Here is a 227,401-nt window from a genome sequence, read left to right as displayed (position 1 = left end):
GAAAGAGAGAAAAAGCAAGAATCAAGATGAAGCAAGAATCAAGATGAAGTTCAAGGGCACAAAGAGGAAATGGCTGAAGAAAGGAGTAATAGAAAGCAAAGCTTATAGAGGTAGAAGTGGGGCTAATGCACACAGCAAAAAGAGAAAGAGGACCTGGATAGCAAGAGGCCGAAACAGCTAGAAAAGGAAGACTTTAAAGGTTACTAAACAAATACGGGGGAAAAAAATGAGGGAGAGGTAAATATGAAGCCATCCTGTTGGGGAGAGAGAGGAATCACATACTGGGGTTGGTTTGATTTTTCTTCTCTTCTAACTCAGTACATAAAGGAAACATGTACAACACCTTTATATAAAAAAGGATTATTCCAACAGTAGCAAACTCCCCTTTTTGGAACATCTCCCACAACACAGGCAGGTTTTTTTGGTAAAAATAGAAATTTATACAGCTACAGGTCTCATTAGTTTATTTTAAAAAATATAAAGTCTAAGGGACACTTGAAGTTCACTGTGGCTTGGGTAAAAGTAAAGAGATTTCAATAGAGATCTTACAGTTTTTGATCAACAGTATTAGAGATTATGACTCTTTAAATGTCATATTATATTAGTTCTGAGTAGATCAACATTTCACAGAACAGTAAGGTTCACCTTCACAGAAAGAAAGCAATGTATAAAAAGCTGTAAAATATGTAGAGAAACCCAGGAAAATATTTCAATGCATTTTGCAAATACAGTCTTTGGAGTTTACTGAGTAAGTATGGTCAGAAAAAGTCTTGAGTTTGAAAGCTCAGTTAGACTTCTTTGCTACTTTAGTTGAGCGATCTGAAAATAGTTGCTAGATTAGATAAATCCTCAAGCTCCTGTAGCGCAGTGGCATATCTTTAGAGAAGGTTTTCTTGTTATGTACACATGCTGCTGGTCATACCTGCAGTTTAATCCATGCTTAGTCTATGTCACCTTGACCTGAATCCAGACTGGCAGGATAGAGGCCAAGTGGGGAATTAGAGTTGGGAGTACAAGCTCTGTTCATCTGAGTCAGCAGATCCTGCAAGCATCCAGATAGTTTCACCATCCCTGCAATCGTGGCAGAGATGTTTGTGACTAAGTAGTGCGTTATTTGTGATAGAGACTTAAAGCCATACATTGTGGTGGGGAGATTGCCTGAGAAAATGAATATTTTTGGCATTACAAAGTCAAAACACAGAATTGCTTTTAAGTGCCATAGTACTATGATAAATCTTGTGCAGTTAAATTCAGAGGGCTTTTTTACCATTAAGCTCAGTGGAACCAGAGTACAATTTTTAGCATATAAGATATCAGTGCATATAAAGCCTAAGGCAGTTTATTAAGGTGCTACTCAGACAGATGAGTTGTATGGAGCTGCTGACCATACAGGCCTTGTGTTCTCCGCTTTCCTCTTCAGCCTGGATGTACAGTATTTCATGCTGATCTTCTGTCTTTTCACTAAGTGTGTATGACTACAGAGGGAAAGGATGTTCCCCTGACCAGTACCAACTCATTAAAATGGTATTAAACAGAAAAATAAAGGGAATTTTTTAGGCTACAAGGGGCTTTTTCCATGTATATTGTTTTTATATATTACAGGCTTCAGTCCTGACTGCTTTCATTCCCACTAGATTGATTCCATTCTAGCCAACAGTAACTAAACAATAACTAGAGTTTTTCCAAATTTACACACACAAGTGGCTAGAACCACACACTCAGCAGCTGAAGGGATCATGACTACATCAAATGCAAGCTCAATTCCTAAAGTTTCTGTTAAAAGCATGTCTGTGCTTCTTTCAGAAGCTCAGCACTGGCCAGCTTCAAGCTTGTCCTGGGGTGTGGAGTATCATAGAATCATAGAATAGGCTGGCTTGGAAGACACTCATCAGGTCATTGAGTCCTACTCCTGGCCCTGCACAGGACACCCTAAGAGTCACACCATGTGTCAGAGAGGGTTGTCAAAACCCTTCTTGAGCTCTGCCAGGCTTGGTGCTGTGACCACTCCCCTGAAGAGTCCCTTCCAGTCTACAACCACCCTCTGTGTAAAAAAATGTTTTCCTAATATCCAACCTAAACCTGCCCTGACTCAGTTTCATGCCATTTCTTCAAGTCACATTGCTGGTCATGAGGGTAAAGAGATCAGTGTCTGCCCCTCCACTTCCCCTCACAAGGAAACTGCAGCCAGTGATGAGGTCTCTCCTCAGTCTCTTCTTCTCCAGGCTGAACAGATCAAGTGTCCTCAGCCAATCCTCATAAGGTTGCCCTTCCAGCCCCTTCACCATCCTAGTGGCCCCTCTTCAGATGCTCTTTCATAGTTGAATGTCTGTTTTATATTGTGGCACCCAAAACTGCCCCCAGCACTCAAGGTGAGGCTGCCCCAGAGCAGAGCAGAGGGGACAATCCCCTCCCTTGCCTGGGTGGCCATGCTGTGCCTGATGGCCCCAGGACACTCCAGGTTGTCTGGTGCCTCCTGGCTGCCAGGGCACTGCTGGCTCATGTTCAGCCTGCCATAGACCAGGACCCCCAAACCCCTTTCCACAGTGCTGCCTCTTGTTCCCCATTCCAGACACACTACCAGGATTGCCCTGTCCCAGGTGCACAATCTGGCACTTTCCCTTGTTAAGCTTCATTTGTTTGGTGATCACCCATGTCTAATTTGTTGTGATCTCTCTGCAGGGCCTCTCTGCGCTCGAAGGAGTCAACATCTCCTCCCACCTTAGTGTCGTTAGCCAACTTACTTAGTATTCCTTTGAGTCCTGCATCCAAGTTGTTAATTAGGTTGAAGAGAACTGGGCAGGGGATGTAGTCCTGCAGAACCCCACCAAGTGGCTAGCACCAGCCTGTCCAGTAGTTCAGCCTCTCCACTTCACTTCTGTCTGAATCTGGTAGGCTACACATAAAAGGTGACATAGCATCGATCCACTAGCAACTTCACAAAACTAATGAGTTGTCACCTAAGTCACGGTCCAAACAGGAATTGAGGAGGATACAGTGTGGAAACTTCTTTCAATTACATCAATGCAGTGCCAGTTTCCAGGAGAGGCAGAACCTGACATTTGACTGCTGCACCCTCTGCAGCAGCACAAGCAGAGAAAAAAGCACCCACATTCAGGGAGAATTTATCACTAAGTTTATAAATTGCTCTGCTAGCTCTGCCTAACAAACTAGTTCAGGGCAGTTCTGGATGTTGCAAAATGAGTTGCAGCGTAACAGCAGATGAAGTCTTGGGTGCCTTCAGCTGGTTTCTGGCACAGTCACACAACTTTGGTTCTTGGAATTATTTGGGACACCAACACAAAGTATTTCAGAGTACACTGCTGGTTAGGGTTATTTATTTCATACAGTGATTACTAACATTGCACAGTGGCCGCTTCTTGGCAAAAAGTGACACTTCTCTTTCTGTGCTGTTAAACAGGACTGTTGTATTTTACTCTCTGCCTTTTTAATTTTGGGTGTTAAAGCAGTTACCAGGGTGTGTTATGCACTCTCCAAAGCCAGAGTTTTGAGCAACTGATGACGAGTGAGGTGCATTTATTTATGTCTGGTTTGCCTGGTTAGTAGGGATTATTTAGCCCATGCAAGAAATGGGCAAAATCATTAGTGGTTGTGGGAGAAGCTGCTGTTTGTGAATGGAGTTAGCCTTAATATAGAAAAAGATCCAGGAATACATGTGAAACTCAGCTTGACAAGACCTTGGAAAGTCTGCAGGTGACATAGCAGCCCCTGCACCATTTTGTCAACAGGAGAAAAAAGGAAGTACAGTGTGATTGCAAAACAATCTGTTATAGCAGTATCTGCTCTGTTCTTGGAATAAAAATAACATAATTCCCAATGGCTGCCAGTGATAGCTGAAAAGACTTCTGCTTTATGAATAAAAAATGCAAACATTTTGCTTTATCTCAGCTACATTATTTTTCTGGCACACGTGACCAAGGTTTCTGACAATAACATAAAAACACTTCTTAAGTTTTTAATTGCAAGTTTAAAAAAAAAATAATCCAAAGTGAGTCCAGCTGCTTGGCACAATAGCACAACATTTGTATAGCAAATTTCACACAGGCTTAGGATAAAAACAATGATGATACCTAGTTTGATGTCTGCAGTTTTGCCATGTCACAACTGTAACTGAAACTCAACAGGTTTTGGTCAAAACTGTAGCAGAGCAGAATGCTCAGATTTAACTGGGCCTTGTGCTCAACGGGTTAAATTTATCACTGTCAAATGAATCATTTCTCACTGAGAAAGGAAAACTGATAGGGGTTTGAATGATCAGACAGAAAGTTCAAGAGACAATATTCATCACCAAATAAATGTAAATATTTTTATTTTTATTTTAAAAAATGTTAATGGCACCTTAGAGGCAGTCATGACTACACAACCAAATATACAAAAATTACATTTTCATAATTGAATCTTTCCACAGTGCTGCACAAAATGGAAACAGTATGAGAAACATTGCATGTCACACTCCAAGACAATTAACTTTAGTTCATAAAAGCAGACAATTTTTGGTACACCTTGATACTACCAGACCCAGGTTCCCTGGGTAAAAAAGAAAGGTGGCTTTGTGCAAAACTTTCCAACAACACTACAACTTAATATGCTAAACCTACAGCAAATCAACTGTACAAGACAAGTTGACTTGGTCTCATGCAGTCCTTATATACATCATCATCTCAGTTGGGTTTTTCAGGGAGAATAAGCACTTTCATTGACTAAAATAAATATTTGCTAAACTCTTTCACTGTTGCAATGCAAAAATGTCTGATGCTTTGTGCAGGGTTAGCATCAGAGAGATAATTCCAACTTTATCTGAAAACAAGCCCTTTATAATCTCTGGTACTTAAAGGCCATGTTCTGGCATGATAGTGAATGAAGAAAGCAGACATATATTTGGTTGATTAAAAATAGTGGAGAATAAATTTGCCTGAATGCTAGTCCTAGATGGACTTTCAGAAGGGATTAAATTCTGCTATCAAAATTAAAGTGTTTAATTACATTAATCTCTGTTTATCTTCTGTTGTATCATTGAATGCAGCAGTAAAACGTCTCTATCACAGTGGAAAGGGACTTGGTTTCCCAAAACAAAAACAACTAAACAAGAAAATTCACTCTCGTACCTTCTAAATTAACTACAAGCTTCTGTGTTTTCTTGTTCCTTTCCTGAATTTCTTCAATGATTTTGATTTCAGAAAGCACTAGTAATAACTAATAACTGTTGTTATTATACAGCTAACTTTGTATCAAACATAAGCCTGAACTAATTCAACTTCAAATGTTGGAATCCTTGTTTATTATGTCACTCAGTAGCTAATAATTAGCTGGCAGCCCTTATGATTGCAAAACTGAACCTTATGCTTACACTGGATTTGTCTAGCTTCAGCTTCTGGTGAGTGGATCATGTATCCTTCCTACAGCAAATTGTCTTCACCTTTCACATTGCTATTCCCCAGATAAGCAGTCATGATTTGTTAAAAGAAAAAGCTATTGGCTTTTAAATATCCTTCCCAGAGTGCAGACATCAGATCTATATTGATAGGTGTCCTGCAGCAGAGGTACTGCACAATACAAACATTTTGATATTTAACTAAAATGCAGTGAAATTTTTTAGTGCCTCTCTAAGAATTCAGAGAAAATAGACATCACAGGAGTGCAATAAAATGAGAAGTTGCATGAATGCATATAACGTAAACCAGAAAGAAGAAGGAATTTAAACTGGGTCTCAATCAGTCCTGCCGATCACTAATTGGACTTCCAAAAATAATGGAGTTATAGCTGAAGCTAGCAAAGGGATCCATTAGACAATTTTTAGAGGAAACCTCATTTAGTCTTGAATGCTGAAATAGGAGAAATCAGGAAAACTGTGCTAACCTTCATAAGAAACTAAATCTCCAGAAACCTCAGAACAAAAAGCCGCCAAAAGCATATAGAACAGGTTTTAACAACTGAAGGGCTTTTCCATCAGAGAATTACTACCAAAGTGAAGTGAAATACTTGCCTACCAGGCAGCACCAAGCAGAAAAGACACTGTCTGGCAACTTTTTTGTTAAGTGGGAGTGTTTTAGAGGCTCATGATGAGTAGGTGTAAGGAGTATCCTAAGATTGTGTGGTGTGTTGTATGAGAATATAAAAGGAAATGCTATCCTGACAGAAGATGGTTAATTGACTGAGAAGCTGAACAGTTCTCATTAGGAGAACTGAAATTCTTTGGGATGGCCTAGGCATACTTTCACAGGAAGCAGAGCTCAGACTGCAGGCCAGATACACACACTAATATGTAAAATACATTATCACAGCCTAAAGGGGAGAAGTGATGCCCATACTGAAGCTAATGGCAGAGGCATCAGCCCTGCTTAGCTCAGGCACCAGCCTTCTCTTGATCCCGAGTATAGACACAACTGGCTAGCCTGTCCCCCCACATGCTGGGGCTGCTTGTATATGTTCCCTGTAGGAAAAAGATAGAAAGAACTTTTCTACACTGAAGCTGCCCCAATAATCTGCAGAGAGTCTGCCTGGAGCCCAGTTTTAGGGATAGCTAATGATTCACTGCAACAAGAAGAAAAAAGCTCATCTCCCTTAAAATCCCAGTTTCACACTCATGAGACCTTTTTACCAGCCCTTTAAGTCTAGATGTGGAGAACCATCTACCTCTTTCACCAGGTTTTTCTTCCAGTCTAGTGAGTTAACATGGCACATGGAAGACTTCACCACAAACCAGTGTTAGCACAAGGTAGGAAATGGGAGGGTGAAGACCTCCCTCCTTGGGTGGTCTTCTACATGGCTCAGCTCCTAGCACTGCAGTCTCATTCTGCGCAAAATTACAACAGTTTCACTCAAAAGCAGAATTTTGCCCTTCACTTTACATTTTTTATTATTTTCTTGACGTGTGTCACATCCTCCAGTGATTTAAGCCCAGCAGAGAAAATAAACTAAAAACCAATTAGGTTGTTTTAATTTACGTAACTAACATTATGCAGCCTTTATAGCTGTGTCCTCTGCCAGAGGTAAAGCAAATATGGAAATGCAAGACCTTCCTGTTTCCAATTTAGAATTTAGGCCCTGTCAGATTCTATCAAGACAGTGAGCAATCTTTAGTAGAGCCATTGATTTTAAATCCTACCCTCATTTTGCACTGAGGTCATCTTCCAGAATTGTAATAGGATGCCCTTGGAACAGAAGCCTTCACATTCCCAGGTTGTACCACACTAACATCCTTTGTTGTAAGAAAAATACTAACCTTTTTCGTGCCTGTCCTTGAGGCTACCTGATGTAACATTTCAAGTACATAAAATAGCACTGGGACGATTATATAAATGTAAAATCATGCAATAGGCAAAGGAGTTTTTCTTAGGTAAACATTATTAACACATTATTCCTGTCTTGCATGTCTACCCTTCTGAACCCATTTAACAAAATGCTAAACGAACTGTTTTCTCAAGAGGCCAATGCAGAAGTCGGCTGTGCAAGCTGAAGAGAAGGAAATTGTAACAGAGATGGCAAGAAAACACCACGAAGAGTCACAGCATTCTTAGGATCAGAACCAGTTGTTGGTCTTGTTTGGGTTCTTGTTTGTTTGGTTTTGGATTCCACTTGACTTCCCTCTTGAGATGAGGTAGGGCTGGGCTAGGATAACATGGGTGTGCCTGGTTTGATCCATTTACAGTGACTACAAACCAGCAGAGTCCTTCCTGATTCTCTGTTCAAAGACTTAGCACATACAAAGAATTCTTTAAATATTTGTAAGCATTTTAATTGAACTTTCTAAATGCTGAGTTATGTCATTATTTATTAAGTGAATTACGTCCTTTCTTCACTTCCTGAAGCTACAAATAGTAACTGTTTATCTGACTGTGGTAGAATGTCAAAGTTCTTCCCTGCCTTCCCCTCACCCACTCTCCTCAGATCAAGGTCTTCACAACTTCTATACCAACTATTGCACTTGATTAAAAAGAAATATACACATCAGACGATACCCTCCCTCCCACCCTCCCACAATACCAGCATAAAAAATACTGCAACTGAAAAGAAAATATGTCATGACAATTATTTTCACAGTTACTAACACTGAACATCAAATAATTGGAGACACTTTTTTCACTTAATGGAGAGTGGAGAAGAATTCTGTTTGTGGTGGTTTGTTTTGTGGTGTTTTTTGTGTGTTTATTTTTAATAAAGATCTTGTTTTATATCATGGCTGAAAGCCAAGCTGATTTCAGGGAAGTTATTTGCAGTTCTTAAATCACACAAAATAAATTCCAGTGGGAAAACAAACCCAACCCTGTCTCCTAGTAGTGGTACTGCATGTTAATCCATTATTTTCCGGAATGTTTGTTGAGAGTGTCTACAGTTCCTATATATACAGAAGTTTAACTCCCTGCTCCCTCAAAGAAGCTGTTCCCTCATGTTTCTGCCACATTCTTTAATCTGAAAGAAGAAAGAAATCCACTGTACCCAGGGTCCCACCACCTGTATGCCTTGCATTCAGTTAGAACACCCCAACAATTCAGTGCTAACAAAGGCTAACCTCCATGTTGCCTTTCTGTGTACTTCTTTCCCCTTGCAGGTAGCAGGACTTGAACAAGTGAGTGCTTTGGTGTGGATGACAACTTTCTTACCAGTTACTTGCTTCTTAAGTCCTTTACAAAGTTGTCTGGGGATCTTATCATTCAATTCAATCCCTCTTTGGAAGTCTTACACCACATGTATGTGTTTCCTGAATGTGATAAGGAACAGTGCCAGGACGGAACAACTGACTGGTCAATAGTCATGACTGGTCTTATTTACAAACAATAAATTCTGTGCAAAAAATTACTAGCAGAAGCATCAAGTTTTGTTAGTCTTGAAAACTCAAAATCTCATGTAATGATACGCATTGATTTAGAATTTAGAGCTACCAATACACACGACTGCATAGTTTGGCTTATCACTCTAGTTGGATTCAGAGAGAAAATTAACTATCAGTCCAACTAGCTGATACACATTATGGCACTCCCTCCTGATCACACTCTTTGCACTCCAGCCTAGTTAAAAGCACACCTGACCAGCAACTTGGAGTTGCTGGGATCCCTCCCAGACCATCATACCATCTTTTGTGGGTATGGGTTTGGAAAGTGGAAAACCTTTTGGATTAAGGCAGAAGACTGACTTAAGTGAGCAGTTCATCACAGATACAGCCAGTTAGACAAAATCAGATTGAACAGGCAACTGACTGCCAACAAGTATACTTTTATATATTTTCACCAGAATTTGTATACACATAGTGCATAAAAAACAGGGAGGGGAAGAAAAGAGGGGGGGAAAAAAACCAAAAAAAAAAAACCAAAAAAAAACCCAGACAGTCCAACAGCTTCATCTTGGTATAATCATTCTTTCTATAGCACAAATGATATGATCCCAGTTTTTACAAAATATTGCCAGCAGTGTCACTGCAAAAAAAGTGCAGATGATATGAAAACGGCTCTTCATCATAGGAGCAATGAACTTCGCAATAGTAGAAACGCACACCAAGATGACAGTCATGAAGGCCAGGATAACATTTATACATTTCCCCAGGAGCACTTTGGCATTGACTGTTTCAGACTGCTGTGCTTGCTGTTCTTGCTGATGGAGTTCCAGTTTGGAAACACGCGTCTGGCATGATTCCAAGGCTTCCTGTAGACAGAAAACAAGAATTAGAGCAGCCATATTTCCATTCAACGTTTCTTCACATTTTAGCTGCTGAGCCATCCATCAGCTAAATTAGAAGTGTAATTTATTATAGACTGCTAAAATTTCAATGAACCACCAACTTTTAAAAAAATAAATGCACATGTATGTCTGCATGAGTGTGTCACTATTTGCTCAGACATAATCAAGTCTAACAACACTGTCCAAAATGTAGGTTTGTTCTTTTTTCATACTTGAGAAAAATTATCATAACTTTAATGTTCATGACAGTTGTTTCCTATAGATACTGTTGATACAAAGTACTAGTGAAGCTGTTGCCATAGCAACTATCACTGCATCAAAACAGCAAGAAAATTCGTTTCTTTGCATATTCTATAGAAAACATTAGTGTGGGCTTGTTATGATACTAATTAAATCTACTTTGCAACATGTAGCACTTGGTTTACACTGCCTCTGTGGTCTACGTTAATTTTGCTCTCAAAGCTCCCCATCCTACAATGTTGGGCTTGAGTCCCCTTGTGAGATCTGGCCTTCTCCCTCTGTCAGTGTGAAGACAGTGGAACAACCTGTGGAGATACTTTTATGGAATTCTCTCTCACATGATCTATTCCGGTTCACAATTTGTTTTAAAGAAATCAGACCTTTCTTTTCTATTTGAGAATGGAATAAAAGTGGTCTTTGAGTAAAATGCTTCCTAAAGACACTATCACCATGCTTAAGCCTTCACAAAGCAAAACACAGAAAAACTTCCAACTGCTTCCCTTATTTTCCAAAATGCCAGCTTTTTGCTGGAGTTGGGATTTGGGCACCACTGTGTAACATGGTGCAAAGCTATCATTTAATGAGATTGAGCAACTTGACATAATCTTTTACCACTGTATGGCAAAGAAAACCAACACTCCAGCATCCCTACTTTCTTCTCCACTCTCAAACTCCAGGTATTTTCCTTGCAATAGCAAGGTTGCTCACCTGATCACACAGTAAGCTGTTTCAAACCAAACCTCTGTGTATAAACACCCAGAGAGCTATCAGCTTTCCCTTGCTGGGTCAGTTCTTCATTGTTTCAGCATGTTGAACTGGCTTACCAAGTGACTGGCCAGGCACCAAGGTCACCACAGAGAGTGTGGCACAGTGCCTTACACAAGACTGCTTCCTTTCACTGCTCTAGGAATTAATAATATAGAAGACGGTTCTTAATGGGTGGCACAAAGTTATGGTTCAGGCATGTTCTCCACTACACACTAATGAACTTCCCTTGTCCTTCTTCTACTCTGACTGTAAGTTATCCTCAAATTGTCCTGTGCTGCTTTAGAGAAAGTCCAGCTGCAAAAGTCTGATACCTGAAGCTCTGCATTGAGAGGCTGAACATGTCTTTAAAACTATCTGCACACCCTTCAGCAACAGAGTTAGGCTGTTACTCAAAATATCCAGAGCTTAAATTCTTTTACTCTATTTTAGCTAATTTTCCAAAGCCCCAAAGAGATAGGTTTAAATGGGCCCAACTGTACAGAGATAAAAGAAGCAAGGTTGTATCAACATAACACTTCAATTAGGAGTCTCTGACACCCCTCCAGGAATCTTTTAAAAGTCTCTGACACCCTTCCAGGATTCTGCTAATGAGTTAGGAAATACTTCACAGTCCTTCTGTTGGACAACTCAGGTTTCATTTTGGTTTTACATCCTCAAGATGCCTTCACAGAAAGGAGTCCTCTTTTCTTTAAATCTGTGATAGACTCCTCTTGCTTAAACCTTCAACAAAACCTATGATATGCTTAGATTCAGTACTGTCCCTTTCCAGCTCTGTTCCCAGGAGCTTCCTAACTCACATTTAGGAAACTGTGATCATCTTGCTGCCTGCACTCTCTCTGTTTAGAAATGTGAGCACAAATGTATACAGGTCAGGTTTTAGGTTCTTTTACCGCCTGAGCCAATATGAAGACAGTCTTTGAGCATTCTTCACTTGTTCGTGAATAGGTAAGGCACAACTGTGTTTTCACCATTTTTCACCACTTCCTCAGGCTTTGAGTGGAAATATTATGCATTATGTAAGTGCTTGTAATGAATCTAAATATTAAGTACATACAGTAACTATATTCAGGACATACTTGTAGACATTATTACTGGCATATGACTGAAATCAGACATGACTACAACTGATTACTAAGGTGAACACACCCCACACCTTTGATTATAGAGGTTGTTGTGACCATGGCTTAAAACTCTTTAATTATAACTGGCAAATCTACAAGTCGATTTATAAATCAGTTCTCTTACTTTTCACCCTAAGCTCAATTTATAATAAACCTTGCCAGTGATGAAACTACATATTGGAGAAAGTCTGAGAAAGAAGTTTGTGTCAGGACATTGTCAGAAGCAATGCAATTCCTTCCTCCTCTGTGAAAGAAATTAAAACAGGCTATTCTTCAACCCCAAGTCTGCCTAAGCCATATCATCAGTTCCAGCAGAAAAAATCCTGAATCCAGAGAAACAAATGGAGACAGTCACTGATTCAATGTGCTGGGTTTTCACCTTAAAACAGAGAAAACATGGGCTTAAATATTTTCACATAATCCTGATTTAAAAATATGTAGAAAAATGCAAATGTTTCATGGTACAAGATTTCTATAAAACATCTGAAAATTATGATAAGGAAAATAAGTACCTGAACATCTCGTGATCGCTCATAGGCCTGATACGCCACCTTCTCCTCTATGCTGGCAAGCTCTTGTTTCAAGTTTGCTGTCTCATTTTGATGAAGATCAGTGAGGTCATTTAACTGGTCTTCCAATCTTTCATATCTTATTAGGAAAAGAGGTCTAGATTTAGTGCCTTCTATTCAAGTAATGGCAAATCACGAAAACAGTTGCACATTTTAAAAGGTTAAACATAAAAATTTCTCAGCATACAATGAATTCATCTGACTGGCACATGTAGAAACCAGTAAAAACTTTGCAAACATTCCACTAAAAGTTATTCAGCAATCTGAGAGCCTTTTTTTAGTGTTTCTTGCTGGCAGTAGGTGGTAAAAAGCAAATATTTGTACATCATTGGCAAATTATATGAAATATAAACAGTGCCTAAGGATATCCAACTCACATCTTTCACTCTTCATTTAGCCAAGAAGATACGGCTTTGTAAGTAAGTTTGAGCCAGTTAATAGCTCACTAGTAATGACAGGAAAAATATGTTCTCTCTCATACACAACTGCAGGGTTCTGCCATTTATGTACAGTCTGTTCTAGCATGCTTTTACATGGTAAAGCAGTTCAAGTAAATCACCAGCAAACTAGAATTTTTTTTTTGTGAGTTTGTCAGTTAATTTAACACACAAACAGGCAAATACTGCAGTCAGCACAAAAATTATGGGGGCAAAATTGTCTAGAAATGGGTAGCAGGAGGCTTGAGATTTTATTGGCAGAGAGCTGTGAGAAAAGGCCACTCTGCCTTCTCCTGAAACCAAGTCATGAGTTCAGCAGTCCACTTTCATTGCTCTTTCCTCCCTATATTACCACATGATATCAAGCCTTTCATTATATTTCAAAAACTATAAGCAAGGGAAATAGCAACATGAAATATTGCCCTTCATATCGAGATTTTGCCCACTGGCGTAGCAAAGACTTCAAGAATTGACTGCCACTTTAACAAGCCATAGGAAAAATGGGATATAGGTACAGCAGGTGAAAGTCCTCTTAGATAGAATATATCATCCACTTCTTACAGAGGATGATAAAGAAATTAATTGTCAAGTAACAAATGCAAGACGAAGTTGTGCCACAGCACTTAAAACTACATCTCCCAGCTGTGCGCTGTACCAGGGTACAAGGTGACATTGCATCCACTGCATAGCAATGTGTGGGAAGTATTTGGACAAGGTACTCAGGAGTCAAGGGTATACTTATCAGCTGCCAGTCAGTTCTGCTACGCCACAGACTGATTAGCTTTTATGAACCACATTAGATGAGAATCCTTCCATCAGCTACAAAACTATTGGCATCACCTACATGCAGTACTCACATAATTCATATAAAAAATATGACAGAGGAGAGGGTTTTCTGATCAGTTTTTGACAAAGGCAAAGGGCACTACCCCATTTGATAGGAAATATAAATATTCTATAATAAATATTCTATGTGTATTTTCAGTTGCTGGAACCAGATATTTTCATGTTGGTATCAGATATTGATTGGAATTATTTTTTCCTCTTGTTTCTGAAATCTCTCTCTCTCACACATACACACTTTCCAAATAGTTTCTATACCCATTCAAAAGTCTTTTCAAGAGAACAGTTAAAAAAAATACCTATATCTTTCCTCTTGTAGCATCTGAGAAATAAAGCCATAGTCTCTCTTAAATTGGGTTTTTAAATTCTCAATATCATCAGCTAATTGGGACTGTGTCTCCTTGATTTCCCTTAGTTCCTCCAAAATCATGGAAAGCTTTCCTTGGCTGTCCAGGGTACTTGCCACAGCAGGACTAAAGGAGGTATTCCCGTTGCTATCTGCTGATCCAGAGGTCCCACTTGAGCATTCATCATCACTAACGTATTTTGGTTTGGCAACAATGGTGGCACTTCCCCCATAGGTTCTAGAACTCGTTTCTGGCCGAAATTCATCCAGAGTATTTTTGAGATGAGCAATGTTGTCTGCACTACCAAATTTGTTTCGGATCAGGTTGGCAAACTCTCTTGACTTGCTGAAAACAAAGACAGGTGGTGTCAAAGATACACCCGGCACACCCGACTTGCTGCTCTCCGTTCCGTGCCCAGTGCTACGAGACTTTCCATGTTGAACATCTTTCAAGTTATCTTTGGAAGTATCCTTGGTAGCTTTGGAAGATCCATTTTGTTCAATATCCTTGAGCTTTTTGTGATACTGTTCCAATTTCTTCTGCAGCTGGGCAATGGAGTGGGCAGATTTCTGGTTCTTTTTCTCAAAGACTTGCTTAATGCGCCCAGCCTGTTGCTTGTCTGCACTGTTGACCAGTTTCAAATACTCAGCCACATTTCCATCTCGAGCTGTTTGTTCAACCTTGATTTGCTCTGTAACCTTGAGAATTTTCTGTTTCAAGCTATCTGCATTGAGTTTGACTTTGTGAAATTCTAGGACCCCATCTGGTACATCAAAGTTCAGGTTGGTATCAGAACCTCCACGGCGGATGTTAAGTGGTAAACTCAGGGTATTCATGTCATGTCTTTCCACCTGAGAGAAAAGAAAAAGAGGTAAATAGAATTTGAATTATATTTTTTTAAAATCAAACATCCAGTTTACTTTTCCACATATAATTATATCAAGTACACAGTATAAAGTAGCTCATATTAGTAAAGCATAATAAGCTTTTCTTTGAAATTAAGCAGCATTTTTCTTGACTTCTACAGGTTAATAAACAGTCCAAGGAACTGCTTGTCTCTCTTAAAATAAAGATGAATTACAGAGAAGATTATTCAGAATAGCTTACAGAATCACTTCCAGTTTTCCACAAAATGAGAATAACACCTAGTTAGAAAAGGTTCCTAAATATATTGTTTATTATTAAGAGTTTCCAAGAGATCATGGCTGATAATCACTCAGATTTTTCTCTTAGAAGTTGTCAAACATCAATGGAGATGTAACCAGATTTTTCCCTCTACAGCAGTGCTATACTGTTCACTATATTTTCCCAGGTTTAATGCCTTTTTTGATACATCCCATTCAAATTCCTCCCACAATTCAAAGTTCTTGCAAAATTATCTCAAAGAAAGCTCTTCAAAATTTTGTGTATGCTGCAAGCTGGAAGCATTTTGGGGTTTTTTTTAAAGCAGAGAGCATAGAGAAAGAATTGGCCTGTATTTGACTTTCCAGCTTAATGAAGGTGTTCAACAACTTCATCTGCTGTGCTAATTCTGTTTTAATAGGAGGTTCACTAAATGAGATTTACAGAAAGAAACTCGAGAAAGAAAACTGCATTCAGTTAAGCATAGGATCTGGACACCTTAAATGGTCTCTGGAAGCACAACAAAAATAATTAGGCAACTCTGTCACAACACTGACCACAACAGGTCATTTTATTTTTCTCAACAGAAAGGCAAGATAGTCTGATACAAAACATTAATTGTTTCCCTATATAAAGTCAAAGTTATGGGGGAGGCATAAGAAGAATGATCTAAACAAAATAGCTTCATCCCTATTATCATCTTGGTTTAGCCCGTGTGACAAATAAAGTGCATTTTGTTGCAGCTGCCATGGTGTCATGTCTGTAGAGACTGCTTAACAAATGTTCTAGCCATAGTGGGTTTTCAGAGCTTTAATACCAGAGGGAACCAATATAATTCCTCAGGCAAGACTATTGCAGAGACAAGGCAGAAACTTTATTAAAGTATTTCTTAAAGATGCATTTGTGAAATGCTTTAACTACTTTTTGCTTCAAAATGTCTGAGATACTATATTAAAAGTTTGATTTCCAAATACAGTGTTTATTATTATGTATAATACTGAAGATCATGCAGCCAGACCTATATGTACATGTCCAGTGATCACCATTCAATCTTTTTCTTGAGTAAAAAATCATAAGCCCATCATTAAGTATTGTTGTAAGGTTTGTTTTCCCATCCTTGTACAGTTTTGGCAGGTTTCTTGGAAATTCACTCAAGGATTCTTGTATTGTCCTTAAAATACAAGCTCAGTAACCAGATAAAGTGTCCTACTGTTAATGCCATGCATTGTGCACAGCTTGAACAGGAGAACTACTCTGTCTCTACCATGCTGGGGTAGAAACACAGAGTGGGTGATGCACTTATAAATCTGGATCTGACCATCTCAGAGACAAGATCATCTCTACTGCTTTATATGGTTTTCCTTATAGATTACCAAGGATTACAGTGGAATTTTTTCTTGATTTTTCTTTTGCTACTGCACCACTCAGGGCACAAACCAGGCAACATAAAAATTCACATTCACCAATACCTAAAAAAAAGGCACTTAAAAAATGCATACCAAAAGAGTTCTGGAGTCGACAATTTCTTTTGGAGAATACTGGTTAATGATGACCTTTAAGATTCAGACTCTATCCTGGGCTGTGGACTAATAGATCTACACTTTACCAGTTTGTTAAAAACTATTGATATTGATCCAAATGCTCAGTACAAAACAAGAATTTATTGAAACAACCTATGACATTTTTTAATAAGCTTTGGCACAAAAATGATACTGTAATTAGTCACAGAATTGTATACACACACAAAACAGATCCATCATTGATGTCACTCAGGACAAGCTGTACATAACTTTCAGGAATGGGTGGGTCTATATCTAACCTTTACACAGCAGTAAGTGTTTACTTCCTCAGTAAAAAATAGTCTAGAAATGTATTGTAATAATTGGATACAAGCCCAAACCAGATCCCCTCTCCCTTATGTTCTCTCCCTCACTGGGCTCTTTATTGGTCAGACTTCTCTGCTTTCCTGAAACCTCAAGGTCACAAAAGCAATACAGATAAAAAGAACAATAGCATTGAAGAAATACATCTGCTGAATGCTGCTGTGCTTTTGGCCATGAGGAAATCTGGCATGGGGCAAATCTGCTCCTGAGTAAAACCAAGCATAGATTCAGTTCAAATTCAGTAAAATTTATAAAAACATTGTGTTTAAGTTCCCAAAGCACTGCTAACAGTAGGATTTTTTACTTGCTGGATTGAGACCTCACTAACGTACAAAAAAAAAATCACATCCAACATATTTTTCTGTCTGATTGTATTTGGACAAAAATGGCAGGTGTCCTCTGCCATCATGTTGCAAGGCTGGGTCAAGCAACATGATGGCTCTTGAAATCATCTGCTGATGTATTACACCTTTTAGTTGGGAGGGGATGTGTAGTGTGGGGTGGAGTTACTCCTTTTTTAGGTGGGGGGCTGGTTGGTTGGGTTTTGTGGGGTTTAGGGTTATTGAGGATTTTTGGTTTGGTTATTTTAAATCAGAAACAAGCAGACAGTGTGGGAGTCAGGCATGTCTAGACAAGCAGCCTGTCACCTTTCTTCTGCCTTGATGATCCATTTGTGACCGGTTTATAGCTCAGCACTAATGCTACCCCAAGACATCAGATTTCCATCTTCAAATCCTACCCCAATTGCTGTAAGTCACATCCCATGATGAGAAGAATTAGCTTCAGTTCCTGCTGTATCGAATGCCTCATTCTTTATACTGAGTACAAGGCTGCCAGTAGGAGTCAGAGATGCTTCCTCATCCCTGCAGGGACTAGTGCCCTCTCCTGGGATGCAGGCTGAAATCCTCCCAGTGCAGGAGACTGAATATACATCTCCTCCTAACTCTGTGAGTGCTCTTCCATCTATGCTATAGGAAGAAATGAGGAATGCCATTCATGCCTTCCTTTTGGAAGCACTTTAAGAAAAAACAGTCATCATACATATCTTATATTATGGTAATTAATAGGGAGCTGGGCAATAGCAGTAGATAGCAATCAGCAGTCCTGAGACATGTGGTACCACCACGTAAACAGGAAGTCAAAGCACTAGCTCACAGCCTGAGGAAATACCAGAGACATGCCCTCAATCTGTCTTCTAGGAAAAAACAGGGAAAATTTGCATATGGTCCTGGGATAGCCATAGCTGATGTTAGCCTGAAAAAAGAAACCTGGGCCTTGGAGAGAGACCATTGCACTTTATGGAGCAATTCACATACACACTTTGCTACAACCCAGTTGAGAACTAATAGTAATGTTTATGCTGCTGAAATACAAGCTTCTAAGAACTGTGATGTAGGCAAGTAGAGCAACCCAGGCTCCCTGCCAGCATCAGAGCCTAGTACCACAGATGACTAGGTACCTCGCAGAGATAAAGCCCCAGTCCCCGTTTTTCCAAGGAGCCAAGCAGATGTCCAGCTGCCTGACCATGCTATCCATGCAAACCATTCCAAGCCAAAGTCCAAAGCTTTAGAATGGACAGGAAAATCACTGCTTGGTGCAATGAGCACAGGTGCACTGCTAGGAGCCCTTCACTGCACATGAATTGTCAGGTTTACTTTCTGTGTTAAATGTAAAGTGGAAGGCTGGGTAACAGGCAGCCTGCCATTCCAAAAGAAGCATTCAGAGCGCAACAGTGATTTGAAAACCCGATCATGGGAGCAAGGATAGTGATTTCATTGGCATCATAATAATGCAAATGTTTCTTCACTTACTGTCTGCAAAAGCAGCACAAAGGTCAGACTTGCAGGCCATGCTATCAATGAGCCCAGAGCACAGTAGGACCCATGTTCCCCAGTGACACAGGCAAGACTGTTGGAAAGGGATTCCACATGGACAGGACCTGCTGAACAGGTGAAAATATGTTTAATGGCCTATAGAGATTGGTCATTGTATCCTCTTATTGGAAAATATAAAGCAGATCTAGAAGACCTCATTTCTTCCCCAGAGTCTGGGTGGGATCCATCTGGGAGAAAAAATCCACAGTGAATAGAGCACAAAGGGCAAGCAGCCCACCCTAGTGCAACCCACATCCTACAGGAATTACATCCTGTGTTCCACTGATTGTGCCAATGGCTCTCCACTGACAAGTGAGAATAAGCCCCCTGTGTTTAAGGTATCAAACTGAGCTCTACTTTTTAGGTCACAGATTTCTTTTAAGCTCTTTTAGAAAGTATCTTTAAAAAGCATAGAGAAAAAAACATTTACAAGACAGATGCATATATGCAACAGGCTCCAGAAAGCCCACACCTTTGGGTTGCCTCACTAACAGAAAGAAATCATGAAGACATGAAATGATCTACTTATTTAAATAGGCTCAGTTTACAGGTGTTTCCTTCTTTTTCTTTCTCTAAACAACCTCATTACCATCACCAGTCATAGCTGTGCAAGCTAAACAAAAGCTTATGATGACAATTTAAGTCTATCTTGAAAGAGTTTCTGATGAATGCTTAGAAACAGAATCCTATAAGGAACATACAAAATAGGATTAAGGCAGCTTTAAAGCTCTTAGAATTTGGTAATAACAACAAAAATCAATAGGAACAATTATCTTTTTATCAGAAGTATGCATATGCCAGAAGCACAGGTGTTCCAATGGGTAAAAGAACATGCAGAGGGGGTTTTAATAAGTTTTCAGTATATCCAAAGCAGAAATGTACTTCGGGAGAGACTTTTACCGTGTCTTTCAAGTTCACTGCTCCTTCTAAAATCCACATGAGAATCCTTCATGGAAGTTTTAAAATAGAGCTAAAATAATCATAAAACTTTTTAAGTTATGTAAAATTACAACATTTTTGTGCAGTATATTACAGCAAAACACCTTCAGCTTGCATTTTTTTACGGAGCCACTTAATATCTAGAAGTACCTATACTCAGAATACCGTGCCAATAATCATGCAGAGGGTTGAGAGTATACAGGAATGGAGGAAGTCAGCAAAACTTGTTTCTACTTTTTACTGGGGTAATGGAAGATCCTGGGTGATTTGTCTGAGATCACCTGGAAAATACTGATGGAGTCAAATAACTGAAGGTGTTTCTTTCATCAACAATTCCTCTATTACCTATAAACTTTCCACCTCCTCTCAAAAAACCATTGAAGCTGTAAGGCATCTCCTAGCACACATTTGGTGTTTATTCCAGGTAGGTGTCAAAGGTAATCCCAGATGCCCTTTGGCAAGTATCTGCTCTTCAATATTCAAAGGCTGAGAAACTTCAAGGCCATTCCATGAGTAAGGCATCATACAGGGGCAAAGTAGGCTGCAGAGATTTTTTTGCAAATTTTCTGCACTATGCCAACATGGTCTGGTAGTTATAAAAATTCAGTTGTTCTACTAAGCAACTTTAGCAAGATATCAGATATAGACTAAACTACTAAGCATACTAGGCAAGACATCAGACGTTGAATCCAGTCCCTCTCAGGGTCAGTTTGATCACCTATCTTTCCCTCCATTTTAATTCATTAGCACCACAGAGCTGAGACTGTAAGCACAGCCACCTTAAGGATGCACTTGCAATTTTAGTTTAATTAAAAAAACTCCCAAAATGAAAAGAAAAACACCTAAAGTTGAAAATGCTATAAAACAAACTGTGTAGAAAGCAATTGCAAGAAAGCACATGCACTGAAGCTCTGGTGTGACTTGAAATACAGCTTTGACTCTCTTGATCTTATCTGGTCAAGGCTGAATACTTATGCATAACCTGTGACCCAAACAGTCAACTTCACACCAAAGTTGTTTTGTCTCAAATCCTACAGACATGCTCAGTTCAAACCAGAAATACCCCAGAAAGAACCTTTTCCCTAGTTCCTATTTAAAGGACTGAACTAAAGCCAAATTTTCTAGGTCACAGCTTGTATGTAAATAAGTATTTAGATATGGTACTATTTCAAATTAGATCAATGGGAGAAAAGAACAATGTGGGAAAGAGGCAGTTTTCTCCTTCACTGGTAACACAAGCTCCTTCAGAACCCAAGAACATCCCCTGAAAAGTCTCCAATGTCATAACTCACACTCAGCCCAGTTCTAAGTTTTGACATAAGCAAACAATACAAACACAAACACAAAATGCCTGGACACTGAAATCTGAAAACAACTCTATAAAAGTAAGCAAGTTACTTTCCATTTACTATTCAGAAGTCAAGTGAAGAAAAAAAGAATAAAAATTGCTGTCCTGGCTAGAGAAAAAATACAGTGATGAACTAATACTCACATTTACTAAGCTTCAGTTTCTTAAGCAGGCAAAAGGTAGATTCCACACCCCTTGGTTAAACATTTTGCTTCAGATCAGTCCTCCTCTTTAGATAAGCACCAATAATTAGAAACAAGTCAATAAAATACCTTCTCCTAACTCAGATCAAAATAAATGTAACTCACGTGCATGTTCCTTCTGTCTCAGGTGTACACAGCAACATAAGGAACCTAAGGAGCTCCAGGTGCTAAATGGGTGGTTCCATCAAGCAGTGCTTGTAAGAAGCCTGCATTCTTATTCCCCATGAAGGAGAGTGCCTTTCCCGTGACACAAATCCCTCAAAGTACTAACACTATGAAACAGTGTGAGGGTAAAATAGTTTTGAAGAGTGATGCCAGATGTTTTGTGCCCCTTCTAGATTAATTGTTCAAATTACTTTCAGTGCTTCTAATAAGTGCTCTCCCTTCTTCCTTCCCAGCTTTTACAGATTTTTCTTCTTCCATTCAGTAATAAGCTTTCTTTTACTAAAGATGTCCAAATAGATGGCAGTAATGAAATTTTCCAGACTACAAGGAAACATTCTGTGAAAAGGCAGCCTGCTACACATTTTCAATTACTAAATCTTTTTCCATGAATGAGAATTTGATAAAAAGCCAACAGCATACCTTCTATGACTAATCACTTCTCATAGTTACAGCATATGCTTCTGATCTCTCACCACTTGTGATTTAGAGTATGCTTTCCTTTGTTTCACTGATTTGTATAACTTCTCATCACAAACTATTCCACACTGATAAATTTGCAGCACATCACCTTCTCCTTGTACCTGGCTCTTTCTGTTTCACAGTCAACTCTTAATTTCATTGTGATTCAGATAGTCTAAACATTTTCTGAAATCCCAGCTCCTGGAACTGTAGAATCATACAAGAGAATTCCATGAATTACTACAAAGTTTTTTGCCTTCAGTTACAGAGAAATAACTGTCACATCTGACTTCACAGTCAACAATTAACCAAGTTCTCCTTGCCCTGAAACAAAGATAACTTTAAGGAAATTTTAAGTATGTCATTTACAGACCTACAAAAATCAACCCCACAGCTCAATGATGATTTTAGTCTAATTAATGACTTTTATTGCTTTGAGCTGGCAACATTACATAAAATCTATTTTGTAACGGGAATATTAAGGTTTTACAGTAGCAGGGAATTTTGAAAGTATTACCACCACTGACAGACAAAACACTCTAAATCCATATAGACTGGCCATCACTTGCAAAAGACTCAAGACTTGGGGATTTTGTTTGTTTAAACCATCGCAAAACTTCTGTCTATAAACAAGAGAACAATAGCTCCATCAGGCATAGGATCTTTTCATTTGCGTTAATGCTGCAGCCGCACATCCTGAGCATATAAACAATCACATCTTGTCCTGTACGTGAACTGAGTTGCTTACTTAAAAGAGCCTTCCTGCTTCTTCCATTCCTCCTTGCCCTGCATCTCTCCATGCTGGGCTGAAAAAGTCAAATCTCAAAAATACATCTGTTACACCAGTAGTTCTGCCTATACTGAGGAGTTTAAATTTATTTTTTTAAATAAAAAAAAACTTTTGATTTTTTAATCATAAGATGGGGTCTGCTTTACTACATGACATGACTAAGCAGCTTATTTACCTCTCCACAATAACTAGGACATCTCTTGACAAAGCAACTTTATTTTATCAAGCCTTCATTACTTATATACACAAGTACACTTTCACTATTTGCCACATTACACATATGAGTGCATGTTTTGGCTCCACACCTGATATCCAAGGCTTGTATTTGTACCCAAATCACAAATAACCCCAAAGGCAGATAAATGCATGAAGATTGAGCCACCAACAATCAAAAACTTTGGCCATACTTCATGATCTACAAAAACTAAAAGAAACAAAACAAAACAAAAAACAGTAACAAAAAAAGAAGCCCAGACGAGAAAGAAGAGAGGAAACATTTTATTTGAAAGACTTCTTAAAAAAAACCCCTCATTTCACTGGGCAAAATAAAGACAATTAAAATTTTAATCACATAGATGCATATTATGCAGGTCATTTGTTATTCAATACCACTGCTGCAATAATGGTATTTTAAGCCACTATACACAACTGAGTAACACTGCTCTGACTTAACTCTGGAGAAAACATCCTAATTGCAGTGCATTAAGAACCAAAATTCTCTGCAGAGTCAATAGTTTAAATTTCCTGTGGATCACAGCAACACAACTTTAAAGCATTTTATTATTTAAATTTATGTTTTAAATAGCAAAAATATTTTCCTTTCTTTTCTCTGAAGGGGCAACACAAAGCATTAGGTAGCAGAACCACAGTTTCCTACTCTTTGCATATCTTCCTCCTAGAAGAAAATGAAATGTTGTCCCCCAAGTTAATATAAATAATGTTGTTTTGAAAAGCAGAAACTATGCTGTGACTATGACATTAAAGTGGGTCACAAGTGATGCTTCCCATTTATGAATAGATCTACGGTTGTCCTCATTGTGGAGAAAGTCTTCAAATATTATTTGTATATTTACTATCTTGTTATTTATATAAGTATACAAGTTTAAAGATACACTTTCAAAGGCATTTTGTAAAATTTACATAAAGTTATTGTTATTATAACTGAGTATTAGCCCACAGAAAATCTCATATCCATGCAGTGTTTCAGCTGCTGTGCACCTTCCGGTGAACCTGCTCTTGCCATGGTATTTTAAGGTTACACCTCAATAATCAACTTAAATAGTTACAATCAAATCTGATTTCACAAAAAAAAAGATAAATTCTCCAGTAAAAGGACCCAAACAGAACACTTTATGAAGATGAGTGGGCCTCTACAAGCAGATGTCCCTGAATCCTCTTTAAAGAGGCTCCATGTGCACGTTATAACAATACATCAAAGTAGCACTTCAGCCAGTGCTTTGTGCACCCTCTAGAAACATATTCTCCTGTGCACACAATGCTGAAGTTTCTCCTATAACCTTTCTAAATGTTTATGCGGTGGTACTAGCATGAATCACTCCCATAAGGGGTTGGAAGTATGTCTTTTAAAAAATATAAGAAACTTTTCTTTCAGTCTGTTCTCTCTGAACAAAATTCAGCTAAGACTGTTGCATTGATTTTATAGAATTAATCCACTATTTGTACGTAGTCATGAGTCATCTTTATACTCCATTTTTCCTTTCAATTTTTTGTATACACTGTACACTTCAAACACTAATACACATCACACAAATACCTCAACCCATAAAAGAAACTCTATCATAGAGAAGTTCTGTAAGTAACATAACATCTATTAACCAAAAACCCAAACTTTGAAAGGCTAGTCTAACTGAAAAGAACATCAATGAGATTCACCCAATCAGTGAGAAATAAAGCCCTACAGTAATATTTTTATCTAGTCTTCAAAATATTCCTATTCCGAGTACACACTTCCCCAGTTAGTGAGTTTTATTAAACTGAATTACTTTGAGAAACCAGTTCAGATGATTTTGGAAGACAAATTAGGTTAAATTACTATTCTTATGTCAACATATTACTTGTAATGAGAGTGTTAAATCACATTTTTTAAAATTTTATGGATAAAGAAAAAAACTATTTTTAGACAACTGCCTTTAATGAGGAGTCACTAAATTTTTACTGTATGGTACAAATCCTCTGATGTAATTTTGAAGATGCCTGTGTAGCAACCATTATGTTTCGCCATGGTAGTACTAGCATATGAAAGCAGACTTTTCCCCTAAGAGATGTTTGCAAACTGAAAATACATTTATTTGTTTTGCCAGAACTAAAACGTCAAGGGTAGAATTAACTCCTGCAGAAGAAAGTCCTGCTGATTGTAAAAGCTCATTACAAAGCTCACTGCCCTCTACTCTTAACTACAGGGCACATTTAGTGCACATCTCCTCATGTAGTGTAAATATACAGGAGAATGTGTATTATGCATAAAATTTTAGTCATAAATTCAGTGCTTATAAACTAAATAAATAAACCAATCCAAAACAAAATAAAACCCCCACTCCTTTCTCTCTGCCATCCAACACAAAAACCATTCTCAAAGCCAGGACTGCAAGATGAGAAGCACAGGCAAGACACAGTAGTGACTTTGTTTAGCAGGCTAATGGAAAGTGCTCAGAAACTGTACAGTTGCACAGCACATTAAATTGCTTAAAATATAATAGATTCAGGAGGAAAAAATGTTTTCAATTTGATATTTCTTAATCTGTTAAAACAATGTTGCTAATATAAAAGTAATTTAATGCAGGAAAATTAAACCTGCTTCTCTTGCCTGCTATCTGTTGTAATTGAGAGGATATATAAAATATTATAGACCAACTTCATGTAACTTCTTTGCTTCATTAATATGTTTATGCAAAATTTAATTCAATTTAGCACAGATGTAGTAAAGACCTATCTCAGGAGATAGCAGGGCTGAAAAGGCAACACCAACAATGCACCAGCAACAGTAAGACTCACATAAGAAAATGGTAATAAAAGATTGCTTTGCAGCCTGTGTTGCTCCAACTGCATTTTCTTGCCTTTGGATAAGTATCCTTCATATCCAAGGCTCTTACGGTTTTTGATTTAGTTCAAATTCTGCCTAGGAGAACAGAGGGGATTAAAACCTTTATAATGCTTTTAGAGTCACAATTTAATTTGTATCTCAGTATCATCGTCTTAGGTGTTTCATTCTAGCACTACAAAGGATGTGATGGTGTCACAGGGATTATTTATTTAATTGCATAGGGCAATATAAAAGATGTTTGATGGGGACATAGCCTCACAGGAAATTATAAAATTACTCTGCAAATAACATTTGTAGAAACATGATTAAAGTTCAGAGTGGTTTATTTGACCAAGATGTTTGTATGGCCAGATGCCACAATTTAGACTAAAGACAAAATATTTCAATTCTTCTCATCAAGAACCACTAAGATTTTTTGGAAGAGGAAACCTTAATATTTTCATCAGAATATTGTAGTACAGTTAACTTTACATAAATAAAAACATGCATAGCTTGCTACAGAAATAGTATCTACATTAATAATTATGTGCTTATCCATACTCTTTGTACTTCTTTCTTTTTTGTATCTTTCCTCTTTTTGCAATTGCTCAACTAACAGTAGCAACTGCATCTTTTAATCTTAAATTGGTTTGATCATGTTTTTTTATCTGGGGTATATTTTACCCAGTAGAATACTTGCCAAGATTTGCAGAAATTGCCAATCTGTGTACTAATACAGCTTAATTTCATGTGTCTCCTTCTATAAGGCTCTTAAGGCTATCCCAGAACAATTTTTCTTTTTAAATAATAGTGATAATTTATTTTACATGACACAAACAATGACTGTTTAGTCTGGATACTGTGAACTCTAAAGCACATGATTTTATGGAATCCAGACATTTCAGTTTACATGGATACTTGACACAACAACTGATAATGCTTAATTATTAAAATACAATTTTAAAATAGAACTGCTACATCTTCAGTAACATCCGTTATTAAATCCATAATGAGGATAAACCAACTGCTATAAACACATAAGATAAACCCCACCATCCTCAAGGTAGGTAGTAATACACACCTCTGTTTTACTCAAGAATGGCAAGATTCATGTGCTATAAAGAAACATAAAGCTACTTATATGGTCTGAACAGAGATGGTAATGGAAGTAATTCATGTCATATCTAACAAAAACTTCATTAAGCACATAGGTATTTCAGATTCTTATACAGCTGTAATCCATAATAGCTACACCAGGGCAGCATTTCTGAAACAGGAGCTCACGCTACTGCTTTTCTGCTTGGTCAAGCTGTCACACACTCACCATCCGTGGCTGAAGTGTCCTGCAAACTGAGTCACAGAGCTCACCCGCCAACTTCCGTGCCAAGTGTATGAAAACAATAGAAGATGTTTCAGAGCATTTTTAAGTTATTTTCAGCTTGTTGAAAGCCATTGCCGCTCTTACCTAACCACAGGGAACTGGGAGAGCCTCTATCAAGCGATGGTCAAACTGTTGCTCTTATCACTGTGTAAATTTTCCGTATGAAGCAACAGCCTGCCCAACATAAGTAAGTTTGTTCCCCATGTTCTTTGGCCATTACAGCACAACAGAACTATTTAAAGCAGAATACAGAAGGTCCCCATATAATTTTATTACACCATAGTACAACAATATTACAATAATTACAACAATAAACCTGATGGTCTTTTTAAAGCACCTTGTAATCTTAATTCAGAGTGTTTTAAAAAAAATTATCAACAGAAAACGGCATTTGTTGATCTTACATTCAAGCTAAACAAACGGTTTCTTCAGAAGTACAGGCATAAATGCTAGTTGCCAATTTTCTCTTAATGCCAGTTTCTACATATTAAACTCATATTAGATTTTTCTATTTTTAGAGTTGTGGTGATGTTAGAGGCCTATTCACCAATATGATTTGATTAGAATGAAACTGAAATCAATATTCTGCTCCTAGTCTGCCTGCCTGCCTCCCTCTCTCTCCTTTGAACTTTATAAATTGATTCTTTTTTTTTTCCTCTCTTAAGTTTCTATTCAAATAGTCAAGAGGATATGCTATATCACATGGTTGGGTGTAAAAGACTTATAAACATATTACCATATTCAGTCATAGCAACAACACAGATAAAAAGGAACAAAGCAGAATTCAGTAGGAAAGGAAGCAAATAAGAGTCATGCTGTCCTTGGAGTCCAACCATGGTTACTGGCTCTGCCCTGAGCAGGGAGCTGTGTTTGGCTACAGGCTCCAGAATCCTGTTGTAAACAACCTAACATTCGACACAAGAGATCTCATTCCACGACAGTGGAAAGGCAAAGCAAAACCCAAACCACAGTACTCATTTTGATCAAAGCATTAGAAAATTGTCTAAGTAATTTTTCCCTTTATCTCCCTCAGTCATATACTTAGAATAATTTTTAACCTAAATAAAGTACCATTAATAAATCTGATTTTTGGAGGTCACAACAGACAGACGAAGATCTATATCCATTATTAAACCCTCAAAAACATACCGTTTGTGAGATTACGCCAAATGATCTTAGCCTAATTACACACAGCAAATTAATATTCTAAACAGTGTTACATGCTGAAAAATAATTTTCCAGACTCTTTTCCTAAAGAAACAGACTGACAAATACTCTCACTTTCTGCAGTCAGTCACTTGACAGGTTTGAGAAACAAACAAATCACTTCAAGAAATCATAATGCAAACTGCAAAGAAAATTACTTCAGCTGAAGTCCACTAGGTCTTGGTTTTTATGTTACAAAGCAGTCTGCCTGCAGGTAAGCAAGTGGAAGAAACACAAATTTGGGCAGAAATTGACCTTAAAAATTAGCTCCAGTAGACTTAACATTACTAATACTAAAACAAAAGTTTGAGGGGGGGGGGGGGGAAGCAGGTAGTAAACTAAAGCCAAAATTACCTAATTTTTCTGCAACTCAAAATGGCCTGAATAAAAGACATTCTATTTCAGCTAGAGAAGAAGTCATTAGATATGCACACATTCATTAAAGACTCTGTGAAACTTTAATGCATTGCAGTGATTTGCACTGGACAAAAACTTTACATGCAAGTATGACTATATGGAACTCTGACCTCTCACACCTGGAAGAGCAAATCACAGCTTTTATCGCTCTGCTCTCCAGATTTAAAGTCTGTCCCTATATATGCTTCTGGTACTAACCAGGAAACACTGCAAGATTTTAACTTTGTGGAATAAAATTACATACTTCCTTATTCATCCCATTTGGTATGTAGGCTTTTGACGTGCTTTTTATTATCTTTCTTGTTCATTTACTGCTTTAACAAGACTGTTATAAAAATAAAGGTCAGTACAGAAATAAATGCACCAGGTGTTATGTTCCTCTGCATAATTTAAAAATATTTAGACAATAGTCATATAGTCAGAAAGCTATATGATATAAGATATTGAAAAAGCCTGTTAGGGCTGTTTGCTAGCTAAAAGCCAGAGATTCACCAAAATAAATCCATATTTATTCAAACATTTTCAGAAGCTTAGCCACAGATACTGGGACCACTGTAGGGTAGTATATCCATGTAACAACTTATAAGCAAATTGAAAAGTTAAAAACACTACTAAAAGTAATTAAAAATAGACTAGTAAAATAGACTAAAAATTGACTAGTAAAACCAATGATTTGTTATTTATTTGTCTTTTCATTGAAGAGCTGGTTTAGGTCCCTTTAATGTGATAAAAGTGATGTTTATTTTCTGGTACTAACTTCCCAATACAGGTCTGAAAAGATTCATGCACAATGCTCTGAATCCCTCCTTGTTTAGAGTGCAGAGCTGGTGTGGGGGTTAGTAGCATGTAAATAACTGAAAATACTTATGATGTGGTATAATAAAAATTTCATACCATTTTAACACTGCTTTTTCAAATTCTTTAAATGGCTTCTGGGTCACATAAAGTAGTAGATGATAGAAGTTCTTACTATGTTTAAACTATCACAATATTGTGACATTTGACTATCTAATGTATGAAACTTGTGTCAGAACTGATCACAAGTTTCATAAAGTATTACTGTTATTTGTAGGGAAAAGAAAGGAATTATCTTGAAAGTACTTATTGGAAAGAGCATTGTTTCAGAAGGTTTATAGTTTCCTTGTACATAGCAACAACCAGGGAAATTATGTTACTGCCTTGAATGCTGAGACTCAGCTACAAGCAGTTGTCTTGCCGTCAGACAAAATCTCACAGTGTAACTCAAAGACAATGCAAGGGATTCAGTAGATTCACCAACAGACTGGTCTTCTAACAGACTACTACATATGAATGCACATAAAATCACTCCCACAGACTTGGCAGCCTGCCAGTATTACAGTGAGCAAGTCTAGCAAGGTCAAAATATTTTTAGAGTAGTATTTTCAGAGTTGGGGTATTTTGAGTCCATTATCTCCTTTTGAAGAGTTAACATAGTTCCCAGTGGAATTTAAAAGTTATAACTGGTAGTTCTAGATACCTGTCTCTGGCACAATGATTTGAGTTGTACTTCTGTGCTGCAAAAAGGTAAATCCTAGTAAAACTCTACTATTTGCAAGAGAAGCTCCAGTGACAAACCGTCTCAAAGCCTGCATTGAGATAATCATGCCAGGTGTATTCAATGATCTGTTCCACAGAAAACTGACTTTCTCCCCACCCCCAAAGCATGTAGACACATGGACAGGCAATATGAGCTAGAGATGAAATAACAAAATCTAATAATCACATTGTTACTTCAAACCAATTATGAGTTCTGAGTATTAGAACATGATTTACTTATTTCCCTTTTGGTCAGTGTTTCCTTCTGAATGTGCTTTGAGGGTGGGGAGAGAGTCCAAATCAGCATAAATTCTTAAAATGAAGACTTTGCGATCACCTGTCCACAGAATAGCAAGTTCCACAACTTCTTCCATGTTGAAGCATCCAAGGACTCATGATGGGTCAAAGTAAGCAGTGTGTCTTTGACAACCACAGATACTTGATCTGTGTTTACATTTAGATACCACATAGCTACTGCAGCCACTTCAGGTGAAATTTCATCCCCAGTCTGATACCACAGGAATCTAACACCTTGCACATAATGATTCTGCTACCTAAAAATCATAACCTAGGCTCTTATGTCTTCACTGTATCTTATGCATGACACGGCTGGCATCCATGAGTGATGATGGTAGCCACTTTGATAGGTGAAAGCTCAACTAGTCACTATTTTGGGTGAAGCAGGAAGGCTTCACCCAAATTTTTCTAAGGGTTAAGATCAGGGAGGACACTGTAGGACCTGTTATGATCCTTCTTGAAGGATCGGAGGATGCCACATACAGGGACTTTGCTTCAAATCACAGCTTATTGGCTAAACAAAAGGTTTTGAATTTTATTCATGTGAGCAGAAGCTCATGTGAGTTGTTGCCTCACATGAGTTCAGGTTTCCCCTTACCCTTTCCCTCCCTTCCTCTAACTCTCTACTTTTTTGTGAACTCTTCAGTTCTCAGCTCCTTCTCTTCAACTGCTTCCCTCTCACTTTTCTATTAACATACCTTGTAATAGGTGAGTACCTTCCCCTCACTCACAACTTCTGTACAATCTACTTACTCCCAAAAATTTCTTGCCTCAATTTAGATTTTTCTCAAAGATAAGGGGTTTTGAAGCTAGGATCTAATGTTCTAGCAGAACCATGTAATTTCTCACTAGTGGTACAACTTCCTGTAAATCATATCAGTATCCATTGACATCGGGAAATTTGAAGAAAATAATCTCCCTATCTGTGCACAATCTTTCTAGTAGGTCATTATTAGTCTCTCAAAAGATGTCTTATCAAATGCAAAGACACTCTTTAGGTTACACAACTTTACAAGGAAAGGAAGAGCAGCTCCAGGAGTCTAACAGCAAGTTAACTGCAGCAATGCAATGCAGCTGCAGGAATATGAGCCAATGCAAAAACAGAACAAGCACCTCCAAAAGCTGTGTAACAAGCTCTGCCACTCAGCAATCCTCACAAGCCTGGAAGAAACTTTCCTCTCTAAGCTCTTGTGTCTGTGCCTTTGCTTCTCAGAAACACATAAAAGTATGAAAGGGATCATATATAAAACCAAAACAAAACCCAAACACAGGCCAGTACCGAAAGCTTAAGTGCTAAATTATTATCAGACACAATCTACTTTTGAGGCTATCCAGGCTGCCACTTGCCTGTCAAGCAAAAACAGCATCTGCTTTAAGTTACCACTGCACCATGCTATAGACACTGAGGGACAGGGACATTATTGCAATTGTACTATAAAATATACTTCCCTCCTTTTTTGGCCAAACGTTTAACTTGTTTTTAGGTTTACAGAAGTTGATAGAATAAATTAAAGGCCTGTGATACTTACATAATGAAAAAAATTACCAACATCTTTTTTTTGTCTCTCTTTTGTGACACTCAAATAACAAAGATTGGAAAGATGGTAAGTCATACTTCAAAAGCATTTTTAGCTGATTGAAACAGAGCCATGATTCTAAACAACCTACAAGAGAACTACCACAGGTAGTCTGAAGACTTTGTACTAAAATAAATGTCACTTGGCCAAGTGAGATGCATTTAGTCATTTCCTGATTTATTTTTCCTCTATTTCACATACTTTAAAATGTGTGTTCCTGAATAATTTGTTCCTTTCCTCCAGAGATTCCTTTGCAATGACTCCATAATAGTCCACTAATGAGGGCACTGGTACCACAATCTCTCACCAGGTCAATCAATTCAGATGCAAAATGTATCCTAACTTCACTGCAGAAATCAGTGGAGAAGAAATACTTAATCACAGATGAATTACATGTGCAAAAGGCACGGGAGAAGTAGGTTTACTTATCAGCCAAGATTGTCCATCAAGAAATGAACAGTTGGATTCTAGGTTCTCTTCAGCTGAAGATACATCCAAACTCACAGCTTCAAGGCAGACATGCCAACCACAAAACTGACAGCTAAGACAATGACATTCCTCTGCTTCTCCAGAAGAATTAGGGCCCCTGGACCCTGAGATTTGTGGAGAGATTACAAAAGATAGTAAGACAGCAAGGACATGCCCCAGGAAGGGGAAAGCCGTCCTCACACTCCAGATGTGTTTTGAAGAAACGCAGGAGGGCACACTAGCATGTTGCCTTGTATCCTTGGGCCTGCTTTTTTTTATTCTTCAGCAGTGAACTTGCTGCCCTGATCCCATACGGTGCTGGGGTCAACCAGCCTCAGGAGGGACAGAGGCCTCAGTCAGTTTCCACACTTCAGAAATGCAGGTTCCCATGGAGCTCAGCAAAGAAGATGGTACAGAATACTCAAGTCCAACAGTCTCCTTTCCTTTAATTCAGCAGCAGCTTACTTATGCTACAGCACTTCCATGACATGTTAAGTCTAGTTTTTGTCCTATTCCTGCAAAAAATTAATTTTTTCCATACATTATTTATCAGCAGTGTCAAAGCCACACATCTCTCCCATTAAAAGAGCAACTTTCTGTAATTTTCCACCAGGCATGATCTGAATGGAGCTTATCCAAAAAACATCTATAACTACTTAATATTGACAATAACCTGGAAAACAGTCCTGCATGCAAACTAGAGCATTTAAATGGACTGCAGCCACAACCTGCTTTCCATACGTTGTTCTTACATCTTCAGCAAACACATAACAGAACCAATACCATCTAGTTACCTCTAAAACCATGGTAGACTGAACTGCTTTATATGCCTGAATAATTTAGCACTGAAGAGAGGTGATGGCCAGTTTGACTAGTTTGAAATCAAGCCATGAGAGCCTGCAACTGCTGAGATTCTCTGGGTATATCCAGACATTTAAGAACTTGAGCTGTTGGTTACAACAATTTTAACTGTTCTGGTTGAACACTTCACTTTCTTTTATGACTCTACTGATTTTCTTTTTCTATTAAATATACTCATGAAAGAGATTTTCATCAACTAGACAGAGCACAGTAAGTAACTGCACAATATAGGTTACATCCTTTGGTACATCTTATTGGACAAGCCTGCTATGTATTGGAAAAGTTAATAGGAAAATTCTCAAAAAAAATGTTCCTTATTCATCTGCAGCTTCGGTTCTTCTGGTTATGAATCTTAATATGAAAGTCTAAACTCTGGCAAGCAAAAAATGAACCACAGCTAAAAAATTACCTGCAGTATCCAGCCTTGTATGCAACAAAGTCCAATATGTATTAAGTTGTATTTTATTTTTTTAATTGAAAATGCACGAAGTATAGGCAAGCCATTAAAACACCTAATATTTGGTAAGATACCACACAACAATCCATTAAAAAAAAAAAAAAGCAAATTTTTTTATTTTTTATGAAGGTCATGATTTTCTTGTTTCAGTGGTCATGAAAATGAAGTATTAATGTCATGCACAGGAATGAAAACTCCAGATCTCTGCCAAGACCTCTAGATCAAGAGTTTCAGAAGCAGCAACCAGAGTTACTTCAGTAAAGGCCATTCTTCCACACCGTGTGGCAGCAGCTAAGCAGTGCAAAAAGTGATTTCAAATATTTGACCAACATCAATTGCTATTTGTGTTCACCAGCATGGACGAATCCAGATTCTCAAAAAAATTATCAAGAACATCACTATACTGTGCAACTAAAGACACTGAAACACTGTCAAACAGAATTAAGTGCATCTACTGCCAGAAAAAAAAAAGCCCAAATCAAACAAATCACTAGGCAGCAATGAATACAATGTATTCTTGGATAGAGAATTTAAAATATAGATTGACAAGAATTTTCCATTTATCCCCCTACAAGATGAAACATTTGCCCAAATTTAGTTAACTCTAGTCTTCTGTGATTCTTAAATTAGCTCATGAAACATGGATGGAGAAAATGAAGACCAGCAATTGTTTAAAACTAAAGACTAAGGTTTTAGTTTCAAATAAGAAATGCAACCATGAAAATGGTCAAAAATACAAAAAAAAGGGACAAAAATAAAAAGGAAAAAAAAAGGAACTAATCCTCGTGTTCTCAATGAAGAGAGCAATGACTTGGTAAGAAAAGAGGCACATCAAAATGGAGTGGATACAGGATTAATTCTGCACATCAATTGTGGCAGGAAGCACTTTGAGTAACACCAAGCATCACACCAGAACAAAGTGCTCTGCTGTCAATATCCGCTTCTTCACTTGACACGTTATGCCTTCCCAAAGGCACACTGTCTCATTCTGAAGGCACCTAGAGTGCTTTCACAGTGCTTTCTCTGGCCACCTGTTTGCTGCTAAGAGCACAAGAGTTGGTTGGGATATTATATTCATATCAAAACTGCCTTCCCAATATTCCTAAGGAATGCTCTTTCTTTCTACACTGCAGTAGGAGACATTAAGGGTGCTAGAACACCTTCACCCATGCACTTTGGGAAGATCATTAATAAAGTTTTCACCATTAATATATTTTTGTCAATTCATCACTACCTTGATGATATGGAAGTTTCATTCAAATTAGAGTGTAAAGCTGTCTTTTGTGCCAGAGCTCCATGGCACAGACAGAGACCCTATCAGGCACTTCAAGGCCAGGCTGCACAGGGCATTGAGCAACCTGGGCTAGTGAAAGATTCCCTGCCCATGGCAGGAGGGTTGGAAGTAGGTGATCTTCAAGGTCCCTTCCAAACCAAGCCAATCTATGATTCTGTGATCAGAGGGCACACATTACACCTGGTCAGTGGCTGATTAGGCACCACTTAGAGACCTGAGCCTTAGCCCAGCCTGAACAGCAGAATAGAGCAATTGCTGTAGTCCCTTGGACACATGTGAATTGCTAAAGAAGAGGCAGGGACAGTCTCCTGTAATCCCTCACAATCCCGCAGAAACATTAGTTCAGCAAAAACAATGGAATGTGGTAACATATGGCCCTTGGATTTATTTCTTAAAGCAACAACACCAGCAGCACCTTCTCAGATCTCCTCACTTCACCCTCAGATTCTTTTATGCCCCTAAAACACTATAGAGTATTTTCTGCTTGCTCCAGTGCTCTTAATTGTCCTTTATAATGGCTTCAACTTCAATAGTGTCCCTCACAAAACCTTTCTGGCCCAACAAATGGGTAAGAAAGCATATTCTCTGGATAATCATAAACTGTCTGCCTGCTGATGGACGGGCATGCCAGACAGTGGATAACAGGAAAATTGTCTCTGACTTCCACTCCCTATGGGAATGGAGAGGTGCCTGGTGAGAACACATGAATATAATTTTCACAACATGTCTGGGCTCATAACCATTGAAGCCCCTACTCTCCTGTCATATTTACTAGGCAGAATATAATTCACTTAAAAAAATCTGAATGATAAAAAAGCCTCAGGAAACACGTAAAAAAAATTTCCAGGAGAGAAACAAAGGACTTAAAGGAAATTCCTTCCTCCTAACATTGAATTACATTCATAAACTTAATAGGCTTCCTTTACAAAGGAGTAGTGTGTTTTTGCTGTTCCTCAGGTTTGGAAAGTAATTTGAAAATAACCATGAATAAAAATTTTATCTCCATTTATTCTCTTTACCTGCAGTTAGATCTATCTCTTCTATACCCAACTGCTCCTCCTTGTTATTGGCACATACGTGATATACATTACGATATAAAATAATTATATCCTTTCCATATTTTATTTCTATGCAACTTTTATTTTTGTTTTACAAAAATGAGCACAAACAGAAAGGAAGGATGAATACTGTATTTATCTCAGAAAATCTGACTAATCTTTTCCTCCAATATTTTGTTTGTGGGAAAAAAATATTGCTAAATTATACCACGTGAAATATGTAGAATGCTGTTCTTTTCCTTTTTCTTTGGGACCTACATTTCATACCAGTCCCCGCAATTTTCCATCTCTGGGCAAATTTTTACAGCTATTGTAATTTATCAACATCATTATGAAAGGACAAAATTGGTAGAACAGAGATAAGGGCTGTGAAGATTAGGAAGTCACTGTTAGTAATTGTTCACCTATGAGCTACCACATTGGTACTGGCTCAGGACATATCCTCTTTTGGGATTTAATGACCAGTGTGTATTACAATAGTAACATGTATTCATTATTTTTATTCAAAATGTTAGTATTTCAGTGGCTAAATGGACTCTACTCTTGCATGATTTTAGCCAGAAGTCTCATAAATTGAATTGCCTATGGTGCTTGCAGTGCTGGCAGTAGAAAGCTGAGCATAGTGTTAGCCTAAGGAATACTTCTGAGCATTCACCATACATAAAAAACAAGCACATCTGTTGTGAAAATGCCAAGGGGTTTTTACGTTTGGAAATGAGCTGTTGAGTGGACGACGCTTTGTACCTTTGTTAACATGACAGTCTCCTAAATCTTATTGCTGTTGCAAAGATAATGACAACAGGGAGACCCATCTTCTTCAGGAATAAAAAACATTTAGAGAGCAATGCAAGTTTATCACAGAAGCCTCAGAACTGGATCTTGATAATATGTTAATAACAACAGTGAATGTTATGAGGCATTACACTCTAAAATCAAAGCTTCCCCAAATTTAGCAAAGAGTAATTATTACAGTTATTAAAGTTATGGCTTCATGTGTTGGCTAGTAAAATGGGAAGTTCACTGCTCCTTACATTGGAATTTCAGAAGCTCAGTTCAAATAAAATATTTCCAAGGTGCTCTGCAACCCTAAACCACTGATACAATGGTTCAGTATATTATGAGACTGATCAAAATCATACTGGAAGGAGAATTTCTTTCCATTTTCAATTCACTAACCCTATCTTCACTAAAGGATGTATTTATCAGTCCATCAGACTGCTAGTCACCAAAACAGCCACATCATAAGCAACGTATTTGGCCCTAGATAGAAATACACAGTGATAAATTTTAAATAAGAATTCAGACACAGCTATTAAAATTTTGTCTTACTAAACCATGAGGAGTTCACAGCTCTAAAATTAGCAAATTATACTAGATGAAATCAGAGAGAAAAATTTCCTCTTAGAAATAGAAATTAAGGCAATTGCAATGTGCAAAGGATATAAATAAAGTGAATTTAACTCTATGTAACTGCGCTGGTTTTGGCTGGGGTAATTTTCTTCCCAGTTGGCTGGTATGGGGCTGTGTTTTGGATTTGTGCTGAACACAGGGTCGATAATGTGGAGATGTTTTTGTTATTGCTGAGCAGGGCTTACACAGAGCCAAGGCCTTTTCTGCTTTTTGCACTGGCAATGAGGCTGGGGTTGCACAAGAAATTGGAAGGAGACACAGCAAGGACAGCTGTCCCCAGCTGACCACAGGGATATTCCATTCCACATGGCATCATACTCACTATCTAAAGACGGGGAAGAAGGCTGAAGAGGGGAGACATTCAGAGGGATGGCATTTGTCTTCCCAAGTAACTGGTAGGGCTCTGCTCTCCTGAAGATGGTTGCACACCTGTCTGTCAACTGGAAGCAGTGAATTAATTCCTTGCTCTATTTTGCCTGTGGGCAGCTTTTGCTTTCCCTATTGGACTGTCTTTACCTCAACCCATGAGTTTTCCAGCTTTCTTTACCTTTCCAGTTCTCTCCCCAGTCCAACTGGAGGAGGAGTGAACAAGTGGCTGCCTGGGGTTAAGCCACAACAGCGATATTTTAAAGTCATTTAATATATATAATATCTTATATATATATAGTATCTTATCAGGGAGTCTACAAAACAATCATAGGCTTTTCTTTTCCTAAAATCAGACATCCTTGCATCCTTGCAATAAGGTAAATTTAAGAGCCATCTCATTTTTTCCAAATCACATATCAGTATTTTTTTCACCTTTCTTCCTTTATACATAAAAAAGCAATGGGAAAGGGAAAGGTAACATCCTGTACTGCCAAATTTCTGAGCAGAGACCAATGATTTTTTTGCATAATGGCAAAGCTGGCAAAAAGACAGTGTTGGCTTTTTTTTTAAGTTTTCCTAAACAATTATGCATAAGTGAAATGAAAAATCAGTAATATTAAGAATGCACTATGTAAGAGGGAGAGCCAGAAAGTTCTTTTGCTTTTCTGCCTAATAAAAAGAGCCTAAAGTCCCACTCAAGAGTAATTTGGCACAGATGTCTAGATATTCAGTACACACATCTAGTTCTATAATGCATGAAAAATAGTTCCTTGGAGGAAAAAAAAACCCTATGGGTGCACAATTTTTTAAATTAAATTTATGCTGCAAGACACAGTGATGTCCCTCAGACAGAAAAGCATTGAAACCAGTTTTTTAAATATCAGCAACAGAAGTTTTTCTCAATAGGATCTCTTTTTGCACTAGAGAGAGGATAACATAGGAGTTAACACTGGAAAGACACAAAGGAATAACCTGATAATGACACATTTCCTTTTACGAGTAGCAATAAGCATCTACCTCTTACAGGCAGTAATGCTCCTTCGTACTTCCCAAGACAAATTACTAATAACCACATGCATACAGTTTATGGGAACAAAATAGGCAAGAGCCAACAAATGCAGTCTCAGGATTTCTTCATACAACTATTGGCAACCAGAGCAGAAGATCTCACTGATCATCAAACTTTTCACTGTCTTCACTATTACCCTTTTCTCAAATCTTTCTCTGGTCTTGTTTATAAATGCTTTTGCTCTCTCTCTCTCTCTCATCCCCAGCCTTCCCATGCCTCTGGTACAAAAGCCCACTAAATCCAAACCATCTGCAAGTGACAGGAGCATAACCCTTGTACAGATCACAGGCCCTCACCAGAACCAGCAACACCTGCTTGTGATGATGCCATGTATCACATGGGCCTCAGTCACCCATCGCATCAATTCACATGTGAAGAAAGAGTTCCATTGTAGAGATCTGCACAGAAAGCTGATCAGAACTACAACATAAGAGTATGGCAAACTTGCTGTAAACCTTCTGTGGACTCATTTTAGCAGACCAGAATCCTGGCAGCTTGAATCAGCCTGCTGACATTTACTATCTGGCTTTAAAAGAGACAACCAAGATATCCTTTTAACTCTTATTTTAGGAGAAGGCTGTAATTCTTCTTTTTTTCATCAAGGTGAAACTCTAATTTGCTCCAAAAAAGGATTGGATATGGGTGACAAGATGTAGCCAGATTTCTTCCCTAAGGTATGGCAAGAGAGGAGAATGAAAAAAGATAGCCTCTTTCCCTGGATATGGCAGGGATGGGAGAAGAAAGAAATTAGAAACCTGATAAAGTGAAGAAATACTTTACTGTTCTGACAAAACATACCAGGGACAACCACGACATAGGATTATGTTACTCCCACCAAAAGCTCTAGTAAAACTAGGATTCCTAACATAGGAAGAGCCACACAATCCCATATTATGCACGTGTATCAGTAGCTGCAGTAATACCAAATACTGAAACATTTTGAAGTCATCTGTGTGACCTAAGAAGAGGAAAAAGAAAATGACACCTGGCCTTTGGAGAGGGCTCTGTTCTGGGCAGTGACTCCATTTTAGGCTGAGCACATGAAATCCCACCTCTGTTCCTCCCTTCATCATGTTTCCCTGCTATCTCTCCATTCCTTGCTATTGCCCTGAACATGTCCAAAGCTGCTGAGAGCTGCCCAGTCACACCCACACTTCCCCTGCCCCTCAGCCCCAGTACAGCGAGTGAGGGAGCACGGCCCTGGGCCAGGTGCAGGATCTGTAAGCACAGATCGACCTCAGGGAGGGTGAAGGAGCCCCAGGCTGGGTGTCCCTAATGGACTTGGCACAAGACAGCTCTGAGCAGCTTGAGGAAAGCTGTCAGGGTGAAGGCAGCACCCTGCAGTGCTGCAGACTAGAGAAGCAGCCATGAATGAGTGAACAGTCAAGTCTTTGGTCTTGGGTAAGAAAGGTCCTCACACCTGACCTATTAATTTAATTCTTCTAACACTATAATGTCTCTTTCAGACTAGTACTGGGTTTGATCCTACTAGGTTCCAAAGCTTCCACCTGTCTTTGCAAGCTTCAACCAAAGCTTCTTGTCTACAATAATCCAAAACTCAGTCAATAGCCATTGGAGTCCCGCAGCCAGCTCCCACTTCATATGAATTAATTTCCTAGGAAGTGAGGGTGAAGCAGTGAATCTTAGCAAGTCCTCAGCACACCCAAAGTACAGTATGCCACTAAGCTGTACTGCCCTGAATTTGATAAATGTTAAGAGTCAGTTGTAATTGCCCTGTCAGTTTGATCTTTGTACATCACTCACCTGTACAGACATGCTGGTATAAAGCAGCACATTTTCTGCATATTTATATCATTTTGTATTTGAACAATGAGCACTAGCTGAATTCTAATTTCTGTATTACATGTACTGGAATAACTTGGAATAAAGGGAGCGAATGCTGCAAAACCAGAGAAACCTGCCACATCAACTTACGCTAACAAGGCTTCTCTTCTTGCAAGAGTAATTATTGTAGTCTATCACTTAAAGCCCACTTAGAAATTCCCTTATATTTAATAATCCCAAGACCCCAAAACCCTGACTCTTCATATTTCCTGTAAGCTGTGTTACTTGCTTTTTAGGTGGCAGCAGGCAATATCAGGTTTGGTTTGTTTATTTAAGAATGGAAGTCTTGTACTTCCACTAGCTCTATTTAGTGCTTTTCCTAAAATCAACACCTCTTCTTATACATAAACTAACTCCAGAGCATTGCCATCCTCCCTATCTTTAAAACATCAACTTTCATCATAATGCTTCATCTTCAACTGTAAAGGCTTGCTTTAAACAGGAGGAGCAAGTCAATTAAAAAAAAAAAATCTTGCTTAGTGCTTGAGAAGCCAGTCACGTCACAGCCTCTTTGAAAGCCATATTTCTATTAACTTTAGCAAAAAAAAACAAAACAAAAACAAACAAAAAACAACAACAAAAAATCACATTACATTGATAATTAGAGTGAATTAGAGTGTTTAATTGCTGCTGTCCTTAGATGAACACACTGTGGCTGTTCTTTTTATCACAATCTTTGCCAGGAAACTAAATAGGCTTCCATACATTTTTAGCTAAACCCACTACAAGACCATTTATTTACTAAGCAAAAACAAACTTAAAAACCTACCTACGCTATCCTGGTTTAATATCAACTGGAAGCAGCATCTTCCATCCTGTAAAGAACACTTATATAGAAAAGTTTCCATAAGTCTGTTCTAATTCATCTCAGATTTGTTCCATATGCCCCTGATGTTAATCAAAAGTTTCCAATTAATTCAGCACTACCTGAATCACATTTTCATTTTAATTCAATAGCAGAATGTCAATTCTTCACATCCCTAGCATAACTACTTCATCCAGAGATACTGAAACAAATATTTACAAAGGAAGGCAACTGTTACCTAAGCTGCACACAAAGGAAAAGCAGAAGAAAAGATGCCTACTATAGCAAAGGTTAACTGAGAATTATCACGAATTGATGCTAAATACTTTATATCAAAGGTCCATTGAAATACACTGTCCAATACAGAGGTAAGCAAAAAAATATTAATACCAGTGGTTTCTGAAACTTCTGCCCTCTGAAATTTTATCCAGTTGCAACCCCTAAACAGAACAATAATGAAGTGAGCAAGCTCTCAATATTAAGCTTTTCTGTAATTTTTTTTTGAAAACAAAAGGCCTCATTTCAGCTTTCCACAGTAACATCATCACAGGTCACAATTTTTAGGTCTTCTTTATACATTATCCGGTAGAGACACCCCTCCAGTCTCCTTGTCCCTAAATTAAAGCTTAGATTATGTATGATGTTATTAAAAAAATATTTTAGTGGAGTTTTCATTTGCTGAGCGTCTGGTAAGGTTCAAGGCATTCCAGTACATACTTGGTCTTGTATGTGAAGGCTTTAGATCAGCAGGTTAATTTTTGGCTTTGCATATTAATCCTCCCTCTTTCAGACTAAGGGAAGATCAGAAAACTTTCAGTAGTAAATTCTGCAATGCTCTTTTGTGAAGTTTCTCCACCTGGACACATAAGAGAAAAGGGAGAATTTATGTTCCACCATTCCCTAGTGCTACACAAAAATTCATCTCCCACACAAGTCTTTACCAAAGTCATACTTACTGTGGGGGTGAAGATGAAAGCTGCACACTTGTTAATGTTCCCAAAAGAACCAAAATGGGACAATGTGCAGTGGGAATCTTTTTAGCTTGGACAAGATTAGATGTCAAATCCACCAAAACCTTGAAGGCTCAGCCTCTGTGCAGACCTTGTGCACGGTGGTGCCTAGAGAAAGCCTTACCTATGGAGATGATGACAATAAGCAAGGCAGGGATCTAGAGCTCTTGCCATCCCCCAGCATCACTGCTGGCAATTTGACAGAAGAACAATTGCACGTCCTTCCAAAGGAAAGCAAATCAGAAGGCTGGCAATTTTGTCCCAGTGACTTTTTTTTATACCTATACCTAACATTTAAAAGGTGATAAGAATTCCCCAGTCCTGTAATCAATACAGGATGGATCAACAGCACAGCAAAGGAAAGAAGACTCTACAGTCTTCAGAGATGTGAATTTTCCTGGTGAAAACCAAAAATTATGAAAGGACTAAGTAAAAAGATTCCAAACATAAAATCAGTTTAAACATTAAAAAGAGGATGTATCCCCCCATTCTACTTATTGCTTAAAACTGTCTTCTTGGGTTAGGGAAAAGATGAATTGTGTGAGAACGTAACCTTTATAACCTACAAGTCTACCAAAGATGTTCACCTACCAGGATCAGGGGAGTACCACAATGCTAACTTAAGCTGTACAGAAACAACTTCCCCTTTTGTTTCATTTTACCTAACCTTGCTTTTTAGCTTTTAGTTGTATTTAATCCCAAAACTAAAAAAAAAAAAGATACCAACTTTGGACCCTTCCTAATATTCCTTTCTGGCACTAGGGAATAAAAAAGTAAATAGTTTTTTAAACAGCTCTAAACAGACAAAATAATCAATAGTTCACTTTTTAAATGAACAAGCCAGGCTTTTATTCAGTTCTAACAAACTAGTCAGTCTTTTTGGGTTAATATTAGAATTATGGCTTCTTTCTCTTATTTTCAATACCCTTGGTCATGCAGGCAACTCTTCAACAGGTTTCACACATCTCTAATTACACTGTGGATTTAAAACCAAAGCTTGGAGGTCCTAGCAAAATAGTCTCATCAGATTATTTTTGTCTTATGTCCAAACATGAGGGAACTGTCGGGAAAAGTGTGTGTAAGCTCTTAGAGCACAAAATATTGGGAGGTTTGGTTACAGGAGCCCAGAACAGGCATGTGTTCCACAGTGTATTTAAAAGAACACCAGGAGATTAAATCTCCTGTCTCCTAAAACTGTGGGTGGAGTGGTTTTTTGTTTTTGTTAGACTTGGTGTGTTTTGTTGTTCGATTTGTTTGCTTTGGTGGGGTATTCTGTTTGGGGGTTTTATTTGTTTGTTTTTAATCCTTTTAGGTTCCTTTATGTCATTTCCTCTAAACCTACTAAAGATTGTTAGAAATAAAGGGAATTCAAGGACAGATGATGAAAGCGATTAGAGGCTTAGAAAGACACAGTATGAGCAGTGATTATTAAAGTCTGCCTTGATTGTAGACAAGATGAATGGGAGGGATCATAAGATAGATATGGAAAATGAGAAGAGGCATTCCACAGAATGTTTTTTCATCAATAGAAAGCAAGTGAATTTCTGTTTGTTTTGTTTGGCATTTTTTACAGCGTAAATCTTTTATATGTGAAAACATGAGAATTAAATAATCCAAAAAACTAATGATTCTGCTGCTAGTCTCACTAAGGCTGAAAGAACAAGAAGATTGAAATTAAGCTTCTCTATTAATTTTTAAATAAACTCCACCTATTCTAGGTAATGTTTTTGTGTTTGTTTTAAAAATAAGAAGGATTCTTACTATTCTAAGTATGTTTTCCACTAATACAGAGAAAGTTCTGAATAGGCTCCAATGTCCAAGAAATCAACTGGGACTTCCTGTGTCTCTCTCTAATGCATCTGGTACTTGTTAAAAGCAAGCAGACTTCTACATGGACTTCAGATGAGATGCAGTAAAGGAATTTGTGCTTTAGCTGTACTGGAAAAAGATTTTTCTCTTCCAAAGCCATACATATAAATTTATAGTCCTGATAAAATATGAAGGATTCTTGTTCAGTAATGGGTAAGACATCAAGAGTAAAGAGCAATGTCCTGATCAGCAGATTAAAAAAGAGAGCTTTAATAGACCCTTATAGAGCCTTGAAAGGCAGTCCTGACACAGTGCTCTTGAAGCAAAAGTCAAAACAGCAAGGCATAGGTTAGCATAGCCAGGCTAGTTTGAGTATGAGGAATGTTAACTATTGCAATTACATAGACCTCTGCAGGGATTTACTGAGCAAGAAATACAGTGTAGCCAGGATCTGAACACGCTAATCTTCCACAATGCTTACTGCAAAACCAAATCCCTGAAGAAAGCACTATGACCCTTTTTGAACTATCATGCAAGCTACATTCCAGCAAGAGCAGTACTTTGTTCATGACAACTAAAAATACAACTCCTGTTCCCAAATCTTGTCCTACTTCATATCTTACATCCTGATTTTGAATGTTTTTCAAAGATTTGTATTTGAAGTGTTGCAGGAATCAGCTAGTAGCTGAAGTTAAGCACAGTGAAGCTGCAGCAACTGCCATTAGCAGAAAGGACCAGAAACATTTTACATGGCTGCATTGTCCATGGATTCTACCAGCACCACTGGAGCAATTTGCAGTAATCCAGATTACAATGAGCAGGTACTATTGGCAAATCTCCCAGATTAGCACCCCTCTTAAATCTGGAGATGGATGATTTTCCACAACTAAGGCAACCACATAGCTATAAATCTATACCCACCACGTAAAAGCACAGCTGTAAGGCACTAATTCCACTACACTCCAAGTAATAGTGGTTTCATGCCCCACTTAGTACTGCCATACACAGCATAGCTGGACTCTCTTGAGATTCATCTGAGGAAAAGAATATCCAAGAAGAGAGAACAGCCTCTCCCTCAAAATATTTGGCCTTCAGCAGCAGCAGTGACTTTCCTAAGTTAAGAATACCTCAGCTGTACTTCAATAAAGTATTTTCTCTCTTCCAGCCACTGGGCTGGACTTTCACACAAAAGGTGACTTGTGGAGAGTTATTAGCAAAACCCACAATATCTTATACTTCCAATGGCCTCAAAGGAGAAGGCATTAAACAGACCTGTTGCTGTACACTGAAGAAGCTTTTTGGCTGCAGGAAAAATGTCTAAATCCCCTCAGACTCTAGCATTTACAAACTCCAAAGGGTATATTCACAGCAAATTGTTCTAGCACTTCTGCAAACTGAATTTAATGATGCCTTCCTACAGTATATACAGCAGCACATTTAGAACTGTCATTTTACCTGTCCAGAAAAATGGTGTCGCTGTCTCATAAAGAAAATCCTTAGATGGGCTTGAAAGACACATACAGTAACCTATAGGCTGGAGAATTCCTTTAAAATCCACCCACCTGAAAACTGGACTCTACCCTATGTTATACAGACTAGAAGATCCAGCCTCTACTTTGACACCTCTCTTTTCCCCAGACTTTATTAAATGGATCTCACCTTACTTATATCCTACGCTGGTACCAAATCCAGCTCCAAAGCATTCTTCACACAGCAGGTCTCCCTAGTCTACTCAGGCTCTTGAGAACTCCCCTACCACCTCTGTATTGTTGTGTTCGTGCAGTGCATTGTTCTTTTCCATCCATATTTGGGAATGGCAGCTTTAACTTCAGCTGCTTTGATGATTTTTATTCAGTCTAAATAAAAAACAGCATTATAATTTCTTGCCTTTTTTTTACATAATACTGCCAGTTCTTGCTGCTCCAGTGCGTGACCATTTCTACCCCTATGGCTAGCCAGTAAGAGAAATAAATGTTGAAGTTATCCAGGCAATTTACTCAGGAAAAATTTCAATTTGTCTAGACTAAGTACAAATAGATTTAATACAAGGTCTTACCATCACCTGGAACATACATCATGCTGTTACCATACCTAGCAATTATACTACAAGTTCTGTGATATCTGACACAACTTGTAAAGCACAAACCCTGGAGCATCACAATTACATACAACTCTAAACTTGTACAGAGTTGTATTTTTAGTCCTCATGGTCACAGGAAGGGAAGATGACACTAATTCTGATTAAAAAACATTCCAAAATCAGACAGCAGACCAATGCTTTTATAAAATTAAAACATGAGATTATTTTTTTTAAATTGTCAATACGCAAGTACAATAAGCAACACAGCATTAGCCATAATGCTTTACACTCTCAAGCAAATCAACTAATGACAGAGTAGAGTTTAACCCTTAAATATGCCCAAAATTATGAAGATACGCAACTTTTCTCCATGGCCACACTTAGGTAGGTAGTACACTAGTACACTACAGCAAGATCAGTGAAGGAGAAACTAATCAGTTAACTTTCAACAGAAAAGAATAAAGGAAATGCATAAGATTGTTAACTCCAATATGACTAGCATGTGTGTCCATTTTATAGTGTGAAGAGCTTTAGTAGTAATGCTACAAATGGGTAAGTTATGCAGTTTTAAAACATTTCATTATTCTGAAGCAATCTGAATCACACCAACTCCTTTTCATCATCACTGTCAATTAATGGGCTGGAGAGATGGAGAATACTGTTAATGCACAGTACAGGAAAAGAAAATCTCCAAACTCCAAAACCTTTACCTGAGTCAACCCCTAAAAAAGATCTTCCCTCACAAATAGTTGATCCTTACACTTCTCAAACCATAAAGTTAATTTGTTGTCAGACCCAAGATCTCAGCAAAGAAAATAGTATTTCTGCCAATATCCCAAGTCAGCTAGAGCAACCTCATTTTTCCTTTCCTGTAGTGCCTGGGAAGAAAGGGCCACTTTTTTTACACGTCTTTGAGCTGAGCATTTAGGTAAGAATTTTAAAGTAAAAAGCAAAGTGCCTTCATCAACAGAACACTTATCATAAAAGCCACTAAACACATGAAAGGATCACAAGCTTTGCCTATACATGTTTACGTTTATATATATATCATATGAACTAAACATAAAGAAAGATGAACTTGCCAGGAAAATAAAAACGATTTCATAAAGCCATACATCATAGATATATAATATATTCTTACTTTATCTCTAGAAACACACTGCTGTACTTTTTCCGTCAAGTTCCATTCCTGACACAGCCCTCTTTTAACTTCATAAAAGGAACCATAACAATTCTCTGCTGCCAGATACAATCACCTGTTCCGAAGTTTATTACACAAACCTTGAGAAACAGAACCAAACCCTAGTATTCACCACTGTGATCGAGACAGAGTCATGGCATTAAATCATCGGCGCTGTTGACTCTGGTGAGTAAGTGTTCTATTATACTTGTATCCCTCTAGTTTCGATTGAGGGGATTCCTCGAACATTGGTTTCTATGAAGTCAATATCAAGCCTCACTTCATTTTCCTGTACCACAAAGCGTTCAGAGTACGAACGTGAAAGAATCACGTAGGAGAAAACCTTCCCTTTAGATCGACAGCCTAGCAAACGCGGAGACCTCACGGGGAACGTGCTGCAGGTTGGCGGCTGCCTGTCAGAGCTCAGCACCCAAATGGCCCGGGCAGCCCCCGCGGGCCGCCTGCTCTCACACGCCTTACCCTGGTCTTGCGGCGCCGGTGCCGCTCCGGGTCCGAGTACGTCCTGTCCACGGCGAGCGCCGTGTCGCTGCCCGGCATGCTTATGCTTATGCTTGTGCTTGTGCTGCTGCTGCTGCCCCGCGCCGGGCGCGGTGCCGCCCAGGGCCGCCCAAGCACCAGCCCCGCGGCCGCGGGACTGAGCAGGATCGGGAGCGGGATCGGGATCGCGGCCGCCGCTCGGGAGCGCCGGGCACGCCCCGCCCGCACGGCCCCGCCCGCGGCGCGGCCGCTCCCCAGCCCGCACACACCCGGATCGGCCCCTCGGCGCTCCGGGTCCCGCCGCACGGACCCTGAGGGCGCCGCGGCTGGGGTGCCCCTGCTTCCAAAAAGGAAGGACGCCCGAGACGGGACGAAGCGGGGAGAGAGCTTAGCCAGAGGGAATGGGCCAGACGTCCCTTCGTGTGTTTTATTTTCAAGGCCGTCGTGTCTGAGAGGACAGCAGGAGCCGGGACACGATGATCTCCCAGAGGAATGGCTGGACAGAGGGATGACAGTTCCTCCTGCTGACCGCCGCTGGTTTGGGTCCGATCCAGGTATTGGAGGGAGTTACAATCAATCAATCAAGCAAGCAAGCAATCTCCACTCGCCTTAAAACAAACCTAGACCGTGTGGCTACAGTGAAACCTCACAAAGCACAGCATATTCTAAAGGTTCAGAAGTCCAAAGGGGAAAGAAAGGAAGAAACCAGAAGTATTGTGTTGTCAGTTTTGGGCAGACACACTTGTAAGGTTTTGACCTCGGTAGCGTAAGGTACCCTGGACAGAACTGAGTACTGCTGCTTGAAAGCCCTTGATACCTAGAGGTTTTCACAATAAAATGTTATAAACATTCTGTCAAACCAACTAAGTAATTAGGGCTTGCATTTTCCAAAGTGGTCAGTGGAGCACAGCAACCAATTCAGCCCCGTTTTCGTCATTCTACAGATGTGAGATAGATCCTTCAAGATCTTGCCCAGGGGAGCTTCAAGTGATACTTCAGAACACTCAAGGAAAACTTGTTTTCCAGGGCAGGCCAGGCAGGTACATGCCAATGTATTTAAATTCCTAGGAGTTGAGTGGAGTTTCTGACTGATTTTCACATTCATTCGCAGACTTTCTATAGTGAGGAATGCATTTAAGTGACACTTAACACATTTTAACCCACTGAAAAGTGGAGATATTGTTTTATAATCACTAAGTTGTAGAGGAAATGTACTTCTTTTCCTTTTGGAAAAAAACAGGCTAGTTGAGTTACCACCTCTAATTATTACACAAGGAAATCTTGAGTTCCTTCAGGCCAACTCCCTTGTAAGAGTAACAGGACTTCACCTTTTAAGTACAGTTGTTATCATGCTCATGCACAAATCACACTGCTTTTCTTCTCTAGTTGGAGACAACAGTCCCAAGGCATGTGGGTATATAAACATACTTAAATATCAACATAGCTAACTATCCTAGGAGGACCTTGCAGCTTTAAAAAATATTACCCTGTCACCATTTGTTTGGTTTTTTTTATTGGAATCATATGTTCCAAGATATCTACTGTCAGAGGTTAATTATCTGACATAAGATCCTCCTTGGTGTTTTCAACTAAAATGAAGGTCTTCATATGAAATGAGGTCTTCATAAATGAAAGACCTGGAATTCTAAAATAAAAAGAAATACTATACCTCACCTTCTTGGCAGGTGTTTCTTCTTCAACTGTAACACCAGTTTTAACAAAGTTACCCCAAAGTAAACAATGAGTGGGTTTAAAGGAACGACTATTTTCCTAAAGCAGTATTCAAAGTACCAAGCTAACACTAGATACTGCACACAGATGGTGACTTGCCACCCTTCCTATACCTCTTATGAAGCTGAATGAGTTAGCTGAAGTTAAAAGGCTGCTGGGGGGAAAAAAAACCCAAAACCAGAACAGAAATGGAAACTGTTTTTTCAGTCCTTCAGCTCAGACATGAACATTAATTCATGTGCCAGAGGGTAAGGAACTCTGGAGGTAAAGGTGAGTAAAAAATTAAATAGCCAAATTCTGTGGGGCTTGGGGTTTTCACTGAAGAAATAATTGCACATTTCCAAACAGGAATGTGTGGTTTTCAGCACCTAGGATGAAACACCCTTATTTCCTCAGAAACTTTTTTTTAAGACTTGCCAGATGCAGTTGATCAAAGCATAGAAAGGGTAAGCAGTTGGAATAGGGACACATAAAACACGGCGACTGCTTGATGTTTTAGTCATAGAAGACTTATTATAAATCATACTTTATTCAAAAGTTTAAGAGTTTTATTTACATATCAGTCTTATTTAAATAGCACCAGCAGACTAGCCACAAAATGGTGAAACTTCTCTTCCAGATAAAAAGAGGCAGGAATATGCAATATATATTTAGAGGTAGTATCAACATACATACTACTATATTTACAAAGAAAGCTCTGTCCTAATGTAGCCTCTAAGAAGAGAACATAATATAGCTGATCTTGTAAGACCCCAGTGCTGCATGAGTCACACCTTCCAACCAAGCCTGTAGATCTGTTGCTTGGGCACTGCTCTCAGTGGTGCATACCACAAACAACAGCTCCCAGCTCCTGTGCCAGCAGTGCAAGCCCTGGCACTGGGCTGCTCCTGAAGGAGCTGTGACCACGGGACAGCAGGCCAGTCAATTAGGAACAACTGCTGCAAGTTAGAGCAGAGGAGAAATAGGTGCTTGGGCAGAGGCATCTGTCCCACAGGTCAGGAGAGTCCTTCCACACGAGCTGAATTAGAAGCCATTGTAATTTTGATGACAACTGCCACATATAAAGAAATGGTTCTTTTCATATTTGGACTTAAATCATCTGCATCTTCAGCATTTATGACAAACTGTGGTGCAATGCAATTCTCTGACCAAAGGCTGCTCTTTTCCCCCTCTATCTTTCCTTCTCACATATGTGCCACTAGGTCCTTCCTGAGCTGGAGCTTGTTCTTATCCTATGGCACATTTACAGAATGCATTTCATTTGGCTTGAACAAAGACCATCTGCCCTCCTCTTGCATACACAGCTGGTTTGTACAGCTCTCCTTCCTCACTCCAAAACAGAGACATGACACCCTGAACGTGGCAGAATACTGCACAGCACAGTACTACTGAGAGCTTCACTGGGTACTTCTCTCACTGTTATTTTCAAAAGCCCACAAGAGTTTAAATAAATGTACTTCCCACACACTGCACCTGCTCTCAACTGAACCTTAACTCCACTGAAGTAAATTCTTCCAGATAGAGGCAGGAGCATGAGGCTGGACTCACAGTGACATAGACAGAAATAGTAGTCCATAGATTCATTCTCTTATCCTTTGTTCTTCCCAGAAATTATTTTTTAAATTAATTTCTATGTCTTAAATGAATGATAAAATGTTAAATCGTTTTGGCCACCCATTCTGCCAGTTTTAAAGGTCAAATACCTCAAAATCCCTCACTTAGTGCCCAGCTGACAGTACCCATTCTTTTCCAGTCCTTTCCCTCATGTCAGCATGCTGGCATGATCCACAATGCTTAACTCTTGGTATTTACATTATTTTGCCTATCTTTTTAAAGTGATCTTTTAAAGAATGATACCTGTTAGGTCTAATTAGACTTAAGATCATTGCACAAGAGTAGTATTCACCACTGTATTTGATTTTCAGAGGGACAGACATCAATATTGCGTTTGCCTGTATCGCCATGTTTTAAGAAAATCAAATCTCTGGAGGTGCAGCAGAGGCACTGTCCAAAGGAAGCCTGTCAGCTGGAGCCTGAGCTTTCTAGAGATGATTCCTGTCTCACTCTTCCCTTCAGGAACTGCATCTTTGCCATCCATTTTTTGTCCCATGACCATGTGTAATACTTGCACAGCAGACACAGCACTTCCACCTGCAAGCCATAAATTTTCCATACTGACTTACGCAGAGGCCACAGAGGGAGCAGACGTGCCAGTGCACTTGTGGGATTGCCTAACAAAACCCAGCTCCCACACAATGCACTCTCCTAGATGGTGTCATGCACCCACACTGGGAAGTAACAAAAAAAACTCCAAACAAATCTTTATAGAGGTGTAAAACATGGAAACTTTCATTTGGAGGCTGGCTCAAGGTTTGGCCCCATTCTCTTTCCAGTTTTATTATGAATTGATCTTGGCAATTTACTTTACTTCTTTGGACTTCTACCCTATCTGTAAAAGGAGAAGCACAGCATGTCTTTCTCATTGTGTAGAACCTTGAGCTCCTCCAGAATTAAATGTGCTATTATTAAATATTGTGTTCTGATGTTCAGGGGGACAAATTAAATATCTGATGTCAAAGGTATGTTGGCAAAGATACAATCAGGAAGAAGACGAAAGTCCCTTTTCTCATAATGGTAACATCTGTACTCTAAACAGGATGCTGGGGCTCCTTTTGAGAGACTTTTTAACTTGTCCTCCAAATCTTTTTCCAAAAGGTTTCATCAACCAGCCTCTAGGGAAAGGGTCTACGTGAAAAGAGACTGTTAGTCATTTCCAAGTCTGAAGGCACGTGGCATAGTGCCGAGTGGCACTGGTCTTGCAGTTAGCCCTGAGTGCATTGTCACAGTTCTCAATTCCTCTGCCAAAGCATGAGCCTTTCACATCCACAGCAAAGGAGATATTCTGCTTATTTGTACCCAGCACAAACTACCATGGGATCACGCTAAGACTTGCAGATTGTATTGCCAAGCTGTGACAAGGATTCAGAAGATGTTTATAATCATTCAGATATCAAACTAAAATTTTAAATCAACCCCTCTCCTCCCCTGTCCTTTCCTGATTAAGAAATGTTTTATGTGCTTTCACAATAGAATAGCTCTGGACACTCTGTGAGTATGCTTTTTCCACACAGTAAAAAACTGCAAAACAAAACTTTCATGTATTAGTGAAATGCACTTATAGGGAGTGAAGTATAGAAAAGCAGGTGAAAAATGCCAGTTCAGGGTAACAGAAATTCTCCTTCCTTTTCCTTTCCCCTGCATACTATTGTGCGTCCCTTGCTGTGTGATGAGAGGCAATTTCAAGGCCTTTCATCATTCTCATACAACCTAGGAAAGTTGAGGTACATAATTCCTCACTGCTGCTGCTGAGTGACAGCAATAGTGCAAACAGTACCTACAGGATGGTGGCAGTGTTTTGCATTTCAAATGTGTGAATAAGAGCCACGTTTCTAGCAGACTGAAATGCCAACTGTTTTGTATACATAAGAACTCACCTGGAGCACAGCTATTTACATTAAAGACAGTCCATGTTGCAGAGGCAAGTGGAGAATTCTCCCTCTAGCAACATGAATGGTTGCTGCTCATCAACTTAAAAATTTTCTTCTGCCTCATAGTATGTGATTTGTGGCTGCCTGAGAATGAATGTATACAGCCTCTTTATTCCAAATCAGCACTTTGACATTGTCACAAGGCATGCAGGACCAACAGCTGCAGCCTGCTGGCACATAAAGGTGTACCCCCTTCCAAAACACAAATATGAACTTGCATCCAAACCATTCAGGCTGTTGCCAGAAGACAAACAGCCTGAATCTCCTATTACTTCATATTCTGGTAGTTATATCAGGGCAACATTTTTTATTCTCAAATTAAAACAAGCACACTAGACATAGCCCATGAGCATTAGAATTGCTCTTGGAATGTGCCACCCTAACCCACTCTGTGAGCAGCAGTGCCTGCAATCCCTCTGAGGTGGCATGTAGCTGGGTAGCTGACATCTGAGCTTCTAAAGGCTCTGTAAGGTAATACACTACAGCTTTCACCCTACTGCTCTATGGCCATAGCTGCACAGAATCCCAGCTCAGTCTGTGGCTGAGGGCTGCACACAGAGATAGCAGACGGTGCTGGATAGGAACCTGTCAATTTTATTTATCTATGAAGTACATTGCATGGTGGTGGCTCTGTATAATTTATGTCATGCTAAATGTGCGACATCAATTATTTCCATATGAATTGACAATGTCAAATGCAGAATTAGGACTCTCTTGCCAGTCAACCAGAAAACACAGATGGGTTATGAGAGGACAGAAAAATTAATCATTATACAAGTAATCCTACACCTTGTCCTGGTGAGAGTTGTTGCAACATACGCCTTTGAGTTCTATTACAGTGACTATCTACAGAGATGCAAGTTACAGAGACATGAAGCTCAAATTCCCTTACTAATGTAAAAGATAATCACCTACAATTCATCTAACTGTGGAAATTTTCCACATGCCTGATTTTAACAACAAATACTTTAAGGGCAAGAAATTGCCAACAAAAAACCCCAAAGCATAGCATAGATATTTCTATTATGCTAAGTACATGGGTATCAACCATTTTCTAATAACTATCCAGCAACACACTCCCTTTACATATCTAAATATAGTAATATGTCAGGAAGCCACTTCTGGGTTATTACTATATAATTTTACAGGACAGCTTTCAATGAATAAAGTATTTGCTGTATTTGCTTCCTTTTTCTATTTTTATTGCTAACAGATATTACATTTTACTTTCATATTATAATGTTTTTTATGGCAAAGATACAGGTCCATTGATCAAAGTCTTGCCAATAGCTTCAATATGCAAGGCCTTTATAACATATTTCTGCATGCTCCACAGCAGATCCACTCACTACTACTGTTCCAAAGACAGGAGCAGAGCTTTATAACTTCTTGCATGTTAATATTAATTCTTAACAATATTAAAACTGCAACACCTATATGCTTTAGTTTCTGCACATGACTATACAATTTTGAGTATTGGAATCATGTTTTAGATTGGAATTTAGATTTAGTGAATTTAGACATGAAGCTATTTGACCAGAGGCCAGCCATAAGGTATAACATGACTGTTATTTTTAACTGTCTGGGTGTTATTAGATGCTTCAGAATAGTCTATAAGATATTTAAGCAGAAAAAAACCCCACAAATAAATGTGTTTTTTAAACAATATTCATAATGATTCTTTGGGACATTTAAAATCATTATTTAGTAAGGTATTATTCATTACAAAATTTGGGGAACAGTTTCTGACAGGTTGAAGTCTTCTGCTTCATTCTTTTACAACCAATGAATTATATGAGATACCACATACCACAGCACCATTTTCTTATCCTTGGGACCTGAGTTTAGCAGGAATATATACACAGCAGCTTATTTTGCAATATTTTTGGAAACTTGTATCAACTGTATCAACACAGCTAGAGTCCTAGTATTTTAGGGGGAGTTTCCCCTGAACTTCCATTACTGGAAAATGTTACAGCATGAAATCACTAGAAAACAGAACATCAAAGACACAACATTTCTCAATAAAAATTCCTATTCTGCTATATAGCCATGCAATTTTCTGGAACAAAATTAATGCCTTTATCATAGCATCAACTGCCAGCATAACTGTAACCAATATTTTCTTCCTAGGATTATATGTATGAAGGGCAGGATTTATTTTTCCTTACCAATACAGCTACAGCATCTTGATGAAGCATCTATACATAAAGCAATCCTAAGGTAATAGAAGCAAAGAGAACCTCAGTGTTCACAGACCTGACAGGACAGGAGAAGACATCCTGCAGCAGACAGGCTGCTCTGGGGATGGAATAAACTGAAACCCTCTTCCCTTTCAGTGCCCACCAATGTACTCATCACCAGCTGGCACTGAAAAACGAAGCTGTCCCTCTTCTTGCCTTAAAAAAAAACCAAAACAAAACCAGTTTTGGCAGCAGGGTTTGGGTTGGCTTGATATGGAGGGCTGCATAGTAGTTGCCTCTGCTTGAGCTATGAGTAGCTCCCCCACTTCTGTTTTGTAACCACCTCAGGCTAACCATTTTACAGGTATCAGAATTTTCAAGCCCAGACAGAATAAAGGCATGATGCTATCAGCAAGAATCTCAAAGAAAAACACTCATATATCCAAAGAGAGGAAAAAACTGTTATAGGCCTACCAGTGTTCATTTACAAGGTTCCCTTAAATTTATTTTTTTGTGTGTGTATATCTCACACATATACAAAGCCTTATCAACAACTTTATTTTTAGTATTGTAAGGGGACAAATTTAATGTTCCAGCTTGTTCATTCCGCTAACACATTTTATTTCATGTAGATTTTGAAACACTTGTAAATGAGGAGTCTCAGTAAAAAGTATTGGTGCAATATATAAACTAACAGCAGCATAAAGACCATAAAAGCAACAAGGCATACATCAATAGTAATCAAGAGTTCTAGGGCACAGGCACACAAAAGTTACTACACAGTAACATAGCACATTACATAGTCCTATTGCATAAATTAAGACAAACCCTTCAGAAAAAAGTGGTATCACAAACACATGGAACATACTTTGCAATCTGACCCTCACCAATTCCAAAAATTTTCAGCATTTCAATCACAGGGGTCTGATACAACTACAGAACAACCAAGTATATTCATTTATTCTTCATTCTCACCACAATCTGGCATTTCTTACAATGAAAGGTTGTCTTTTTTTCTAAACAGTATATTTTCCCACATTTTCTGTCCTTTGAGATATCATATCATAAACCTTACCCAGTCTGAAAACTTAACAGGAAAATGTTTCTAAAAATTATTTTTCATTTCTGCCACAAGTTTTCACAAAAATAACCCACCATTTTTCAGCAGTTCAATTTTGCTACACTGAACTGGCCGGTTGGTGATGTCAGTGTGGAAGCAACCCATGCAAGCTGCCCATGGGCAGTAACTTGGGCACAGTATTCAGACTATATATTTAAGCTGCAACAAAAACCGCTGATTGCTTGGTTGACACAGCTTCAGAGTTAGTATGTAGAACTGATGGCTGGTAGCCTGTATTGTTACCTGACTATGTATTATCACCACAGAGAGATGTATCTTTAATGCTTGTGTTTAGTCTAGAATCTTATCCTTTAAAGTTGGCTTGTAATTTAGATTCAACAATGGTGAGCTGCTCTGACAGCTGGTCCAGGTGAGAGCTATTTCTGTCAAAACAAAATAAATTATTACACCGTGAAAATACACATGTCTGAGTTTTATTAGCTCATCTTCTACTGGCACATCTACTCAAGCTGTGGTGTTGACTCAGGAAAGTGGGCAGGGAATCATGCCTCAGGGCAGAAGGCAGAACATAGCAGACGTCAGAAGTAAAAACTAAGGCTGATCATGCAATTACATTCTTTGCTGACAAATACTTAATTGTGTCATAGCACATTGGGTATGTGTGTATCCAAAGGCTCTTAATGTAAAAGACATGGAGTCAAATCTTAAGTCATGTGTGACTTATGAAAATTTGTAAAATCATGGGCACCCCAAAATGAACTATTAAACCTTTAAAATGAACTTTTTTTTTTTCCCTAATAGAAACTTCAATAACAGCTTGAATCAGTTAGGCTTCAGAAAAATAAGAAACAGCTTTATCCAAGCAAAAACCTAGCAGGAAGCTTTAGTGTGAATTTTCTGGTAGAGCTGAAATCAGCAGTTATATCTGAATATCATAATACCAGCTGCTGAAACTAAGATGAGGGAAAGATGAAAACTAGCAGAACTGCTTGAAGGACCAAAAATGCAAATGTGGCATTAGAACATCTGTGTAGATAAAGCATCATACATAAACAATTATGTGGTTTTCAAGAAAAGAGAAAAAACCTTTCTATATAACCAAATCGCTGACCCAGCAGAAATATGTTCATCTTCTCCAAAAATGAGTCATCTCCAGGAGATGCTTCACTAAATCTCTACAAACTTTCCCCTTTGAAACTGGTAAGTTTGCTACTGATAAGTTTCCTTTAGTTATCTGGATTTCATATGGTCCAAAACTACAATGCATTTATTTTTCTAAGGCACCCAACATTATGAAATGAGGGTGTCATGCATACACAACTCAGCTTCACTGATGGAGAAAAGAAGTAGCTAAGTTCAACTAAATCAGCAGGGAATTCTTGTATTCCTCTGTAGTAAATAGAGACAGCAGCAAATAAACATTAAAAAGTTAAACAATGTCCCTAAGCATTCAAATAGCTTGAAGTGAATCATCTTCTTAAGATGAGAATAAAAACAAACAAAAGTTCAGCAACTCTCAGCATGACATCTTCAGCCATCTCTCAAAATCATACAGCAATTTAAAACCAGAAGAGATTAACGGAGCCCACATCATCAGGTTTTCTCCCCACAAGGTATGCTCTGTATTTACAGATAGTTTTTTATGTTCTCGCTGCATGCACAGAGCTGAACTTGCTGCAGCTTGTTTGCTTTGCAACGAACCTTTTTTTGACTTGTTTCCCCCAGAACTTCTCAACATAACCCTCCTGACCCTGAGCTTAGCTCAGTTGTCAGAGTGTGATGGTAATAATGACAAGGTCACAGGTGAGATCCCCATATGGGCCATCCACTTCAGAGCTGGACTCCGTGAGTCTTGTGGATCCCTTCCAACTCAGAACGTTCTGTGATTTTGTTTCCTTTTGTAACTTCTAAACCTGCACGCATACAAATGTGTGTTGGCAAATACATGCACATGAACATTTCTCACTCTCCTAGTTTCCCTATATTCCCCAGCAGCTGTGAATGACACTTCAGCAAACAAATCCCCTCATCCCTATCATCAACATTCTCATATTGCCCTGCAAGCTCAGAAAGAAGAATAACACTAGACAGAAAACTTTGAGGTTAAAAATATACTGCTCAAGCTCCCTTCTCTTTGTTCATTAGATATTCTACAGACATGCATATGTATAAACATACATTATTAATTTATGCCTCCCCAGTGCTTACAGCATTTCACAGGCAGAGTGAGCAGTCTACACAGTGGGCACAGGGAATACCTACATCATGCAGCCCTGACTTCAGTCTTCCAAAAGGCTGAGCAATTGTTGGCTGGGCACTCTTTTGGATGGACGGTAAAACAGGGAAGAGAGCAAAGAGTTCCTTTGAGAAAGGATGTACCAATCTTCATACATTTCTACCCCAAAAAGAAAAAAGTAAGTGGACTTGTTCTGCTTGTTACTGGTTGATTGGAGAGGTTTCTGATCTGATTTTTAGTAATCAATTCTTGCAAAAGATTTTTAAAATGAAGTTGTGACAAACCTTTTGATTTTTGTGAACATTATCAATTTTTAACAATTAAGGACCCTTTCAAATCACTTCTGGTATGGCCAATGGGTTTTAATTCTATAAATTGTGGGCAGGCATTAAAGCAAGGAAAAAACAGTCTGGTAATTGGAATGAGCAAGTGCTTCTAGTGCTCTGCAGAACCATTCAAAGAACTCACAGCACATTGGTCTCTCTAGTTTACTACAGTCCTGCTACAGATGTGCATTAAAATTCTGGTATCAACCACTAGTAAATTTGAAATGCTTTTCACTACAAGTTCCATGGCACTTGGATACCTGTGAATGTTAGAAATGGAGCTCTCAGTTACACTTACTTGTGTGCATCAAGCTAGAATTTATATACATAACTCATATACATGCACATATACACATCAATACATGTATAGATAGTTACATACAAAATAAAGAATATGCAATAGCATCAGTTATTGAATCAGAAATATGAAGTCTTGCAGTTTTAAGACTGAGCAGATGATATGTTTTCATATTACTAGCTGGGCTGTAAGCTCACAGGAGTACTTCTATCAGAACAGTGTCTCAGGAGGAGGGAAGAAATACATAATTTGTTCTAGCTGGCTTTTCCTAATTCCATTTAGTAGGATTTAATTGAATAAGTGCAGAAAATCTACCTAAGGTTTATACCCATGACGACAGTTTGTTCCCTGTAAGAAATTTCAGAAATATGTCTCTAGGTTTCTGTATGTATGTTATTTTCCTGGTTCAAATTGAACCATAGTAATTAAACTGATTTTGATCATCCAGTATTTGATCAGAGTATAGTGCCAGTGCTTTGACAAACTGGGATTTCTACCCCCACACATCACAATTTAGTTAGACCTTTTAGATTATGCTGTCAGTACTGGTCAGCATCAGTCTCTGAAGCAGCTAAGGCAGAACTTAGTGCATAGGTAAGACATCTGCTGCAATGGATACTCAGGACTAATTTTTTTGACTTCAAATTTCATGCAGATTTTCAAAGACACCAATGTATTTATACGAGTACTGACTACACAACAGGTAAGATTGGATGTGACCACTGGAAGTCATCCACTCCATGCTCCCTGCTCAACCTAGGGTCCACTAGAGCACATTAGTCATGAGTGTGTTGAAATGGCTTCTGAATATCTCCATAGAAGAAGACTCCACAGCGTCTCTGGGCAGCCTGTTCCAGTGCCCAGTCACATACACACTGAAGAAGTTCTTCCTCTTTTCAGGTGGAACTTCCTGTGCATCAGTTTCTGCCCCTTGCCTCTCGTCCTATTGCTTGGCAGCACTGAGCAGAGCCTGGCTTCATCCTCTTGACACCCTCCATTCAGACACTTATACACTGAAGAATCTGATGACCTTCTCAGATCATGTGGCACATGGGTAGAACATGGAAACTATTTCCAAGAATTTAGGAATGCACACATATAAGTCATTGACTTAGTTTATGGCCAGTGGCTCTTTCATAAGGTTATTTCAAAGGCACACTAGTATTTTACTAAATTATCCACCACTCAGGGCTATAGTACAAGTACCATTTGTTAAAACTTAACTTTTCCAGGAAAATCTACTTGGTCTTTTCACTTCATTTTTAATCTGTCTTTCCTCAAGAGAGATCTGGAGAGTATCAGGGTGAGGCACTAGCAAAATAATAGAAAAAAACCCACCAGAATAAACTTTCAGACATGGTCCCAGTACTAACACAATAAACAGGGAGCTTGAAAGGCCTACCCCTCCTGCTGCAACCTTTTATTAACATTCAACCTCAATCTTTCTACACCCTTGGATTTTGTGGTTTACTTGAAGACACATACAGATCAACCACATCAAACATACATTTGATACATTCAGAAATCTCTCTAAGTCTGAAGGATATTTCTTATTTTATATATATAAATTCTTTGAAGCAGTTGTGCTTTAGTATAAACCAAACAAATACATTTAAGTGATACTGCTAAGCATACCCTCAATCATACTCTCCTTGGAGCAGAAACTCTTGAGCTCTGTGTTGGGCTCCATACCACCACCAGGTGCATTGTCACGTGTTTTTGCACTGTCAGAACAGGATAAATTTCGCTCCTCAGACAATTTACAACGAATCTCACTTCTGTCAACTTCTCTAAAAGATGGAAGACAGTGGATGGATGCCTGAGACAGCTGAATTTGAAATAAATTGCAAGAAAGATAAGTGTTGTTAACTGGACTCTTCTGCTGAAGGCTGATACCTCAGCTGTGTACTGATGGAAATCCTTTGTCAGCCCAGATTGGTTTTGGCCATGCTATGTCATTCAAATGTTAGAATAACAGAAATGGGGTTATTTTGTGGCAGCAGCCACTTTTCAAGGGAACTTAAAAGCATGTGAGCATTGAGGAAGTTATAACTGATGCTAAACATGGGAACAAATCTAAGCAATCTGCTGTGTAGGTGATACTGCAAGACACAAAAGCTTACCTGAAATAATCCACCCCAGCTGTTGGCATGCTGTAATGTAAAGGTGCCATGTTTTAAATTTGCCCTGAGATTAAAAGACTCGACGTAAACAATCTGCTTATATTTGTGAAAATTTATTTGTCAATGTATATCAATCACCGGCAGCCTAAAAAATTAAGACCAGTGCATAGTGCACATTTTGGCTGCAGTGCTGGCAAAAAAAACTGTGCTTTTTTATCCCAGATGAGGGACAGCAAACTTTCAGTTTGACATGGCTTCATTTGCTCTGGAGTTAAACATCTTTCTGCCAGCAAGAGCAGAAGATGAGGGGGGCTGGGGTGGCAGATGTCACCTACCATGTACTGAGGGAGTTGACCTGCAGGTGCACATCCTGCTTTGTCCAATCACGGAGTGGGTTAATAACTCTGCTGAGAGACACAGTTGCCTGCACTGATAAGATATGATAAATTTTTAAGGAGATTTTTTTTTCTGTTTAAATCTGCTTGCAGACTTATTTTCTAACACCAGCTACCCTGGATATATGCCCAGCAAGAACTGCGTTACACCAGTTCATCTCAGTGGGGAAAATAGGTGCACCGCAGGTAGTTCCCCCTAACTGTTGCTATGTTTTTCAAACATTTTCACATTACAGGACCCCAGGGACTGTCACAAAAGCTATCTGGGCACATACAATTTGATGATGCTTTTCCAGGTGCATTTTGACAAAATGGACACAAGGATGGTGACAGAGGAACCAGCTCAGCATATGAGACTTCCTTGGAAGCCTTTACACAAAAGCAGAGATGAATCCTATGTAAGCACCTGACAGACAAAACAGGGGAGCATGTGGTACTTGGCATCTGCTTTTGTGCACAGGGGAACAAGAACGGAAGAAGGTATCTAAAACACTTTTCTGCTTCACAGGCAGCCTCCTGAAATAGCTGCTACCTTCACCTTCATCTACGCTTCCCAACAATGAAAATAAAATGCATAGCAACAGGAAAGGAAATCTTCAGTAACCTTTCCACTCCCAAGCAACGGGAATATGCATGAACACTGTATTATGCCTTAAATTTTTTATTTAACTTGAAATGTCTGTGTAGCCTGCAACAAGTCATTTACCTCACAAAAATCTCTAATCCCTTTATAGCTAGAGACATTAATAAAACTGTGATCCAGAAAACCGTTCTATTGGTTTTTGTTTACATTACCTTCCATTGTTGCAAACATGTTTCTCCTCTGGAAGACTTTATTTTTAAGCCCTGTCTTGTACAATCATCTGGAAGTATGGGGAGGAGAAAGTGATAGGATGTGGAATAGCACAGGGGAGGCAGCAGCAGTATGGGAAGAGCAAGAGAAGGAGGAAGGAAAATTCGAGCAGTGGCTCTATGCTTGCACTCCTCAGAGCAAAAAACACACTGCTCTTTCAGTACACAACCATCATTGTTTTGAGCTCCCTGGGGTAGAGCTCCTGTTTGGAGCTGGCTGGGCTGCTGGGAGGAGCCCATAAAACATGGCAGCAGCCCGTGGCACACGCAGCATGGAGCATGAAGCAGCACCAAGTGTGACTTTTGGCTGCCCTGCAGAGCCAGCAGCCTCTGGGGGTGGCAGTGGGGCTGCCACACCAGCACTTTGAGGGCTGCCAGCTCCATCAGCGCCATATCTGGAGGATGGATCAGATGGAGAGGTGGTAACGGAGTGGCCGTGTCACAGGCTGGTTAGCTCTGCCAGGGGACTGTGCCATCTTCCCAACAGCTGAAACATAATCTCCTGATCCTTCCCTTAGATAACCTGGAGCACAGCAAAAGACAGACGCTTGTCATGGAGAAAGCTTGAGGCAACACCTCCTGGTGTGCTTGTCCTGGGCACAGAGCCCACCACAGCCCAGGAAGGAGCATCTCTCCTAGAGCTGCAGGACAACGAGCTGGAATGTGGCAGCACGGCAAACACAGAGGTCTGTAACTTGCTGGAAGATGTTCTGATGTCCCCTATGAACCCTGTAGCTTATGTGTATGATCAGCCCATGCTGTAAAACTGAGAAGGCACAATGAGTTTTGAGAACATTACTGCTGGCCTGTAAACCATTTATCTACATTGTAAAGCACAATTTGGGGGCACTCATTTTAAACTGTCTCATGGCATTTTGAAGTCATCATATTAAAAACTCCACAAACACAATAGCACAGATCTGAATCATGCTCATGCAGACACGCAGAGAAGTCAGCCTCAACTTCTAAATAACCCAGTAATTCCTTGCCCAGCGATGACAGCAAAGGCAGTGTTTCTCAGACTCTCCCTTTTTTATGATCATTATGCAACAAAGTAATTGAGGACAGCTGAGGTCATAGCTCTATAACTGAATTCAAACCTTGACAACAGAAACTGGTGTCTGATCTTTGGTTCACAGTGAGGTTTTTAACCTCATTTCCACCCACCACTACTGTTATAAAATTCCTCCTGTGTGTGTTGGCTGCTCATTTTTCTTAACCTTTGGAGGCTATAACGTGGTTACTTCATGAGGCTGAGCTCTAAGTCTGCCAAGAAGGTCTATGGTACAAAGTACCTCAGGTAATTTAGGATCAAAAAAAGATAAGACCTATAGGCTTAGTCTTTGCTAGATTTTTCCTTACATGACTACTGAATTCAACTACCATAAAAGTTTTCTTAAACTATTTCCTGAACTATTTAAGGCTGTAGAGCAAAAATAATTGAAAAAACAGGGATGAAATATGTCAAGGATAACAATTTGCTAACCTTACAGAACAACAAGTCTAGTCAGGTATAGTGAATCACAGCATGAGAAACCACAGATGTGCTTGAAATAGACTTTCTTTTACTATGACCTGGGTAACAATACCAACAGATGTGGAATTTTGGGGTTTGGCTTCTGGGATGACTAATACTGACAGATCAGAGCAGCAAAGTAGGTCACAGAGTCCCCACCTCACCTGCTGCTCCCAGCATCACAACAGGCTGACTCTCCTTTGCTTTGATTTCACATGTTAGTTTGGCACTTGGAACTATTTCTTTTTTTTAGATAACTCTCTTACATTTTACACAGAGTTTATTTTTCAAACATTTTAGTCAGTGGATTCAGGTGCACAACAAATGGTCCCTGGATTTACCCTGATAAGCAGAAGAGCTGTAATTAATATACCAGTTAAAACAGTAGCACGATTAAAAGGACAATTTTCTCTGAGCAATGGGCATTCACAACCAAATGTAATGATTAAATTTCTGCCAAAATGTTCTTTATTTTGAACTACTGATAGTCAGCAAAGTAGCTGGAATGCATAAATTAGACTCACCCAGAAAATAATATTCTGGACAAAGAGTTAATCTAGTGACAACTAGAATTTTGAATTATTTATCATTTCTCCATTTTGTGGAATTTAACAAAAATGCCACCACAGATAACAGAATATAAATAGAGCTTAGGTTTTTCTATTCAGTTAGCATTGCCTCATCTAAGGCGAACTACTTGTGTCAAAGAAAGACCTTATTTAATTTTCAGTGGGCCAATAACCCAAGTAATAATGAAGCAGAAGAAAAATTGTGATAGACTGCAAATTAAGAACTGTTTATTACTTTGTGCAGTTGTTCACAACGTTTCTGTAATCCTAGCTGGTCTTCATCCACTGCAGTGGGAAATCCAGTGTATCATAGTGCAATGACCAAATGAAGTAGCTACTTCTGGCACTTTAGCTGTGCTCCCAGTCAAGAACAGAATTGATAAAGGCATTGTGCAACCCACTGAATGCCACATAAACACCTGGCATGCTGCTCCAGATCCATTAGCTGTGGACCCAGCTGCACCTCCAAGAGTATTTCCAGAAATTCCATGTTTCAGCAGCTCATATATTAGATGCCTAAGGTCTGTTCTGAGCATACCTGAAACACACAGCGTGTGAGCCCACAAGCAGCTAGCCCCAGCAGGGTGCCTCATGCTGCTGCTCATGCTCACAGCACCCCTACTCCCTCACCTGCCCTCAAAGCTGCACAGGTACCATTACACTCTCCAGATATTGCTGTTATCTGTCAGCACCATCAGTTCATCTCAGAAAAGCAAGTGCAGGCTAGAAGTTGGGTGTTTTTTATTTTGGGTACACACCACATTCTATCCTTCAAATTCATTGGAACCATCTGTAATTTGTGACTATTATTATAGCTTCTTGTACTGCACATTAACATCATGCTAATAGTACAAATGTCACAGTACTGTCATTAGAAATCCATGCCTATACTCAGTGGCTCAAAATCAATAAATATATAGTTACATAGACAAACACTGAAATTTTGAAAGTCATTCATGACTTTGCCTAAGGTGGATGCTGCTGGTGGTGTGGAGAATCTGACACTCAGATTTGCAGTCAGACATTAAGGACCACACTGCCCCAGTCTACAGCATCAGTAAAGCAGCTTACTGAAGCAGAATTGCAGAAAGCTAACTTGAAAAATTAACTTGATGGTAACCTATCCATTAAAACCCCCAAATGGCATATGGCTACAGCTTCAGTACTATTGCCACCTACAGATATTCTTTTTATCCTTCATTACAGAAAAATGAAAGGGAAAAAAGCTATGAAACATGCTGTCCTGGCATTATACTCTGATAAATTCAATCACCACCATGTAATTCACTGATGATTAACATTAATTCTCTGGGTAAAAGCTACAGCTGAACATCTACTCATTTTAATGCAGAAAAAATGTTAATAAATTCAGTGGTAGAAAGACTAAAAATATAAATTCTGCTTAGTTAGGGAAAAAGAATGGAAAAAAAGACTTGTCCTGTATGATCAGACACTGTCTTAGATATTTTCTGCAGAAGGTAAAAAGCTGTGGAGGACATGTTCAATGGTAGAGTCCAGGCAATGAAGCATGTCAGTGTCCAGGTTTGTCTGGGGCAGCAAAAACCCTGTAGCCAAAGCTAGCTGAGATCTTTGCTGAATAACTCTGCAAGTTAGTGGGTTTGGTAACCCCATGCTGCAGCTGAGAACACAAAGTGCAAGGATGTGGCTGTCTTTCTTTGCTTAAGACAGGGAGCAATGACCTTAATTTTTCTAAAGTACAGTGAGAAGTGACTTCCAAGCAACCTCTCTAAACTTAGAAGGTTTTTTATCTTCATTTGAAAACGTACTTTTTTTTTCTTTAAAAAACAAAAGGTAATTTTATCATAGTTTTTGGGGGTGACTGCAATACTTGTTGCTCAGATTATCACCTATGTATGAGTCAATCACAAATGTTTCCAAATGAAGTACTTAAGCTTATTTGAATTCCTATTTTAGTTACTTGCACTACAATTTTCAGACCAAATTGTTAGCAAAATAGTCAGAATAATGAAACAAACTGCTTTTGGCACATTTCAGTCCTACCAAGCACAGTAGTGAATAGCACTGAAAGAATTAGTACATCAGGGTGTATGAGCATGGGTGTGGCACACAAGAGCTCAGAAAACTAAATAATATAACAGTTTCAATTAAAAAAAATACTGAAAACAAGGATCTGATTTTAATAGTGTTTCCCAGTTTTACTGAGGTGGACGGGTGCAAATACTGACAAAAAGATGAATGTTGCTGTCTGGAAAGGTGAATAATCAGCACAGCCACAGATTTATCTTCACCACTGCTGCCCCACACCACATTAATAGTCTATATATTCACAACACTTCTGGCAGAGCTAAATCGCTGCAAGTAATAATTCAGCTATAGCTGAGGTTTGTAATTATTTCAGAATCAGGAAGCCATAACATACCCACTCTGAAAACACAATTATTTAGCATGTGCATGAATACAAATGATGTTGATATATCTTAGTCTTTCATATTAATGGATCATTTCAATCCAAATGTGGATATTTCTTTTGGCATGCCTTTCACCATGCTTATGTGCATAAAAAATTATGAGTTGATAAATGAAACACAGACACTACTTAAATACAACATACCAGATAAACCCAACTGGATGTGAAGCTCCATGCAATAAGGTACTAACCAGGCATAAATTACTACAGGACAAATCCAAAATCCGATCTGTTTGGGAGAAGCAGGTTCACACTATACAAAGAGAAATTATAGAAATTCCTTGCTAGAAGTAACTTTTTTTCAGTGTTCTATTTCTATAGTAAATGGCCAAGTTTGAACTTTACCAGGCTCAGGACCCTTTATTAGATGTCAAAAAGGTAGTGAAAAAACTATTTGCTTTTCCTCATTTTCTCACACTTTCATTTGACAACATCTGTGCATGACTGATTTCTAGCTATGTCTCCTTGTTGTACGGGGTCCTTCCATGGCAAAACAAAGAATAGGTTGTGTCTCAACAGCTGAACTAGGGAGAAAGAAAAACACCAGGAAAAAAATTATTTATGCAAGCATCATCTTTGAAGCAATTACCTGTGTTTCTGTATTTAACTATATTTAACCTAATGATATCTAATTAATCAGATATTTCTACTGAGTAATCAGGAAATGTCTCAGAGCACAAAACATACAGCATTTTAACAGATACAAGCGGCATGAAAAGCACCATCTGAAATCCAAAGATGTTCACAAATCCCTGTAAATCTCACAGCTGGGATAGCACAGCAGCTAAAGTGGGCCAGCATTACAGCCAAAACAGCTACTGATCATTACAACCCTAGAAAATAACATCTTCCTAATTCCTTCTTAGACTTAGAGATGGCAAGTTTAGATAGGCATCAGGAAGAAATTCTTTACAATGAGGGTGGTGAGATACTGGAACAGGCTGCCCAGAGAAGTTGTGGAGTCCCCATCCACATCCTTCATCCCTGGAAGACACCGGGCTGGACAAGGCTCTGAGAAACCTGGTCTAATAGAAGCTGTCCCTGCCCATAGCAAGAGGGTTGATCAAGAGGGAACCGGATCATTTTTAAGATCCCTTCCAACCCAAACCATTCCGTGATCTTTCTGAACTAGAATGAAGGCACTGACCTTAACTATGTGTTAAAAGAGTCACAGTTTCCGTCCTCTGCACCACAAGAGAGGGGCCGTGCAACAGGAGTGAGGGATGGCAAGAACAGCTGGGAGCCAAGGGTTATGCTGATAGTGCCACCAGCTGGAAAGTCTGAGATGATAGCACAAAAAAGACCCGGCACTTCAAAGACAAGTGAAAAAGGCCTTTTAATGTGACCTTTTTGAGAACAAGCAAGAAGCTGCAGTTTGTAGGCAAGGAGCTCCAAGGTTCTCCCCCAGAGGATCTAACATAGATTAATTTTGGCTTTGATATTAATACACATAAGAGAAACAACCAGTGTATCTTCAGATGCTGAATAAACCAAGCTACAAACCCACATTGTTCAAGCAATAACATCTCCAGTGGTGTTTACAGGCTTATGCTAGTACAATGACTCTTTCCTCACATATGTGGGAGATTTTCTGGCATTTTTCCCTAAGAGAAAGAACTAGAATTATTTTGCAAAGAACTAATATATGCTTAAACTCACTAGGTAAAGTCTGATGTCACTAAACTATGCAAGAGTTTTCCCTCTGACTTAAATTAAACTTCCGTCCATTTTCCCCAGTACTGCAATAAGAATCTTCCTTATCTTTTATGCAGATAAAATCTACCTGTGGCCTGTGTCAACATAAAATGAAAGCAGAAGTGCGGTAAAATTTTGCTAAAAGTTTCACTTCCATGTTTGTCCAAAAATGTAAAGTGTTTAAAGGTTAAAGTCCTTTTGATTATAAATATGAAGTGGAAACAGTACATTCACTCAAGAGTATGCACATTTTTTGACTGAAGATTTTTTTTTACAGATGGTGTCTGAGTTTTATCAAATTTTTAATGGAAGCATTTTGGGTCCAAACCTGCAAAGTCTGAGTGATTCAGCAGCTTCAGTCCTACCATCAAAATAACTTGAGTATTTTTAAAAATTTAGCCCTTAACTGCTTAAGTACAAAACTCTCTCAGATTATCTGTTTAATTCATTGGGAATTAAAGCTCTGACTGATTAGTAGATATAGATGAGCTTTAAAAAGCTTAAAATAATTTTCTGTTCTAACAATCTGCCCATTTAAATGCCTGTCTCCCTCCTTACAGGACTGGGTCAGCTTCTAGGGAAGATGGTGCTGTATCACTGTGGCAAATTAATGTAAACTGTCATCAGTTCTGGTCTTTCCTAGGAATGATGTGGTCTTTCCAGCTATGATTTAAGCAGATCTGCAACTGCTGCATGATTAGTCAAGCAATCCTAGCAGCAGGGGCAGAAATCTTCGAAGAACGCAGTAAAAAGCTTAGGGCCAGAATTGCTACAGCAGATTTAACATAAGCTGTCCCTATTTATGAGCCAAAATTTTGTGCATTGAAAAGGAACCTGAGTTCAAATGCAATTAACAGACTCTCTTTAGTATCTTTTTTAAAAGAAGAGCATTAAGAACAGGTGAAAAAAAGCTAACTATCTTGTTGGCAAATGCAGACATGACCTGTAGCTTTAATTCACTGTCGTTTGTCTTACAAGAGGTCATTATTCTCATTAATTGCTAAGCTGCTGGCAGATTCCTTGACATTTTGGATGAAAGATCAATCTGGATTTAATAAAGTGATGAAGAGGAAAGAGGTTATAATTCTCTAGGTTACAAGTCTGCCAAATCAATGGCATTGTGCAGACTGACATCATGATAGGTGGTAGCTAATTGATACGGGAGTCCGTTTTTTAATCATGGTGACAATGCAGCTATTGTCTGGCCTGACATATAATTGCATCATACACACACGGGCAGGATTTACTGTAAGTCTAATACAGTGTCTCTCCTGATTCCTCCTACTTAGAAGTTCAAGGTGGGCAGGTAGGCAGGAAGGTGTGAGAGGATTTACCCAGGTGTGTTTTCATCTGTGAACAAAGAAATTCTGTTACTGGATTGAAGGGTACATTGGGGTACCCTAGGCAAGGGTAGTCTAGCAGCACTATCCATGATACAAGGACATTTAGGTTCATGGGGTTCTAGCTTTTCAGTCACCATCATTCAGAACTACTAAGAAATTTGACCAGTATCAGATCTGAGCATACAGATATGCTTTTCCAGAGGCTCTCACTAGGAACAGCCTTTGACATGTGAGTGGAGCAAGGGGCTCAGACACGTCTCCAGCTCTGAAATGAGATATGCTAACCAGAGTGTTTTAGACTAAGTGCAATTAGCTTTTTCAAACAATGATTATTTTTTTACAGGTAATTTAACCAGGAAAAATATGAAAAAATCTTGTTTACTCCAAAGCACAAATCCCATGGCAGAAACATCAGACAACAGACATTCAGGCTGAACTGAAAATAAAACCTGACAGGAGGATTGAAGGAATAATGGTAACATGCTCGGTGTCAGCTTTGGGTGAGTAGGAATTTTTCTTATAGAGAAAGCACAGCACAATGAATGCTGAAACACTTAAGTACATGCAAGGAGAAGGAAATGCCCCAAACTCCTCCTGACAGTATGTACTTCCCATGTGACCCCCCTTGAAAAGTGAAGTTTTACTAAATCAGGTAACTGGATTCTGCCAGGCTGCAGAAGTATCATCAATCATGTATTAGTATAGGGAGCTGATTATTTCTAGAAAATTAAATTTAAAAGGCAACACAGTAGATTGATAGATTTAGAATCCTAATGGCATTCACACTGGAGTATATTGAATATTTTAAAATTTGGGAGCTGAGAAGGATTTTGTAGAACTCTCTGCTAAAATTGCACATTTCAAGATGCAGCAAGATACATTAGGAATTAGCAGCATGAAATTGTCTCACAAAGGAAATCACTTCTATCAAACAGTGATAAGCAGGGCAGGAAAATTAAAGATAATGATCAGCATTTTTGTGCTACTTTCTACAGACTGCTCTGTCACTTGTTCTAAGTAAGTGAATAAGGAACTTTCCTCCAGCCAGTGAAACCAAGAATAAGGAAAATCCTGTGTTATCCTAGCTCACTGTGTCTTGATAAATGCAGAGATGAAGCACATACCATTATGGGGTAGAGCTGAACTGACAAATAAGGCACTTACTTTGGAGAAAGGCTCTCTGCATCTCTGTGATACCTGCAAAAGGTGACCCATTGCATGAGCAGTCAGTCAACCAATCAAGTCCCTCTTCCACCAGTCAAGAAAGCTCCCTGCTGAGTATGGCATATACTGTTTTTTAAACTTCCACCCCTGCTTACTGAGTAGAGCTCTCAGCCCTCAACTGCTTGATATGGAACAATTGCTCTGGTACAGTGAGGATTTACTACATTAACTGTGCGCCGTGGTTTTCAGGATAAAGTCGGAACATCTGAGGAACATCTGAGCTACTGAGACACATGAGACTAAAGTCAGTTCATTCAATTCAACAGTTAATAAGTGGGTCAGATGAGAGCATGTGGGAAGTTACACACAGTAATAACTGGAAAACTATTCTCTATATAGAACTTAGAATAAAAGTTTGATTTGGGGCAGTGGAATCTTTAGGGCTGGAAATATTGTTAAATAATGCTAATTAGCCATTAAAAAGCACGCTACACCTGCAAACAGCTCTTCAATGGTTAGATATAGTAAGTATTTCTACTCAATATCCTTGTGTTATCTGCATTAGTCTCATTTTTTGGCACTGAAAAATGAGGTCTTTAGATGAGGCACCCCAAATTACAGACAATTATCTTATTTGCAGATGGATTATCAATAGGCATGTGATGAGTCAATGACAAAATTCAGCTGCAAGTCTTTGAGTCTGTGACTTGTGTTCTTGTCTAGTAAAAACTGCCTCCCAGGCAGGAGGAAAGGCAGAAATACGTAGGCAAAATAGACTGATAGATTTTAGCTGATCTGCAGAAGGCTGGAGTCTACAAAGCAGTCCTTTGCAAACAGAGGATTTGTAAGGCTCCTCACTCAGATGTCAAAACTCTTACATACACAACGGGATTTTCTTTACCTGAACTTCCACAAAAAAAAAAAAAAAAAAAAAAAAGGGCAGATATAGATAGAAGTCTGTGGGGAGCTGAAAGATTATATCTACCTCAGTTCTATCTGATCATCCTTCAGAAGCAGCCAAATGGCTGCTACAAGGGGTTCCACACCAGCTAAACTTGCCTTCAGCCTCTTCTCAGTTGTTTCCTCAGGTATCTCAAGCCCACTGGTTATCTCCCGCTACTTTTGTGCCATATGCTGAGGATTGCTACTACAAGAGGAAAGTTTACCACCAGAGCAGCCCGCTATCACCTGTTAACAAGACTCTGACGCATACACAAAGCACCTCTCCAATGTAGATCACTATGTCACACTCAGACATGAATTATTCCAGTCATAACTGGAATCTGCATTGCTGAAACGTGTGTTGCCACCAGCTTACCAATTGCCTGAGTCTTTAAATTAGGCATGGCTATGGAGATGACCAGCATCCTTCACCTGACTGTCATATCCCAGTTTTTCCCTAGTTCTTCATGTGATGAAAACCGTAGAAAAATAACCAGCTTCAAGAGGGGTTGGCTTGCACTCAACATGAACAAATCAGATCCACAAGGAGAAATGCCTAAGTATATTCCCATTTCTTCAAGGGAAACAAACAAATTGTTACACCGTCATTGGCTATACCTACTTCCAAGAAAAACTTAGAGAATACAGAGACAACTTTGCCAGACCCTTTAAAAACAATCCATGCCAGATAAACATCAAAAGTAAACAGTTACCTGTAACACACCAGGTATGGGATTCCTCATTTTACTTGAAGATACCTAATTTCTTGAGAAAAAGCTGGCTTCATTCAGATTGATAAATCTCTCATTATTTTGTCCAGTTCTCCCCTTTTCCCTTTGACTTTCTTTAATCTTCTCAGATTCAGCTATCTTCTCCAAACATTCCTACTGGATCCAATATGAAGAGCAGACAATTCACCACAAAAATATCTTCCATATATAAAATATCTTCCCGTATATAAAAATACACTAAATATGATACCTCCTGCAAATCTCATCAGAGGCTCAGATCTTCTTGGTTTCTTGGTAATATTAAAGCTTTCATTACTCTGCTTATCTAGTAGTGTTGGCAAAAAAAAAAAAGGTAGGATCTATGCAGGCACATCTGACAGCACAGAAGCAGAAGACAATGATCAGCCTCTTCCTTTCAAGCCCTTTTTGCATGTCAAATGCAACTTGTGCCTCTTCTCCTTGACATCCTTCCCTCTAGGCAACCCACTTCCACAAATACCACACAGTAGCTGGTTGCTGGCATGCAGAGTGGCAAAGGAGAGCTGTAGGAACAGCATACCTTGTGCATAAGTGAGAGAGCTGATATGTAGCTAAAGTGTCATTGGGGGTGGGGAAATCAAACTTTCTGAATAGTCAAACACATCTGAGTCTAAATGCTCATTTCTCAACTTCTCCTAATTCCAGAACACAGGTTGTGGACTCCACATGCCTGATAGACCGAAGAGCACATCATAATCAAAATGCTTAAACTGAGAGATACCTGGTTGTTGGGGCTGTGTTTTTTTAGTACATGTCACTAAGTCTTATCTTTGTTGATTGAAGAGAATACATTTGAGTTCTGCACACAATGCTGACTATTTCCACTCATATGCATCTAAATTAAGGAAGTGAACCTGCAATACCAATAAAGGAAGTGGCTTTATCATACACATGCTCTTTAAGCAACTGCCTTCACATTTCCCCCAGGGTAGGAGCACCCTGCACAGCATTAGACTACAGAGAAGACGTTCAGCAATGTGTCAGGCTTAGTAAAGTAACTTAATGTAAAACTGTCAGGATCCACAAAAACTGGATCTAGACTGAAGTTCAGCATCAAAGTCTGTGGCAGAGTTCTTGCATATACTGATAATGCTAGAGAGATTGCATGAGTTTCTAATGTATGCCATTCCTCATCCTTAGTCTAATGACTTTTCAGCAGAACACAGGCAGCTCCTGAACCATGTGTCATTCAAATGATGCACAGTTCTTTCTTGGGATAAAATACTCAGGTATTTAAAATCAGAAAAGAATATCCACAGCCTACTTAAATTGTGTTAGAAAATACCAATTTCAAATGCGATGCAAACATGGAAATTAAAAAGACAACATTCTACTTTATTTCTGTGGAATGCAAGAGTAATTTTTCTCTTGACATTTTCTCCAATCAATCAATTAATCAATCAATCAATCAATCATTCTCTTATTTGGCCATTGCATAAGAATTATACAATGTTAACAGCATCCCTTTGGTTTTAATTTCTTATCATAGGCAGCTATGAAAACTTGAGTGGGTCAGAATGTGCAACTACAAACCACTATTACTAATTTTAGATTTTATTCTTGTGCACCCATAACTCAGACTGCAGTCACTTCAACAAGCAGGTGAGAACTCTCTGAATGCCACCAGGAGCTCTGTCTTGTAAACAGAGTTTTCCTAACATTGCACATTTCTCCATGAAGAACAAGTAAATCCTTATGCTTGCTACCATAGAGGACATTCAGGTACTACTTTCTTCTGTTTTCTTGAAGGAAAGATAAACACTGCACTTCTGTCCAGACAAAGGTTAGGTCAGACCATGACCTTTCCTACACCTGGAGTAAGAGTCCTCATGGCACCAGCTGTCTCTGCAGTGCAGCTGCACATGGGCTAAGTAATCCATTTTTGGCAGGGATTGTGTACAGCTGAGAAGTTGGCAGCTTCCTCAACTCCCCCTCCATGCACAGCTAACCACTAGAGAGATATGAGTAAGCAGTGGCTGGGATCCCACACAGCCTTTCCTAGGGGACCATGCTCATGGTGTGTGTCTCCTTAGTGTCATTTACTTGTCTGTCACTTCTGGCTTGTGCCCTCCTGTGTTCTTAGGTCAGTAGGCCTTAATCACTTGACAGGCTTTAATCTCTTGATATCACTAGGAGAGGTGTGTAAGCCTTCCTGCAGGCCTGCACACAGAACCAAGGGAGGGCTTTACTGTCCCATCACAGCCCTAGCAACTATCATGATTTTAGCCAAATTTCCTGACATTTAGTGCTTCTCAAAGCTCCCAGTCCCGTAATGATAAAACCAAGTGATATTGTCAACTTCTATATTCTTTAATAGTGTAAATTTATGATTACAAAGCTAAAAACTGTCATGAATGTCATCTTACACCTCATAAAACAGAGGGCAAGGAGAAAAAATCCACTGTTTTTAATCTCATTACTTAGGAAGGTCTGATTCGTGGCTGCTATGTACAAAAATTGGCAGAGAAGACATAACACAGCTAAACGCTGGATTGAAGAAGTTGTACATCCTTCCCCCAAGCTTTGATATAGCTAAAAATTAATCGATGTTTTGGAGTATCTTGGCAGAAACAACTCACTCAAATCAAAAAGTTCAACTACAGCAGGAACTGAACTCTCTCTACAGCAGCCCAAGATACCATTGCCTCAGCACAGGCTGGACATGACCAATAGATGATGCTTTTCAAAAGCAAACCAACTTGATTGCTTACATATTTTCTGGCTCTGATTCTGGTAAAAAATAAAAAAAATAAAAAAAATCAGTGAAGCTGATGGAAACAAAACAGTTGACAAAATCAAGCCCTAAGAGGTAATTAGTCGCAGACATTATTATTACTACAACTGTGTGTCTAGTTCCCCAGCACTCTCCTGCTCCCAGCCATTAGGTAGAAACAACCTGCACAAAAATCTATTTAGAGAATTCATTAGTAGCAGTCCAAGTTAATTGTGATATGAATACAGATCAACGTTAAGCTTCTAACTAAAATATGCCAAATCTAACTAGATCCTTGAAATATCTTTAGGTTATATGAATGTGTCTGGGGAATGTATTAATGGCAGATTGTTTTGGTTTTCTTGCTCTCCAGTCATTATACAAATTGCCTCATTTAAGGCCATTTAAATGAAAATAGCTTTTAGCAACACCATAACAGACACTAGAAAATATATTTAGCAAAGATGAAAGCAGACTCTTGTATATTTATGAAAAATAGTTATATAAGACACTGTAAGACACAGTTCTATTCTAAAATATTTCTAAAGGGATTCATCTACAAGATATCCCTCTCTGGGAAATAACATCCATCTCTTCTACCAGTCAGGAAAGAGCAGGGGGGAAATGGAAATGCAAAGTGTGCTCAAGTTTATTTAACCTTTCAGTGAGTTTCTAATGAGTGTCCACAAATCTCCTGTTTCAACAAATAATACTCAACCTTTCTAATAAAACCAAAACTCTGACAGATGCACATACTTTTCATGTTTTTAGAGTAGTCTCCATAACAGTGATGAGAAATGCATAAAATTAATAATTTTTTTATCAATTTATAAAAACCTGAAAAGTTTTTATTGAATTTAATAAAGTCAGGTGTTTGTAAAGCAATTAGCTTAAAGTATTTATGGCTGCAAGTGGCAATCTTCCAGATAAATTCAGAAGAAACTTCTACACTGTCCACAAAACCAGTGGGAGGACAGTAGTATCACTTCTCTCTATGAGCAAGTAGTTAATCTCCCAGGAGGATTAAAAGAAAACCCAGAAAATCCAAAATTCACATCAATGTAAAAAAACATGAAGGAGGCTAAAGTGACACAGTGCTCCCCTGGGGACCTGCAAACTTGACAGATGTTTGTTGACAGAGATGCATGTATTCATCCCTCCTCCCACTGCAGACTGAGGAAGGCCAGAGGCTGTTGAATGGTAAAGATCTGCAGAGAAATGCTTTGGCCAGAAACGTTTGTATGAGTGATAGTCCAGCACGGAATTCTGGAGGGGTGGCTTGCACCTCTCCAGCTGTGCACCTAGAAACCCTGAGCACAGTTGAACAAGAGCAGCAGGAGGTGACAGAAGCAGCTTTCAGAGGAAGCACTGGGGAGTCACCCAGAGTGTTGGGGGTGAGCAAGGACACTGCCCTGGGTTACTGCTTACTGATACAATTCTGTTTATTTACAAGAATCTACAAAAATACCTGATTCCACTGCATTTTTTTTCCCTCCTAGCTGGACTAGTTGAAGTGCACAGCCTCTACAGTGCATCCAAGCTCATCTCTTGCAGAGATGCCTTCCTGCATGGCACATGTTTCAACACATTGCTGGTATCTATTGACATCTGTGTGAAGAGAGACCTGATGTATTGAGAAAATGCATGAGAAGCTCGTGACCTCTGTGTTCAGCTGTTGAATGGTCTGGACAAGGTGAAAGCACGTTAGAGCCTGTTAAATTCACTTGGATGATGTGATATGCCAACACTGCACTGTGAACTCCTGACTCTCACAGGTAGTGCAGCAAGGACTGGTGAACATGAGCTGGCAAGAAAATGTTCACCAGAGACTCGTGGATTTCCCACAGAATAACAGGCAGCAAAGGCATTTCCACTCAGCCTGAGTCATTCTGTCATTTTACAGGATTATATTCTGAGAATACAAAACTCACAAAGAAGTTTCCCTCCTGCCCAGTTTGTTATTTGGTATCTTCGCTATGCTATGTTGGCTCTATTTACCCTTAGGTTTCTTGCAGGGTCTTGTTGCGTCCCAAGGACATTTTGCCTTCCCTTCACAGATATTTCTTGGGCATCCAAGAAATATATCTGTCACAGTTCCCTGAGGATCAGCTGCCAGCTGAAGCCCACCCACATGGTCAGAACCTAAACTGCAGGGTTAGGAAATAGCTTCATACAGGGGAATGAGCAGGAAACAAATGATTCTGTATGAGAACAATCCAGGAACAATAACAGCTTATAAACAGAAAATTTGAAAGTAATATTAAAAAGTACATCCTCAGCATTGGAGAGGGAAAGGGAAGCAGGCAGAAAAGATTAAGAAGCTTATTTTTGTGGAGACAAGTTATGAAGTACACTCTGTGCTGTATATGTTACCATACTTTTTTTCTGATGCCCTTAGCTGTAATCATAAGTAGAATTAGTGAACTACCAGTGTGATCCAAACTGGTAACTCCTATATGCCTTAAGGAGTCTGCTTCCTTCATTAAATACAAGTAATAAATACAGAAACAAAAAGCAAAAAACCAGAAACAAACCCAAACCAAAACAAAAACCAAAATCAACTAAGAGCCAGTAAACCCCAGAAATATCTGCAGACAGCAGTGTTATTTATTGATATGCTGTGTGTGCCTCAGACAGTAATTCAGTTCTTTTAAAACAGCCCAACCAGCCTACTGAGTGTCATGTAACCTCTTACTTGACTGGAAACCACATATACCTATAAGGAGACTTGCAACACTGCCAGTGAAATTTATTCTTTGATTCTATCATGGTAAGAACACTGTAAAAATGAAATCAGGGAAGAATTAAGCATTTTAAAATATTTGCTCAGAATAAGGGCGAAGTTTCATGTACATAAGAATTAATAAATATTCAAAGTCCAGGTATTGTAAAAGGTAAGTTCTATGTCATGGTTCTGCTTTAGCCAAGGGAAACTAAGATAAAGAATGTTAACTTTCCATTTCTGTACAGAAAGTCCTGATACTTGCCATTATGCCAATGTGTCCAGTTAAAACAAGGATACTAAAAGTCACAAGTATAATGAAGCATTTTTCTAATCTAGCAATCAGCAGGTTATTGAAGCCAGAAGACATAAGGTTGTGTGGTAGTGGTGAGAAGCCTCACTGATATCTGGATCTCATCACACACCATCCTGCTCTAGCCACTGCAAGCAAATGGTCCAGCAGATCCAGCCAGTTGTTCTCTTGAACAATAAAAACAATGAGCTTCAGCCCATTTATGTTTTGTCTGTGGCAATATGGCCTGAGAGAGGATTTCTCTCTCATTGTGCGATCCTAGCCCATTTAGGGTTAACATCAGTATTTTAAAAACCTAATGAAGAGACAAGATCCTTCAGCAAGAAGCAAAACACAGTATAATATGACTGAAGTGAGATGCTCCATTTGACAGTGTGTACATTGCTTAGTCCTTAGTAAAACAACTAAGGTGCAACTCAGAATACAATTCATTGCAAACATCTCTAATGTGGAAATAACAGCAAATGGTAGCAAATGAACTCAAATGAAATAAATACATAAATGAGCAGATCCTGATTCTTTTCCATATTTCAGAGTTTAACTGAGGCCCCAGTGTAGAGTGCAGCCACTGCTTTCATGTAAATGGGACAAGCATATTCAATATATTTTTCCCAAGCCTTTTTTATCTGCACTGAGAGTTAGCCAACACACTACTTTCTAGTCTTGACAGGATACTGAAGAACTTGCACAGTTGCATATTAGCCATAAGAAATAGGAAGAAAATATGTCTGACACATCTCTTAACGAAGAAATAAAAAAAGAAGTGAAAACCCATTTAGAGAACTGAAATGCACATATATCACACAAGACCACAGGGAAGGGAAACAATTTCCCAGCTCCCTCCTCAGGATCTCTTCACAGATTAGTAGTTTGCTTGCAGGAGTCCTATCTATTTCCCAATAATCCCTCAAGAGAGGCTGTATGAAGGGCAGATACACTCGCTGGGAAGAACATATGGGTAATAGATCTCTATGCATCATTAGAAAAAGAGAATATGAATCAGTGCAACTAGTAATACAACTGTATCACATCCAGGCAGCTAGACAGATGGGCTTCTAGTAAGGAAATTAGAAGCAGCTGGAGTTGTCTCTCTGCACAATATTAATCCCCAAAATGTATTTTGTCACAGAACAAAGGTAGACTGACTTGCCATACCCAGTACTCAATTCTGGAGCTTAGAGTACCCCAACAGGAGTCACCAGTCTTTCATTTTCTAAAACACTGCAGTAGGCTCTTGGTTTCCTCATACACAGCACCTTCTCATGGTGTCCAAGAATATTCAAGAAAGCCAAGACCCCAAAATGCAAGATCTGGCACAAAATTACTTTGAATGCTCAAAGCAGAGCCACAGCAGGAATGTGGCAGGAGAGGTCTCTGCCCTGTGCACCTTCTCACACAGGTGGAAGCAGAGGACATGGTCCAGTGAGAGGAAGGACAGGATGCCCATGTGATACCCGTGAAGTCCTTCTTCTGCCCTCCCAAGCACACACAAGGAGATTAAAGGGAACAAAGGCACTCACTGTATCACAGAATCATAGAGTTATTTGGATTAGAAAAAACCTTTAACATAACATCCAAACACTGAACTAACACTGCAAGTGCACCATTAAACCCTGTCCCGAAGTGTCACATCTACATGTCTTCTAAATACCTCCAGGGATTGCGACTCAACAATTTCCCTGAGCAGGTTGTTCCGGTGTTTGACAACCCTTTCATTGAAGAAATTTTTTGTAATATCCAATCTAAACCTCCTCTGGTGCATCTTGAGGTTGTTTCTTCTCAACCTGTTACTTTTTACTTTGAAGAAGTCGGTCCCCACCTGGCTACACCCTCCTTTCAGATAGTCTTAAGGAGCAATAAGGTGTCCCCTGAGCCTCCTTTACTCCAGACTAAACAACCCCAGCTCCCTCAGCCACTTCACATGATATTTGTACTCAGACTCTTCACAGCTCCATGGCTTTTCTCTGGACACACCCAGCACCTCAATGTACTTCTTGCAGAGAGGAGCCCAGAACTGGACATGGGATTTGAGGTATGGCCTCACCAGTGTCAAGCACAAGGGACAATCAGTGTCCTCGTCCTGCTGGCCACACTATTGCTGATCCAGGCCCTAATCAGCTGCAATGTGAGCTGGGGATGAGGTGGTATGAGGTACAGAAATACCTGACAGCTGGGATACATATACATTGTCTACATAGATATACAAATACTCTAGCTGGTGTACATGAATTCCAGAAATTTGGAAAGAAGCTGGTAGATTCAGCATACATAAGGTAAGCAGGCTGTGCAGTAGGGGAAATGAGAAGTTATATTAATTACAGAGACATCTCACTGAGGCCTAGAAAATTCACATTTATGCCATTTAGAAATGAAGCACTAAAAGGGGATTATTATCTGCAGCAGTATTTCCTAACAAGGTTAATAGTAACAACTTATTTATTTCCCTAAAGATAAGAGATATTTCCAAAACTAATTCAAAAAAGCCCCTACACCTCAATTTAGCCATTAGCCAAATTTTGTAGGAGGGTTTCTCTTCTGCTTTCCTGTGGAGGGCAGAGAGTTCAGTAATCAGAGTGGAAAACTGACCTCATAAAGCTTTCTGTTCTGTTAGCTGCAGTTCCTTGTTGAAGAAAGACAGTTTTTCATTCTGATGAACAACCACATCAGTATTTCAGGCCTCTGCATGAGTGATCACAGGACACTCTCAACAGTGGTATAAATGTCTCTCATTTACCCCAGGAGGAGGCTCAGGTCCACACCCAGAGAAATGAGACCATGATTGCTATAACTGGAGGTGCTCAGGAGTGTCCTGCCTGCATTTTCACCAGATGTCTTAGAATATGTTTGGCTTTTACGAATCAACGTCACAATGTTCAGCCATAAATACTGACTAACTGGTATCTTTATAAATCTGCACTAAAGGTTCTAAAAAACAGCTTTTCACATGAATGAATTAAGCTTCATAATACTCCTGAGATTTAAGCAAAAATTAGCCAGCCAGTATAACTGAAAAAATAACACATTTTATAGAAAAAAAACTCCTCATTTATTGTTGACACCTCTGAATGCTATCAAATATTTAAAAGAATTAAAAACAATTGCAACATCATAACTGGTTAACACCATGCTCTCACTCCCAGAATTTTTTCAACATGAAACATTTCAAGCATTTCTCTTTCCATGAAAATTTCTACCCAGATTGAGCTTTATTTTAGGGTTAATTCCCATTTGTTTTCTGATCCTGTTTCTATCCTACTTTGTGATGACTTGCTTAGTATGCCCAGGCAGCAAATATCCATATTGTAGGTAGCCTCCTGACTTCTGTTTTTCTAGTTCTGCACCCTGATCCTTTTCTTTCTTATGTAAGTATTTCCTAAGATTCTAAAATCGCAGATGAAAACTGCCAGAGTTTCTAATTTAGATTTAATTACCTCTCATTCAACCTGCATCTATAAGTAGACTGGTTTGCTCTCTAGGATTTTAAAGTACTAAAAGTTTCTCCTTCAGAATCAAGGACTGTATCTTCAATAGCTACATGTTTTTTCTTCACCTGGCTTAGTGAATTCTTACACCTAGAAGTGTAAAGAAAGCCAATTTTAATGATAGTGCTGAGAAAGAAAAAAACAAACCAGCTTCATTTGTGAAAAAAAAAAAAAACAAACAACTTAATGGCATTCAAAGAAGATCTTTGAAATATGAAGCCGCCACATACTTAGAAAGGCTGAACAACCTGTGATTAACATTAGCTGTGGCTCAATGATACTACTGCCACCAGAGGGCTAAAGTTGTACTGTTCTAAGAGAAGATACAATATGAGAGAACTCAGACATTAGCTGTATGGTTGAGACACAGCACATGTCCTAGTTTCTACCCAAATTTTCATTAAATCAAGCTTCTTGTTGTTTACCCTCCATAAGGCATAAGCTTGGCTGTTTCTCAGTAAGACTTTAATAGTATTTAATTTACTGACAAAGAGCTCACAGTTTCTGTTATGGTGGGTGCTCCCTACATGACTTGTTTGCATGCTGAGTATCTGATTTTGCTGCAGGTTAAGTGTAAATCCACTCCTTGGCCAACAGGCATGGCAGGAACTTAGCATTTCAAGCTACCAGGAGGAGATAACAAGCAGAGCCCTTCAGCCTGGGACTGGACCACAGCCTCCACCTAAAGATAAGTTTTGTGTAAATACTGGCTAACTGGTATCTCCGTAAGTCTGCACTAACTGTTCTAAAAAACAGCATTATTTTATACTTCAGCATCCTCCTGATTGATGAGGAGAGAAATAAGCCATGCAACAAAAACCTGAACAATGTCATATCTAAAAATAGCCAGCAGTTCAGACCAGTGCAGTAATAGCACTGTAATATTGGTACTAATTACAGACCAACAGATTGCAGACCAATTGCAGACCTTGAAGCTAAGAGCAGATTTCTGAAATGAGCCAGAACAAGATGTACTCAGAAAGACAAAACACCCTTGGATACTATCAAGAGGATAGCTGCATCAGATCAGCCTCATACTGAGATGCAAGGAGAACCTCTTAAACCATTAGCAAAGCCGCAGTGCCTAATTATTTTTAATAGCCCTTGATATGAACACCAGTGCCAAAGTACTTATAAATAAGACTACTCAGTAATTTTTAGGGGCCAGCACTGGGCTCCAGTGCTAGATTTTCATTTACAGGATCAGGCAGGCTAAAACAAAAGCACAGTTAATAACCCATAGTACAGATTCACCTGCCACATCAAGGATCATCTTCCCAGAGCTGCTCATTAACTACCAACCGAACTTCAGCAAGCACAGGTCAGAATGCTCCATAATTACCACAAAGCTGCATCACCATGCACTGAGTCATGGTGACACAGCATGCAAAGAGGAAAGGTTTAAAAGTGCCCTTTAGCAGTCTTTGCATAGGAGATGAAGGGAACAGAGCTGGGAGTACCATGGGCAGGCAGAGACCCTGCAAGGGAGGAGTGGGAATGAAAAGAGAGGCTTGAATAGACCTTGGAGGGCAATCAAAGATGGGAAAGAATGGCCAAGTGCATTTGCCAGGAAACTAGGGAAAGAGGGTGCTCCTGAAACACAAGAGAGTGGTCAGCCCTCTCAGGGGAGGAGCAATAGGAAAATCAAAGGGTGAGAAGGAAGCACATCCTGGAATACATATTTTTTCTGGCTGTCCACACTTCTCCCTGCCATCCTCACTCTCGGGAGCAGCAAGATAAAATTTGCATTGAAAAGCCACTTGCTTTTGCCTAGGTGAGCAGGACCTGCCATGCTCTACCATGCTTCCCAGAACAAAAAAAACACATCCTGGACTTCTGCTTACTCTTGCACAGAACTTGGTCAGAGAATATCACCAAAGCAGTATTTCTGGTGGATGCTGTAGGATATGGAAAAAAAGGACAATGGTTAAAAAAAATATTGCAGTCACCTGAATGAAGAAAATGGTGTTTGCCATTGCTATCTGTCTAACATTCCAGCTGTGTTTTTCTTATTTTATAATGTCACTTTCTAGCCCCTGTATCCTGTATTTCTGCAAGGGCGCTACTATTGGATCATCAGAACCCCACAGTTATCAAGCTTTTCTAAAGTTATTGTAAATGCATTAGAAAATTACAGGGTATGATTTTAGAGGAGGGGAAATGAGATACACAAATAACAGTGTCATATTCACCAAATATTCACCAATTTTGGTTTAATTTTGCACAGAACTTCATACCTTCGTAGCACTTGATACATTCAAAATGCATCTTTAATCAATATGTTTTCCAGTTGGATCACTCAGTTCTTCTATACAAATTTTCTAATGAGACAAAGTTCTCTGGAAAGCAGGAGTAGTCTGGCCTACTGAATTCCCATGTCTTATATTTGGGAAGTCTTGGTGATTGTCAGCTCTCACCCAAGTTGTTCAAACATTTTTTTTACACTTAAGCTTTTCCCAGAATTAAGGCTCCCACCCATCTGCCTTTTGCATTCAAACCTGGTCTAGAGGTAACTGCATGCCCAAAGAAAAGGGCAACATCATTTGGACTGGTGATTGAAGTTACACCTTTGCCCTCCCCCCTCCCAGGCTAGGCACACGAGCACAGCACGCTGTGTCTCTCGGTGCCAGAATCTCATGCCTAGCTGCCCCCATAGGAACAGACACTCACCAGCACTAGATGGGTAATTTCTTAACATATAGGCCAGCAAAGGACAAGGGGTGAATGGATATTTGTTAAATGAAATTAATGAAATGTGAAATGAAATTAACTTCTGAATTCATGTTTTTAGAGCAGAGGGAAGTCTGAAGGCAGATTTGGGAGCCAAATCCCCTTCCCCGAGCCTGTCAGATAGGAGGCAAAACAGTCACATGCCCCATCCTTCATTCCTTTCAAGAATAAAAACTACTTTTGTCATGCATTACAGAAAGTTTTATCCTTTTTCCTCAAAAGACACCAGGTCCTAGCTGCCCACCAATCTACTGTCAAAGTCCAGCAAACAGAAAGGACCAAACTGTTTGCTTTAATCTTTAACCCTTTTTCCCCCCCTCAAATTCTAGACAAACAATTCAACCCAAGACAGATATCCAGAATTATCATCTCTACTCAGACACTTAAAGGGTTGTAAACTTATTATTATAAATCCTTCCAACACACTATTCCAGTTCTCGTAACTTCTGGGCCAGTATCCAGACCAGTGTCATCAGATGACCATATCACCTGTCAGCAGAAAAATAACAGTGCCAAACTTGAAAGTTTTTAGCTCTCCTAGAGAAAATGTGAAATGGGATCTCAGTACATCCAACAGCTCAAGAATCAATATAAGATGAATGAGGAAAGCCATTTTCTTTGGATCAGTATCAGTTTTCAAACAGTTGACATCAGCAATGCTGCTATTTGCCCCAAAATATCAATTGTACAGAATGTAACTACACCTGCACTCTAAAAAATTAGAAAAGAAATAGAGTACAGTTGGACCTAGTCATAAATATGAAAAAGTAGATAAATAATGAAGAAATGCTAACCTTACCCCCCTTCCTGTGCCCACTAAAATTTGAAATATGCCTAGTGGTCCTTTCTGTATTATATTTAATAGGCCTTTTTCCATTACATGAATTTAAAAGAATACATTTGAATTCTGCTCGTGGAAAATTCTCTCCCCTCATTGAGCACAATGGCATATATTAAAAACAAAACCAGAACTTGTCAGTGAAAGTCACGCTTCAATTAAAGCCTTTCTTTTTTTACAAAGTAGGATATTTCCATCTTGTAAGTGGAGCCAGAGCCATTTTCCTTTTGAGCACTGTCCTGCAAACATTCTTGCATCTATGGGACTTCATTTATATTAATTTAGCTTGGCAATTCTCATAAGCAGAACTTATTTATGTGGTCCTATCTGCTGAAATGGGAAAAAAAAATTAACATTGTAATTTTTTCTTGTATGCCAAGACCAGTGTTAGAAGAGAGCGTGGTGTTCCCTCAGCTGTTGTCAGGACTTGGGCCATAGCCTGCCCTCAAATCACATTCAAAGCTGTCTGCAGAAATCATCTCTCAACACATGAGGGGACTCATAGCTAGCAGAGTAAGAAATGTGATTTATGGAATACAAACATCAAAAGACACAATTTACTCTCATTTCATTCCACTTCATATCTCCTATGTGAAAAAAAATGTTCTGTGCTATCCAGTTTATTGTTGGAGTGGTAGGTTACACTAATAGCAGAAACTAACCCATCAAATAAGTGTTCACTTACTCCAATTAATAAATGTAAAGAGATAGAAACCTGGGATCAGAATGGGAGATAAAAACTGGATGGAAAAACATCACATAGAAAAGTGATGTTCCTCTGTCAAAGAAGGATTTATTCATAAAACAGGGGGAAAAAAAATTCCAAGCTGTTCAAAATAATTTCTGGAACCAGAAATTAATGCAGCACAATCCATATGCAAGCCTAGCAATTCAAGCAGAATCACTGCCCCTCTTACTCATGAGGAAAACTCTTGAGAGGTGCATTGTTGAAGACAATGATGATGGTCTTACAGCTCCATGAGAGGACATTGGTGTGGATTAAGTGTCAATTTTGCAAAGGTTATATGAACCTTTAGCAAATATTTCACCCAGTAAAATGCAGAATTATTCTAAATTCCCTGAAAGAACACCTGTGGGAGGAAAACCCAGCCCTGCCCATACACTGAAAGTGTTCAAGGCCTGACTGGATGAGGCTCTGAGCAATATGGTCTAGTGGAAACCACTCTGTGATTCTATGAAACATAGAATGATAGCGAAAAATTAGTATTTCCATAGTTCTTTAGGAACTGAGAAAGGAACAACTTGCCCCAAATATCACCAGAAATGTGTGTAAGGAAGGGAATTTCCATTCTCAGATTATTATGGCTGTGTTTAAGTCTAAAACTAACTTCTCAGTGCTTGGGAGCATGCCCCTGGCACAAGCAAGCTGGTCTATGTGGCCAAGGCAGAGAGTACCAGCACACTCAGGGCAGTCATGCACCTGCCTGCAAGGACTGTCAAGCCAAAGTCAAGCTTTGCTCATCCCTGTTTCACCCTCCCTTTGCCTAGGGACTCTTCCATCAACTAGAGACACAGGTTACATCCAGCATGGGAAATCCTTCATTATCTTCCTTGCAGCATTGGAGAGAATCCTAAAACAAGGTATTAAGCTCAGAAGTCCAACATATTTGTCTAATTTTTTTAATTATGATGATTAATAATGCCAAGTCTCCATCTCAGTACAGAGACACAGAGAAGCCTGGTGCAGGCTTCTTAACAAAAATGCAGAGCTGAACAACATGTTTGTCAATTAGCAAATCCCCCAGTAAAGGGTCTGACTCTTAAAGTAATGAAATAATTATGGTTAGATCTTATTAGTTACAACACACTGGCATTTCCAGTCTAGGGTAAGACGCTGTGCTTGCTACAATGCATTGAACACAAAACATAATCCAGTGGCTCTCTTTGCAGAGCCATAGCCTAATGCCTGATCCTACTGCTGCTCTTTAAAACATGCAAGTAAAAGTTATATTAGAATTAGCAATGGTAACAGCAGCAGTTATTTCTACTGTGAGAAGGAATACAGGTCATTTAGTTTGGGAGTGCAATCCCTTCTTCTCCTCTCTGTGCTGCTAGGAGCTCACCCTGCACAGAGGATGGAAATACAAGAGGAAAGCATCATAGCTGGTGTGCAGATTTTCACTTCTGGCAATATTGCTGAAAAAACAAAGCAGAACTCGCCCTCTCTCCAATGCACGAGGCAACTGGTTTTTTTTAAATGGCAAGGGCAGACCTTGACCTGTGCTAGCCTGAAAAAGGGAAGGGGATAAAACTTAGAAACAAACTCCATGGAGAAGCAAAAATATCATGTCCTCAAAGGTCAGCTCAGGTTTTCCAAATGAGGTGTAGTAATATCTGTCAGCACAGGATGTAACTAAGAGTGAGTTCCAACTGAGAGAGGGAACATAAGTCTTGGGGAAGAAAGCTCTACCAAAATGTGGGACACTTTCCTTAGACAGCTGATGAGGGTTCCTTTGCTGAAGCAATGTGAAAAGAATCACAAATACCACTGGAAAATTCACAGTGAACTCACAGTGATGAAGAATATGATCCAGCAGGCTTTCTCTATCTCTTAACATCTCTAACCTAAAATCTACCAGTTTGTAGAAAGGATCATGAAATGGAATCCAGTCTAGAAAAGACATAAGAAAGTAACCAAAATGCTTTAGTCTTAGTTCCAAATTTTGAAAAAAAATTATTCTTTTTTTCCCCTCAGGCCATGTATGCTATTTTTTCCATGTCAAGTACTTGTGTGTAACTTTCAGCTTAGTAGTGCATGAAAGCAAGGGTGTGTGGCAGAGGTTTGTTTTTGGAGGTAATGATACCCAACCCACATCATAACAGAGACACACCTATCTCTAAAAGAAATAGTCATAAAACTGAGAAAAAACAGGAAGTAAGTCATTTTATATCATTTGTTATTTAAAAGAAAAAGATCCAATGAAATTTCTTCAAGGTTTTGGGTACCTTCATGAGCTACCACAGATAAAAAAACCAAACTAAACAAAAACCCCATAATCTGAGACTACTCTAGAAACAGGAGATTTTGAATGAAGCCTGAACACTTTGATAGCATCTGTCATATTGATAAATTATAAGTGCATACAGTTACCACTACCTTCTAGAAACTGTTAATCTAGAAGACACAGAAGGATCAAAGGACTGTGAGGATGGATGGTCTGGAAGGATCACAAGTACCCATACTTTTCTGTTTCCATTATTTCAAATAATGAAAACTGCAGAAAAAAATTTTTTCAGGAACAAGAAATGCAAAAAATCACTATTATTAGCAATATCAACTAAATCCCATTTCTCCAAAAGGTGGACTCCATTCCTCTTACAAACTTCTCTCTTTCTGCCTCCCTGTTTAATAAGTGGTAAAATCAGTTGGCCAAATCATCTCAACTACATGTAACACTGCCTGAAGCCTGTAATCAGAAAACAAGAAGAAAGCAGTGTTTTTTACAGCTTAGGACTCGTGTAAATTCACAAGGTGGAAAATGGTGGACACCATTAGGTTTTTCATTTTCCAGAAGACAGACACGTATGCAAGTGGGTGTCAGAGGTAGAAACTTCATCATTTCAGTCTTATCTACTTTTTTCCTGTCCTAACAGGAAAAAAAGAGCATTTTTTCCCTCAGTAGTGCCATATCATCTCATCCAATTCTCTCTGACAGGAAGACACCACCAGCTAGAACACAGTCATGCAGAGCTATTTCTCTACACACACTCAAAGTAGCCAACAATGAAGGCAGTAAGAAACTGCTGTGGTGAAAGCCCTGTTTAAGCATTCACATTTATCTGCCAGTGGATTCCTTTCCTTTCTCAAGTATTTTCTGACAAGGCTAAAAATAGTTTAGTGATGGAAGCCATTAATAATGGAGTGAACTGTACTGTGGGATTTGGTGTCACATTAACTGTATAAAGAAATAACAGCACAACAAAGGTCTGGTTAATACTGCATTCCCTGCTCAACTCAACACCTAATTAACACAAGGGTTTGTGTTAAACTGGGTACTGAGGCAGTCCATTGGCCTTTCTGACAAACAACTGCTCCATTTTTTGGTGTTTTCCCATTCACTGGAGCACAGATATTTTAAGTCAGTGAACACCACAACATACAGCTCTGATCTCCTGCACCATATGGGACACAGAAGTCATTCAGGAATCCCTGCTGTGGAGAGATGACTTCTGAGCCTCATGAACAAACACTGGCCTCAGGAGTTTATAGAAGAAGCAAATCCCAGGCTTGGTTATGATTTGCAGTAAGATTGGCCTTCATTCAGGATTTTTTTATCCCACTGGGATAGACTGAAGATGCAAGAATCAAGTCTCATCCTTCCCAGCCAGGCAGCTTATGCTTTGTGTCCCAACATCTTGGTCTCTTAAATGTAATTCACTCTTCAACATAGATTCTCCAAGGGGTGTAAATTCAAGGAGAAGGTAAAATTTCCAGTATGCTGCTATTTGTGACTTGAATCATTACATGAATCTCAATTTTGAGTAGTAGATGGTTAGCAAATAACCCAGCATATCTCTGTCTCCCACAAAGGTATGAACAGATGTATAGTTTCATGAACAAGGCTCCAAAGCCAGATGAGAGACTGACAAAATTTAACTGGAAGTAAATGCTACAGTCTCAGTGTTCTCAAGAGTAACCATGTTAAGTCAGAGGAAGACAAGAGCAACTGCTCACTAGTATTTGCTATGATGACAGTATTACAATGGATTACTTTTAAGTTCAAACACAAGTCAGGTTAGTTTCTCTCCAAAGATTTCAGAGCCTCGCTTTACCTGCATGTTTTTAAAACACATGCTGCATTTTTCACTATTATGGTTAATGATCCTTTTTTGTGGATTTGAGACACTGTTTCTTAAATCTCCTACAAAGAAAACAAATGGATGACTTAAGAAAGAACTGAAACCTTACAGCATTCCTTCTTGCAGGGCAGGTGTAGGAGAGCACTAGCATATCATCCACAATGCTGGATAAAGACCCCTTACTACAGGTGTGGTGCACAACCTCTACTCTTAGAATCATAGACTCATTTTTGTTGGAAAAGACCTCCAAGATTATCAAGTCCAACCATTACCCTGACACTGCCAGGTCCACCACTGAACCTTGTCCCTAAGAGCCACATCTACACATTTGTTTAAATACCTTCAGGGGTGGTGAGTCAACCACTTCCCTGGGCAGCACTGTGCCAGTGCCTGACAACCCTGATGCAACTTGAGGCAATTTCTCTTGTCCCGAGATCCTAATACAGATGAGGAGCTACATATCCATGAGTGAATGAAACATGGAAGCAAGCCCAAGTCTCACTGTGTTCCAGCCCATTGGCACACACAGAGAAAACTACTACAACATGTTAAACCACTGCCATCTTCTGGAACTGACTTCCCAGGTTATTCCTACCTGATACACTGAATAAGAATGAAAGCCACCTGAACAGGAATTGGCTTAAGATACTGAAGCCCATGCATTTAATCCCTGAGTGGCTATCTTTAAAACAAGGCCATAATGACATATCGTTTTGTGGAACCTAAGGTTTCCGCAGTCTTCTGACAGGATCACCTGGTCCTCTCAGGACGCTGTCTTGTGTGGCACCATAGGAGAGCTGCATTTGAAGAAACAGAAGTGGAGGAAAAAGTGCAATATACCATCACAGTGTGCTCAACAAACACAACAGTCATTAAATACCACAGTTTATTAAAGAGGATAAATGAACCAACAAAATGAGTTTGCCTGGGGTCTGTCTCTGAGCAGGGACAGATCCCACCAGACTCCAAACTGTATGGACACTGCACAGCCCCAGACTGCCAGGAGCAGCACATATTTTGCCAACATATTGACACAGACTAATGACAGCAATATCTAACAGGGAGGAAATGTTCCCTGGAGATCCCACCATGGAGCAGAGAAGAGAGGGCACAGTTAAAGCATTAGCAGGAGGCCTTCTTTCAAAGTACCCCTGAGATGCCTGAGGTTTTCACCAACGGGCTGGAGCCTGATATGTTTAGACACCAATAGTAAGAAAAATATCTTGCAGTCCCAGAAGAAAACCAGTCATACATGTCCCCTTTACCTCATCATCTGAGCTACCTTGTGTGTGTTTTTCTACGCAATTTAAAGGCTATAAATCATCTTCTTTTAAACAGGCTGTAAATTGTCTTATTTACATCACTACTTGGTGGCTTTTGTATATTTAAAACCCTTTGGTTGCCATTGGCTATTAGGTGACTGACCTGTCCCTGCTTAAGATTCAGATACCTGTAGTTAGGCAAGGAGTACCCTGGGCCAGGCAGTCAGTCCCAAAATACACGAAAATAGAGCAGTAATTCCCACTAGGTTGCCCAACTCCCAACATTGTGCTGATCAGCACATTAAAAAACTAAAAAAACCCAACAAACAACATAAAAACCATAACCAAAAATACATTGTGTTTGTCTGGTTGTTTTCTACTTCTGGTATTGTTTCCCAATTCAGTTTTCCCAACTCTTACCCACATAATGTCAGCTCTTTTCTGTCCTCTCTATGCATATGCTGCTCACATAAACTCTTCCTATTCCTAATTAAGTTTGCTTTACAAAAATCAGCCTTCCCCTAGCCACAAAATATATTTGTTACAGTTAACCACACAGGATAATTATGAGAAATAAAACTTGTTCCACTTTCAGGTCATGTCTTCTATTCTGCAAAAGAACTGCACCACTGAAATGGCAGGTATTGCATTCTCAACTGCTATTCAGAATCTAAAGAGTCACTAAATCCAGAAGAAAGTTCTTGTTTTGAAGAAATCTTCTGTTGCCTTCTCTTACAGTCAATAGAATAAGAATACACTTACTGTAAGAAGTATCCTGGCTATTATATCAGAAAAGAAAACCATATGACTTTTAAAGAAAGGAAGATGACAACTTTTAGAGACTTAATTTGCTTTAAAAATTAATACTTGTTAAAACAGGCAAAGGCTGAATTCTGTCTGTGGGCATTTGAGTCAGCAACAGTGAAAGTGATCTCCTGGCTAACTTTTCACAAGCATATGATATTAAAGTCATAAATCGAATCAACTGCTAACTTGTCCAATGAAAACTAAAACTAGCAAAACTAACTGCAAAACAGGAGATGAGTGAGGAACACGACAAACATATCTGGAACACTACAAATGCAAGTCTTTCCCTGTTTTTCCAAAATGAAGGATAATTGTAAGTTATGTAGAATCACAGAATATCCAGCTGGAAGAGACCCAAAAGGATCATTGAGTCCACCTCCCTGCTCTTTGCATGACTACTTAACACTAGATGACATGACTACAACAGTGGTTACAGTAAGAGATGCAAACAAGAACTACAAAAATACTGATTAACCTATTTTCTGATCTTTCATAAACTTCGAAAGTACAACAACTCCAGTAAATACTGATATTATCACATACAGCTCATGTCATCTAATTAATCACTGGTAGTTATTACTGCCAAACTCCTGACATTTAGGATACAAATACTCCATCCTACGTTAACAGTCACCTCTGCAGGCTGACTACTACTTGCTTAGCACATGCACAGCACAGCTTGCTGTTGTGGAAGTGAAGAGAGCAGAAGACATAATTCAAACTACAGTGCTTGAACATGCAGAGAACTCCTAGACTGCAGCCATAGCTGACCACCTAGTCCTGGCTGGAAAAGCAAATAACAGCACTATCTAAATACAGTTAAGTTGTACTCAGGAAGCCAACCCTAAGCAAACCATACTGATAAATTTCTCCCAGCAATGTGAGTAGGGTTAAGTAGATACCATTAACACTGAGAGGTAGATGGTTTCTGCCTTCCTGTAGCAGCTGTAGGAGTTATCCCCGGAGAGAAGCGAAAGCACGGACTAAGCAGCAAGGACCTCAGCAACTGAAGTCAGACTGGAAGGTTGTTTCTATTTCTACAAATGCAACCCAGCAGTTGTCTGTCTGCTAAAGATAGCCTGAGAGCCTTCCTCAAAACTGGATGATGACTCCTCCTCTTGCATGAATGCAAAGCCTCTTGCACTGCATGAACATGCACTCACCCCGTCTGTCTAGGATGAGCAGAAGGTGCAGGAGGGCTTGAGGTGCTTACAGTGTTACTAAAGGCTGCTTTTTCTGACCAATGTGGGCAATGTTTCCAGGATGAATTTTAATAGCTGAATATTACTGAACAGGCTGGAGACTGCAGGAACCAGAGACTGCAAGGAGAACCTAGGTTTGCTCTTTTTCCAATTATGTACTTTTTCTTTATAAACTACATTAAAATCCTATAAAAATATGTACACCGGTTTGACTTTTCATTGCAAGGTTACTAAGGCAAATGAAAGAAAAATAAAGCCTTTGTTCCTTCTCCCTACACAGTCACACACAATCAAGCTTAAAGTTGAACAGACAAGAGTGCTTGCAGATTGGAGATGCCTAAAGCTCTCTCTCCCATTCGTTCCCAGGCTAGCAGAATGAGCAAAAGAATAAACCAAATAATTTTATTAATGCACTTTTTGATCAAACAAGAGAGTAAAGAAATCTTCATTGCTTCTGCACTGCAGAGCGAGCTTTGCTGAAGAAGTGCAACCACCAGCTCATCTTTTTTTCATTTTTTATAGTGCTAGTTTTCCAAAATATTCTAGATCTATTATTCACAGCCAGTTCATTCCTGCTCTCTGCATTAGCTGCATCTGAGAGGCGCTGTGGGTTCATGAGCCAAACCATGAGGACACAGCGTTTGCTTGCTGCACTGAGTGCAAGGCTCATGCTGCCTCCTACCTCACACTCCTCTTTTGTCAGGTCCCTCTGCCATGATTGGCACTTGTACTGTACACAGCTCACTGGTGTGATACAGTCTCCTCAAGCCACCAAATCCAACACAAGAGGACGTGAGGCAGGAGAGGGGCTGCAGCGCTATCTTCTTGCTGAGGATATTTCAGATGGTGATACTTCCCTCTCCTAGGTCCTACTACCTAACCCACAGATATGGGTTAGGGTTATGACTGTTCCCTATTCTCATGAGAAGGCCCATTGCATCATCCCACACAAGTTGTCTCTCGACTGGGGAAAAACAATGCTGTGCTTCAACACAAGGTTTTTGACAGCCACTAGTACTTCCCATGCTCCCGTGTTCAGCTGTCCTTTATGCATGCAGCTTGCAGAGGCTTTTTAAAAAGGTATAAGTTTTTTCCCACCTATCTCCTCCTTCCTCACACCATGATCCAGGTAGATTTGGGTGACTCTGCTGTGGGAGTCAGTAGAAGGAGACACAGGAGGGAGTGCCTGTTTTCCTCCAGCACAACCTCTGCTCTCACAAAAGCAGGCACAGGCTACAGGCTGGGAAGGGAGATGTCCAGGCTACCCTCCAGAGAGTGGGGAGAATGGGGTCTCTTTTGTAGTCACACTTAAGGCAGTTAAACCTCTTGCCCCTCCTGAGGTAACTGTGAGTTCTTGCTTTTGATTTCCAGCATTTGGATCTTACTTTGTTTAGGAAGGGTCAACTAGCTATTAGATAATCCACTCCTTTTTTGACACAAAATGGAAACCCTGGAGCACACATAAAAAGAGCCCTTTTTTATTTTTTTATTTAATACTCTCTAACTCAAAAGGAATTAGATAACAGCTATAATGGCCCCACCTACTCTTGATCCTCTCCTGCTGCCAGAATGTTTTGTGTAATAAATCATGAGAGTGCTACATTATTCCAAAGCTAAAAATGGAGCAGAGTCAGGAGGCGGCACAGAGCTCTGAATACAGAATGCAGAGTCGTATTTGATAACATCTGCACTCAGTCTGATTTTAAGTTTCCTCAGGTTAGGATAATGAACTCAAATGAGAGGGGAAAGGTTCACAGGGTGATTACAGCACAGGCTGCCTTTTAAGCCATTTTTCTTTCAACTTCACTTTCACTACATTTTGATTTAGATTGGGTTAGCTCCTGGAAAGGGTTCTGCTTAACAGAACACACTGAAAGCATCCTTTACAGTTCCCCAAATCCAAGACAGTTGTTGAAGTGTGCTGAGAGAGTGCAGGTGAATAGCAGGATGCAATATAATTTTTCCTCAAATCAGAAGGATGAGATCAACTTTTTCCTCTATGCCTAGAGACAGAACTTCTGAAAAAACAGTCCCACCAGCTGTACTGGGGCTAAAATACTGATTTAGACCTCAAAATGAATAAAAAGCATTGATCACAGGAGTGGACTTGATGAGGCAGCTCATTCTAGCTAAAAGCAGATACATTATTCCAGTTGCCCATTGTTCCAAAGCCCATTCTCAAGCATCATCATGTAAGTAATGGCTATCCATACTGAATAAGTAATCAGGCTAAATGTGACACCCACTGCCTTTGCCATGCTAACCTAAAGTGTCATCTGAACTCCTACTAGGTTAGTGGTGGAATGGAACTCTCTAAAGGCTTATTCCTTAGAAGAGGTTTTAACATCTGCTAGGGAAAAGTCTGGTAACTGTCATGAGCAGAAATTTTAGTCTTTAGGCTTTAACAACAGCTTTAGTTAAAACAGCTGATTTTTTTAGATAGCTAAACACATACTTTGTAAGCTATCACTAGTTTAGATTGGATAAAACACTATGTTTCATCTATTGAAAAAAAATACTTTTGGGACAGATTTCAGGGAACAGAAAATGATAAATCAAACAAGAGTTTGGTTTTTTTTTCCCCAAGGAGTCCTAACATCTAGGAACTGAACTTCAGTGAGAGCTAAAATTCACAGGGAGCTAATGAAAGTACAGCTGCAGGCTGTTAGTCCAGGAAGTTTTAACACCTACTGCTGCTGGAAAGCACATGGACCAGCTTACAGATTTCTGGCAGATTTTTACTGCTGCACATTTACCCTGTCAATAACTTTCTGTGATGCAAAAACATCTTAGGGGTTCTTTCCATATCCAGATGGTGTTGTTCTTTCCAGGCCAGTCTGCTAGATATCTGATTTGAAGATAGCCCAGCAGGCTACTTAGATCTTCACATTTTCTTCTGTGACTGATTTACTGGAACAAGAAACAATAAAAAGGAAAACTCAAAATCGCTACTTGCGGATGTGCACAAACTGCAATCATACTGAGAAATCAAATGGAGCCACCTCACTAAGAACTGATCAAATACATGAGCACCTCTTCTAAAAAAGGAAGAGTAAAAAGAACAGATAATGACTGACATGATTTGAATAAATGAATATTAAGGCCAACATATCATATTCATCAGCCAGTCTGAACTGCAAAATCGCAGCCAAAGTAAACCTCAGAACTTTCCTCTTTCTACTAAATCATTTTTAAGTCTATACACAGGCATTTATTAAGCATGTTCATTTAGTCCTTTTATCATCCTGCACCATTCCAGTTTTATTATTTATTACAGATACAGCAAATGAGGATGATTTTGTTGTCCCTTTCTCTGCATGCTTTAAAAGCAGATTTACAGATTTTTGATCTGCTTTCTGAGGGCTCTACTTGGTATTCTGACCACAAACCTGCACCAAACCACAACCCCCTAATGAAGAAAATTTGAGGGACAGCTAAAACATGCCAGTAGTGCTTAGCTCACCCGTACTTTCAATCTGTTTTCCACTTTAATAAATTTCCCTTTCTAGAAATAATTTTAGCTGTTTTTCCTGTAAATATATTCTCTGCACTGTCTTCTGTCAGGTGCATACTAACATTGCAGAACACTCTCAAACACTTAAGATAACTGCCAGTTAATAGCAAAGCATGGACCATCAATGATGGCATCATGGTCTTCAGTGTACTCATACAGAACTTATATCTGCATGTCCATCTATTACTAGTAGGCAAGAAAGAAAGAGGAAATGTAACTCATAAAAACCCCACCCAAACATAAAACCTATCTTTACCTTAACATGAAGCAATATCCCTATATATCTAGCAAACCAGATTAATTAAACCCATGTCCTCCTTCAGTCACTGATAAGCCCAGGAGTAGTCCTTCAGTCTTAGACCCACTGGGCTTGAAGCTGGACCCAAAATATATTTTGAGCATGGAAGGGCAGAAAACTGCAGGGACTAGAAAAGTTCCATGAACAATGCCCTGGCTGCTAGGGTAGAAACAGGAGATGCAAACCCAAAATGATACTACAGGGGCTGATACTCTGCTCCTATCTCAGTTGCAGGCCGTTGAGCAGCCAAATACCATTTCTAATAAATACCACAATCATGAAGACTGTATAAAGGCCCTGGAGATTCTGCAGTCTCCATTCACAGGGGCTAGAAGAGCTCCACAGCCATTAAATCATGACAAAATGACCCAACAGGACAAATTCCCTAGCTGATCCCAAGTTTTACACACAGTTCTCAAGGTAAAAATCGATACAAATGGTCAAGTTCTTGAGCTAGACTTGAAAAGAAATAAAGTTATTGAGTCCTGGTACAGGAAGAACATTAGTCTATAAGATCTCTGCTAAGAGTGAAGGGTTGCTACTAATTTTTTTACTGTCAGAAAGTATTGGGTTTTTAATGGATAGGATGGTTAAGAGGGTGGTAATGGTTCATGTGTGTTGAATCATGAACTCAGTCATGTGTGTAAAATCCAGAGACAACAGAAAGATTAAACTCTATCTCCCTTAGGGCATCTTTTGCAAAATATATCCTTCAACCGAGGATATTTTTTTAATAAAATATTACTGTTACCTCCATGCTGTGGATATCCGGGCTCTTGTTCTAAAAATAATTGAACAGGTTCTCTCCAGTTCAGGAAATTTAATATTATTAAGTGACTGCAAAGCAATGTACAACATTCATAAACAAGTCAGGAAGCCTGCAGGCTAATACTGGCACTGTCAACTTGTATAATAAAAGGAGAGATTCAGGTTGTTGCCTGAATTGCACTTGTGTAATCGATTTCTTTGGAATACTGAAGAATTGAACAAAATTATGCTTTCATTCAATTTAAACACTAACAAAAATTAACATTTGAACTTCTGGCTAAGCAGCCAGAAATTACTTCCCCTGCTTGTAGTGCATTGCTCATACTCTTGCTATAAATAAGTAGCCTAATGACATCCAAACAATCTAATCAGTCAACACAGGGACACAAAACTAAAAAACCTTCTAAATACTCTTGCCATTTTACCATGCCAAAAGTTAATTAGCAGCATTAACATTCAAGTTTTGAGGCCAAAAGCAAGGCTGGCTTTAATGGCTATAGAAAGTACAAGGCTGCAGAGCAAGGCTAGTCACAGCAGAATTTCAGTATATTTAAAAACTAAGAATCCCCACGATTGAGACCTTGCTTTAGGAAAACAACCAGCAGATGTTAGATTGCATGCTTTTAAAGCTTTTTTTCCTCTGGTTTATGGGTCTCAACACTAATATTATCCCAGAGACTGAGAAACTAAAAATGGTATTTAAATACAAGAAGCAAGTGTTACCTTTTCAAAAACAAGACACTTTAAAACCAGCAGAGTGTAATGAGCACCCATGTGAATGCATGCTGCTAGTAATACATGCAACTTGTTGAGCTAATATTTTATTTAATATTCATATAATGTCTACCAAGGGAAAAATATTTACTCTTTTATGAAAGTTGCTACATTTAATATTTCTCACAACACAATGCACATGGTTTACTGACACATCTCCAGGAGGCTGTAAGAGGAAAAAGAGCAGCCTCTAGCCCTCCAAGTGTGAGCTGAAGTACTTCCAGATTCTAGCAGAGAAGGGAGGAGGCATCTACCTGCCATCCCATCTCTTCAAAGTAGGCCCAGCCTCAAGTAATAAGGAGGGCAAATCTTGTAAAGAAGCAAGCCCTAGGGGGTCAGCAAAAAGAGAGTCACCTTTAATTCTAGTCCTAGACCTTACTGTTCCTCTGGGCTTTTCTAGTCTCCTCAAACTGATTTTTGCAGCTCAGCAGAGAGGGAGGCCCGTGCCATGGCACACTTCAGTCCCAAATGTTTGCTGGAAGGCTACAGGAGGTGATGTTCCCCCTCCTGCTTGCATGCAGACTGACTTTCTACCAAATCAGTATCAAACATGCTCACAGAAGTGACACTGTGACTAGATCAAGGTAAAAAACTCAGCAGTCAGATCAGACAGCTCCATGTCCACAAAAAGATCTGGTGCAACCTTCTTCACTGATCCAAAGGACCAGCCCTTAACAGCAAGCTCTGGAGCAGCCAACAAAGAAATCTAGCTAGCAAAACTGAATGGGAGATACACTGGTCACGCTGAGACTGGGTTTTCTCCCTGTTTGAAAAATTCCAACAGGACCACTTTGTGTACATACCAGTTAAACCCTAACTGAGGCTATCAAAAAAATCCCTAGGTAGGATGGAGTATCTATTGCACATAAGGTCTCTCTAGGATGATGAGTGCCTACTTGTTCCTACAGGAAACCAGGATACTTGTCCATCCACCGAGATCATGACAGTTTTTCAGAGCTCTTTTGGATGCCATCTGCTCAACAGAGATCTGTTGTGGCCACGCAATCGGACAGGATTTCCAGCAAGGCCATGGAACCTCCATCCTTGGAGATACTCAAAACCCAACATTGGCCTACCCAAGCCAACTGCTCTAATTGGACCTGCTTTGAGCAGGAGGGGGAAACAGAAGCATCAGGGCACCTGAATCTCTGATTCGTCTCTCCTCCAAAACTAGCAAACTGAAATTGAGCAAGATATTAATGTGAAAAATAATGAAGGTAAAAGTAAAAGTATGTTATATTTGGTCAGGCTCAGACATAGAAAAATCTTAAGCTGAAAATTTTGAGGAAAGATGAGAACAGGTTTCATTTACTGCTGCTCTGCTGTAATCACACCAGCCATTTGCAGTTCACCATAGGCAGATACTTATTTAAGAAAAAGGCTTGAAATTTTTAAATGAAATAAAACTTGTAAACAGCAAGAAAAATATTCTCAAGTGTCTTGTGATTTAACTACTAGAGAGCATCCAAAGGAGAGCAATGAAGATGGTGAAGGGCCTCGAGGGTAAGCCATATGAGAAGTGGCTGAGATCACTTGGTTTGTTCAGCCTGGAGGAGACTAAAGGGAGACCTCATTACAGTCTGCAGCTTCCTTGTGAGGGGATGAGGAGGGACAGGCACTGGTCTCCTCTATGGTGATCTGAGGGACTCCTGGAGGACCTGAGAGAATGGCCTGATGTTGTGTCTGGGGAGGATTAGGTTGGATATTTGAAAATGGTTCTTCCCCCAGAGGGCATTTGGGCACTGAACAGGCTCCCCAGGGCAGTGATCACAGCACCAGCCTGACAGAGATCTTCAATCATGAAGATTTTGGACAATGCTCTCATGCACAGGGTTTGACTCTTGGGGATGGTCCTGCGTAGGGCCAGGAACTGGACCTGATGATCCTCATGGGTCCCTTCCAATTCGGGATATTCTCTGATTCTGTGTTTAGTGAATTATTTTACCTATTAAAGTTCAGTTCAGCTCTCTTCAAGTTGCAGTCCATGCATTAATTTTAGTGCAGTTTGGATCACAACCTAAATTAGTTGTTTGCTCAACCTGTCTTTTAATCTCAGCATTTTGGGTATCACAATTGTAACCAAAAGAAGTCCTTCTCAGCCATTCCACTTTTAGTGAGGTCCCCATGTTTTTTGCAGGAGGTTAAGTGACTGCATCAATTAATGCAGTAAATCATTGATTTCAAAGTGCATTTACTTGCTCCCTGTTGCCCAAGTTCATCCAGCTGACTTGTTTTCTTTATTTGTGGCACCTAAATCGCTATCCCAGACACTCTTTATATTCTGGGGAAAGAGAAATGAGTTGTCATTTAAAAGCTTCAAATTCTTTGGAGTGAATTTGGGCTGATGTATCTCAATCTCTCAGTAGTAACAGCTACAGGCAGTAGCAACGCTTTTGCGTCAGAGATGGGACTTTGCTCTCAAACTCCCACTCTTTCAGAAAGTAGACTACCACAATTTCCACTGCCATAGTAATTCTCTAAATAAAGGACAGTATATTCAGCAGTGATTATTGAAAGGAAGTTTGACAGAAATTTTCCATCAAAAGTATAGATAGACAACACAATGTCTGTAAAAATGCTGTGAAAATAGAAATTAAATAGATGATAGTTACCTCCACATAAGAGACAGACTCTGGGAACTTCCATTCAGTGGAAAATTTTCTGTCTTTCTGAGAGCAACAAATAATGCTGACTGATCAGAGATTGCCTAGACCTGTTGAACTTTAGTTCACAGGAAACATGGAAACAGGAGAGGAAATGAGCTCTCTCTTTGCAATCACCCAGAAGATTATAGAGTGTTAAGAAAGAACTAATGTTAGTTTATCAGAGATAGATTGTGCCACTCTTCCTCCTATAACAGGATAAAAGGCCTTTCTGTAAGACAGAAGTAGGATATAGTCTACATCCTCAATGAATACACAGCTTTTTTTATGCTCTTTCACAATAGAAAACCAGAATTCCCTTCTCAGAGGTTTGCTGCCAAACAGAAAGGCTGAATTGTGTGATACTCACTTAGGGCTCGACTGAGACAGTGAGACAGAGAACATGCATTTTCTATGCACAGTATGGACAGCCTCTGGAAGGGACTGCAAGTACATGGGAGGACAGACTTAGAAGTTTAAATTGACTGGAATGGGCTTGAAATAAGATAATACCATATGAACATACCATATGTGCAACACATCAGTTGCACAAATACAACATCAAAAATGGGTAGATGTGGAGATTAGATAGTATCAGAAATACATCTGTGTAATGCTGTTGGAAAAAAAAATGACAGACAAACAATGACTCTAAAACAAACTCCACCTTGGAATCTATGGACATTTGTTTCACCTGTAGATATTGATGCTTCAACAAGAGTACTGCACCAAGCCTGGGAACTACACTTCTCTGAAAACACTACAGCAGGGTGAACAAAATAGAACTCTGACAATTAAATGTAATGAGAGAAATAATGAGTCGTTGCATTTAGTTCAGGATTTTTATGCATCACTTCTCTGCCACCGCTCAGGATCACTCACCATGTTACATCTTCCATGTGATTTTCATTCACATTACTCATCCTGCATCACAGATGGGTCAGATGAGATTTTCCATATTGCAACATGGGAAATTTTGTTTTATAGAAATCCAAGTTCCTTTAACAACCACATAGCACTGTCTTGTGGGGAAATGAAAGTTATAAATGGGACAGCCAGCATCAGAACTAGATCTGAGGTGCAGGGTTCAGATCACTCCACTAAAAGCACAGCTAGTTTCCTTCTTGCCTGCACCCTTTATTTCAATGTATAAGCAGAACAAAGGAGAGGCTGTAACCTTCAAGGCATTCTCTCTGTCCCACATAACTTGATTGATACAGAAAGGACAGAGAAGCATGGCAGTGGTTCAGTAACACTAAAACTTCTACTGTAAAGTGACAGGGAGAAAAAAAATCAGTTAAGAGGGAAAAGGAGAGGCAAGAGTGGCATACTTACAGAGACAGAGCAAAAAAATCCAGTGGCAGAAGAGTCCCTGCTAATTGAAGACCTCCCACTACCTGAGAGTCCTGGAGTCCAAGAGCACTCATGAGCAACTCTAGCACCCAAAAGAACTTCAACAGAAATAAAAGCATGTATTTTCCTTTTGTGTTAGTATGAACCAAACATAAAAAAAAACCCAAAAAAATTTAAAGCAACAGATGTCTTGAAGCAGCATAGAAATTCACAGGGGCCCATGCTTGTTGGACTCAAGTAGTAAGTCAAAAACTTCAAAGATTCATCAAATACCCACAGTATTTTCCTACTGTGTGATACTCCATATAGCAATGGTTTCAGCTCACTAAGTGCTTGGAAACACTGTATCTTCAGAGGAAATGAGTTACATTACTGTTTCAGGAACCTCAGTTCCTCAGGCTAAGGGAATACTATGGAAATGTCTGAAGAAGATAAGTTTGTCCCTGACCAGACAGCATAAATGCTATGATGACCAGATATAATGTTATGTCAATGCCAGTAGGAAGTTAAGGCCACTCTGCACAGTCTCAGGAAGTTTTTTAATTTACTGGAAGCAGGCAGAGTATGCCCTGCCCACACTGGTCCCTGGGGCTGGTAGCAGTCTCCCTCCTCCTGCTCTGCCATCCCCTGCCTTACATAACCAAAGGTAACCCAGAGGTCACCGCAATTTCTGTCTGAATACATGTCATACAAGATAGCTCCTGGCTCAGGAGCCCTTTTTTGTTTGCTTCAGATACTGCTGCCTGATAAGAAAAGCAGGATCATTTCAGCCTTGAGAATGGACTGTGCTTACAAAGACATCCCCATCTCCAAGTCCTTAGCTGTCAACAGGCTCGGGCTGGAGGACAAGCACAAGCCATATCTCCTCCTTCAGTTTGCCATGGAGGCCAAAGTAAAGGGTTTCAATCTTCATCACAAACCAACATATTTAATATGTAGTTGTCAGCAGTAAATTTTTGATCAACTCAACAAAATTAATTTCTGATTTTATGGCTACAGGCTGAATATTTGCTTCATTGGGCACAGGAGAAAGGGGAGACCACAAGGCTCCTCACTCCTTTTCTCCCTTGATCTCCTCCCCATTAATCAAATCATGCCCAGTCATCTGCATGCATGCTATGGTAGCTACATGACCAAAGAATCTCCCCCCATTTTGGATTTTTTCTCTGTCTGTGAGAGCCATTCTGCAACTCTCCAACAAAAGAAATCTCCCTCTCAAAAGAGAGAGACATCAATTACGCACCAGTCTGTGTTCGGGAAGGAGAGTTTGAAAGACTACAAAACAGGAAAATCAAAGTACAAAATCTACAGGTGTTGAAAGAAACCCAGTAATAACCTGCTGGGAGCACACAGATTCACCGGAATGAGATTATGTGCTGTCAGTTTCCATCAGTCCTTTCAACCTGACTGCAGCATTTGATACATGCAAGCAAGATTCTCAGGCAATGGCAGATGAACACAACTCATTTCTTCCATCATTTGAAAGTCATTAGGATTAGAGCACTGCGTGCACCATAAGCATCAAATTAAGCACCCATCACAGGATCAATCCCCGTTATCCCCTGTGTTTTTGCAGATGAACACTGCAAATTAAATATTATAGTGAAAGCACTTACAATTTGTTTTCTTGGTTAGCAATGATTTAATTGTGTTCATTTTTAAGATACAAGATAAACTAAAGTTTGTTTTCACACAGCTAACAAATCAGTATTTTACTCCTCCCTGTTACAACTGCAAAATTACAATGTGAATGTAGAAACTAAAATCCCGTTTTAAAATCATATCTCATATAGTTGCTATTAAATCTACTGATATTTGCACTACTAAGGATTATCTGAAACAGTAGGAAAGTAAAACTCACAACCAACCAGAAATAGCAGGAAAGGGGAAAATGCAGCAGTACCAACTTTCAAATATTTTTATCCATCTATACCATATGCAGATCAAGACATGCTCCAACTTCAGGCTCCCAGCCTGTCACAGCATTACACAGATTGCTAGATCGAGGCATTCAGAAGCACAGAATGGGCTGAACAAACTTTTATGATATTTTAATTTTTTGACTAAAGACACACAATCTAGAATACCAGGGCAACACAAATATCACCAAGCACAGCACAAACAGGCTCTGTGTTTGCCAAGTCACCTGACTGCTATAATCTTTAACATGAAATATAACATCCTGCTTTAGGCTTGCTGGATTTCTTTACAAAGTAAAACAATTGACACTGGGAGAATAAATCTGGGGAATACATCCTCTCATCCAGTATGCCTCAAAGAGATAGCAAAACTATTCAAGGTGTTGCCAGGTACATGAAAATATACAGAACAACAAGCAGAGGAAGCAGAAAAACACCCCACAGCATATGGTTTATGTAAATTCAAAGAATCAAGTCTGTATACAGAAAATGAGAACAAAATGTAATATTTATTGAGTTCTGTTCACTTGGAACATAAAGCTGGAATTATAATAACAGGTGTTCTCAGATACATGTTTGAATGCCAGGAAATTACTTCTCTACAATTTTTGTCTACTACAAAGTATATGCTAGCAATTTAGCCCAAAATTAGCATTTCTATGTCTCCCGAGACTGGGTTTTTTTTTTTAATCCAGGCCAGTTTATCTTCTGCTACCATACTGTGTACACAGCATCTTTTACACAGTATTAATAAAAAAACACAAAAACAAACAAACAAAAAACATCCAACAAACTTCTAATAAAAATTTGTCAAAGTAAATCTTTCTAAACTGCAACATCCCCAGATGCTATTACAGATAACCACCACACATTACCCCACAAGTAGAAATGGACAGAAGGCAGACTTAAAGCTAGACTTAGGTATTTCCAAAAGGACCTATTACCTCAAAGGATTAAATTATTTTCTCTCTGTGAAAAATGTACACAAACACTACTGAAAATAGAACTATATGTTCTTAGCCCCTACATACCCCATTCTATGCAAGCCACTTCAGAGCAGTGTGCCCCCTCTTTTACAGCTGTACACAATCTCCAAAGTAGCTGGTAAGCCAATAGACTCAAAATATTATTTCTGAAGTTCTTTTTGAACTACTATCATATTGCAGAGCAGTTGTAGTTCCAATTCCACAAATTTTTTTAGTCCCTAGTCCCAGCAGATCATTAAAACAAGGAAGGCACTTTATACACTTCATCTTTAATAAGTTAGAAGCTATGATTCTATACAAAAAGTCACCCTTGTGGCCCCTTCACAGGCCACATACACTGTCCTAATTACTTCAAGTAACTAAATTCAGTTGTGTAATTCTGAGCCAATTATTTTTTCCCCCAGGTAGGCATTCAGGATTTTAATGGAAAATGTGCGGATGTGAATATCCAACTGTGTGCGTTCTCTATGTATATCTTCACGCTTCATAAACCTTCTACCGAAATTTAATTTTCACTGGATCATAAATATCTGAGGAAAATTGAACTCAGAGGATTTTCACAGAGTAAACACTTTAAACCTCAGAGTTGGAATCTACTCCCTGCTGTTATGCAATGAGTGAAATACATTCTGGGGTTACCAAATACAGGACTTGTCACTTAATGATTGATTTCTCCATCCTCCCAAACAGGCCACAGATATTTGTTTCAATCAAGAATTGCATATTCTTATCATCTACCACAGCCAATTCTTTCACCTGGTCTGCAGGAAAGATACAAATCAAAATTCAAGACAAACACTCCATAGTCAATCAATACCCACCAACCAAACACCTCTCTTGAGAATGGTTAGGCAGCATATTTGCCATCTAATCTCCCCAGAGGAGTGAGGGACAGCTTTCATTCTGCTTTGTATCCCTTTAGAGCAAACTACTGAAATAGTCAGGTAAACACAAACCCAGCCTTTTGCTCCCACCTCACCTTTTTCCCAGCCAGGGCTGTCTCCCTCAGATAACTCTAGCAAAGGAAATTTTCACCTTTACAGCCAAATCCCAAACTACTGTGACAGAATTTAAAACTAGCAGAAGCAGCTGTTAATAATCGCTTTATAACCTTGCAATGAATTCAAGCCTGAATCTAATTCTGCAATCATTACTTCTGAAGCCATAGGACCTCTTCCTAAGGAGAAAGATCTTTAAAAATATCAGAAAAAGCAGTGTGACTGAGTCATCAATTTAAGCTTGTTTCATTCCAAAGGTGCTTTTGAGAAGTTTGTGTCTGTCCATGTGCTGTCCTAGGGGAAAAACAAATACAGCAATCTCAATCAAAATAACAGAAGAAATAAGTTCTTGTATTAACTGCAAAAGAATAGCCAAATTCATTCCAAAGACAGAACTAGGCTGGAAACTAACACAAGAACGTTTTTCCGGTGGAAAGAAGATGTTTTCACCCTGAGAAGAAGTCTGAAGGCAAAAACACCTCAGATAGGAATCTTGCTTCAACCAAGAGTCACTGCTAATTTCCCACACAGCTGTAAATCAGGATCACGTAGATGCAATAAAAAGCAAAAAGCTCATATACCAGCAAACAAACAACAACAAAAAAACCCAACCAAAATTTATTCCAAAAGAATATGAAAATGGTATCATCTCTAAAAGATGAAAGGCGTATTTGCACTCCAATTTACAATTCTTTAAATCATGCCTATTTTCCTTGTTATCTTGTTTTCAAATTATTCTTTTCCCCAGTCTTCTCAAGAGCTACATCTCTGGGCCCTATGTGTAGCCAAGAAAAGTCAATCTGAGTACAAAAAATAGGTGACTACTTTAGTCTCTGAAAAACACAGGTGAAGAAATCTCTTCAGGAAGGGTGCAGACATTTCTGTATTTCTCACCTCTCTAGTGCTTACGCACCTTGGTGTCAGCCTCAGGTAGCTTCCCAGACCTTCATCTGTCAGAGTATGTACAAGACACTGTAATAAAGAGCCAGCTCTAAGCTTCTCACTTGCAGTCAGTGCAACTCCATGTGAAAGGCAGCGGAGCAGATGCCTCAGGCACCCTGCTGAAAGGAAATGAGTTTTCAGGAGCCAGGGAAGACAACCTCGAGGTGCAAGGAAATCGTGAAAAAAGCAAGAAGAAGCCTTTTTTGGGGGCTGTGATCAGAATCCTTTTTCCTCAGAGGTCTATGGGCTATCTCACCCCAGTAATCTGCTCCCACTATGAAGCCAAAGCAGATCCTGAGGATTGTTGTGCTACACTGGTGGCTGCATCTTGAGGCAGCTGGGGTGCCAGAGCAACATGCATGTGAGACAACATGTGCTGTTAAGAAAGCAACATGATGATCTCCTCCTCTCCCTTCCCATGCAGTACTGGGCACTGCTCATGGTCTGCACACACACAGGTGCAAACATGCTCATTCCTGCTCTGAGTTCTTTCCACACAGAGACAGAAGTCCCCATACTTGGTGCTTCCTTGCTGGTATGAGCAGAACCACACACAGGACTCCAGCTGAGGATATGGAAAAAGCTCCTCTATGAGCATAGGTAAGCAAGTAGGAAAAACGAGCAATGGATGAGAGGAATAAATGTGATGTGACACTGAAATGCTCTGAGATCTCAGACACGGAGAGGGTCCCTCAGTAGCATTTAAATCAATTCTTCCTAGCAGCCATGGAACATGCAGCATTAGGATTCCTGCGGGCCTAATTTAGGGCAGATAGAACAACAGCTTTAACACCCAATTAAACAAATTTTCTCCACCATCCACTTTGATCTGTTGCCTCTAACAACTGCCCCAGCTGCCTGTGGTTAAAAGCCACCCCTGTTGTGTGGTCCAGTTCAACTGTGGTACTTGTTGGCCTGGAGGATCAAAGTATAAAGGGGCTAAAATGCAGAAACCTCATGGAGGCTGTGACAATCAGTAGCAAGTAAGAATGGCAGCTTCCATGTAGGTTTTGGCTCAGGACACTCTCCTAACCACACTGATGAGGGCTATAGCAGCAGTGACTCCTTCCATATGTACCTATAACTGTACCCGTACATACACACCTGTGCAGCCTGATGCCTAAATTTGTGTTCTAGTATCTGATACTGATTGCCACAAGAGACTTAGAGCGTGTCCTGGTATGGCCATTATTCTACCACAGACAGATAATCAATAGCATCTTTTCTCATGACTGCTGAGTGCCTACGGGTGCTTTTCAGCAGCAGATGCAGAATATACATAACCCCACGATGTCCCAGGCTGCTAACAGCCAGCTAGATCCAGCTGCATCAGCGATGTCCTGAGGCACGCTGCCACCTTGTTGTAGTTCAGAGAGATGACAGCAAGCACCCTTTACTCCAGCTTCATTCACAGCAATGTTACCTGGCACCCAGAGAAGTGTTGCTGTGCTTGGTGTTGCAGAGGAGATGAAGTGATGAAGGTGCCGGCTATTTATAGTAGAATCTGGGAGTTCTGCAGGACATGACAATTCAGTGTGGATGCATTGAAAAAAAATACTTTCCCCCTTTCAGCCCCTATGGTACAAATGTACTTAAAAACATTTCATTCGATGGGTTCTGGTTTGTCTAGAGCAATACAAGCTTGTCTAAAAACTGAAACAATGTTCCACAACAATCAGGATAACACATCTATACTGCCTAAGTCAGCCTAAGGACTTTCTCAAAATCTGGACTGTGTTGCTCTGGGTAAATTCAGTATGAAACACTGTCACTCACTACCCACAGACGTGCAAAAACCCCAACCTATAGGAGGCAAAGGAATGAGGAATTTTAAGAATTAAAGTGAATGTGGTCTGTTGACATATCTACCTGTTCAGAATATCCTCTGTGCACATCTTGGAACTTATACACATATACAAGTTTAATGGGTTCAGCTTAAAATAGGCAGTTGTAAGACCTGTATTTTTACCCACATAACCCTGGATTAAAGTGGCTTAAAAGTATACAGTCATATAGCTTTATCTCCAGTGATACAGAAACATTCCTGAAATTGACACTGCCCATTATCATGGTCAGTCTCCCACAGAGGTCCTCTCCAAGATACAGGTTGGGCTGCTTATTATTTCCCAAGGTGCTTGTAGAATTTATACCAAGACTCTGGGAGCAATTACCATAAGGAAGACAAAGCAAGAGGGCAATTAACTAGTTAAAGAACATGAAATTTAAATCAAACAGCCTTGTTTCTGTGCCTCGGGATAGGATTCCAGATGTTTTGTTAGGAAACAGAAGACAAGACAGTAAGACATAAGAAAATACATCATAGCAGTAGACTTGAAAGCTCTATTCTTGTAAAACAAGAGTGATACAGTTCAAAAGAAAGGTGTTCAAAAAGGTTTTAGAAAAAAGAAAGGCTACAGGTGAACTAATTCTTTTAGTTTTAATAATTTAAAATGCTAAGAGGATTTATTTAAGAAGACAATATGTTCTGTTCAGACATTTCCTGATATCTTTTATTTTCTGCTGTCAGCAAGAAGAAAATGTTACCTTATGTCATACAGTCTATTGCTGAGAGACTTGATGGTGCTGTTCATCCCATCCTTTCTTTCCTTCACATTAATTAGAATTGAAGACTGAAATCGTGTGACTCTCAACACTCAGGAGATATGTAAATTACAAGGGGAAAACAGCTAAGGGCTGGCCTGCATGTGTTGCACACCAGATAAGGCAGTACTCTTTCCTTCCCCTTTGCTATTACGGCGTTTCCACTGCAGCATGTTTGGCCACAATAAGATATACAATACCACAAGAGCTATTTATGAGCTCTCCTATCAGTGTACACACAATGGTAATAATACAAGACTGCAATAACCAGGAACATTTTGATATGACATTTTTCTAAAGGAAACCTTATTCCCTTGATTTCTGCAGGAAAGGAAGAAGCTGCTCCAGAGCTTCAGGCCTGTGGTTAAAGCACTGATAGAAGACCAGAGTTCTACCTTTGAAGATGAAATGTAATTTTGGATGCTCATTTAAAATTAGTTTTATTTGATTCACTTGCATAACAAAGACAGTAGTTTCTGAAAAGCGCTCACCAGAAGGAAATCAAACCGCTGACACAATGTGAAGAGCTGAAAACAAAGTGATGCAGCTAACACACTTATCTCAGAGACATGGTGCATCTTGATTTTCTTAGATGGTTTCTGCCTAATGCTACCATGCAAAGGCTCTTCAGAAACCCAGGGATGATTTTCAAAACATCCAGTTCTAGACACTGATACTGAAAGACACTGAGAGACTTCACCTGTCACAGAATTCTCTAAAATTTGTTCCTGTATCAGCTTTTGCTCTTTGAGCAAGATAATAAGTAGAATAATCACTTCCATAGCACTTGATGGCCTTAATAAGTGAAAAATTGATCAATATTTTTCTTTTCTCCCACCCCCAAGAGAATTTACAAAGCAAAAACAAGCATTTTCTAAATTCCTAGCAAAACAAAAAAATTGAAGTATTCTCAACAAAATCATACATTGTTTAAAACTTTATTTTTAATTAAAATAAAACAAAATAAGGTGACTAGAAAAGCAATTATATCTTGGATTTTCAGACCAAAAAATCTGACTAATGTCTCATTCGTATGGAATGTGATAGGGCCACCAAATCCGTTTTATCTCTCAGAAGAAAATCTGTTCCATTTTATATCTTTAAAGATTTAACTTAACTTTCTGTTTATTCCACGAAGGAATTAAACTAAGGTAAACTGGCAGTAGATAATCAGAGGTAGCACCAACAGTCAGCAATAACTTGAGCTGATGTGCATTCCTGGTGTTATGAGGAAAGATGCTACTCCACTGCAACATACCCTTCTCTTCTCTTCCCCCCAATCTTATGTTTTTATTTGACCCCTTGTTGTGGACTGATAAAGTTTCATATTTTGTAAAACTAGTTCTTGTGCTTGTAAATGGAAATAATATTTCATCTGGTATAAAAAACCATGCTGAGGTACATACTGCAATTTTATTTTCTTCCTATATTTTTGTGTTGAATACTGTGCTGTATCTTCAGGGGTTTGAGCTCTTACTTCTAGATCATTTGATATAACAAACCAAATAAACAGTCCCCAGATATACACATGATTGGAAGCTATCACCTTTGCTATTAAAAAGGGGGCTATTTAAGTCGTATAGTACAGAGAAATAAAATGCATCAGCTCCTCTCAGACACCATTTGGTAAAGAAATATTGTGTTAGAGATAAAAAAGTATAATGGTTTTACTTGCCACAGTTGTAGCAACTAGGTTTATTGGATTACAAGGTGATAAAAAAAGTAGCAGAGCCTGTCGGTTTTTAAATTATTTTGTGCCTTTAATGGCAATATTTATACAGTTGCTCTCAGAGCTTCCTCCTTCTTCACCAAATCACTCTGAGAAATATCACAACAGGAACAACCAAGTCCTTTTAAAACCATACTATGAACATCACTATGAACCGCATCTTTAAATAAACTGCTGTCCTCTTTAGAAGGAAGTTCTGACTGTGAGTTATTCTAATGTGAAAGATAACAAATGGTTTGGTTTTGACTTGTATTTCTTGGGTCTTTACTAATGAGGGCAGCCTCCCAGCCCTTCTCCAAGGACAGTGGTTGTTTTTTCTCCAGCTGTGGGGGAAGAGAGACAGTGAAACTACATGAGTTCCTTGTGGGTCACAGAGATAGTCTGGGGTATAGGTGAGCTCAGCTCATGGTGCTCCCAGCTGTTAGATCCATCTTGTGAACCAAGCCCAGCAACCATTTCTTCCCAGAGAGACTGGTCACTGCTGCTGCCCATAGTGAAATTCTTCAGCCAAACAAAAACTGGAGGGGAAGGGACAAATCTTCAACCCCTTTTTGCCCTTTTCTAGCTCTTTACCTTCTGAAGATCTTAAACACTTGATTATCAATGGTATAAAAAAGGAGACATATCAACCCCTCCACTTCATAACTAGCAGCATCCAAACAGGCAGTGCACCATCACAACAGGAAGTTCTTCTTATGACTTGCCAATGTTATGACACAACAGGAACTTGATTCAGCAGGATCCTCCTCTTTCCAAATCATACAGAAACATCGTGAACTATAGAAAATTAAAATTGCTGCACACCTGTAACTCATCTGTGCCTCAGATGCTGAGCTGGCCCTGCTGTCCTGTAGTACAGGAAAAAACATCTGGCGATGTACATATTGCCAAGTTGTTTATTACTGAATCATATTGTATCCATACGTATCCTAAGCAATCTGTTGCTAGGTGCTGATTTATTTAATAACTTAATGGACTTTGAATAGTTTCCAGAAAAGAATGCTGGACCTCAAGGTTGTATTGTTATTTTGCTCAAACGAAGCAACTTTAACTGAAAAAAACTCTCATGAGTCCTCAGCAGAGGTAGGAAAAAAATAATTCTGCATTGTGGCAGACCTTGAAATCAGATCAAACAGCAACTGTGAAGCACCCTCTTTTGAACTGCAAAAGTAGGCAAAAATAATTATTTACCCTTATGCTCTTAAAGTGAGATTAGATCTACAGTTTGAAGAGACTGGTTCAGAAACAATCATAATCAACAAATCTTTCACAAGATGTAAACTATTCAGTATACAATAAATCTTTGAACTGGATGATCTTTGGAGATTTATTCTGTCATATCTTCAGCCCTGTAATTTTGCATCAAAGTGAAACTGAAATACCCAGTTTTAGCCTTAGCTAAATGTAAACAGATCTTCTATTTCCACAGACTGTTTTGCGCTAGAATATGCCTAAATATCTTGCAGAGTCCATTAAAGTGGCATTCTTTTTTTGCAGGAGAGGAAGGGCAAATGATTCTCAGAAAACTGCAATGCCCCCCCTGGAAGTCACAAAGCCCTCAGGATGCTCTGTGGACTGGGGGCTATGGTGACTGCAGACCACCAACCCCTCTTTGGGGTATAAAGACAAGACCTGAGGAGTGTGTTTCTTCTGATGAAGCAGACTTGTGGCTGGTGAGACTGTATGCAAGATAAGGTTTGTTATAGCTCCCAAAGGCATACTTTGGAGTCTTCTTGTGTCCACACTAGCGTCCTCTCACTGCTTCAGGCATCTGATGTTCCCCCAAGCACCTCCCTCCTGGACATGGGGGTGGTGGAGCATGAGAGTGGAGAATCCCATTGCAAATTAATTTGCCACATGCACTTTGGCACTTTGACACAGGGATGCCTGAAGGACCAAGCTGGGCAGTTGGGCAGGCACTGGAGTCATGTGGCAGGCATGGTGGGTGATCATGAGGGTCACAGAGTCCTATTTAGCTGCGTAAGGTTTCCTGGTTGAGCAGGGAGCTCTGACATCCAGCCCTTGGCAGCAGGGAGCACAGGGATCTAGCCCATGCAATCAACACACCAGCTTGTCACGGCAGGCTATACATGGGCACAGACATGTTTAGAGATTTCAGAAGTCTTTTATGACCTACCGTATGTGTCTAAAGTCACCTCAATCTGGACTGAAATTACTTACCAGAAACTGCTCCAAATGTTGTAGTTATTTTATTTCCCAAATATTTATCATTTTGGTATTTAGTAGTTTGTGTCACACCAATAAATCCAACATGCGAATACACTGTTCAAAATGTTGATGCTGTTGAAAGATTGTATCAAGGGCACAGAGAAGCATGATTAAGTTCCATGTCAGTGGTTCTCTCATTTTTGTATAACACATACTGTTTGATGAAAAAAGGCTTTATTACAATGAAAGGGAAATAGCAACTAAACAGAAATCACGTCAAACAGAAGCATAAATCATAGGCAGGACTGACAAACCAATACCATATATTAAAGTTGCTATGGATGCCCTGAGGCAGAGCAGCACAGTTTTTTCAAGTGCTATGAAAATAGACAATTGAAGGTACATTGTAAATTTGTTCCAAAATGTGCTCACCTTCAGCTGGTGTTCAGCATGGTGCTGGCATTGAACCTGTCGCCAACAAAGCTGTAACCGTCTGTTCCCAAGGAAAACCTGACCCAAGTTTGCAAGTTCAGCCATTTAGGAGTAAATGTTGCAGTATTCCTTGAATAATGGAAGGCGGTGATGGACAGGATTTCACATGATTTTCCAAAGCCGCTTGTGTAGCATCACCTGCATTTTTTGACTCTTTTTTTCTATCACCATATTCTTCCAGTTTTCAGGTTTGTTAGTTTACATTAGCTGTAATTTCCATACTTCTGACTTGATTTAGTTAGCCTAGCTCCCTATGAAAATCAGATTGCCAGGATCAGTCTGTTTATATGCATGTAATAAACTTCTAATGCTGATTTCAGACCAATCAGACCGATACTGGAGATCTCAAATATGGTGAGCTCTCTGTGTATTTTGTAAAACCAGAGTGAAAGATGCCAAGGTTTTGATTTTGTTGGCCAATTAAGTTGAATGAGGCAGCCTGCATGTAGCTGTCAAAATATTTGACAAAGGCTGTAAAAAAAAGTATGGGAACTTTATAGTAACATGGTAAAACAGAAAATGGTAGTTTAAAACTGAATGAAAGGGCTCAAGACCACAGAAAACTGAGTTTCCACAGTATTCTCTGTAGCCATAGGACTTGACATACACACCTTTGTGAACAAGATAAATTTATAACAGCAGCAATATTTAAGCTAATATTAATGATGTGATTTTCATTACTAAATTGTCTTCTATAATAAATGGGATTGCTGCTGAAATCTGAGGGAATTTAACAGCCATGCTGGACTGGCTGTCTCTGCACAATGCTCAGTAAAGATGCTATGTAGTGTCTGTGTGCCTAAAAGAAAGAAGAACAGTCTCTATATGTGTAAACTAGTCCAACAGAGAGAGTCAAAACCTAATTAATGGCTCCTGGTTGATTTTAAACCCATTGCAATCAGTGGCTGGCTAACATTGGCAGTGGTGATGGTTGTGTGAACCGCACGGAGCAGCAGAGCAGTAACAGCTGAACATCAGTCCCAGCTGCTCCCAACACACCTATCCCTGTGTCACTTCTCATTCCAGCTCAAATAGTAATTTCCACAAGAAACAGATTTCCCTGCTTTCAGCAGGGCAGCAAAGAAACCAATATTTCTTAATACCACTTCTGGGACTTCTGCATCGCAGTTGTTGGAAGAAACTGTTAGTTTTAAACCTAAAATTTAATTAAAGTATCTCCAGGATTTTCTCTCCTATAATTTAGTGACACTTATCTCACAGGCTAACCAGAATTATTTGCAAACTGTTATGGCTACTGCAGACAAAAGAGGTCACCAAGCTGCAGCAGTAGCTGTAATTAACACAGGAGCATACGTCAATACGTAATTGACTTCTCAGGGAATTCAGAGCAGCCACACAACCAAGCAGCTCTGACAAGCTTTTGGCATCTGGACAGCAGCTACTCCTGCCACAAGCTGGAACAAGAGTAGGAAGAGACAGAGAGGACCAGTTTTTTCTGCAAGGATTTTTCTAAGGTCATCTTCCCTGGATGCACAGTCACATTAGATCTATGAAACCCACCCTGCTTAGGGATCCTCAGTTTAGGTGAGCAGCAGTGATGGCAGAATTTCAAAGCTCTTGGCCAGTCAGCAATTAATTACCATGGCATGAATGAGAGGACTGAAGGACTAGGTATGATGAATATGGGCTGCAGCTACCAAGATGATAGATTGTGCCATTGGGTTGGAATGCAACATCTCAGCACAAACAGGAGCCTTAGGCAATCATACAAGGAATCTGGAAGGAATGGGCTTGGAGCACAACTTTTTGCCCGTGAGAGCAATGTATGGATAATTGTAGAGAGGGAACAGCTCTTCTTTGAGAAGCAAGCTAATAATTGTATTTTTTTCTCTGTAGTTAGTCCTGATAGTGAAAGGTATAGTCCACAACCCCCCGATCAGAAACACGGACAGTGACCATTTAAGAAAGTTAGAGAGCCCAGCCAGATGCATGTGGTGTTTTACAAGGGTGGGACACCAAACATCCCTAATCTGAAATGAACCATAAGGTGGCACTGCTTTAAAACATTACCTGAGAAGATTTTCCCTGACATTTTCTATGCTCTACAAAACCCCACAGAGTTTCCACTTTTAATTTAAGTGAATCAAATCATTCTACAGAAACCTCAGTGATACAGTGAGACTGCACATCATTGGTATAGGAATTTTCACACAAATTATTTTCTCAGAAATTGCTACATTTTGCCCTGAAAACCAAATATCTCAGATACTTTTGTTCAAACACTGCAACATACATTTTAAAATTTATGTTTGTGTGTGTAACAGCCAGACCCATCTTCTCTTTACACAACCTCTGGCATCTAAGACCATAAAGATTTTGCTCTGTCTCAGTTGTGTGGCAACAGCCAACAAAGACATTTTTCTAGTTCACATCTAATGTGCAGGACAAACTGTCAGATAAAAACAGTCTTTGCAAGTGGAGTCACAGGAAGTTCCTAGTGGTTATAGTAAAATGAACTACAGAGATACCCTGTCTATTGATTTGCTCTTAAGTTAGACCTGGCCACCATTTTAAATGAATGGTGAAAGGGACATAAACCCACTTATAGAAAGGAGATTATGGAAGTCTGAGAGAGAATAGCAGCAGAGTGTGATTCTTAACAAAATTCCTGAAGAATCTCCAAATCCCATGGACACAGAGAACCAGCTGTTGGTTTTGTGTTAGGGTACAGTGCCAGTTTTACATAGCACAAGAAAAGGAAATGGGTCAGAAAATAAATGCTCACCGACTGCAGAACCTTCTGTTGGGTTGTCATGTAAGAGCCTAACTGATCTGAAAATAACAAGGCCATGAGCTCAGGTCCCCCTTGATCTTCTATATCCAGCCAGTCTCCAGTGCCCTGTAAAGAACTCCTCAGCTTTCAGGCAGTCCTTTACTAAGAACAATGCAAGGTCTTCAGACCACTGTTATTTTTGCAGTCTCCACCACAAAGTATGGCTCACCCACCTCCAGCTACCACATGCTATGCAGAAGAACACATTAGGAAGAGATAGCAGAACTACCTGAGCTTAGCTTTAGATATTTTCTTTCTTACAGGTACTTTTGATCTATCTTTACATCTCAGTAGTGACCTTGCACTGGCACCCTTTCAACCAATGGACCAAAGTGTTCAAAAAGCCAGTGAGGTAATGAACAGGCCACAGACCCTTTTCCAAGTTAACCGCATGGTAGAATGATGAACCATTGTCAGACTACAGCTGACTTCAGGATGTGCAATTGCCAGTGAATTGACCTAGGTTGTGTGTTGAAAGACAAACAACGTCTATTCATTGATGCATCTCTTTGGATTCATCTATTCCCTCTGCCCACGGAGCAGAAGACATACTCAACACTCAGTCTGGCAGAATGCAAAGCAGTTAAGTGAAACAGCTGGAGAGACACCACAAGTGTCCACACCTATCTACATGAGGATGTTCTCACTATTACCTTACTCATGTTTCAAATGGGAGAATATGCTACCTCATACCAAGAATTTAAACACAGATCCCATCAGAGTCTAGTGACTCAGATGATTTTGAGTTGACCCCTACCATTCCGACAAGGCAATGGGAAGATTATTTCAACTGCAGTTGGCTGCAAAACCTTCTATGCATTTAAAATCCAAAAGACAGTGATAGTGGGAAACAGGAGGATGGATGAACCTGTGAATATCAGCATTCTGAGTTAATCAGATTCTACCAGTAAGATTTATATGATGAGTTTTAGTTTTTTGGGGTTTTTTTTCCTCTTTTGATCATCCAAGATAGTCTTTATTGCAAATATCACCATAGGAGCAGTAATTAATTCAAATGAAGTGGGATTTTCTCTAAATGAGCAAGAAAAACATTCCAAAACATTCTGAGCTTCAAACCTTAACAAAAAAGGTTTTGTATTTATCTTTAAAATTTTAAAATACAACTTCTAGAGAAATCAAGACTTTTTTTTTCTTTTTAAGTCTGCAAGTACACTGTGGAAAGACAGAACACTGGCTCTCTTTAAGAAGTAGGCTACCAAATTCTCCTTTTCTGTCCCCAGTCATAGCTAATTGAAGACTACCAGTGGCAGTGAGAAGCCCTTGGACCTACTTGACTTTTACAGATCTTTTTGAGTTGGATACTAACAGCAGTTACCAAACTGAAGCTCAAATATTAAATACTATTAAATCCTTTGAATCCAATACAGAAGCACTTCAATTATACGAGCTTTATGTCATCCCAGATGAGGTCATGATTCTTAAGGCTCATCATATTGAATATTCCTGCCATGTTTGGAAAGCCTGATTATCAAAATTAGCCTTTGTCCTTTGTGTCTCAAAGGACAATTGAATGTGGATAATTGAAGTTTATACATTTCATGCAAAACAGTTTTTGTACCTCATTAAACAGACCTGTCTGTATTTCCACAATGTAATTCCTGAACATAATCTGTGCAGTTTACATGCTCATGGCTGGACAGCATGATTATCATAACTATAAGGTAAACTAGGCTTTAAGTCAGAAACTTCTAGAAACCCACATATCCAAGGCTCCAGCTTTGGAAGCAGATTGATTTTCTGTGCTCCAAACAGGCATGCAAAATGGCACCATTTTGTTACATTACTCAAGCTGTTTAGCTGAACAACATTTCACTCATGTCTAACTTAGAGTGAGCACTAATCATCACTTGATTTTAGCAAGAGGGAAAGTCCAGAAGGCAAATCATACACAGCTCAATTGGTTTAAACTAGTACTACAAAAATGTGACATGCAGATGCTAATTCTCAGTCTGTTGTAGCAATGCAGGATACTTAAACGGAGTAAGTTCAACACGTGAGTTCACATACCTCCTTTTCTAGATACTGGCAAGGACTACACAGAAGTCCTCAATATTAATTCAATCCCATGTATTTACCCCAAACACAGAAGTACACAGCAGTACCTGTGAGGCAACACTCAGTATAAGACACACAACCAAAATCTGAGTGAAAACCAAACATTTTACTCATTGACCAGACCATCTTCTTGGGAATCACACACAGAGTTCATAACTGCCAAAGCATCACAGGAGTCTTGTTCCTGGGTAGCAGCATGTACCCCTGGCTAACAGAAAATTCTCAAATATAGCATCTGTGAAAACTGGGACATCACTTGCATGTTTGTTCTCACTAAGACAGAGGATACATTAATCTAATCCTGCACTCTGAGTAATTTTTGTCCCTCTTTCACACCTCATTATCTGAAGGGCATCCTAGCAATATAAGATAGTTGAGAGAGACCTGTACCCGAAGTCCTATTTGCAAGGCAATGAATACCATGCAAAGGTGATGGCTCTGAGGGGTCTTTCAGGAAAGAAGTGGGAAAGTGAGGAGCAGTGAAAGAGAGCAGGAAGAAAATATCTGATATCTGCCTCAGCCCACTGACTACAGAGAACATGGAGCAGCAGTGAAAGCCATAGAAGGGGACCAGAGAGTAAGCTATAAAGGAATTGGGACGAGCTACAGAAACTTCACATAGCAGGAGATGGGGACCAGAGCTAAAGAAGCCAGTCATAGAGCCTGGAGGTAATTCTGAAAGGATGCAGCACTGGTAGATGTACTCCAAGAGGACAGCAGTATGATTGAAGGTGGGAGGCAGCATTTGTGGGAGCATTTCCTTTGGAAGGAGAGAAGAAAGGGAAATGCCCACAGTAGTAGTAATTGTGAAGTTACCTAAGGTAATGGAAAAATGCCCTTTGTAGCTTCTGAAACAATGTTACTGCAAGCAAATTAACCTGATCAGCCTTCAAACAAACTGAAGTGTCATACTGTTTGGAGAAGTTGAGTAGAAATGTGCATCAGAATCAGCAGGGATACAGCTAATGAGTTTTATGCCATTTAAAATACCTCAGAAGGGTTGTTTCATGGATATTTCAATATGCAGATACTTAATTTAATCAGAAATGTAATTATCTGTGTCCTAGTTCTTCAGCATACCTACGTATTTGTCTTACAAGATATTACTCCACATGAATCTCTAGATTTATATAAATACATATATAAAAGTCTTGAATTATGTTCACTGAAAGCTGATCAGAAAACATTAGTGCTACCAGTAAAAGAAATAGCTTACAGTCTTTGCATTAGTAATCCTGACTAGGTTTGCATTTTTACCTTAGCTTTTTACTCATGAAAGAAAATCCTCCCCTCTAAAGAGAAAGTTATTTTGTACAGCTAGAATTAGTTGACAGACTTCACTTGGTAAACTTAATCCATCATCCTGATTTATACCCTTTAGTGGTCACTGTATTTCCACACATGCACTGCTCTAAACCATAAATCCAACTGTGGGAAGGCAGTTTCCATAGGGGTGCCTGGTTGAAGTTGAGCTTAGCTCTTTGCAGGATTAAGCCCTATGAGGTAGAAGTAGTCTGCAATACAGCGGAGGTCAGAGTACAGTAATTCTCTACTTGAGACTGCAGATTATATCTCATGTGGCAGGTTGCCAAGGAGCTGCTAGGAGGAGAGAACAAATACAGATGGGAGGAGGTGGATGCAGCAGGGGTAGAATTACACTGAAATGGCATTGGCTGTGAAGTGTGACAATAGCAAACAGTGGGAGAGGACAAAGACCAGGACCTACAGTGACCAGAAAGGATGCTCCAGCAGAACTAGCAGAAGAGTCCCTGAAGGTCCCAGCAACGCTTCCTCCAATGACTGAATTTTCACACCACAGCTCTGTCAGGCATCCTCAGCCCCAAACCACCCCCCTTCAGCTACTGTCTCCTCCCAACTATTGCCCAGAGACACAAGGCCCACTCCTCACATATTCTGAAGGTGCTATCCCTTTCCCTCTCCTCCATCCTGCTTTTCAAACTGAGTTATGGGGAAGGAGAACTCACATGAGCAAAGTCTGAAATTGCTAAACAAGCTATAAAAAAAGCCCCTTAGTAAGCTCAGTGATAGATATAAAAATTTCACAGCTTTTCCCAGCAGAATCACTCAGCTATTTCAAAGCTGCACTGGTTTCCCAAGCACTAGTTAAGGAACATTTCTTTGTTCAGGAGAGCACTGATGCATGTGCCTACACAAATGTATGCTTTTACAACACAGCAACTTAGAAAGGCAATTTCCAGTTGTCTTGGATAAGACAGTCATTTAAAACTACAGGTTTTCCCCTTGGCATCTCTGGCAATCTTTGCACCAGAAAATTTTCTCTCTTGCCCTCCCATGTACTGTAGTGATAATATATATTTACATCACTTCATGGTGGTGTCATGAGGATTCATTAAAGCTTGCAAGCACTCTGAAGATGAGAAGTCCTACAAGCATTAAGTTATGTCAAGGCAAGGGCTTTTTAATGCACACTCAGCCATGTGGTGAGTATCTCTCCTTTTCCACCCCCCTCGTTAACATCTCTAAGCTGTTTGCCAAAATCTGTCCAGTGGAGCAGCAGGACCGCTGTATAGGCCCAGGGGACTGAACCATTCAAATGAGTAAGGTTCACAGTGATGATCTCAAGCACAGCAAAAATACTAAGACCACACATATACTTTAAAAATTCCTAAGAAGCAGTGCCAAGGAAGAAAATGTGCTCATGAAACCAAAATGGACCCCAGAAGCAAGAAACAAGTGAATTGACTAGGGAAAGTATTACTTTTTCTTCATTTGATTCAATGGCATGATTCCCTCTGATTCAGTGATTTGTGTCTTCCATTTCTAAATTGTATTCTGTCTAAATATAGTTATCACAGAGAACAGAAAACCCAGCCTGAACACCTGGGCACTGGTTACAGGCAGGCTATTCTGGAGGTGGTGGATCAACACACTAGAACCAGCGTTCAAAAACCACCTCCAGTGTGCTCAGCACTGCTGAGAATAATGACACCAGCATCTGGTTCATCAGGAAGCTCCTCTTCCTCTCCCCTATCCCACCTCACCCATTGAAACCTGGTCCACATACAGTCCCTGGACCTAGAGCTGGACACAGAAGCTCGCTGGTTGACTTCTCATGTACAGATAGTCTTTTTTCATCTGTCCCCATAGTGCCACAGTCTGACAGTGATCCTACATTCTCATATAAATTCACTGAGGAACCACAACTGGGAAACCAGAGCAGGCAGGGCAGGTTCCAATAAACTTGAGCCACCAGCTCTTGAGGGCATATGACGTGAGACACAGCTACCCCCCACCCAAACAGCCGTGGGTTTGTCCCCTGAGCATCAGGATCTACTCTGGCTCCACCAGCTGTGCACAAAGGAGGCACAAGCAGCCTCTGCAAATGCTATAGCCTGTCATTCTTACAGCAGCATTCTTATAGCACTGTTCCCTATGCCCAGCTTGTCAAAGCACCAGCTTGCCCTCTCTTGACTGTTCTAAAGCTGTATATCCATACCTGAGAGGTTCTAGTGAAAGAATGTAATAGGAGATCCATAATTTGACATCAAGCAGCGCAAAAGCAGGTCAGGACACCTGCTGGCACTGCCCCGAGCCCAGCTGGTGTCAGGGCGACCGCGGTGTCAGGGACAAGGTTCAACCTGAGTGCAGCTGCCCAGGACTCCTGCAGGTAGCTGTTCTCCCTCCGTGCATGGGTCAGCAGCAAGAGCTGCACTTCTGTGCTCTCTGCCTTGCACTTCTGGATAATGGGGCCCAGGGAGAAAAAAGATTTTAGGCAGCAATGTGGAATTCCAATCCGTTTAAGAGATGGCAAAGAAAATATGGCCACTTTTAAGTCTGAACACTAGTTTGCCACAGGAGGCTTTATATGATTTCTGCAATTCTAGGAAACTTTTCTTTAATGAAAACATTCTGTCACCACCTGTCAGGAATAAATTTAGGCAAAGAAAACAAGACAATATTGAACAAGAAGGCAGGATCTTGCAAAACATCAGAGCTGATTCATCCCTTCCCATTCCTCCCCCCCATCCTACTCCAGGCACCATGCCGAGAATACATTAACTTAACTTGCCTGGGGATTTACATTACATTACTATCCATTACCAGGGACTTCAGATTCCTTTATTCTCCACCAATGCCATATTCCTGCAAGAGAGCACTGAATAAAAGTAACTTCATTTTTTCTTCGGTTATTCAGTTTCTGTAGTCTGGCAGCAGAGGTGCCAAGTACAAAAGCCTTGACTACTCAGTCCCACCCCTAGAAAGGGAATACAAATGTATTAGGATATAAATCTGTTATTTTTGTCTCAACATGCATGAATTACCTGAGTATTATATATGAAGATACACATTCTTGCTTGCTAAATCTGCACTCCTACTTTTTAGTATCTGAAAACAGTAGTTGAAACAAGTCACCTGCTGTAGGACTAAGTTAAAAGCTACTCTTGGACAAAAACACCCTCTTGAATCACACATTGAAAGAACGAATAATAAATAACTATCAGAAAACTGAGGCTTCTATTATCACCCAAGGCTAGGGATTTTTATTCTTCACACCCTCAACTCATTCTACACAGACGTGCAATGGCAGCACCCAGGATTGCAGCCTAGAAAGCTCTCTGGCTACACTTTTCCCCAGTAATTAAAAAAATTGATATTTATTCATGTAATATGACACTTATCACCCTTCAGAAGGACCTTTTCCCTGCTCCTTTCCCTCATTCAGTTAGTCTCATGCTCAGCTGCTCTCCTGTGCAGGAGGAAAAAAAAGCACAAAAAGTACAGTTTGCCCAGACAAGTAGTTGACCTGGCAGCAGCAAGTGGTATTGAAAGCCTCAACAACCAGTCCTGCTTTCAACATCAGAGAAGGGAAGAGAAAAAAGAAAAGGCCATTGAGTCCAACCTTTGACTAAACGTCTCCCTGCCAACTTAGCTATATCACTAGTGCCATGTCCAGTCGTTTGTTGAACACCTCCAGGGATGGTGACTCCACCACTTCCTTGGGCAGTCCATTCCAATATTTGGCAACATTTTCAATGAAGATATTCTCCATGATATGCAACATGAACCTCCTCTGGTGCAGCTTGAGGCTCTGTCTTCTTGTCCTGTCACTCACTGCCTGAGAGAAGAGGCTGGGCCCCACCTGGCTACAGCCTCTTTTAGATGGTTGTAGAGGGTGATGAGGTTCCCTCTTTGAGCCTGCTCTCCTCCAGGCCAAACACCCCCAGCTCCCTCAGCCACTCATATGACTCACTCTCCTGACCTTTCACCAGCTCTGTTGCCTTCTCTGGGCACTTTAGCACCTCAGCATATTCCTTGCAGTGAGGGGCCCAGAACTGGACACAAGATTTGAGGTGTGCCCGCACCAGTGCTCAATACAGAGGGACAATCACTGTCCTCGCCCTGCTGGCCACACTATTTGTGAAACAGTCTCTAACCCTCAGGAAGATCCAAATAAATTGAATCTAAGTAGTAAAACAGCAGTAGAAAACATGTATCTTCAGGCTTAACCATAAAAAACTATCAAAAGGATAAAAAAAACCCTTTATTTTTGAGCAAGTCAATATTTATCATACATCCGTTCACACTCATTAACTCAAGTAGGCCAGTACCAAAGGTTTGCCACCAGGGGATATGTCCTTTTTAAACAGTTAATGGAGTTTTAATTAACTGTGTTACCTGAAAATATATCTTGACAAAAAGTAAGATAATTGAAATGCATTAAAAAGTGTGTTTATTCATCTGTCCAGAAATAAACTGGAAAAGACAAAGAGAACACATAACAAAACAGGTTTTAGAATACCTGAAAAGAACAGAGAACTACTAGGAGACTCACAAATTTGACTACTGGGACGAATAATTGTATGCTAACAAATGCCCAAGATAAACAATAATAAAACAAACAAACCACAACAACAACCACCTCAGACCCAAAAAACTAATTTACTAATTAGTAATTTAGCAATTAGTCATTCCTACTAATTTAAATAAAAAGACAGAAAGTAGAATTTCTGAATTAAACTATCAAGCATTAATACTGTATTGCTGCAGGGGAAAAATTCTTTTTCTCCTGGAAAATGTTTTTATTTCCCATAGAGAATAAAGAGATATAAGCACTTTTTTTTTTTTTTTTTCCCAGATAGAGATTACTTTTTCATTGGAATAATAATATTTTCCTCAGAAATATATTTTCTGGTCTTTGTTTGTTGGAGTTCTTTTTAATAAAAACCTATTTTTCTATTTAAAACACCGCTCATAAGAATAATATGGGCTAGCGGAGCATTTCCTTTTCTGAGGGTTTCTGGCATTCAAGGTCAAGTTCAACTACATTAAATACAATGGCTTAAGATCAATTGCTCAGAAGCAGGAAAACAGTGACCAAAGAGCCATTGTCCTGAATTTAAAGGTCCTGAAGCCTCATGAGATCTGTCAAGATATGCACAGATGTTTTAGCAGGGCAGAAAAGGGGAGCTTTAGCCATTATTTACATCATCTTACAACTGGAGACTATCAGAGGCTTTTGGAAGTTTTACTTACTCTTCAATCAGCTAGTCTCTCCCTTTTTTTCCCTTGCCTGGATTTTTTCATATATGTTTCTTAAAACTAAGATTTAATCATCTTGTCAGTAGGACAACATTATAGCAGTGGAGAACATATAGAGGAAGGGATGTTAACTGTGCCTTTTGTGCTAGAAAGTGCTTTGTCTCCTCCTCAGAACAAGAGGAAATAGAAATGTTCATCCTGGCCCAGGCAAGCTTTCAAGAAATGTGCAACCAGCCTTTCTGACCTACCCCTGCCCCGAATGGCAATCTTGAACAAAAGAAATAACTTTAATCAAATCTTTCTGGGGTTAGTTCAATGAAGTCTACATGGTTAAGACATCTTAGCCTTCCTCCATTTCCTTTCTCACATCAGTCTCAAATTATGTACATGTTCTCTGAGACAACACAGACTCAAAACTTTTCTCAGTTGACATGCTTAATCAATATCTCACAAGCGAGCTCAACAAAAAACAAAGCTTGGTTCTGTGTTGCTAGATGGTAAGGAACATAGTGGTTCACACTAAATCAGTGCCTGTATCTTGGCTGGAACAGTGGCCAACAGTGGATGTCTTGGGAAGATTCCCATGATTAGAGTAATCATGTAATGCTGCTCTCCAGAATAATTCCCAGCTACTGGAGATCTGCAGCTCAAGGGGGTTTTGAGCCAGCAGTGTTCATTTTATCCTCAGGGGCTTAGTCTATGTGAATTTGAATCCATGGAAAGTCGTGCTTCCCCCAAATCCCAGTGGCCAGGAATCTCACAGCTAAATTCCTCTGCTCTGAACTTGAGAGGCCTGATGGTCTCATTTGATGGCCCCAGTTCTTTTGGTGACAGAGATCAAGCAGTCAGTCACTTTCTAATTCCTCCTCCCCATGTCACTTATGCCTTGCTGTCCTCTCTGCTTATCAACAGGGGTGGCAGATAAAAATATTACCAGTAAAAAAGGCAGCTGAAAGCACATCAGTCATTTACATGCTATTTTAGAAAGTGAACCCAGGGACTTTGATACGTAAACCCTACTGACTTTCCATTACATTTTGATTCCTTATTGCCCACCATTAAAGAAATTTACTCCAGAATCTTAAGAAAATAAATCTTAGGACAGATTTTAAGTAGATGGTAGATATATCTGACATATTCCATTGACATTTCTTTATACCACAATGACACTTCTGACTTAAGACCTTGAAAACTGAAGAAAATTCACCCTACCTTTTTAACATCCTATTTTATATTATTGAGCAGAATTAAATATCCTTCCATCATCTATTGTCTGCCACAGCACACACCACTGCTGAGCCTGAAGTCTCAGCCTCATTGCCTTGGTCCCTTTTATATCCTTGAAGACTTTCAAGTATTCAAGCACTGGAAAATTCCCATTTTGATCTGTTTTTGCATCATAGACACTCTTGGAAGAGAAGAATCCTGCTGCTAATCAGTTGAATCACAATTCAAAAAAAAAACCACAGAAGAAGCAGAGATGGGAAAGATGAACTCCTTAGCAAAGAGGAACGCTTGAGGTAAAGGCAGGAAATCCTCTCCAGTTCTTCAAAACCAATGCTGATATCCCACTGAAATCCTCATGCACATCATGAGATCTTTTGGGCACTTAAACACCTCCAGGCACCTAATTTCACTGCAAATTCACTAAAATCTGCTTAAACTCACACACATCACAGCATGCCCAGCTGTAGAAATCTCTGTCTGTCCTGCTTCTCCCAAAGGCAAGAGCCCCCCCTGTTTGAACTGCCACTCTGTTTTGGAGTCGGGATTTATTCAGTGCTCCCTTGTGGCAGGGTAGCCTGTGCCTCAGCCAGTTAAATTGATTGCATGTTAACTCAGCTAAATCTATTGCTTAAGTAACTTATCTGTTGTCATGGATTTGCTATGTCATGTTAGCATGGAACTGCTAACACATTTCATATTCCCTGAGGGTAGTCAAAATAGTAGAGCCTCTAAAATAGTTGAATAGTTGAAAAGGAAAATCTCTGTATTACCTCGGCCCTGAAATTTAGTCTTTGACTGACAGTATTATATACTATTTGAAGGCAATTTCTGAGCAGATAAATATTACAAAAGGGCATGTTTCTTCCCCAGCAGTGCCACAGTGCCACTCTCTCCCATTATCACAAATTGTCCTAGTTTTTGCCCAACAAGTTGTAAAGACCAGACAATGACAACTTAGTAAAAATAAAGCCTTCATTCTGCTCAAACATCTGATGAATAAATTTTATAGCAAGCACTGTTCTATACCTGACAAGGTATATTCGTCTCTCCTCACTACCTTATGAATTAATAAACCAGACTGTCTCCCTCCCCTTGTAAATACTTGCAAGAGTAGTCACTGATTACTGAGTATCAGAGCTCAAACCCACCTAAGAGTATTAAATGATACATAATAAAAACAGAAGGAGTACACAATTTCACCTTCATTACAGACTTTGTTTAGCCCAGCCTGGATTTCCAGTATATTCTGCTCATACTAGTTTCTTCTTTTTGTTGTTCCTAAATACTAATTTCTTGTTGATGTATTTGATTTTCATTAATTTCCAAGTGTAGGTACATCTTGCCTGAAGAAATAACAGTGGCAGTATTTGACATATGAATTTGTTTACCCTAGTGAAAATGAACAAGGAACACAGAGCTGATAATCAGAGAGATAATATAAGCAGACATAAGTGAGAATTTATATCTAATATGTACTTCAGTGATCTGGTGACAGACTGCTGAGACTGAATAAATTAACTCCTAATATGGTCAATTAAGACAGGTAGGTCATCTGGCAAAAGATACTGAGAGGAACAAATCCAAAGAGACAAGATTGTTGAGGTCTGGAGAACTGGCTTTCCATCTGTTAGCTGGAAATGTAGCCTGTCCTCTCTGTTACCACATTCCTGCAATATCTAATAGACAGCTTGTCTCCATTAACTACAATGCCAGTCTACAGTATTTGAATGACCAGGAAGGAGGAGGTATGCAAAAACAGGAAAACAACCTCAGGAATTTTCCTCCTGCTTACATATGCATTAGTATTTTCTTATTAATAAGGAAACTAAGTGAAAAGAGAAATCAGATCTTCCATGTGGAGTGAAATCAAATGGCCCAGCCTCCGCTGACATAAGTTACACATCCAGCTGCAGCACCTACATATTACACAACAGGGTTCATACAAGCAAGAAAGTACTTGGACATTTCTATGCTATCTATGTCATCTCTAAAAGACCTTGAAGAGCAAGAGAAGCAGTGGTGGCCAGGAAGATCTGTACACACAACTATCACATTTCTGAAGTCTGAAAAGAGTGTGTAGAGAAAGTAAAAGCAGGGGGATTCTGTCTGGAAAGATCAAATACGGTGTTAGGATAATTAGTAATCAGTGATCTCACTAGTATTCCAAGGATTTTAGGAAGTGCTCCCTTTGTGAAGAACAGGTTGGACACAAGTAGCTGGAGGAGACAAAAGGGGTGGTAAGCAGAGGCAGGCACTTGGTGTGAGCTGTTGAGCTGAGCTCCAGGCCCAGCAGAGAATCTTGAAAGCAGCAGGCTAGCAGAGCATTGCTACTGCCGATCCTTCCCTGTCCATGGTGCTCTCTGTGCCATGCTGCACAGTGCCAGATCTCACTTAGCCTGGCTGGCACTGCTTTCTTCCACAGACTGTGACAGGGACCTGACGAACACAAGGAGGGTTGTCTGCCTAAGATGTGCTTCTGGAAACAGGAGCAAAAGCGCAGAGGGTGCTGCACAGAGCATCGCTGTGCCACACTTGAAGCCCCAGGACTGCCAGCCTCTGCACAGCGCTGAAGGACTGAAGGACTTCATTCCACTTCAGTGACTGAAGCGTGGGGAGCAGGCAGGCTCCTCAGGGAGACCAGCTCACCTGGGGAGCCAAGGGCTCAGCTTAGGGAAAGCCCACCCCATCCACACAACTCCTCCAGCTCCTCCAAGGCACCAACATTTCACTGATTCCACCCATCTTCACAGACCTATTTTCTCTGCATTACACTTGAAATTCAGTACATCCCAAACAGAAAGGGAAAGAACATTTTTTCATGTCTCCAGCCACAAACCCCAGGTTTTTGTTATGTTAGTGAGGCACCCAAAACAACTCTTACTTATTGCTTCTTTATGAGCACAGATGGCATTGGAAAACACGAACCAAATGGAAAGTGTAGATTCAACACAAAGTTTTTGACCCATACTAAATCCCATGCAGGAGCTTGAGCCTTCCAACTCAGTGGTCAGTGCCTCAGCTTTTATGTATTTATTTACTTACTTTAGAAGCAATCACCAAAACAGTAACTGCATTTAGGGACTGCAAATCAGAGAGGTCTCAAATGTTAGGCTTCCTGTTGCTGGCCATAAAATCAAATGACAGAGGAACAATAGAAAAACAGGGGTTTCTCTGTGTTTTCTGTTCCCTTTCTCACAGATACAAAAGCAAAAAAAGGGGGATGTTAAAATGGAAATGGTAGAAAATACTCTGGAACAGCAGAGAATAAAGAAGAGACAAAGCAGTCAACACTGAAGTTTCATACTCCATCCTAGAGAACCATGGCATGAAATTTTTACTGTTGGTTCAACACATGACTACTGTTTTTCCAAGACAAGCTAAGGACTATGAACTCAGTGAGGAAGGTTGCCCAGTGGGATGCCTAAAGTAGAATCTGAACACTCCTGATTCAGAACTGCAATTTCTTTTTGTTTCTTGCTCCATTTTTCTAAAGGGAGTTTTTCTTTCTCATACAATTTGTTATGCATCCTTCATTAGCACTGTGTTGCCTAAAAATTAGGAATTATAAATTTTATCACTTTAAGCCAAAGTTAGCTTAGTTTAATATCTCTTGGCAGTGTTCTAGTTGTGTACAGCAGAGGAATTTAGCACAGGTGGCCCAAAATTCACACGGAGGTCAGTCTGCAATGGACAGCTCATAAACATGCAGCACAAAACAGGCTGACAGCATAAACCAACCCTCAAAGCCTGATTCAGCCCTTGAATAGCCACAGAATTAGGTGTGAAAAAGAAACAAGGCTCAGATACCTTGTATCCACAATCCTCAATGTAATTTCACCGTTAAAAAAAACATTAAGTTCAAATCTTGACCACCTCTTCATTTCCTCTCCTTGTACCAAAGGATGGGCAGTGGAAGAAAACCAAATAAAGCATTCGTTCCATGCTATTCACTAGGAGAGGGTAAAATTAATCAGCTTTCTCTTAACCAGCTTGTCCAAACCATATAACAAATACACAATAATTAACACTAAGTGTAAAATACTGCTGTTTTTAAAAGTTAGCAATGTAAGGCTTATGGAGTCCAGCTAAGCAGAGGATTCCTCACAAAACAAAGAGAGATCATCTTGTTTGTTCTGTGTTCCCCAGACTCTGCCAAACCAAGTGCAACCTTTGCAACCTGGATCCGTGGCTCAGAACAGCTGAAGGTTACCTCACTCACCAGGAAGTGATGGAAGAGATTTCCCATGTCTTCTAACATGAATTTTGAGAGATGTCTTACTACTCCAGTTGTCTGAGCTACTGCACACTTAGGCTAATGGGCCCAAGGATGTAACAACAAAATTTGGAAAGATCACACAAAATGGGAGCAAGACAGGAAAAACAGCGGGACAAGAAGCCTGAGCAGTTACGAGATTCACTCTTTTGATAACGTGCCTTCTACACTGGCAATATCCTGTTACAGCCTGTTTTAGAATGCAGCCCAAGTCTACCTAGAAGGGAAGCTTCCCTTTCTGGAAGGAGAAGTGAAAATTGTGATTGGAGCTGGATGTCAGGGAGCGGATCCCTGCTGACTTTAAAAGCCTTTGGTTGCAGTTCCAAAGCGGAGTCGGGTTGGATACCACGCTCTCCTCGGCTAAGAGCTTCGGGTTATTTTTCTACACCTTTATAGCAGTGCCTTCGGCGGTCATGAGAGCCTTGCGTTCGCCTGCGCACAGGACCACCAGCGCCGCTGCCTAGTGTGGATGGAGAGCTGTTCCCTTCGCCCAAGTCTATCCGTGCCCGAGATCTCGCAGCCAAGGGATCGTATGCAGCCGTGCAGGGAACAAACAATAGCGGCGGGGGAAGCCCCCGGCCGCCCGCCCGCACGGCCGCCGCTCCCGCCCGCGGCCCCGGGCGGCTCCGGCCGCTCGGCACTCGCCCCGCGCCGCCGCGTTCGCGGCCAGCGGCGGCGGCCTGCGGGGAGACCCCGCGCCCCGGCTCTCCGCCGCCGCTGGCATCCACGGCAACTCCGGCCGGAGCGCGGCCCGCCCGGGGAGGCAAAGTTTGCCCGCACCTGGGACGGCGCCCCTCAGACCGCGCCCGCGGCTCCGCGCCCCGCCCGCCCTCACGGGCGCAACTGCCCCGCGGGGCCGCCCGCCGCCAAGGCGCCACCTGGCGGGGCCCCGGCCGACCCGCCGCTGCCCCCGCTCCCGTCCCCGCCCGGACTCGCCCGGCTCGGCGCCCGAAGCTGGACGGCGTCCCCGCGCCCCCCGCGCCTCTCCGGCGAGCGCGGTGCTTACCTTGCGCAGCATGCTGGGCGGGCAGCGCCGGGGGCTCCCCGCCGCGGCGCCGCGCTCTCCCGCCCCTCACGGCGCGGCGGCCCCTCCGTGCGCGCCGCCCGCCCGCCTGCCCGCACTGAGCGGCGGCGCAACGGCTGCGCCCGCCACGAGGCAGCGCGGCCGCGGGGGGGGCCGGGCCCACCCACCCCCGCCGCCCGGCCCCTTCCCCGGCCGCGGCCCCCGCTCGCCCCCGCCGCCCGGGGCTGGGGCAGCCGCGGCCGGGGAGAGGCGCGGAGCGGGCTCCGGGCGGCTCCTCGTCACGCCGCGTGGGCGCCCGGAGCGCTGTGGAGAGCCCCCCGCGGAAAGCTGCGCGCTCGCCCCTCGGCCGCGCCGCGTTGGCCGGTCCGGCTCAGAGCAGAGCAGGGCAGCGCTGGGGCTGCTCCCTCGGGAGCGAGGAGGCGCCGGGCTGGATGGCTGGATGGTCCCAGGTGCTGGATGGCTGCATCGCCCCAGCCAGGTTCGACCGTGGGAAGCTATTTGGACCACGCTGCTTTTGGCGCTCGAATCCCACGGTGCTCCAGCTTCTCGAAACGAAGCGAGTCTCACCCGAAGCAAATTACACAGGTTCCAGCAGCAATTTACTTTTCCTGAAAGCTGTAGTACACTATCAGAGTGACAAGCTGTTCTCAAGTTAAAATAGAATCCGATCTCTAAAGGTATTTATCGTTAATTATTACACACTTTCTGTAATAATGTTAAATGCAAGAATCCAGGGCTCCCCCGCTGTTGGGTGTGTGGAGGTGAATCGCGGCGTGTTATATCTACACACACATCTCCCGGGTGAGCCTGTGTGCCGAGCAGCCAAATGCGGAGCAGCAGGTTGTGCTGTGTCTCAGGAGGCCAGGACCATACATTTCAGATTCTAAAGGATGTGACTTATCCTAGGGCAACCCATTACTTCAAGTTCTCTATGCCCTGGTACATTCTTCACGTAATTTTTTCATGAAACTTCAGTCCTGTGAGTATATAGTGACTCACAAAAAATTAATTTCTAGCAAGGTAGTTAACAAATAAAAAAGCAGACAAGTTAGGGCAAACTATCATCACATTTACACTTAAACTTATTTAAACTTCTTTAAGGAGAAGTTTAGCTGAAGCAAGAGAATATTCATGGGCAGATTAGTATTAAGTTTGTAATGTTGTCTCATAGAGAGCAGCAAGCCAAAAGAAGTTTGGCCATCAAATTTTGGCCATCACGTTTGTGATGCTGGGTCAAATGTTGCTGCTTTTGATCTTGTGGTGTATGGTGGCACTCAGCACAATGTTGCCTTAAGGTGCTAAAATGGTGGGGTTGTCACGTGAGTGGAACGTGCATGACTAGCGGTTTGTGATGTTGGTTATGGCCAGTGTTTGATGCTGGGCTAAGATTTGCTGTACTCCTTTTAGCATGTTGATTTGTGTCTCCTGATGCTGGTTGTTAGGTACTTCTGCTCTCTGGGGTCTGATTGTACAGACTTCAATAGCGCTCCTATTCACTTGCTCAGGCTGCCTCTTCCCTTTCTTTTGTCTCCTGAAAATGAAGAACCCTGAGTTTTGTCAAAATGTCCATATTAGAGGTACAATAGGTTGTTTTCAGAGTCACTGAAGGTGACTATGCACAGAAACCTGTGGTGTTTCCAAGAATACTGCCTGCTATGGTGATTAACTCTTCTTGGCCACTACCCAGTGTAAAATGCTGAAGCACATCCCTCTTCATGTACTTGCTGTCACCCCATTTGTGACAGACTCTCAAACAGATTTCTCACTGAATTGCACATATCCTGCTTGCGTGACGTTTGATTGTGTCAACTTCATACAACTACTAGTTTACCAAGGAGTCAAATGGGATAATAAAGAATAAGAACATCAGCAATAATCCTAGACCATAGACAAAAGGGAATCTTCTTTGAATATTTAGCTTGTTTTCTCTGTAGTTACACTCATGAAAACATATGTGCTCTGAAATCACTCTTTTTTCTGAAGAAAATCTTGGAGTATGATTAAAAAATATTTGAAATCCTGGGATTTAGATGTTGCAATGCTAAAATTCAATGTAAGGGGTTCTTAGAGTACTCCAAACATCAGTGCTTGGTACCTCGGCTTTTTATCCATTAGTAGGGTCCAATACTTTGGAACAGGTTTCCTCTCCTGATAAGCCAGAAACCACCCAAGATCAGCAACTGAAAGAGATTTTTCAGAGAACAACCTCCATGGGATACCTAACAACAGGTTGTGGAAGACTGATTCCCATCTTAAGGCCAGAGCTTCTGTCTTCTCAATTCAGGGCTGAGCAATTTGCCCTGGAGATGAATCCTGATGTCCAAAGCTGTGTTAGATAACTCACCTCAGTGCATGTTTTTAAATTACCTTCCCATAACAGTTCTGTCTCCTTCTTGCACTGCTGAGCACTGCATTTTTTTTCTGGAGCTGTATAAGTTTATCACTTTATTTTGAAAACATAAGCATTTTAAGGTAGATTAAAAGTTTGTAATCCAGACCTATCGAGAAATCTGGTGGGTAGGGATTTTTGATACAACTCCAGGCCATCTGGCCAAACAGCAGCAAATAATTAAATTTACTGACTTGTCTTGTCTGAGATAACATCATTTCAGAGCCTCAGGACAACTTGTGTTTCCACTCTTTCATCCCATCGGTGTGTTTTGGTTTTTTTTGGTGGTGTTTTTTGCTGATTTTTATCAGTTGTTATGACTGTACATAGGGCTCGGCACCCACATTCTTCTGCCCCTCTGCTGCTGTAACTTTATGTTCCTCCTCAGTACACTCACCCTTACATCAGTCTGTGTGCCCATTTCCTGTTACAGTTTTAACCCACCTATCATGCTTGTTCAATACCAGACATGTTCAGAGGAAGTCTGGACATAAAGCAATGTGTGATTTGGTGGAACTGATCCACTGTCTCCAGGATTAGACCCTGTACAAAAACATACTTCCTCCTTCAAAAACTCTCTAATAAAAATTATCACCAACGAGAATTGTACAATTGTTTTCGAGCTTGTTTTGACAAAACCATGTTAGTTTGCTCATTTTCAAAGAGGTTTAGCCACATGCAATAATGCCACTTAATCAGAACATGATAGGTGGGAATTCCACCCCATGCTGGACAGCTCAGATGAAGTCTGGATAACTGGAGAGCAACTGGCATTCATCATGAACACACCTGCTTCTTATTTATGACTTCCACTCATAGTTTTTGGTGTCTTCCTTCCACAAAACTTGTCAAACCAACCTGTCTGTATTTCCTTCCCTCCAAAAAGCTTAAGTAACAGTTTGCTGCCTTCTCATATTCGGGTAATTTTACAGTTTTACGTTACCAGCTGCCTGGTGCTCTGCTATAGTGCTCTCAACTTGTTCCCACTACGGAATTTGCCAATAATGCCAACTTTTTGTTATTCTTAATGTCCTACTTTGCTTATCAGTCCAAAGCCAAATAATGAAGAAAAGGTGATGCAATTTCTCATTAAAGTATCACTGTATATTAGTATAATATACCATTCTTAAAATACTCTTAACAGTGCCTCTATGTGTGTATTTTGTTGTCAGTTTTGTCCTTCTGGAGGAATTAATAATTTTTTCCTGGACCAAGCCACTGTGCTTCTGACATGTACTGTCCCACTGAGCTGTTTATCTGCCAAAGTGAAATCCTGGATAAATACATGTAATCTTCCAGTTCTGCTTGAACAAGACTTGTGCTGATTGAGAGAGTCTGTCTGGAGAAACACAGCTGGATGGCAGCCAAAGAGGTAGGGCCAGTTTGCATCATCTTCCCAAAGACTACCATGAATTTCTTCTGTCCTTATTTTCCAGTTTTTCACAAATGAATCAAAAGTTCTGAAGTAAAATACATTCCTTGTCTTGTCCCTCTATCATTGAAGTCCAATTCCCACAAAAATTAGCCCTGCTAATGTATGATCAACCTTTACCGGGTGAAAAAACCCAGAATATAAATTATTTTTATCCTCCAATCTTTGTCCAGTGGTGTCTTCCTTCAGCAGCTCCTTGTATTGGGACTTTTTTTCCTTCATCCTATCCGTCACTTCTGCAAGAATCCAACAGCCCATCCCCTAGTGCTTCCCCCACTCCCTGAGGTACAACTTCCCACATGGGTTTTACTCTTCCTCAGCCCATTAGCTAGTTCCCTTCAACATCTTGCTCAGTGGTGTTGACTCCACTGAAAGTAAAAGAACTCCTACAAAAGTGACATCTGAACTTTGGGCTGACTGGTTTTTACTTAAAGTTCTGGTGTCCAGACAACTGATAGTACAGAGCATTCTATGAGAGCAGTTCAAGGGGTGCCTTGGAGCACACCTAACATCACCAGGCTCCAGTTTCATATACGTGCATGCAAAGATTTTTCTTTTTTTTTTTTTTTTAACTCTCGTGTTTACTGAATAATTCTGTCAAATGCAAAAATGAAGACACATTGTAGAGTACAACCTGCTCTTTAAAGGCAGCATGTTTGAAATGCCTGTAGCCAGCCTCATTTCTGCAGGTTTGGATGCAAAATGTTGCTATGGGAACAAAACCATCTCTCCACTCAATCAGCTGAAACAAGAGGTGCTTGTTTTGGTTTTTTTAAATAACGAGATTGTCTTCATCTGCCCTTCACCTAATCAGTCAACACAAGAATGAGAACAATGGTTTTCACAGCCAAACCATAGAATATGTGACTCACTGCCAAAAAAACCCTATGAGTTCCTTAGGTCTGGGAGATTGACATCTTACTGTAGAACATGAACAGACAATAAGACAAACTCACAAATCAATCTCATTTGACAGAGCAATCAAGGAAAGAAATGGGTGTGAAACTGTTCAAATCTACCTAAACCTTGCTTTGGGAGGGAAAGCTTGAAGAAGTCTTCAAAGGAATTGAAAGAGGAATAGTGCTAACAGAGGAAAAGACTTCACATGATTGTGTGATTGCCTCCTTTACCCTGCACTCATCCTGTGGTTGAGTTTGTGTGGTGATTTTCTCTTCCATGAGCTAGTCCTGCATGTCTCAGGAGTGTCCAGGCTGTTCTCACACAAGCTACAGCCTGGTAGCCTGCAAAAGCCACAGTCAGCATTGACTTCCCTCAGTGACCAACGGGACAAGGCTTGGGTCTGCTCTGTCAAGTCCTTCACAGTGGACTCCAGCATTAATCCCTTCATTAATGTTTTAATTCAGTTAAGGTGAGCCAGAGAGCTCCATTCACGGCAAATTAAAAGTAACATAACCTAGTTTGATCCTCTCTTGTCTGGGATGGTTTACTAAGGTTTAGCAACATGTTTAACTACAGTGAGCATTTTTTTAAGTCCCACCTCTTGTCAGTCTATAAGCAGAAAAGATATTTCAAAAAAAAACCCCAACAAATGAAACAGATTAGTAATTTAGGGGTAGTTTTCACACTAATTCAAACTCTGTTTGTTGACAGTGATTTTTCTAAACTTTCATATGAGTGGAAATTACTAAATCAAAAAATAATAATAATAATAACAACAACAACAAAAATAATGTTGTTTTTAAAATGTTTTAAAATCTGACTTGCCATTTCATGAATGGGAATAAAGTCAGGCTTTATTAATGAGTGATTGAACTGTCAATCTTCACTCCTTCTTAGTTATCAAAATGAATAAAAGAATAACCTTATCAATCTTGGATTCTCTACACATGTCATATGCTGTCTCTCTCCTCCAGGAGCTGTCAATTTAAGGCTATGAGACAGCTCACAAAAGAAAGGAAGTAGCTGTCTGCTCAAAAGGCCTATAATAGAAATAAAATAACACTATGTGCACAAATACAAAATGAAATGTGATCATCAACCCGGTTACTTTCTTCATACTAAATGTAGGAAAATGATCTGCCCTTTGTCATTAAAAATCTGGGAGGTACGTGATGTTGTTCCTGCCTGTATGAACACCTCCACCTGTATTTAAAATTTAATTTAATTTAATTTAATTTAATTTAATTTAATTTAAAAAGAGTTGGCTCATCCTTGCTAAACAGTGTGCTACCACAATTGTGGTAACTGTTAGATTGGTGTGATTTTTGCTGTTGTGTTCAGGATCATTGAAAAGCACTTAATGTTTTCACTTTTCAGACAGCTATTCAGTTGCTTTTGCTGCTACTACTGATTCACCTAATAATTTTTCATATACAAAGCCAAATCCTATTATTATTTAGTAAGACTTGTGTTGCCATTGAAGGCAATCCAGACTCATAATAACAAGACATTATGCTGATAGCATTGGCTGAGACAAACACAAAGCTTCTCATGTTGGGAGTGAATTCAGGATCTTATTAGATCCCAGAGTATCTCAAGTCAAAATAAAATTGCCATATTTAAAACAGAAACTCAGTAGATTGTGTGTTTGCTGTGCCTGCAGAGGAGGGAAATACTACAATATATCCCTTTCAGCCTCTATAGAGAGTGGGAAATTCTAAGAGCTCCATTAGAGATGCCTCACACCTTCCTCAGTTATCTCTGCTGCTTTTGACTGGAAAAGAGTTAATTTTTTCCATAGTAGCTGGTATAGGGCTGGGAACAGTGCTGATAACACAGGGATGTTGTAGCTGTTGCTGATCAATGATCACACAGCATTCATGATCATCGGTGCCTTTTCTGCTTCTCACCCCAGCCCACCAGAGTGAGGGCTGGGGGTGCACAAGGAGCTGGGAGGGAACACAGCTGGGACAGCTGACCCCAGCTGAACACAGGGATTTTCCACACCATATGGCATCATGCTCAGTATAGCAATCTGGGGGAAGAAGGAGGAAGGGGACATTCAGAGTGATGGCACTCATCTTCCAAGTCGCTGTTATGTGTGATGAAGCCCTGCTCTCCTGTAAGGCTTTAACACCTGCCAGCCCACAGGAAGCAGTGAATTAATTCCTTTTTTGCTTTGCTCATGTGTGTGGTTTTTGCTTTCCCTGTTAAACTGTCTTTCAAACTGTTACCTTCTGATTGTCTTCCTGATCCCTGAACTCACCAGGGGTGAGTGAGTGAGCAGCTGAACTGGGGTTAAACCACAACATCATCATTAAACAAATCATACATTCGGGAGCATATGTTTGTCCTTGCTCACCTATGAACTCAGAGCAAGTGGCCAGCAGCAGCAGGAAAAGCAGAGAATTCCCAGCAGCGCCAGCCAGACTGACTTAGCTAATGAAGTGTACATAAACAGCAAACATCCATCATCATAAATTATCCTCAAAGTCCCCTTTCACATCCAGTCATCTCCTCGCATCTAGTGCTGCTCAGACAACCTGTGGCATCCGTGGCCTGAATCCTGCAAATGACTAGACTGAGTAGGAAATGTGCTCTGTAAACATGCTGTTCATTATAGCTATTTTACCTACTGCCAGATGGATCAATTTGAAATGGTTTATTGCTTACTCACCCTTTTGTGTATTTGAATTAGAAGAGTTAACAAATTGCCTAGTAGTCAGGAATCAGTGCTTCAGGCCAGCAAAGATTATGAAACTGCCTTTTCTGCCTCCATAGGCTGTTGCAGGGGAGCTGAAAATTTTACATGACGGTATTTTTATCTGAACAGAGTTTGGCTTTGTTAAACAACCTGCACATTGCAAATAAAACCTGTACTTCAAGACTATTAGTAAGAAAAACAAATATAAAAGATTGTAGCTTATTAAATGGCCATGGTGTTGTTATTTTGATATATTTTAAAAAACAGAGAGAACTAGATAGGTAGACCTTAGCAAAAGAACTCAACTGGGACAATAGGAAAGTTGTTATTAGAAATGCGTTTTTTTTTTCCCAGAAAAGACATTCGTAGCAAACATGTATTCATTCAGTATCACTGTTTCAACATCATCCAGTACTCATGAGATCAAACTTATTTCAGTGATGGCATTAGTACCAGTATCCAGCACTTATTAGTAAAGCAAATATAGACCAAGAGAGCCAGAGAAGCATGTAGTTTGAGGCACATGAGTAAACTTAAGGAGCAAAAACTTATTGAAAGGTGTGGACACTAACTCTGAGGCAGGCAGCAAAGTGCCTGTAGAATTGCAGGCCACATAGCTTTCTCAGTCCAGCCTGAGAAAGTAGCCTGAGAATTCATGGGGAGGATTCAAAACAATCCTCAGAGACAGAAAAGAGCCTTGCCAGGTGCTGTTTTTCTGTCCCTTGTTTTCTTTGCAGGAGAAAGTCAGGGGGTGGTGTGCCCCACTGACCAATGATGGTAATGTAGTAGTTTGCTAACCAATAAGAGTTTCCTTTCTGTACTTTCCACGAATCAGTCTATAAAACAGACCTGCAGTAATAAACAAAGATAAATTCTCCTGATTGACTCGTAGAGAGTCTGTGTCATCTCTTCCCAGCCGTTCCTAATACAGCGACAGAAAGGAATAAAATATCCCAGAGAGGTAGAGCAAAGCAGAGTTAATGGAAATACATTATCCTGTGGCTAAAGAAACAAGCTAAGCCAGGCTTTATGCTCCCCTCCAACATTTTCATGGAATGATGGTAGGTAGCTACCCTGCTACTTACAAGATTAGCTGTATGTAACTTCACTGAACTAGGCACACTGAGCTGCATTTGTAGCAATTTCAGTAACTGCTATTCTGGTTCAAGTCTATAAATTTTCTAAAAGATACAAAATTATGTTTGTATTTGAGTCTACCTGCTCCATATAGTTATTCTCCCCCCAGCAGCTGCAAAAATAAGCCCAGCTTTTCCCAGAGTTGGCAAACTCATATACAGAGCTGGTACGTCCAGGAAATATTTTCCATCTCTTATCTGCAGTGACATTTGAGAATGCCTGCCCTCTGGAAGGCTGCCTGGGCTGTAGATCTTTTATCAAACTGGGGTTTGCCTTCACTTTTGCATTCTCTCTGAGCTTACAGAATTTTTTATTTTATTTAAATGAATGGATATTAGTCCTAACTCAGGACAGCATTAAATAATATCCTTAGTCACTTTTTTAAGGTGCTTAAAATTTACTGTGTGTTGAAATGCTTTCTTGCACTGACTCAATACAGGGTGAGACTGTTCTGAAATGACTTTTGGTCTTAGGATTGCTTTCCACTGCCTCTGTAGAAGAAATGCAATTTCTTGAATGTTGCATCTTGAATGATGCAACTGGAAGCATCATTCACTTTATTCCTTCCCAATCCACTAGCAGTATCTTCTCCATGTGAAGGGTATTTTGAGGAGCAGATCCTCTCTTGTTACAACTTATCATACAGGGCACAGCTCTCAACAGCCCCACAGCAAATCCACACCAAACTGTAAATATGACATAATATGGGGCATTGAAAGCACCATTGTTCACTTCAAAACTGTAATAATGACCTACTTTTTATAGCAGCAAGGATTTGAGAACATGGCAATTCAGAAAAAATGGAGAAATATTGCTCTGCCTTTCCCAGTTGGTACCTTCTGGTGGGTATTCACACATGAGATGCTTATTGCCTAGCTCAATTGCTGGAATGTTGTTTACCTCCACCTTGCCTATAGGCAGGCTCCTTTCATGAGAAGTGAATTTACTTAAAATAATTAGAGGAATAACCACTCCACTCATTACCTCCCCACCCAATAATTGGAGCTGGTTCCCTTCTTAAGGAACAAAAACTATTTTAAACACCAGGAATAATAAGGCATAAATTTGGCAAAAAAAGCGTAACTTTTCCCAGAGCCATTTGGAAAACAAGACAAGCCCTTTAATTACCAAGTAGAAATAAAGTTGTCAGGCATTTACTGACAGTTTTTCAAAATGATCTTTAGCACACAGCACAGAGAAAATGTAACTTCAGTGCCCAATGTTAGATCAAAGTTCGTCTGCCGTCAATTAGAATGAAAGAATATATGAAGTCTGAGGGTGACATCTGGTATTTCAACATAAAAATGGAAACTCTCAGACTTAAAAAGGCTTTTCTCAAGATACTCTCCATTTAAAGCTCAAAAATGTAAACTGTGACCAGATTGAAGACTGCAAACACTAGAACACACAAAAGTGAGACACTGAAAAGATGACTTTTATTTAGCTGGCATTTTCTTATCTGTTAACATGGTATGAAGCAGTATGTGGGCTGTGCAGAGGAAAAGGGAACGCCATGGATGGCTGCACTGAATTACCCGAGTAGTGTAATGTTTACTGCTCCATAAAACCCATCATATGGAAATCAATTCCCATCAAAGAGGTTGTTGCTATATATTTTGGCTGTTGAATTGTAAATTGAATGGTGGAAGCTTAAGTTCAATATATAATTTGTCTTAATACAGGAATTTTTTAATTTTTGTTTTTAGCAGTTACTCTACACAACTATCACTTCTTGTTATGAACAAAAGCAAAATATAGTCTGTGGCATGATGTATTAAACTGATTCAACTCTTGTAGTCTGGCAGGAGAAGGGCAGAGAAAGGCCATGTGCCTACTGCAGTGGCATTCAGTCAAGCCCTAGAAGGCCATTTCTTTCTGTTTAGAAAAAACAGGTGGATCTTGGGAAGCCTGAAGAACTCATAATGATGAGGCAACCTTTCGCCTCATGGTTTGGTTTATCATTTTCAAAAGGTCAGCTGTTAAATGTAGGTAAATACAAACACTGTTGCACAAGAAGGGGAACTAGGGAAACCCATATGGCCATATGCACTCACCAAAATGGCTCTGGCTTTTTTCTCCCATGAACTCATCACAAGCTCTGTTTCCTCTGCATACACTAAATTTCCCCCTGCTTCCAGTGCTCGCTGCCTGTTGCCCTGCTGGCTCACACCCCATGCCAACTAACCAGCTGGGACACCTAACATCAAAGGAAAAGTCACAGAAAGCAGAATCTAATGAGATACCTGGCTTTGTTTTTATTTCAATTCTGATTTCCCATTTTTCTGTAAGATTTTAAGCTGGTGGTGGTCAATGTGACATACAGTATCACTGATGATAAGTCACAGAAAGCAGAATCTAATGAGATACCTGGCTTTGTTTTTATTTTAATTCTGATTTCCCATTTTTCTGTAAGATTTTAAGCTGGTGGTGGTCAATGTGACATACAGTATCACTGATGATCAGGGAATGCAGTCCCAGCATTGCTTTTGAGTCTGTAGACATGGAGAAAACTGAGAAGAGCAAGAGACTAAGAGCAGAGTAGGAGTTTCCATCTTTCCTTAACAGTACCTTGACTATACCTACCCCAATAAAAAGCACTTGCATATGAGTCATCGATCATTTTAAAGCCTGTATTAGTCTGTGAGCAGGTTATGAGCTGAAATGATTAACAGTCATTAATCATTAGAGGGGTGGGGAAAAATTGCTGCTCCATGGCCTGTTCTTCCCCATAGAAGTCACCAGCCTTACTGCACCTCTAAGAGAACAGATTTCCTAGTTCACAGGTTCCCCTGAGAGGAAAAATGAGGTGCACAAGCACTTATCCTTCTCACCATTGCCTCTAAAGGTCAGGCAGCTCCTACTCAGAAGGTCTGCATGCCAGCTGTGAGGCTAAGGCCAGTACAGAAGTACACAGAGAGCCAAACATCTTGGGAGAGTGGCTGGTTCAGAACTGAGTAGTGAAAGTGCTAGTAATTCAGAACAGCTTAATATTTTTATTTTTTATTCAGAAAAAAAGTAGGATTCCTATAATTTATATAAATTAGAGAGAATTTGTTCTTTGTCCGGAACTGAGGAAGATGTGTAGGATGAAACATACAGGATAACCTGGCATGTTTAGATGCCCATGAACCTCAGGAGTAACAGAATAGTTGGCTGAGGATTCTTTTTCACTGACCTTGATTTTGAAGGCAGTGGGGGAATTCCAGGAGACTGAAAGAATACTTATGCTGTGCTAGTATATAAAGTGTTGAAGTGACTCGACTAAGATAAATATCCCCTAGCAGTGACAGGGAGTGTAGAAAAAACATGCTGGTAGAGACAACAAAGAGTGACAGTACTCCAAGAATGAACAATAGGCACAAATGTCAATTGTGGTGATTTTTCTGAGACTTGCCAAAGAAATCTTATTTCATCATTTCAGATTACAGGTTTGTACAGGTACCTGTGGAGATGTAACACACCTAAGTGATTACAAGGGGGTTAATTTTGTACTGTGTAAAACCTAATGAAAAGTTAGCAATATACCATGTCAGAAAAGTCCTTGCTAAGTGAGTTTAGAAACAACAGTTCCCATGAGTATAGTTTTATTTAGCTCTTCCCTCTATATTTCAAGTGTATGCTCCACGTTTTCCTCCCTCTCAGTGTTTGCTAACATATCATTCAGGAGCTCTTAGCTAGAGGGAGGTGTCTGGGAGCGGAGCTGGTGCTGCAAACAGCAGGATATGGGTACAATGAGAATGTCAGGGTACAAGGTAGGTCTGGAGCACATGGTGAGCAGTATTTAGCACTGGAACTAGAGGAGCCCAGGGCTGCTGCCGGGTGCCAGACCACAGCCAAGCTTCTTGGATGGACCTGTTCACCCACTGCTTTCAGAGCAATTTGAGTTCCCTGTGCAATGCTGCAGCAAACAAAAATGTCTAGTATAGACTTGACTGCTTGCTGGAGGCCTGAGGGGAATAAAGCAAGCAGGAGGAAAAAGATTAATTTTACACTTTCTATACAGGATTGGTATGATAGGTAGTCCTCATTCTGAAAAGACTGATGAAAAAATAAAAAGGGTAGAGAACCACAAAAAAAAAAAAAATTACAAGGGCAAAGTGCTTTTCATGGAGAGATGGAAGGTTCCATCTGTTTAGCTTGTCAGCAAGAAAAGTGAGAAGTGACTTGCTTACAGTGTGTGTTTTCCTAGGCAGAAAATACTGGGCAGTCATCACTTTTCACAGCTTGCAGAGAAAGGCAACAACAGGATCCAGTGGTTGAAAGCTGCAGCCAGCCAAATTCGATTAGAAATTAGGCCCAGCTTTGTAAAGATGCCTGCTTAGTAAACACATGAACAAGGAGAGACTGTTCCACAGAGCAGGACTTTGCGAGAGACAGGCTTGAGCCAAATGAGACATTTCACTCAACTTGGAATAAAATAAATGCAAGTTAGTGACTTTGAAGAGGAGGAATTAAATTGTCAAACAACAACTTTTAAAATAAACAAAAAATCAAGCTCTTAGGTCAACTTTGCTCAATTCATGGACACCTGTCTGACTAGAAGAACAAGGAGAGACATTTTCAGTCTCTTTTCCTAACAAAAGAGTCACAAATAGCTGAGAGAGAAATAGCCAAGAATGACATATTAGGAGGACAAAATTAAAATCTTACATCTCTTGCTCCTTCCTACTGGTAAGTAACTATGCAACCTTCCTGTTAGGATGTCTGGGGGAAGAAGATGAAAGAGCACCTTTAATTATATTGGCCATTGTATTGATGCATTTGCATTAAGCACTCAGCTCCATTGGTGATGAGCATAGCATCATTAACATTATTAACATTAACATCCAGAAGAGGCAGCCTTGCAGGATTAGATGAAAGGAGAGAGCCAGAAGGGTACTGGTGTGAGAAGGGACAGCTGATCCTGATGCAGGAAGTCAGGAGTGGCACAAAGCCACTTGGGTGTGGCTGGGGGGAAATGGAGAGGAGGCAGCATGCAGAGTTGCAGTGGCAGCCCCTGGAATTAGGCAACACAGGACGGAAGGAGGCTGAAAACGTTCAGGAAATTGAAGGGAAGAAGGAAAGATGTGCAGATGCACCTCTGAGTAATAACACAAGCTCATCGACTGTTCCAGAGAAGCAAAACTATTACCTGCAGAGAGCTTACCCCTGCTTTGCCCTCAGCTGCAAAATCTGTTTACACTACTGGCCTCCCACTGCCTGATACAGTCATTGCTGTAAAAGCAGTATGTCCTGCTGTGAAGAAACCAAACTGCATGGAAAAGTTTGCTCTTGGATCTCAGCAGCTATTGCTACAGTGCTCTCAACACCATGGGGCAAAAATTGAACCACCAGCAAAAATTGAACAATCCAGCACAGTGAGTGAAAAGCTTTTCAGTGTTCTTAGAGGCTTACTAAGATGCAGAGACAAAACATTTATGCAACCCATGGGTTTAGGCTTTCTTGACCTACCGTGGCATGGCTTTTGGGGATTAAAATAAAAGAAGTGGAATTTCAGGCAATGCTGGAGGTGAGAATGGGTCCCCTGTACAGTTGAGATATATAGAAGCTAAATAGCTACCAAAAGACAATTACAGGCTTAAGCAAACTCATGTGCATGTGATAAGCACAAATATTCCTGTTTAAATTAACATGTGCTTATTAACCCTATTTAGGAGGTTGCTGTCATTCTTAGAAGAGTTTATTTTAATTGATAATTCTTATTTATATGTTATTTTAACTGAGGCAGAGGGATGAACAGAAAGGGGAGGACAGAAAGGAGGACAAAACAGTCCTACAAATTCACTCACGGCTCCTTGTTAACACTGACAAGCTCAGAAATTATCTAAATGCCTGCTGACATGTACCTGTTGAATTACGACACACAAGTGCTAGTATACAGCAGCTTTTAAACACTTGATTCTAGGCAGCTTATGGTGGGGATAGAAGTGGTTTGTTTCCTTAATATCTTTCTGTAACAAAATGCTATTTTGTTAATTGCAGAGCATGAAGGTAATTATATTGTGGAATCATGGGTGACCATGGAAACATGAGGGTGCTCATTTTGCCCAGTGTGGAGTTACACAAATGGATGGTCAGCCATGGCTTGCGTTTCCCTGTTGCTGAGTACCAACAATTACAATCCTGATTAATAGGAGCTACAAGTACAGATAAGAACCCACTTGGTTTAAAAGAAACAAAGTTTACTAAATGTAGTTAGACAAATCCTACAACACAGATTAATTGCTGCTCACTGCTTTTCTTCTGTAGATACATCACTGCCCTCACAGTCTGGAGCATCCAGTCAGTGCTTCGCCATGATGGACACACTGACTGTTTTTGATGTTTGTGTTTTGAAAAACAGCTTCTGTTTTTCTTCAGCTGCCAGAAACAAGCCTGCAGCCATAATAGGTGAGTAGGTTGCAGGGCTACTGCCAGCCCCTGTAGCTCTAAGGTGGTTGTTATGGGGGTGAGTTACACAGCAGTTCCTTGCTGTCCTTTCTTTTGTAAGCTCCCGTGGTGAGTGGCAAGCAGCAGAGAGGACTGTGCTTTGGATAAGCTTTCCAGCTCTGGGGAGGAAGGCTGTTATTAGCACAGAGTTGATAGATGTTCTAACGATTGTTTGAATCCAAGTGAGGGGCTGGCACCTTACCAGGAGGACAGATTTGTTGGGAATGAAGGGTAAAGAGAGCCAGGTATCCACTTCCCAACTCTGTGCTTTGTCAGGGAGTGGTTGCTGTGGATTTGTGTGAGCCACAGCAGGGACAGCACACTCAGATCTTGCTCCAATGGATGATACAATTCCCCAGTCACTGGGCAAAGCTGGATGTTAGATTTGGGAGTAATCTCTGTGCCTCTGTTTTGTTATTACTGATGTAAACAATCACAGAGTACTGCAGAAGAGCAGAGCAGACAGCCTTGGTGCTGAGCAGCCCCTTCCTGGGGCAGGCACGCCACTGCCTGCAGCAAGTGCTGGGTTCCCAGCCCAGAGCACCCAAACATGCACCTACCTATGACTGACTGCAAGATCTGCAACCCACTTTGGTGAGTGCAAACAAAAATATCCACAATCAATTTAATTCTTCATTCAGCTCTGATAATTGGTACAGCAAGTAATAGTTGGGTGCTGAATTAATTTTTGCCCTCTCAAGTTCTGTACTTTAAAATATGTCAAAAGACATGTTGCTATTTGCTGCAGTTTGAAGTGATCCAGGAAATATCAGCTTCTGTTGCTGCTTTTCAACTCCTAAACTTCAATGGCTAATTCAAGCTTTAAAAACTCAAAGACTAACAGATGTGTAAGGAACATTTTTGAAGGAAAAAAATCAGTCGAAAAAAATCAATCAGAAATTATTTGAAGTCTATCATTTGAAGCCTGTTGGAAAGAATTTCAAGTAGATAAAACACAAATTCACTTTTGCTGTCAGTATTTACAGCAACAACACTCCAGGACAGAGAGACCCAAACCGAAAAATGTTATTTATAAAAATGAAACCAGATTCCACTGAAGGGGAATGAAAACTAAATAACAGGATTTAAAGGGAATACAGGTAGCTTTTGGTGATAGATAGCCACCATGACTTCCAGGTGCTGGGCAGAACACTTGGTACTGCCAGCATCTTGCCCCGTCCATGAAACAGAAGAAAGGTAGTGCAAGTCCCTTGTTGGCCTCTGCTTCTATTTCCAGACTAGCTCTTCTGCTTTAGATTCACATTATTAATGGGCTATCTGGGGCACAGACATCCAGAAATGAAGCTTTGCTATACCCAGAAGGCCAAGAGCGCTGCCAGGAGTCAGCACCTGATTTAGAGTCATGGTGACAAGGCTCAGTTTGAGATTCAGAAGTGATGTCCCCTGTCAGAGGCAGAAACGTCTCTGTCTCAGGGCAGCTTTGTGCTGAGTGGACCAAGCCACCTCTAGGCTGGTCCCAGAGAGATGTGAAGGTCAGACTGAAGATGTACAAGGTCAAGTGAAGACACACCAAATAACAAAAATGTCGTCTTGTGCCAACAGTGATCTTGCTGCTGTGTTGCAGGCTAGTGAGGTTTATCTGAGGCTCATGCATTTATCTTTTTCCTTTGGAAAGTAAAGCAGATCCATTAATTCCCCAACATCCAAGGTAAATAAATCCTCTTTTTTTTTTTCTTTTTTTTAAACACAGCTGCCTCAAGTGAAAACATGCTGTGGTTTTCTTGATTTCTCTGGCCACTGCCAGACACAAGAAAAGTGCCACACACATATTGCTGAATTTGGTTTTGCCTCACTGGATTTTTATGGATGGTTACCCTCAAAAAACAAACTATTAATAGGCCTGTGTCTGAACACTTGACCACGTGAGACTTCATCTGTTACATTCAAGCTGTGTTTTGATAGATTGTTATTCCATTAACTGAAAATCCTTTGGGCTATGAAGGATATAAAGCAGTCCTACAACCACTCGCCCTAAAACTAATATTTAAATGTCACAGGGAAAAATTGAGTAGTCCATTAGGGGAATAGGAAAGGAATTACATCATACACAAAGAGAATGAAATAGATACGAATTTTAGCAGTATAAACCAACGTAAAACAAAAGTCTTTTGAACTGTGATTTGTTTAAGTGATGCTAACAATACTACAAATCATTTAAATAGATTTTGTAACACTGATGTTGTTACAGAGATTAAATTACACTAAGATAATAATGTAGTGTTGGGGTAATTTACATAAAGAAAAAGCTATGCTCCTAAAATTTCAGTTTTCTGCATATTCTTCTTACTGGGAACAAATTTCAAAAATATTTTGATTTTCGAAGCAATTCGTGAAGCTGTTCAGTGACCATGGCTCCTGCTCTAAATTCCCAGGCAAAAATCAGCCAGTAACTTTTATTTTCACTCATGCACACAAACAAAAATTCTTGCTTAATCTCTTCTGCCTTTTCTGGTTTATAGGGCAGAATAAACCAATTTAAATGAAGAGATTTGTGATTTTAATTAACAAGCAAGAAATTTTGATTTGAATATGAGTTTTTAACTCGCATTACACATCTTTAAAATTTGATTTGAAGAAAGTTTAGCATTGTTGGAAACTTTGTAATGCAAATTTCCACCTAAAAATAATCTTGATGCTGAATGTGTATTTTTTTCCCACCTATGTGCTCATGCATATTTGTGTATACAGATCTTGCTTGGGGTACATGTATTCATGTTCAAATTTTTTTTTTTTTACTCTGAAAATATTTAAAACCAAAGAAATCATTAATCAGAATATCTAAGTAAAAGGCAGAGAGAAGTATAAATCTTAAAGTGCTTCTTCAAAAAAACAAACCCTCTCATAAATGATAATTACATACATATATTTTGAAAACAATGCTTTTTTTCCTCAAAATCCTGGTTCAGTTCTGCCCTTTATGTTTGTTGCCTATGAACAAAGCTAAGACCACCTGCAAAATTCATCAGCATGGGAAGTAATATTGCATGGGTTCAAGTGATTCAAAAACATAAGGAAATAGCCAGACCTGGTCTTGGCCCTTCAGCAAGGGGAAGTCTCTGGCAGCTCTGATTTCTGCAGATTGAGCATGGTCCTGCTGGCAGCTGGGTATGGTGCACTCAGCAAAGCACTCCCCTTCCTGGCTCTATGCTGGAGGTAAGTCACAATCAGCTCTGGCATCAGAGCCTTGCTCTGCTTGGCAACCAGAGGGTGGTGTTCAAAGCCCAGCAGGTCTCCAGGACAAAATACCTGCTGGGCCCTTCCCCACTGACATGGGCTGCTCTGATATCTTCCACTGAGATAGGCTGCCTTTTGGTGCAATCCAGCATTTACTGTGGGATTTGCGTGAGGAACCTGGAGTGACATTTAAAGGCTGCCACTTTCACCCACTCCTTGTAAGCACCATGTGAAAGCAGAGCCTTCAGATCTGCAGGTTTTTAACCTATAAACAAAGCAAGGATCTGTTCCCTCTCTCCCCCACAGCTGCCATCAGAATAACAAGCCCCACAGAATTAGTAAATCAAAGGTTTCACTCTGAATGCATTACAGCTGTGGAAAATACATACTTCAGCTTTTGGGGCTGATGACTACAGCTCTATCCAATATAATTGCCCCTGTAATTCCCAATCAAGACTGCATCTAAACGCCAACTTCAGCATGAAACATCCCAAAAGCTGAAACCTGAGGTTAGATGACATAGAACTATGAGTTGGTGAATATCTGAATGTTCTTAGTGTGCCCTCAAAGAGCCAGCTGGGCAGAGTGTGCAGGAGTCAGTAGTACAGCACAAGTTGGGCAGGAAGTGACAGGGCCTCCTGTCTTCTCCTTTCAGCATCCTTAAATGCCCTAGGATGTTCCTGTCTGTTAAAGATTTCTCCTCTTGTTGTAGCTGGAATGGTTATGAGATGGTCTCCTGAAGCTCCCTTCACCACTGTTCTCTGCTCCAACATGTCCTGGGCAGTTTCAGCTGAGGGCAGAGGTGCAGCCATGGGCAGCAGTGAGGCAGGATGCAGCGCTCCATGGAGGGAGAGGCACCAATGCATGGGGCTGAGCTGAGTGTGCTGGGAGCACAGCAAAAGCCTGCAGACAGCTGCAGCAAAGGGCTGCTCAGGACCCTGGGGATGCAGAAAGTACTGGTACAGACACAATTTCAACATAAAAGTGGTTTTCAGCATTCTGCTGCTCTTGGAGGAGGTACCTGTCTTCTTAATGAGCCTGTTCCCGTATCAGAAATTTGTTTCTTTTAAAACTCACATTTAGTGCAAGGGGAGTATTTCTGTCAGAGGTTCAGTTGCACTTGGTTGAACACACTGCTACGACACTTGGCCAGCTTGGCATTTAAAATGTCTTTTAGACCAGAAAGCAAATGAACCTGAATACTGAGGCAGATGTAATGAGAAAAGGTGAACTCCTGTAACCGAATGAGGTTGCTGATAAAAAGACTGAATTGCAGAAGCGTTTGCAGAAATCTCAGTGGAAGACCACTGATTCTTCTGCGTATGCTTTATTTCCTGCATGTGCCTTGTGCAACCTACCCTGGAGGGGCAATGCTACAAGAGATGTCACTGAAATTTTGCATTTAAAATCTAGCATTTCTGGTCCCTGCTGGTTAAATTAGGATGAGCAGGTTTCTGTCCTCTTCAGAAATGTGATTGATGATATTTTCTAAACCAAGCTACTGAGTCCTAGACTTTCGTCAGCTCAGCAGGCCAGGAGGACATGCTCATTTTTCTCTCTGTGTAGCATTGCTGCACACAAAGTTGTTCAAAACTGTTTGCTACCTGAACGCTTCTGTTCCAGGTGACAGCAAAAGAACAAACAGGCAGAGATCTCTTCTTTTGGCGTAGAACGTGTAGAAGAGTTACTGCCTATCCCTAAGTACAGAATCTCATTCCCAAATGTACCTCCTGGTGTGTGTTTAGGATGCAATCCAAATATCCACAGAACAAAGAAGGAAGAAGAATGAAATTGGTAGAAAACGCATTAAAGTGAAATAGAGGCAAAAAAATCCTAGAGTTAACTGCTCTACCTTTGTTTGAGCCCATAGGACTTGTATAGATGAGTGTTAGTGATGAAGTTCTCCATTGGCACTGGGGCAAACTTTGTTCTTAAGGTGAAATAATCTATCAAGATAAAAATGTTAAACAAGTCCTTTTCATTTATTCTTCTCAGTACGTCTCAAATTGCTTTTCAGCTGTGCCCAGTGCTTTTTCTGACTTAAATTAAACATTATCCTTTTCTAATTAGATAGGTTAGGAGATGTTGGTGCTACTTCCTACTAATTTAAGGACTACAACTAATTTAAAGAAATTAAAACTAAAACCCCCACCTTTAAATAATTAATTAATGCAGAATTTGATTTAATAAGGAAGGAAGCAACTGAGGGTTAAGTAACCCAGTCAGGTGGGCATTGCAAAGGAAAATCAGCCAGTGTAGAATCAGTGGTACAGCCACTCTGGGGGTTATTGGGAAATAAAGGTTTTTTCTTCTTGATAGGCAATTGCAAGCATGTAATGCATCCAACCCCCTTCTCAGTCATCTTTAACAACCATTTCTGTAAGTCATTATACTGAGTGTAATTGTCAAGGTGCTGGCAGCGGGGTCTGCAGGAGCCTCTGTGGGGAGATGCCAGGGCTGCCCTGTGCTGGATGCAGCCAACACATCACAGGGCACAGCTCAGTTGGCTGTCAAACAGGGGCACTTCTGGGGAAGAGGATTTGAGGTGGGGAAAAAAATATTGCTCAGGCAGAGGATGAGGGGGAAGAAGTGGGCAGCAGTCACCTGAACACCAAGTTGAAAGCAGGAGGAAGGTGAGGAGGTGCTGCGGCTGCCAGAGCTGAGATTCCTGGCAGCCCCAGGAGGAATCCACACCAGCAAGCAGGCATTTCCCAACAGGAACCTCTGCCTGTGGAAAACCCATACCAGGTTTATCTGAAAGGACTGAAGCTCGTGAAGAGGACGCAGGGCAAAGCAGGGGGCAGGAAGAGCAGAGCCCACAACAGCTGTTACGGACTGACCACCATTCCCTGAGGAGGAGGCAGAGCAGTCAGGAGTGAAGGCATGAAGTAGTGGGAAGGGAGGGTGGTGTTTTACAGTTTTTGACTTTGTTTCTCATTATGTATTAATGCAATAAATTAATCTGTTTTGCTCCTGATGGTAATTGGCACACACTCTTCCCATCTTTCTCAATCCATGAAGTTTCTCTTTTCTTCCCCAACCAGCTGAGATGCTGGAATGAATGAAAGGCTAGGTGGGCACACCCCCCATCAGCTGTCCACAGAGTAAGGCATCAGGTACAGGAAGCCTTGTGGAGAGGGCAAGCTTTGCTAAAATACATAAGCAGACTGGACTAAAAGTCAGCCATTAGCAAGATACAGAAAAAAATCACAGCCCCAACCAACTCTCTTTCAAACATGAACTTGCCAGCTTTACATTTTTGAAACTGGGTTGTGGCAGATTTTACTTCTCTACCTCCTAAAAATGTGTGCAATATTGAACTTCCAAAGACCTTTAAAAATCCTGCCACAAGAGAGCAAACAGTCCATCTCAAACCCTTATGAGAACATCTTGTAATGAACCTGCACAGCAGAAGAGATTTTGGTGACAGAGGGCCCTCTTCTTATGGCTGAATTCCTTTATGGGTGAGATGCCATTTGATTACTGTAGCCTTACAAGTTTTGTATTATGTTTCATCCCATACTGGAATACAGCAATACTTTTTGCATACTCATGCATATACTTATGAACACCTTATGAATGAAAACTATAATCCTGACTGGTTGAACTCTTCTAACTTGTCTTATAAAAATTTAAAGCGATGGTTTCCCAAAATAGTATGTGAAGAGTGCATTATTTCCCATGCAGAGACAGTAAAAGGATAATGTTAAAGATGAGAAATCTGTATTTCAAATGTATATTTGTATTCTGCTGGATAACACAAATATGAAGAGTAACTATCACAGGAATGGTTATCATGTTAAAATGTTGGAGAGCTGCTTATGTAAAGACAGGACACTGACAATACGAGAAAAAGCACAATATCTTGATGAGGTTAAGACTTGTCATGTATTCTGTCCTATTCCCAAAATCTTCTCATTTCCCTGCCCCCAATTCAATAAATTAAACTACAATTGCTATAGGAGGCTTTTATTCTGAATAAAACCAGTGAAAATACAATTTACACTGAAAGCCCAGGCTGAGACAAGTCATGTTGTCGCTGTTATTAGTCGCAGCTTGTTTTAGGTGGGATCCACTCGTGTATCTTCTTGCGAGTAGTAGAGTAAGGCACATACTGCTCAGGAGTGCCACTCACATTGAATTTATGGTTCTCCCAGATAAATTTACGAGCAACTGGTGGATGAGTAGTTGGAGGGTCATCCGTCATTGCGTGCAGCCAGCGATGCCTTAAGAGGAAAAAGACATATTGTTATTAAGGAACATCACAGGATGTCTATCAAACCTAACTCCTGACTCCCAAGGGTCCTCCTCTGAAGAGACACTAAGTATTCATTCTGAAAAGGGAAAAAAGTAATTTTAATCCAGTGTGACTCTGAATGAGACTAGAGGATATTGATTTTAATTAGTTTCACAAGCATAACTGATAAGTAACAGTTCTGCCTCCAAGCAATTGGAAGCAGACCTTAAGTTCAACTTTTCTGTTCCTTTGTACACTCAGTATTTGGACAGAGCATGCTGTCACTTGTTTGTACAGCCTTCACCAGGCAGCCAGGTTAAGGCAGGCACTACAAATGACAAAACCATGAGGTTTGGTTTTGTTGCCTGGGCTTTTTCTTTGTTAGGTTATGGAGGTTTGTTTTGTTTTTAATTACCAGAAGATTACACTTCACAACAATTTCAATGCCGTTTTCAAGGCATACATGAAGCTGCCACTTGGGATACAGATTAAGGACGTAAGTAAACCAAAAACAAGCACATAAATATTTACTAACTGCACAACACAATGATTAATACCAATCAGTAATAAGGTAATTACCAAGTGATTCTAGTGATTAGCCTTTACCTATGAACTAAATGTCAATCTATCTCTGTGCAAGCAACATTAATGATCAAGCAAAGCATTTTCCCTAACAATTTACTGAAACACGGCAGCAGGGACCAACTGAATTGATTTCATCCCTTTCCTACTTCAGTGCCTGAAGCAACTTTCAAATATGAATTACATTTTAATTATCTGTCAGTTTACGTGTACTTCATACTGTGTGTAGTTATAACAAAAGTGAGGTTATGACATTTTTTGCAAGCTTATGCATTTTTACTGAGGTAGAGTTAGGGAGACTTCTGCTAATCAGCTTTTGCAAAGATTTGACCTAAAAATACGAAGTCATCTTTTCTAGTTCTGCTAGAAAACCTAAAAATTGCATTTTCAGCCCTTAGCAACAAATCCAGCACACTTCATTTATACAGCAAAACAAAACTATGATAAAAGTGGTGAGAAATAGACTGACAGGTACATTCTAGATCCAAAGAGCTCTACAGAAGGTCGGTAATCTTTTCCAATTGCTTCTTGACATGTATTTAAAAAAAAAAAATCACAACTTTGACTATAACTTTAGTACAAAAATGTCACTTTAAAAAAAGTGTCAGCCTAAAGTTCTTTTTCTAGAAGTAAAAAACACACAAAACCCCCAAACTAAAGCCACACGTTATAGGACTAAGGTCTACCAGGAAACTGGCTTGAATATAAAATCAGATGGAACTATAAGATTATTTGAAAGTAAGAAGAAAAAAAATCTGTGTTTAGTGGCAAAGAACAGCTTCCTGAGGGAAAAATTATCCACTTTGGAGTTTGGAAGTTATACACATGTATAATGCTCTTCCTCTCTCTGCCCTCCTTCGTAAATCTGGTCTCATTCAGTGTACATTTTGCACTGCTTTTATGAAAAAAAAAAGATAAATGGCTAACGATTTCTGTCTGGAAAAAGGCAGCCCTATAGCACTACTAATCACAATGTGGTCTGATGACAGAGGATCAGGTCTTGCTCAATTTTAACCCTGGTGTTTTAAACCACTCTCTGAAATGCCCTGGCCACACCACACAAAGCTCTCACCTTAGGCAAACTCTCTTGCCCGATTCTCACCTGTCAGAAGAATTTTGTGTACTACTGTTCTTCACATGCCCCCAGGTATCACGTGTCCTATGACAGCCTGCATCAAGGTTGGCAGAAATACTGCAAAAAAGCTTACTTGACAGAGAAGGAATCCTGTGCTCACACCCAACAAGCTCTCCATTGCTAACACAGAAACACTGAGTTTGTGGCATTGGAGAAAGGGCAAAAGAACAGTCTATTCTGCTAATACTGACACGCGGACTGCATTTCAAAATGCTTTGCCATATCACTCCAGAGGAGCCCCAGATTTTCAAACTGCTCACTGTAACATATTATGCTGGCTTTAGCCAGGGTAGAGTTAATTTTCTCTCTGAAAGTAAAAATTAAGGCTATTATTGCAATGTGCAAGGGATAGTAATAATCTGAGTTTAACTCTTATGTGACTGTGCTGCTTCAGGCTGGGGTAGAGTTAATTTTCCTCACAGTGGCTTGTATGAGGCTGTGTTTTGGATTTGTGCTGAACACAGGGTTGATAATACAGAGATGTTTCTGTTATTGCTGAGCAGAGCTTACACAGAGCCATGGCCTTTTCTGCTTTTTGCACTGCCACGCTGTCAGGGAGAGTAGGGGTGTATGAGACACTGGGGGGAGACAGCCAGGACAGGTGACCCCAACTGACCAAAGGAATATTCTGTACGGACAGGTGACCCCAACTGACCAAAGGAATATTCTGTACGGACAGGTGACCCCAACTGACCAAAGGAATATTCTGTACATGGCTCAGTATATAAAGTATATAAAGTAGTGGGAAGAAGGAGGTAGAAGGGGATGTTTGGACTGATGATATTTTATTTATCTTCCCAAGTCATCATTATGTGTGATGGAGCTCTGCTCTCCTGGAGATGACGGAACACCTGCCTGTCCATTGGAAGCCATGAATGAATTCTTGTTTTGCTTTGCCTGTGTGCAGCTTCTGCTTTCCCTATTGAACTGTGCTTATCTCAACCTGTAAGTTTTCCAGCCTTTTCCCTTCTGATTCTCTCCCTGCTCCCACTGGAGAGGGAGAGAACAAGTGGCTGCCTGGGGCTCGGTGCTTGGCTGGGGTTAAAGCATGACACAGGCAACTTACAACACACACACATTCACCTAGTGATGCTTCTGCTAACAGTGGATAAGGATCCTCCACACAAATCCCTGTTTAGGCACCTGTCATCAAACCTCACCATCCTCACGCTCCCCAAGAGTCACACACACCAGTTACAAAGGGCCTGAAAGACAGACTGGAGCAAGCACAGCACTAGAACTATAATAATGCTCAGCTAAAATCAACTATATTCCAAGCTTGTGTGAGGTCTGGCACTTCTGTCATTACAAGTGTACTTGTCACACATTCATTCCTTGAAACATCAGAAAAGTTTCATGATAGTATTTAACAGAGTGGCTTTACCTGTCATTTAAACTATTGCTTTGCACACTTTTAAGACTAAATCCATAAAATCATTTAAAATAGAGCATTTTTGAGTAATTAATATCTTTGTGTTTAAGATTCTCTGGATTTCTAGAACATCAACATGAAACCAAGCTCAAATTTAAATAGATCAGCATAACCAATCCTTGAATCACATTTTCTCACTGGAAAGTAAAAATAAAATTCCTCACTGACAAGACATGCCAGTACAGTCACAAGTATTGAAAAACATGAAGAGATTTCAAAATCAATCCACTATGAATTATGCTTATATTTAAGAGTTTCAGGGCTTAACCTGGTCACAAAGGATTCTCCTTAGAAGCACAACATGTGACTTACAAAAGCATTTTGGTTTGCAGAGTCAGTTCTCTAAAACAAAAGCTCCCACTTTCCACTAAAAATCTTGAAAACTTTGTTTTGGGAAGACTTTCCCCTTGACATCTGCCTCAAAGCATTGTTTGAAGCTCTGATATCTCAGACTGTACCCCCAGATGCTCAAGAAAAGCTTTTCATGCACAAGATTGAACAGCATGAATAAAGAGATATGACATCCTGCAGATGGCCAGATTTCCATACAAACTCTGCCTATAAATCCATTGTGGAAAAAAAAATTCAAAAGCAATTAATGACTGAAAACCTACAAAGAAGCAGACAACTTGCACAGAACACAGAAAAATCAGGAGGATGCAAGCAGCTCTGAAGAGGCTGAAGCAGCTTCCTGAATCAGTGAGCAGTCACTAGGAAGCAGACTGAGGCCAGCAAAGCCTTTGCACTTTTTCTTGCATAAATGGATAAAAGACACCTCAAAGTATCTTCAAAAGCTCTCAAGACTATGTAGAATTTTTCTGAAGTTCTAACAAATATTTAAAAGCAAATAGATTTTAAGCTGAAGCTACAAGGGACTGGAGCCAATTATATGATGTACAAGCTGTCAAACAAGAACTGATGCTACACAAACTCAGCAGCCACTACCATATGTGCATCTGCAAGGTTCAGGCACAGCCTGCGTCAGCTCACGATGTTTGCCAACTTGCTAACATCCACTTTTTGCCACAAGTTAACCATGCTGCAATGAGACAAGAGAAATGAATATGTGGGTTCAGATCACAGGGCAGCGAACAAAAAAGGGACAACAAATGTGTTCGTTTACACATGGGAGATAACTTAATTTATCATGCAAACTACTACACCATAGCAATGAGATGGAAAACATCTAATTAGCATTTAATCGAAATTTACTGTGAAGCTACTAGAAGGATGGAAATTTTCCCAATCCCCTTCCTTTTCTGTTCAATCTTTCTGTTTTGTTTTCCTTGAAGGCAAACTTGAAAAGCAGCATTTTTTACAAGAGAACTGCATATTTCCTTACATTTTGTAGTGTGTTGGCAAGTCTGAGGTGCTACATTCCTCCCTGTCAGACCAACTAAAGAGGCTGCAGACTATTAAACTGAAGGTAAATTTGCAATACTTCACTACATGAAGTAAACACTCCTGGAGCTCCTTCCAATGATGTCAGATTTACACCATAAGGAAATAAACCTCAAAGTACAGAACAGACATCACAAATACACAGGACAGTGCTGGCAAAATGAAGTGTCCCTACAAAAGGAAAAACTATTCTCAAATTATACCTCTTCTTTCCCCACAGAATCACAGTAAAAGAGCAATTTATTTTTAACTAGTGTGTACATTTACACCAGTCGTCAATTTGTTTGTTCAAAGCATTTGGCCAAAATGCAAACCAAAGTACATGACACCAGAAATACACTAAACAAATAGCTTAAACATAAAGGCCAAGGATTAGTGATGCTGCAATGGAGACATCCATGAAAGCACTAAACAGAGTCCCCACAGGCACAGCTATAAACGGATTTAACTTCTATTGTTTATATGTTCACAGAGCACACAGATCACTGTGTTCAAAAATGGAAGCAGCACTGAGTTCCTGCAAACAACACTGACTAGTAAGAAACAAAACAAGTATTTGGTTTCTCTCACTGCCTAAAAGTGAAAAAGATGAATTTGGGTAAGGAAAAAAGTTGTGCCAAATATCTTGTAAAGCATTACAAGAATATTAATATTCATCATTCCCAAGGCAAGTATTAAAGAAATTTTTTTTAAAATCTAATTATATTGTCGCCAGTAAAGTAGATACCAACATCTGGATTTTGGATACCAAAAGAAAGAAAACCCAGAGTGAAAATGAAGTTAAATAACAACTAAATCAGAATAAAGCACAAGCCTACATATTCTAGTCTGGAAACATTTTTAAAAAACAACAGTCTCGATTCCCTGGAGAGTAGACATATGTCAAAACAACACTCTGATTTCCTTTAGACTGTACAATTTCAGTACATCCGTTGTCAAAAGACATTACATCAATTATTTCAGAATACTGAAAATACTCAGTAGCTCCTAAAATGGTATTACAATATGTTATTACATATGAGGTGTTTTTTCTTGCTGTTTTTTCTTTTTCTCTAGTATCTAAGAGAAGGTAAAGGGTAGCATTTTTTTACAGTTGTTTCCAGAACTCTTCAACATACCAAAATGCTTTTTTCCAGTTCATCATACATGAGCTTCACTTGATTGTACTTGAACAATCATTCATATTCTACAATCCTGAAGGCACACAACTTACTGCAAGAAGAGGATACAACCACATACAAAACTGGGCTGGGCTGAGCAAAATTAACTGAATTCCAGAGTAAAATCAGTTTTGAGAAGAAGCATTCAGACCACACCTACCTCTAACAGCAGTACTTTAAATACTTCTTTGGTACTTAGCTGATGACCCAAGGATGACAAACATGTATCATACTATTATCATATGGATTAATTACTCTTTTTGTTAATATAAGTAATTTCACACAGTTCTATTTATTTCCAACAAATTTCTGGGTCCAAAATAACCACCTGTTGCACAACTCTAGTGTTACATGGACAGCAGCTTGTACAAAATATTGTCAGTCTCAATTCAGAAGTCTATGCCATGTTAAAAATTTAAGGCAGAATAGCACCAAATCAAAATTTTTAAAAAGTTGTAAAAGGCAGCATTTATTCCCACTCAAAATATTTGTATTTTTAAAGATGTCTCTAAGCTGTATGGAAATACACATCAGTGAGTTAGATGTGTCACGAAACTAGGATTCCTGTGTAAGAATAAATATATGTTATCATGGGACATACAAATTTATCAGCAAGAAACACCACCCTCCACCTTATCCCCCCTTCCCAAAAAAAGCCCCAAATCCACAAACCTGACTGGTACTGCACAACTAAGTTTCCTGACAAAAATATCCTAAACACAAGACTGTTTACTCTTTTGTGCCTCATTACACTCACCAGTCTTGAAAATAATGAAATCTTTACTGCTTCTTTTAAAGGAATTTTTTCCACATTGATAGGAAAACAAGTTTTTCTACCTCATTAATTCCTGTGAAGTAAACAAGCTACTTAACCCTTGAAACATCACTTTGATTCTCAAAAAGAAACCCTTTATTGAGGTTTCTAAAGATGCAACAAATAGTCCATAAACACAGGCAAAAGAAAAAACAAAATAAAAACCAAAACCTTTGTGAAACAAAACCTGTGCCTCAAAATAAAGAAAATCTTAAAACCTAGCACAGTCTAATAGTGGATAACAACCAGAACCAAACAACAGTTATGCAGAGAGCAAGGCATGAACATCCTGCTGCTGGAGATTCTAATGTCACTTCAAAAAACAATGCCATTCAGTTCTAACCAAATAAGACAGAAAAAAGTATTAACCACATTAAACATAATGTAAGGCTGGGAGAGCTTGAAACAGAATTGACCACCTAGAGAGTCTACCCACACATTCCTCAAATGTTCCAGTAAGAGCCACAATTTAGAAGATTTTATAATCAATCCCAGCCTTGGCATAGAATATCTGTTACAGGAGTAATAAAAAACAGTGTTTGCTCAGTCTACCCAAACACTTCTCTCTTGATGTCTCCTTTTGCTGCTTTGTGGCTGAAGTGCTATTCCTATTCCTTAAGAATTGCATAGAGATTGTTTTTACAAGTATACACTGTTAGTTTATGTGGTGTGAGTTTTCTAGGAAAACAAAAAAAGGGTCAACAGCTGTGGCCAGAGACCTTCTGGAATTTAAGGCTGTACAGAATTATTACTGAAATGCATGAACAGAAAATAAATCCTCAATAAAAATTATAGTCAAGTAGCAGTCAACATATGGAGCATTCTGGTACTTCAATGTTTACTACCACATCAATGTATACAAATTGAAACAATTATGCTGTTAGTGGCTGTGGGTTAAGGAATGTTGTTCCACCACTGCCATATGTTCCTTGCTTACGATGGCAATAACAAATATTTTACTTCTGGTGGCCCAAGGCTTTGGCAAACCATTAACAGAGTAATAATGAAAATTAGAAGACTGTCTTGACCTGCTCAGTCTGGCTGGCAAAATGCTCTTCTCAATCCAAAAAGCAGTGAGTGCCTCAGCCAGGACAGCGAGCAATAAACATGAATGCAGTTCAACATTAGAAGTGACGAGTCTGAAACCTTCTGGTCACAGATGTGACAGCTATGACCATGAAAACTTTTTTTTTTAAATCTTGCTTTGTAATATGAGAAAATATAAAGCAATTACACAATTGCTATCTGTCCACATTATTAAGCTAAACAATTTACCATTCAGGGGGCACCATACTTCCATCAACTTCCCAAAAGGTATTTTTGCCATTCATTTCTTCAGTATATACAACCCATCTGTGCCGACCTTAAGTAAAAAAACAGAAATATCATATTAGCCTTAAAAATTAAATTATTTTCTTATAAAGGAGAGAATTCAGGAAAACCAAGGAAAAACATTTTTAGTGATAGTATCTACCATAATGGGCACCTATTTTTAAGCCAGCAGAGTTTTATTTTTTCAGGTCTTCTGTATTTCCACTATTACTTTAGTTTTAGATGACTGAATCTAATGCTCTCACAAGGTAGCAAATATTGGCTATTGTATAAATAATGGGAAAGAGGAACTTATAAAATTTTCAGGCAGAGAAAGAGGTTTGGGGATTTTTCCTCCAGTATGAGGAGTCTTTTCCAAAGGAACATTGCCACTGATAACATAAGACTAAACTAAATTTCATCTACACAAAACTACCAAGCAATGTTAATCAGCAAGTGCCTTCCCTGGTTACACTCCAAGTTAATCTGCAGTTAGCTTGGCCTGACCAGTGTGTCAATTGCTTATGTGTCACCTGTGTTGCTTTAGGTTTAGGTTCTGCCTTTTTAAGTACTCAAGAAGCTTGATTTAAAATCTACTACTTAAGGTAAGTAATAGTAATAGTAAGTTTAAGCCAACCTGTGCTCTTTGCCCTGAAGTGATCATGTAAGTGAGTAAAGCTGTGAGGCAGTTTTAAACATAGTTCTTCTTTCCCCACCTGTTAAACCACCAGCCTTTAGGTCAAGGACTAAAATCAACTCTCAATCACATTATCATATAGCTTTACCTACACAGAGACCATATGACTGGCTTATATTTATTCCATATTCACTGTTTCAGATTGACTGTGTTTGCGAAGGAATTGAGGGATAAAACAGAGAAAAAGAAGCTGTCAAAGCATTTCTATAAGTCTAAGACTCACACAAGACAAGTGCAGGGAAGTCAGGCAGGCAACAAGTTGTATTTCACTAGCAGAAAGCACATAAGCTATGTGGGAGTGACACAGTTGGTTGGGAGGTGTTCACATTAGCACACATACCAAAGAAGTTTCTTTTGTCTTCGTAGTATTTGTTTCCATATTTGTCAGTTCCTATCAGATTACCAGTCTTCAAATCATTGACCCTGTGAATCATCAAAACAGTTTCAGTTGGTGTTCTCTCAGAACAAAATTGTGACAGAGGTTCCTTAAGGGTTAGTAAAAATCTGTGTACATGTATGCAAAGGTAGTTTTTAAAAAATCTATTCAAGTTTATGGATTGCAAAACAACCTCCAATTCCTGCAACTAATGTGCATCTCACTGACAGGATGATAAAATCCACACAAAAAAGCTTTCAGGGACTCTTACTTATTTATAAGCTCATTATAGTAGAAGATAAAGCAACTCTACAATGTAACAATTTAACACCCACAAAACCTTAAATATTGTGCTGCTGTTGCAGAGACAGAGAGTGCTTTGGACCTGATTAGCATAAGAGATTTGATAATCAGGATGCCTTGGCAAGAACAAATGGGACTTTGAAGATTGCAAGAGGATTGGATCAGACTGGCAACAGGGAAGAAGATTGAATCAATTTCTGCAAGTAGAAGAGATACTGCAAAAATGTACAAGCTTGTTTGTATGATGATTAACCTAATCACTGTAGTAAAAAATTACTAGCCTTCCTAGAATGGTATAAAAACATATGTAGCTCACAGTAAATTCGGATTCTGATCAGCAGTCAGTTGCCCCATCTCTCTCTCAATCGCCAGTACTGTGGGAGACCCAGAGGCACATGTTAATCCACTCAGTAGGAAATGTCACCATCCTTCTCAACTATCAGTAGCTACTATCTCAGCCTGAATTGCCCTTTGAAGTGGTCAGCACTGAAGCAGCACAAGAGACCTCATTACTACTATGTACATTACATACTGCCCCTGTGTGGGCAGTAACCTCCAAGAGAGGAATAGTAATATTTTAGGCCACTGCAGCTGCTTGCCAAGGAGAATTGTAATTGTTACTTCCTTGCTTTTGTATAATTGTGAAAGATCCACGCATTTACCCTGCAACTCTGTGAGACTTACACTGTCCCAGATAAAGTATATATGAGTTTCAACTCCTTATAGAGAATGTATTTTAACGTTATTGTAGAAATAAATAATTAAACTGAACCTATGATTTACAGTCTTGTGATAATAAAATTAACCAAAGTGCTCTTCTCCCTCCATATCTGCAATTTTGCTTTTTTTTTTTTACTGATATTTATCCCAGGCAGAATTATATAGGGATAAGTTTCCTCTCAAAGGTTTTAGTTATTAGTAGTATTATGCACATTCTCAACTCAATCTCAAGTGAGAGGAGGAATGTGCTCAGATGAAGTTTTTTTGTTGTCTTTTCCCCCAGGGTGTGTGAAAGTGACAATCATTCCAGAAGGTAATCATTTTAAACCTCTATGGTGGCAGGCAGAGAGATTCTCTGACACATCTCTCCTCTGTCAAAGAAACATTCAAAGATCTCTGCCTCAACTATACAAGCCTGAGCTCCCAGCTTCAGAAAAAGAAGAGCCATTCCACTGCTGCCCTCCCTTCCTTTTTCCCCTCCCTTTCTTGCAAGTGTTCTTATGCCCTTGTCCTGACTTCATGCCCTGAATACCAATATCAGACACTGGAGTTATTTATGGATTCCTGAGAACATTTTCCAGCCAATTTCACTGAATTTTAAGTAAGGAGAATGTTTTCAGCCACAAAGGCTCTTAATAATTTGACTTGATAACATATAAATCTGCAGCTGCCTCGGTGGAAAACATATGGAGAAAAGCAGGGAAATTCAGAGAAAGAGTCTTCTGACTTGGGTAAATAATTTTTTTCCAGTTACTAGTGATTACTTCTTAAATTCAACTGTTTCAAAAAAGAACACCTTGGTAACTCGTCTTTAAACACCAAACTTATTCCTCGAGCTGGGATGGATGATTTAATGGCTTGAAAGGTGAGCAGGAGGCAGCAGCTGTTTGTGGTTGGTGAGGATTGGGTGTAGTAGGTACCCACCTAGTACACCTAACTTCTGTCTTCTGAAGGAAAGAAAGAACAGCACTGCCTCCAGTCTTCCCTGCTCTCTTTTTCCGTGTGGTAGAAAGGTGTCAACCCAGCCTGCAGTCTTAGACTCACAAAAGATCTCTGAGGAGACATTCACAGAGCTGTGCTTAGGAAGAGGCACACCGATGACACCTAATACTGACTCTTCCACACTTTCATTTCCCCAGCTCCACCTCTTCTTAAGAACCGTCAGAGTAATAGCTACAGTCTGAGAAGGAAAACAAAGTGGAGGAAACAACCGGGGGAGGGGGTAGGTGTGTGACAGAAAATAGTAATTAGAATAGCAGTAAAGCTCTAGCCAGGGAAACCATGTATTGTCTTACTGCTAAACAGGACTAAATCCACTATATGAAAATACTGAAGAGGCCTGATCAGCAACTGTGTAAAACGTTATGTTTAACTCTTCAAAACAGATCAATTTAAGCCACAAGAAATAACAGAATAAAGGCCATTATGATGTATATATGTGGGGGAATACCTTCAAAAAGACTCAGAAAGCTTGGCTTGTTTGTTCTAAGAAAAGAAAGCCCTTAATATATAACAGGGAATTTCATATTTGCAAATCACTGCTATCCTATATTCCTGACTTCCCAACACTGATTATAAAAAAGCTTTTTAGCATGTGGTCAGGCCTAAAACATTTACTGGATATGTCTTAATACTCTTCCAGGACCAACTGTAAACACAGCACAGGTTTCTGACACTGCTGGGTTTGGATCACATACTATTTAGACTTCCACCCTACATTTCATCAAGGATCTGAATGTCAAGAGTACCTTTGTAAACCTGCAGCTCCTATTTGGGAGCAGCTTCAAGCATGCTGCATCACAATTCAAAGTACTTGTCACAAGAAAGAGATGAGATGCGGGTGAGGGAAAAAAGCCAGGAGAAAGTTTAATGTGGACGAGTGCAAGGTTCTGTACTGGGGAAGAAAGTACTCAGACATGAATGGAAACAAAGGCTGCAACTTATTTTGCACTAAATGCCACTGGGGCTGGAGGGCATCCAGAGCCGAGCATAGGTCAGCGGTGATAATCCAGTGCCAGAGAGCAGATGTGATCTGCAGTTTGAAATGAGTTGGAAGAAACAGAGCCAGTAAAGCAGCTGAAGTAATTAATTCTCTTGCTTTAGACCACGGTATTTCAGCAGATGCACGGCTTTCAGATTGGTACAGTTCAAGAAAGGCACTGCCAGACTGAGGTGACCCCGAGCGAAGAGCACAACGGTGCGCACAGAAGCGCGGAGTGCAGCTACAGCAGAGACACGGCTGTGGCAACAGCACTAGGGACTGGGGCTGGGCACCAGGACAACCGGCCCGGGCAGCACCGACAGCTCAGCACCCAGGAACCCTCCAAGGTGCCTCAAGGACAGAAAACAGCCGCGGGCCCTGCCTGGGGACCACTCTGAGCACAGCACCCACCGCCGACCGGGACCCGCCGCCCTCGGCGGAGCGGGCGGGGCGGGGCGGGCTCCTCCCGAGGCCTGAGGCAGCGCCCGCCCCCGCCCGGCCTCCCCCTCAAGGTGACCCCGCGGGGCGGCGGTGGCGCCGCGGGAAGGCCCCGCCGGCCGCGCCGGAGCCGCATTACCTGAGCAGCTGCAGGATGGCGCCGCGGGCCCCGCCGTGGCCGCCGATGTGCTTCAGCGCCCGCTTCAGCACCTGCACGTACTCCGCCATGGTGGGGCGGGCCGCGGGCCAGCACCGCCCCCTCCCGCCCTCGGTGACAGCGAGCGCCCGGAAGCGGAACCGGCAGCGGAACCGGCAGCGAGATCCGCCTGCGGGCCTTTCCTGAGGCGGGGACAGCGCACAGCCTGCACCCATAGAACAATTGCCTACTGCTTACACCCGAAGGTCAGCAAGATACAAAGAACTTCAGGATAGGGAGAAAAGCCTTTTTATAATAGAAAGTCTACTGGCAATCCCTTATTTCACAAGATCTGTGAGGAGAAAAGTTACCAATTCTTGGCAGCAAGGAGATCTTTTGGATCTGGAGACCGCCCGGATCAAGAATCAGGGGGCAGGACAGGTGACATCTCACCCGGTGCAGGCTGCGGGTGATGGTCAGAGGAGACCTTGACAGTCTTCTCTCTCCTGGCTTTTCCCAACCCTGGCAGGCCATCAAGGAATGTGTTATCTATTGTCTCACCCATGTGTCCACCTCTCCATCTTGTCCAGTGCCTTCTCCTGGTTCTGCACCAGCAGGAGGAAAGACCTTAGATTGCCCTGCTGTGGATGTTGGCAGGACTTCACTACTGTTGCTACAAGGCTGAGCAGGTAAGGTGCAGAAACCGTTTCCCTGACCTTCACAAGGCTACTGCTACACAGGCCAGGCAAAAATAGATCCATTGTACTTTGTCAGGGCAGACAGGGCTTGGAAAGGCACCTGGTAAACGCATCCAGCAACCTGTGCTGGCTGATGAGCAGAGACCAGCTGTCAAACATGGAAAGGCCAAGCTGCTACTATTGGAACTGGAGTTTTGGGAAGAGACAAAGCAGGAGTTGGAGTGAAAAATTAAGTAGGTAGTGGTAAACTTGAAAGGAAAATGAGACTGGGAAACACCCGTGTCAGCCAACTTCACAGTGTGGAAATATATCCATTTCAATATAGTCCAGTGGTCGAGTTTCCACTCAAAATTTTTTGGTTTTAACACAAGTGGTTTTGTTTTCAAACACAAAACATAGGCCCTGCTGGTTCTGTGCTATGTGCTCAAACGACAGTATCTCTTTTGCAACAACTCTTAGACTTCAGTATACTCGTGGCAGGTTATTTGCATTTGCACAGTCCAAACTCTTAGAAAATTTATTAAATATATTAAAGTTTGGTCAGACAAGTGTGCATTAGCAGGCATGAAAACAAGGAGGAACATTTACAGTCAGAATTCACTCATTGTCTTTAACTTCATCCACAGAAACCATTATTTTGAGATGAACTACTGATGATGGAGTGTAAAATATGAAAGAAATGTAGTTTAAATTAGGAAGCCAACTTGGGAAACATTCTGTAGGTTCAATGCTTATGCCAGTTTCAAAGCCTATTCCTGATGAATATAACTGGGATAATTTTCACTGACTGCAAGTATAATTCTATGAGCTCTTCTGGCAGTGAAATAATATAGTTGTTTGTTGTGGGTTTTTCCCAAAAGTTAAAATTATCTGGATCACTTCACTGATCCACGTGACACCACGGTTCTTTGTCTGAGAGCACTATGGAGAACAAGGCATTGTCCCACAAAGCTGGAAGAATGGATCAACTTCTTGATGTGACACTGATGCTACAGAAGATTTTGTGGGGAATACTTTCTTAGTAGCAGGAACATTTTAGACCCTCTTTTTCAAATTGCATTGTGAATTTTTTTTGTACTATTTTCTCCATTACTTTAGTCAAGTGAGATCTCCACTGAGAATTTCATCATCTCATCATGAAAATCATGCTGAAGTCCCATCACATCTACTTAAATTGCTTCTGTTAATGTGTCACTGTGCATGAAAAAGAGAATCTGACTATTGTGTTCAAAAATACTCCCTGAACTCAGTGCAAATGTCACAGTTGAATACAGTGGAATGCAAATGCAAGTATGTCTTCCTGAGGATTTTCTTCCTGGAGCATATCTAGGAGACAGCACTGAAATGCTGTCTTGTCACTCAAGGTGCTTGTCAAACTCGTGCACCCATACAAAATATTTAATTCCCAGGGTTTTTTAATTTAAGACTCTTGTTAGATGTTGCTTTTTTTACCCCAAAATTAGCACACTGAACCTCACTGCCTCAAAAACTCTTCCTAAATACATTTAATGATGCCTTGTTTTTCTCTTCTGGTTCAAGTACATGTCACAAAATTAGCATCAGAACTCTTTTTCAAGCCTAGAAAACCCCCTCACAAGTCTGAACACAAGTTACTTGCTTCTTTCCTAACAGAGCATAACAAACAACATATTTTTTGAAAATAAACAAATCAATTTCCTGAATGACTCAAAGGATGACAAGTAACTTCCCTTCATTTTGTTAGCACATAACCATCTCACTGAATCCTACATAGTTTAGTTTTTCCTTTAAAGAGCTTTATTCGGTGGTACAATTGATCTTGAAAAACTTAAGTTCATATATTCTCAGAAAGTGCAAAAGTCAACTCATCTACAGAATAACTTAGTGTTTACATTTAACCTTAGAAGAACTCTTTTTATTACATTTGCCTATTTCACTGCCATTTCCTCTGTTCTTAATATAGAAAGTCATGTAAATTTACTCTGCAGTAGTTCACAACTGTGGAACGTACATTTGCAACAATAAATGGAAATACTTTTCTTATCCAACAGAAGAAAGACTAACAAATAAGATTTTGCTGTTATTCCTGCCCCATTCTTCTAAAACCACAAAATTCCAGAAGCAAAATCCAATCCACAACACAAACCTTCACAATTCAGTGTCCAATAATAATCTAATCCAGTCTCTAACCATAGTGTCTCTCACTTTAGTCTAAACAGTGAAATCTCTAATGCTTTCACTAAAACACATTTTCAGTCCTATCATCCATATGTATTTCCCAAAAACACAGTGGAAGAAGTTTTTGTCACTTGGGTTCTACTGATTGAAAAAAGTAGAAGATAACTTCATAGCCTGGCACTAAGTGAAATGTTACCAGAAAAGTACATACTTCATCATTTTCAAAAACATTTAAGTATGTAAATGGTAAGAACAGTTTAGCTCTCAAAACCCCTAGAAAAATAAATACTGGCACTTTTAGAAAACACCTGCCACTTTGTGGGAAGTGTCTGGGTTATTTCTCTAGCAGTAGCTCCACCTTCATCTTTGATTTTCCAATGGCAAAATTCTGGTTACAGAGTGAAAGAAAAATTCCTTTTGGGGTTGTTCCTCAGGTAGCCTTCATTAGCCAAACTACGTGGCTGTTCAGTTTGCTCCCTGGCGAAACCCTAGGATGAAGGAGAACTGAAGTAATCAGAAATGAGCTCAGACACCTCATGAACAGCTTATTGGAAGGGATTACACTGCAGGTCTGCAAAGGACCAAATCCACAGGCTGCTCATATCTCTTGCCAAACAACTTTCTTGTCTGGGGAACTGGTATTGCCAGGAGGTTCAAAGCATGGCAGTTTGGTTCTCTGGATGTCCAGCAGACAGTTCTGCTGCTGAGTGAAATACACTGTATTAGTTCAGAAGAACCCATGGTGGAGCAGTTCCATCTGGTTTCTCTGTTGTCACAGGCAAATTCACAAAAAAAGTTTAGTTAAAAGCATTCCCATAACATAACTTCCTTGCTATCCATTGCTATCCTTGCTATCTTTTCCCCACCATTTCACACAGAACACAAATATTCCTGTCTCCTTATCAGCACCCCACCACCTCCCCTTAATTCAAGCAGAGTTAACTTGAAAATATATTTGGGCAAACATTACTACAAGACCCAGCTATTAAAAAAATAATCAGGAAATGTGTTTGTTCAACCACTATCAACAGCCACAAAAACCTTAAGCATCCAGATGTTGATACTTGAAGACGGTGATGCTTTAGCGGTCCAAGTGATTTGCTTTTACCTGCATCACAGTGCCTCAGAGGGCACAATCAGTTCCTATATTCAAGCCGAATGCACAACCCTGACTTCTTCTCATAAAGATTCAACTCAGAGAAAACTGTATTCTGTATTAGCCGTTGCATATCAGAGTGAGGGTAGGGCTATCCACAGCATGTATTAACACAAGCTTTGGTACACATGGGAAGAAAAAGCAGCTCATCATAAATGGATTCCTACAATGAAACAGAAATGTTCTTTGGAGTTACTTGGCAGAGGTAATAGGAAATAAGGCAAGACTGGGTGCTAGGGATGTTTGTTGACGGAAGACAAATGCCACAGAGGTGGCCAAAAGGCTGTGGAAAGTTACTAGAAAAAAGAGTAGCTCCTTAGCAGACTGACTGGGGAACAGGGCCCTGTAGAAGTTAGTGGATCCAGAGGAGAGCCACAAAAATGGTCAGAGGGCTTAAGCCCCTCTCCTATGAAGACAGACAGAGTTGGGGTTGTTCAGCCTAGAGAAGGCTCTGAGGAGAGCTTCTAGAGGCCTTCTAATAATTAAAGGAGGCTTACAAGAAAAGTGGAGAAAGGCATCAGAGCCTGTAGTGACAGGATGAGGGGAAATGGCTTGAAACTGCAAGAGGGCAGATTTAGATTGGACACGAGGATGAAACAGTTGGAGTCCATGATCCTAGAGGTCTTTTCTCTAGGTCTTTTCCAACCTTAATGATTCTGTGAAGTTCTATATGATAAGAGTAGTGGGCACTGGAACAGGTTGTCCAGAGAAGTTGTGGATGTCCCATCCCTGGAAGTGTTCAAGGCCAGGCTGGACAGGGCTTTCAGCAGTCTGGTCTAGTGGGAGGTGTCCCTGTTCATGGCAGGGGTTGGATCTACATGGTATTTAAGATGCCTTCCAACCCAAACCATTCTGTGATTCTAAGTACCAAGAAAGGTTAAGTCTTCAAAACAGAGGCAAGATAGAGCCTGGAGTAAAATTTCTTGGGAAAGAGACTCTAAATGCTTGTTTCCAGCTCTCATAATTAGTAAACTCATTGTATTATCCAAACTTTATGTTTTACCAGTGCATTTTACCACTGCATCTCCGCAGTGTATCAGTGGGTAATTAATTTACTTCATGATAAAAACATTTCAGAATTTAAACATGGAAAGAATGGGAATTAGTTTTTCATTTGGGATAATGTTCTGAGTTATCTACAAATCCACACAAATGCCACCTTCATTTATAATAGAAGCTGCTTTACACTTTTTAAATTATCATTGAGAAATCAGTTCTGAAATAGACCAAAACCGGTGCTTATTTCAGAGTTGTAAACATTAATAAATCCATTATTTATCCAGTAGTATTTAAAACTGAGATAACTTTACTTTAACATCTGAAGTCTGTTTCTTTCAAATGAAAAAATGCTTTGTTCAACCATACTGTAACTTTCAACCTAAAACTGATCCATAATGAATCTAATACTAATTTCCAAATATCCATTATTGCATTGTATGACATGAAGATCCATGATTTGGGTTCATTACAATACATATTTCCATACAGCATTTTAAAAACCAAAGCACTGGTAAATTAAATTTTACAATAAATTAATTCTCAAATGCATAGGCCAGAAAGTAGTAAGCATGGAAACAAAAGGTTAATTGCAAAAAAGATGAGCAAACAGCAAGATATTGCAGCTACCACAAATCCCAGAGACTGAATATAACTGAGAGTACTGCACTGTGTAATAAAAATGTAAAAGATCCACAAACTATCTGTAATCATATACAGTGTTCTAGGTCTATACAACAAGCCATATAAAACACTAACGAAGTAATAGGATATTGCAATTGTTTTCTATAATAGAAAGTTACAATTTATTTTTAAAAATACATCCAAAATAGAGTTTTCCAACTTAGTCAGGTTTCAAGACATTTAAAGTGATTTTTGTTTTATACAACAGCAAGACAACTACAGTGACACTGTATTGCTTACACTGAAACTGATGTACTAGCAAACCACAAAGGCTGAACAAAATGAACAGACTGACTTTCACTGACCCTGAAGATCACATGACAAGAAGAAATGTATGGACAGATAGGTTTGTAACTACAGAAAGTATTTCAACGAAGGTACTCTTGAAAAAAGTTTAGAATATAACAATTATTTGCACTAGGAACTTTAGTAGTATCAAACAAACGACCTAAACTCACATACACATGTGCAACATACAGTTTCAAAAATATTTGAACTAGTAAGCTTAGTATGTGTAACAGTAATATCATTGTTAAATTATAGGATTCTAAAATGTATAAAATTGTTTTTCCTTTCATGTGATTTATATTAAAATGATCTTTCTTGCTCTCAACATCTAAAATTTTAAAGCTGTTGAAACTAAACTTCTCCTTTAATTGGCAAACAGTTTTTGGTTGGTAAATGTCACAGTTTGGTTAAATCCTGACTGGCTCAAAACTGTCAAGGCTTTTAAAGACCATAAAGTTGACAAGTAATTTAAAGTTGAAATCACAAAAACAATGAAATATTTTAACACCCATGGTGGAGTAAGCTTCAATACTCACATTTTTGTTATTGTATTGACAGTGGTACTGACAGAACACAGTAATATTAGCCAGTCTGTCATTCAGTACCAAGCAATATTCATTCACAAGACTATAAATGACAATAAATCACACAGGTGGTAATGTGAGATCATGTAATCATAAAAAATAACTGTTAGAAACACTAAGGGTCTCAGTTGAAGGTAACTTGATATATTTCATTTAACTTAGAAGCAGTTATCTTATAGTAACCAAAACAACAAAACCAGAACTTCATGGTTTGGTTTTTTCATGAGCTGTTGCATTGTTCTTAGATGCCTGTAATGGTTAACATGGATGAATATTGTAAAACCATGCTGATTCCTGTATTTGCCTGATTTAAAGCTCCTATTCCTGAGAAAACCCCATTATGCCTCATTCCTTATCAAAAGGATGAATTTATAGTTTAAGAATGATTAATGAAATAATTTGAAATAATTAACAAAGATCATGCTGAGCAAAGTGAGTAACACTGAAACAGCAAACTCCTGTACGGGATGCATCTCTCAGATCATCATAAAGACAGAACAGATTACTTGGCAGGCAGCACAGATCAGCTGCACTCCACCTTTTCATCAATCTTGAAAATTTATTATTATAAAAATGTTAAACTTTTTGGGGTAAAAAGGTCACTTACCAGTAGCCACAGCTGCTTGCTATGTGTGGTATGTATGCACTTTGGCTCTTTAGAGGTCCAAATGTCAGAGGTATCCAAGATCATAAAACACAGGGGTTTTTTGGCCCTCACAATACAAACACCTGAATTTAAACAACCTGATGTGAAACATGACCAAGGTTTCTGTGCTTATAAGTTAACACAGCCTAAGCACATAGTCTTGACCCATTAATCCAGCAGTCCATGGTAGTTGCAGTCCATGTGTAACTGAAGTTAACTTGCATTCAAACAGACTATGGCACAAAGAGGAAACAAGGACAGGAGTCCTGAGAAAATCATGTTCTGAGGACAGCCCCTCCAAAACAGTGCTCCAATTAAAATTTTAAAAAAAGGAAAAAAAAAAAAAAAGACACATACTAGCTATGGAAAGGCAGCTAAATACCCATCAAAGATTTCAAAAACCTTGCTAGGGCATGCAGAGATGTGGTAGGGAATGCAAAGATTCAGACAGAACTAAAATTGGACAAAGATGTCAAGAATAACAAGAAAGGTTTCTACAGATATGTGAGTAGTAAGCAGAAGCACAGGGAAGACACAGAGCCATTGCCTAACTAGGCAGGGAAACCACTCACTAGTCATGCTGGTAAGGCAGAGGTTCTCAGTATCTTTACATCCACCTTTACCAGCATAGCTGGACCACAGAACACCGGATCAAGTATCTACAACAATGAATGTGTCAACCCACCAGAAGGTGAACAGCTGGTCTGCAGCCTCAGAAATCCACGGGCTCAGAAGAAATCCACCCTAGAATATTAAGGGAAACAGCTGATACCGGTGCAAGGTCACTCTCTTTAAGAAGCCTTGACAATCTTGATATAATAGACACTTCTTGTGCTGAGAGCAATCAATCACTGCAAGATGCGATTGGACACGGTACTAGATAGTTTCTTCTGGGGTCCTGTTCCTATGCAAGGTTAGAATGAAAGATCTTTCAAGGTCCCTCCAAGCAATAAAGATGGGATTTTTTGTTGCTAAAAATTTACATCTGTAGATACACTGATATTTTCTCAGCTGTTTCCAAAGCTAGACAGTACCACTTGAGAGGCTGCATCAGCTGAACATTTTGGTCAGCTGTAAACGAAGAACTGCATATCACACCTGAGGCTCAAGCTATGGAGCGAAAAATTTCTTCAAGGATGCAAGAGAGATTTGCACAGTGCATTACAAAGGAAAGCAGGTTTTTATTTCCATCTTACTATTACCTGGGTTTCATAAATCTGGAGAATATAAAGAGTAAAACTCTTCCAAGAGTAGGGGAATGCCTGGAAAACTACCTCAAATATATTCAGGAGTAATATGTTGTCAGTTTCCTTTAAACTTTTAATGTAGAGAACTGTAAATCTCCTGTGCCTGCTAGGACCAGAAGTGGGTTAGGGATAGCAAGGGACTAGAAAGCAGTCAGAATTTCTGAGGAGAGCTGAAGAATGACCGACCTCCCACCTGCAACTCAGTCCTACAGATCAAAAATGGGCCTCTAACCCATTCAGAGAGAACAAGCACAGCAGGTTGGCAGCAAGTCCTTCATACTTCCATAAACTCTGCTGAGATGCACACCTCCTGAGGCACAGGATAATCATCTTCACACACCACTCCAGGAAACACAGATAAAGAATTTGAACCCTACAATCTTCAAAAGGTGTAACATGAGAAGAGCTTAGCTGCCATGGCCAGTTCCAACACAGAAAGTTGTCTTCAGCAAGCCAGAAAGTGCCATGGCACAGCAAAGGCCCACACACGTTGTTCCATGCCATCAGGGGTCCTCAACACTAAGTGCTTTGATCTGTGGGATTAGATATGACCAACTGTGTAGTATGGTCCTCCACAACATTCTTCTTTCTGAACTGGAGAGATGGATTTGAAGGGTGCACTGTTAGATGAATAAGAAAAGCAGATGGATAGTCACAACCAGAGGCTGGCTCAGGTTCAATGGCTCAGAATGCCTAGGGACATCAGTGACATAGATGAAGAGATCAGTGCAGCCTCAGCAGATTTGCTGATGACACCAAGCTGAGTGGTGTGGTTGACACACCTGAAGGATGGGATGCCATCCAGAGGGACCTGGACAAGCTGGAGAAATGGGTCTGTGGGAATCTCATGAGGTTACACAAGACCAAGTGCAAGGTGCTGCACCTGGGTCAGGGCAGCCCCTGGTACCAATCCAGGCTGGGGGATGAACAGATGGAGAGCAGCCCTGGGAGAAGGACTTGGGGTGCAGGTGGGTGAGAGGCTGGACATGAGCCAGCCATGGGCACTCCCAGCCCAGAACACCAAACGTGTCCTGGGCTGCATCCAAAGCAGCGTGGGCAGCAGGGCCAGGGAGGGGATTCTGCCCCTCTGCTCTGCTCTGCTGAGACCCCACCTGCAGGGCTGCATCAGCTCTGGGGTCCCAGAACAGGGAGGACATGGAGCTGCTGGAGAGAGTCCAGAGGAGGAACACCAAGATGATCAGAGGGATGGAGCACCTCTCCTGTGAAGAAAGGCTGAGAGAATTGGGATTGTTCAACCTGGAGAAGGCTTAGGGTGACCTAACTGCAGCCTTCCAGTACCTGAAGGGAACCCAGAAAAAAGATGGAGAGGGACTTTTTAATTAAAAAGAACATGTAGTGACAGGGGGAATGGCTTCCAACTGAAAGAGAGCAGGTTTAAGTAAGATATTGGCAAGAAATTCTTCACTGTGAGGACGGTGAGGGACTGGAACAGGTTGTCCAGAGAAGCTGTGAATGCCCCATTCCTGGAAGCATTCAAGACAAGGTTGAGTGGGGCTCTGAGCAACTGGTCTAGTGGAAGCTGTCCCCATCCACACATGGCTGAACTAGATGATCTTTAAGGCCTCTTTCAACCCCAACCATCATCTGATTCTGTGGTTCTATGATACAGTCTCCAATTATGGAGCTTTGGTAGAGGAAGATCCAAGCAGCTCAGTTAGTAGAATTGAGAAGAACACAGAAATTCAGTGTCAGAGGCAGTTCTCAGGTTTTTTGTCTGGTGACAATCCTCAGGTGCTGAGAAAAACTCCAGAACTCAAGGACTTCAGAACCCAAGCCTCATCTAGTAGTCTCTTGGTATTACAGTGGCCTTGGAACTGCCACTGCAGAGTGGGCAAAAGCCTCCATTTAATCTGACCTTCCAGCTAAGCAATGTCTGGTGCAACCATGTGTTTCTTGATTGGGTGAGGCTCTTCCTCACTCAGTTTTGCCAGAGAAAGAAAGGCATCATACTAAATAGAACTCAGCTTTGACCCAAGATTCAGAAAATCCTAAATGTTAATGTCTGAAGAAGACCATCACTTTCACTGGGACACTTCTCTCATTTTAAGCAACAGGAAATTCCAGGGATGTGTAACTTTCTGTTGCAAAAGGAAGCAAGAAACAACTGTCAGTGGTACTTGTCAAGTGAGTCCCATCCTCAAGACAGAAGAACATTTAAACTCATCCTTAGGTGGAGCTATGGAGTATGATTCAGACAACATGTATAGAGTACCTAGATCCATTTCTAATGAGGAAAGGAAAAGCAGCAGAGGCTATGCTCCCAATATGGAAGGACACTGGATTTGACAAACTCAAATTTGAAAAGTAATCATACAGGACTGGTTAGAAAAGAGAATTACATGACCAAGGGCTAGCCATAACAAAAAATAAAGATGTGGACAAAAATTAAGAGGCATCTAGAATGCCTCCATCACTGAACACTGATTATGAGGGAGGGAGAGGTAGGGTGAAAGCTCTGAGACCAGAAAAATCAGGAATATGCTGCCTTTGAATGCCTGCAGTATACACTTCTCTGTTAGTTTTTCACAGTATAGAACAGCTGATGTCTACCACATTATTGCTACAATACAGTATTCTGCTGCATCTGCAAAACAGCCACTACTGACTCTTTGCTGCTTCTCTTGTGATCAACTGCATCAATGTTTACATCAGAGTATTTTAAAATGTGAATGCCCTCTACTTTCCCTGCACTTGTAATGGTATCCAGTGTTTAATTCTGCAAGAAACAATCTCTCTTCAAAACAACGGCCAAAACTAAATTGGGTCTTGTCTGCATGGAAACTGGACATTTCAGGATCTTTTGATTATGTATTTGCGATTTGATACACGTAAAAGAACTAGTAGCAAAACAATGAAAACAAAACTCAGAGAGGAAAGTTAATTTATTTGTCTAAAACATCAAACTAAATTGAGATACCTTAGTTCAGTCAAAGCATCTTCAATTTCCTCATAAGCCTGAGCTTCATAAACAAATATTCCAAGTCCGTCTACCTACAAAAATAGGATGGACAATTCTTGACTTTCTTCAGATATCAAGATAATTTACAAGTCCTTGAAGACAGACGAAGAACAGCAAGTGATCCTACATCCTACTACACTCCACCATGTTTCCCAAGTGTACTGGAAAGGAGGAATATGAGCCTTCTTTGGAAAGGTGCATTGGAAGTCTTATGACCATCTCTTGGAGACAGGGTATGCATTTACATCACCATGATTGCCATGGTACAGAATCCTGGACTGCTACTTTTACATGCCATGACCTATGATCTGAGAGTTGTAGTCTGCTGTCTCCATTCGCAGAATGTATGGGATGATGCTGTCAATCTGAACATTTCCAATTAGTCCTGCGAAGAACAGCTCTTCAGTGATGGCAGCACTCATCAGCCTAAGAGCAGGTAATCGGAGAAGAAGTCTAGATAGTCTGGAAAATAAGTTTGATGAAATGTATTACTTAGCAGATCACAGATTTTGGTGTTGTTCTCCATGATGTTATTAGTAAAAGAAGAGAGAAATCTGACAAGGGACACTACTGGTCAAAGTTTGCTACATCTAGTTCTTGAAAGGCTTAAATATTTTAATCAGTACAGCATTAAATTTATGTTTAGTCATGTCTGGAACAGTACAGAAAATGTGTGAATGCCTACCAACTACACGTACTATGTGTGTTTGGATTTAAGACTAATTGAGGAAATACTCCAAATAGATGAAATTCAAATTAAATGCTACTAATATTTATTTCTGATAGTTAATTTTAGAAATTAATGAGATGAAAAATACTACTCATAATATGTATTAACACACGCATAATATTTGAAGTGTTCTAAAGGTAATTTCTTAACTTTAGGGCAGTAAGAAGAAAATGTATGTATCTGTTACATGGAAAACTGTACAAATCAGTGACTCTGAAAAAACAATCAGTCAAGTAAGCACCTAAGTTTACAGACCTGTAAGTATCATCTGGATACGCCTTTGTTACGTAGTCTTGGAACTCCATGTAAGCTTTTTCTTGAAATTTCTCAATCTGTACCACATTTTCTAGACCTGGGTGATCTGAAAAAAAACCCCTCCTCTTCGTTATACCTGTTCTACAGAAAATGAACTAAAATCCATATAGACTATCCAGTTGTCAACATACTGAAATCATCATGTAGTAGCTGCAGCAACTTCAGTTTTAGTGGTAAACACTACTTTACCTCCTTATATTTCTTTTTTACATTTATATTTTACTTGATTTTCCATAAATATGATCAGACATTTCAAATAAATTCAGTGCTTGCAATGTTTACGTTAATCTTGATGATACAACTGTTCTCTGTGTAACAGTAAAACAAGATTGTTTCAACACACTGACATTTTCTGCAACACTGGATGCACAGATATAGGTGAAAAGTGAAGGATAAAATTAAGATCAGTGGAAGAAGCAGAATAAAAAGCTGTGAACTGTTTCCTAAGACACGCAGAAAACAGCATTGAATCATAGAATATGCTGAATTTGACCCATCAGTATCATCAAGTCCAACTCCTGGGCCTGCACAGGACATGCCAAGAATCATACCATGTGCCTGAGAGTGTTGTCCAAATGCTTTTTGAATTCAGATAGGTTTGTATGTAACAGATTGTTCTTTTTCAACTATTTGGTATAAAAATTTCAAATGTGCTAATCATGATTTTTAGCAGTGATTTGAACTTAATTGAAATGTAAGTGTTGCTAAAATGAAAGGACATCAACCTAACTGCCAAGTCACTCTTGGAAATTATTATCCAGTAATTCTGAACTCTCTACGTGGTCTGTAATTTTATTATCCATCTATCTGAATATAAAAATTTTATTTTCACACCAGCACGACAAATCACGTCAATGAAGAGTTAGAGTTGATGTGCAAAATGCATCACTTCATGCTGCTGCTTTTAGAGCCATGTCAGGAACACAGCAAGAAATCAACTTCTGGAAACAGTAGTTTGAGGACCACTGCTTGTACACTTGCAGCCATTCAGAAAGATGTCAAGTCTTCTTGGCACACCCTGTACACTAATCTCTTTGCCCAAGGCTGTCTTGTGGCAATCAAACAGCTGGCTTGGCACAGCTGAATCACCTAAATGTGAGAGTAAAAAATTCTTGAAGACAGAGGAAGTACTCGAGATTTGTACATTTTTCTTTCATCAGAAGACCTGGTTTTGGCTTTGTATTAAGTCCCAGTTCTGAATGATGAATCTAAGGTCTGCTGCTACTGATACAATACCTGAATGCCTTTTGTGAAAAGTTAATTCTACAACTTTCAAATAAAGAAAATTAATTTTGTAACTTTCTACAGTCCAGGCATATGGGTACAATGTTACTACTCAGTAAATATCTACCATAACCAGAGGACTCCTTGCTCCCTCCCTATTGTAAACTAATCACCCAGAAAGGAAATAAAGTTATATTACCTTCACTGTCTAATGTATGTCTAGTAATCCTACTGAAAGTACATTCAGCAAATAGTTTAGGAGACAGAAATAATAACCTAAGTGAATGTCTGTGGTGTTCATTCACCAGAATGCTATATGCTTTGTCTGTGTGGAGGGAGGTGATGTTTCTGCATTTCTGAATGTGAGAACTGATGCCCAGATAGTCTTTATATATTAAATCCCAACTTCAATCCATCCCGCCTGGATGTGCAAGAGTAATACTTCAGAAAATTAAACTGCAGGTCTTCAGAAAATGTACCCCAGAAAGGAGACACAGAATTAAAAGCAATAAATAAATAAATGAAAAGAAAAAAAAAACCAACCCAAAACAACCAAAAACCCAAATCAACAAAAAGAAAACCAAACATGAGTGGCACATCCAAGAATAAAAATCTGCCAATAAAAGGAATCAGTGTCCCCCCACAAAAAAAGTCCCCACAGCAACATTCAGCTGTTCACATTAAAAAATTAACCTTCCTCTTCCTGCAGTTCTTACACACCTTCCAAGATTCTTCAGCAAATGAGGCAGTATATATAATATTTTATATATATAATATTATATATTATATTGCATATAATGAAACAGTTATACGGCAACAAGTAGCACAAACTAAAATTTTACATTTGGAATGATTACATACCGGGACTAAAGAGGACAATTGCTTTCAAATATGCATATTCATATCCATCTAGACACAGCTTAACCATGCTGTTACAAAACTCTTGCAATTTGAAGACATGCTCCATTACTAGTCTTCCTCTGTCTGTTGGCAGCTTATCTAAATAAAGACACACAAAAAAAAATTCCCAAGTTCACACATGCAAAAAACATGGTCATACTGGAATTTTAAAAATAATTTTTTTATTAGATGCAAACAATGGGAAATCTATGCCATCTATAAATTCCTATTAGGTCTGAATAATCCTGACACCAACAGTAATGGAATATTAACACTCTTTTTCACCTCTTCCAGTTAGGGCTCTTCCTGCCACTAATGCTTCCAGTAATCAGGCATGGACTGGAGCTTGATATGATCAAGGAAGGAAGAGATTTTTTAAGTAAAGCATACACTGCTACTGCTGACCTGTGCTCTGTGTCTAAGGATCAGGTGCCACATGGCAGGACAGTGTACAGCTTCATGGGTTATTTCAGACCATGCCACTGCTAGGAAAGGTGTACTGTACACCTTCCCTGATTTGCACTGAGGGGAATGTGGTTTGTGCAGAGCTGTTCCCCTTGAGACAGCAAAACAGCCTGAAAACCATGTTCCCTCCATAACTCATCAAACTAGAGTCTGCAGACTCCACAAACTTGCTATCTCTTTGAGATACTGCAGCTGGCATACTGCACAACTGGTTCTTCCAGCCAACCTGAATTCCTAATTTAAATGGTAGAAATATGTATTTGTAATAATGATAAAAACATGACTAATTACTACAATACCCTTTCTTGTAAACATACTTTAAATATTACATAGACCAAAATTTTCAGATTCCATTCGTATCTGCCCTAGAGACAATCACAGATTTGTATCTTTAGCTGATCCAGTACATCTTGTGATTTGATTCATTTGTTTTAAGGTATCATTATTTATAGGATGATCTTGTGGATGTTTTTAAAACACCAAAAATTTTTGGAAATAGTTCTTTAATTACTTTAAAGAAGATGAAAATCTATAGTCTGGTAGGCTGTTTTTTTCCAGTTTACCAATTGGCATTTGCATAGCATCAACAACAATGAATTTTCATATTCCTAATAGCAAACAACTCAAAAATTTAGTTAAATCTGAAAATGCTTAGATATTTGTATGTGCATCTACCTTATGAATAAAGTGCTATGACTGTGAACAGGTGAAGACTATACTACTATTGACTGGTTACCTTTTAGTTAACTGACAACCTTGTATCCACAAGCACACAAAGCTTAGCTAAAAGACTCCCCTCCTGCTTAGAAGGATAGAATTAAAGAGGCCAACTGACATGTCTTTCATTTGAATGAAAAATGTGCCAAAGATGCAGGACATGGGATTAACAAGGAACAAAGTGTACCTAGGGGAGATGTGTTGAAGGCTTCCATGTAGACTAAAAGTCAACAAGCCAAGTTATGTATCACCACCTTGGCATTCAGCTGTTTTGTGTCACAGCCATGAAGAACAAGGACAGGCGAGTCATTCTTTACTTTGTATCCTTCATACAGAGGAATCATAGTCACAATACTCTTGTGTCCTTAATGTTGATACTGCCCAAAATATTCCTAATTTGGGCTAGCGATATTAACAGACAGCAGAACACTACTACACATTATAATGTATAAAAATAATGGTGTTTTTTTCATTTGGAGGTAAATATTAGCATAGCTGATGTTTGCAAAATTGCTAAAAAATTCTATCTTGTGGACTGTAGTTGCTCATATCATTTTGTTTCAATACTAACATGAAATTCTTTAAACAACAAATTTATAATAACAACTGAAGGACAAATAAAGAGCTTCTGTGCACTTTAAAAACTTAAAAAACATCAAGTAATTCCCCAAGTCTGGCACGTGCACAGTGTACACCTTACCTTGTTGTAAACTGCCTTGAAGGTGATTAACAAAAGCAGCTAAGATCGTTGCCACATTCATAACTTGTGAGCATTGTGCTAGACCAAGCGTAAAAAGTTCATTCCAGCAGGCTTTTACTAATGATATGCTGTTATCCTGTCTATTAAAAAGCACAATAATTTAATAAAACAGCCATTTGCATTTACACTTTTTTTAAATTTGAAGAACACGTCATAAAACATTAATCTAATTAAATCATTACAACCAAGACCAAAATGAAGTTCTGCATAATTTTTCTTTGCCTGCTAAAATTAAAATATCTGGTTTAAAGTGACTTTTGTGAAGCAATAAATTTTCATTTAAATTACCTTAAAGGAGATAGATTTCTATTACAAAAGTAAGCTGAGGTTACAGTAAATGACAACTGCCACAATGCTAATTTTCTTAGCATTTGGGACAACATTCATATACGTGGACAAAAAAAATTGCACTGCTCCTGTATTGTGGATGCAGAACACTCAGGAGTCTTTTTCTTTTTTTTACTTGAAAATTGACTGGCTGGTATAATTTTTTAATTAAAGATACAGGTGAAATGGAACATGGGTTATCAAGCTTCTGAGCTTTCTTTTTCTGCTACTTTCTGCATCCTTTTCAAGTTTGGAATAAGGTTTGAAATATAGACTTCAAAGTACAAATACCAGTCGTAAGGATTTCTTAGCTTAAATTTTAATTTCGTAGCTTAAAATTAAATGTATCAATTAATATTCAGTCACTTCCATATTAGTAACCTAATTTTCAGTAATGCCAAGCATCTCTAACACTCAGAGCTTAACAAGAGCTCTGTACCTTAGAAAGCAAATCCCACCAGAAAGGAGTCAAATTCAGGTACCACATTTCAGTTTTAGCCAGCGAATAATGAAAATTTAAAAGAAGTACAAGATCTATCAAAGAAGAAAAGCATATTAAAGTAGGATTTCAACTACAAAAATACAGTGGAATGGATTTTTGCAAGAATGTTGATACAATCTTCAAGAACAGTTCTGATGATTTAGTGCAATACTAAGATGCCAAATGGCAGGTGTACACAGACGTCCTTAACTGGACTACTGAGAGCTTACTGAGAGCAGTATTTTTCATTAGGATCAAGTTCTTGTTATGGTAGACATGATACTGTACATGCAGCTTCTGCATATATTTGTCACATTTTTGCTCATCTCCTTTAACATATTTAAAGGGACTATGCTGAGACCACTGAAAACAGGGCATACTAGCTACTCCTCTGATACGTGTGTGTAGATAAACATGTCATCTACAGCATCTTTATGGCTGATCAAAGTTACACCAGAGCCAGTTCTTAAGTTTGCTTAAGCAGCCTCACAAAACTAAGAGGCTGTAACCAGCTTGGTGACAGTTTCAGTAGGAAAAATCTCTTGTGAACAGAGATGCCCATGCAGGAAGATGAACTAATCAGTATCTGGCATCATTAACTACATCATTAGGTCAAAGGCAACTATCCTGCTGTGACTAATGGAGAATGTTTGCCTGAGGAGAAAACAACCCAGGTACAATTATCCATCTTCCTTATAAAATCATTACTATCATGTTTCATAAATTTCTCTTCAGTTTAAAAGTGAAATGAGTCACCCTTCTGGAAGTCAAAATTATAGGATATAATGTAATAATGTATAATAATCATGTAATATGTAATAATGTAATCATCCAACTATAAGGGCTGCATTCATTTCAAATAAATCTCCACTTGAAAATAGTTTACATTTTAAGTGCTTTAAAGGAAAACTGTGAATTTATGTTATTTATTATACTGTTGCCCATGATCTTTGTTGGGTCTATACATGCTATTACAGGTGAATATTAACACTATTATGGCATCTTACTCCTCCATATTTTTAAGCAGAAAAATATATTGTGAAATAACAGATAAAAAGACCATGTGCAGACTTTTCTTGTTAAATCTTTTAGAAGAGAGAGGTCTTCTGTACTGCATTTTATTTTCAAGAAATTCCCATTTGTTGTTAGAATACCAATTTGTACTAAATTTGCATTGTTTCTCTGTAACAAAAAAACTTTTTAAAACTTAGAATGACATAATATACTATGTCTATTTGCTATGTATTTTGTAATTCTGCAGGTCAACAATTTCTACTAAAACAAGACATCATATTTACCTGTTTTTTTACCCTTACTATTAACTTTATACAATATTCCTTTTTCCTTCCCCAAAACACAGGCTTAATTACACACAATACAATAACTTTCATTAAAAACTGTAGAATCACTTGGCTGAAGCATCTGAGTAAACACAAATGGTAATAATAGATCATCCTGCTTTTGACAGCTTTCCTGGAAAAGGGGACAATCCCTCATTTTAAAAGAGGAATTCTCTCTGCTGCCACAGTCACAGGCTATTTTGATATTTAATTAAACAGAAAACGCTGCAGATGAGAACAAACTAACATGATTTATTCACCATTTATGTCACAGCTGATAGAGTATCTTTATTTGTTTGATGTATCTTCATAAGGTTACTTCTAAATATAAAATAAAACAGTTTTTCCCATGTAGTTTGGACATGTTTTTTTCATGATGACCAGTAATGGACTACGAAAGTGAACTTAAAAATTTTAAGCAATACACTGAATTGTGATGGAGAAGCAGGATGCCATACAAACTGTAAGAAGAACAGTTAAAATTACCTTTTGGTTACAGGAGTCATTTATTTTTGGGGAATACTCTGATATTAGACATTTTCATTCTGAATGTTTGCTGAATCTAGCTAACCATTTTCCTCACGTAGGTTATTAAAGGCAAAATTATTACTAGTAATTCATCTTATAAGGATAAAAATTTTGGGGATTCAGACAGGAGCATCTTTTTGGTGATTGCCTGATAAGCATCAGGATGTAGCACAGAGCTGTAGCTATTAAAAAGCTGACAGAAATTCCCACTTTCTCAAAATATATTTAAGAAGCAACAGTTTGTGGGTATTCAACTGTTTTAAATCTACTCCTTTTTCTTACAAAACCCAACCAAAGTCCTGAATTTGGACTCAAATTTGGAGTGGTTTTGATTCAGAAAATTTACCTTACAATTAAGATTTATAACAATTTTAATTAGTAGTTTTATGTTTTAGAAGTCCCTGAAGAAGACAGCAAAACCCAAAAATTCAAAACCACATATCCACAATGTAAGTGTATAGAGTAAATGAACACTTACCCCAAAGCTTGGAAAGATGGAATGGAACGTGCCCAGTGCATGGACAAGAAAAGCAATCTGGAGGCAGACTCACAGATATAGTGAACATTAAGATAATCAGGCATAGGAGAAGGCATGGTGAGCTGCAAAAAAAAGAAAAAGTAGGATGAAAAAAAGGAGAGAGTGTAAGACAGTTATTTTGTTTTCTTCATAATATGTTTAGGAAGAAATCAGTAATTTGAGTTTCTTTTAAGGGAAAAAATAAAATTGTTCATTAAATAAAAAAGGTATAATCCTGACACAAAACTGAATGCCTGCCTTTTGCATTATTAGCCACACCATTACATGCTGTGTTATATACCTACAAAGCAACAAAAAAGACAAAGTTTGATTCATAGATAAAGGTTCATATCTGGGACAACTGGAAATGGAAAACCTCAAATTTCAAAATCTGTGACATTCTCAAAGAATAACAGAGAAGAATCATTGTAAACTGAAATGAAGTTGCTTACATTCGAGGAATTACAAGTCTGAGGGAGGGGGAGGGAGAGGGAGGGAGAGGTAGGGAGAGGGAGGGAGAGGGGGGGAGAGGGGGGGAGAGGGGGGGAGAGGGGGGGAGACGGGGGGAGAGGGAGGGAGAGGGAGGGAGAGGGAGGGAGAGGGAGGGAGAGGGAGGGAGAGGGAGGGAGAGGGAGGGAGAGGGAGGGAGAGGGAGGGAGAGGGAGGGAGAGGGAGGGAGAGGGAGTTCTATTGCTCAAAACATCTTTTTTTTTCACTTTTAATTAATATTTTACAAATAAATACATGAGAAATCTTTTTGGTGTTTAAGTAAAATACCTAATACACTGCTGTTCCCAAGTCCAAAAACTATAACCAACATAACTACATCAGAAAGGACCCTTCAAAATGTTAGTAAGTAAAATTAGTGACGTTACATGCATATGTGAAGAATGATTTGACCCAAAATAGCTTAGAACTTGTAATTCTGTCTTCAGAAATTAATTCTTTTTAACATGTTCTGGGTAATGCAGTTAAAAAAAAAACAAACCCTGAAATTTGCATTAGAGACGTCAATTTGATCAAAACAAATGCTGATAAGAGGGGAAAAGTTTAACCAAATCCCTGTTAGTTACTAAGTTTTCAGATGATGAAGCTTTTTGATTTGTCCACGAAAAATAAGATGATGAAAAAAAATAGAAGGAATTTCTGCAAGCTTATAAAATGAGAAGTAAATCCAGAAAATATATACATCTAACTAACACAGAAACGGTATGCAAGTCAATTACAAACATGCTAAAATAGCGTATCTACGCAAAGAAGAAACTGACAAATACACTTTTAAGTCTCAAAATCCTGTTGCAGGTCGCATCAGATCCAGCCATTAACAAGTGAGAATGTGGATGCTACCTCTGCTTCATGCAATAAAATGCTGACTCTGCTTCATGCCAATACTTTGTCTATTTAAATCCTTTTGTACGGATTACCCAGTACTTTTAAAGGTAAAAAACTATAAAATAACCAGTGCAGCTCAACCACTGCAGAGCACAGTACTTTCTCCCAAACAAAGAATTAACCAGTGAACAAAAACAGTTCATTAAATGCAAATTAATGCCAATACCTGAACAAATGCTCCTCTAAGAAATTCAAAATAAAATTTAGTCAGATCATTATTGTACATCTCAATGTCAAAATAGTTATAGAGTCAACATTAAGAAAGTATTCAGTACCCTGAATGCTACATGAGCATCACTGAGTAGTGGCCCCTCTATTTCAACAATGTTCATGTTTGTTTCTCCACCAAGCAGCTGTGCACTGGCGTCAACACTTTCAGAGTTCTGGCATGCTGCGCTCTCTCCTGGATTTAATGCTTTTGCAAGAGTATCAAATGCCCTGTAAGATCACAAACAAAAAAAAAAAATTCATTTTAGAGACCATTTCAATTTAAGAGGAACCTGCACAAGTCTGAAACCTGCATGTAGAAGTCTGTTTCAAAGAGTGAGATTTGGGAAATAAGTCAGTAGCATGCTTTTCCTGACATTCCACTAAACTCTGAAACAAAAATTAGCAGCAGATCCTGTTTACACTTGTTGCCAACAAATTCACAGTTTTGACATATTGGCTGTGCTGCTGAATCACAGTTTGCTTTTCAAGATCTCTTTAGTGATGTTCACCGAGAGCGCTGGCGTGAGCATTTTGAGGACAAGATCACCAGACTGCTGTTATAGTCACTTACTGCATGTATAAATTTTACAGGCTTTTAAAGCTATGAAGCACAGAGTAAGATTTTTTTTTGTTAAGTAATGAGTTTCAGTTAAGATTTTTCAAATAAAATTTGAAAAGACTGCTCCAAAATATGTAAGAGAAAGTACTCCCATGCTTTCAATAAAATCCAGTACCCTCTGCTGCGTGGCAGTGATTCTTGGCTTTCACAAGCACAAATGCTAGAGGGCAGATGTCAGGACAAGCACAGATATATTTACTCAAAAATACATAGACTTGATCACTGCCTACAGACAGATGACATATCCTGGGAACAGCAACATTTCTATACAGTGTTGCATGCTGAAAAACTTATGCACTGAGGCCTGAAAACTTTACAAAAGCTGATTATCAGCTTGTAAATAGAGCTCATTCTCAATTTATAGACATGTTTATTACCACAGAGTCTAAAAATCACTGATTTAATTCCAAAATCTGGGATAGAACTTGGCTACCTTCTCTATCCCCACACTCTCTAGCTATATGAATTCACTAACATGCTAAAAAAATTGAGCTATTTAACATAACTACACACAACCAAATGAAATATCACAGAGCTGCTGACACTGCCTAAAGGCTTGGGATGGTAAATGAACTACTTTTTTGGTCCTAAGTACCTTGATGTGTGCACGAGGGTGACTGGGGCATACACGAGTGGACTATACAGACATACCTGGGCCATCTCCTGTCTCTGGTATGTACAAAGTTGGCACAAAGGGAAGGCATTCATGGCTCAGCTCTAGAAACTATTCTATGGACTCCTGCTACAAGATCTGAGTTTCAGGTCTTCCACAATTCACTCTTTGCAGTCTTAGGTAGAACAGGCAAACACAACAGCTCAGTGACAGCTGCTTTTAAGAAACAACAGGATCTCTGCAGGGCTTTTCATGTGGCATGGACAGAAATTTAAGAGAGGAGCAAGACTTCCCCTTTCCCCAAAAGGTAAATGTCACATGCATCTGTCACTATCCTGTATTTATTCTAGCACAGGCTGAAGAGTCCTTTTTAAATAGCGTGGGCATGTACACTTGTTAACCATGTCTGCCCATGACACTTTTTCCCAACTCATTCTTCAATGTTGCCTTCAAAGAAATCTTCTCCCTCTTATCTCAAACTGCCAGTAGTAAGCCAGCAGAAATCAGTAGCAGCTTTGCTTCCTCATGGCTCAGTAATGTGAGTCCTTTCCTACACAAAGCTCCAACATGAGCAATGTCTGTAAAGTAAAACACCACAGAAAAAAGAATCTAGAACAAAACTTGCCTGGGAGCTATGAAAATCTAGCCCACAAAGTGAGAAAACAAGGCATAATCAACATTAAAATACATGGCATTGATATCCTTTGCTACAAATAATTTTGTTTCTCTTTTTGTCAGTCTCAGTCATCAACAGATATATAGGACTGCAGATAAACTGTAAAGAAAGAACATCATGAAGCATTAGAGGACAAGGCATGTAAAATCACAATATAAAAGCAGTGGGGTGCTTGCAGCAAAAGTTGTAGCCTATGTCAGCAAAAGTGAAATCATAACTACTGCAAGCAGAATATAATAAAATACATGAAAAGCATGGATAGATGAAATATCTATCTGCTCTCTGAAGTGCTCTCTGAAGTCCCTTAAACTTTTCTTCCTCAATAAATATCTGTGTCTGTTAGATCATGCTGGCATTGGGCCTGACAGGGAAATCAAAAATTTAGACAAAAATTTTAGTTTCTCTTGGAATAACTTCCCTTTCACAGCAATGTTTAACTCTAACCTCCCCACTATACAACCATTAGGTAGCCTACTTGACAAAAATACATCAAGTCAGAGCTCTTTCAAAGCTCTCTGGCTGAGATAACCTGATGCCCTTTCACAGGCAGATTTCTAAAACTGAACAGAAACCCTGAAGTTGGTAAAAATAAGCATCTGGAAGTCTCAGCAAATATAAGATTACAACATCTCAGCCACAGTATTGAATGATGTCTATCAGCACATGTAATAGTACCATTTACATGGCATATTCCAATATTCTTTACCTAGGAGGACACAGCAAAGGCCCAAATCACCATCTATAAAGTCAGACTGACTTTCTAAGTAGTATATAAAGAAAGGAGCAGTAAAAACGTAATCTGCTTGCAATTACACAAACCAGTAGAGAGCACAGGGGAAATCAGATATTTCAGTCACTCTATGCCCACCTTTTTCCCCTTAACAGATTTACTCCACACACACTTTCAGAACAGCATGTAAAATGTAGATGCTGTGTTAAAGAACGTTGCTGGGACAGCAGTCAGAAGCATGAGATGACAACCAAGAAAGAACATGACTGCGACTGATGGAATAGCTGTGGATGTTCCGTATAGTTCTGTATATACACCTAACACATACACTCACTACAATGGCTCAGTTAAAACCAGTGCAAGATACAAGTCTGGAAGATACTCAGTGAATGTATTAATATTAAGAATTCTGTAACTTCTCCTGTGCAGAAGGAAAATGCTTTACAAGCTTTTAATGTGATTAATAGTTACAGGCACTTAGCTATCACACAGATGAGATCTCTTAAGAACAAGTTCTGCAGGATGATGCAAGGTACAAAGACCTAACATACCTTTTGGTTGGCCATACTAAGGTAAGATAATCATTTATACTGAGCATTTATACTGAAATTAATTTCAAGTACAAAACAACTAAAAGGATTTATTTCTCTAATGGAACTTTCTTTTCATTTGACTTGGAAGAATCTTAATATAGTTTTCTTCTACATGAGCTTATGCTAATATTACCATTACTTTTAAAGCAGATAAATTTCCCACAGTGTGATGATTTAACTAATTGACTGGACTGAAGTGACAGAGGCCTCCTCTTGAAAAGGATAGTATTTTTAAGTGTAGCATGCCTTACCTTGTAACATCACTACTAGCTTGTTCTTCTTGCTTGAGTTCAGATAACGATGCATCTCCATTACTCAAACTTTCGATCATGGATAGCTCTGTACTGCTTTGTGACATGTCCTTGCATTTACTGAGATTTGCTAATGAAGTCACCACATTTGCCAGTGTACTTAAATCTCCTTGACATGCTTCTACCTAAGGGAGAAGAACAGCTTTTAATTCTCAGTTAATTGGCAGCAGTTAACCTGCAAGAGAAGAGCCTAACTTTCACATAAATGAAGAATAGAACATATGCAGAGATATACCTGTAAGAAAACTCTTTTCAGTACATGGATAACCACAATAAAGCAATTAGACACTGCACTGCATCTAAAATATATTTTGACATTTAATTGTAAAAGTAATAGTGGCCTATTTCTTTCAGAAAGAATACTACTGATGGTAAGCAAGTGCCGAAAGAAGACTGCATATCTCTACACACCAGTCCATCACCAGGAATATAAAACTGCTCTAGATTGTATTTTTAGCATCTTCCTTCCCTATGTAAATGAGTCAGTAGTAATAGGGTAGAAGAGCATCTGAGAAGAAAGAATGCATGAAAAGTCACCTTTATAAGCAAGCAGAAAAAGAATTCTGCTGTGGCCTTTTTGGTGTTTATGTCTTTATTCCACTGCAAAGGAAACAAGTGATTCAGTACTAGCTAGCAGCTCACATAGGCAATAAGACGTGACCCACTGTCCCAGAAAAAAAAAAAAAAGCACATTATTACAGACAAGTATGCTGCTGCCAACACCAGACAGAGCAAGCAAAGCAAAATGCATGAAAACAGTACAAGGTTGTTATCAGTCACTCCTCACATGGGGCACCATTTGCTGTCATCTGTCCCTAAAACAAGGCACCAATTTGACAGTGGTCACATGACTGACACCAGCATCAGTCCCTTGTTATCTAAAAACTTCCCCTGATGGATGTAGGGCTCAAAAGACTAACACCAAAGATAGCAGCAAGCATCAGCAGTTTATTAAAGCCTTCAAACTTTCTGTGTTACAATCCCAAGAGTAGCACCTCGCAACACAGATACCTTCCTCTCACAGCATGACCTACTAGTTCCAACACCAGCACCTCTCTCCTCCTAACTCTTTATATCTTTTCTCTCACATGCATAACGCCTACATGCCCTTCTACTCTTTTGCCATTGGTCACATCAGCATTTCACACTTCTCCTTCTATGCTGGTCACCTGTCTTACACAGCTGAACTTATCAGGGGCAAGACTGCCTGCAGCACTAGCTCTATTCTCTTACAATCTATTCTCCCATGGGGTAATTTATTATCAGCTAGAAAAACATAAATGCTTCCTATTGTGCATATGTGAGGAAGTTATCACATGGTTTTGGTGGATCAGTAAGTGCAACAAAATGGAAACCAAGGAAACCAGCTCAGAAATAAAACTGTCAATGAGATAGGTCTTATCAGGCTTTGCCAAAAAAATAGTGATTAGGAGGAAAAAATCCAACAATATTTACACATGGCACTGTGATAGTGCCATGAGAAGTTTTGTGAGCACCTCACTTTATTTGTACGAAAGAGCAAACCAAGTATCAGAATTATCCCAAACCAAAAAATTAAAATAATACAGCCCTTCAGGCTCACTAAAAATGTGAAGGAAGGGCATTTACTTTGTCATGTTTTTAGCATCACTGTGTGAGGCTAAGAGGATTCTTGTAAAGAGAAGGCATTTGTAACACTGGTGAATGTTGTAAAGCAGTATTTTGAAAATTAATTTAACCAAATAGAACACCCTTCTCTCCTTACATATACAATCACATCAATTAGCTCTACTTACTATATCAGTCATATTGCCACATACCTGATCTGGAGTCATCAGCACAGTAGGTTCACTTTTTATTGCAGATGGATGAATGTTAACAAACATTCCTGATTCCAGCAAACCCGGTGATCTGACAGAAAACAGCAGAAGTTTTAATTCTAATTAATTTTAAAATTGAATTTTCCTTTTTCAGAAGACAGAGAGAGCCACTTCTGAATACAATTTACATACCTTGCTGTTTCATTGTCTGTTACAAAAGTTGGGGTTGCGGCTAATGGACTACGAAGATCTTTCCGAATGTAGATCTTTTCTGTAGAAGCTGCACAGTTAGAAGATTTTTCTCTTGACACTTCAATAGGTTTCCTCTCACACTGTACAGCTACAGAAATAATACCCAACTATTAAATCACACCCTGAATTACAGAATAAGAAATAATATTTTTTTAATTATTATTTGATTTTAATAATAATTCTGAAAATAACTAAAATATATATAAAATATATCCCATGACCAACAAGCTAACAAGTTGGATAAAAACCAGCACACTGACTTGATGAGTTCTAAGTGAAATGATGTAGTAGTCAAAGTCTGAGCTCAAACATATATAAGATTTTTAAGTTACAATTAAGAGAGACATCCCCGCATTTTTAATTTGAATCAAAGTGGAAGCTTAAAGCTTCTCATTCTCTGGGCTTCACTATCTCACACTCTTACGTCTTTTGTAAAGGACTCATGGTATGTTTTTCTATGGATTGTGGGTCTGTGTTGAACCCATGTAACCTCAGTCACTTAAAGAAGCTTCTCAAGTTAGGACCTCAGACAATACATGGGAAAAGGTACATGCACAAAGTTCAGTTCAGACCATTTAAGATCAATCTGGGCAACACCCTGACCCACAGTCACTGACTTCAGAGAAGAAGTGGATTTTTAATTTGAATGACTCAGTGAAACAAAAGGTGGAATGAATCCAGGCTTTACCTACAGATATATCACCTTGCTTTGAACATTAAAATTAAACTTACAGTATCATCCCCTATGGGAAAAATGTGGAAATGTGAAAAATGTGTCATTTCAGATAAAGAAATTAAAAACTTTTCAAGACAGCAGTAGACTGTGATGAAATTAAAATTTTTACACTAATAAGTATCTTAAACCCCAAGTGTTGTAATATTAAGTATCGACAATGCTGTTGAAGTTAGCCTGCAACCCACAAATAGTGCTTTAAAGAGTGGGAGATGGAGGCAAGTATTTCATCTTCCTTTGCAAATGCTGTGCTCAGTAGCAGTGTCTCACTTGGCTGAGAAAAGACCAAGGCTTCTTCAAGAGACAAATAACCCTCACTGAGGGAGCTACAGTCCAAGACCACCCTAAGTTTTCTTTCCCCATACCACTGAGGAATGAGAATATTAACTTCTTATCACCAAACAACCCTCTCCCTCACTCAATGTTCCCCCATGGCCCAGAGATTATTTTCCTGCCTTCTGATCCCTAAGCCCAGTGATTTTGTTCTGCTTAAAAAGTCTTCTGTGGAAGGGCCTTTTCTTACTTACTGCCAGCTGAACTAGAGGGTAAAGATCCACTTTCACTGCCCCAGCTTTTCCTCCCTTTCTGAATTAATTTCCTCTGTGTTACTGATTTCTGCTGACAGAAGCAGGGCTGTAAGGAGGAAAATGTCCACAGAGGTTCAAGAGGGTCAGTAAAAGAAGCGCAGGATGACAGAGAGCAGACAACAAGACCAATACTGTATGTACTACAACAGCATCACAGTATTAGGTCTTAAAAATTTGTGTTTTGCGTCATTTTCTGTGTATTTAGTATTTTGATACTGCAATACCACTAGATCTAATGTATGGAAAGCTAAAAAGCAACTTGGAATCTGCAGGAATTGGAAAGAACTGAACTTTAGATCACTATGGATCTATGCCTTGTGAATAACTGTCTCTGAAGAGCTTTGCCAAAAGTGAACAGCAACTGCCAGTAATCTCAGCTATGGAAAAACTGAAAAGGAGGTAGAGTTCAAGAAGTTCAGTAGCTTAATTTACCCATAAAGAAGTTGAACTGCACCAGAAAAAATGCAGACATTTTTGATATTTGCCATATAGGAGTAACAATTCATTCACTTTCATCACATGGAATGGAGCTTATTAAGCTTTTAAAGCAAACACCTGAAAGCATTTAATATTTCTGATACACCAAACTTTACAAGTCTTTAAAGGAAAGATACAATGACTTAAAAGTATGTAACCAAGGCAACAATTTGTATCTATATAAAGCATATCTTTTGTAGCACAAAGTAGCTGCCAGGTGAAGCAGTTTGCTCTTATTCAGACTTACAATCTTGTTTCATCCCAAAGGCGATGCATCTCTGCAGCCTACAATACTGACAGCGATTCCGGTGGTGTTTGTTTATGACACAGTCTTTTGTTCCTCGGCAGGAATAAACTAAATTTTTACGTATACTCCTTTTAAAGAATCCTTTGCATCCCTCACAGGTTACTGCTCCATAATGACGCCCTAGTTATAAAATAACAGAAAATGCGACATTAATTTTACAGTATAGTATTATTTTTTAGACTTTACATTTATTGAAAACAAAGTATAAGCTATTTTACCCAGAAAAGGAACACTTGTTTTTCCCCATGGGTTACAGATCTTAAAATATATTGGGGCTATAAAACAACATAAAAAAAGCAAGTGAACCATTTTTCTAGTTCAAAGCACTTAAACAATATTTTACAAACAGACAAGTTGCTTATTAAATCATTACCTTATCTGTTGACATGTTAAACAGTGTTAAAAAGGCTAGAAAACATTAGTAAGAACCCAGCAAAAAATATTTTAGTTTATAGATTTCTTTAGTAATTTTACCTACAGACAAGCCCCATGATTGCTCATTACAAGTTCAGCTGTAGAAATTGTATGCATTAAATCAAATGGAAACATGGAAAGTGCAAACATGGCATTTGACAGCATGAGGCAATCACTTCAAAGCTTTACTTTCAACTTTCATTTTCCTAACATGTAGCTCTTGCAGTAAAACACCAATGAAAGAATAATCTAGAACAGCTACGACTCTTTTTTTTGAAGACTAGTTCTGCAAGTTTTATGTATAATATAAAAATTTCTATGATATACTACAAAAAGTAACTTTTAAAATTATTTTTAGAAGCAAATTATTTTGATTTTGCATAAAATCTAAACATTACTAAAAAGAATTGATGAAGGCATGCTCGGCAGTTAGTTACAACAACAAATCCTTGAAATACCTATGGCCCATTACAAAATAAATAACAAAAATGACCTGATTTAGGAGAAAACAACACTTTTAGATTCTTTCCTGAAGTTTCTAGAAATTCTGACAGGTTTTCTAGATTCCTTTATCACAACCTTTTTACCACTACTAAAATGTGAAATTTCAGATGCATCGTATATATTAAAAGAATAATGTCTGAAACATTTTAGTGGCTGCTCGATTATGAATATTCATTCTGCAATGTACCACGTCTGCTTCTTCACCTACTCTTTTGATGTAGCTTCTTTGATTCCAGCTTGCAAGTGTCTGCAAAGCAGTTTTCATGACAGTGTTTGTCACACGGGAGGCTCCCCAAAACCTGCAGCTACTCAGAGGAACCTGGCACTCTCCCCAAAGTCATTACCCTTCCCAATATTCCAAGGCCAGCACAAGAGGAAAACCTCCTTGGATCTCCAGTCCCTCACAGGAGACTCCAGCCCTCCTCTGGGGAGTCGGGAGAGTTTTAACAATTGGAACACACCAGTCAGATCTTTGCCTTAAGTTTGTAAGAAATTGCTCTAGCAACTGTATTTTTTATATTAAACTTTGCCATGCTTTTGGGGAAAAAAAAAAAAAAAAATATACATTTTACTTTCTAGCAAGTTTGCTCCCTGCTGAAAGGAGACCTCCTAGTGGTCTGCAAGTTCCTCACAAGGGGAAATGGATGAGCACTGATCTACTCCCTCTGCTGCCAGGACCCAAGGGAATGGCATGAAGTCGGTCAGGGAGATTTTAGGTTAGATGTTAGGAAAAAGGTTCTTCACCCAGAGGGTGGCTGGGCACTGGCACAGTCTCCACAGGGCAGTGGTCACAGCATCAGCCTGACAGAGCTCAGGAATCATTTGGACAACACTCTCAGGCACAGGGTGTGACTCATAGGGTGTCCTGTGCAGGGCCACAAACTGGACTTCAGTGATCCTTGTGGGTCCCTTCCAACTCAGGATATCTTATGATTCTATGTAAAACAACAATAAATTTTATTTTATTTTATCTATGGATACTAGAGTACCATTTAGTGAAATTCTCCACTGTATGTATAGAAATTTATACATGTATATGCATGCAAACTGTTACACATCTTCAGAAGAATTGTAAACCGCTTTTATAAAATCGTACCACCTTAAAAAAAAGAAGAAAAAAAATAAATACCTGATGCTTTGTCTCCACATACAACACACAGATCAAACACTTTATTTAGGCCCTGTTCATTGGGGGAGTTGTCTGTTAAAATCTGAAAAAAAAGTGGAAAAGAATTTAATTTTACTTTTTCTTACCATCTAGAAATAGTAAAATGTATCTCGTGCTTGTGGTTTTTGTCTAAGGGGACTAAATCTACAAAGTATCATGTTTTCTTGATGACATGTAATGGTCTTCAGAGACACAAAGTTGATACTTGCCATGCCACTGTGCTCCCTTTCAGGAGGGAACAAGAGTTTTACTTGTAATGCTTTTGAGAAGAATTCAAGATTTCATTTCTCTAAATACTACTTCTGCAAAATGGACTGACATCTTGAAAAACTTTCAGCATCTGCATACCCTTACCTTTTGCTCAATTTTATATTTATATACTAATGGCTCACCCACAGTAAAAAAGAGACAGAAGCACTAAACAGATGGAACAACAAAAAAAAATCCCTTGTAAAGGCTACTAGGTCTACAAAGTTTATTAACTCCTTTTTTTATAATACACATAAATATGGAACAAAAGAAAATGTACTCTGGACACTACCATTAACTTCCAACTGGTATATAGCTTGGCTTTCATTAACAGCTTGATATTATTAAAGTATTCTTGTCTTGTCTCTTTCATTTATCTCTGGTACCTGTAAAGCTTTGTTAAGCACAAAATTTTAGAATCCCAGTACTACAGGGAAGGCACAGAACATTTCACTTAATCTTTGAAAACTATCCCACCAGAGCATAAATAAAGCACAGCAAAAACTCCATTTAAAAAAGGAACACACAAATCACAAGTAACAACCAAACATCATCTTGACATAGAAAAGAAAATATATTCTTCTCATTAAAAAGAGAATATAGTTTAGATGCTTGAAGAGTTTTTAACTTCTACTGTGCCATAAAGGGAAGCCAGACTCCTCATCCTTGCTTCACATATTCAGAATGGGACCTCTGATAAAAAGAGAAGTAACTGAAACAGAAAGTGCTCTCCCTTCCACAGAGAAAATTTAGAAATTGTGCTTTTTAGAGTTTGGAACATAATACAGATGACATATGTAGGAAAGTTTAACAAGCATACTTCTTTCTAGTTAACACTCTTAACGATACTGTCTCTGAAATTCATCTCCTACGTTTTCTTTTAAAAAAACCAACTTTTTATGAAAAACAAGATGATGAGTTAAGAGAATATTAACTTTTTGATCCTTCCAAATTTCCAGTATTAATGTTATGTATTTTCATGATATAAAATATATACAAATAAATTCTAAGTCCTTCCATAAATTAAAGCTGCACTGACATGGGAAGTTCCACATAAGGAAGGACTACAGAACTGGCCCATGAGGAGATCAAAACCTCAGACTCAGAGAACTTACTAACTGACCTTGAACATGAAGAATAAAAATTGATTATTAATATGAAGAAGAGCCACTGAAGTTAAAATAGATGATGGGAGAAAGGGTCTTGCCAAATGAGTCAATGTAAAGATAAGATGCACTAACAGAGACATTTTTGTCAGAACAAAACAAATGGGCATTTCAAATTAAGGCTACAGAAGAAGAAGAAAAGAACGGTGAAATTGCAGATGGAAAGATCATTTGAGGGAGAAAATACAAAAGATCCCAAAGGGATGCAGATGAACAACAAATTAATGGTACTCTGTATTTCATGAACTTTTAAACGGAAAAAGGAAATCCCTACCCATACATATCAGCAGACAACAGAACAATTTAACTAGAGTGACAGAATACTCTGTTGCCTCTCAAACTGACCTATTTTGCCCAAATGATACAATCATAACTACAGTTTTCAATTTTTTTCTACAGATTTCCTCTTTTCCTGAATTTTTCCTTTTAAACCAGTGTGGCACACTGCTCATCTCTTTAAGTTGTCTTTGAAAATAATTTTTATGTGGACCACTCATATTCCACCGGTTTATATTTTTGTTGCAGCTTACCTAAAATACAAAGTGTATGGTAACATTAAACATGCTTCAATGCCTCTCAATAGAACTGGCTTTTGCTACTGGTCCCCTATTCACAGTAATCAAATTTTTGGAGCAAGGACCTAGGACATCCACTCTCAAAGAACTGTGAGTTTCAAAACCAGAAGTATTATATAATGCAGAGATTCTTTCAAGTTTACATAACGTGTGGGTAGTCAATCAGTGAACTGGTTTACAGAAGAGCACAAACTAAACAGTTAAAGGGTCTGCAACTGAAAAGAGACTGCTTGAAAGAGGATTTTGGAGTGATTTATAAACCCCCACACAAATCCTTAATAGTATCTTATAGTGCAAGAGACACCTAATTAAACACTTCTCTCAGATGGTGAAATCATCTAACATATTCCTTGTACACCATACAATACTATTGGATATTATACAGACTAAAGCTTACATGGTCTATATAAATAAAAATAAAAGGTTGTTTAATAGCAGCTATCAAACATGATGGTCTTATTGCAGCCTTCAAATCAGCAGTCTGCTCTGTATCATTAGCTAAAAGGATATGCTCAGAAAGATCATTCTTTACTTGGCCGTCTTTTAATATTTTTCCTTGAGCAGCTGTTTATGGTCATAATGTTTAAGTGTTTGATACTAGACTAAATAGACTGCAGCTATCTGAATGTTGTCTGGCCTACCACTGATGTATTTTAACAGAAGCATAAATGCGTGTGGCTGAATTATATGCAGTAACTGTACTTTAGCTGGAGTGCAGTAACCTACTTCATGCTGAAGGAGGTCACATCTCCCAACTCTTCTTGCATGTTTTTTACATTCTTCACATCAGTGCCCTCCCATCCTGGCCAGGCTAAGGATGTGGGACAGAAAGCTTGGAAGTTGCAGGGTGGCAACTAAGGAAGCTGCACATATAACATGCATGGGAGAAAGGTGCACTGGGGGCCAGTTAAGGGAGTTACAACCCTGGCTATTTACAATATCACATTAGTAAACCCAAAATCATTACTGTTATTTTCTCACCCCCATGGAGTAATATATTTCCCTACTAAATAGTCTGAGCACTGCTGTGGACTACAATTCACACAGCTGAAAAGCAGTTGCAACAGTGTACAAAAAGGGAAACGAGCCAAAGGACAGCAAGAAGGACAATGGAGAAAAGTGAATATTTCTCAACAATACATGAAAACAGATGGAGAATTAACAAGCAGAAATAAAGGACTGTTGGCATGGCAGAATCTGGAAATGACAATAAAAATAACTGTATTCTTCCTAATGTCATGAGCCAACATAGACATTTCAAAATCAAGAAATTTACTAAAAAAAGCTTTCTCATAATTTTTAAGTATCCACAATGAGTCATAGTGCAAGAAAAATTATACTTGAAAAAAAAATAGAAAAGGAGAACCCAGACAGACTTATTTTGAAATAAAACATCTTTTCTTATCCCATTTGAATGAAAAATATGAAACAAAGTGGATTATCTACCTGGATGTGTTGTGCAGATATATCAGGGGATGCAAAAAACAGTTGGTTGACACCTGCAGCATCTGGAGTTGCTAGGATAACTTTTCCTGGAGTGGAATCTTGTCTGGCAAGGATCACCTTGCTTGGGGTAGAGCCATCATGATTTGTTAAGATGAACTGCTTGCCTGCTGAGCTCTGATCAAGTGCTGTAACAATCTGAATCTTCTGGCCCGTCTGCTGATCTGTGACAATCTAATAATACATTTATCTCAAATTGTTATGGTGATTTAAGTTAACTTTTTGGACCCAATCCGGGCACTTGAAGGAAATGGGAACTTTGCCTTTCACATTTGAGAAGCAGGATCATCTTCCCCTCTGTCACACAAGAGCGAATTACATTCGGGCGAAAACTTGGATTTTCACTGTATTTGAAACACATTTCAATCAGGGGTGTTTGAAGTCAAAACCTGAGTTCGTACTCAATTTTTACAACTGGCACATGCTTTTACAACACTACTGAAATTCTTGACAATTCTAACATCAGAACTTAAGGCATGTCTGTAGCTAAGCCCTAAGACCCATCAGGTTATAAGAAATCTTAAATCTTGAATTCACTGCATTATACATGAAGTGTTTGCAGCACCTCCAAGGTTTGGTTACTCTACAAAAAACCTCTTAAAACCACAAATGTAGATGTCCAAGTGAAAAAAATAAACAGCAAACAGCAGGAAAAGCAATTATACTGTTGCACCTGTATATACATTTTAGATTTCATTTTGTGGGGACCTATTTTACATATACATTTCTAAATAAAGTGAAACAGAATCTCTTTCCCTGTCTTTTTTTCTTTTCTTTTTTTTTAAAGGAAAAACTGATTTTTGTTTTATAATCAAGAACAGATCTACAGGGGTTTTTTCCATTTTATTCCTATTTTCAAGCACAAACACAGCAGAATTTTATTAAATAATTCTCCACTTTCTGCCAACTTTGTCAAAAGATTATAATCCTCAGAGAAAATAATCAAGATTCTATATATTTCTATATATATATTCCATCATAAATCTCACTTTTCGTCACTTCTCTTCTCCATCAAAATGCCTATATGGAAAACTGCCTAGTTTATTCTGGAGACTAAGGAGAATTATCCTACAAAGACTGTTTCCTGCAAATTATTTTGAATTATGGATCAATAAAATAGCTCCTAATAATTTTTTTTTAAACTACAGCCAAACATTTATGTTTATTGACACATCCCCAACATTCATATTACAGATATGAATTTTATTTTTATTACAGATGACATTTATTTCATTGTCTAATACTTACCATAACTAGTTCCATGTAATTGGGTTGCCAATATGAATTATATTTCCTAGGTGGAGAACCATAGCACAAAGAAACTGAACGAGGTGTAATTTCACAGGAGCTTTTTATGAGCTTTGCTATTGTACCTTCACTATATGCTTATTACTTTCTCTAAATGCTCAGTACCTGTGTATAGCTTACATTTTAAAAATATAAGCAGTGATGAGTATCCAATTTCAGCAGTTATAATGCAATATTTCCACTTTCAAATATTCAGAAATCATGAATTTCAATACACAAAATGAATGTGCTTCCTTCTGGTGGCCTTGTGCTCTTAACATTATAATGGACCAAATTTAAATCTTTTTCTCAGCAAAATATGAATAAAAGTATATCTAAGAGAAAAGTGCAGGTAAAATGATAAAATTCTAAATGCTAAAAACCAAAAATTATCATGGTAAGTAGCTGATATTCTATTCCCCTTCTTTCCAAACATCTATTTAACTGGGATTAAGAGAAATCCAATGTACATTATGCTCAACAGGCTGCATAAATATACAAACGCCAAACAGAACACTGTGTTGTTTTCTGAATTTCCAGACCTGCTCTTTGAAAGACACTCTTAGCTAAAATCTGTCTCCCTATCAAATCTTAAAAGCACAACTGTGTGTACTGCAAAAAAGGTATATACTCCATCTAGTGAGGTTTATAAAAAGTATTCAAAAACCAGCATGTCCCAAACAGTAAAGACACAAACTTGAACTACAGCTGAAATGATTTTTGGGACATATATACTAAGTTATCTTTTTCCTATTGTAGCCCAGTTGTGTAATTAAAGAAATATATGTACTTGTAGATAAATATGGCAGAGAGAGTAGGCAGAAGAACCACGGCTACTGCACCAAATTCACTTCACCTATTTAACAGAGTCCCAATCTTCAAATGGGTTCCTGCAATTCTAGGAGGATGCCCAGGTAGTTTTCACTATATGATATAGTAGGTATAGTGTTACATTAATATTCTTATAAAGCTATTCAACCTGCTCAAGTGATTTCTGAGCTGACAAGCATTTGCCAACTGACAGAGGCATGAGAGCAGTTTAAACAATTAAGCAGGTTCTGTCTGCAGCTGACCTCCTATGGCCACGCACCTGCAAAACCTCCACCTACATTGCAATAGGGACACTGAAAAGTGGAGCAGTTCACCATAGTACAACTTACAATACCTAAATGTCAAAGTAAGAGAAAAAAATAATCAGAGGGAAAAGGAAAACCACTTATCTTCAGACTACAAATGCACCACGAATCAGTGACAACACATTATCTTCCTTAATAATCTGAAACTCAATATTATAAAATAGGAACATATCAATTCAGGACTGACTGCACAAAAAATACCCTACCCTCATGTATTTCATTTAAGCATCCTGATGATAACAGAAGATATTATTTTCCTTTATTCCTTTTAAGCCTTGTCTGTTAACAAGTTTTGATTTCCATTTGAGCATAATTTCAATAAATTAAACTCAGTGTGTTCCTATTTTACAAAAAAGAAAATGCTAAATCCTAAACACAACTAATACACCTGTTTATAACCAATTTTTAGCCAATTTTGTGCAGAAATGCCTGTTGAACAAATATAACATTCAACTTTTCTCCCAGACGGAATGCTAGTATTCCCTAAGAAGAGTGACTAATGAAACATGTTTTAAAGAACCTTTTACTGAGGATTTTCTATTTCAGTGTTTCAGATAATTAGGTGCATTTAGTAATAATAAAGGGAAAAATATTAATTGAAAATATATACTCAAAACTATTCAGTGTAACATTTATGGTGGACATTTCACTGAGATTCATTTATTCCTACAAACTACTTTGCTCTTCACATAAATTCTCCTCTGAGCAAAGTTTTTACTACTAAGTTTGATACTACTGATGTTTGTAGATGTCTCTTGCAGGAAGGGTGAGTGTTTTGAGTGAGTGTTGTTCCACATGTATCAAGAAACAATAACCAAAGCACTTATTGTCCTTTCTGAAGACAGAATGGTGGTTAATTGATGAGCACAAATTAATTAGTTAAAAGTACAGCTGTACATGAAGTGTAGAAATGGAGTTGAGGTAGCTGAAACAATGAAGACCTACTGGATTTGTAAGACAGATACCATGACTAGAGCACAGGTGGGAGGTAATAAATCTAAAAAAACCCCATCATGTATGGGGGGTGGTTGTGAAGAGCCTTGGAAGGTTGAAAGCTTGAACATAATGCACCAAAACAGGAAAAAGCAGAGGACAATGTTTCAGAGTGAAGCTGGTAAAAGAAAAAGCAGCCAAGATTATACTAGCAGCTGTCTCACTTAAATGTGTGCTTTTCTAAGAGCAACATACATCTGAGAATATTTTTTCCATTTATTCTGCAGTTGATAATTTTCCTCTACAATGAAAATTAAAAATAAAATTGACTTGCACTGACTTCTAAGGCATAAAATCTAAAATTCCATTCTGCAAATCTTCCTATTCTCCATATACACATTTCTATGTTGATTTAAGTACCTAGATTGTCAGAAACTTCACTACCCTCACTTCAGCTAGAGGTTATTACTTGACCAGCCTATGGATTACAATACCAGGACATGCAACATGGGTTAGGACAGCCAAAAACCAGTATTCTTCTCAGACATTAAGCTTCCTGCACTTTTTCATGACTTCAAAAATACATTTCACTCCCAGCTTCTGCTCCAAATTGTAGAAATCCTTCAACTTAGTTGAACTACCAAATCGACAAAACACTCAACTTTCAAGGAATAGCCCCACTTTTAAAAAGTATTTTTCTGTTCAGTCATTTAGGGTTTTTGTAATGTTAGAATTCTTAAAAGGGGAAAAAAAAAAGGGAAAAAAAGACAGGAAAGACTAGAATGATGTTTTATTCCTGTTTATACAGAAAGGGTCTCTGCCATCTGGGGCCAAATATTTACATTAAAGCAAGTAACATGATGAAAACAAAGAAGAACTGCATGTGAAAACTGGCAGAAGCAAATAGTTCATCTCTATTTTTAAAATGCATCAGATGAAGCATACCTGTATACGCTGTGATAAAGAGAGGCCTGAATCTGCAGGGACAATCTGTATTCGTTGTGGTGTCCCATCCATTAGTGTTTGTGTACCACCTTCCTGGGAATGTGTAACCTAGAAAGAAGAAACAAACGTAATGGACTGACAACAGATGTACTATTTTAACAGATCCACTACCTTAATGGATTAAACCTTAAGGTTTCATCAACTTCTAATTTCTCTGAACAAGGCCACAGAAAATCTGACACTCTTATTTTATAAAAAATGTGAATGCTTGAATCTAATTCAACACCTTAATTTTTCCAATTGGAAAATTCTGATTTAAACCCATTTGGAAATACCTTCCAATGTGAAATTTACAAATACTTTAAGTAAAGCAATTAATTGTTGACAAGTCCATGTATGCCAATCGAACTGAACATTTACTATTGTTGATGTTCATGAGACAAAATACCCATCATCAAAGCTGTGCTGTGTTTGCAATAAATGTACTTTAATGGCTCACCTCAAGTGACAGAAGGGTTTTTTTGTATGGAAATACAGCAATTGTCAGTTTCAATTCTGTTTTTCTGTTAAAGAATTCTATGCTGGAGAACTATTAACAAAGATAGGGAAAACTAATAAATTGTGTGAAGTCTGCAAACAGTATATCTTGTATTAAAATCTCTGCATGAATGCTCTCAGACACAATTCATGGAAGTTTTTTAACAATTATCAATATTTTAAAAACTCTTCACACTCTACAGCCAATGGCATGTGAGGTAAGGTATTACTGTTTATCTGTCAATAAAAATTAAGGATAGCTGCTATTTGTAGAGGGATCACAAAGGCCAGATTTTTTGCAGTATAAAGAGAAGTTGTCTTCACAGAGTTTACAGACACCTTCAAATTGAAATTTTCATCTTAAATTCCCAGGTAACTCCAAAATCTTTTTGCTATTCACAAAACTGCCTGCAACATCCTGCTAATCTGTATTACCAATAATTCTCAGTATTTACACCATTATACTCCACTACACCCGACTGCCCCTCTGCCCCTCCCAATTAATATAGAGAACAGATATGTCTATTGCAGTAAAGGTACTCTTTCATAATAGTTTGCAAAGGTTTTTTGTTCCTCCTGGATCAGCTTCCTGATTTTGCAACCATAACATCATCTAAATGCTAGTACCAGCAGACAAAAGCAGGCCAGACCATGCAACTGGAGGTCAGTATGAGAGGGGGACGGGGTAGAGGGTAAGACTTCCCCTGGCAGCAGAAATACAAGCTCCCATCAGCCTACATTGATTTTGAAGCTTTACCCAATAAGGTGTTACTTTTGGTTGCAGAGTCATAATTTACTTGCTCCTCTCCTCTCAGTGTGGTAGATAAAACTGGCTCATTAGTCATTCCATGATCTGGAACAGGACGCCAGTGCAAGCTGAAAAGCAGCCCAGCAAACAAAGGCTATTCTTAGCACAGATCAACCTTCAATCCAGTCTCCACAATGCTCAGAAGCAGATGTATCAGAGCAAACAAGTGAGGCTAAGCTGCTGGGGTGATTGCTTAAGCTGCCAATACCACCAAAAAAATGCTTTCTGTCAAACTACTGCCCAAGCCATTTCTGGACACTGCTTTCTAAAAATACCCGATTTTTCTAAGTACTTTTAAACAATTCATCCCCTTCTTTGCTTAAGTAAAGGACAAAAAACTACTCAGTACCCAGCAGCATTTTCCTTTCAAGAGAGGTACTTTGAAGCACTGAAGTTCTGCATCAGCCATTCAAATCAACAGGTACATGTGGTGATTCAGAAGCGGTTCGTTTTATGTTCATTTACCTTTGCCTTACAAAATAAGCTACATATTATAGACTGATTTACATTTGCTCCCTTAAAATGTCATGATCCACATTCTGTGTAAGGTAAAACTGCTTTTTAGCCCCACAAAATATAAGCTTGACACTTCTACATTTGTGCAGAATTCAAGTTTTTTTTTACTGCAGTTAATATTGGTAAGAGTAACTGCAAAATTTGTTATAAATTGTGCTTTTTATGTGTGTGACAGATTGTTTCAACAACTATGTATCTTTCCCCTGTTACAGTAAACTTGGCAGGATTGTGGAAATGAACCACCATATACTTAGTATACCCAGCCACAGATTAAAGAAAGAAGAATGCTGCAAGCTCTCGGCAGGTAGCTTCCCTACATGAATCAAGAAATATGGTCTTGATGGAGAAACAGGAATTATCTCGCACTGAGCAAGAGATGACTGATGGCAGAATCTGAGCAATGACAATCACTGCACAATGCCCCATATAGACAGGGTTATATTTTACTTCAGTGTTTTGCTTTCATGCAAAAAGTCATAAATTAACAAAAGCATGTTTGTGAACACCATTGTAAAACTGTTGTCACAATTTTGTGATTTAAAATGCTTCATGAACAACAATTATAATAAAAAAATAAAAATCTATGTACAAAACACTTCTGACCATTATTTCAATGAGATACAGAAGCATTTCCATTCTCCTCAATATTGAAACACCATTTCCTTTCAGTTTCTTCTCTCGTAAGTTTTTTTTTGTAAATTTAATTAAAACCACTTCAACATTCAAGAGAATTATAAATGCTAGCAAAAATACTGCTGAAGTTCTCTAGATCTTAAACTATGATTTTTCAGTGCTTACAGTGATTAGGAATGCCACCAAGCAATTACAGACTGTAGGTAGGCAGGAATATAAGTTATTGCATGGAGGCCCCTGTGAGACTGCTTTCCTTGCTGATTCCACCTTTCAGGCAGCACATTCATGCATGGCATGCACCTCTGACAATAATTTTGGCTTAAGGAGTCCCAGCTGTCACTGCCCTCAGGGATGCCTTTCAGTCCTTCCAACCATGCACCTGGCTGGGCCGCACCTTGTACGAAATAAGGACATTGATCACAACCAACACAGAGACGACCTTCATCCACTATGCTGTAATTAAATTTTTTCCTTAGTTTTGTCCACCAGATGATGACACACAGAGCTTACATGAGCAAGACTAGCATTGCATGAGATGAAGCGGTTAAGTGAGGACTGGGGAACGGTTAAGCTGCACTGCTGCCAAATATGGTGTGCCCATCTCAGACATGGTAAAACCCTGCTAAAGGACAAATCCTTATCTACACTGCTGACAAAACAATAGCCATGGAAACTGTAGAACAGTGATTTCACCACAAACAGGAACAGCTACAGCTCTCTGCAGCACTGCACTCTGCACTTTCACTCCGCTTTCCCCCCTGCCTTCCTTTGGCTACCAGCCATCTTTGTGCTGGCTCTGGTAGTCATTGGAGCCTTCTCAGACCCTACTCTATGCTAACCCAGCAGAAAACCTTCCACCTGTTATTAGCTTGCTGTTGGTGGGGAAATTATTAAGGAAAGAAACAGAAAAAGGACCCTGTCTCTCCCATCATACTAAGTCACCTCAGTATCTCCTGGAATCACATCATGAAATTGAGAAACAACCCCCACAGAGGCTAAACACCATCATCACACCATCCTGAGTGGAACATACACTTCAGCTAGCTTTGACTAGCCTTGTACTGTAAAAAATAAACAAATTTAAATGGGAAATACAGCCCTATTTAGACCTCAACAAAGAATTATAGGCCCAGAACAAAACTGCATTAAACATAAGTTCTCACAATGAAGAAGACAAGTAATAAAAAGAAAACACCATCCCATAAACCCATTTATGTCCTTTTGAGATAGTCTTAGCAACACTCAGATGCTATGAAAATAAAAGCTGTGAGAATTTATTCAGAGTAGAATTAACCATCCCACTCCCCACTACAACCTTTCCATCTGAAATCAAGGCTGAGAAGAAATAAAATTACTTGTGAAGTCTATATCTAAACAAGAATCCAGGAGTGGATATTTCAAGCTAAAAAAATAACATTTATCTAAGATAAATAAATTACTGCCTCTATCTAATTTAAAGTGGTGCTAATTTTAAATAGTCTATGCTATACTGACACTATCTAGATAACTATGTATACTCATCCACACTCTCAAACTGTGCATCTCTGGCAGTTCTCTGGCTGCAGTACACAGATTCTACACACAGGTCACAGAGAACCAAAACTAGAAATCTGCAGAAACAGGAGCTCAGTCTTTCTTTTGACAAATAGGAAGCACATATTCACATGAAAGTGAAGAACATGGCAAAACTTTACTAGTGAAAATAAAAATGACAAATGAAGTAATAGCATAGTTGTAAAGTAATAGCTGTGTCCTGATTTTTTTAACTAAAGTTGAGTAAAGCAATTACACAACGAGATGGCTCTCTGAAAAACACTCCAGGCTCAAGACAGCAAGCTGAAAAGCTAGTGACTTACTGGAAACACTGCTAGATTGTTCTTTATTTCTGTGGGGCAAATTTTGGCAAAAAAGGCTATGCAGGTAACTTCAAAATGGACACAGTAGGTTCTTCTGTCTTCTGAGGGAAGTGTCCAGAAGCCTTGCCTGTACCAAAAATTTTCTCTTGTGATTTTGGTTTTTATATATCAGTCTGTGCATTTTACTATTCAATTTCTCTTAAATAGGACTCAAAATTTATGTACCTCTCCCATTTGCTGTTCAAAAATTTGATGGGCCAGTTCCTCTATGGTTGCCATGATCTTTAATCACCAGAATTTCCTGTCAAAGAAAGGAAAGAAGATGCTTAACATCTGTAGTTTCGAAAGTAAGAATATCCTGGGGAAAATATAGTTCACGTAAGTGTGTTCACAATTTTATGAAGATGACATCCCTGCAGAATTTAAAGTTTGACTATACTATGAAAATAAATAATTTACTATTTTAAAACTTTGTATTGTTTTATTCAAATAACTCATACAGACACTTCCTATTTTTCCTCTTCTGCTTTTCCAACAAGCAACACTATAGTAAAATCACTGTGAGAACAGAAGCCTATTACTGACCATGGTATCAGCAGGTACATATTTAATGTCTTAAAAAACTGGAATACAGTCAGTTTTGTTAATGCAAATCAAGAGGGGCAAATCTAACTTCTTCTGAATTCATATAGTCATATAATATATGACTATATGGATTATATGAATTCATATATTCATATAATATTTTTTAGTATTAACAGGAGTGCTTGAAGGTCAATTTTGTAACTAACAGGAGGCAGTACTTGGGACACAGAGAGTAAGTGTTTAAAAAAAAAGATGTTGTTTCATTATCAATACTATAGCTACAGCCTGAGCCCAAATCCTCATAAGAATTTTGTGCAGTTTAACGGACACTGCTACATTAATGCGCTATAAGGGATTCAGATGCATGCCTCGTTTATTTGGCAAGGCATATATTATATTACTGATATACAAATATTCACTAGTTATTCAGTACTTAAAAGGAACATTCACAAATTATAAAGTACTGTATAAACAATTTTACTGACAAAAGTGAATTAAAAACACTGCAATACCTACTTCTTGTATGAACAACAACAGTACTCTTTATTACACTAATATTGGATTTCATTCTTCGACTTTTCTGGAACTCCTAGGAATTACCTCTTCCTCAGTGAATCTCAAAACCTCCTCAATGAGGCATGCAAATAAAAAATTTAACACACTTTTAACTCAAATTTAACTCAAGCTAATTCTGCTCTTAAAATTGGAAAGACAAATCTTTTTTGACTAGAGCAAGAATTGCAAGCCTTGGAGGTGCGCCCAGTGGTATACTAAAGCCTAATTAATGTGTGAAAGGGAAAATACAGAAATATTTGGGCACTGCATACCATTATTAATCACTCACTGGCATGCTGCATTAATAGTTAAATTAGGACAAAATATAAAAGGCATGTATGTAGAGATGTGATACTGCAGCTTAGGCTGAAAAGCATTATCTCCTAGGAAGATCTAGGTGTCAGCATCCTTGCAGGAGCACTCTATTAGCCCACTTCTGCATCCAATGAGCTACACCACAATCACTATTCAAGGAGCACTTGGAATTTTCAAGGCAGGCAATGTGTCTTATCAGGGTTTTCTTCTTTTAAATAAAATACTAGCAACAAAATATTGTACTGTTTACATGGAGAGTGCCAAAAATGCATGCTACTTCATTACAAGTCAACAAAAAAAACCCCACTTTGAGGTATTAATTTGCACCAGATAGTCAGTTCTCCTAAATCAGATGTGACTGCCCTCACAGTCAAGATGTATTAGTAAAACAATATTAGCTTGGAAACTGAAAGTGATTTAAACTGACATGTTTCACCTTGGAGTAAAGCAGTGAAGGAACACATATGTATTCAACTATGATACACCAGTCGCAGGGAGTCCTTATGGCTCTCAGGCATAAATCCCAAGCAGTGAATTTTTGTAACTTATCTAAAAGAGACTCCTTTAAACTACACTTGCATGAACACAGAACATCAAGTACACAAACAAGACTGAACTCTTATGATGAAGAGGAACCCGGAGAAAAGGTTGAACCTCTCCTACCTCTTCATGCTGTCTGGAACAAGCACAAGGAGATTCAACTTATGGATGCATAACCAGCTGTCAAAGCTACACAAATCATCTGAGTTTGAGCATGTGAGGCAAGCACACAATGGAAAAGGAATGTACTCACTATTATTGACAAGAACTTACATATTAATCACAGGGTGTTTTAGATTTTGACACTTGCACTTTCAATTTGCGTAAACATTCAGAAGTAGGTTCTTTTGTGTGTTGTTACTTTATTTAACTCAGTGATCCCTAAACTGAAAGGCACTAACAAAACTAGTATTTGTAACACCAGTACCCTGTACTAAAATATCTTAATTGAATCACCTCCAATAAACTATGCAACTTTGCTCTGAAGAGCATGTATAACAGTGAAAAAATTCACCTTTGATATTTCACGTATAAACTTTAGGCAGCATTTCATGTTGCAGATCAACTACAGATACGGAGAACTGAAACAGGTGTTCCTATCTCATTTTTCATATTTAGTTTCTAATTTCATCTCCTCATGTGCTGGCATACACATAATGCTTGAGAAGTCAGTTCAAGCAAGTGAACTGTCAGAAACTTCTTCTTTACTTGCAGAGACAAGGAAATTTCAAAAGCAGTTTGAACAGAATTTACAGCTCACCCCCAGGAAGGAGGTCCTGCTTGCCCTGAACAAGCTGCAGTGGTCTTGACCACACAGGAAAATTCAACTCACTAAAAGTAAAGAAAACTCAGCTGGCAGAAATGCAGCAAACATCACCTAGGTAAGCACACTCAACTGATTTCTTTTGCAGTCAGATTCATTCTGTTGCATATGAAAGAAAGGGAGAACATGTTGTTGTAAGTCAAGAGAGGAAGGAAAAGAAGATTTGAGGAGACAAACCTCCATTCCATTATTATTGCTGGGAAGTTGATAATTCAGTTTAACTGCACCATGAAACGGTACCCACTGCTTTGGGCCCAGCCAGGTGCCTGATGCAGCTCACTCTGGAGCCAGACAAGCTCACAGCCACTTGAGCAAAGAAGGTTACCTCTCTGAGGAGCAGCCAACTGGCAAGCTATGCATCTTGCTCTGGGGACAGAGGAGCAGGACATGTCAAGAAAAGCTGTCTACAAATTCTCACCTACCTTTGGGACAGCTGTAAAAGGTTTTGTGGTTCATATTTTTATTAGAGTAAAAAGGTCTCTTACCTAGAGTATCTGTGTTAGACTTCATATCAGGTATGCTTTATCATTCTTTAGACATTCCTGCAAGGAATTAAGGAGAAAAAAAAACACTTCAGCAGTTTTTATTCTATTATGTAAATTTTAAAATTTAGCACATTTTTCATGTTTTTGAAAGCTTCTTCTCCTGAACTACTACAGCCAACATTCTCAGTGGCTGAATTGTTTCACATGAAATGATATATATATTCTAAATTCAAAGCCACCTGGAACTGAGAAATCTTCCCTGAACACCTTATAACCTTCATTTCCCAGCAAAGACAATTACTTGGGGGATGAAGGAAAGGCCACAGATGTTGTCTACCCAGAGTTTAGCAAAGCCTCTGACACCATCTCCCCCATCATTCTCCTGGACAAATTGGCAGCTCATGGCTTGAAGAGGAGTGCTGCTCCCTGGGTAGAAAACCAGCCACCTGGCTAGGCCCAGAATGGTGGCAAATGGGACTACATCCAGTTGGTGGCTGGGCACCAGTGGTGTTCCCCAGGGCTCAGTACTGGGAGCAGCCCTGTCTAATATCTTTATCCACGATCTGGATGAGGGGATGGAGGGCACCCTCGCTAGAGTTTGCAGATGATGCTAAGTTGGGCAGGAGTGCTGACCTGCTGGAAGGTAGGAAGGCTCTGGCAGAGGGATCTGCACAGGCTGGAACAATGGGCTGAGGCCTAGGGGTGCTGGTCAACAGCAGCTCAACAGCAGCTGGTCAACACAAGCCAGTGTGTGCCCAGGTGGCCAAGAAAGCCAGTGGCATCCTGGCCTGGAACAGCAACAGTGTGGCCAGCAGGAGCACGGCAAGGATCGTCCCTCTGTACTCAGCACTGGTGAGGCTACACCTCAAATGCCACGTCCAGTTCTGGGCCCCTCACTGCAAGAAAGGCACTGAGCTGCTGGGGGCAGAGAAGTCCAGAGAAGGACAATGGAGCTGGGGAAAGGTCAGGGGCGTAAGTCAGTGGATGAGCAGCTGAGGAAGGTGTGGGTGATCAGCCTGGAGAAAAGGAGGCACAGCAGAAAATTATTGCTCTCTACAAGCACCTGAAAGGAGTTGTAGCAGGGGAGGTTTAGATTAGATACTAGAAAAAACTTCTTCACTGAAAGGGTAGTCAGGCGTTGGCATAGACTGCCCAGGGAAGTGGTGGAATTGCCATCCCTGGAAGTGTTCATAATGCATGGGTGTAGCACCAAGCTTAGAGGCAACCATGGGGGTGATGGGCTAACAGCTGGACTCAATCTCTTTACAATCTTAATGATTGTAAGTATCATCAGTCTGAATTTTGATCTTCAATAACAAGAAGTGATCTTCAAGGTGTTCTCATCTAACATAAATCTTCTTGATTTCAGAAATGTTCTTCTCCATGCTTGTCAAAACCATGCCATGCACATTCAAAGGACACACAAGCCCATATATGAGAAATGTTTATTCCAAGTACAGGAAAGAAGTAAATGGAGTCTATTAATTGACCGGTTTTTCCTTAGAATACTCTCTTCTCTTTTCAAAATGAATGAGACAAATGACAATAAACCAAACTTTATTCAGATGCTTAAGACTGCTAATCACATTTTTAATTTCACATTTCATCTTCTAGGATCTGCTTTATGATGTCCAACAGTTAAAAAAACTGTAATATTAGTTATATGATGACTACAAGAGAGAAAGGAGAGACAAGGCTCTTGCCAACATACAAGCATTCTGTTGTTTACAAACACTGCCTAAATAGTTTTTACCTCATTTATATCTCACTTTGAATACTCTTGCAAAAATTATTTTCAACTGCTGCTGTTTCAAAGAGCAAGCCTACAGCCACTTATAACAAGTACTGTCTGACTGCTGTACTGGTTTCCCTTTTCCACATCAGACTAAAATCCTTGCCTTTACTTTTACCACAAAATTTCTGAAAAATTAAGTGGTAAGAAGAGCTTTGTCCCACAGCCATTTAGCCAATGACACTGTCACAATTTAAGCTCTCACTTCCTTCTACAGCTTTCTGCAGATCTACCATTAAGATCTGACACACTGCAAAACTACAGAAAAACCAATATTTCTAAAATTTTCCTTTAAAAAGATGTGTTGCTGACAACTATGTCAAATTAACAACATTAAGACTGTCAATATGATTAGACTGCTGCCTCTGCAAATGTACAACACATTCTAGCTTGGCAGCCTTGTATTCCCTTAGTCTGTGATGATCCTTTTGCCTATTTTCTTATTTCTGGGAACAGGGGAAAATCTCCTTCTCAGAAGATACAAAGCACAGAAACGTTTTGCTTTTGTTGCTCTAGGTACAGAGTGACACAAATGTCAGCATCTGTATTTACACTGATTAGACCTGCTTTACAAGGATAATCACTGAACTTGTTTTCAAATTTATTCCTTGAGTGTTTCACAGCATTATTTGCCATGTAATTAAATAAAAAATGAAGCTATTTCAAAAACATTTGAAAAAATAATAAACAGAATTGTAAATCCATCCCTTTTCCTTACAAAAGATCAATCCCACCCATCCACTAGAAGCAGCATTTAAAAGCAGGCATTTTGACAGAAGGCAAGCATTAGACTTCCTCTTAAATGCACTAAAATGCACTTATTGCTCTTCTGTTCCACCTTCACACTCAAAATGCTACCAAAATCTTTTTGGCTGTAAGTTACATACTGTTAGTCTATGTCCCTAGTAAATGAATTAGTCAGCCTTCTTGACAAGACTCAGAATTATTTTTAAATGCATTACTATCGTCAGTATAAACTGGCTGGTGGTGAATCTGGCATCACAAGTTCAATGGCGTTCCACTGCTACTTTAGATAAGCACTCTGTAGGCTGCCATAGCAGTGGAAAACTTTCCCTAGTTTGCGCCAATTAAACCCCTCCTCTCTACTTCTTCCTCAGCTTTTATGTGCCAGAGTTTTCTCAATGTTTTAGTCAAAACAACTTATGAAATACTTTTTAAAGTATTTCAGGCTTACTTCAACTCAAATGGGTCAGGAAACAGTCCCATGAGAGCAGACAGCAATTTTGAAGGTTGGTAGTCAGAAGCACTAACCTCTCCACTAGTACAGTTGAGTTATACCCAGAAGACATCACAGTTTAACTTACCCTTCTCCAGGGATAAAAGTTATACAACTTTAATTGTCCTAGTAGGAGGTTCCTATTAATAGTATTTTTAAATATCATACCAGGGTAGTCTAAGGACTTTAAAAGTAGTTGCAGGAAGTATATTTCTTTATGTTTCAATGCTTAATTTGATATGACATCTCTCATTTTATTATATTAGACTGTTGGTATAGCTGCTCCACTATCAAGTGCCTTGATTCTGATGTAATGTCCTTGAAATGAGTAAGAACAAACCACATCAGCATGAAGACTGTCAACTTTACTTTTTGTTCTTTTATCAGTGTGCTGGTTTTGGCTGGGGGAAAGTTAATTTTCTTCACAGTAGCGGATATGGGGCTGTGTTTTGAATTTGTCATGAACACAGGGCTGATAACACAGAGATGTTTTTATTTCTGAGCAGTGCTTGCACACAGCCAAGACCTTTTCTGCTTTTTGTGCTGCCACACCGGTGAGGAAGCTGGAAGCACATGGGAGGTGGGTGGCAGATACAGCCAGGACAGAAAGGTATATTCTGCACCATATGACATCATGCTCAGTATATAAAAATGGAAACAGGAAGAAGGAGATGGGAGTGATGGCATTCATCTTCCCAAGGAACCATTACACAGGATTGGGCTCTGCCATCACATCAGATATTCAGCCAGCAACCTGCCCTAGAGATGGCTGAACACCAGCTTATCAACTGGATACAGTGAATTATTCCTTGTTTCAATTTGCTTGTCTGTGTGGCTTTTGCTTTCCCTCCTGAACTGTCTTTATCTCAACCCACGAGTTTTCCAACTTTTACCCTTCCGATTCTCACCCCAGTCCCACTGGTGGGGGAGTGAGCAAGTGGCTACCTTGGGTTAAACCATGACACACAATAAAGACAAACACAGGAAGGTCAACATGACCTTTTAAGAAAGCTCAAAAAGTTAATATAATAGAAAACTAACTGCAAAAGAAGAGGAAACAATCTCTCTGTAGTCACACTGCTTCAGTACTGAAAGATTTCAACACACCTCAATGTCAACTAAGGATTTTAGCTCAGGTCATCACATTGGGCTTACAGGTATTCTGTACCTCAAAATGGAAAATAGTCCTCACTTCCATTATCAAACTAATCATATACTAATTAAGAATTCAGCATAGTTTGTGCCGAAGTTGTTTAATAAACTCCTACACATGAAATAGAATGCACTTAATGATCCCTCTGTGATTAAACATGCCTGAGTTAGTGCTTAAATAAGTTAAGGAACCCCCCAAGATTTCTTTATACTTGAGAGCAGTTTTCTGCAATGCTTTATAGATAATAAATTAAGCCAAGGAATTCAAACATTTGTGAAACAAATGATGTTACTGTGTTCTGTGCTTCATACAGGAAAAGCTCAATGAACATGGCAAGCTAAATGAGCTATTCTTGGATTATTGTTCTATAAACCACACTGTTCAAGAGGGTAGAACAGCTGGCAGATTTAAAGGAGTAAGATTATCAATGAACTGAGGAATATTTATGTAACCCTTGACACCCAGTTAGATACTGTTTTTTAAATTCGCATGAGATCAAGATTTAGATAGTGCATATCTAAGAGACAAGTAACAACATGAAACTGAAGCAGCTGGATCTGCAGGCAAGCAAAGGAAAATGAGATGCTTGCAAAAGCATAAGAGAGTAATTAAAAGGCACAGAGCAATACAGAAAGAGATGCATTTGTAGGCATGCCTGTGCAATTAATTTAGAATCAGTGCTCTCACTATCCTTTCTTGTAATCAAGTGCTACAATGGAAGGAAACAGGAGAAAATAATCACTAGGATAAATTTTCAGGTGACTAACAAATCATTTTTACAGTTTGGGTCACCAAAAGGATAGTCCCACTTTTAGGCCTTGGCTTTTGCTTCTTTTATCATGGTATCTCTAGAACCTGCCCCACCAGCTACATGTGAGCTGACTTAGTTCACCAGTCCCATAACCAACCGGGAAAAGAAGGAGGAAAGGCAAGGAGGCTGTCTGCAAGTGTAGTCTACTCACATGAGCACTGGCTACATGCCAGAGCTAGACAACAAGACAGCCACTTAATCACATCAACCTGCCCTGTGTACTATCAGCCATAACCTGCATCTCCACCTGAAGCCTGCAAAAGGACATGAGAAAAAAACCCCAAACTGATTCCCTGCACTAGAGCTGAAGCCACACCAGGAACCAGGACCCAGGACCAGGAAGCTCATCTGACTGAAGACTTCTCCATTCACTGGGTTAGGTTCAGCCAGGTCCATTTCAGCAGGCACAGAAAGATCACCCTGCACAGGGAGGACAAACCTTTCTTTCTGAACACCTGGAGACAGTACCTCCTCTATGGTACAATCACAGTATTTCATAAGAGGTAGCCCCACTGCTGGCTTTGTTCCCCTCTGCATTTGCCTTCATGGCTGTATACCTGTAAACTCATCTTCTGACTTTATTCACCCTGCACCTAACAGTTGTTACACAGAATACAGGAAAAGCAAGTGGAAGCAGAATCAAGAACATTTATTTTTGGAAAAAAGCCCACAATGTTACACCAGCTTATCTGTAATGCCAAATTGTCCATTCAGGTGTTATGCAAGATGACCATTTGGAGTATTCACTCAACTACAGCCACAGACGAGGCTGCTGATGCATGAAGGTACTCTACAGAAATCAGCAAACCTTTTCAACTACCAACAGTCGTACTACCAATAAGACAACCCATACAAACTTGCACATCTGCATATCCATGGAAGCTTCCTTCAGACAAAAAGGAAAAACAAAACAAAAAACCCAAAGAAACAAAACCCCCATACAACAAAACTGAGTTCCTCACACATCCTTCCAGTAAATCACTGTTGGCATTGTTCCATGTAAAATATTCTGGGGGATGAACTGATCAAGAGCAGCCCTGCCAAGGACTTGAGAGTTCTCCTGGATGAAAGGCTGGACACAGCAAGGTGGATTGGCAACCCAGAAAGCCAAACATGTCCTGGGCTGCATCCAAAGCAGCGTGGGCAGCAGGGCCAGGGAGGGGATTCTGCCCCTCTGCTCTGCTGAGACCCCACCTGCAGGGCTGCATCAGCTCTGGGGTCCCAGAACAGGAAGGACATGGAGCTGCTGGAGAGAGTCCAGAGAAGGGACACCAAGATGATCAGAGGGATGGAGCACCTCTCCTGTGAAGAAAGGCTGAGTGAATTAGGATTGCTCAACCTGAAGAAGAGAAGGCTTAGAGTGACCTAACTGCAGCCTTCCAGTATCTGAAGGGAGCCCACAAGATGGAGAGGGACTTTTTAATTAAAGAACATGTAGTGACAAGACAAAGGGGAATGGCTTCCAACTGAAAAAGAGCAGGTATAGATTAGATATTAAGAAATTCTTTACTGTGAGGGTGGTGAGGCCCTAGAACAGGTTGCCCAGAGAATCAATGGATGCTCCATCCCTGGAAACATTCAAGGCCCGGTTTTATCGGGCTCTGAGCAAAATAATGTAGAGCGTGGCATCCCTGCCCACGGCAGGCAGTTAGAACTAGATGATCTTTATGCTTCCTTCCAACCCAAGTCATTTTGTGATTCTCTGGTTTTTTCCTTTGTTATCAACTACACAGGATTAGGTTTTGTTAAAAGGGTGTGGGTTTGTGAAATTTTTTTTCTTGGGTTTGGGATTTTCTTAATTCCTATAAACATGTTAAAAGCACGCTGAAAAAATCTTCATATTAAGTCAAATTAAGAGTCATGCTGACACACTGTCCTGCTAATACTTCAAAGGAAACACATTACTACACTAAATGGGGTAGTTCTCACACCACGAAGTTACTGCTAAACTATAAACAGCAACCTCAACATATTTGGAATGAAATAACCTTTTATGAGAGCTAATATGACAATAGCAGAGGGTTTGGCTTTAGTTTTTTAGTGGTTTATATTTTTCAAGTTTCCACTTTGACTTCCGACAAAGGCATTCAAATACTGAGCTTAGTCCAGCCTGGCTTACTACCAAGTTGAACAAAAGTAATTTAGGCTAAACAAATGTAAGCAGCCTTTTAGAGAAGGCCTGGCAAAGTCAACAAAATCCATCTAAATACTGATACGGAAAGGCAGGTCTTAGACCATGATTTTCAGGAAGGAATGTATTTCCTTACAAAATCTGCAGCACTGCATCATCAGATACATGGGGCTCAGATAGCACAAGTCATCTTCCAGTCTCAGAGAGCTGGAATTTTAAAGAGTTTGGTTTTACGAAAAATAAATCCTTTGCTGATTTAAGATTTTGGCAAGTAATGCAGTAATCTCTGGAATTAAAAACTGATGACTGAAGGGTAAAAATATGGACAGGTCTGCATACACAAGAGTAAGAATTTAATTAACTGTACCTTCACAGTTTTATCCACAAAATTCTACTGATATAATTCTGTTTTGTGGCAGGTTACTTTATCCCAGTAAGGTACAGGCACAAGTTTAAAGTGCTAAAAGCAGCCAGAAACACCACTGAGGGGGAAGGAATAAAAAAAAAATTAAAAACTTTGCCAGAAAGTAACCCAGGTACAGCTTAGTTTCCCCTGATGGTCACTGTTGGTGGCACACTGCAGCCTGTGTGTGACAAAAAGCAGAGAGCTGTGCCAGGCAGAGCCTGCGGGGTAACCTCCCCAGCAGGTTACTGCTTCCTCACAGAGGATGTCCAACCCACCACAGGCCTCAGGGCTCCCTGATCTCCATCAGCCAAAATAACTGAGGCTAGCAAAGGTTACTATTAGAAGTGCTTAAGCCAGGATGGCTGCTGAAGCAGGACAGACACACACCCTGTACCAGCTGCAGCACTTGGCAGCTGAGAGCCGCACTTCATCCACTAGCAGAACAAACACGGACAAGTTAAGATGTGACACCGCTCTAGTTCTTACATACAATTAAAACTCCTTATTTAAGCAAGAGGTACTGCTTTTGTTTTTGGGTTTTTTAACCCAAACATTAGAAGCAAATTACTTTCTTTAGGGAGAATGCTTTCCTTCACAAACTCCAGGGTAAGTTCAGCAAATTCACTAGCTGCACAAACTTTAATTACATAATACATTAAGCACATGATAAATTAAAGCAAAAATGGAGTATAAGCATAGGGCACAAACTAATCTTACTATTGTAAATATGAAGTTTCACATTATGGATCAAAACCAGTTTTCACTGGACTACCACATTAGCTATAAGCATTCTGTAGCTGTATTTCACAGGTGAGCTATTTAGCTGCATGCTACAGTATCAGTGGGGTTTTGTTTGGTTTTGGTTCCCTGCACACCTGCCTCCTCCCCCTGACCTTTAATAACAATACAATCATGAAACGATGTTGAAAGGTACTTCTGGAGGTCATCTGGGTCAACTCTCTTTCCCCTAAAACCATGTCAGCTTCAGAGTTCCACATGTTGCTTAGGGCTTTCTCTTCACAGGCTAAGAACCTTAAACTGAAAAATTAAGGCAGACTTTAATAAAAGCACCAAAACCATTAAAACCCCAAACAAAAAAACCCCAACCAACCCTATTCCACAATATAACCTAGGATATGACTATTTTCTTAAAGATACCAGAACTCCATTGAAACTTGTTCCCTTCAAGAGTATGTTTTGCAAGAAAACACAACCAGTAAGAAAACCAGAAATATAAGAAATAATTCTTAATAAGAATTGAGGAGAAAAGTTAAAGCTGATTTAACTTATCTACTGTCAGCTTCTTTCTGTAATCTTGATTTGTTGTTGCAGAATGCAGCAGACTTAGCAAGAGGTGTCCAGCCATTCAGAGCAGTGCACAGGAAGTGCAGAAGCAGCTGAGAACTGCACACTCCTCCGGGTGATCTCAGTTACCTTCCTTGTATGTGCACACATACAGCTGACCACCATCACATGAAAATACTTAGTCCTGTGATAAGAGAGGTTCAGCAATATCTCTGGAGAAAGAGCTACAGAGAGCAGCAGGCAAACATTTCACACACCTTAAGACTTCACTCAAACAAGTGCCCCTCAATAAAGTTGAACAGCAAGGACCAAGCCGTGGGCTAAATGCTGTATTGGACATTTCATGTCACAACCACCACCCATGGACTAAAGGGGGTGAGGAAAATATTCACGGAATTATTTTCAGAAAAATAGCTTTCAGAAAAAGCCACACAAAATTACAAAGAGTCACCAGATGAACACTGTCTGAACTGGCACAGAAATGGTGATGTTTTCCCACCAGATACTTCTACTTGCATAACTCTGATTGCAAAACCAGGAAGCTGTCCTACAGAAAACTGTTTGAATTTTTTTCCCATCTTATTTTCCATTACATGGATGCAGCTCTTCCTGCTACACCACTTCGCAAGTCCACTCTGCTGACATTAGTAGCTTCAAATCAGAGATTTCACGTAAGCATGAATGCCTGATTTTTCAAGAATCATGTTCACACACTCGTCTTTCAGTAAAATCAGTATCAAGACCTTTTTTCCCTCTTCTGTTGTATAAGTTCACTTGTACAACACACAGCATCTCACCTATTCCCTCCACAACCTGCAGATGTAAGCGCATCCTGGGGCATGCGGCCGTGCTTTTTACATCCACAGCAATATATGGCAACAAAGGAAAAATAAAGACTCCACAAACTCCGCAGCTCAGAATAAATGCCCCACCCAACCAGACAAAATAAGGAACAGCGACACGGTCATCTGACCCAATAAAAATAATACCGGGTGTTGCTCAGGACATACCGCCTTAACCCAAATAAACCCAGATAGCCGCCAGGGATATACAAGAGGAGCGAACCGGCGGGGCGATGCCGTCGGCAGGCAGAGAGTGCCTGGGGGGTTCGGGGAAGCGCACGGCCACCCCCCGGGAACGCTGACGCGCAGGGCTCGGGAGGGGGAAAGGGAGATGCACCGAGGCCAAGCTATAGCGCAACGCCGGGGCTCCTCCGGCCCCAGCCGGCCCCGCCGCCCCGGCTCGCTGCCCTCACATCTCCCCCGCCCGAGGGTTCACCGGGCGGCGCGGAGCCAGCGCCGTGCCCGCCCCCGCCGCGGCGCTCCGCACAAAATGGCTGCGCGGGGCCGGGGCCCAGCATGAGGGGGCATCGCCCATCGCCGCCTCCGCCCGCAGCTCCGCTGCCCGGCTCCCGCGGGAAGCGGCGGCCTGCGCCGCCCGGATGCGGAGCGGCGGGACACGCAAGCGGTTCCTGTAGGTGAAAGGTCGGGGGGCGCGGGGCCGCCCGGGGCCGGGCCGGGCCCCGGGGCGGGGCGGGCGCGCTCCGCTCCACGTTCCGCAGCGGTGGCGGCCGGGAGCCGCGCGGGCCCGCACCGTTACAGCGCGGCCGCCCCCGCTGCTCCTGCCGCCGGGCCGCGCCCGCTGCGGGGGGCGTCCCTCGGCTGTTGGGGGTCTCGCTCTCACCTGGCGGGCCCGGTGCCCGGTCCGGCGGGTTTCTTTAGCGGCGGCGCGGCTCCGGCTCCCGGGGGTCAGAGTTCGCGACCCCGCCTCCGCCGCCGCTCGGCCCCGCCCCGCCGCGGGCTCTGCGCCTGCGCCAGCGCTCGAGACTCGCGCCCGGGCGCGCGGCGGTGAGGGCGGGGCCCTGGGCGGCGCTCGGTAACGGGACCGGACCGGGCCGGGCCCGCAGCCTGCGGGCAGGGGCGTGGGACCAGGGCCGTCGCGGTTGGAACAGACCTTTAAGATCGGCCAGTGCAACCGTGCAGGCAGCACTGCTGCCACTGTAACACCTAAACCACACCACCCGATCAGGCGCCTCTTAAAACACCTCCAGGCAATAGTGACTCCGACTTCCCTGGGCATCCTGTTCTGGTGCCCGACCATCCTAAAAAAAAGATTTTTTCCTGATCTGGAAATCTCTCCTGGTACCGCTTAAAGGCACTTCTTTAGTTCTCTCGCTGCAGACACAGCAGAAGAGACCAGTCCCTCACCTCACTACACCCTTCTTACAGGTAGCTGTGAGAGCCGTGAGGGCCCCCCTAAGCCTCCTCTTCCTGAGATTAAACAAACCCAGCTCCATCGGGCCTTCCTCGTAAAGCATGTTTTCGAGACCCTTCCGGAGCCTTGTTCACTTTCTCTGGATGCTCCTTATTAGAGTGAGGGTTCCAAAATGGAACACAATTCCCGAGTGTTCTGCCCATCGAGTGGAGGGCACAAGTCTCCAAACCCCCACAGCAGTTCCCTGCAGAGAAATGGGACAGAGCGGAGCTGAACATTACAGGTGCACAACACAGCATTTGGGCTTCGGGGAGCTCGGTGCGCTCTCCCGGTTGAGGCAGGTCCATAGGCAAGACTGGCAGGCTGGGTTTGAAACATGCAATGTGAGGGAAGCACACACAGTGCCTCGCACAGTCACTGTAGCAGTTCAACCAGCTAAGTCTGAAAGAGCTGCGCTTCGCCTGCATGGCAAAAGCAAGTTCTGTCCTTAAATCTCGACAGTGCTCTTGGGAAGGCAATGGCCTGGCTGCCAGTGAGTGCCTGTTCCTGCAAGCGTAGTGCCACGAGAACAACTTGCTGCTGCTCTGGCTCTGCCTCAACATCCGTTTGGACCAAAGTAGTGTTAGCTACTTCCTTAGTTTATGCTAATTATTTAAATTACCTGAATTGTAAGAGTTTTATACTTTAAATACAGCCTTTCCCTTCTTCTTCTTTCATCTGTTCAATGAAGATGGTGTAGCTGTGGTCAGAGATCAGCAGCAACTTCAAGATCATTTAGGTCACTGGGGCCGTATGTGCAATTTCATGATCTGGAAATCATTTAGACCATTTTATGCAATTTCTACTGAATCAGATGACATAAGCATCAACATCTGAAGAGCAGTGTTAGGAAAAAACCCTAAAGAATACAAGTAACTTTATGTGTTAACATTAAAGAAATTATGCACGCTCTTGTCTTGTCAATTCCTTTACTCTCTTCTCGCTGCCAGTCCCACAGCTGCACCTGTATCTATCAACCCTAGCTCAGGATCACCAGGTCAATCAGTACTTGGAAACATTGTATTTTGCTCTTTGATCAAAGACCTTCCCAAAAACAGAATGCAAATTAACTCAGTGAAGAATTTTGAAGTCAGAAAAATTAACTTGCTAAGCAATTCCTTTAAGTGTCAAGCG

At 39.7% G+C, this 227,401-nt stretch overlaps 3 protein-coding genes across 21 annotated transcripts; all 3 read right to left on the bottom strand.

Moving 5' to 3' along the window:
- Window positions 1–9,208: 9,208 nt before the first annotated feature.
- Window positions 9,209–133,777, bottom strand: LOC131572783 (transmembrane and coiled-coil domain protein 3). 5 transcript variants are annotated; one of them, XM_058826131.1, is made up of 4 exons: window positions 133,681–133,777; window positions 13,968–14,866; window positions 12,332–12,467; window positions 9,209–9,654 (listed from the first exon to the last, which is right to left on the bottom strand). In XM_058826131.1, exons 1-4 carry the CDS (start codon window positions 133,690–133,692, stop codon window positions 9,352–9,354), a joined length of 1,350 nt encoding a protein of 449 aa, XP_058682114.1. In that variant the 5' UTR covers window positions 133,693–133,777; the 3' UTR covers window positions 9,209–9,351. The 5 variants fall into 5 exon arrangements, with proteins under 5 accessions (XP_058682114.1, XP_058682118.1, XP_058682117.1 ...); XM_058826135.1 differs by lacking the exon at window positions 133,681–133,777 and adding an exon at window positions 111,336–111,356; XM_058826134.1 differs by lacking the exon at window positions 133,681–133,777 and adding an exon at window positions 94,298–94,376.
- A 22,060-nt stretch (window positions 133,778–155,837) lies between these two features.
- Window positions 155,838–168,763, bottom strand: LOC131573113 (NADH dehydrogenase [ubiquinone] 1 alpha subcomplex subunit 12-like). Its single transcript, XM_058826714.1, has 4 exons — window positions 168,611–168,763; window positions 164,994–165,076; window positions 163,921–164,008; window positions 155,838–156,110 (listed from the first exon to the last, which is right to left on the bottom strand). Exons 1-4 carry the CDS (start codon window positions 168,697–168,699, stop codon window positions 155,930–155,932), a joined length of 441 nt encoding a protein of 146 aa, XP_058682697.1. The 5' UTR covers window positions 168,700–168,763; the 3' UTR covers window positions 155,838–155,929.
- Window positions 168,764–179,938: 11,175 nt separating this feature from the next.
- On the bottom strand, window positions 179,939–225,814 carry LOC131592568 (nuclear receptor subfamily 2 group C member 1-like). 15 transcript variants are annotated; one of them, XM_058864135.1, is made up of 17 exons: window positions 225,025–225,412; window positions 215,180–215,236; window positions 212,102–212,177; window positions 211,877–212,003; window positions 207,527–207,634; window positions 203,169–203,399; window positions 199,694–199,775; window positions 197,587–197,766; window positions 195,483–195,630; window positions 195,291–195,381; window positions 193,432–193,616; window positions 190,015–190,177; window positions 188,309–188,430; window positions 185,095–185,234; window positions 183,174–183,311; window positions 181,029–181,134; window positions 179,939–180,505 (listed from the first exon to the last, which is right to left on the bottom strand). In XM_058864135.1, exons 5-17 carry the CDS (start codon window positions 207,596–207,598, stop codon window positions 180,331–180,333), a joined length of 1,833 nt encoding a protein of 610 aa, XP_058720118.1. In that variant the 5' UTR covers window positions 207,599–207,634; window positions 211,877–212,003; window positions 212,102–212,177; window positions 215,180–215,236; window positions 225,025–225,412; the 3' UTR covers window positions 179,939–180,330. The 15 variants fall into 15 exon arrangements, with proteins under 15 accessions (XP_058720118.1, XP_058720111.1, XP_058720112.1 ...); XM_058864128.1 differs by lacking the exons at window positions 211,877–212,003; window positions 225,025–225,412 and adding an exon at window positions 225,698–225,813; XM_058864129.1 differs by lacking the exon at window positions 211,877–212,003.
- Between the last annotated feature and the right edge of the window lie 1,587 nt (window positions 225,815–227,401).

The sequence above is a fragment of the Poecile atricapillus genome, chromosome Z (assembly GCF_030490865.1).
Source record: "Poecile atricapillus isolate bPoeAtr1 chromosome Z, bPoeAtr1.hap1, whole genome shotgun sequence".
In the NCBI taxonomy this organism is placed as follows: Eukaryota; Metazoa; Chordata; class Aves; order Passeriformes; family Paridae; genus Poecile; species Poecile atricapillus.
This window is presented reverse-complemented; position numbering and strand designations above follow the sequence as displayed.

Excerpts from the sequence above, each read along its gene's own strand:
- LOC131572783 (XM_058826130.1), bottom strand. The coding sequence starts at position 48,546 with ATGCCGGGCAGCGACACGGCGCTCGCCGTGGACAGGACGTACTCGGAC. Across the intron at positions 14,867-48,468 it reads ACCGGCGCCGCAAGACCAGG|GTGGAAAGACATGACATGAA; the intron begins GTAAGGCGTGTG and ends CTTTTCTCTCAG. Across the intron at positions 9,655-12,331 it reads AGCGATCACGAGATGTTCAG|GAAGCCTTGGAATCATGCCA; the intron begins GTACTTATTTTC and ends TTCTGTCTACAG.
- LOC131573113 (XM_058826714.1), bottom strand. The coding sequence starts at position 168,699 with ATGGCGGAGTACGTGCAGGTGCTGAAGCGGGCGCTGAAGCACATCGGC. Across the intron at positions 164,009-164,993 it reads AGACAAAAGAAACTTCTTTG|GTCGGCACAGATGGGTTGTA; the intron begins GTATGTGTGCTA and ends TTTTTACTTAAG. Across the intron at positions 156,111-163,920 it reads AGTATGGTGCCCCCTGAATG|GCATCGCTGGCTGCACGCAA; the intron begins GTAAATTGTTTA and ends TTTCCTCTTAAG.
- LOC131592568 (XM_058864130.1), bottom strand. The coding sequence starts at position 212,155 with ATGGCAACCATAGAGGAACTGGCCCATCAAATTTTTGAACAGCAAATG. Across the intron at positions 207,635-212,101 it reads TTGAACAGCAAATGGGAGAG|GTTACACATTCCCAGGAAGG; the intron begins GTACATAAATTT and ends TCTTCTTTCTAG. Across the intron at positions 185,235-188,308 it reads CCATCTTTCCAAGCTTTGGG|ACAGGATAACAGCATATCAT; the intron begins GTAAGTGTTCAT and ends GCTTTTTAATAG.